The sequence below is a fragment of the Prionailurus viverrinus genome, chromosome E2, assembly GCF_022837055.1.
Source record: "Prionailurus viverrinus isolate Anna chromosome E2, UM_Priviv_1.0, whole genome shotgun sequence".
NCBI lineage: Eukaryota > Metazoa > Chordata > Mammalia > Carnivora > Felidae > Prionailurus > Prionailurus viverrinus.
Genome location: NC_062575.1, coordinates 5,428,151 through 5,703,866, shown reverse-complemented (window position 1 = coordinate 5,703,866; position 275,716 = coordinate 5,428,151). Strand labels below are relative to the sequence as shown.

Here is a 275,716-nt window from a genome sequence, read left to right as displayed (position 1 = left end):
ATTATTACTAAGACCGCTTAATCCTGGTTGGAAGTGAGTTTGACTGTAACTTGGGTCTTGGTGAGAACACCGAGTTATCAAGAGGAGATTGAATTATATTTCAGACAGTTGTTAAGGCAGCAAAGCGGAGACTTTGTTAAACACTAGAAGTGGTGGCCCGGACTCTCGGAACTCTCTAGAAGTAGAAGCTTCTGCAACCTTGTCCCACCCGGGCCGAGAGCTGGCGCACAGGAGACGCTCTGCACACGTTCACGGCCTCAAATCGCATCTAATGAAGGACGAAACATAGCTTTCTCAAAGAGGCCCAAAATTTTGAGCCAGATGAATCTAGGTTTTCTTTGCCATCCAAAATGGAAATGGGGGAAAGATGGCTTTTTCTTGTTATTAAAAGTCCTGCATGCTCGTTGTGATTTTTTTTTTTTATTTCAGGCAAAAAAAAAAAAAAAAAAAAAATTCAGGCAACTCAAAAATATATTTAAAAGATCGTTTAAAAAAAAGTCATCTCCCAGAAATAACGGCTATCAACATTTTGATGAACTTTTTTTCAAGTGCTTTTTAACAAATAAAAATAGAAGCATGGTATAAGAGTGCTAATACCCCAGTCAGCATCCACTGGTGCTCTCTGAAGGGTACTGTCACCACCACACCCATTTTACAGATGAGCAAGTTGAGGCGAAAGAGGGGAAGTACCTTGCCTGTGGCTGCCGTCGGCAAGTGACGGCTCAGGATTTGAACACGGGGAGTAAGACTTCGTGTCCTCTGTCTTCACCGCCTAACCTCTCTCCTGCCTTCCGAACCAGGTAGGGGGAAGAAGTGGAAAAACGTTAACTGACTGCTTTTTCGTACTTTTTTCACACTCTTCCTCACGGCGCTGAAATGTCAACCCTTTAGTTAAGGTAGAGACGTGTCGTCTTGGGTTCCAGCGAGGAAATCAAGCTCAGGGAAGTTAAATAAGTCTCCTGGAGCCTCGCGGCTCATAAGACAACCATCACTGCAGCCCTCACCTGCCTCACGCGGAAGCTTGTTCGCGCTGCGGTAACACAGGCTTGTTCCTGTCCACGCCGGGGTCCTGTGGGGAGGTCCCACCACGTGTCCGAGAGGCTGCAGTCTTACCAGCAAGAGACTGACCTTCAGAGTCAGCAGTCACAAGCACGGCCGTGTGTCACATGGACGCTGGAGCCAGACTTCCAGGGCAACCTCGGGCAAGTGATTTAACCTCTCTGTGCCTCAGTTTACCTTATCAGTAAAAACGCAGATAAAAACGGAACTTACCTCTCAGCGCTGTTGTGAGAGCAAAGCGAACAGGTTCATGGGAAGTGTGTGGGACACCGTGTCCGGCACCTAATAAGTTCGATACCAAGCATTACCTATTCTTAACCACTTTTTGAAGTTTATTTATTTATTTTGAGAGAGTGGGCAAGGGACAGAGAGAGAGGGGAAGAGAGAGCATCCCAAGCCGACTCCGCACTGTCAGCAAGGAACGGGACGGGTGGTGTGGCCCGAAGCCACGAACCCTGAGACCATGACCTGACCCGAAACCAAGAGTCGGACACTTCACCAACAGAGCCACCCAGGCCCCCTGCCTATCCTTGTATTAACAGACACCAGAGTCTGATACAAAACGTATTTTCCCATTGCATTTCCTCTTGGACCAAGCAAAGGAAACCTTGGAAGGTATGTGAGTTTCCTACGGCTGCTCTAACGAATGACCACGAAGTCCCTGGCTTATAGCAACACAGATTCATTCTCTGACAGTTCAGGAGGTCTGAAGCCCAACCCTGGTCTCACTGGGCTGAAATGGGGAATCTGTTCCCCTGCCCGTCCCAGCTTCTGGAGGTGCCCGCTTCTTCCTTAGGCTGTGGCCCCTGCACAGCACCTTCCTTCACATCACCTTCCATCTTCCTGCACAGCACCTTCAAATCTCTCTCCAGCTCTGATGTTCCAGCCTCCCTCTTCCACCAAGATGACTTAGGACAACCTCCCTGTCTCAAGGTTTGCTCATCAGCAACCTTCATTCCACCTGCAGCCTTACTTCCCCTTTGCCGTGTGACCTAACATAACCACAGGCTCCGGGGATTCGGATTTGGGCATATTTGGGGGCACATCACTCTGCGCACCTCGGAACAGTAGCGGGGTCCCTTCCCTCCTGTCTCCATTCACTTCTCCTTGCTCAGGCCTCCCCAGCAAAGCTCCGACCCCTCTCCACCAGCGCCCTGAGCCCCTCGTTCCTGACACCTCTTAAGACAGCAAAGAGGTCTCAGTCTAAACTGTCTCCAGTTCCCCTGTTGTCGGAATGTAGCATCTACAAGTAATCGAAGGGCTGATACTGACCACCTTTCTTAGCTTGACTCCCAGGAGTGTGTTCCGGGCTTTGTGGGGGTGCCGACCCCCCACGCCCAGTCACTGTAATTCTGTTTCTTCGCCCAGTGGCTCCAACAGCAAGGTGTTTGTTAATTGCGACCAAATTAGAACCCGCTTCCAGTCATTCAACAACAGATACACCTAATAGCGTTAAGCGGCTACTGTGTGCCAGGCGACAGAAATAGAGAAATGAGACACAGATCCTGCCGCCCCGGAGCTCAGTGTTGGAGTAATAGATCGGGGAGGAAGGCAGACGTGTATAAAAACCTGATGGCTGTTACTTAGTACCGTGGGCCCCCGCAGCCCAACAGTTTCGCCCACAGGCATTGGCCCCCGTGGTTTCCAGTGTGGCTGTACTTCAGATTCACCTAAGACTTTGCTATTTAGAATCCCAATGCCCGGGCCTCGCTCTAGGATGTACGGCCTGGGCATCAGTATTAAAGCCCCCCGGGTGACTCCAGGCAGTATGAGAACCAGTGCTAACACTATGCCCCCAGGTTCTAATTTAATTGGACCTGATGGAGTCTGGGCATGGGCTATGCTTAAAACTCCCCTATGTGATTCTAAAGTATAGCAAAGCTTGAGGAACACAAGTCTAGAGCAATGATTCTCTACAGCGGAGGGCCGTTTTGTCCTCCGAGGGACATCTGGCCATGTCTGGAAACATATTTGGTTGTTGCAATGGGGTGTGCTACTGGCATCTAGTGGGTAGAGGCCAGGGATGTTGCTAAATATCCTACAATCCCCACCCCCACCCCCCGCCCATGCATGGTCCATCCCCAAGTGTGTAATCGTGTCAAGACTATGAGATGTCTAGAGAGACCCTTGCACCTGTGCCCCAGGACTAAGACACATGTCTAAAGATGTTCATAGGACAGGCGAAAACAGATCAACCTGGATACAACCCAAATGCAGAGGTGAATCTGCATTAGCATATTCATAGCACGCACAACTTCAGGAAACCAATTCGCGATACATCAGGGGTGAGAGAACAGAGGCTTCCCTGGGGGGAGACGGGGGGGGGGTCCCCAGAACTGAGGCTGCCTTTCCAGCTAGCACCAGTGAGTTGATGAGTCTCTTTCTTTCTAGGATTTTTGGTGAGTTTGCCATTTCCTGGGGAAATGTATCCTATTTGGTCTCTTTCGGTAATTTGGGCAACTCCAGTAAAGAAAAAAAAAAATCAGCATTCATGGAAGTATTTCCTGCGGTATAATTGATATATACATAATAGAAAAAAAATTAGAAACCATGTAAATATCCAGAAATGGCAAAGTGATTAAGACATTATGGTACATCAACTCAATTGAATGTTATGAAGCCATTAAAAAGGATAATTAGGAAGGTGATTTAGAAACGTAGGAAATTTTTGTGATATGATGGGAAGTGAAAAAAAACAGGAAGTTAAACAGCACAAACACAGTGATTACAACTCAGAAAAATATGTTGGCCTGTGGACAAATACTGGAAGGATTTGCAGAAATAAAGACTGTCGTAATTAGGATGCTAGAATTATGGGTGGTTTTTTTTCCCTAAAACTTTCTTTAACGCTATTTTTTTATACTCAAAATCTTTTGGGACCACTGCCCAGCCCATATCCTTGTCTGCTGACACTGAACCCTGCTCAGGCCTGTTTGGTCCCTGAGACCCTGTATCCCACCCTGGGCACCTGTTCCTAGTTGGACGAATCACATTCTCTCTACTGATTGGCTAGAGAGGACTCAAGATGCTAATCCCTCTGGGATAGTCTTTCTTTCTTTCTTTCTTTCTTTCTTTCTTTCTTTCTTTCTTTCTTTCTTTTTTTTGAGATAAAATTCACATAATATAAAACTTACCATTTTAAAGTGCGCAATTCAGTAGAGTTTAGTACATTTACAATGTTATGCAATCATGGCCACTATCTGATTAAAGAACATTTTCATCCCCCAAGAAGGAAACTCCATACCCATTGGCAGTCACTCCCAATTCTCCCCTCCCCCAGCCCTAGGCAACCATTAAATTCACTTTCTGACTCTGTTGATTTGCCTGTTCTGGATATTCCATATACATGGGACCGTACAGTATGTAGTTTTTATATCTGGCTCCTTTCACTTGGCATAATGTTTTCAAGGTTCATCCATGTTGTAACATGTATCAGTGTTTTGTTTTTTTATGGCTGGATAGTATTCCATTCATCCACTCATGGACATTTAGGTTGTTTCTTTTGGGGGCTGTTATGAATAATGCTGCTACGAACATTCATGTACGAGTGTTTGCGCGAACAAATGTTTATATTCTCTCGAGTACCTAGGAATAGAAGTGCTGGGCTTATAGGGTAACTCTTTGTTGAACTATTTGAGGTACTCCCAAAATGATTTCTAGAATAGCTCTATCATTTTTACATTCCCACCAACAGTGTATGAGAGTGCCAACTTCTCGACATCCCCACTATTTCTTTTATTATTATTATTATTATTATTATTATTATTATCATCTTAGTGGCTTTAACGTGATATTTCATTGTGGTTTTGATTTGCATTTCCCTAATGATGTTGACCATATTTACATGTGCTTATTGGTTATTTGTATATCTTCTTTAGAGAAATGTTTCTTCAAATCCTTTGCCCATTTTTTTGAATGTTTATTTATTTTTGAGACAGAGATAGAGCATGAACAGGGGAGGGGCAGAGAGAGAGAGGGAGACACAGAATCTGAGGCAGGCTCCAGGCTCTGAGCTGTCAGCACAGAGCCTGACACGGGGCTCGAACTCATGGACCATGAGATCATGACCTGAACACAAGTCGGATGCTCAACCTACTGAGCACCCCCGGGCACCCCTTCACGTGAATTTTAGATTCAGCTCTTCCATTTCTGCAAATTGGAGCTTTGAAAGGAGTTGCAGAGAATCTGTAGATGAATTTGGCCAAATATTGCCACCTTAACAATATTAAAGCTTCTTTCTAATCCATTAACAAGGGACGTCATTCCGTTTTTGGAGGTATTTCCACAATGCTCTGCAGTCTTCAGTGTGCAGACCTTAAGCTTCCTTGGTTACATTTATTCCCCCCCCCCCCCTTTTTCTTTCTTTTCTTTTTTTTTTTTTTTTTGATACTCCAGTAAAGTGAACTGTTTCCTTAATTTCATGTTTGGCTTAGGGAAGTCTTTTGAACCAAGAGCATGAGCAGGGAGGAGGCGCCTAGATGGCTCAGTCGGTTAAGCGTCCAACTCTTGATTTCAGCTCAGGTCATAGTTTCACGACTTATGAGATCAAGCTCCTCACTGGGCTCTGTGCTGACAGCACGGAGCCTGTGTGGGCTTTTCTCCCTCCCTCTCTCTCTGACCCTCTCCCCTGATCTCTCTCTCTCTCTCTCTCTCAAAATAAATAAACATTAAAAAAAAAAAAAAAACCTGGATGGTAACACCTAGAGAAAAACGAGTCTGAACACAGATAAAGGCAGAAAGCAGAAATGATGTAAAAAGGAAGGCGGTTCCGAGAGAGAGATTGAGAACTGTCCTTAGAGCAAATGATGTGGACACCAGGCTCCTGCATAAGTAGGAGGAGTATCCCAGGCTGGAGGAGATGTGGCCAACGTGGCCAAACACCAAAGAAGCCCATCTAAGCCAGAGCTGGTCCTTAGCAGCTGGTGACAAGTTTTCTCCACTTCCTTGGTAAAGAGGAACTGGGGTGTGCTCCCAAGGCCAGGTCTTCAGGGTGCTTTGTGTGTCTGTGTTTTTCCAGAATGAGCCAAATGTAATTTCCACGTGCCCTGTGAGATCAGGCATGCGCAACAAAGGCTGGTCTCATAAAGAACTACCTCCCAGGGGGGCGCCTGGGTGGCTCAGTCAGTTGAGCGTCTGACTGCGGCTCAGGTCGTGATCTTTCAGTTTGTGAGTTCGAGCCCCCCATCGGGCTTGCAGCTCTCAGCGCAGAGCCCATTTCAGCTCTTCTGTTCCCCCACCTCTGTCCCTCCCCTGTTCATGCCCTGTCTCTCTTAAAAATAAATCAAAGCATTAAAAATTAAAAAATATATATATATCTATATATATAGATATATATATAGATATATAGATATAGATATAGATATAGATATATAGATAGATATAGATAGATAGATATAGATATATATATAGAACTACCTCCCAGGATTTTTATATCAAAATACTTGCACTGGAGGGTTCCACCTATGAAATTCTGGCACTTACAGATAGTCACCTGGGGGCTCCACTCCTCTCTCCCTTGAACAACAGATACTGTGTTTTCATTGAAGTGAAATAAAGTCACATCCTAGTGATAATGCCTTCAGCCTTTGGGGGTGGGGGGCGCGGCTTGGTGTGTTATATTCCTTCCATAAAGGTAGTGGGTTAGGGAAACGGAGAAGGAAGAAGTGAAGGGAGTTCAGAGCCTGACTTCCTAGAGGACAAAACAAATCTCTCGGAATAACTGTGGCTATTGGGGCACCCGGGTGGCTCAGCCGGTTAAGCCTCCGACTTCGGCTCGGGTCATGATCTCACAGTTCGTGGGTTCGAGCCCCGCATCGGCCTCTGTGCTGACAGTGTGGAGCCTGGTTGGGATGCTCTCTGTCTCTCTCTGTCTCTCTCTCTCTGCCCTCCCCCTCCCTCAAAATACATAAATAAATAAGAATAACTGTGACTATTGGAAAATCATTTCAAAAGAAAATGTCTTTTTATCATCCTGGCATTTGCTCAAGGATGTGGCTTTGGGTCAGCCAGCCCCCCAGCCCTGCCCGCGCCCCGCCCCCTCCCCCCCCCCCCCCCGCTGCGTCTCCCCACACCTATTTCAGGATCCCAGGAAGAAGCTGCACAGGAATCACAGGGTCTCAGAGTCATGGGGAGATAATCCTGCCCCTAGGGTCAGGGGGGCAACACACTGCTTCCTTTTGGAGCGGTGCAAATAGACAGCCACCCCAGAGCATTTCAGTCTCAGTTACTAACACTTCACTTCATTCCTTTACTTACAACAACGTAGCTAAAATGTTACGGTCTTTACTGCCTGCTCTATGCTTGAAGGGAATTGTTTCAGTTAACCCCCACAAGGCTGTGAGATAGGTATTGCTGTCATCTACATCTCTCAGGTGTGGAAACAGCCTTTAAAAAGTGGCGAAACCTACTACCGGTGAGGAAACTGATCAGGCCCAGGACACATGCTCACAGCCTCCTGCTGACTTCAGAGCCGGTGATGCTCTCCCGCCTGCCTTGCTTGCCTCTGCAAATGTGGCTGCTCCAACAGTCCCCGTCACAATCCCCCAGTTTCTTACTGGCCAAAAGACTCTAGAGCAGGATTTTTGAAGCTGAGTCCCAGCCACCGTCAGAGATGATTCTCTGCGTCTCCTCACCTGCGTCTCCTTCGTGGGGCCCGATATCGTCCTGGAGCCTGCGCCTATCTCCTGGTCCGGCTGATTGAGTGTCGGAAGTCTGATCCCATGTGTCATCAACCCATTCAGCAGATCAGGTATTCATCAGTAAAAATTGCTGGGCCAACTTGCAACGTGGACGGATATTGCAAAGGCACCCTCCACACGGCTGGCACCAGGATATGCTCCCAAACAGCACCGGAGGGTGCTTGTTTCCACACAGCCTGGGAGCATGGGGGTTTATCAACTTTCTGATCGTTCCAACCCGAAAAATGAAAACTGGTAGCTCAGTGGAGTTTTAACTGGCCTTTTTAAAATTATGAACGTAGTTGAGCACTTGTCATGTTTTTAAGAGCTGTTTCAATTTCCTCTCATATTCCTGGTCATAGCCTCTCTCCACTTTTCTGCTGGGTTGATGATCTTCCCCACATTGCCTTCTAGTTTTTTATGTATTAGGGAAATTAGCCGTTTGTAGGCAATATACCTTGCAAATATTTTTCCAAGGTAGTGTTTGTCTTTTGATCTTGTTTCTAAGCATAAGGAATTTTTATTTTATTTTAACATTTATTCATTTTTGAGAGAGACAGAGCATGAGCAGGGGAGGGGCAGAGAGAGAGGGAGACACAGAATCCGAAGCAGGCTCCAGGCTTTGAGCTGTCAGCACAGAGCAGGCTCAAACACACAAACCGCAAGATCATGACCTGAGCCAAATTCAGATGCTCAACCGACTGAGCCACCCAGGCGCCCCGAACTTTAAAAAAAAAATTTTTTTTAATGTTTGTTTATTTTTGAGAGAGAGAGAGAGAGAACACAAGCGGGGAGGGGCAGAGAGAGGTGGACAGAGGATCCAAAGCAGGCTCTTTGCTGATAGCAGCAAGCCTGATATGGGGCCCGAACTCATGAACCACGAGATCATGATCTGAGCCAAAGTGGGACACTCAACCAACTGAGCCACCCAGATGCCCCCAGTATAAAGAACTTTTTTTTTTAATTTTATGTACTTAACTTTACCAATCTCTCTTTTATGGTCTCTGCCATGTCTCGAAGGACCTTTCTCTCTCTGACGTTACTTTACTTTTATTCCATTTTGTAAAAGTCTAAATCCTTAGGCCATCTAGAATTTATTTAATACAGTCTGAAGTTAGGCAGGGTTCTTGTGAGGATTGAGATCATGTGTTTACGTGCCAGAAGGGCAGAGGACATATAGTACGTGCTCAGTAAAGTGCTGTTATTAGCATGCAGAGGAGGGTAAAGGGCATAGCCAGTGCCTGCACACGTCTCTCTCCTCAAAGACATATCGGGGACATCCGAGGGGCTTTAATGGGACATCAGTTACCACTGTGTGACTAAGAAAGAAAGGGGTCCTCTCTCTGGTACCCACAGATCACAAGGTGCCCTGTATATCCCCAAACAAGAAAGCCCCTTCCCCAAAGCCCACTATCCACCCTCTGATCTCAGCAGGCTCTTTGATGCTGTCCTTCATACTTTGTACCTAGAGGAGGCTTCTCTTTTAAAAAATTTTTTTTAACATTTATTCATTTTTGAGACAGAGACAGAGCATGAGTGGGGGAAGGTCAGAGAGAGAGGGAGACACAGAATCCGAAACAGGCTCCAGGCTCTGAGCTGTCAGCACAGAGCCCGACGCGGGGCTCGAACTCACAGACCGCGAGATCATGACCTGAGCCGAAGTTGGATGTCCAACCGACTGAGCCACCCAGGCGCCCCAAGGCTTCTCTTTTTAAAGAGCCCAGTGAGCTCTTGGCTGGATTTTCTTTTGGACTATGCTCTACTTGGCATCAGGCCCTGCAAACTCCCGCCAAACACTCACTAACCGTGGTGGAAGTCTCTCTCGTGTAAGGAGAGACTGAAATAGATGTGTGTTTGGAGGCTTACAAACTGAGTGCGATTCCACCACCGCGGACACCAACAAGGCCACCGACAACTGCATTTCCTGCCCTGTCTTGTGTTTTAAGAATGGGTTCCAAAATCTACAAGTCTGGGAGCCACCAGGCCACAGAGACATAGAAATGAGGTGGGAAGAACAACAGATGTGGCTAGAAGGGAGAGCAGGGGCTGTTGGTGAGGGCTCTGCCTGTTACGCTAAAGCATTTGGTTTTTGAACAAGTGAATGGCACGCCTAAGTGGATAATCTAGAAAGTTCACTCAGCAGCTGATGCAAAGAATGGATTGGAGGACTGAGCTTGGAAGCAAAGAGGTTACTGCAGTGGCCCCGGTGAGAAGTGACATGGGCTGTAGGCGCGGGGGGCCAGACAGAAGGAATGAATTCATGAGTCCAATCTGTCGTTATGTTCTCCTGTCCGTTAGACTGTAAACTCCGTGAGGCACCATCGGGTCTGTCTGGCTCATTCTGTTAGCCCCGTGCCTAGGACAGGACCTGGCACATACCAGGTAGTTCATAAACACCCTGTTGAATAGATGAGTGATCAAGGACTTAGGAAGGAGGGACAGGTTGGGGACTAAGACGGTTAGGAAAGCCCCGTTTGGCGCATCCATGTAAAGCTCTGCAGAGGCAGCTGTAAAACTAGGTCCCGAGCTCCGGACAGAGGAGGGCTGCGGCGGCGGGGGGAGTCACCTGTATAATCAGACCCTGGCAAAGAACTGAGCGCGCCTAGGCAGGAGGTTAACACCGAGGCTACCCTGCCAGTGAATTACCACGCAGGTTCCGTGGCCTCTCCCCAGACGTGATGGACCAGGAATCCGCAAGTGTAGCGCCTGCGCGTAGCAGAGCAGGTGGTGCAAGAGGACAGCGGCAGGGGAGGTGACTTTGGGTGGCGAAGGGACCAGCCACGCCCGCGTCTCCGCCCCGCCGGGACCTTTGGTTACACTTGGCTCCGCGCCGCCACGCCTCCCGCCCTCCCATTGGCCACCGTCCCGCCCGCGCCCCCAGCCTCGGCCAATGGGGACGGCGCGCGCCGGAAGCCGGAAGCCCCGCGGCGCCGGCGTCCCTCAAGTAGCTGCCGCACGGCGCCATGAGAGGCTTCGGGACCGCGCTGACGGCGCGGCGTCTCTTCCCCCTGCGGCTTCCTCCGCGGCCGCCCGGACCCCGGCTGTCGAGCGGGCCGGCGGCGGCGGAGGCGGGCGCCCTGGAGCGGGCCATGGACGAGCTGCTGCGCCGCGCAGTGCCCGCCACGCCGGCCTACGAGCTGCGCGAGAAGACGCCGGCGCCGGCCGAGGGCCAGTGCGCGGACTTCGTGAGCTTCTACGGCGGCCTGGCCGAGGCGGCCGAGCGCGCCGAGCTGCTGAGCCGCCTGGCGCGGGGCTTCGGCGTGGACCACGGCCAGGTGGCCGAGCAGAGCGCCGGCGTGCTCCAGCTGCGCCAGCAGCCGCGGGAGGCGGCCGTGCTGCTGCAGGCCGAGGACCGGCTGCGCTACGCGCTGGTGCCGCGCTACCGCGGCCTCTTCCACCACATCAGCAAGCTGGACGGCGGCGTGCGCTTCCTGGTGCGGCTGCGGGCCGACCTGCTCGAGGCGCAGGCGCTCAAGCTGGTGGAGGGGCCGCACGTCCGGGTAAGGCCTGGCCCCGGGCCGCCCCCCCGCCTTGCACCAGGTCCTCGATCTTGATGGCCCTCCCCGGAGAGTCCTCACCTGCCCCTGCAGCCCCAGACACTCCACCTTCCCCAGCCCGAAGCCGCGCACACTTTGCCCCGAGTTACAGCCCCCTGAACCCCTGCCCCGTCCCCTTCCTTCCCAGGCTTTCTGAATCCCTGCCTGGTTCCACTGTTGACCCTTACTAGAAACTCAGCACCGCCTGCCTTTAACGTGACTGTCACTCCTCCTTCCTGGTTAGCGTGCTCCACGAAGTCTCTTTTTTACCGTTTTAGCTGGGAGTTTCCTGTATGCGGTATACTTGAACCAGTACCAAACCGAGCACCACGTAGCCTCCAAAAACCCAGGTGGTGTCAGCACACGTTAGCTGCACACTCATTCTGTGTGTAAGCCTCGTTGTCTGAGAAACCCTTTGGAACGCACAAAGATGATGTCTCTGGGCTCTGCCGCCTGGCTGGGCAGGACATCTCACTTTCCTGAGTTCAGCCCTGAAATGTGATGATTCCAAGTTGAGTACTTGAGTGATCAGGTGCGTAGCACGGTGGGCTCATGTTGGATGCAAGTAAATACGGTAGGATTTAAAAAACGACACAAAAGATCCCGATAGGCGAATATAGTGCTCTTATGCTATTGGTATTAAATACGAAAGGACCACTAACCTGCCCTTTGAGTGAACAACGACCAAAAAATGATGTAAGTGTTTCAAGAAGCGTCTGTTGTTCAGAACTTTTTAAGGTGCAGTTGGCTTTAAAAAAATTGAGCAGTTGATCGGTTATGTCCTAATTCACTTAGAACTCTAACACTGGCACAGTAATTTTCATGTTCATTGCCTCATTCTTACGTGGGTTAAGGAGACAGACACTGAGGGGGGGAAACTTGACCAAGAACTTAGAGCAAATAGATATGTCTCCGATCACCTACGCACATCTTAAGTCTGGGGTTCTTCGTGGTACGCTTTATAACCACGTCCTGCTGCGGGAGTTACGGTGTTCACGAAAGACTTTATCTGTGTGCCTAGAGATCGTGTATCGTTAAGGATGGGGTTCGTTTCAGTGGTAATAGTGCTGTGAATCGATTACTCATGATGGCTGCTTAACTTATAACGCCGAGATCTGAATTGATCATGATTCTGGCTCAAGCCCGGTCTGAATGGCCGAGACTGTGTTCGACACACCGTGTGCATTCCCATCTGCTTGGGTCTAGTCTTCCATCCAAGCATACTTTATTTTTTTCTTGAAGCAGGGACCAGCGCTCCATGCTGGTTTTTCTGAATCTTGATTCTTACTGCCTGGGAGACTGAAGAGTTGGGCAGAATGTCGCCTGTCCCAGAATGAAATCGTTTACCTGTCTGTCCATCCATCTGTGTGACTTGCGACCACTGGACATGGTCTTGGCACTAAGGTCACTCGGTCCAGAAGCTTCCACTCTAGTACGGGAAGAGTTAGCAGCAGGCACGGTGATGGTAGGTGCTTCTCATGCACTTGCTCGTTTGCCAGCAAGCCATAGGGACGTGTTGTACAGAGGAAATGATTAAAGCTTGTCAAAGTCAAGTGCAGTGCCCAGGGTGCAGAGCAGGAACTCGAGCCCCGTCCTCATGACTCCCGAATTGTGTACTTTGTCGCCACACGTTGATTCTCAGAGTTGACGACTGGACTAGATCTGAAAGGGATTTGTTTTCTTAGAATCTGCCTTTTTCCACAAAATCAAGGGCAAGATGAGACAACCCGGTTAGTTAATGGGTTTGTTTTATTTTGTTTTACCAAATCAGTTTAGTATTCTCTGGTTGTGACTGCATTTGCTCTTTCCAAGAGTAAACGTACAAACTTCCGTCTCATCACTAACCTCAGTGCTCATCTTTCTCTGACACCACAAGTCGGTCTTTACTCCCTTGAAGGCCTGAAGGACCAACATTTAATGTCTTTCTTTTGGCATTTTTGGCTTACGCCGAACCACCCTGGACATTGTCAGCCGTACCATCCATTTCTTGCCCCTCTCCACAGAACCTCTCTGCGGCCACGCCGGCTCTTTGACGGAAAGTTCCTGAACACACATTCCTGCGCCATTCTTGCCTGGGAAGCCCGTTAGAGTAGGAGCTGCTCATCACTGAGCCTTTCCAACACTCCAGTGCAAGGTGGCCTTACCTGGTCTGACGGTTCACGGGCTACGATGCATGAGACGAGACTCCCAGGTCCCCCGCCACAAGAGCAGGTCGGCACATACTGCTCCCAACTGTCTTGACATCAGACCATTCCACGCAGAGCCTTGAGCCTGGAGGGAAGCCCAGAGGGCTTGGAAGGTTTCTGCACAGCCAACGGAGGCGTTGTGTCAGACACTTGGACTGCCGATTTCAGGCTGTTGGCCCCAGTGATTTCTGAGGTCCCATCCAGTTCTCAGTCCTCCGATCAGTCCTCCGATCTCAGTGAGATGTTACTGAATGTGTCCATGCCTTTGCTCTTCCCCACACGAGAAAAGGTGGCTGTCGTGCAGGCTGGAAGGTGGCAGCTGGAAGCCGTGACGTTGAGACTTGTTTGGGGGAGAGGGACGTGCTCCAGGGAGATCCCAAGCTGCCAGCGACACCAGGCCCTCCGGGGTTCAGGCTTCCTTTGATTTTTCAACCAAGGCTGTGCACACACAGAGGAAACATCGCATACCCACAGGCAGAAAGTCATGTGGAGTAAAGATCTTTCTTGAACAAGGATGACGACTGTAGCCTGACCTTTGCGTCCGTGTGTGGTCTGGACACACTGGGTGCAAGACGCCTCTTCCAGGTGCTGAGTCACCCCTCTTGGCTTTCTCTGCCTGAAAATTCGGGCCTTGTGTCTAGTGCATGTAACCGTTAGTGCTGCAGCCATGGATTTCCTTCTCCCGTGTCCCACGTAGTCACGTAACAGTTTTCTCAACCCCTGTCACTTAAGTCGTTCAGAGAGTCATCTTTTCTGTCCCTGGAAAATGTCACTGGGATCCGGCCTCGTACTCTGTCGCCAGAATCACTTAGTGTGTGTGCCGCGCTTTGACTCTGTTTCTTCTCCCGCATTCTGGGTTTTGCATCCAAGCTGATGAGGCGACGCAGCTGGAACTTTCTGCGTTTAGGAACACACTGTCGGAAAGTACTGCAAGCTTGGCACGCGAAGCTTTAAGGCAGGAGTCTCGGGCGCCAGGGGCCTGGGGTGCCCCGTGATGCTGGGGGGAGCAGGGAGCTTTGCTCCGCCAGCGCCTCGGATCTCGGCACCCTTCACCGTGGGCACACAGCACCTCACCACAGCTGTGCTGCTCCCCGGCACCTGCTGACTTCCGGACACGCTAGAGGAAGTCACGTGAACACGCTCCAGTTGCCGTGCGGGCTGCTACGGACTCAGCCCCGAGCATTTACCCCGGGATGTGTGTCTGCCACATGCTCTTGGGTGCCGAGTCCTGTAGGACGCCGTGGCATTTTCAGGAGAGCCAGCTAGCGTGAGGCCCACAGCCATGCTGATGGGGCGTCTCTGGCGGGACAGCGGAAGACGCGCCGTGTGGAGATGGAACGGGCCGGTTCCTGGTGCCCTCTTTGCCATCCACTGGGTACAGTCATGGTTTCTGGTGGTTTTAGCCCATTGGCCGTGCGCCGACCTGAGAGGTTGCACCGGTGGCTGCTACGCTCAAGGTCAGCCTGCTTCTCTTCCGGGAAATGCTGTGAGGGTTGTTCAGCTTTGCTAAAAATAAGGTTTACAGACGAGGGCATGTTTTGTCCGGCTCTTGGTCTCTGCCCCGGGGGGGTTGTGATTACTGGACGTCGGACTGTGAGGATCAGTGCACGCTTGCTGTGTGTGGTCTAGACGCTTTTTGATTTTCTCCGGAGGCGTCTCCGAAGGCCTCTTGGGGTTGAAGAGTGCAGTTTCTCAGGGAGAAAGTCCCCCGTGAGGCTGAGTTGAGTCCATATTCTAGAAGGTCTGAGCACTGTCCAGCAGTTTGGGGACACCGGAGGGAAGTTGGCATTTAGAAAACCGAAGGGTTTCCTGATGGCAGTTTGAGCGGAGAAATTCCAGTGGGGTGAAAGGTGTGCAGGCCTTGACAGTGGGGAGGGGGCTAAACTCGTGCCAGACGGGCCGGCGTCCCCACCGCTGCGATGTCAGGCCGCACCCGACACCTTGTCGTCCGGCCTCTTTTAGTGACATGTCCTGCTTTTCAGTGAACACAGAGGTCCTTGTTGGCTCTCCTAAATTCTGTGCTTAGCTAAACGAAAAAGGACCTTATTTGTAGTTCATCAAGGCTGGCCCAGTCGTCTGGGGTGGTGTTGGGGGGGGGGGCGGGGGCCTCTATCAGTTGGAATCAGACCTAAAATGTCTTCGCTGTGGCCCTGTGACCCTGTCCTGTGCTTCGGGCCCACTTGCCCAGCTCAGGGCTTCCAAGCAGTGAAAACTAGCTTTTCTCCACATTCCAGACATCGGGAGATCTTGATAGCCAAAAACTCCAGAAGAGAGAGTGGGGGACCGCTTTTTATCTGCCAGAAGGGGAGGCTGGCTGGCCTTCTGCTCAGTGTCCTCCAAGATAACAGGCGTTGGCGGGTCCGGAAGACTGAGCCCACACTGACTGGCATCCCCGGCAGTTGTGAGTGGGAGTCTTGGATCGAACACCTGACAACTGATGGCTGAATTGATGAGCGAGAAGCCTAGGCAGTTTCTCTCCCTCCTGCTGTCGGTGATCCCGCAGCCTTCGGGCCGCTGGTGCCTTCCAGCAGGGACGGCTGCGGCCGGTGGGCGCTGAGCCTGGGGACGTGTGCCCTTTCACCTAGATACCCAGCTCTCATGTAGCAGTGTCACATTTCATAGCCGTCAGTAGCCCGAAATAGAACGAAGAGGCCTTGGAGGGCGAGCTCTCATCAGCCAAGCCATTTCTTTCGTAATTAATCCCGAATCGATACCGAAGCCAGGCATGTCCCGCACTCTCCTGTTAGGGATGCGCTGGAGATGCCCGCACACCCTCCATGGAGTTCGGCCGATCCAGTCCCAACCGTCCAGTGTGGAGGTTCCCAGTCCGGCGTCTGTGAACCTCTGGGGATGATCCATAGATGAGTTTCACAGGCCATCCACGATTCCCGGGAAACTGGGTGCAAAAATTGAGAAATGTGTGTGCATTTTTCTGGGGAGCAGGTCCGTGGTTTTTAGCAAGCACTCGAGCGCGTGAAGACCCCGGGAAGTTCAAGAACCGCTGTGATCCGGTGTAGTGAACATAGTTGTATGAGCAGCCGTCTGTATGCCTGGCACTTGGCCTCTCTTGGCCTCCCTTCCTGCCCCTTCATCCTCTCCACTCTCTAGTCCGTCTCCCCGTTTTCGTTTGGCATCAGGCTGTTAACCGTCCTCCACATGGGAGAGCCCGCTGAGTGCCTCTGGATCCAGAGGTGTGAAGCCAAAGCCACGTCTGCCCTCACCGAGCGTGGAGCTGAGGGAGGGAGACCGGGTTATGGAGTTCGGAGTTAAAGAGAATCGCAAAGGGCATCTGGTCCAACCATTAAATCCTTAAAACGCCTCCACCAAATCCTTGTAAACCCTGCCCTTGGTCCCCGCTCGTGGTGATGTTCACTCTCCCCGGATAGCATCTGTGGTCAACCCTGGCTATTCCAGGCTTCTCCTTTACGTTAAATTCGGTCCAAGTCTATCTGTCCGTGACTCCCCCTTGTTGGTCCTAAGTTTACCTCCCTCTTCGCCCCCATGGGGTCCCACAGAACAAATCGGTGGCTGGTTCTGTGCCCCAGGCCTTAAATATTTAAAGAGGGATCTTACTTCATTCTGAAAGCTTTTCAGAGCCACCAGCCCTTTATTTAACTAACTTCAAGCTTATCCTCCAGTGACACAGTTGTGAGTCCTTTCGTTTACCAGGGAATAAAATGTGGACATTTTTACAGCTTTTGCGGTGGTAGCTCTCTGTCAATTCTGTACTGGATATACTGAGATGTGTGTTATTCTTCAGTAACATTCAGCGTATCTGTTAGTATGTAGTTCATCTGTGAATAACAGAGACCCGAAATAATGGTGGTTTGAATAAGACAGAAGTCTGTCTCTCATGTAAAAGTCTGGAGGTAGACACCCCAGGGCTGATTCTGTTCTGTGATGCCCTCAGTTGACCCTGACTTCCGTCTGTTGTTCTCCCCGAAAAACCTTCCTCTCCAAAGTTACCTCATGGCCCAGGATGGCTGCTCCAGCTCTAGCCATCACATCACCTTCCAGGCTGCAGTGAGAGGGACAGAGAAGAGATGAGCAAAGGGCATGCTCCTGCCATGTTTACTTCTGCTTACATCTGTTTGGCCAGGACTCGCTCTTTTGACTGCCCCTGGCTGCAGTGTGATCTTGAACCTGGACAGCCATGTGCCTGCGTAAAGCATAAGACTTTTGTTGATTTGGAAGAAAAGGAAACAGTTGTTGAGGAACAACCAGCCGCGTCTGGTGCCCCGGCATCCTCTCGCTCGAGCCGTCAGGAAGCCTATTGCGGTTCCACGTTCAGTGCGGTCACAGTGGGCTACACCGAGCTGGGTCTGCCCCTGCGCCCTCGCCTTGCCCTGGGTGCCTCCGGTTCCATTCTTGCTTGAAAGGTTTTTGGGCGCACGTGTCTTGGATGGTAAAGTCGGCTCCTCACTTCCGGAAGTAGATTAGATGTGATCAGTGAAGTGAACTTAGAACAATGTCATCAAATCTAAGGTCACCGATTGCCGGACACACTCTATTCTATGTCCCACTAAGGTAGAAAAAAATGCTACGAGTGAAGCGGTGACCCCGCCATCGTTTGCAAGATGAATCCCGACTTCAGAGATGTTACAATATGAAAACGCGCACCTTTGAGTTGGCGGATATGGTGCCTGGACCCCCGTACTTGCCCCTTTCAGGAAACAAGAGACGTTTGGGCACGTCCCAGAATGTTCCCGAGAGGGGGATGTCCTGATCCCCACGCCCCCCGTGTTACCGTTCCCTTCGTGGCGCACCAGCCGTGGCTCTGTCGACTTCACAAGTTCCAGTCGCGTTCACTGTGGCGCGTGAGCTGGAACACGCCGTCCGATCGGGCAGCTTCGCTCAGATCGAAAGCTCCCGCTGAGGTCTTACTGACGGGGGTGGCCGGGCGGGGCAAAAGAGCCGGGTGCCGGCCACCTGGGTGGGGTGAGTCCCGCGGAGCTGTCACCGAGGAAGCCGTTGGGAGAAGCACCCCGCGGTCTGCTTTCGCGTCCCTCTTGCCTGCTTGATCCCCCCGTGTCGGCTGGTGGTGGCACAGAGGCGGGCTGGCCGGCCTGTCCCCAGAAGCCAGCACTCTGTGTTCTCCCTTTCAGGAGATGAACGGAGTGCTGAAGGGCATGCTCTCAGAGTGGTTCTCTTCGGGCTTCCTGAGCCTGGAACGGGTCACCTGGCACTCGCCGTGTGAGGTCCTGCAGAAAATCAGCGAGTAAGTATTCAAGTTGTCACTTTTCCTGAACGGGAGCTGAAAGCCGGCCTCTGTCCGCGTGCGTTGTGGCCCAAGCACAACGTGTGTGGCCCGTGGTCAAGTGCACAGCCCGCCTCTCCCCACACCCCATTCTCAGAGACACAGGGTCCCACTGGGCCGACTCCTGGCGTTAGTGACCCCAACGGCATCTGGCTCCCGTAGTTGTGACAGCACCTCCCTGGCGTAAGTCTCTGGATGGGCTGTGTGGGGCATGGTCCCTGCGTGCGCAGGACACGGCGAAGCCCGGGCGGTCCCCACGGACAGGAGCCGCTCTTCCCTCGCGGGTCTTGGTGCCCATGCCGTCTTATAGACACTGAGGCTCGCGAAAGGCTGCGCTTTGAAGCGTGACAAACCCGAGGGGCTCCCATTTGACACGTTGCAAACAACACGTGGCTGACGAGGCTGCTGGACAACCCGGGCTGTGTGTTTGCAGCACGGACTTCACGCCGCAGACTCGGAGGAGAGAGCGGCCGGGAGGTGCAAGCATCCTCAGGTCACCCGTGTCAGGATCTGCTTCCGGGGGCCTGCAAGCTAGCCTTGAGACCAGGTGTTAAGAAGCAGGGGACAGTTTGTGGGTCCGAGGGTCATTAGCTGCTGTTCCTGTCAGCCAGCGCTGTTTCACATTAAAACGGTTTTCTTTGAATTTTCCTGGCAGGTCTGTGGAGGCTGCATGCAAAGGACGGATGGACTGTAGTGAGGACTGGGCCTCACTGAGCGAGCCACCAAGGCTCCCTTGGCAGTGTGCACAGGAATCGGCAGTGGTTACGTACCTTGCGAGCTGTCCCCCTGGCTTACTTCTTTCTGACTTTCCCCCAGGTCTGAGGCCGTGCATCCTGTAAAAAACTGGATGGATATGAAACGACGCGTCGGGCCTTACAGGAGGTGCTATTTCTTTTCTCACTGTGCAAGCCCCGAGGAGCCCTTGGTCGTGCTGCACGTGGCGCTGACCAGCGAGATCTCCAGCAACATCCAGGTACCCGCGGACGGCCGGCTCAGGGCCGCGTCGCAGAGTCCCTGACGCTGTTTTAAACGTGGTTGTGTCCCCCCCACCCCCGGGAAGTAGATTGCCCCAGGCATCTGTGGAGTTTTGAATCGGCTAGAGAAAATCTCCTGGTCTGTGGCTACAGAGTGTAGACGCGTCGTGTATAGACAGTTCCAGAACAAGGATGGCACTCCTCTGGGGACATCGACCTGCCGCTGAGACGTGGCTAAGGAAGGAAGGGTGCACCCTTCAACACTTTAGTGGTCGTTAAGGGGCCCCGGGGCCCCACGGGTTTCAAGACCCGTGGTTAAAACACTGAAAATCAGACCGTGCGGCGTGCCTGAGGTGGGCCCAGAGCTCGGCCCGGGGAGCCGAGGAGCCGGGACCCTGTTTGGCAGGCGCTGCCTGCTCTGGGGTGGACGGGAAGGAGCAGATCCCTCCTGCCGGGGCTGGAGAAGAACCAGTGCGGGGGCTGGGAGCAGGGGCCTGACCACGGGGAGGGTGAAGCAGTCGAGGGAGCGGAGACCCCGGGGCACTTGGGGCTTGTCAGAGCGCGGGGCCCGGTGGGCTGCGGCTCTGGGTCCGGGATGGCTGGTCCGGAAGCTGGAAAGATGATACCAGATCCCAGGATGGGCATCCAGGCAGCCTTTCATGGTATCAGAAGGTGGAGAGACCAAGCAGGGCAATCGGGCGGGTGTTCTTGACCTCCACGGAGAAAGTCCCTCGTGAGTGTTGCGTTTGCGGGACCCGCACGCGCTGGAAGCTGCCACAGCCGCTCTGAGGGCAGTTTGGCGACGTCTGTGAACACAGAAGACGTGCGTTCTGTGCGACCTACAATGTCCACTCTGGGGAGTTCTCCCTTCGTGTTGCTCAGACCTGGGAGCGTGGACGGTTGCTCACTGTCCGGGTCTTGAACGGCCGGAAATTCAGGCTCCAGACCGGCATGATCAGTGTGCGCTTAAACATATAGGGATCGAGCGTTTGCTGGGTGCCCGTCAGCTCACGAGCCATGTCCCCGCGTCCCTGCTCGTGCCACCCTGGGCATTCAGCGTTTCTCCTGTTATTCTTGTCCTCGTGGACGCGAGGAGACTGAGGCTTAGGGTAATTTGGGAGACCTGCCCACGATCCCAGTACCAGTAAGGGTGAGACCGGGGTTCCACCCCAGCGCTCAGGGCGTGGGAGAATGGAGCGCGTGGGCGCGGGGAGACAGCGTGTGCGCAGGGTGTGCGTGTGTGCGTGTGTGTGTGTGTGTGTGTGTTGAAGTGTGCACGCACCTATGCCATTGGGACAGACTGGAAGGTGTTCACCGGAAGGTTAACAGCAGGACTTGGTTTGGGAATAACTTGTGCTTTCTTCCTCACGCGTACACGTTTTGCCTCGTTGACATCATGCAGTCTCTTGTGTAACCAAAGAAAGATTCGTTTGTGTTTTGAAAACTTAAAAAAAAAAGGCTTGCTGGAACATTTTGAGCAAGGAACACAAGGTAACCTGCAGCATTCCAGAAAGACAGCGGAGGCGACCTCACATGGTGAAGAGTGGGCATCCTGACCCAGGTGGCACCGAGCTGTCAGAGCGCGGCCCCGGGGGGTGTCCCTGGCCCTTTGTCCCCATCCACCCCGCCTTCCTACAGGAGCGGCGTTCTTAGCTCTTCAGAAGCCACAGGAAAGACCCTTTGAGCATCTCCAGAGGGTGAAAGCTCGAGGATGTCGTCCCCCGGGGACACGCGCAGACCCGCACATTCCACACACAATTTCACAAAGCTCGTGGACTCCCAGACCTCGTGGAGGGAACACCCCCGCTGCCAGAATCGGGTGTCGCTGATGGAAGTTAGCAGCTTAAATGCGTTCTGGGAAGCAAGCTGGTGCACCTGCCTCGAAGCAAACTGGAGGTCCCCGCCTGCCGTTCCGCTGTTGTCCAGTGACCTTCAGAGTGCTGAGGTTCAGAAAACCACACCCAGAACTCAGAGCTAATAAAATCAGCCTGGGCTAAGGGACTTCCCAGTAGGAGTCTTTCTGCATTACTTCGTGTGCGTGTCTGTGCAGATGTGTGTTTTCCCCAAGGAAAAACAAGGACGTAGCACAAAATCAAAAGGGTACAGAAAGGTGAACTTGCTGAGAGAAAGACTTTATGGGATTGCGTGTGGCCTGTTGGGAAATCTGAAAGCCCAGAGTTCAGAGACAAGGAGCGAGAATGACTGCAGGGTAGAGCGGTCAGGCCCACGCAGGGCAGCCACGGAGAGGGAGGCGCTGGCCTACCAGCCGGGTCGGCGGGTTACGTCTGGTGCTGGCAGGGAGGAGATGCATCCATCTCTGACCACACAGAGGCCCGGAAAAGGCAAAGGGAACACGCATTGCTTGTTGAGAAGTTCGCTGCGATAGAAACAGTGCAGGGGGAGCAGACAACCCAGGGAGGCCGTGCGTTGCCGCCTCCGGAGAGGTCTCAAACCGGAACAGGCCTTGGGTCTCGAGAGCCGAGGCCCCGAACAGGGCCGAGGTCTCCGGGCTCCCATCCTCACTGGCTTCTCCCGGCCCCGAGAGATAGGGCAGGCGTGGGAAGCGGGGGGCCCAAGCCCACCATGACCACCGTGGTGTTTTCCAGGCCATAGTGAAGGAGTGTCCCCCGTCGGAGACGGAGGAGGGGAGCCAGATCTCTGCGGCCATCTTCTACTCCATCAGCCTGACGCAGCCCGGACTGCAGGGGGTAGAGCTGGGCACCTTCCTCGTCAAGCGAGTGCTCAAGGAGCTGCAGGTGGGAACGGTGCGGGGGCAGGGGGTGTCAGCCCCTGGGGACGGGGGACCGGAGGGGATCTAGAGGGAGGTAGGAGAGGTGGAAAGGGCCAGATGGCCCTTGGCACGCTCTAGGCTCCCCGAGAACACTCAGGACGGAGGCAGTGCCGAGGTTAGACCCGGCAGCTTGCGGGCAGATAGGCTGGCTTTTTTTTTTTTTTTTTTTTTTTTTTTGTAATAACTTCTGTCCGTTACCCTGGGAAAAGCCCCTTGCCACCCTACAGCAGAAACGCTCAGGTTCTGTCTGGGTCTAGCTTTTTGAAACTCTCTCCTAAGGGGCTTGAGTGAGCCGCAATGGGCAGAATCTAATTAAAGGTAAAATAATTAGGTTGCTAATAATTGGCTCTGGGAGTGGTATTCTCCTATTTGCGTGGTTTCAGCAGTGTCGCTGCAGCAGAAACCCTTCCGTGGAGAATGACGGAGTGGAATTAAAACGTCAGCGTGCTTTGCATTAAATTCATAATCAACCTTAAATCTGAGAACTCAGGGTTCAGCAGGCAATCAGCGTCATTAGAATCACTCTCTGTCACTTCTTCCCTGGAGGCGATAAGGAGCCACATCTAATTAATTTAAGTTTTTTCTTTCCTTCTTTGCTGAGGTGTTGATGAATGGGGTGGGGGGCGGGGGCGTATCGGTGAGAAAGGCGGAGTCGGAGGTTCACCCGCAGAGTCGATTTCTGAATCGGTCAGATTTGGCCCCTCAGCCCAGTAGCCATCCTGCTGGCTGGTCACAGCACCCCGCCGTGAGCCAGAGAGTCACCAGAGAGAATCCCAAAAAGCCGTGTCACTCTTCTGCACGAGAGTGTTCATCGCGGTTTATAAAGGCAGACCCTCGAGAGGAACACGGTTAGGAGAACCCTGGTACAGTCTTATCTTTTACTCTGTTAAGTTATGTGTCTGGATTCTGAATGAAAAGGAGAAAATTGTCACAACGTAAGTTCAGAAAGCAGGGATAGAAGTTAAATGCCTCGCCCGCGTAAAAACCAGAGAAAGACGGAGTTACACTTTATCAACCCTGGAGACTAAGTTATCTCAAGTTGTGGACGATGGTAGTTTTGGGTTTTTTTTTTTCCTTCCATCATACATTAAAAAAATTCACCTGTAGTGACCATAAATTACATTTTTAATCAGAAAATGCTGCGTTTAAAAAAAAAAAAAAAACTTGTCCTTGAGATGTCGCTGTAATTTGAACATGAACCGTCCTGTCTGCTATGGAGAAACCCCCGGTGCCTCCCTGCCTTCTGGCCCACAGTCCACACCCACTGTGGGCTAGCTCTACAAGCGATGATTTGTTCAGTACACGGTCACCAGGTAAAATGGCAGGCCGAGCCGTGTGGCCACAGAGCAGTCCCCGGGAGGGGCACGGCAGACCAGACGCTCCGGAGATGTGGTCACAGGACTGCGTGCCCCACTTAGCAGCAGCCCCTGCTCATGTCGGGCCGGGCCCCTGACTGGCCATTCTGACAGGTGGCGTGGGCAGGGCAGCCGTCGTAGAGGCTCGCCTTGGGGACTCAGGGTATCTCTAGGGCCTGGCATGTGTCAGGTTCTTCATAAATGCCCCTCGAAAGGAGAAAATGCACCCCAGAGGGCACGTGGTAAACCGCAGAGCGACATGCAGCGCTTAATGGTGCGCGAATGACACGTGGAGAGGCGTTTCCGTCTCGGTGACATGCCTGCTGAGTTACGTGTGTGTGTGTTCTCTCCACCTTCCCTTCCCCACCCACCGTGCCCTACAGAGAGAGTTTCCTCATCTCGGGACGTTCTCAAGTCTGTCTCCTATCCCCGGCTTCACCAAGTGGCTTCTGGGGCTCCTGAACTCACAAGCAAAGGAACACGGGAGGAGTGAACTGCTCACAGATTCCGAATGTAAAGAGATCTCGGAGATCCTAGGCGGTCCCGTTAACGAGACCCTCAAGGTCTCGCTCAGCAGCAGCGAGTGGGTGAAGTCTGAGAAGCTGGTCAGGGTGCTGCAGGCCCCCTTGATGAGGCTCTGCGCCTGGTACCTGTACGGAGAGAAGCACCGGGGCTACGCCCTGAACCCCGTGGCAAACTTCCACCTGCAGAACGGGGCGGTGCTGTGGCGCCTCAACTGGCTGGCCGACACGAGCCTCAAGGGCGTCACCGGCTCCTGCGGCCTGATGGTCAACTACCGCTACTACCCGGAGGAGACGGCCGCCAACAGCACCAGCTACCTCTGCGCCAAGAACATCAAGGCTTCCGAGCAGGTGCTCAGCCTCGTGGCCCAGTTTCACAAGAACAGCAAACTTTAAACCTGCCCTCAAGCAATGTCTCTGACTCAGAAAAGGATCATTGTCTGGATGGGTCGGGGGGGGGGGGGGGGGGGGGGTTGGGGTGGCGGATTATGGATCAAAAGAGCCTTTTTTAGTAAAGCAGAGTTGAAGTGCGCGCTCCTGCCCAGAGCAGGGCCGCACCGGAAGGCTGCGTCCTAACTCCCATCGCGAGAGAGCGAAGGCGTGGTGCCTGGCACGCGATGGGGGCTCCGGTGGACGCGGGGTGGGTGGGTGTGCTCTCCCCGGAAGAGCGGCCTGGCCCGCCGCCAGAGGGGGTGCGGTGGCACCTCCATCTTTAGAAAGGTCTAGAATCTCTGCTGGCTGTCATCCCGCGGTGGACCGGGCAGCCTCGCGAGGACCCCGGCAGGTGGCCCGGGTGAGAGTAGCTTTTCCCTCGAGCTTAGAACGTAATTCAGCCGTGGTTGTCTTAGCCGATTCTCCCCACTCGCCGCACAGGGATAGCGGGCTGTGCTCCATTTCGCTTAGATTTGGGAGATGCTGAATGTATGAAAATGTTCGTGACTGCACACCGTTTGCCAAAATCGCCGAGCACGCAAGGTGTGGTTGCCTGGGGCTTAAACCGGATCAGAGACGAAGATTGCGGTGCTGCAGGCTTCCAGTGATCCTCGTAGTACAGAACGGTTTTGTTCTGCGAAGCATTAAATAGGTGGTTATTTAGGACGGTGTGTGTGGTCACCTCCGAGAGCCGAGACCCCACGGGCTGGGCGTGTGCGGGTGTCCCGTGAAGGAGAGCGTGAGGAGAGAGAGGCAGGGAGGGGCGGGGTGTCCGTGTGTGCGTGTCCTCGCTCCTGCAGACGGGTCCCCCAGCCTTCCGTGCCCTTCATCTTCCAGACCCGACCCCCGGCCCTTGTGCGTCACCTCCCACGTGGGGCTGCTGGCTGATCATGAGCGGCGTGACGGTGGTCGCCACTAGAAATTTCTCTCTCTCTGGATCCCGGGGGCAGCATTCCGGTGCTGCTCCGCTTGGCCCCCAGCTAATCTAGTGCTTGAGCTCTGGAGCCCCACCAGGCCCGGGGTCCTCGCCCTCAAGGGGCTCGGGGAGAGTTCTTCCAGAGCTGCCTGCCTGAGACCCCAACCCCGCACCCCCGCATTTCTCACCTTCTCGCATTATTTAGCCTCCTCTTGCGCAACTTTTCAAACCAAATACACAGAAGCGGACAGGATAGCCTAATGAGCCCACGTGCCTGTCACCCGGCTCCTGCCACACCCAGTGGTGGTTTTTTCTTGTCAAGCCTCTTGTCATGACTCCTCTCCGGCGCTTCGTCAGATGGGCCGGCTGGCCGGCCGGGCGGATGTGGGTGGTGCAGTGCTCTGAGTGTTGTACCCCCCCAGATTCCTATCTCGAACCCTCCCCGCCAAAGGTGACGGTGTTAGGAGGTGGGGATCAGTGCCTTCCCAGGAAGCCCCACGGAGCCCCCGGCCCCTTCTACCATGTGAGGCCAGAAGACGGCCCTCCCGCAGCCGTGCCAGCACCCTGACCTTGGATCTCCAGCCTCCACTCGGTCGGTGATATTTTGTCACAGCAGCCCAGACGGCCTGCGATGGATGGACGCGGGTGGGTGGGTGTCCTGTCTCTGGGTGTCAGTCTAAGTCACCGAAGGGAGGGAGCCGGGCCGCCTCGTGGTGCCGCGCTGGGCCGACGCTCACCTCACACCTTGTGTGCTACCGTCTGTTCAACCCCACGGCCCCCAGGAGGGCAGAGGCGGCTCAAACGGCACGGCTCACCGCTCCCTGTGGGGGACGACCAGACCGCCCAGGTGTACGTATGTCATCCTTTGCAAAATAGCCCCGCAGCGGTGGGTTCAGAGGGCTGCAGCAGGTCACTGGATCCCCGCGTCGTGAATTTACGTCCCGCTGGTCACCGCCCACCGCCCAGGTGACGTCGGTACACGGGGGACACGGTAGCCGCGGGTGTAGGTGCTGTCTCCCGGACCTGGGCTCCAGCGCGCTTGCTCTCAGGGAACCCTGGACAACCCCTCGGACCACAGTGTCTTCCCCTGCAAAGTGCCCACAGAGGGGACAGACTCACAGCAGGTGCTCAGTACGTGACTGTCCTTGGGTTCCATAGCGCGCCAGGTTCAGGCCTGAAGCTGTGCTCCGCGCCCCCCAACCATAGAGCCTGCTCTCCCTCCGTGTCCCCCACCTTCCCCTTCAGACCCCATCTGAGGAGAGGCTCTGCTCCCCTCCCCCGAACCGCTGGTCGGAGCCCCGATACCTTCGTCTCGCTGCTTGGGGGTCTGTGCTTCAGACACCCCCACCCCCCCTGCTCCCTCCCCCAGTCTCTCTCCACAGGGGTTTGCCACAGGCTCAGTCCTCAGGTCTGCTAGAGATAGGGTTAATTCTGATTCGGGGATGCTGACGGTCTTGGGACCGACCCGCTCACACTTGCTCGTGGCCCCATCCTGTTCTGAAAGGCAGTGCACGGCCTCACGGCTGGAGCCGCCTGGCCTCACTTTCCTCGGTCTCCCCATCTGTACACAGGGGAGCCACAGCACACGGGTACGTCAGGGCTGCTGAGAAGCCCGGAGGAGGGGACCAGCATCATGCTCACCTGGGTATAGGTTCCGGATCCTGTCATCCCCTTATCTGGAAATTAGAATGACGGTTTTCTGGCTTCTGTTGACAATTTCTAGAGGTGACCAAGTGGCGTGATTTGTTCCCCGGGTTAGAAGAGGCGGGAACTTCCAAGGCCAGGGAGTCACTGATGCCTGCTTGCTCTTTCTTCCCCTCTCCACCACCCCTCCCTCTCCCCTCTCCCCTTCCTCCTGCCCTCCCTCCCTCTGTCCTCTCTCAGGGCCGGACCTCCACTGCCCTCCGGATCAAGAGCCACTAAGGGCTAGCACAGCTCTGCCCTCCCTCGGGCATCCGGGGGCATTACACCCCAGCAAGGGGGAGTGCTTTCTCCTTACTCTGTATGTGGCTCCAAAGGGGGGGGAGGAATCTCCTAACGTTTTTGCAAGGATCAGCTCATTCTGGGCTTTGAAATGAAGCGTTAGTCATATTTGAGATTTAAATGGAGGGAATGTCTCTCAGATTTTTAATTGGATTCTAAAGCCCTCATTGGAATATGAAGTCCATTTTGATCTGTTAGAACGGACAGCTGCCCCATGGCTTCCATTCACCACAGACAGTTTCCGCATTATTTGCAATTAGCAAAATTGATGGAGGGGATCCCAGGTCTCCTTCCTGCCTTTGTTTTTTGTTTCCAAATGCATTCGCGTGTCTCATGTCGTTAATTTCTCAGCATCCAGGAAAGGAGCAAGAAACAGCATCTATCTCCGCTCCGGGCCCCATGTTCTCCTAACCTCCCAACCGTGAAGCCTGAGGGAGTGTCTCTCATTTACAGACAAGGAAACTGAGGCTCCGGGAGGGCCGAGCAGCTGGTGAGGGAGGAGCGGGGAGGCCCAGGGCCTGGCCAGGGCCCGAGTCTGCCTCCCCACCGCACTGACCCACCTCCGGGGAACAGCTACAAAGAGGAGACACCCAGCCACCTGGCAGGAGTGACAGGGGACAAAGTCGGAAAGGCAGCCGGGCCGGCAAGCTGACGAGGACAAGGAATGTCAGGACCCTGAGGTTCTGGCAAAGAGGGATGGGTCCCGGGCAGGACTCTCCCAAAGCGTAAATCATTTACATGATTTACATTGTTCGGTTTTGTGACCTATCTATCCCAGCTGCAAACCAGCGGGTAAGGCGGGTGCTGCCGTGGGCCGGCCGCCCATCCCGGGGGACCCCAAGGGGGCTGGACAAACCCGAAGCAGAGCTCCGGGCTGGGTTCCACCAACACAGTTGCTGAGCAAGAGAAGCCAGTCACTCAGGAGATGAGGGATGCGTTTCGGGTGCCAGCAGTGTGGGGTGGGGAGGTGGGAGGCTCAAGCCTCAACCACCCAGCTCTCCCCCCCGCGAGATGGACACATAGAGTTTTACGGGAAGAGGTGTGGGGATGGGTACGTGCGAAACAGGCAGGGAGCGTGACATGGGCGGGGCGGTGTCTGCTCAGCGCTCCAAAGGGGGCGTGTGGCGTGGGATCGTCCAGGCATTCTGCCTCTGTCAGGGCTTGTCGGGCCTGGTGATTGGAATGTTCCAGCCGTTGCACAACACTGTCAGTGCCCCCAAGAAAGCGTGATAGGAAATGGCGGTGGGTTCAGAGGTCTTGTCTCTTTCTGGTTTTGGCTGTTGGCGTCTCCAGTGGAACTAGAGGGCTCGCCGATGTTTGCCTGCACCGCAGGGACGGACGCCCAGCGCCAGCTAGTTCTGGGCGGAAGGAACAGGGGCTCAGGAGCCGCAAGCAGAGGTAGGGCCGCCCGCACACAGCGGGGTATGTGGACCAGCCAACCCCGGGAGAGGCCTGCCTCCCACCCGGGGCCCCGCCTCCCCTCCTCCTCCGGCTCTGGCCGGGCCCGCTGGGCCTCTGCCGCAGACACCGCGTCCCTGGGTCACTCTGGTCACCCCGACTCCACCCTGGCCAGGGCAGGACGGTGGTGGCCCTGCTTGGAGACAGGAAACAGGTCCTTTGGGACGTCCGGCCGGAGGCTGGCCCTCTGTGTGGTGCCCTCCGGCCACTGCCCTTACTAGCAGTGAGCCGCCAGAAGGCCAGAGGAGTTCCTAGCAGGACGAAGGAGGGGCGAGCCTAGCCCGAGGCTGGGACAGAGGCCGAAAGCCCCAGGTCTTCCTGTGGTGCCTGGCGCGTGGAAGGGCCCAGTACGTACTCCCCATCCACTGGAGAAGCGCACTTCTCACTGCGGCTTGCCGGACGGCACATCCCGCCTGCGTGGTTCAGCCCTGCCTGGTAACCGGCAGGGGTGGAGGGCGACCCGGGAGCCGCCTTAAGAGGGGTCAGACTGCCCCGAGGGGGAACTGGCCACGCCCTCCAGGGGGCCAAGTCCAGCAGGTGCCCTGTGGGCAGCAGTCCCGACTGCGGGGTTCCCCAGACACTGTCCGGGCCCTGAAGGACACGTGCTCTCCTGGCCGGCCTGCTGCCTCCCCAGCCCTACAGATCACTCAAGGCCTGGTCCCAGGAGCCCCTTCCTTCCCCTGGAGGGTCTCCTCTCCACCCACGTCTTCATGAGGACAGCACGAACCCTCGTCCCCCTGGCCTGGAGCAGTCTCTGAGGCGCTGTGGTCCTGGAACAGCTGCCAAGACGGCGTCCCCTCCCCTCCCTCTCAGAAGTGGCCCAGTTTGGACAGTCACCTCTGTGGCCGCCCACCGACGACGTGTGTGTGTGTGTGTGTGTGTGTGTGTGTGTGTGTCCTCCCCTAGATAGAGGCTCCCTGAGGGCCGGGGTCCTGCTTGGTTCTTCCACCAGCACGGGCTGGGCTGCAGGTCACACAGGGGTCCCAGGGCCACCTCCCATCCAGACACCGAGAGAGGGACGCCTGGCCTTGACCGCACTAGTCGCCTTGCTGTGCTCCTGGGCCGAATCCTCTCATCCCCATAGAGGCAGGGTCTTTCTGGCCTGGCTTCGCCCTCGGCCCTGGCCCTCACAGTGTCCTGAGCATGTGTCCTGCCCTGGGGCACAGTGGGGGACCAGGGCACAGCTCTCCTTCCCCCTGGAGCCCACGGGAGCCTTCCTCCAAATTCAGTTCCTGCCCAGGAACCATGACCCCGGCTGCCCTGGGGGAGTGCGCTTCCCTGCAGGCGTAATCAGGGCCGTGGCTTGCAAGTTGTGGAGACCTCTGTCCCCGTTTCACAGTACAAGACACTGAGGCCAGAGGGCTGAGGGGCCTGCTCGTCCAGCGACCCTGCCACCTCTCTTCAAACACAGGGAAATTCAAAAGACAGCTCTTTCGTAGTCCCACCGCCCCCAAGCCGGACCATGTTCCCGGATCCCGTCACTTGACTGTGAAGGCAGGGTTGCACCTGCGCGCTGATGTCACAGCGGCCCCTCCTGGGGTTGCGTGGGAGGCTGGACCAGAGAAGGGGGTCGGAGCCCAGCCCAGTGCCTGCCGCACAGCAGGCTCTTGAGATGTGGTGGCTCCTTGGGTGGTGACAGGCCATGGCTGGAGAGGCAAGGAGTGGTGAGTCCCAGTTCTGCCTTGGGCCGCTGTCCCTCGGGGTCAGAGACCGTCCAGTGCTAAAAATACGGCGCCTGGAACCACTGGGTCTGAATCAGCCAATCAAGGGCGCCGCCCGCCCTGCTCGCCACTAGGTGGCGGTGTTGCCCCTTCCTTTCCGGGGCTTCGGCGCTGGATCTCCCTTCTCCCGTGGTAACCACCTGCCCGGGTGTTACACCCGCACCCCAGAGCTCTCACCGGGCCTGCGGGGCCTGCGTAACAGCACTCAGGGCCCCTGCGTGATCCGGCGCTTCCCAAGCCTGCTGCTCCCGGCTTCCCCAAGGCACCCCCACCGCGAGCTCTCTGGGCCCCGAGGCGGAACCAGAGGTCATTTACAGGGGAGGAGGAATGGGGCCATTTGTCCCAGAGGACCTCCTCTCCAGTCCTTCAGGACCGAGGACACAACTTCTTGGTTCAGGCATGGAGCCCAGATCACAAATCCTGCTAAGTTTAGGAGCCGTGGCCCCAAACTGCAGTCATTTGGTGGCCATCGTGACTTTTTATACCCTTGCCATGAGTAAAAAGTCAGTGTTTCCTGTCACCAAGTAGGAGTTGAGAGCCCAAATAATGGTAAAAACCAAACAGTGTTCTTAAGTTCTGGTCAGATATGGCTGCCTTCCCTCTCCCTCTCCCCTCTCAAGGAAGAGACGAGTAAGCGTCAGGAAGGATTACGGGGAGACTAGGCACCGAGCAGACTTACAGGTGTTCCCCCCGAGGACTCACGAAATCCCCAAAAGACTTTTGAAAGAGCAAGGATCGGGAAAGGCCTCCATTGAGATCACTGCTCTGTCCTCAAGAGCCCGCAGAATGGTGCCCGTCTCACACTTCGGGAAACGTTTCCGGAGATTGTGTCTCCAGACACACAAAGTGAACTTTCCCTTCGGGCTCATCGAAGGCAGGTTCTCCAGGCCTGTGAAATACAGGGACCAGAGGGACAGCCACAGGCAGGGAGAACTCAGAACCAGGTGTCCTGGCCTGGGGACCCGCCCTCCGTGGCCAGGAAGTGGGCAGTTCCCCCGTGTGACCCGGCGGCCATTGGCGCAGTGACGTCGGGAGACGGTCCAGGCTCTCTGCGCCTTCCGGAGCACCACAGCTGCTTGATTAAACGTTTCCTTAAAAACCAAACGTCTAGCTTCTTGACTGCCGCAAAACCAGCCTATTCAGCGATGTGACGTATCCGATCTTGGCACATTGGAGCCACCAACCTGTCCGCTTGTGGTACACGGTGCTTCGGGCTTTGCTAAGCCCTCTGTACCCGCGCTTTCCCCAAATCCTCTGAGTCGAAGCGCACCCTGATGAAAGGCCTGAAACCAGTCATTTGCAGCCTCTTATCTGCGTGGCTCAGCTCTCTCTTGGTCGCAGCCACAGCAACAGGCCGGCTTGTGGAAGCAGGCACCGGCCACGCCAAGCCCCTCGTTCCCAATTTTTGTGATTCTCAAATCAGCCTTGGCTAAAAATGAAGACTTTAACCCAAGACCTCGGGATCACGAAGCCAGCGCCCTCCAGTGGAGCAGCCGGTGGCCAAACTCCTGAAAAGGAGCGAGACGTACTGCAAACAGGAGTAGCCGTCGGCCCCAGCCCGGGGTGCCCGTGCGGCCCACGCTTTGGAGGGCCTCCCGTCTCGCAAACACACGTGAGAGAGCCGTCAGCCACCACGTGGCGCCCCTGTCGCTCCAAACTGAGCCCCACCCCTGCACTCACACCAGCCGAGACTAGACAAACGGTCCACGTCTCTTGCTTTGTGTCCTTGAATCAAAAAGGCACGGGGCCCCCAGCCCGTGAGGGCTGGTCGGCTGTGTCACCCCATCCGACACAGGCACTGCTGGACGGGAGAGGGAAGCTTGGGTATCTGCCGGGATCGGGTGAGCGGGAGACACATCCTGGCCGTCGTCAAGCTTTTACTTCCCGCTGGTGGGAGCCCGGGAGGTCCTTGGGGGGCCGAGTGTAGCTTCCCGTGGTGCTGGTCTGTTTATGAGCCACATGCCACACCCCCCATCTGGACATGGTGCACGGGACCCCCCCAGACGTGACTGTGTCCAGGCATCGTTGTTACATCCGTGACCTCCACACACACGCAAACCATGCTTTCCACAGGTGCCTTCTTCCGTTTTGTCACTGCCACAGGCCACTCGTGACCACAGAGCCCGGGTCATACTTTGTCTGAACCCAGGTTTGGGTGCCAGTCCTGGCGTCATCCTTTCTGAGCTGTGCGGCCGTTCCTGAATTTACACTAAGTGCATGCATCCGTTGTAATTTCTAAAACAGGCCGCCTGGCTGGCTCTGTCGGTTAAGCGTGCGGCTTTGGCTCAGGTCGTGATCTTGAGGTCTGTGAGTTCAAGCCCCGCGTCGGGCTCTGTGCTGACAGCTCAGAGCCTGGAGCCTGCTTCGGTTTCTGTATCTCCCTCTCTCTCTCTCTCTGCCTCTCCCCCACTCATGCGCGCTCTCTCTCTCTCTCTCAAAAATCAATAAACTTTAAAAATTTTTAGTTTCTAAAACAGATGTAAAGGAGTAAAATCTTTTCTTTGGGAATTTTTCTTACTGGCGTTCCAAATGAGAATTTTTGCGTGTATTAAAAGCCTCTGTGACTGCAGGGGGAAAACGTTTGGAAACGTTGGACGAGACGATTCACGGGCTCTCTCGAGTGGCAGTGACAAGCCCAGACTCTGGGCGGCCTCCTCCGTCTGCCCTGTCCACCCTCTCTGCTGCCCGTGGGCTGGCTCCTTCTGGATCCTGCTGGCCCCAATGCCTCCTTTTCACACGAGCTGTGATCTTGCTTCTCTGTTTGCAGCTCCTTCCAGAAAGCTCCAGAAAACAGAACACCTGCTCCATCCGGGGCCCAGAGGGCGACCCGTTAGAGATACCCAGGATGCCCGCACGGGCTGGTGTCCTGGGTCTGCTCCCACACTGCACATGGGGAGGCCGAGTCTTCCAGAGGTTCAGACCTTGGCTCCAGGCCACGCGGAGCAGGTGCACAGGTCATGATGCTGGGCTGACCACGGCGGTGCCTGCCCCCCCCCCGCCCGGACCCGGGCTCTGAAGCCTGCAGCTGCCGGGCCTCTCGCCTGGGGCTTACCTTGGCAAGACGTGCCCATTCTCATGGTGCCCCCACAGAGGCTGCGGACACTCTGGTGGAGTTGCTACAGAGAGGGGAGCTGGGCCGGGCCAGGTCCCTGGGAGAGCGCCCCTCTGAGGCTTCCCCCGACTCACCCCCCGGGACCAGCCCAGAGCAGGACTTTGTGATGCAACAAACAGGCCAGCCTGGCCTCTTGTCCCTCACTCTCCTGTGGCTCCATCCAAGCCAGGGTTGGGGCGGGGGGAGCCCAGAGGAAAACCATCTCCCCTGTACCCGCTCCTCCCCGACAGCACTGGTCACCTCTCACCCTGCAGCACCCAGCCTGTTTGCCACCAAGTAAGGAGGGGGCCAGCGGCGGGGACGGGCAGGGACTTCTCCAGGGCTGCCGTGGGGTCTGGGGTGGAGCCTGGCCCGGCCAGAGAGGAGGAGCGGGCTCCGGACAGGGGGTAGCTAGGCCCCCTTGCCCTCCAGTCCTGGAGAAAGTATGTGGGCTGTAGGGTCAGCCTGGGCGAGCCCCAGCACCTGCTTTCGTGTGGTCTTGGGAAAGTGCTGTGACCCCCGCGCCTCGGTTTCCCTGGCAGTAAAATGGGCTCACTCGGCTCCGTCCCACACGGAGCCGCCGCGGGGGGGGGGGGGGGGGGTGTTGAGCTCCTCCGTGGGAGGCCCCGGCACATCCCTGCGCGTCCGTGCACAAGACGCTCGAAACGGGGCATTGACCTCTGCGGTCCGGCCCCATCACGGCTGGGCACCGGGGCTCTCCTCGGGGCGCCGACCCCTCCTGGCTCCCGGTACCACGCCCTCAACGAGAGGCCCTCAGCAGCCCCCCTCCACCTGCCATGCCGGGGTCAGGGAGAGAAGGCCACGGGGGTAGGTCACCCCTTGCCGCCCATGAGCATCAGCTTTGAAAACGCGGAGCCCCAGCTCCCCTCGCCGGGACCCAGACTAGAGTCCCACGCTGGGCTGTGCGGCATCCAGGCTTCAGTTAGCACTCGTCTGTGCTGGTCGCTCCAGCCCTGCTCTACCCCGGCTCTTGGCCTCCGCTCCCCTGAGCCCCGGGCCCCCAGCCGCTGCTCCCCCGTCTGTAAAATCCTGATTGCGACTCCCCGGTGAGGAAGCCGGGGAACCTTGTGATGTGATACAGGTGAAGTGCGGAGTGGGGTGAGTGGTCTATACGCGGTGCCCCCCTTCCCATCCCAGGCCTTGGGTGTTCTCCCACCCACCCTTCTGGGGAGCAGCGTGCCTCCGTGTTCACGCACGCTGGGGTCCCTTGCCCGTGGCTGGGAGAATGTGGCTCCTATGAGATCTGTGTTCCCATTTTAGACGGCCTCCAAGGCTGACGGCAGAGTTCTGGGGGCTTCGAGGCTGCGGCCGTGGGCCATACCAGACGTGCTCCCTTGGTCCCTGGCCTCTGGCAACTCCATCTGGGGTGGACGGGAAGCTGAGCATGTGCTCCCAGAGGGCCCAGGCGCTGACTGCCACCACCCCCAGAGCCACTTTCCCTGCCCGCCCCCCACCCCGCGCCCTGGACTGGGAGGTGTGTAGCCGGCGGGGAACCTGCGGTTGGGAGGAGAAAGGTGGTCCTGGACCCAATCGTCTTTCGGTCTGACGTTAATGCTCCCGTGGTCCCTGCTGTGCGACGTCCACGGCCGTGGTGGCACAGAACCACAAGCAGGGGGCTTATAGCGACAAACCTGTCCTCTCCCTGTTCCGGAGGTGTGAGCAGGACCAAGCTCTCCAGAGGGTCTGGGGGAGGATCCTCCTGCCGGTCCCAGCCTTGGGGGCTGCAGGCTTCCCCGTATCTGTCAAATCCACTTGTCTCTCATAGGGACACTTGGCGTTGGGTTTAGGGCCCGTGCTAAATCGGTCGTGATCTAAACCCAGGATCCTTAATTGGTTATATCTGCAGAGATCCTTTTCCCAAATACGGTCACACGCCCAGGTTCCTGGGGTTAGGACGTGAGTGTATCTTTTGGGGAGCCACCCTTCAGCCCCCTGCTCCCGTCTCCGTCTGAACACCACCTCAGAGAAGCTGTGGGGCCTTGTATTGTCACTGCTCACGTGGATAAGCTTGCCCTCTCGACCTCAGGCCGGGTGCTCCCCGAGCACTTGCCAGTAGATGGGGGAGGAAGGATGGCACAGAGACACCCAGGCATCTGCCGCAGAAAGTCCAGTCCCGTGGAGCGCACCCAGGCCGACCCCTCGGTCACAGCTGAGAAACCCCAGGCCCGGGCTTTGCTTTCACGATGCCCTGCTCTCGGACATCGCCCTTCCTGCCGACACTACCAAGGACGTGCTCTGACGTCACAGCAGCCTCTAGTCTGGCCCCTTTGAGCCTCCTCCGTCCCGAAATCCCCACAGGGGCCCGTCCCTGCCCTGCGAGCCCCCTGCCTCCCCCCTCCCCCCGCCCCCAGACTCCCCTATCTGCTCAGTGCGACCTGAGCCCCTCCGGGTTCTGCCTGCACGGCCCGCCCCTGCAGGCAGTCTCCCTCTCGCCCAGCTTCCTCTGGCTGATGCCTTCGGCCTCGCCTTCTACGCTGCCGAAAGACCCTGCCCGCTCAGGATTCGAGGTCCCTGTGCCCACCCCCCTCCCGCGTCCTCTGCTTTAGTTTGCCTTTTGCTGGCTCACCGTCCCCTCTGATCTCCGAGCCTGGCTGGGAACCGGCAGCATGATCACGTTGCCCGTGCTCTTGGCCCTGGCCCACACACAGCACCAGCCTCACACTGGCTGAATGAATGGAATGTGCCCTACCCCAGCTCTGTGACCAGAAAGCAGCCAGCTCCAGCCTCCTGGCTCCAATGCTAATGTCCTCCTTGGCCCCCACCAGGAAGGGGCGGTCGGGGGGAGCTCTCCGGGAGCCAGGGGCTTGAAAGTGCCTGGTAGGACCTGACCCCTCTGATGCCGTGTGTCCAGGGACAGAAAGGTCAGCCCCGGAGGAAGGAGCCCAGGGGAGTGCCGTCCTGGTGGTCTCTTCCTTAAGGAGCGCCCAGGGGCCCAGTTTATGTCACGATGCTTACTGAGCCCCTGCTGTGTGCCAGGCCCTGGACTAGGCTCGAGATCCGCCAGGAACGGGACAAAACACCCGCCCTCTGGGAGCTTGCATCCCGGGGTGGGGATCCAGACAAACAAACGAACAAGTAGGTCAGCGTGTGGGACATATAGTGGCAGGGCGTGTGGGGAGGGCCAGGTGGAACCAGCTGGATAAGGAGGGTGGGAGTTTCTCTCTCACACAGGCCATTCTGGTCTCACTGAGAAGACACTTGAGCAGAGACCTGAATGAACTGAGGGAGCGAGTCACATGGACGTCTGAGGGAAGGGCATCCTAGGCCCAGGGAATAGCAAATGCGGAGACCCTGCGGAGGGAGTGTGCCAGAGGCAGCAAGGAGCCCGGAAGGGCAGAGAGGTGGGCGGGCGGGTCAGACAGGCCTGGTGCGGAGCCCTGGTGGGAGGAAGTCACCCGAGGCTAGGGACAGCGTCTGGCTGTGTGCGGAGCGGTTATCACGGCAGCTGTGTGGACGATGGGCCGTGGTCAGAGCAGGAACTGTGTAAGGTGCCCTGTTCAGCGGGCAGGCTGTGCGGCAGCCCAGGGCGGAGACGTGGTGGCCACGGGGGAGCCGCGAGGCGGCCACGCTCCAGATGTGTCTGCAGGGAGCGTTGATGGGGTTTGCCGATAGCTTGGGTGTGAACGAAAGAGGAGTCCGGGTTGACTCGGTGCAGCCAGAGGGGAGGGAGGGCGATTCCGGGGAGAGGTCCGGCCTCGGAGCCTCCCTGCCCCACCGGGCTGCACCCTCCCTCCGCCAGTCGCCGCCTGCCCCTCGCGGTCCCGGCCAGAGCCCGAGGACCACGCAGGGGGACGCTCCAGCTCCTTCCCACTGAGGCAGGAGGCGGGAGGCCTGCCGGGGCGCGCACAGCCTGCCACGGTGGGCAGGCCCACCAGATCCTCTTTCCAGGGATGCGGTCACAGCGGTAGAGACACAGAAGCTCCCAATTAGGGGCCTGGACAGGATCCAGAAGCCCTGGGCCTCTGCCAGGGGCAGACTCTTCCAGATCGGGGTGTGTGTGCAGGGAGAGGTGGGAGGAAGCAGTCGGAATGGGGAAGACGCAGAACCCCGAGCCGGTTGACCTGGTTTCTGGGCCCGGCTCTGTCTCCTGGGCTCCTCCATTAAGGAGGAGGAGGAGGAGGAGGGGGAGTGGGGCGGCGAGGATTTCTGCAGAGCTTACCACAAGCCAGGCTCCCTTCTCCGTACTTGGTGCCGTTCCGGGTCCTGTGCGGTCGTCGCTATTGTTAAACCCACTTTGCCCGTGAGGAAACTGAGGCCCAGAGCCCTTAAGCCACTCGCCCCAGGTCATGCCGTTGGGAGGCAGCCCCTGAGGCGCGTTCCTCACCACACTGGCCCGTGTGGCCAGCCTCTGCCCACCTGTCCAACATCCCCCGGGCCCCGCCCCCAGGGTCCAGTACCCCCGGTCCAGGGGCTGGCCTCACACACACACCAAACCGGCCAGCCCCAGGGCCTTTGCCCATGCTGTTCTCTACCTACGGCGCTTTCCTCGTGGCTGGCTCTCTGCCCTTCTGGTCTCAGGGGAAGTGTCACTTCTTCAGACACATTTCCTAACCACTCACCTCCCCCCGCCAAACCCAGATCTCTTCTTGCTCCTGATACCCCATCTGTTCAGCCAAGCCGTCCCGGGCAGGGAATACAACAGCGAGCACAGAGAGCAAGGCCGTCCATGTGCCCTCACCCGGGGGACAGAGCCCCGCCACCAGCCTCCGCCCGCAGGGTCGTCCTGACCCCTCACCTCTCTCCCACCTCTCAAGTACGCATGAACTCCTTGAGCTGTGCCTCAGGTTAGCCAGTCCCCCCACATGACCCTGGGGACTCACTGGTCAGGTTGAGAGAATCGGCCCCTGCCGCCCTCTCAGCCCCTCCCCCCGCAACATCTGCACCCGTCTCGGGGATCTCTCCTGGAGCAGGTGCCTCGCGGGGCGGCAGAGACCAGAGTGGCTTCGAGGACAAGCCCTAACTCGAAAGAGCTAAGGGCAGATGTGGGGCCCTGCGCCTGTGTCCACGGCCCCGTGGAGCACCTGTCACCTCTGTGTCTGTGACAGGAACTCTCCAGAAAGAGCAGGACTAGGGTGAGCCCCTTAAGACCCAATCTTGAACCTTACAGGAATCGCCATACGGATTCCTCTCTTCCGGACATTTTCCCGTTGTCAGCTGCTTCTGGTAAGATGTGGGGCTCAGAACCAAATACCGTTGATCGCGGCCCAATCAGGCAGGACCGTCCCCCTCCCCAGTTTCTATGGACGATGCCTCTGTTGATGTGACCCCAGATCGCAGCACAGAAGGACCGTCCTCTTGCTCCTGCCACCGACCCCAGCTCTGGAACACTTGTTTTCTCAACTCCGGCTGCACATGGGGAGCACCGGGGCCAGTTTTTAAGCTCCCAGTGCCCGGGCCACACCCCCTTATCAATCAACTCAGTCGGCATCTCTGGAGACGGCCTCGGTGATTGCAGTGGGTGACCAGGCTGGGGGATGGAGGTGCTGGTGCCCCGGGCAGTGTACTTGACTCACTGAATCCCCGGTGTCCAGGCCTTTAGGTAGTTACTCGGGCAGCCGTCTAACCCGTGGTTCCCGAAGAGCGCTCCAGGGAACACCAGTTGTGCAAAATGGTCCACCAAGAAAGGGTGTGTGGTCAGTGAGCGTGAGAAATGCTGCTGCTCTAAAGCCACCCCTTACGTAGGTCATCGGATGAGTCACAGGGGAAGGCAAACCCCACCCTGAAATCAGGCTTCCTGTAGACGGGGCGTACAAGCCCTCGGTGTGGCTGGGCACGCGCCCCCACACCCCCAGTTCCCTGCGCTCTCTTTCTCAGGTGGGCACTGAGCTGAGCAGAGTGGGGATGAGGGGGGTGGGCACAAAAGCCTGGGACCAGGGAGAAGTCCCCACCGCAGGGTCCTTCCTGGGGCCACGGGTTCACTGCCCCCACAGAGTCACGCAGAGGTCCTGGAGGGGAGCCTCCGCCCTGGCCAGCTTGAGTTTTGGGGTCCCAGGCGGTGAGGGGGTGTCCGTGAAACTCCGCAAGCATTTCTTTGCTTCTGTTCAAGTTGGGTCTGTGTATTGACCAGGCATAGTGCGTGGGAACAGTACGATTCTCAGAAAGTGCAAACGGGCTTGGAGGGAACAGTCAGTCCACAGGTCCCCACCTGGGGGAGAGCCACTGCGTGGGCCTCCTGCGTCCTTCCCCTGCCCCCACTCTTCTCCCTCCCGCCTCCGCTCTGCCACCTCCTGAGGGCACCTTTCATGTCGTTCCATAAAGAGCGGCTGCAAAATACTCCATTAGAAGAATGTGCCAGAACCTATTTAACGAGTCTCTTAATGATCGGCACTTGGGCTGCATCCCGTTTTCAGCCCTTCTCAACAAAGCTGTAATGAATGACTTCGGACACACATCATTTCGGATGGGTACAAGTCTGCCCCTAAGACAAATACCTCACAAGGGATCGGCGGGTCCACGGCCATGTGCATGGTTGTCGTGACAGACGTGGCCACATTGCCTCCCAAGGGGGCGTTCCAGCTGCTACACCCACCCGCGGTGCCTGGGGGATACGGCCACTTTTATAGAGTGCCCTTCTGTCTGAGGAGAGCCTGCCGTGCACCCGAGGGTTTCTGGTTTCTGGGCTCGGGATCGTTTCTTCCAGTGACCTTTTATGCAGAAGGTTGATAAGTAAAAGAGAGGGAGGTAGGCTGGGATTCGAGCAGGGGTGGGCACCTGCTCTGTTGTCTCCCACCCCCAGGACGCACTTTAGGGGAGGCAGGAAGGGAGTAAGAGGCATCAGGGCGCCGTGGGGATATGGCAAAGCAGGAAGCCAGTTCTGTCCCCGGGGGTGAAGGGTCAGGGGAAAGAGTGTCCCTGGACCTGAATGAGGCCGGACCGGGGAGGGGCATGAGAGGGCTGAAGCGGGGCCGCAGAGGCTTCTCCAGACTGTCACCCGGCCAGTGGTGCCCAGACCGGCTCATAGCCACTTGCAAGAGCTGATTGGTCGATTGTTCAATTTCCCGGGAATTTCGTGAGCCAGTTGGTAAACACACCCATTGTTAAAAAGTAAATTCTATAAACTTACAATTAATGAATCTTCTTCAAAACTAAGAAAACCCATCCTCAGAACTCCTCGCTTCTTGATGACTTGGCTGTAGTTTGCTGCCAGCTGTGGCCGCGAGGTCGTCTACGCACGCGGATCTGTGCGGTCACACGCTCCCTCGGGCCTCTTCCCGACTCCGTGCGCAGGTGCAGGGTGGGCACGTCGCTAGCTTGAAATTGACTCCGATGGGAGCATTTACACCATGGAAAGTGGCCAACACTGCAGATTAGGGCTCCCCACAGTGCCCCCCGTCCCCAGGCTGGCGGCTGAGCCCCCCCCCTCCCCTGCCCCCAGACTGGTGGCTGAGCCCATGCCAAGCACTTCACCGTGCCGGCTACTCTGCCCTCTGCCCTCCTGCCCCTGACTTCCGCTGATGGAACCCAGCCGGGAGCCAGCTGGTCAGGGCACCAGGCTCCCGGGGCTCAGACTGAGACGGAGCAGGTAGGGAACAGGTGCGGGAGAAACCGATGGACCACAGTTGGCGTGCCAGGCCTCTGCTGTCAGGGTGACAGAAGACACTTAGTGACCCCCGTCCCCTTCCGTGTGGGGTGGACATCTGTGCGTGGTCTCAAGCCTCCTCAGCGCTGACCCGGGCAGCCAGCTGGGAACTGGCCCTTCCATTGGGCAGGCTCCGGCCAGTGCTCAGATTACATACCAGAGGACGTCAGACCCGAGTAGCAAAACCCTTTCATATTCCTTAGGATAACGATAGCATCTTCTTACGCTAAGAAAGTGATGTTCCTATTCTGCCTGATGCGTCGCCACGGTCCCTGGAGGGCTTGCGGGAACACAGACTGCCCGGCCCCCCGCCCGATGTTCTGATCCACCGGAGGTGGCGTTGCGATATCATAAGAAATACGTAATTTGGTCTTTACCCCAGGCTCCTGGCCAGAGCGCCTCAAACCTTTGTGGTTTTCTGACTGATAAACGTGCTCGGAGCATCCTTGATTCTAATAGTCGATCTTTAACCCCAGTTCCGACGCAGACGCTCTGGTGAGATCTTTCCTGGGTGATGGGGACGTCCTTTGTTCCAATGAAGTGACCCTGGGTGGCTCCAGGACAGCTTCAGGATGGGGCTGGTTGCCAAAAAGACCACGATTCGGCCCCACCCCTCATCCTCCTGGTAAGGGAGAGGGGCTGGAGGCTGGGTTCTTGGTCCATCCTGCCTGTGTGACCAAGCGTCCATAAAAGCCCTTCTCGTGTGCGTTGTGAACACGTCCTTGTGCCAGGAAGGCCACACCCAGCTCCACAGGGACAGAAGCTCCTGTGCTCGGGACCCTCCCAGACGTCACCCTGTGCATCTCTCAACCTGGCCGTTCACCGCCTTTGTAATAAATCAGTGATCGTAAGGAAACGGTCTTCCTGGGTTCTGTGAGCCGCTCTAGCAATTAGTGAACCTGGGGAGGGAGTCGTGGGAACCTCCGATCGGAGCCAAGTCAGACAGAGTGTGGGGGACCGGGGACCCACCCCTCGCGATTGGTGTGTGCCCTCAGGGCATCTGTGGGACTGAGCCTGTAACCTGTGGGGTCTGTGCGGGCTCCAGCTAGCACCGGAACGAATTGAACTGTGGGACACCCGTCTGGCGTGTGAGAACCGATCGGTGTGGGAAACACCCACACGACTGATGTCAGAAGTACCGGGGGGTTGAAAGTAAAGGAAAGAAAACAGTTATTCTGGGGGTGCTGGGGGGGCTCAGTCGGTTGAGTGTCTGTCTGGCTCTTGATTTCAGCTCAGGTCATGAGCTCACAGTTTGTGGGATCGAGCTCCACGTCCGGCTCTGTGCTGACAGCCAGGAGCCTGCTTAGGATTCTTTCTCTCCCTCTCTCTCTCTCTCTCTGTCTCTGTCTCTCTCTCTGTCCCTCCCCTGCCAGGATAAATAAACAAACATTTAGGAAAAACAAAAGAACACAGTTTTCCTAGACAGTGAGTCTGGTGCGGGGCCTGAGAGCATCCTGAGCTCCTGGGCACTGATCCTGAGAACGCACTGACCGGGGTGGGCTGATCCATAAGGCTGCTCCCCCACAAATAAAAGGATCTCGCTGTTTTATCACACCAAGCCAGGCGTGTGGCCTGGTGGACCAAGGAGACGCCCCTGGGTCAGGGTTTACATTGTCTGCAGAGAGGGGAGGCCCCCCCACCGAGGCCCAGGAAACCGGAAGGTCGGCACAGAGTGCTCAGGACCCCCTCCGGGGGTGAGGCCAGGGCATTGCCCTGGAGGAAGAAGCCTTGCTGACAAAGTCCACCCGGGCTGAGGACAGAAGCGACAAGTGGAAAGACAGATGTCGGCGGAGCGAGGAAAACAATGACACGGGGACAAAGACGCTGGCCTTTGAGGCCAAGGGATTCAGGCTCCTGGGATCTGCCTCTCCGAGGCGGCGTCTGGAACAAGCAAAGGAAGGCAGAGACGAGAGAAAACATTCTGTGTGATACCTTTTAGAGCAAGTTCAAGGACAGGCAGCGCTAATCTTTGGGGACAGAACTCAGACGGAGAGCGGGGCATGTTCCCCGTCTTGACCTGGACGGCGGTCACACGGGCATACACGTGTGCAAACATTCATCGAGGTGCACACTTAAGCCGTGTGTGCTTTGCCCAAAGGGGGTTACACCTGGGTGTGTCCACCCAGACTCGGCCTCACCGACTCATCTGTTGCACGGTTCCCGAGGCCTCCTGTGTGTGAGCTCGGAGAAAAAGTCACCGTCCGTGGCCCGGCCACACGGCATCCCCACCCCACGGCAAGGTCCTCAGGAGAGCCTGAGCACAAGTGGCCTCCGGGAACCAGGGGAATGTGGGCCAAAGACGCTGGTCAGGGCCTGGGGGACGTCAGTGGATCGCCAAGATGCTCCAGTGAGATGTGACAGCACCGGGAGGCTGTCCCCAGGAGGGCACTGGAGGGACGTGTGCTCCGGGCAGAAAGGACAGTTCGTCCAGGGGGACAGAAGTGACGTGTGTTCAGGGAACCGTGAGCCTTCGGTCTGGCAGCAACGTGAGGATCAAGGTGGGAGAAGGCCAGAATCTCGGCTGGGAAGATGGGAGGGCCCCCGCGGTGCCAGGCTTTTCCCCTAAGGGCAGAGGCTGGTCTCCAAGGGGTGTTGGGGCCGGTGGGGGCCAGCCGGGGCGCAGCTGCAGAGAGAAAGCCGTGTGCACACTCGCCCTCCCTGTGACCCAGTGGTTCCGCTTTGCTCCAGATAAACGAAAGCAGATGTCCGCACAAAGGCTCGCGTGGGAACGGTCACAGCAAAAAGCTGGAAATAGCCAAATGCCCAGGAAATGGATAAACCAGCTGTGGTGTATGCACACAGTGGAACTCTGCCCGGCAATAAAAAAGCGGGAGCCACTGACCCACACATCCATGCGAGTGAATCCCAGGGCCACGAAGTTGAGCGAAAGATCCAGACACGAGAGACAACATTCCGTGAGATTCCATTGGTGTCCAGATCCAGAGTAGGCAACACAAATGCATGGGGACAAAAGTCAGGAAAGGGGTTGATGGAGAGGACCACACCCACATGCCCTGTGACCTTTCTCCCCATGGCAAGCCCCACCCACCGACACTTTGACCTTTCTTATCTGCCCCTCACACCCCACAACACACGCACACACACACAGCATCCTGGAATCCGGCTGGTCCCAGATGGAGCTTCTTCCTGGGAACAGGAAGTGGCCAAAGCCTTGATTCTTTCCTGGGACGGCTGCCACAGCACCTGACCCATGCTTGCCCTCATCACCACCTTTTCACACTGCAGGCCTGATCCCGTCACCCTCCTCCGGGGTCTCCCCTTTGCTCTTGGGGAAAAGACCAAAATCCCTCCATGGCCACCAAGCCTGCACGATCCGACTCCTGTGAGCCTCCCCCACCCCACGCCCCACCCCCGCACTCAGACACACCACCCTTTCAGTTTCTTAAAACTCTCCTTCCAACCTCAGGGCCTTTGCACCTGCTCTTGGCCTCACCTGCAAGACTTTTGTCCCTAGTCAGTTCTTATACCCCCGCCCGCTTCCCAGCCCAGTTGTCTGTCTTGGGCAACTTTTCCTCACGCTGCCCAACAGGTCAGTCTGTGAGAGCACACCTATGGACTTAACCTCCCCACCGGGTCATCATCTCCTTGAGGGAAGGTCTGTGTCTTTCTCCCCCATCATATGCCTGCTTCTCAGCACAGCGCCCTGCAAGAAATTCCTGCTGAGTCCCTGAAGGGCAGGGGGGCTCTGAGCTCCCTCCCTAGAGGTCACAGACCTTTTCAGGGGTCTTGGCTGAATTCCAAGGCACGTTCCTGCTGTGTGACCCCGGAGAAACCGCTTCCCCTCACTGACCCAAGCTGCTCCACCTGGGAGATGGGGTGCCGGGCTCCTGGGACAGCTGCCTCTGAGCACAGACATCCTCGTGCCCGGGACTCTGTCCCGGAGCACTCGGGCGAAGGAAACGTCTAGGCCCTCGGTGAGCCACAGAGGTCTCAGAGCCAGGAGGCCACAGGAGCAGAGGAAAGTCTAGACTCGGGAGTGCAGTCCTTGACTGCCAGAGAGAGGTGCACAAGCCCATCCTTGCATGGACTCGTGAGGGGAGTCAAGCCAGGCCCAGCCTGATGACATTTAGTCTCCATGCCGTGGATTCCACCGTTGAGGCCAGCATCGCCTCGAGTGCAGGAACTGTCCCAAGGTGAGGCCGGGGCGGGGGGGGGGGGGGGGGGTGGTGGGTGGGGAGGAGTGGCGGGTCTCTGCTCGTGTCAGCAGATCTCTTCAAGCCCAGACAGCCGGGCTGCGTCTCCATGGCACCAAACATGCAGGGCCTCCAGTGCCCCGCCCAGACCCGACTGCACCCACCGCCGGCACCGCCCCTGTGCAGCAGAGGGCAGGCAGCAGAGGGGGTCGGGTGGTAGACTGCCCGGCGCGCTGGGGAGAAGTCGGTGCAAGGGGCCTGGGGCCTGTCAGGTCCTGCCGGATGCGGCCCCGTGAGCAAGGCGGGGCCCCTGTCTAGTCAGAGAGGCACCTCTGTCCCGGCCGCTCGTCCCGGGGCCCGCGTGCCGCAGGTGTGCAGGCAAGGGACCATCCTGCTGTCCTCCTGCTGCTGGAGACGGTGGCAGTGATCGCGACCAGCAGCCAGGAGCCAGCCAGGGTTCCGTTTGGTTCCAGCTCAGGGTGGTATCGAAGGAGACTAAGTAGGTCTCCTTTCCTCCAAATGGAAACTGCTCGCGCAGGCCCTATGGAAGGAGCTGGGCCACCGGGAAGGGAGGCCGCCGCGAGGGGGCCGCCCCTCCCCGTCCCATCCCTCGGTTTGAATGTGGCCGCCGAGAGCTCCTGCCTCGGAGGGTGGCGGGAAATGCCGAGCACCTGCCTGGCGTCCGGTTGGGAGGGGCGACGTCCTAGCTTTCATCCCGTTTGGCCCCACCTTCGGCCCTCCCCCCGGGGCGCCACTCCTGCTCCGGGCCCCCCAGCCCCGGCCCTGGGCCCCACGCCAAGAGGGCTCTTCAGCTGCTTTGCAAGATCTTCACGGGGTCTGCCCGAGGCCCCGGGGGCTCCAGAGTCGCAGCCAGAGGGGGGCAGTCCCCAGCCCCATGAAGATGCGTCCTCTAAGCACTGCTGGGCTCCGCCGCAGAGAGGGCGCCACCCTCACGGGGTCGTGGGGGCGCAAGCACCCGAGCAGGCTGTGCTAAGGGGACGGCGACGGCTCTGTCCTGGCCTCCGCCCTCCCTCCGTGACCTCCCCCGATCCCCAGACTTCTGACGTCGTCTCTTTGCCAGCAGCGGCCGTGCTTCACACCCAAGCCGAGACCCCTCGGGCCCCGCGCCTCGGCCTTCTGTGCCCAGCTGGAGAGCTCCACAGGCACCTCAGGCCGCAAGACCGTACGTGGCCACCCCCACCCCCGTCTCTCCCCTTCTTCGGCTTCTCTCCGAAGCGAATGCCCCGCCTGCCACCCTCCCACACGTGGCCCCCATCAGGAAAACGTCCTTGACGCCTCCCTGTCCCTGCTCACCCCCGGGGAGTCGGGGCGGGGGGACCAGGTAGCCTGAGTCCGCCTTGGTGGGAATATCTACACCACAGGGACCGGCAGGTGCACACACCAGGGCCCTGCTCTCGGAGGGGTGAGTGGTTCACGCTGAGCCAGGCAAGAGGCTCACCTCCAGTGTCGGTCTGTCACTAAGTCCCGCTGACGCTGGCTCCAAAATGGGTGGAGATCCCATCCGTTCTGCACCCACACGGCCGGTACCTTGGTCCAAGGCAGCTTCGGCTCTCACTGGACAGCCCCCACTCTGCCCAGGACCTCCGGGGGCTCCCCGCTGCAGCCGAGCTTGTCTCCCAGCCCCTCAGGGCCCCCCTCACCCTCCCGTCCTCAAACAAGGCAACCACCTCCCACCCTGGGGCCTCTCCTGGGAGCACATGTGTCCTGCGCCCCCAGACCGCCCCACCCCGGTTCTCTGAGTGGCCAAGCACGCCTCAGCTGACACGCGATCTCTCCAGAGCGGCTGCAGTGACACCCATCGCCCCCACCCTCGAGTGCCCTCCAAAGCCCCTTCTCGTTTCTCCCCTCCGACCCTGGGCCCTTGGGCACGGAAGCGTTTGTCACAAACGCACTGGAAGGGGAGGTGGTGGACCACCTCCAGGGGCTCCCACTGCCCTCAGGCCTCAGATGCAGGCAGGACACCAGTGCTGTTCTGCCGAGAAACGTGCAAAATGCTCTTGGAGCTGTTCTCCTGTCCTGTCCTGTCGCTGGGAAAGGTCCGATCACATGACACTAAGTTAAATCCCGGAGGCCCTGACCCCACCTGCCCGAGAAGGCAAGGCCCCATAAAACCTGATAACGGTGGCAAACAAGGCTTTTTTTAGTAGCACGTGGGCCAAATGAAACAAAGCCAGTGATGCCCACCCCCAGCCCCCGCTCCCCGGGGCCAAGGGGCAAAAGCCACAGACACCAGAGACAAAACAGCTCAGGAGCGCCAGCTCCGCTTCTGGCCTCTGGGTCCAGGACAATAAACCTGGGCCGCTCGGGAAGGGCCCGGAAGCCTGTTGGAAGGGCTGGTCAGACAGTCCTGGCAGCCCGGAGTCTGGGGGGCTTCCTTCTGCTGCAAGCCTACCTCTCAGCATGCCAAGGGGCCTGGGACTTGCAGGTCGATGGCAGGACCCTCAAGGGCAGGGACCAGGAGGTGGGGCCCCAGTTTTCCGACAGACGAGGCGCCAGCTAAACCTCCAGCCCTAGACTGCAGGTTACTTACGATTTACGAGCCTGTAGGGAGAGAGGCACTGCACCCCCAAGGGCCTAGCGTGGGCTCATCCAGAGCAGTCAAGGGCTCATCCAGAGCAGTCAAGTCAAAGGACTGTGCAGGCGTAGGCGGAGCCTTTGATGGAATTTCTCGTCCTCTCCTTCAGCAGTGGATCAAAACCTGGAGGGAATCACCCAGAAGCCTCGTGAAAGTGCAGGTTGTGGGGCCAGGGCGGGGGCCTGAGCCTCTATGTTTCTAATAAGTTCCCAGGTGCTGCTGCTGCTGCTGCTGCTGGTCCGGGGACCACATTTCCAGAACCTCAAGGACATTTGGGGGGAGTGGGGCTCTGGGCTGGGTGGCTGGAAAACGAGCAGGTCCATGTAAATGACCGCCCAGAATGAGAATGTCCGCATGGTGATACACAGAGGGGAGGGGTGTCCGCCTCTTCCTGAGGACCCACAGCCTCCCTGAGGACCCATGAGCTACCTGGGGGACAGGTATTATCACCTCTGTACTACAGATGAGGAAACTGAGGCTCGGAGAAGTGAAGTAACGAACCCAAAGACACATCGGAGCTGATGCACAAGGCTCTGGGCTGACGGCTCAGAGCCTGGAGCCTGTTTCCGATTCTGTGTCTCCCTCTCTCTCTGCCCCTCCCCCGTTCATGCTCTGTCTCTCTCTGTCCCAAAAATAAATAAACGTTGAAAAAACAAATTAAAAAAAAAAAAAAAAAGACACATCGGAGCTGATGCACAACCCATGGTCTCTGACTCCACAGACACTGTGTGCTCCCCTCTGCCGATGGGGGAACCGTGTCTCCTGGAGGAAGGAAGGACCTCTACTGGTGTGCCACAGGGCTCTGTCTTCAACCTCGGCCAATTCCCAGTGGTCACCTAAGACTGAAATATACGTCAGGCACACCCGTCCATGCGCCTATGACATAAAGAGGGCTTTATTCACGTTCGGCAGTGTTTCCAGAGGCTATCTGGAAAGTCTGGAAGCAACGAGACTCATTAATTCATTCAGTCACTGTTTACTGAGCTAGCACTGTGTCCCAGGCCCCGTGCTGGACACCTGCAATTCATCTGTGAACAAAACACAGAAGGCCCTCGGCTCAAAAATTGTCTCCACTTAGGATGACTATTGTTGTCTGTTACGCAAAGGTAATGGGAATTCGAATTCAAAAATCCAGCTGAGACTCCTTGGCCTCCCCCAGCTTCCTCTTTTCTCCCCAACGTGTTCCGGTTCCTGCCCCCAGGCCCCCCCGTGTCTTTGGCTCCCGACCTGCGCTTTTCAAAGGCTGGGCCTTCGCCACCACGCGCAGACCCACGGTCAGCAGCGGGCGCAGGAGTCGCTCACGGCCTTTGCTGTTAATATCGGCGCCTTTGCGGGGGGACGTGGGGGGAGGGGGTCTCCTGGCTTATCGTAGCTGTTTCCCGCAGGGGGGGTCCCCGGAATTCCGGGCTCACGGTGTGGCGGTGCAGATGTCTGGGCGGTGGCCTAGAACCGAGTCGGGGAACGTGAGTCGCGTGCGGTAAATGAGTAAGGGGACATAGCGGTGCGTCCAGTGGTGGAGTCGGTGGTTCTTTGGGACTCCGGCAAGACCCCCACCGGGGTCACCAGCAGTCCTGGTGGTCGGGCTCCTCTGAAGCCGATTCCTCTTTTAGGCCTCATGAGTCTCCCCGCAGCTGCGTGCGGAATGTGGTTGACAAAGGACCGGCCGCCAAGCTGGGAGGGGCTCCTCCCCCAGGGCCAGGGGCTTTCTGCTCATCCCCTGCAGCTGCCAAGGCAGAGGCTCCCGGCCCCGCTGCACACGGGGACTCCCCGGAGCCAGCTGCACCCCAGCCCAGCGAGGTCAGAATCTCTGGGACCGAGGCCTGGGCGTTAGTATAGCTTTAGGTTCTCGCCGGGCGAGTCCCATGCGCAGCGGGGCTCTACAGTTCTGCTCTGCCATCGGCCTCTCACGTGCAAGACGTGGAAGCTCAGAGGGGTTAAGTCACCTGCCCAAAGTCACCCAGCTGAAAGTGATGGGGTCAGAGTCCCCATTTGTCTCACTCCTGGGCAGAACCCCCTGTCCACCCTGACTGTAGGGCAGGTACATTCACTCTCCTGCCATAACTTTCCCCCTGGCTTTTCAGGAGGAGGGGGAATCGGGAGGCAGAGAGTGTGGCCACAGGCTGGGGCTGAGCCCCCCCATCAGACTCTCCTCTGGGGGCCAGCCCCACACTCCGCCTGTGGTTCCTGACCCCCCCCACCAGCTCTCTCCGTGGGTGGGAAGAGGGCCCAGCCCCCCCTCCCCCCCCCCCCCACCGCAGCTTTGACCTCATCTCCCCAGGCATCTGTGGTGATTCCCTGGGTCGTGAACCCCCGCGGGCAGCTCCCACCGCTGTCCTGGGGCAGCCTGCGTGGCCCTGCCACCAGACAGCCAGATTTCATTCCGGGTCCCCTCTGCCACCCCGTTGGAAACAGTGGCCTTGGGCAAGTCCCCCTGGGTTTCTTCATCTGCAAACTAAACTTGTTGTTGAAAATATTTGCCCACCCCCTGGTTGTGGGGAGTCAGTGAGATAAGGTGGTGGCAAAGCTCTGTGAGTGGGGAAGGCAAATATTAGCTCTACTGTTATGTGCCGGAAGAGCCTGGTCCCGTTGTGCCAGGGCAGCTGGAAGAACCCGGTCGCAGTCCCACTCTAACCGCGCGCCGTGACTTGGGGTCGCATCTTAACGTTCCCTGGGCCTCAGCTTCCTCACCTGTAGCATGGAAAATAAGAGCCCCGTGCAGACTTTTCTCACTGGACTCGTGTACTGATTACATGCATCCGTCCCCGAAACGCCTTACAGTGTGGGCACCTCAGAAAGAGGGTGACTGTGGTGGTAGGTAGGCCCTTCGGGAGAGCTCCCGGGCCATGCCTCTGTGCTCCAGGCAGGAAGGAGACTTTGTCCCTTCCTTAGTTCATGGTCTTCCTTTTCCCCGGAAGGGTCCAGACGCTGCAGTCCCAGCCCCTGGCTCAAGCCCCAGTTCTGTCGCTCATGCTGTGTGCCCTCAGGCTCAAGACTGGCCTCTCTGAGCCTCAGCTGCATGTAAAGCACTTTCTGTCCACGCCTGGAGGTGCCTGGCCCGTGGCAGTGCTCTGGGAGCCGCCACAGGGAAAAGGGAGGCGGAAGGGCCAGAAGCAGCCCCTGGGAATAGTCCTAGGACTTTGTGGGGAGAGAGAAATCGCGGTTTTGACAGGGGATCCTTCCAATGTCAGGACCCCCAGGGGAGCGCCCCGAAGCTAGCCTGTCCTCACTTCCACTGGTTCCCCAGCACCCAAGCACCTGCAGGGAGCTTGGGGGAGGCCCGGGGGCGGGGGGCTGCTGTGTCTGAGCTCCTTCCTACTGCTGGGCCCCTCCCTCTGCTGTCACCACCTTGCAAGGCCAGTGCCCAGATGGGAGAACTGAGGCTCAGAAGAGAAACGCCTCTCCCAAGTCACCCTGTCCGGCTGCCCTGCGGACACCCGATGGGTGTGATTTCTCAAGGACTGAGAGTGTTCCTGGAACACGGTGGGACTTTTCGCTGCTAAATCCAGGAATGTCCCGGTTTGCATGACCAGCCAGCAGCAGGTGCCAATGTCCAGTAAAAGCCTAAAAAGGGCCACAGGCATGCATTTTCCAGATGCCACACTAATCACGTAAAAAGAAACAGGTGAACACTATTTTAATGCTTTGTCTTATTTAACCCAAGATGTCTAAAATATTCTCATTCTACCATGGAATCCATATAAAAATGATTGAGACATTTTCCCTTCCTTTTTTTTTTTTTATTGTACTATTCAAAACCTAGTGTACTTTATGCTTACGGCTAGATTTGCCAAATAAAATAGAGGCTGAAATTAACTGAATTTCGGATAGACAATGAAAAAAAAAATTGTTTCGTCTAAGTGCATCCTAAATACTGCATGGAATGTATTTACACTAAAAGCCTGTATCTTATCTGCAGTCCGGTTGCCTGAGGGCCTGTATTTGTCCAGGCGCTCATATTCCAGATGCTGAAGGGGACGGGGCAGGTGTGGAGGGGTCGGGGCACCCAGTGGAGTCCCAAGAGAGCCAGTCACCCAAAGTGAACCTCCACAGACCTGCCTTCCCTCTCCATGGTCCCCAACCACCGTCCCTTTGTCGCCCGTGACATTTATCTGTCTATGTCTTGGCCAAGCTTTTTGGAAGCAAGTCAACACATTCTATTTCCCACAATCTCCTGGCAGATAAACAGGCGACGGGGAAGAAAGTCCACATCTCGCCCACAATTCTCTGTATCAGCAGATTTTCAAAATCCGGAAAAGGGATCAGGGCTATCGGGGGCCACGAGGCAGGTCAGGAGGAAGGACAGGCCAGACCCAGAGATGGGGGACCCGGGCACCCACCTCCTTCCCGGGCTTTCCTTTTTGGACCCCGAAACTCATCCTCACCCCACGTGGGCTGAGACGCTCCAAGTGGGAACCTCTGACCCGGGGTGTCTCTCTCTGCCTCAGTTTACACATCCAAACACACTGGAAGTTCCAGACCAGAGCCCTGGGATGGGGAGGTGGAGACGACGAGGCGGCCGGGCAAAGATACAGCTTGCAGCAGAGGTATGTCTGTGGAAGCCGCACTCCCCAGGCTGTCCCTGGGCTCCTGGTGCGTGGACGGTGCCCGTTCAGAGTGTCGGGGAGCGTTGGAAACAAGGCCACGGCTGGAACGGCCACAGATGTTGGAAACAGCCACGGCCCAGAGAGGGAGGCCACAGCCAAGGTCACACAGCACACCTACAAGGGGCTAGAAGCCACCCAGGGAGCCGCAGCCCAGAGCAATGGGTTTCCCGCTGACCCCCCCCCCCACCTGCTATGTACCCTGTCATATAGGACCCCGCGGAGCACTGCTGCTCAGGGGCCCGGGACTGTGGGTGCCATTTTCCCGTGGGCAAAGCGAGGCTCCAGGGGGGCAGTGCCTTAGCAGAAATCACCCAGCCCGGGGGGCTGCGCCCAAGCCCAGCACCCAGCAGGCCATACTCGGTGCAGCCCAGTCTGGCCCATCATGTGATCTGTGGGGCCCGGTGCAAATTGGGAGAATGAGGGACCCCTCATTCAAAAATTCACAAGGACTTTATTTTTTATGATTACTTTTTCATGTTTTATTTATTTTTGAGAGAGAGAGAGAGACCGAGTACGAGCCAGGGAGGGGCAGAGAGAGAGGGAGACAGAATCCGTGAAGCAGGCTCCAGGCTCTGAGCAGTCAGTGGGGCTCAAACCCGTGAACCACGAGATCATCACCCGAGCTGAAGTCGGATGCTCAACCGACTGAGCCACCCAGGCGCCCCTAATAAGGATTTTAAAGTGGTGACAGAGGAGCTTTAAAGCAAGCCCAGGGCCCTTCTGAGAGTGGGGTCCCGGGCACAGGGCACATACCCAGGAGCCCCCAAGGAGGAGAGCGCAGGCCGGAGGCAGGGGCTCCCCTCAGGCGTAGCCTTGTGGGGCCACCTTCCCAGCTCATGACCCCTAATCTCCTCCCTGAGCCCAGGGTCTCCCTTCTCAGCCTGCCCTTCGCGCTGCCCCCCAAACCCTCCACCCACCCCCAGCCTCCAGCCCTCCCTGTGCCAGCTTGCCTCTCTCCCTCTCCCCCATCCTCTCCTCCCCCCACTCCGTGGCTTCTGTCGTTCCATCTGTCCCTGCCGGTCTCAGCGGGACTCTGTATCCTCAGAGGTTATCTTTCATTGGTGGGATACCACACTCTGTCCCCAGTAGAGCCTCACAATCTGACCTGGTCCCCTTCCTCCTCGTCCCCCCACCTCACCTCCCTGTGCATACCCTGTGCTGTGCGAACCCCAGCCCCAGCCCCTGTGGCCACCAGGACCAGGAGAGAGACATCACCTGGGGCACAAACTATAAGGGGCACCAACGCATTCCATGATCAAGACCCACGGGTCTTGTGTTCCTGCAGTATTTTTAAAAATCAAGAGTAACGCCAAAAATCCAAGATGAAGAAACATAGCAAGGTTTTAAATGAAGACAGCATCAGTATTCTGATTTTTCTTTTTGCTCAGGCTCCAATATGGCTCGGCACGGTTACAGATCCTGTTTGGTTTTGAAATTGTAATCTTTTGTGTATCCTTCACTTTGGGCATTGTTTTTTGATTTTTTAGGTTTATTTATTTTTTTAAAGTAACCTTCACACACAATGTGGGTCTCGAACTCACGACCCCAAGATCAAGAGTTGCACGCTCCTCCGACTGGACCAGCCAGGCGCCCCTAGGTTTGATTTTCCAAAAAACCTTGCACTAAAATACTATTTTCTTCATCACTGGGTGTTCTCAGTGCACCCTTAAATTTTGCACGCAAGGCAAGTTCCCCCTTGCTTGCCACAGCCCCCCCCCCCCGGCCAGGAAAGGATGAGGGGGCGGCATTCACGTCAATAATGAAAATCACAGCTAATGTGCACTGAGGTCTGTGGGCCAAATACTGTCCCAACCCTCCCTCCCTCCCTCCTTCCTTCTTGAGCGCCTACTGTGTGCAGAGCAGCATTCTAGATTCGGGATAAAGCAGACACGGAAACACTCCCCTGCCCACGCAGGACCCACCTCCTGGTCTGGGGAGACAGACAATGAAATAATAGTAAGGGTCAGCAAAACATGAGGCGTGCGGAGAAAGAATAAGGAAGAAAGGGGGACTTGAACTAGGGAGCCAAGGGTGGCATCGCTTACATACCACGCCCAGCCCAGGGGGGAAAGCCTGTTAGCCAGCCCCGTTTCTGGGATGAGGAAGCTGAGGCAGCTCGCCCAGGAAGTGGCAGAGCCCGGGGTCTCACCCTGGGCAGGCTGATGTCAGGAGGTTGGTCACTGAGTCGGGTGAGGCTGAGGCGGAGTGGAGAACAGCCGGGGCGGGGGGAGGGGGGGCCACCAAGTGCAAGCAGGGTGTGTGGCTTTCTCCACTCCCAACACAAGGGCCACCTCCAATTTTGGGAAGGCTGTCTTCCCTCCCTAAGAGAAAAGGCCAGGCTGGCTCGGTTGGGGGTCCCTTGGGGCCTCCGTTTACTGACTGAGCCCCAGGGGTGGGGGCCAGCCTGGCCACCCCCACCCCCACCCCCACCCCGGCCGGTGGGGGCCCTTTAAGGCTGGTCCTGGGTCTAGTGCAAGTTCATTCATCCAGGGGCCCCTGCTGACTCACGCTTATGAAAGTGATTTTCCTGGCCCCGCCCCGCCCGCCTGCCTCCTCCCAGCCGGTGAAATACCCTCGCCTCCCTGACTCGAACAGCCTGCTCGGTCCGGTCCCCACGGGGCAAAGGCAGCCCGTTCCCCGGTGGCTCTGTGGCCCCAGCCTTCCAGGCGCCCGCCAGGTCAGGCTCCCCGGGTTCCCTGCAACGCCTGCGGGTCAGGTGAGTGGCCTGGGGGCGGGAGAGAGGGGCGCGGCTGGGCAGGGGGGCCGGCAGGCCCCACTAAGAAGCTCTTCGGGCCGCCGCCGGGTTCCTCCTCCGCCCCTGCGGGCCATGACCATCTCCAGGTGCCTGGCACCCTCCGTCCCTGCCGCCCGCTGTCGCCGGTCCACGTGATGCTGCTCTTGGCAGGAAAGAGGCGTGGTCAGCCCGGCGCGCTGCCCAGCGAGGCCCCTGGGTCCTGCAGCCAGGCTGCTGGGCTGGGTGCTTCTCCCGGCCTTCCGGGCCGCCCCGGGGGGTCCCCAGCACTTGGCGTCTGACAGAGGTTGGGGTGCTGAGAACCAGGGGTCTGGGGAGCCTCTGAACTCTTGGGGCTCAGGAGGGGGAGGCTCCAAAGGGAGGGGGTGCAGGGGGGTGTGCCCAGGCTGCCGGCAGGTGGCCCTTGTGTGTCCAGGGACCCCCCTCACCTTCACCCTGCCCCACGGCCTCGTGTCACTTCCTTGGTGGCAACTGTCATCGTGCAGTCTTCGCACTCGTCTCGGACATCTCCCCAGGCAAGACGGCGCCTCTGTGCCCCGGGGTGGGGGCTGTCATCAAAGTCAAATGAGCAAAGGGCCGCCGGAGGTGCCCAATAAGTGTAGCCGAACTGGTGCCTCAGTGTCTCCGAACAGTTTTAAGCCTTCCTCCCCCAGAAAGTGCCTGTGCTACAAACTTCAAAGAAACATCATTTACAGATGCCATTATTTCCATTCCTCTGATGCCGATTTGCTTCTGGGAGTTAGAGTCAGTCTTTCATGGGAGCTTTTTTGCTGTCCAGGCAGCGCGGGCCGGAGGGGGGGGGGGGCACGCAAAGAACAAGTTAACATTAAAAAGGTGGCCGTGCCAACGCCACAGCACTAAAAAGCGTAACTGGGATGGGTGTGGTTTCAGGTCGCCTGCTGTCAGTAGGCAGTGTGTGCCTTCTTCCAAGGTCATGAGAGCTTTTGGCTGCTCAGGACCTTGGGACGCTGCACAGGAGTGTCCCCTGGGTCGTGACCTCACATGGGTGGCATCCAGAGGCTGCTGGGAGCCCTGGACTCGGATCCCAAGAGCCCTGGTGGTAACTGGGCCCCTCCGCCTTCCGGGAAGCACAAGAAGAGGGCAAATGAGGGCTGGGGGAGTGCCCCTCTTCACTGGGGGTGGGGACGCTCAAGGGGCAAGAAAGGGGACGGGCATGCCCAGGGCGGGCTCAGGTCCCTGGGAGCAGGTTGCGTGCTCGTTTCGGGGGGCTGTGGAGAGTCTAGGTGAACCCAAACCACGGGTGCCAAACCCTCGTTCCATCACCCACTGGCTCTGCGACCTCGGGGGCATGGCCTCACCTCCCTGAGCCTCAGTTTTCACATCAGTGAAGTGGGTTTGCATGAGAATGAAAGTTGCTAAGGCACAGCTTTCAGCAAGGACATCACCTGGGTCCCTGTTGTTCCTGGGGACAGTCATGAGGAGGGGTGGGGCCCTGGGGCTGTTTGGCGGTTCCGGGAGAAAGCGTTCTGGGAACTATAATCCTGTTCTCCAGGACCACCAGGCTCACCCAGTGCCCAGCGGTTAGTGAGAAACTGCTCCCTGCCAGCTGGGAACGTGGACCCGTGGCCTCCCTCCCCACCAGCAGAGGGGACAGGGCAGAAGGATGAGCCCGGCTGGGAATGGCCCCCATCACACTCCACTCTGGAGAAGGGCTTGCTGGCCTCAGCTTGCCTATCTGTAATATGGGAGCGAGCCTAAGAGTACGTATGACAGTGCATGCTGCTAATTAAATAAGAATCAAATTAATGTGGATAAAGTGTTTAGAACATGCTTGGTACCTAGCCAGCTCCATAGAAGTCCAGAAGTGTTAGCCTTTTGTGTCGTTCTTGTTAGTGGTGGGGGGGCCACCCCCAAGTCCTCTCCCCTGGGCCCACCAGCGGCATGGAAGGCTGTTTTCAGGGGGCCCGAGAGCACCGAGGAGGGAGTCCCTGACGTGCCCCCTGACGTGCCCCTTCCCGCCGTGTGACTCCGGAGACATCCTTTAACCTCGAGCCTCCCTTTTCCTGCCAGGTGGAGGTGACACGGCTCACCTCTCAGGGCCTGCCTGGGGGTGGGGGCTGCTGTTTCTGTCACTGTGCACGCATCAGACGTCGTATCCTGGCTCCGTCACATTTCGTCGGCTATTCACGGTTTTTCGGACGAGTGGGAATTAGTCACCCACTTTTCCAAATCAGAGAATGCACGTAGAAATCCAGATTTCCACCTTCTCCGGGAGAATTCTGATGGCGGTGACCCTGGGCCCCCCCTCCCTGGGGCCATATGACCACCCACTCACTTTGTACGTGTATGTGTGACCCTGTGACAAGCCCGGGTCTCCCTGGGGCTGGCCGGGGTCACACATGGTGCACCCGGGCAAAGCCTGGCACCAGTTAGCCCTGGGCTTAAGAGGCAGCTTTGTGGCACTGAGCGACCTGTGCGTCCCCTCTGGGCTCCAGTTTACGCATCTGTGAAACGGGATCATAACTGACAGAGCTTTCTGCGTGGGGCCGTATGAGCAGAACACGGGAAGGAGCTAGGTCGGTGCTAACGGCCACCCATTCCTGACGCACTCGTGTGGGTGCTGCCTTGGGGCCCTCAGGACGGCAGGGGGTGGACAGTGGGCGAGCCCGGGGGCCCCCGTTAGCTGGGTTTGGGGGACGTGGAGGGAGAAGGTGAGTCTGGAGCCTCTTCTGCACCTGCAGCCTCAAGAACGGGGTCTGCGTCGCTGTGAGTGATGCAGGCCCGCGGCCAGCAGGGGGCGCTGGTGCTCCAGAGACCAGCCAGCTTGGAAGACTTTTCTCCAAACCTAGTTCCCCGGGGAGGGGGGGGGGGGGGGGGGGGGCAATTCTCCACAAGCCCACCTGTTCCAACCGAGCCCCCTGGAGCAGGCAGTGAGCCCTGGTCCTTTCCCAGCAGCACATTTTGCTCCAGCCGGTGCTTCACGGCCGTCACCTCACTATGTCCCCCAACAACCCTACCGGGTGGAGACTGCTACTCCCACTTTATAGATGAGGAGCCTGACCCAGAGAGGTCCGGGAATGAGCCCCTGGTCACCAGCTAGGAAGCGCCGTGCTAGGGCCGGGTGATGGCTCCAAAGTCCACTGGCTGCTCAGAGATCTGAGGGCTGGACCGGGGTGGGGGCGGTGGCTGTCACCACGTTGTCGGCCAGGGCTTGCCCCTGGGTTGAGAAGAAGGAGCCTTACAGAAGGTGGACGGGAAGCTTTGGGCGTTGTCACTGCCCGCCGATGAGATGGGGCGAGTGGGGTGCAGCTCAGACGTGGAAGTGGCCGGGTCGGGAGAGGGGACTGTTTGGAACGGAGCAGGTGCGAGGAGGTGAGAAGGAGCAGGGGAGCAGCATCTTGACTGGCCTCAGGGAGGATCTTGGACTTGACCCTGAGGGCCAAAGGACAATACCCCGTAGCTGGGAAGTGCCTACATGAACCACCCAAGGCTCACCGAGTGGCCCTTCCTCTCCCCCAGATCAGCTGCCGGCTCCCAGCCCCCAACCAGCCCCAGCCATGAACATCCACAGGAGGGACCACCTTGGCACCGACCGTTCGGAGCCCCTCCCAGTCGTCATCATCGGTGAGTGCTGCCCCGGGGCAGGGGGAGGGGACACGCTGAGCCCCGAGAGTGGAAGGTCAGGAGCCAGGCAAGCCCAGGCCTGGCCTTTCTTTACCACCGTTGCCTTTAAAATCGGCCACTGAGTTGACAATAAATTTCATATTTAAAAAAAATAAAAGTTAAATGGAAAAAAAAAAATTGGCCACTGAGCATTCGCGGTGCGCCTGATGAGGTGCCCAGCAGCTTATAAAATGTCGTTCCCGTTCCCTGTAATCCCTCCAGGAACCCAGGGGGCCAGAGCAGACCCATCACTGAGGTTGCCTGGCGAGAGCGGAGGAGGGGGGTGCAGGGGGGAGGCCTGGTCCTAAGCCCACGACAGTCCCTGCGCCTGGCCCTGTGCTAGGTGCCCGCCCGCATGAGGGGTTACGGCTAAAGCATGTGGTTCCTGCCTCAGGGCTGCCCAGTGGGAGACAGGCGGCCCCTCCCCCGTGCGAGCCGAGATCCGAAATGGCCATTTCTGTAAATCAAAAAGAGGTGAACGTCAGCGATTTCGTACGGTTTGTCCTCATTCCACACACGAGTAATCTTCTCAGCAGCACAAGATAAGGAGGAGGGGAAAGACCAATAAGAAACGATGTCATGAGGTTAAATGCCCAAGAAGTGCCATGCACAGGTGGTGTGAATCATTCAGGCCCGGGGAGCAGAGACCCCCACCGGTGGCTCCGCACCCCTCCTCCGCACCCCTGCTCTCACCCCTGCAGAGCACGGAACAATCTGTGCTCTAATATTTCACTCATCTATGTGACATCCCAGACGGTCAGCTCTGGGCTAACGGGACTAGTTCTTAGCGGTCTTAGAATCTCCGTCACGTTGCTGTGTGACCACAAGCGAGTTACTCAACCTCTCTGAGCTCCCGCTCCCTCCCGGGTTGAAAAGGGGGAAAGGGTAGCGTGCACCCACGAATGTTTTCGGGAGAGAATGGGGGCCAGGGCACGCACGACAGGGCCTCGTGCGGGGCCCGGTCCGGCGGGGGGGATCGGTCAGTTTCTTATTATTTGGTTGTTAAAATCCCCTTGACACATCGCAAGTGCTCGACAAATGTCAGCGATTGTCATGAGAGTAGAACAAGAGTACAGCGCCCGGCGCGTAGTAGGCTCTCGACGACCGTTCAGTGCTCCAGTCACTGGCCATTGTTACGCACAGTGGCCGGCGCGGCTAACGGCGGAATAGATGTTCTGTCTTTACGAAGGAAAAGCAATAGACGTTCTGTTTTTACGAACGAAAAGCCAATCGATTGAGCAAGTCAGCTCAAGACCAAAGCCCTCGGTACCTCTGACCCCACCCTGTCTCCTCAGGCAACGGCCCCTCAGGCATTTGCCTGTCCTACCTGCTGTCCGGCTACACCCCCTACGTGAGGCCAGATGCCGTCCACCCGCACCCGCTGCTGCAGAGGAAGCTCGCCGAGGCGCCGGGGGTCTCCCTCCTGGACCAGGTGGGCCAGAGCTCTGGGGATGGGGCAGGAGACACGCACACCCTGGGGAGGCAGGGCAAGAATAAAAATACGCGGTGGTTAGACCACAAGACCACGTGAGGAAGGCGAGCGGCCACAGGGGCCGGCCCGGAAATCGTGCCAGGAACCAGGGCCGTCTTTCGCGATCGGCAGCTGCGACACCAGCTTCCCTTACGTCCCCTAGACCAGCGGGTGTAACCCGGGGGACGTTCCTGCTCTCCACGGCCCCCTCGGCCATCCCCGGGGACAACGTCAGTTGTCACAACTGAGGTTACCCTCCACGCTCCCGCCACAGAGCGCGGTTGAGAAATTCCGCCCTGGGTAGTTCATTTCACTAGCCCCTGCCCCAGGGAGCTCACCAATCTTCCATCCACGCCCCTGGCCTTCCAGAAGGCCACTGGCTGTCCACCTCCTCCTCCCAGCATTTTCCCCTCCTCCTAGCCCCTCCCACCCTCAAGCTGGTGGATGAGGAAGCAAGCTGGCATTTGGTCTAGATCGGCGTCTTTCAAAATGCCTTCTACAGGACACCGGTTCCTCAGAGAAGACGTTCCTACTCCAGGAAGGCTGAGGGATGCTCGGGTTTGGCAAAACTACAGGGAAATTCGGCTGCAGGACTTGTCAGAGCCTTTAACATGCTGCCGTGCCTTATCTCTTAGTGAGAGGCAGCACTTTCCGGGTTTGTCTGGCCACCCTGATACTAGGGTGGGAATGCAAAACCGGGCAGCCTTGGTCCAGTGGCCCCTCTGACCCGTGCACCCCCTCCAGGACCTGGATTACCTGTCTGAAGGCCTCGAAGGCCGGTGCCAAAGCCCCGTGGCCCTGCTCTTTGACGCCCTCCTGCGCCCAGACACAGACTTCGGGGGAAACATGGAGTCCGTTCTTACCTGGAAGCACCAGAAGGAGCGAGCCATCCCCCACATGGTCCTAGGCCGGAACCTGCCTGGGGGGGCCTGGCATGTGAGTGGGGTCCGGGAGAGGCGGGCGGGGGGGATCTGGGCTCAGTCTACCCGGAGTGTCGGAGAGATTTCCTCCCAAAGATTAGGACTCTTCCGTTTCCTGCCTTTTCCCTATTCCCTCCCCCTCCTGCTCTGCCCACCGCCCCTCTGCCTCCCTCCCCACCTGCCCTTTCTGCCCCCTCCCCAGCTGAGGCCTCCCACCCCCTGCCGACCTGCTGGGCTAGGGGCTAGGAGAGGCCTGGACCAAAGGACTCCTTTTGCCCACAGTCCATTGAAGGCTCCATGGTGACCCTTAGCCAAGGCCAGTGGATGGGTCTCCCAGACCTGCAGGTCACGGAGTGGATAGGCAGGAAGCGGAGGTGAGGCAGTTCTGGAAAGCCCCGGAGGGTGAGGAGGGCGGGGTGGCCCGGGCCTGCCCCCACGCGGAGCCCAGGAGCCAGAGGGAAAGGCGCTCAGGGCCACCAACGCGGCCCTTCCTCCTGCCCGGGGCAGGACACTGAGGCCCCGGTGGGGAGAGGGCCGCCTGGGGCTGGGCTCACCCCGGGACTCCCCCCAGTGCTCCTGCCTGGCCCACAAGCCTCTGACGGGGGGCCTGGGCAGCATCCCAGCCCCTGTGGGAGGGGGACAGCTGGCCCTGCCCTGGGGCTCCGACCAGGCTCCCCCCACCCCCACGCCCCTGCCTGTCGCTAGCCCATGATGGGGGGGGGGGGGGAATAGTTCTCTCCATCTTGTTTCCTGCTCCGTCGTGACCTCCCTGCACGCTTCTGACCATCCTGGGGGAACAGCTCATTCCCTGAACAAACGAGTCCCAGCCCCTGCCCTGCCTGGGGAGCGAGGCAGAAAGTTGCCCGGGGCCTCGGGGTCGGAGGGGGTCGCCGCGCGGGTGGTGACGCCCTGTCCCCTCCGCCCCTCACAGGCCTCTCGTCTCCCACCCAGCCACCCCGTTTCACAAAGCCTTTGTGTCCCTGCAGATTTGGTCGGAAGACACCCAGGCTAGAGTCGTGACGTGTTAACAGACAGATGGGAACTTAGGTTGTAATTGTAGGCGTGCCCTTTTATAGCCTACTTTTTTTTTTTTTAATGTTTTCTTATTTATTTTGAGAGAGAGTGAGAGAACGAGTGGCAGAAGGGAAGAGAGAGAGAGACTCCCAAGCAGGAACTGCACGGTCAGCACAGAGCCTGGCTCGAGGCTCGCGCTCACAAACCGTGAGATCGTGACCTGAGCTGGGATCGAGAGTCGGACGCTTAACCAGCTGAGCCTCCCAGGAACCCCTCCTTTTATATTCTACTTTTAAATTTAACACTCCGGCCTCAGGATTTCACCCCATGAGGACAGTGTTCGTAACCAGCCTTTTACATGGCCGCGTAATATTCCCGATTCAGCACTTCTCCGCCTACTCCTGTGACTATTCCTACTCACGGGGGGGGGGGGGGCCCTGAGCTGAGGGGGGGAGGGGGGGAGGCCCACACCCACAGCAGGTGCCCTCCCTCCCCCTGGGCTGCTGCCGCCACGGTTCCTAAGCCCTGCCCGGTCCCGGGGCTCTCCTTCTGTCCCACATGCCCTTCTTAGAAGGAACCCTGGAGGTAACACCTTAGGCCCATTCCTTGAAACCATTTTGACTCCGAGAAGGGCAAGCGACAAGTTCACAGAAACAGACCCCAGGGCTCCGGTTTCAGAAGCAGGCTAGCGAGCTGGGCCGCGCGGCACAGCCTCGGGGGACACAGTGTGAGCTCGCGCCACACTCGGTCCCGTTGGGGGAGTCACAGAGGATTCTCCTGAAGTGAGCTCCTCCTTAACGACACGCCCACACTCGGGGAAGCTGACTCCCCTGAGGTCGCACGGGTCGCTGGAGAGAGGAGCTGAGATCAGGGCAAGCCTGTACCCCAGCCACCCTCGGTCCCGGCCCTGCGGTCATTGGCCTGGGAGGGGCGGTGATAACAGCGGCCCGACAAGAGTAACAATGCTGCAATAAAACAGTCTCTCCTGTGGCTGCGTGTGCCCCCGAAGGCCTCCTCATCCTGGTCCCCGGTATGGTGACAGTCCCCATCACAGACCCCTTCCTCCTACCCGGGGGGGACCTCTCCTTCCCCTCCCACCCCGTGGATCAGTTTTCCCTGTTTATGAACTTTATAGATATGGAATCCTCCCGTTATTTTTTTTTAAACATTTTAAATCTTTATTTATTTTTGAGAGAGAGAGAGAGAGAGAGAGAGAGAGGCAGAGCGTGAGTGGGGGAGGGGCAGAGAGACACCGAGACCCAGACTCCAAAGCAGGCTCCAGGCTCTGAGCTGTCAGCACCGAGCCCGACGCGGGGCTCGAACCCACAAACCGCGAGATCGTGACCCCATCTGAAGTCGGATGCTCAACCGACTGAGCCCCCCCAGGCACTCCGGAATCCCACCATATTTACGTGGGTCGTTATTTAGTCCTTGGGAGTAATAACAGTGGCTGAGGCTTAACCTGTCACTTACTACCTGTCAGGTTGTTTCCTAAAGCTTCTGGTCACATGACCCTCTAACCCTCTCTGCAACCACATGAAATAGAACCATCACCACCGTCCTCCCCGCTGTGTAGATGAGGCACGGAGGGCTTCAGGCACAGAGCTCACCGGCAGCAGAGCTGGGATTTGAACCCAGGCCACCTGACTCTGGTGGCCACACTCCCACCCTGGCCCTCACCAAGGCCCACCGCCGGCCTGGTCACCCCCCGATGGCCCCTTTGTGGCCCCCACACCCCAGTCTGCCCTCTGACACCCCCGCTTCCCCAATCCTTCCCTTCAGAGGCCTTCGCAACAGCCGTGCCACGGCTGGGGACATCGCTCACTACTACAGGGACTATGTGACCAAGAAGGACCTGGGTCGCAACTTTGTGTCCGGCGCCGTGGTCACGGCCGTGGAGTGGGGGACGCCTGAGTCCGGCGGCTCCGGGGGCCGGGAGCCCAGCCCCCTCTTCCAGGTGAGCGGCTTCGTGACCACCGAGGACCAGAGCCGACGGCCCTTCTCCCTGTGCGCCCGCAACGTGGTCCTGGCCACGGGCACGTCGGACAGCCCGGCACGGCTGGGCATCCCCGGGGAGGCCCTGCCCTTCGTCCACTATGAGCTGGCGGCCCTGGAGGCGGCCGTGAGGGCGGGCGCGGTAACCCCAGCCTCCGACCCCGTCCTCATCGTGGGCGCGGGGCTGTCGGCGGCCGACGCGGTCCTCTACGCGCGTCACTGCAACATCCCCGTGATCCACACCTTCCGCCGGCCCGTGGACGACCCCGGCCTGGTCTTCAACCAGCTGCCCAAGATGCTGTACCCCGAGTACCACAAGGTGCACCAGATGATGCGGGAGCAGTCCATCCTGTCGCCCAGCCCCTACGAGGGCTACCTCAGCCTCCCCGAACACTGGCTGCTGCTCTTTAAGGCCGACCGCCAGGCCGTGTTCCGGGACCGCGACGGCCTCCAGAAAGTCTTTGGGGTCGCCCTGGTGCTGGTCCTCATCGGCTCCCACCCCGACCTCTCATTCCTCCCCGGGGCGGGCGCTGACTTGGCCATGGACCCCGACCAGCCGCTGAGCGCCAAGAGGAACCCCATCGACGTGGACCCCTTCACCTACCAGAGCACCCGCCAGGAGGGCCTGTACGCCGTGGGGCCGCTGGCTGGGGACAATTTCGTGCGGTTCGTGCAGGGCGGGGCCCTGGCAGTGGCCAGCTCCCTGCTGAGGAAGGAGGCCAGGAAGCCACCCTAACACCCGGCCTGGCATCCTCGTCCCCAGGCCCTAAAGAGGAAGGGAGATTACACAGCCCAGCTAGACGCCCCAGTGAGCGGAGGGGGCCTCCCCTGGCGGGAGAAAGAGGGGCCGCGAGCCCATGCGGCAGGCCTCCCCGATGAAGATGAGTCTGCGCAGTCTGCGCGCAGACCAGTGCCCAGGCCGGGAACAGAAGCCGCGGGCCGGCGTAGGCTGTGATCTGGGGTGAAAGCCGCTGGTACGAGCTGGGGTCACCAGGGCCGGCTGAGCACAGAGCCAAGAGGACTGCAGGCCTTGCTCCTTCCAGAATCAGGTCCCAATTAAACCCAGTGCCTGCCTCCACCCGTGTGTCTGAGGATTCTGTTGCGTGGGGAGGGGGCTGGGTGTCTGGGGGGGGGGCACAGGGCCATGTGGGAGATCCTCGGGCGGGGGAGTTGTGTGACAAGGGATGGTCCCGCACATGGGGGTACCGCTGTGGGCGGGAAGCGGGGGAAGGCGGTGTGCAGGGAAATGGTATGCCGAGGAGGCCCCTGCCCACCCCTCCAGTCTAGTCCCGGCCCTTCTCCCACGCTCCCTCCCGGCCACACGCTTTTCAGTCCCTCATGCTCCCATGCTTGCACCTGCCACAGGGCCTTTGCAAGGGCCGGTCTCTCGCCCAGGACACTTTCCCTCCTCTCTGACTCCTCTTCCTTCCACTCTCTCAGCCTAAGCACATCACTTCCTCCAGGAAGCCTCCACTGCCACGAGCCCCTCCGTAGCCACCAGGACAGTCCCCCGTTCACGGCCCAAGGTTCTACCTCTTCATGGTAGTTCAGCTTTTGGGGTTGGTTTATCTGTGGAATCGCTCCGTATCTGACTCTGCCCACCAGGGTGTAGGTTGCAGGAGGCCAAGGACACCACTCACCGCCCCCCCCCCCCCCAGCCCTGTCTGTTCTGCTCACTAGTGGAACCCAGTGCCTCCAACGGGCCTAGCACCTAGTGGATGCTCCTTAACTCATCCTTCGGGCCGGTTGAGGATGAAGGGATGGCTGGATAGATGGATGGCTGGATGGATGGATGGATGGATAGGGGTGTGTGAGGAAGAGAGTGTTCTGGTGCAAAGACTGGTCTGGGCGCTGTGTGACGAGGTGGGGGACGGTTGAGGAGGCACGCAGGCCCTCGCGGGAGTGCTGGGGGAGGCCCAGCGCCTAGGCGCTGATCTCGGGAGCTTCAGCCAGCAGAGGGCGCTCCGGACTCGCCGGACACCCGCGCTTCGGCCCTTGCGGAGGCGCCGCGGGTGGGGTGGGGGGAACCCGCGGGAGGGGGGCAGCGGGAGACTTTCGGGGGACAGCCCCCAGGGACGCCCCCTGCCGCGCAGCCAGACGCCCCCCCCCCCCCCCAACCCGGCGCCGACCGGGCGGCCCCTTCCGTGGCCGGGGCTGGGGTCCGGCGCCCAGCACCGCGCCCCCGCGGGTAGCCCTCTGCCGCCGCGCCCGGCTCCCGGGGTGGGGGTGGGGGGGCAGAGGGGGTGGGGCGGTGGACACGAGGCACGTGGCTCGGGGTCCGGGCGGAGCGCCCCCCCACCCCCCCCCCGCCCAGTCCCCCGGTGTCGGCCCGTCCCCGCGGTGGCCGCGGCCGCGGGGCCGCGGGAGGGAGGGCGGGGCGGCGCGGGCGGCGCGGGCGGCGGCGGCGGGGAGGGGTCGCGCGGGGGCGGGCCGCGGGCCGGGCGGGGGTCGGCGGGCTTCCGGGCGGCGGCGGCGGGCGCGGCGCGATGTGCGAGCGGGCGGCGCGCCTGTGCAGGGCCGGCGCGCACAGGCTGCTCCGGGAGCCGCCGCCGCAGGGCCGGGCGCTGGGCGGGCTGCTGCGCTGGGTGGGCGCCAGGATGGGCGAGCCCCGGGCGCCGCTGGCCCCCGACGCCCCCGACGCCCCCGCCGCGGACCCCGGCCCCGGCCCGGGGCCCGGCTCGCCGCGCGGGGGCACCGCCGTCATCCTGGACGTGAGTACGCGCCGGCCGGGACCCCGAGCCCCCTCCTCCCACCAGGGGCGCTCCCGACGCCGCCTTCCTCCGTCCCCGCCGGGACCCGCGAGGCCCCCTCTTCCCACGGCGGGGGACCCCCCCTCCCCGGGGCGCTTTCCCCTCGGCGGCCGGGAGCAGGACCCGCCCCCGGCCCCTCTGCGTCCCAGAGCGCGACCCCAGCCCCTGCAAGTCCCGGCGGGTCTCCATCCCGGTCTAGTCTTGTCGCTGGACCAGGACGATCCCCTTCCACCCGCTCCCTCCCTCCTCTTCTGGGGATCCCCACCTTCTCCGAGCCCTGGAGCCCTTTGCCGGCCACCGCCCCCCTGCTTTTACGCTGGCCGAGCCCTTACCCTTTCCCCAGCCCTGCACCTCCGCCTTTACCCCCATCCGCTGTCGGATGCCAGCACCTGCCGCCTCCGGGCCCCCTCCTCCTTTCCATCCTGGATCATCGCCTGAATCGCTACTTTTCTGAGACCACCCCCACCCCCCCCCCACTCTTCCAACCCCTAACTCTGGTTTCCCTTTTCTCGTTCTGGCGGTAGACCCTGAGACCTTGTGTTCTCATCCCCAAAGCCCCTTTCCACCCCAGCCACCACCTCTTTGAAAGTGAAGCCCCCTCCCCACCCCTGTCTTCCCCTCTCCTTCCATTACAGCTAGGACTACCCCCATCTGCTCTGAGCCTGGACACCTCTGGGATCCCGGCCCCGACGACCCCCGCCTCCACTCGGAGCCCCCTCCATCCTCCATACCCTCTACTCAAGCCCCCCTTCCCCCTGGGACCCAAGCCACCCACCTCTGGGAAGCCCACATCCTCCTGCCACCCACTCCCGAGGAGTGGGAGGGAGATTTCACTGCTGGTGGGGGGAGGCTCCCCGGGGGAGGCGGAGGGGGGCTCTGTCCTGGGCACCACCCCCACCCGGTAACAGCGGAGCCTAGGATGTGCATGTCCCGAGGAGGGTCCTGTGCGGGCTGGGTTTCTGGGAGAGTTGTGTCTGTGTGTTTGATGGTTGGCTGGGAGCGTAGATTTCCTCTCCCCTCCCGAACCTCCTGTCTCCTGGAACCCACGGTTGGCTCCAGGCAGAGAGGGCTGGGCGGGGAAGGGCGAGCTGTGCCGTGGGTGCTTGTGGCTGCCTCGCCCCCAGACACACACACACACACACACACACACACACACACAGACTCACGCACGCACGCACAGATGGATCCTCTCCCTCAGGACCCCCAGCCTAGCTCTCAGGGCGAAAGCTCTGGGCCTGCCCTTGTAGGGAACCCCTGTCCACACCCCTCCTGCTTCTAACAGTACGGCTTAGTGAGCTCCGGTGCCCTCTTCAAGCTGGCGTGTGCGGGTCCCCGAGACCCCATTTCTTCATCTAGGAAATGGGGTGATGAGCGGACTCCCAGAACCACATCACGTGGTCTGCACCATTCACTTGCCTGAGGCATGGGGAGGGGTGCACCTGAGGGTGGGACCCTGGCCTCGGGGAACTTTGCAGTCAGGGGCACGGGTGTGGAGTGCCCACGATGGGGCTTTGGGGGAGGGCCCCGGTGCTCTGATAATTGTCCCCCTTCTGCCCCAGCCACATTTGCTCCTGCTCAGTACCCCAGACTAGGGTTTCAGCTGAGGGAAGGGGGTGATGTTTGAGAAGCCCTTCCTGAACTGCTGCCTCAGTCTGTCACCATGTGTGGTGCTAGGATGGATGGGGGGGGGGGGGGACATCTGTCCTTGGCCTGAGGGCTTGGGCCCAAGGTAGCATGGCCAGAGGGGGTGGGGCCTCCCCCTCCCCCTTCTTATCAGTGTGGCTCATCCGCTCCCAAAAATACCACAGGGTGGGGGGGGGGGTTATGGGGTCTCGGCTCATGTTTGGGGGGCGGGGGTTGGGCTGTCCCCCCGCCACCCCCTCCCACGGCAGCCAGAGACTTGCACCTGCAGTGCACCTGGTTTTCTGAGCTCTTGGTGGCCTGCTTCCGCCCACTCCCCCCCACCCCGAGAAATAATCCAGTCCTGCCCCTGGGGGTCCAGTCGCCAGGCCCCCCTCCAGGTCCCCTTAGCAGACGCCTCTGTTCAGACTTAAGCCACCCCGCTGGAGGAAACCGGGGCTCCCCGAGGGGTGCAATGGTGCGAGGCGTGTGGCCGCGTCCACGGGACACGGCTTCTGAGCGTGTGACCGAGCGTGGCACGGTGGGAAAGCCGCGTGGACCAGTGGCTCCGGAGGCACACCCGTGAGCCCGCGGCTGGGTGTGAGCGTGCGTGTGTCCACGTGTGCGTGCGCGTGTCTGTCAGTGCGGTCGTGGGTGGGCTGGCGGCACAGAAGGCGAGTGGGCGCTGCTTCCTCCCCGGTGGCAGTGAGGACTCCGCCTGAAACATCCCTCCCGCCCTGGATCCCAGCCGGGGTCTCCTCCCGGGAGGAGGGGGATCTCGAGATGAGTCAGAGGCCGCTGGAGGGCGCCCGCCCCTCTGGGCCCCTCACTGACGCCACCTCTCTTCCCTGCAGATTTTCCGACGTGCGGACAAAAACGGTGAGTTCCCCTCCCGGGCTGTCCCCTGAAGGAGGCCCCGGCTCTTCCTGTCCAGGCGCCTCAGTGGGAGGGCCGAGGGGTGGGGGCGTAGACGGCCTTGAACCTGCCGGTGACAAGTACAGGCCTTGGAGGTCAGAACACCACAGGCCGGTGCTGCCTTGTGCCTCAGTTTCCCTATCTGCGTCTGGGGGGGCATTCCCGTAGTTCCCGCGCGGTAGGGATGCCGCGGGGGTTCGGCGTGTGGCCGTCTCGGATGCTAAGATGTCTGTCGTGCGGGACATGCTGGTGAACCATCATCGCGCTCACGCAGCTGGGCTGGGCCAGAGCGGCCCGGGGTGGGGGGTGCCCAGGGACCACCCTTCACGGAAGCCCCCAGCCTCACTCTCGGGCCTGGTGCCTCTTTCCTCACCACGACCTCACACACTCACGGCTGCCGCTCCTGTCCTGACGATCCCGGAGTGGCCCAGAGAGGTTAAGTGACTTGCCCAGGGCCGCCCAGCTGCACGAAGGCAGTCAAGGTTGTGCTGCAGACCCCCGAACTTTTCCCCACGCCACGCCCCCTCCCCAGCCACGTGAGTGGCCCGTCGTGGCCAGCAGAGAGAAGTCAGACTTCTCCTGACTTCTCGGAGAGGCTCCCGCCTCCCAACCTCGCAAGGGCCGTCTGAGCCTCACAGCTGCAGCACAAGTCAGTACCACTTCCTGTAAATACCGCTGTCCTCATCGCTGGGCCCCGAGCGACTCTCCCCGGACTGTCACCAAGGCACGGTGTCTCCACAGGCCTCGGTCTTGCCCATCTCTAAAGTGGGGTGAGAACGCTTAACTCGCCTACTGCCTTGGCTGTGGAGCGAGGAGATGTGGCGACAGAGTCCACGAGAGAATCAAGCAGGGCTCACTCACGGTTTGTTTTGTTCGCTGGGAAAATTGATCAAGTGTCAGGGCCCCTGCCGGGGGGCAGGGTGGGGGACAGGGGCCCCGGTGCCTGTCCCCAGGGCCCTCAGGCCCCAGCGCCTCCTGCATGGGCTGGAGTTGAAGGCGGCAGCTCTCACCCGGGTCCCCCGAACCCCTCCCTCCCTGGCCCCGGCGGTTACTGCTGACCCGCCCCCCCCATGGTGTTGGAGGTGTGACGTGAGGCCTCGGGGGCTGGGGTGCACAGCCAGGGGTCTCCATCCCTTGTCCCCCTCCTCGGGCATGACAGCGGCGCCTCCCAGGCCGCCTGGGACACAGGACTCTCCACAGCAGCTCCACGTGGAGCAGGGCGGAGGGAGGGGGCTGTGGGGGGGCTTCAGTGACCCGAGAAGGGGTCGTGGCAGCTCTTTTCAAGCAGCCTCAGAGGCTACAGAGCAGGTCAAGGGGCTTGATCCCTGACACGGGCGTCTCTCTGGCAACCTCAGAGTGCAGTGGCCTGGGCCACGTGGCCATTGTCATGTGCTGGCCAGGACCCCGTGGCACGTCGTGAGCCCTTGACAGGCAGGACTCGGGGCTTGTCCCTGGCGTGGGCCCGATGCTCACATGCAGTAGGTCCCCAGCAGACGTTTGCGGGCTTACGGGTAACGGGTCTGCCGGCGCAGGGGGCGCGGGTGCACGACCCTGGGGCACAGCGCTGTGGGTCTGGCTGTGCGTCTCCCGGCAGGTGTCCGTGGGTCCGGACGGCCGTGTCTCCGTAACTGCCGCTCGACACACTGAGTGCGCGTGGCCCTGTGTGTGTGGGTGTATGTGTGTGGCACACGTGGGCGGGTGGCTCACCGGCCGCCCTCAGACACAGGTGGGTTTTCCTCCTCGTCACTTGTTGCCTTGTCAGAGGCCGAGTTTCCACCCCAGGGACTGCTCTGGGGTCCCCTGACTTCGCTCCATGGGCCCCAGAGGGGCCGAGCCCATTCTCCTCCAGGGGCTTCGGGTCTTCCTGGCCACCACCGAGTGGCCCTGGGGGGATTGTCCCCAGGGTTAATGCGGGAGTGTGATGTCGGTTCCAGGGACGCTTCTGGGGAAGAGTCCCTTCTGTGTCACAGGGACTCCTGGGTTCGAGTCCCGGCTCGGCCACTTGGCAGCTCTGTGAGCTCAGGCCAGTCAGCTGGGGCCTCGGTTTCCCCATCTGTAAGTGGGCGTGATGACACCAGTCCCCTCTCAGAGGGCCTTGGTGGAGCCCGCACGGGACCCGGGGACACCTGCCGTGGGAGACCCTGAGCCCAGCACCGCCCGTGGCCGCGGACGCCGTGGTTTGCCCACAGGTGTGGGGTTCCCACCTGTGCCTTCCATCCGGGGAGCTGCCAGGGGCCATGGGGCTCCCATTAGGCACCTCACTGGGGCCTCACTGTGCTCCTGCTGGGGTAAGAAGCACCCGCCCCCACTTTACAGACGGCAAAAGCGAGGCCCAGACCGAGCAGGGGCGGGACCGTAGACCCCTGGCTGGGGAGCAGCCTGGGCAGTTCTGACCCCATCCAGCCTGGCTCGAGGACACGTCTGGCCGGGAGTGAGTGCGGCTAGAACCACACACGCAGCGGCTTCACGCAGTCCCTGCCCCGGGCGTCCGCTGCAGAAGATGCCGGGGGGGGGGGGGGGGGGGGGGGCAGGCAGGGGGGGGCAGGCGGGGTATGGTCCCCTCCCCTAAGTCCCTGGGGTCCCAGGGCCGAGCGCTCTGGGCCGGCCCGTGCTGACGGCTCCCGGGACGGAGGCTTCTGCGCTGAGATAGAGACCCGTCGAGGCTCCCGAGGGGAGGCCGAGGGTCAGGGGCCTGGGGCCTTGGAAGGGCGGCGCGGGGCGTCCAGCAGACGGCTGGGCGCCAGGGTGCGTCTGTCCCCAGGGACATGGCCGCTAGCAGCCTGCGGCCGTTCGAAAGGTCCCCGTGACAGAGGCTGAGCTCGTGCTCATTAGCCAAGACGCCCGCACACGGCCGCCCGCTCGGGGGTCCTTGCTGAGAGTGGGGGGGCCGGGGCTGTGCCTCTGATCGCACAGAAGCCCGGGCAGCTGTTTCTCCCCTCATTAGCCGCTCTGGGTTCATCCGGGCTGTGGCAGGACATTGAAGGAAAATGTCAGCCAGGAAGGCCGTGCTCGGGAGGCCCGGTGGGCGTCTCTTGCCTGCCCTCCACAGGGCACCCCGGAAGCGGGTGCCCGGGCAGGACAGGCAGGAGGAGACGGGGGCAGGGAGATCCCCCCCCCACACCCCCACCCCGACTCTGTGCCCCTGGCCACCACGACCGGTCAGTCAGCACGCGTCCGCAGGGTGCAGACTCGCCCTCGGCTCCCCGTGATCCTGTGGTTCGTGAGTTCAAGCCCCAGGTCAGACTGCGCTCATAGCTGGGAGCCTGGAGCCTGCTTCGGATTCCGTCTCCCTGGCTCTCTGCCCCTCCCCCACTCACACTCTGCGTGTCTCTCTCTCTCTCTCTCTCAAACTTGTTTTTTTTAAAGGTAAAATCTTTAAAAAGGGGCACCTGGGTGGCTCTGTCGGTTAAGCGTCTCTTGATTTCGGCTCAAGTCATGGTTTCTCAGTCATGAGGTCAAGCCCCGTGTCGGGCTCAGTGTGCAACGCGGACCCTGGGTGGGCTTCTCTGTCTCCCTTTCTCCCTGCCCTTCCCCTGCTCAGCACCCCCCCCGCCCCGCCCCTCAAATAGATAACTTAAAAAAAAAAAACAACTCTTAAAAAATACGATACAAGAGAATCCTTCTGCTCTGGGCCCAGCTGGGCCTGCCGCGTATGGTCGGGCCCCTTCCGGATGGAAGGGAGGACCTCAGATCCAGCCTGCCTTCCGCGCCCGGCCCAGTCCTGATACGGGGCCACACCTGCCTCTCCCTCCCATCCAAGGAGGGCCATCCCTTTCTAACCCACGCAGACGTACCCTCGAGGGCTTCCAGGGGCTTTGATTGCAGCCTGGCTGGAAGTAATGGAAGGCGGTCTGCGTGGAGGGGCTGGGGGCTGCCCTCTCCCTCACTTCCAACTGCCCGCCGCAGACGCGGCTCCTTTAAGGAGCGTGAGCTCCCTGAGGAAGGGGTCGTGGCTGCAGGGGGCAGAGGTCAGCTCGCAGCAGGTGTGCCCAAGTGCAAGTTGCTGAGGGTGGGAGCTCAGTCCGCCTCTCCCAGAGTCGCTGGCTGCTTGGAGCCCCTCAGTGACCCGTGGGGCCCCTCCCATCTCAGGACCACAGAGGCTGGCCTCCCGCCAGGCCCACCCCCTCCTTGCCTTGCGGTTTGGTGTCTTCGTGGTGGCAGGGTGGCAAGTCCCTCCCTGCTGGCAGCTGTGAAGGTGTGGGCCCGGGGTCTGCCCTGCGGACGGGGCAGAGAGGAAAGAGGGTGTCCCCTCCCCTGAGCCAGGACCTGGGTGCTGGGGCTGGAGATGATGCAGATATGGGGGGGGGGGTCGTCTGGGCATTTGGGAGCAAGAGAGAAGGGTCCTCAGACGGCCCGGCTTTGCTGTGGTGCTGCCTTCAACGGTACCCACCGCAGGTGCTCGGGCGAATCAGGGGAGAGATGAGCCGGCAGGGAGCAGGGGCTGTGTGTGTGTGTTGACCGTGGCCGTCGTGAGCCTGAGCCAACTGGCTACTGCTTGTAGTCGCTGTGGGTTCGGGGATTAGCTGCAAGAGGGTGTTGATGTGTCGGCTTGGGAATTGGCTGGAGAAGGCGGGGATTTTCTGTGCGCTGGAGGGTGCTGGTCACTTCGGGCAGTCCCAGGGCAGGCACAGAGGATCTGGCTGGGGTGCGGTGGCCGGGGGACTGTCGGGACCTGGGATGTCTTATCTCTTAGACACCGGCTGCCCTCTCTCCTCCTTCCCTCCCTCGCAGACGATGGGAAGCTGTCCCTGGAGGAGTTCCAGCTTTTCTTCGCAGATGGCGTCCTCGATGACAAGGATCTGGAGGCTCTCTTCCACACCATCGACTCTGACAACACTAAGTGAGCGAGGTCCCGCTTGTCGGGGCAGGGGCGTCCGGCGGGTGTGGGGCGGGGGGGGGGGGGAGCTTCTTCCTCGGCAGCTAGTGAGCGGTCTCCGTTTCCCACCCCCCTGGAGGAGCAGGACCCCTGAAACACCCCCACGCTGGCTGATCCAAACCTCGGATCTGTCTGGCCACCACCACCCTCCCCCACCGCCAGCTGGGGTGACCTGGGGGCGTGGGCAGGACGCTGTTGTGCCGGCAAAGTTGTCTTCTGAGCACACGTGGCTACGGAAGAAGAGACCCTACGTCTTGTAGCACGGACGCGGGGTAACGAAAAGGGAAGGGTGGCAGTGACGTCACCCTTCTGCGAACTCAAGCCCTGGTGTGACCCCGGCGCCAGGGTCAACTCTATCACCTTGGTCCTCACCGGTCCTGTCTTCCACCGGACCGACCAGATACGCATCCTGGCTCTCCCTTCTACCCGGCTTCTAGCTCGGTGTCCGAGGCAACCCGTCATAACCCCCCGAGCTTGCGTCTCAGAACTAACCGGAAACTCTGGCCTCACCCACCCCGAAGTCAAGTGCCAAGCGTATGCTCCACTCACGCTTGCCCGACCTGGCAGCCTCCCTCGTTGCCTGGGATTCCCCAGGCAGGATGAGCCCCGGCCCCCTTCTCCCCCCACTACCCGGTCACCTTCCTCGGGCCCCGCTCAGGCGATGGGGACCCGAGTTCCGGGGGCGGGGGGTGCTGCGTGAAGCAGATTTGATGAGTTGGGGTCCCCTGAGACAGACGGGTCTAGTGTGGACAAGGAGCTGCTACCGAGCCTGTTTGCAAGGGACCCAGCACAGTAGCCACCTGGACCGGAGGCCGGGGCTGAGTGTCCTGGGAGGCACAGGCTGGGGACCAGGTGGCCAGGAGTCCTTGTCCAAGGAAGGCAGCGTCAAAGAAACAGCTTTCTGCTGTAGACCCAGTGAAGGGCTTTGTTTCTGGAGACAGATGGAGGCCTCTGTGATCCCCAGGGAGCTTTGAAAGGGCCAGGGCGAGTGGAGGCATCGGTCAGAGAGTTTAGCCATGACCTTCTAGAAGGTCAGAACTCTAAAGACTTCTAGGATGAGGCTCTCCAGCATTCCCTGGGGTGTGACCTATAAACATTTGCTCCTTAGGATGCTAAGTAGGCTTTCTGCCCAAAACAGTTCACGTGGATCAGAAAGAGTGGTAAGATCCTAGTTTAAGCCCAACCGAAACAGGCTTCCTCTCTGCGGGACTCATCAGAACATTTAAGGTGTGGTGGGAATTCAAGGAGCTTCCCAAGACAGGGCTGGCAAAGCCTCTGAACCCAGGTTTATGGGGCCCCAGGAGCCTTCTCCCAGAAAGCATCTTGGGCACCTGGGGTTCCCCGAGCTCTCTACCCCAGGGAGCCCCTCCTCTCTCAGTGAGGGAGCTGGCACCCAGACAGGGCAAGGCTCCCAGAACTGCACAGACGCTCGGGTCCCTTGGCATCCGCCCCCCCGCACACCCTGCCGTCACGTCTCTGCTCTGAGGCTGCTATGTGCACCTTCACCAGCCTGGGTGGCGTTTCGGTGCTTAGCGGCCTCCGAGGAGGGGCCCAGTCCTCTCCACGCCTTAGGAATGGGGCTGCGGGACCCCAGGGCTGGGGTGGCCACGAGGACGGCTGTCCCAGGACCCAGCAGGCAGGGGTGCCGGGGGGGCGGCGTGTCACACGAGTTTTGGTGACAGCCTGTCAGAGTCCTGGGCCCTCCACCTTCTGTCCCTTCCCCTCCCTTTGCCCAGCCCCTGACTTAGCCCCATTCTTGGTCCTATGCGCTCGGGACACGGTCGGGACGGGTCGGTCGGCGCAGCAGGGGAGAGGAAATGAGTGGTAGTGGGGTCAGAGGTCACGCAGAGGTGGATCCCCGCTCTGTCCTTCCGGGTGGGGGGCAGGGCATCCTTTACCTGCTGCGCCTCACCTGTGAACTTGGCTCAGGTGCCGGCACGTAGGATGGTCCAGAGAGGAGGCACGGCAGGTGTTTGACGAGCTCCGGGCCCTGCGTGCTGGGGGGGGGCGGGGAGGGCGGCTGGGACGGGACAGGCCTGACCTGAGTCTCCCTCGTTCTCTCTGCAGCCACGTGGACACCAAGGAGCTGTGCGGTAGGTGCCCGATCTGCAGGGACCAGGACTGGGGTCGGGGGACGGACCCGGGAGTCCCGGGGGCGCAGGTGGGATGCACGGGAAGGCCCGAGGGCTGGGGTAGACTCCTCCTCCTGTGACCTCTGACCTTTGCTTTCCCCTCCCTCAGATTACTTTGTGGACCACATGGGGGATTATGAGGACGTCCTGGCCTCCTTGGAGACCTTGAATCACTCTGTTCTGAAGGCCATGGGCTACACCAAGAAGGTGGGTAGGCGTGGGCGGCCCTGGGGCTCCAAGGTCTGAGTGCTGGTTAGGGTTCTTACGGGGCGTCCTCACCCCAGGGTGCCTGGATTTGTGGCGACAGGGGTTGGGTCCGGGGTGGGCTTTCCTTGGGGCTCCCGCAGGGAGCCGGGTTCAACTGTGAAGTGAACGCACTGGGTCGGTGAACGGCCCTGGCCAGCGGCAGGTTGGCGCGTGAGGCCCTGTCCCGGAATTGGGCACGGCCCGGGCCTGCCGTCGCGGAGAGGGAGCGACAGCCGCCCCGAGCCCGCCAGGGTCCTCGGACAGGTGTGGACCCTAACGATCTCACCCTCTTCCCGGGTTACGAGGCAGGAAGGGGAGCGAAAGGGGCGCGTTCGTGCGTCTGCACCCGATCGAGGTTTCAGGCCGTGTCCGGTGTGCGAACCCTGTCCGGGCAGCAGGACCGTGAGGAGCGGCGGGAGCAGGCCGGGTGCGGGGACCCCTGCGTGGCCTGGGGAGAGGTCTCCCGTGTGGCTCCAGCGGCTCAGCCCCCAGTCCTGTCACCCCCTTGTTAGCATGTGCCCTAGAGGACAGAAGGCAGGGAGCCGGGGTGGGGGCCGGATGTCGCGCCTTCTCTGTTGAAGCGCACGTGGGCGGAAGCAGCCGGTCCCCCAGCCTCCGAGTCCACACCCCACTGGGCTGGTGGCTGCTGGAGGGGCAGGGGGGCCGTGTCCCTTCGCTGCGTCCGGGAAGAGGCGCTAAGTTGGCTGAGGACCCGCGATGGCCGGGATTCAATGCTCAGGTTAATCCTCGCTGCTGCCCTGTGCGTGGCCACTGTCACCCTGTCGCCGCCCCCATTTCAGAGCTCTGGAAACAGGCTCGGAAGGGTGATCCCTGCAGGGTCCATAGCTAGATGGCCACAGCTGCTGGCCGGAAGGAGAAGGGAGTGGAGTCAGGGACCCGGCAGGAAGTGCGGACTCCAGGCCAGGCCGGGGGTGACTGGAGGCTCGGTCAGCCAGGAGGGGAGCCTCGCACGCTGAGCAAGGCACGTGGGGAGGCGGGGGCTGGGGGGTGGGGGAGGGAGCAAGACACACACGCAGGGACACGTAGACCTGGCTGAAGGACCACACGCCAGTCGCTGCCCCCCGGCGGGCCTCAGTTTCTCCAGCATTCACCTTAGAGTCCTTTACGGGGATCGAATGAAATAAGGTCTCTCAGGTGCTTAGCTCGGGGCCTGGCACAGAGCAGAGGTGACTGTTTTCTCATTAGGCTCCTGCTGTATGCCCGGGCGGACGTAAGACCGATTCCGTGTGTGTGTTTCAGACGGTACTCGGTGCGTCAGATGTATTAGCATCTTCGGATTTTTCAGGGGGTACCCTGCCGTGTGTTAGGGCGTCCCTGTCTTCCTGCAGGTCTCAGAACTGCTGGGCCTGATCGTGTGCCTCCACTCAACCCACGTTTCCATTCCTGTGGTCGTGTCCTGCCGTCCCGGACTGTGGTTGGACGCTCTGAATGTGTCAGGTGGGCGGTGGGTGGCCAGGGAGCGTGGAAGGGACCCCAGGCTCTGGAATCCCTGCGCGGACAAGGGTGTCGGCCGGACGGGCTGCGGGACCCTCACCGCCCGGCCCCACGGGGCGCCCGGAGATGGAGCCCCTTCCCAGCAGTGCCGTCTCGCGACGACACGAACGCGCGTGGTTACTTCCTGCTCTTTGGCCGTGAACTGTTCAGAGGGGACACCGAACGCCCCACCCAGGAGAGGATTTTCCTATCTCCCCGTTCACCTCGGACCGGTTTCGGACCCCCTGCGCTCGGAAAGCCCGCGCACGTGATGGTGTGTTTTTAGCGGCCGAGTTGATGGTTTTGGCAGCCGGGATGGGCAGTTCTTTCGCTCGCGTTTTTTTCCGAACTGCTTTCCGGCGGTAGAAACGCAGCTCAGCTCCTCGGTTACTTCAAACGCTTCGTCACCGACCTGGCTTGGCCCGTTTGCTTTTGTTGCTGCGCAGTCCTGGCGTGAGCTGCAAACCAGTGCGCTGACTCATTTCTGCTGTGCGGCCCCCCGACCTCTCTGTGTCCCCCCCGACGCCGTTCTGAAGTCCTGTTCCCGGTGCTACATCAGCTATCTTTGTTTTGCCCCTGATTTTCGAGCGCGTGTCTCCAGTATTTCTCCCCTAATTACAATATTAATACCAGTTCTTTTTTTAGAATCCTTCTCAGCCTGTTTGGAAAAAAGCAAAAAATTATCTCTGCCTTCCCTTCGTTAAATCTTGTCTTAGGAGGTGGTAGTGAAGTTTTTAAATTGCCTTTGTGATTACGTGATTTTTCTGAAGCGATTGATGGGGCGGATTCTATTTTTAGAGTCTTTTCTGTGGAACAATCCTTCACTTCCTGTGATCAACCTGTGATAGAACTGGAGTGTCGCCGTGTTCGTCCACACCGCTCTGCAGCCCTCCCGCTAGCCAAGCGATTTCTCTCTCTCTCTCTCTCTCTCTCTCTCAGAAATTGAGGCCTTTTGAATATTTGCTGGGTGTCAATCCACTTCTCTATCGCAGAGTCATTTTTCCGTTCAGAGACCGAAAGAATTTATCCACGAGGCTGGGGTCGAGGTATAAACGGGGGGAGAAGAGTCTCTTAGTAGTTTTTTCCAAGGTCAACCCTAGCTTCAGTGAAATGTCACTTTCTGTGCCCGTGTTAGCTAGTTTTCCCGAAACCTATCACGGCCGTGTTCGGTTTTGTGATCAGTTATGCGTCGTATGTTGTCGATGATTTTTTTCAAAAATCTCAAACCTTATTTGACACAGAACGGGCACTGCATGTTCAATAAAGTTCATTTACTTTGAGGGAGAGGGACAGAGTGCAAGCAGGGGAGGGGCAGAGAGAGAGGGAGACACAGCATCCGAAGCAGGATCCAGGCTCCAAGCAAGCGTTCAGCACAGAGCCCGACGTGGGGCTCGAACTCATGAACCGTGAGATCATGACCTGAGCCGAAATCCAGAGTTGGACACTCAACCAGCTGAGCCACCCAGGTGCCCCAAGTTGTTTTTTTAATGATCTCTTGGACGCTTGAGAAAATGACCTGGATCTTTTCAGGGCATGAAATGGGAAAATAACTTGGCTTTTCTTTGTTATGACGTATACGCTCCTAAAAGATACACTATAAAAAGGTGAAATGCTGTCTCTCGTACAAGTAGAGATATTTCATTTTTTCAGCACCAACATTTTAATTTGTATTACGGATGTTAATGACAACACCAGCCACTGTAAATTTTTGTTTCAAAATTGAGAAAAGTCAGTTGAGACTTTTTTTTTCTCTGCAGGTGGGAATTTTCTTCAATAATTTTTTAATCCCAGAAATAGAGTTCATATCACTTACTTATATCTGTTTGGATTGGGGGTACGATTTTCACACAAAATCCTTATATCATTTTCCATATTGCCACTATTTATTTAAAAAGCTATTCACGATGGGGGCGCCTGAGTGGCTCAGTCAGTTAAGGGTCGGAGTTTGGCTCAGGTCATGATCTCGCGTTTTGTGAGTGTGAACCCCGCATCAGGGTCTGTGCTGATGGCTCAGAACCTGGAGCCTGCTTCAGGTTCTGTCTCTCCCCCTTTCTCTCTGCCCTTCCCCTGTTCACAATCTCTCTCTCAAAAACAAACGTTAAAAAAAAATTTTTTTAAGGTACTCATGATCTAATTTATGATCTTATTATGACTGAATAACGAAAGTAAAGAATTACGTTGTCTTAGTTTTCTATTCTCAATATACAGAACTTGAATATTCTAATTTTTTAAGTTTTAATTTTTTTAATTTAAAAAAATTGTTTAATATTTCATTTTGAGAGAGAGCAAGCACACAAGGAGTGGGGAAGGGGCAGCGCAAGAGAGGGAGACAGAGGATCCAAAGCAGGCTCCATGCTGTCAGCACAGAGTCCCCCACGGGGCTCAAACCCACAGGCCATGACATCATGACCTGAGCCGAACTCCAGCGCTTAACCGACTGAGCCACCTGGGTGCCCCAGTTTTTTTTTAGCTTTAAGTAGACTCCACGCCCAGTGTGGGACTTGAACTCATGACCCTGAGATCATGAGTCACATGCTTTACCAGTTGAGCCAGCCACGAGCTCCACCCCCCCGGTTTTTTTTTTTTTAAGGCAACATGAATATTTTTAAAAACTCCTTAATTAATGTGAGAACCAGGAGGATGTTACAGCTAGCTCAAAGGAAAATTCCAAGGCCACGCACCATGGATAGAGGCAACTAGGAGCTCTGAGCGAATCTGTGAATCGGTGCAGAACCGGGCACTGTCCACAGTGACGGCGACAGTCAGTTGCATTCCGCCAGACAAAATTCCTGTGCGTCGCTGTGGATGAGAGTTATTTTTCAGCATCGTCTCTCTTGTACATTCTGCGGAGTTTTAAAAGGAGCCCTCAAACAAGGGAAGATTTAGTTAGCCCACAGGGCCTATTGATAGGAAACCCAGTAATCTTTCTTGTCCGTTTTAAAGACTTTCACACTAGGGCGGCTGGATGGCTCAGTCAGGTGAGCCTCCAACTTCAGCTCAGATCTCGATCTTATGGTTTGTGGGTTCGAGCCCCGCGTCGGCCTCTGAGCTGTCAGTGTAGAGCCTGAGCCTGCTTGGGATTCTTGCCCTCTCCGCTCTGTCCCTTCCCCACTCGTGCTCGCTCTCTCTCTCTCTCTCTCTCTCTCTCTCTCTCTCTAGTAATTAAACTTATGGGGCACCTGGGTGGTTCAGCGGCTAAGCATCCAAATTCGCCTGGGTCATTATCTTGCCATTCCCGAGTTCAAGCCCCGCATAGGGCTCTGTGCTGACCCCTCGGAGCCTGGAGCCTGTTTCAGATTCTGTGTCTTCCTCTCTTTCTCTCTGCCCCTCCCCTGCTCACGCCCTGTCTCTCTCAAAAATAAACATTAAAAAATAAAATTTTTTTAAATAAACTTAAAAATAAAGACTTTCATATTTGCCTTGGGTCTCTCTCCCTCTCTCTCTCTCTGCCCCTCCCCTGTTCACTCTCTCTCTCTCAAAAATAAACATGAAAAAATTTGTTTAAATTAAAAGAAAAAAAGACTTTACGTTTACCTAGCAATGCTCTTTTTTTTTAATGTTTTATTTATTTTTGAGAGAGAGCATGTGAGCAGGGGAGGGGCAGAGAGAGAGAGAGAATCCCAAGCAGGCTCCGCACTCCAGAGAGCCTTATGTGGGGCTCAAATTCACAGACTAAGAGATCATGACCTGAGTTAAAGTCGGATGCTCAAACAACTGAGCCACCCAGGCGCCCCTAACAATGGTGTTTGCATCCTTATTTATCGTCCAATTTATCTCCCCTATGGGACAATGATGAGCTAATTTGTCACACCAAATTATTTACTCTCTGTATTTTTAATGGTTTTCCTTACTAGATTTTTAGCCATGTTGTTTGATGCATATAGACCTTTATTTTTTTTATCATATAAATGGTACATAGTCAACTTGTAAAATTTAGAAAATAAAGAAGAGTATAAGGAAAAAGTTCCAACCATTTGTAACTCCCACCGTTCCTTACCACTGTTAGTTAACATGTTATTACCTCGGAACCTTTTTTCCCATGTGTATTTCTTTAACATATTTGTGTGTACAAAACTTATTTTTTGTACTTTTTTCACCTAATATCTTAGCATTTTTCCTATGTGATTAAAACTGTCCAGAAGCATCTTTTTTTTTTAAATATTCTTACTTAAATTTACTTTTCCTCTGTTTTGGGGCATATTAGATGATTACCAGGTTCTTGCTAATATGAATATATACTGTAACCTCGGGACATGAGTCTTTGTGCTCATTTTGTATGATTTCTTAGGGATGGATTATCGTAAATGGAATGACTGAGTCAAAGAATAGGAGCCGTGCAATGTGGGGAAATAGGTTCTATTTACATAAATGGTTGGGAAACAAACTTAGAGCAGAAAGCTGCCACCACTGGGCGAAAGCACCGGCGGTTAGCTAGCGCGATATTGTGCCGGGATCATGAGTAACTTGTTCCATCACCTTCAGGAAATTACTTTCCATCTGATGCCAATGTACCTTGATCACAAACACCGCTTGTCTCCCCCCCCCCCCCAAGACCCTTTGCTTCTTAATCACACAAGTTAATGATTACTGTCCGATTGTTTTCTCCATGGTCACCACGTGGGTAAGATCTTGAGCACTCAAATACGGAGACGAAATTCCGGTTCGGGGCTCTTGTCTCCTCCCAGACTTTAGCCTCTCTCGTATTCATTTCTGCATCCGCTCTCTTGCTGGACAAGAAAGAACTCCAGACCCCTCGTCTGCGACAGTGCAAGGCTCTGGAGAGAAAGCACAATTGCTTTATAAAGTGGCTGTGTCCGGGGCACCTGGGTGGCTCAGTTGGTTAAGCGTCCGACTTCGGCTCAGGTTGTGATTTCACGGCTCGTGGGTTCGAGCCCCTCGTCGGGCTCTGTGCTGACGGCTCGGAGCCTGGAGCCTGCTTCGGATTCTGTGTCTCCCTCTCTCTCTGCCCCTTCCCCCACTCATGCTCGCTCTCTCTCTCTCTCTCTCTCTCTCTCTCTCAAATAAACATTGAAAAAAAATTTTTTTAAAGTGGCTGTGTCCATGTGAATCCCCATTGCCATGTTTATAGCAGTATCCTCTCCGATCGCATGATGGTGCGGTGACATCCTGCCCTTGCTGTGCAGAATGCCTCTTGCCGTTGTTTCGTGACCCTTCTCACCTTGTGCAATACCGTGTTCTCTAAATCCTATCTTCTTGTGCAACTTCTTCATTTGACCAAATCTGGTGACAGGATTTTTGCCCAGACTTTTCTTTGGAAATCTCTCAGTGCTGTTTTGGTTTTGAGGGGCCTCCGTTTGGGTCTCATTTCATCAAATCTGGGACTGTATCTTTACGTGAGGGAATTTAGGCCGCGTTTCTTTATTGTTGTAATCGGTCTGTTCCAACTGCTATCGTAATCTCCCACGATTCCCGTTTTGTGTGCTTCCCTTGTCCGTTTGATCTGTGACCTTTCGATGGTCCGCTTTGTTTAGAGCACCGATTGTGGTCTCAGGGGTAGACGCTGTAGTTTTCATTTCGTGGACAACCTCTAAAACAGGCGCTGTGAATTTTTTGCTAGAGAGAGCGCAAGCAGGGGAGGGGCGGAGAGAGAGGGACAGAGGATCCAAAGCAGGCTCTGCTCTGACAGCACAGAGCCTGACGTGGGGCTTGAACTCACAAACTGCGAAATCGTGACCTGAGCCAAAGTCGGACACTTAACTGACTGAGGCACCCAGGCACCCCTTTTCTTTCTTCAGTGTTTATTTTTGCGCACGCGCGCGAGAGAGTGAGCGAGCACGCACAAGCCGGGGAGGGACAAAGAAAGGGGGACAGAGGATCCGAAGCAGGCTCCACGCTGACTGCAGAGAGCCTGACGCGGGGCTCGAACTCATGAATTGTGAGATCACGACCTGAGCCAAAGCCCGATGACCCTCAGCCAACTGAGCCACCCAGGCACCCCTGGCACCGTGCACATTCCTCATTGTGTTTTTATCCCTAGCTAATCGGAAACATCGACTCCCTTTTGAGGAGTTCAAGGCGTTTTTGAGATTTTCAGATATTTTTTTTCCATACTTCTCCCGTCTTTATTGACATAACCCAGTGTGACTGCAATTAAACTATCGCCGATGAACGTTTTCATCTCCTGACCCTGCAACCTTACATTTAACCGGCTCTATCACTGACCCTTCCTTCCATGACTTCCCTATTCAAGACTGTTTTCTTTGACTCAGCCCTAGATATGTGTGTGTTTGTGGGGGGGAGACTCCTAGGCAGTTTTTTGCCAGAAAGGTGCTCATGTGGTAACACGTCAGAAATTGGCAGATTTCCGAATATCACCCTATACCCCGAAGATGAGTCGTGTGTCTACACGACACGCGATTCCCCGTTCTGATCCTTTCCTTCTGGAATCGGTGGAGTTGCTCTGTTGGCTGAGGGAGGAATTTAAACATTTCTTTTTTTATTTGGAGAGAGTGTGTGTGCGCACGCGTGTGTATGCATGCACATGAATGGGGGAGGGGCAGAGAGACGGTGGGGGCGGGTGGAGAGAGAAGCCCAAGCAGGTTCTATCTACACTCAGTGCGGAGCCCCACACGGGGCCTGATCTCACGACCCCGAGATCGTGACCTGAGCCGAAATCAAGAGTCGGATGCTCAACCAACCGAGCCAGCCAGGCGCCCTTGCATTTTTATTCCTTTGAAAGTCACGTGTCTTTTTGGAATTCAGCTAACGGGTTACGCTCACGGATCACTAGCTGCACTCTCAGTCACTTGATCCGAGTGCTTTTAACACACTTAACTTCAGCTCATTTTTCTGCTTGATGGCTTCTAGCAGGCTTTCTCTTTGAGTTTCAGTTTCTTACCACATTGCATCTTCTCGTTCGTTTTGGCCATTCATTTGTCCAGGGCCCGTTGATCACCGGATTGAGTGTGGTTTCAACTATTTGCTAGGGAGGATAATCAATAATCAAAACGCATTAGGCGAGCAGAACCTTACGTACTCTCTGGCACCGTTGCGTGGTCGGGACCCGTCTCCGGTGTTGGCGCAGGATGGCCACCTCCACGCCTCCCCCGTGTGTGCCTCTCCTCCCCGTGCTCCCCTCCCCTGCCTCTGTTTCCCTCTCTGTCTCCAGCCGTGTTTCCCTTGTGCCCTCGTTGCTAATTAATTCCCAGTCAGAGTGATGGATGGTTTAATTTGCTTTCCTTGAGAGCCCTGTTTTTCCTTGCCTTGCCGGGGACCGGGCGGAATTCCAAAGCGCCGGGCAGTTGGCTCGGGAGGGTGGGGTCTCGGCCGAGGAGGCGGGAGAGTCGCACAGGGTTTCAGGGACCAGCGTCCCCAACACAGTGCTATTTTGATCCTTACCATCCTTGAGTGACCTGGCTCAGCCAGAACCTCAGTTGTGCCGTAAAGGCTTCTCAGCCGGATCCGGAAGCCTTGGGGAAGGTCTTTGCCGCAGACTCTTGACAAAAGGGGAGAGCCGCACCACCGCGAAGTCTGTGGAGACCCTCTTCCTTCTTTTTCCCTCGAGTTGAGTTCTTCTCCTCGTGGCCTCCGAATCTTCGTCTCTGGGTGCCCCCCAGGCTCCCTCCTGACCCGAGGGGAGGGGAGGACCCGGGAGGAGGCTTCTGAGACTGAGTCTCGGGCTTTTTCTTGGGAGGAGCCAGTTAGACCTCTCCAGCTGGTCGCTTTTGAGTCTTCCTTCATTTCTCTGCGTAGCATCCTGCAGGCCCACGAGGCCAAGGAAGCCTCCCGGGAGGAAGGGGGGGGGGGTAGGGTCCCTTACTCTTCTCCCCACATACTTCACCCCTGTCAACAAGAACACCACCACCAACGACCACCCTTAGCACGACCTCCCCCTCCCCATCATCGTCTTCCCCATCTCTCCCAGTATCAGCATCGCTGCCGTCACCTTCCTCCTCCCCCTCCTCCCCCTCCTCCCCCTCCTCCCCCTCCTCCCCCTCCTCCCCTCCACGATCGTCGGTATTAACATCATCTTTATCCCAGCAGCTGCCGCTCGCTGAGTATTTGCTATGTTACAGGGCCTGTGCCGGGCGTTTTATACGCATTCTGTCATCCAGTCCTCCATGGGACCTTGTAGGATAGGTACTAAAGGGACTCCAACCGTGGTCGTAGAGGGCAGGAACAAGTACACGGGGAAGCCAGGGCTCGAACCTCCATCTCTGAATCCATTGTCCCTTCCCCGATGCTCCAGGTTGGAGGCGCTGGGGTCCCCGTTTCCTCCTGCGAGACAGAGACACCAGCCCCAGGTGCCCCCCGCGCTGTCCCGCTCTGTGCCGGACCCCACACCCAAGTTCCCTCCCTGACCCCTTTGCCACGTGTGCCCCTTTCTTTCCCTCCACAGGTGTACGAGGGCGGGAGCAACGTGGACCAGTTTGTGACCCGCTTTCTCCTGAAGGAGACGGCCAATCAGGTCCAGTCGCTGCTGAGCTCCGTGGAGAGTGCGGTGGAGGCCATTGAAGAACAGACCAGCCAGATCCGGTGCGTCACTGGGACCTCGCAGGGTCACGTGGGCATGTGTCTCACACGCACACGCGGCCACCTGCTGCTTGGTCGTGCGCCTGGGGACTGAGTGACCTTGGGCCGGGCGCCGCGCTTGTCTGTCAAGTGGGGACGATCCCGTGCCTGTGTCTTCAGTGCCCGTGAGGACTGAACGAGACCGCGTGCGCATAGAAGAATGCCAGGTGTGCGTGGGGTGCGTGCGTCCGGAGTGCCGGGGAGAAGGCCCCGAGGTCCCAACTCAGGCAGAGCGCCGTGTCGGGGAGGGAAAGCCTGGTGTCCAGAGAGGAGGAGTCCTTCCTGCCAGCCGGCAGTGCCAGGCCCTGGGCTCACCAGCCCTCACATTTGCCGTCCCAAGTTCAGACCAAGTCTCCTTCGCCCTTTCTTTCCAGAGCAGCCGATGCGTCTGGTGCAGAGGGGCCGTAAAGAAATCCGGGTAGACAAGGAAAACAGCCAGATGTCTACACTGCTGGGCCTCGGATGGCTGTGCCCGGCCGTGCATTCACAGCCAGAGGCTCGGCCCGGCCAGGATATGGGTTGCTGTCCAGTGCGGGGGTGGGGGGTTGAGCATGTGAATGTTGGCCGGCGGGGGCTGGTCCCAACCGGATATGGTCGCGAAGGCTGCTCGGTGACACTGTTCCCAAAAGTTGTTTATTCTGAGCCCCTGTGGGCAGATCACCTGGGAAAGGTAAAATGCAGATCCCGGGCCCCGGGCCGCGCCTGCCGGATTGGAATTCCTGGGCGCTGAGCCCGGAACTCTGCGTCCGCGATTCTGAGCGTCCCCGGTGGTGACGGCCACAGCTCTGGAAGCTGACACTTCGCTTTCCTTCATTTTGGGGGTCACTCTCTCGGTGAAAAACGTGGTGTTTTCTCCTGCTGTAGATTAGGCTGCCGCCCAATGGTAGCTGATTTCCTGCCCAGCGCCAGCTCCGTGGCGCGTTGGCGGTTACACCTGCCCGCCCCTGTGCTGGGACCTTCCTGTGGGACTTTGGTGGGGGGAGGGGTCAGTTCACAAAGGGGAGACACCTCCCGACACACGCTCCGACCTCAAACTGCCCCAAATCTCAGCTCTTTAGGCTCCGGGCTGCAAAGTCCCCTTAGGCCACCCTGTCCAGGCGCCAGCCACTGGTTCAAAGCCCCGCTGCCCCTGGGGGACTCCCGCCGCAGTTTGCCGCTGGTTTGTGGAGCCTCAAAGACTCCGTGGCCTCCCCCGTCCCCCAGAAGTCTGGGGTGGCCCCCCCGGCCAGGGGAGAGGCAGGCACCAAGGTGCCGAAGGGGGGCTGGGCACAGGGCGCGTTTGCTGTGTGTGTCTGGGTGTATCTGGATGTCTGCGGTGAGTTTTCCAGCATCTCTGGGCACGCGGGTGTCCGGGAATTCACTGAGCGTCGATTGAGCCCCTACTGTCGTGCCAGGCACGTGCTGGGTGAGCCGCGTGTGCCTGGCAGGGCGTGCCAGGGCCGTGCACCTGTGTGCACCCCGGTGTGCCTGGGGGCAGCGGACAGGGGACGGGGGACGGGGCCTGGCCCCTCTCTCTAGGGCCCAGCTGAGGTCAGGATCATGGATGTTTCTGTCCTGTTCCACGGTCTCTCTGGACCGTGTCTCAGGGCTCCCTTTTGCAGAGAGGTGGGCTGTTTTGCGGGCACAGACCCGGGCTCCCCACCGCACAGGGAGGGGGAGGGGGTGCTGCGAGTTAGGCAGTGGGGTGGGGGCCTGGCTCAAATTCACCCCGGCCCCGGAACTGACGCTCCCGGGGACGGGGCTGGGCCGTGTGGTCCTAGAATGCGGTGAAGTTCGATCCTGACTGCCCTGCCAGCTGCTGGGTGGTCTTGGTGAAGTCACCTGCCTTCGGGCTTCAACGACTCAGCCGCGACACAGAGGCCATTACGCCTGCCTGGCAGGAATAGGGCCAGACCGGGTCAAGTGCACTGTGTTTGGGCTCACGGCCGCTGCCTCACATTTGCCAAAGCTGCTGAGAGCGGACGGGGCCCTGCGGCCTCCCTCACAGCGTGTGTTTCCTCTGCTCACACTGCAGACAGAACCACAGCAAACCCAGCCACGGCGCAGCGGAGACCTGGTGTGCTGGCCCCCCTCCCCCCCAGGCCCCCAACCACAAGCTGGGGGCCATGGAACAAGGGAAGAGTCTTCCGCCTGGTGAGAGAGTGTGGCGGCCTGGGGTGGGGAGCACGGGGTGGGTGGGTGGGAATTCTGATAGTGGCCCGGATGCAGCCTGGGCCTCCAAGCGGGACTGGGACAGCATGGGGGAGGGGGCTGCCCTCCCCTCCCCCCATGAGCATCTCTGATCTTTTCTCCTAGTCACCTCGGACCCCAAGGAGGAGGGGCTCGAAGCCCAGATCAGCCGCTTGGCAGAGCTGATAGGGCGGCTGGAGAACAAGGTAAGCCTGCGGAGCCACGTCCCCCTCCGCTGCCCCCAGCAGGTGCAGGGTCGCCCGGAGTCCGGGCAGGAGCCTGGGAGCCTGGCCACCAGGACTAGGGGGAAGATGTCCCTCGTACCTGTCCAGGAGAGGTGCCCCGGGCAAGGGGCAGCCAGGAGGGGCGTCTCAAGGAACACAGAGTCAGCAGGGGCGTGTGCGGGGAGGGGACAGGGTTCCCTGCGCCTCTGCTCTCAGGCCGGCCTGGGGATGCCAGGAGGCAGCAGGGTGGTGGGTGAGGGCCGGGGCGTCCCGGCGGCGTCCCAGGAGAGCTTAGAGTCCTCTGGAATGAGGAGGCTCTCATAGATCTCTCAAACACGAGTCCTGTCTTCAGAGGGTGTTTCACGACTCGGCAGGTCCCTGCGGGATGACCGCATTTGTCTCCCGGGGCCGCTGTGCCCACGTAGCACAGGCGGGGCTCAAACCGGGGCCGTTTCTTCCGTCACGTTAGAGCCCAGAAGTCCGAGCTCAGGCTGGGGGTAGGGCTGCCTTCTCCTGGGCATGAGGACAGACTTCCTCCCTGTGTCCTCACGCATCCTCCCTCAGTGCGCAGCTCTGTCCTCAACTCCAAGGACACCGTCAAGGTCACGTTGGATTAGGGCCCACCCATGTGGCCTCATCTTAATTAGCTCTTCAAAGGCCTTATTTCCAGGCAGAGTCATATTCCTAGGTGCTGGGGGGGAGGGGGGGAGATGAGCCTGGAATTTAGGATTTGGAAGAGGATACAGTTCAGCCCAAACAATGATCATGTGTGGGAAGAAAGAGAACAGGTTGCCTTAAGGTTTACCAAAGGGCTCAGGTATCAGATTGCGCATACTTAAATCCTGGTTATAGCACTTAGCAGCTTTGTGACCTTGGGCCAGTGACTTGCCCTCTCTGAGCCTCAGATTCCTGCTCTAACCGCAGAGAAAATGTTCAGACTAGAGCTCGTCATGGGGTGGTTGTAAGGATTAAAGAAAATGTCTTTTTTTTTTTTTAATATTTTATTTTTGAGAGAGAGAGAGAGAGTGGGGGAGGGGCAGAGAGGGAGACATAGCGCCTGAAGCAGCCTCCAGCCTCTGCACTGTCAGCACCGAGCGCAACCTGGGGCTCGAACCCCTGAACCGGGGGATCACGACCTGACCCGAAGTCGGACGTTTAACCGACTGAGCCACCCAGGCGTCCCAAGAAAATGAAGCCTTAATGGCTTAGCCCGGAGCCTGCTCCGTCGTGAGCATTACAATGTTAGCAGTTGTTAGGCGTTGTCACCCATATTCTGACGCCAAACCTGTGCACACGCACGGGACCAGCACCCCTACATCAACCAAGACGGCGGGCATCTCCGAACCGTACGGTTGAGCGAGTTTACATTTCTCCCGCTTTTCTGATTTTTTTTTGACATCTTTTGCGCAAGGGCAAAAAAGCAGTTTGATGGGCTTGGGGTTTCTCAGGGCTTCATGGGGGCGGGGTGGGGGGCTCCCCCCACGCAGAGGGGGGCTGAGGCCAGACTTGGAGACGGGGGGGTGGGGGGGGTAGGTGGGCTGAGGCCGAGGTGGGATCCCCCCTCCCGTGAAGCCAGCAGCTGAGTGGGAGCGGTGGGAAAGGCTCCGTGGGACCCCGAGGCCGGGTTGTCATAACAACTCCCAGCGCCTCCAGAGGGAGGTTCTTTGAAGCTTATTTTTAGCCTCCGGTCGTCTTAACAACCAGCTGGCTGGAGACCGAGGAGCACCTGGGTGTCCTGGAGACGGGGCGGGGCCCCGCTTGCTGGCCTCTGATTGGTCCGGGCCGCCCGCGGGGGCCAATCCGGGGCCGGCAGGGGGCTCCGCCCTCTTCGTGCCAACCTGGGCCTGGCGCTGCCTGGGTGGGGCTGATGTGATGGGGTGCCGGGCGCTCGCCCGAGTTACAGAAGAATCACGGTTTTGTGGGTCGGGGGGAGAAAGCCGTGGCTTCAAACCCCGGCAACAGAGCTTTGGAGCCCGGGGCCGTGCGCTGCGAAACTGCCGAGGACCCATCGGGTGCTGTGTTCTGGACTCCGGCGCGTGTCGGTGACAGCGCGCCCGGGGTTCCTGCTTTCCTGGAGCTGACGGTGGGGCCGCGCCCACCTCCGGGAGTCGGGAAAGTTAGACAAGATGTATTCGTGAAGCATGTAGCTCGAGGCCTGCCGGAGGCCAGTGTTAGCACAACCACCCCATTCAGACCATTATCAGGTTCACGAGGCACCGGGGGTCTTGACGTGGGGTGATTGGCCAGCCCACGGGGGATCTCAGGGCTGCTGGCAGCGGCATCCTGGGTTCAGAACTGTCCTGTCCCAAGACTATCCCGCCTCTGGCCGAATGCCCTCTGCCTAGGTCTGGTTGGCTTCTGCGCTTCTCAGATGCCAAGGCCCGAAGGGATCTGTGCCACTTCCTCTGGTCCGTCTCCCAGCCGGGCCTCCCAGCCTCCTTCAGAGCCAGCCCTGTGTCTGGAGGGTAGGTGGCCCAGCAAGGCCTGGCCCCGGGGACTCCAGAGCCCCTGGAACCTTGGGGTAGAGAGGCTGGAGCTCTCTGCTGGCTCTGGACTCTCCGGTTTCATTGTGGTAGTGCTGGAGGCCTCCCTGGGGGAGGGGGCCTCGGTCTCCGACACGTCTTTGTGCTTTGTTGTTTCAGACCCTTTGGTTTGACCTTCAGCAGCGCCTCTCAGATGAAGAAGGCACCAACATGGTGAGGCCCGCTCCCTTCCTGCCCCTCTCCTGTGGCCCCATCCCTGCCGGAGCCAGGACTGAGTTCCAGGTCCTTGATACCCCCTGGTGTCACCCCCTGGGACCACCACGAGGGGAGATGCGGCCCTAGGCCCTGGCCGCCTCTCCAGCCAGGGGTGTTCTCTGATCAACAACAGTTTGGCCCCGGGGCGAAGTGATCAGGACAGTGACCCCACACAGACCCGACCAGAAGCGAATCTTGCTGGGCCCTGATTTTGTGGTGTCTCAGACCAGAGTGCCGTGCGGGCAGCTCCCGGCGGCCGCAGAGCCCCTCTGTGCACACCCTCGTGTGGTGTCCTGCTTGGGCATGGCTGTCTGCTTTTAGCCATTCGGTCCTGGTTCTTTTTCGCCACTTTTGGCGTAAGAATGAGCCCTCGCGTGAGTGAGGAGGGGTTTTGGGTTCTGTTTTGGCCGAACTGCCCTGTCTTCTCCGAAGGAAGGTCTGGGGAGGCCGGGTCTCGGGCAGGGAGAGCGGGGGTGGCCGGGCGCTCACTCCCCTGTGTCCCCATAGCACCTGCAGCTGGTCCGGCAGGAGATGGCCGTGTGCCCTGAGCAGCTGAGTGAGTTCGTGGACTCCCTGCGCCAGTACCTGCGGGGGACCGCGGGGTCCGGGACCTGCTTCCAGTGAGTGACCTGCTTGATCCAGGTGGGGGGCCGTACGTGCATGAGGCCGGGCGAGGAGCGACTGCAGAACTGGGGGGAGGGTGGTCTGCCGGGGGCATCGGCTGGAGCCGAGACCTGGGGACATAGCAAGCGCCTCGAGCAGCCCGGTTGTGATGATAGGAAAGGACTGGGGGCTGGTAGGGACCGTGTCGGAGATGCTCGAGCCGAAGGCAGAGCCGGTCAGGTCTCCTTTGTGTGAAGGAGGGGAGAGTGGGGACGGGTGTGGCCAGGAGAGGCCCCGCGGTCCGGGCGGGTCTTTGAGTGACCTGGGCTCTGGAGCTGGGCTGACGGGACCAGCTAGTGGCTGGGATGGGGGACGGGTGGGGAGAGGCCGTAAGGCCGAACCGACAGGATTGTGCTGAGGGCTAAGCGGGAAGGTCAGGAGGCGGCCAGCAGGGTTGGTGGGGGCGTCGTACAGGTCCTTCCGGGCCCCGCTAGGACGGCAGGCGAGGTGCGGTCGTGCAGGTGGGCGATCGCGAGCTCATGGTGGGGGGAGAACGTGGGAGGAGGGGGGAGCAGGACGCCGAGGGGCTTCTCGCCTGTGGGATGACTGTCGTCCCTGCCTGCCCACGGGTGCACCCCAACGCATGCCGTGTGCTGTCGGCCAGGCAAATGCGGTCCCCGGGGTCGCTTTCATCCCCCAGTGACCAAATGCAGATAGTCCCCATTGCCCCCGTGACCTTTGTTCTGACTGGCAGGTGACGTGCAGCTGGTGGGGGGGGAGGGGGCGCCCCGGCTCCAGGTGTGGTCGGAGGCTGGAGCTAGTGAACTAATGATGCCATTAGCAGTCCTGCTTCCCGGCTCCTGTCTGGTGAAACATGGAATTACCTAGAATTACACGGCGATCGGCACCCGCGAGAGAGAGCTCTCCTCCTGGAGGCTCAGGCTGTGTTCTGAGTGGGGGGGCAGGTCAGGCCAGGGTTAGAGAGGAAGGAACCCAACCCCCCAGGCCAGCCGCCTTCTCACTGGGGGAGTCCCTTCCCTCCTGGACCACTGGGCCAGGGCCTGGCCTTCCCCGCCCCGTTGCTGGGTCAATTTCAAGTCACAGGAGAGTTTTAAGGATTAAAGGAAACAATTACAGAGAAGGCAGGAGGAGGAAGATGTTTTTATTTTGAAAGGTGGGGTTTTTAAGTGGCAGTAAGGCCTTTTCAAGTGTTCCGTTGCGATTCGTTCAGTGAGTATTTCTTGGCCACCTTCCGGGACCGGGCCTGGCAGCAGGTGGCGGGGATCCTCACTGAACACACCGGAGGGCCAGTGCTGGGGGCCCCTCCCACCTCTGCCAGGCTCTTGGGGGGCAGCCCTCCAGCTGGAGCCTCTCTCCCCCCAGCATCGCGGCAGTGAGGCTGGCCGATGGCCTCACCTTCGTGGTCTATGAGTTCTGGGAGACGGAGGAAGAGTGGAGGAGGTGAGTGGTCTACCCCCAGCCTCCTTGGGGCGGGGGGGGGGGGGGGGGGGGGGAGGGCGGGCAGGGCACCAAGGGTCCCTGGCTCCTCGGGCCTCTAGCTGCAGAGTGCTGGCCTCACCGGGCCCACAGGGGCCCTGAACGCCTCTCTCTCCAGCTGGAGGGACCCCCTTTCCCCCAGCTGGGCTCTGAACCCGGGTTCCTGGCCCACCCTGGTGGCCGAGGCTGCTCGCGTTTGCTACCTGCTGCCCCCGTGGCTAAAATTCCAGAAAGGACCTGGCTGTTCTCCCCACCAACCAACCACTGGCTGTTCCGAGGCCAGAGCCGTCAGCCTCCCCTCCCCCCAGGGCTGAAAGCGCCGAGCCAGGCTGCCTGGGCAGGGGAAGCCCCCCGTCTCTGGCAGGGCCCCCTCGCGAGCTGCCGGGCTGGAGGCTCAACCCTCCATCCCCCGACTCACAGGCACCTGCAGAGCCCCGTGTGCAAGGCCTTCCGGCACGTCAAGGTGGACACGCTGAGTCAGCCTGAGGCCTTCTCCCGGATCTTGGTGCCAGGTACAGGGAAGCTGGGTGTGCAGGGGGTCCTAGAGAGGAGGGAGGCCCAGGGCCGGAGTGTTAGGCCAGCCCTTGAACACGAAGGGCAGGGCTACGATCTCCATGAGTGGGAGAGTCGGCTGCAGGGAGAGGGCAGAGTGTCAGGGTGGCTCTAGGTGCCCCCCCCCCGTACCCCTACTCCCTCCCCCCAGACATTACTTCCCCCCCTTGGAATTGGCTCCTAGGGCCCCCAGTGTGCACCTCCCCACAAGCTGGACATGTGCTTCCCACCCTGGCCGTGGTCCCCTTGGGGAAGGAGGCCACCTGCTCTGCCTCACGTGTCTTCCCCCCGCCCTTCCCAGCTGCCTGGTGCACCTTGGGCCGTGACTGACCACCTCCCGGAGGCCTTCGGATGAACCTGCCCCCCGTTTTCTAGAAACGTTGGTACACATACCGTCTTTTCACTGTGCTTCCAGACAAGAATGTAGTTCCCTGCTGTGTGAAGTGAAGGAGAACCCCCTGCCGTCCCCCCAGATCCCCCCCCCACTCCCCCACCCCCATCGGCAGAGCAGCCGCAGAGCTGCCGGACCCCTGCTGGAGCCAGAGGGCAGCAGAGAGAGGGAGGCCTCCTGGAACCCCCACCCCAGTGGCCACGCATGACCCTCCCTTCCGCTGGCCACTGCCTTAGCGTCCTGGTAGGAGCCGAGACCTTGTAGTGCCCAACCTAGGCCTGTGCCCGGGCCGCACAGGACAGTAGAGCCCACGTAGCCCGTGCCGTGCTCGGCCGTCAGGCCCAATAAACTCTGGTCGGGAACGGCCGCGTGCTGTGTTTTCCTTCGGCAGCTAGAGGAGTGAAGCTGTCACGGGGTCTGGGGCCCCGTTTTAGCCGTGAAATCTTGACCACATCACACCCTGTCTCCTTATCCGTAAGACGGTACGCGTTTTGACAAGTCGGTGCCTGTTACAAAGTTCCCAGAGGCCCCAAGGATCACCCTCTGGCTCGGTAATGCATGAGGACTCCCAGAACCCAGCAACAAAAGGGTACAGACTAAAATCAGCCAAGGAAACACGTGCCGGGGTCCACGAGGGGCCAGGCACAGAGCTTACAGCTGTCCCCTCCTGTCCCAGCACCGACGTGCGACGACGTGCATAGAGTATTACCAGGCAAGGAGCCGACCCGAACCTCAGGGATCAGTTTCCACTGGAGGCCAGTCCTCCGGCCCCTCCGGAGGTCAAGCCGATACCTCTGGGCTGAGGCCCCCGCTCAACAAAGACGTTTGGGGTCGGGACATTCCAAGGTCCTAGAGGTCACGTCCCAGGAGCCAAGGGCAAAGGCCAGAGGGCTCCGGGCACAGTCTTGGCACACCCATCAACGAGCTATTCAACCACACAGGAGACCGAGACCCTAGACTTACCCCTCATGTCAAGTCCTGTTCTATCTCTAACTTCCCCTCTTCTGTCCCCTGTCTTGGTTAGCAGCAAAGGTGTCCTACACAAAAGGCACAAAGGACGAGGAAAGCGAGAACCACGGATCCCCCTCCCAAGGCAGGAGGGAGGGCAGAGACAGAGGGAGGACGGAAACCAGGGCAGGTGGGAACCCCGGGGCCAAGGACGTGCCTGGAACAGGCAGCCTGTGACAGGGGGAGGGATCGAAGCGGTCACTGCTGGGAAGGTCCTCTGCCCAGGCCAGCCCGCCGGCTCGGGCTCCCGCCTGCCGCCTCCCGGCCGGGCTCGACGCCGGCCCTTTGTACAGAACCAACACGGCACGGGCTCGTAGGAAGCAGAAGCAGCAGACTTGAGTCCTAGCAGCGCAGGTCCGAGCTGCAGGTGCTCGCAGCCAGCCTCTCAGAGCCCCTTGTTTCTCATCTGGAAAGTGGGTGGGGGAAGACCCTTCTTTGAAGACTGCCCGGCCCCCAAGAATGGTGCGTGACTGGGTCCCGCCGGCAGCTTCGGGAAGCGCCCCCAAAGCGGGGGCTGCTCTGAGGAGCTCACCTGTTTTAAAAATATTCTCAGAGGGGCGCCTGGGGGGGCTCAGGCTGTTAAGCGTCCGACTTCGGCTCAGGTCATGATCTCACAGTTTCGGGGATCGAGCCCCACATCGGACTCTGTGCCGTCCGCTCGGAGCCTGCTTCCGATTCTGTGGCTCCCTCTCTCTGCCCCTCCCCGACTCGTGCTCACCCTGTTGAAAACATTTAAAAAAATATTCTCAGAGGGCTGAGGCTCTCTGGGGTGCAGCCGAGGATCCCCGGGAGCTGGGCGGGTTACACTGTGCTACCCACGATGCCCGCTGGCCCTAGCTCTTGGCTCATCTCTGCTGACGGCAGCCCACGAGCTCTCGGAGCCTCCCTGGATGCTGAGGGGGTGGGAGCAGGCTCTGAGGAGAACAGATTTCCACCCTAAAAGGCATCAGAGCTCCCACAACTTACACGTCACCTCCAGGCACGCAGGCTGCCTGTGTCACCCTGGGAGCCGCAGGTTCCCGGGGGGGGGACACAGAGAGGCCAAGTAACTCACCAGAGGTCACACAGCAAGCAAATGCCGCCACCTGGATCCAGACCCAGCGCTGCCGGCCCCCATCCCGTGCCCGAACTCCGGTGCCACACGGCCCAGACAGCTGGGGACGAACGGCTCCGGGTCGGCACCGGAAGACCTCAGGCAGGTTCCTCGCGTAACAACCGTGACCGTAGGGCCCGGCCGTTCCGTTCCCAGGCACACGCTGTGCCCCAAAACACAGCAGAGATGCACTTAAGCAAATACTTGTGCCCGAATGTTCACAGCGGCTTATTCACAGCGGCCCAGAAGGCGGAAACGACACCCTTTGATAACGGATCAAACAAAACAAGGTCCGGCCGCACAACGGAGTATTATCCAGGCACAAAAAAAGACAGAAACACCGACCCGTGCCAAACACGACTGGCCCTTGCAAACGGGACGCCGCGTGAAGGAAGCGAGTCACAAAGTGACACAGCGCGTGATCCCACTCACATGACAAGATGCCTGCGACGGTTAAGTCAATAGGGATGGAAAGCAGACGAGCGGCTCTCAGGGGCTGGGGGAGAGGGAGGAGGGAGCGACTGCTGAGGGGGGTGGGCTTTCGTTTTGGGGAGACGAGGGTCATTTGGAACGAATGGTGGTTACACAACACCGATCGACCCTGAATCGCACCCGTGAAGATGGTTAATTCTGTGTTATCTAAATTTCACCTCAATTAACCGCCCCCCCAAAAAAACCCCCAATCAACTCACCTGCCCAAATGGAGACCTTCACCACCTGCGTTCGATGGCCGACGACATTCTTGCTGTGCCCAGTTCAAATCCCGAACCTCCCACCGGAGGCGTGCGGGGTCAGTCCTGTGGGGAAGGGGGGCAGATCCTCAGGGGACCGGCAGCACCCGGGGCTGGTGTCCCTGCCCGACTGCCTGGGGGCACCTGACCCAGCGGCAAGGTGCTCCCCCCGCGCCCCTCAGGGCAGAGAGCCAATCACTGTACCCCCGAAACAGCACTCGGGTCTCGGCCGCAGCTAGTTTTGGACAAGAGGGTCTCCACGCTCACGCGTAGGTGTCACCGTGGCCCGGGACCGGTGACAGGCCAGGCTCGGTGCCACCAGCTCTTCAAGTCCATTGCCACTCACCCTCACGGCCATCCCGGGGCGGGGGGGTGGGGGGGGGCTGTCCTTGGCTTTGTTTTGGAGGAGAGCCAGAGGATGGAAACTGAGGCCCAGGAGGCGGAAGGAAGGAGTGGGTGCTGACCCACTGGAGGGAGGACGCCGAGGCTGAACAAGGCAGCAAGGCGGTTTTCCTGGGTTAGCAACCTGAGCACAAGGGCCGGCCAAGGTCGCACAGCTGGTAGGTGGCAGGCTGCAGACCCGGAGCGCATGCCCAAAGCCCTCCGTGACACCACGGTCCCCTGGGTCCGGGACACCCCTTCAGCCCTTCCTCCCCGCTGCGGTCAGAAACCTGAGGGAGTCCCTTAGTGTCAGAGGACAGCCTCAGGTCAGCTCGTACCTCCATCGGGGGGGACATCAGAGGGTGACGGCCCAGCCGGCATTTCTCTGACCGCGTCGTGTCCTTGCATGATGATGGTTGAGGTGACAGTCCTATGAGGATCACATCTGTACCAGACACAGGTTGAGATGAAAATTATCGTCCCCAGTGGTGGTTTGCATCACCCCTTGAAGAGCCCCAGTCTCTTCTCTCTCGGCACTGTCAGTCCACTTCCTCCCTGTTACCCTTTCCTGCTTTTGGATGAGCCCGAGGATCCTATTTCCCTTTTCCCTTGGCTGCTAGGAAGCTCACTATTCGCCTAGTCCCAACCTAGGTTTTCTGGAAATAAAACCACCGTTGCTCAGGTCTCCCCACATGGCTGCCGTAGATACATTATCGCCTTCTCTTTTCACAGAGAGCCCACTTGGCATCATGCCAGATGCCCACATGAGGTTCATAAACTCCCCAATTTTGACATCGCAAATGGCAGAGCCAGCACTCAAAGCCAGTAGTCTGAGTCCAAAGCCAGTTCACGCGATGCCCCCCTTTTATGGTCCTACCCTCACCCGACCACACTTCGTTCTTCTCAAAGACTCCGTGAATGGCCCCGCCACGGCCCCAGCCTTCCCGGCCACCGCCGCAGCACTTTGGGAAAGCATCTAGGGGACCACTGATCGATGACTCCATTCTCACCGCTGGCTGTGGGGCGCTTCTGCCGCAGCACCTTGTCCTGGTTCCGTGGCCACCTGACCCACGGTGTGTGGCAGGGTGTGTAGCTGGTAAGAAGGCCCGTGTAGGAGACGCTGGTGCCCCAATTACTGGGTCAGAGTCTACACATGCAACCAGGGCAGAGGAGGCAGCAGGTGCATCCTCGTCCTGGGGCTGGGTGGATGGGGTCACACCCCCCTTGGCCACTCGCGGGTGTGCACTAGAAAGAAAGTGGACGGTGGAACGTGACCCCCCCCCCCCCCCAGTTGGTCCCGACCCCAGCTCTGTAGCTCACAGGACAAGCAGCCTGGACTTTTCCAAGTCTCAGCTGCCTCCCCCTGTAAAATGGATGAATTTGAAAACATTACGCGACCTCAAAGGAGCTAGACACAGAGGCCGCGTATCGAACGAGTCCATTCGTACAGAACGTCCAGAAGGAACAGATCTGCAGAGACAGCAGATTCGCGGTTCCCGGGGCTGGGGAGTGACTGCTAATGAGTGTGGGTTTCCCTGGGGTGACAAAAACGTCCAGCTGGTGACGGCTGGACAACGTTGTGCCTCGGCTAACACCCACTGAATCGTACACTTTGCAAGGGTGAACTTGACGGCAGGTGAGTTAGAGCTGAAAGCAAATCATGCAGGTGGACAGGCTGGAAAAAAAAACACAAAAAGGGTCCTGGCACCACTGGCCAGGGACACGTCACACGACACAGCAGAGCCCGGCCCACTGCCTACCCTGAGGGAGAGGTCCTCAAACGTCGGCCCCTCCTGGATCTGGCCACAGCCAACCGCCGGCTTCCGGGAGACGTCCCAAGGCAGAGGGAGAGCGGCCCGAATGCAGCGACCTCCAGGACACCCCAGGCCCCGTAGAGGGTCAGTGCTGGCAAGCACAGAGACCCAGGAGCAGCTGGGCTGCAAGCTGCCTCTCCCCCCACCCCCGTTCCCCCGACCCTGACCCTGGGGCAGGCCTCTGGGCCCCTGGCCCTCAGCCGCAGGCGTGACACCTGGAATTGGTGGGGGGGAGGAGGGAACCGCACACAGCTCACTGGGTTTCCAGGCTCTTCGGGTCCAGCCAGAGGGAAAGGGACAATCCCTGGGACCCTCCCATCAGAATGCGGGCCAAAGCAGGGCTCCCTGGGCCTCAGCCCCTACTTCTGTTATGAACTATGCCCCTTAGAAATATTAGGTTGAAGTCCCCACTCTTAGAACCTGTGACTGTGACCTTGTTTGGAAACAGGATCTTTGCAGACCCTAAGGAAGTAAATTCAGATGAGGTCATCCTGGACGAAGGTGGCTCTAATCCAATGACTGGGGTCTCATACGAGGAGGGAAATTTCGGGGCTCCTGGGTGGCTCTGTCGGTTAAGCGTCCGACTTCGGCTCAGGTCATGATCTCGCGGTTCGCGAGTTTGAGCCCCGCATCCAGCTCTCCCCTGTTAGCGCAGGGATCCTCTAGCCGCCTCCCCTCTGCCCCTCCCCCACTGGATCTCACGGTCTCTAACTTTAAAAACAAGAGACTTGGAAGGACACACAGGGCAGATGACCACACGGAAAGGGAAGGCCAAGAACCGCCACAGATGGCCAGCCACACCGCAGGCTGGAAGGGGCAGGGGGATCCTCCCCGATAGGCAGCGTGGCCCTGCCCACACCTGCATCTCGGGCTCCCGCCCCCAGACGGTGAGGGGACCCTTCTGCCTTTCGAAGCCCCCAGGCTGTGGTCTTTGTCAGGGCGGCCCGAGGACCCGAATCCGCCCTCCTCGGCACTGCGCCCGAAACCCTCTGAACCAGCAGAAGCCCAAATGAGCAGCCTCAGGAGGCAGAAGGTATCCATTTCTCCAGCATCTTTATGAGGCAAGGACACGGGTCGCACAGCTGGACGCAGGCAGCTGCACCAGGGCAGCCATGGGGCCGGGCCGACCCCCTCCCGCTCAGAGGAGTTCCAAGGCGGCTGCCACCGTGCTCTGCCCGAAGATGAAGGTGCCCACGAGCACAGAGACCACTCCCCACGCCTCCAAACAGCACCTGCGAGGCCAAGAAATACACATCAAGCACGCTCTCCTCCAGAGCTCTGCACAGACAAGCCAAGTGCACGCCGAAGGCTGATCACACGAAGCCAGGAGAGCCACCAAGTTGGAAGAAAAACCCATAGTATTCCCCCCCACCTGTCGGGATGGGTTTCCAAGACAAGGGGAGAGAAGGGCCCCCTGCGATTAAAATCACTCACTGCCTCTGTTAATCCCGTTCCTCCCCTGGGGGAGGGAGACACCTTCCCAGTCCCTTCCCTTTGGGGGCAACGGGAGGAGGGCATGGAGCCCCCCTGAAAACGATGAAAGAGCGGAAAGCCCGAGGTCACCCACGATGGGGACAGCGGCTGGCCACGGGGGCAGAGGCGGTCGCCCTGACAGCCACTGAGGCCACATCTGCGAGCTTCCCGACACACCAACAGAGACCGTGCAGACAAGGAAATGAAATTCCTACAGACGGCAGGGTGGCCGGACACATTTCTGGCCCCATTAACAAAGGCCACAGGACCCGATGTTACGGAAAGATGGTCTCCAGTGAGACAGAATCGTGAATGCCCCCAATACGGAGGTGGGGAGAACGTGGGGAATGTTCTCGGGCCTGCAGGCTCCTAGAGCAGTTCTGAGGGATCAGAGGCCCTATGGCAGCTCTAGAGTTAAAAATACCTTCAAAGCCCACCAGCAAAAACTGTTGTGAGCTTGGATCAAGGCACAAAACAGAAGCAGCAGGGCCTTCAAAGACCACTGCCGGGAAACAGCCGCATGTAGGAGGCCCCAGACCATCGCGGCCGCCCCAAGCCCGAGTCAGGTTCAGAGACATCCAGAAAAGCTCTTCCCCCAGAAGGGAAGGAAGCCTTGCCCACGGCTGTGGGAAAACCAGTCCGGGGCTCGATGAGGCGGGAGGGAAGGAGAGAGACACTGGCCTCTGGGGGGGGACCCAAGCCCCCAGCTGCTGGAACACAGGGGCATCTGTCCTGGGCTGAATGGCAGTCCCCAGGATTCGTGTCCACCCCAAACCCGTGAACGTGACCTTATTTAGGAACAGGGTCTTTGCAGACGTAACGAAGTTAAAAATCCGGAGAGGAGATCATGCTGCGTTTGGGGTGGGCCCTCAGGGCAGTGACAGCTGTCCTTATAGAAAGGAGGCACATGGGGACTTGAGGCAGAGATCCCCAGAGGGGCAGAGATGGGGGTGAGGCAGCCACCAGCCAGGGACACCTGGAGCCACCAGAAGCAGGAAATGGCAAGAACAGAAGCGGCTCTCAGAGGCTTCAAAGGGAGCCTGGCCCTGCCGACACCTTGACTGTGGACGTGCGGCCTCGGCTGGGAGAAAACGCGCTTCTGCTGTGCTAAACGCCCAGGACAAATGTAGGACGGTGTCCCTTTACCTGCCTCGGCCTCAGTTCTCACATCTGTGGAAGGGAAGGAAGAGCCACACAGGCCCCTGCTGAGGTGTGGCAAACCCGTGCGTGCACTCTTTCTCGGGGGGTCAGCTGGGCCCCTCGAGGGCAAAGGACAGGGCCCCGGTCATAGCCGAGGCCTCCCTGGAGATGAGGGCCCTCTTCTGGGAAAGAGGGGGAGCCCCAAAGCCTATGTCTAACCCACATCGTGGAGCAGGGAGGAGGCAGGCGGGAGGCCCGGACCCAGTCAGCCCGGGTTGAGTCCCAGCGCCGCCCTGACTTGTCACGTGCCCGTGGACAAGCGTCTGCCCCGTTGTCTGTAGGATGGGTATCCTGGTATCGTAAGGAGAGGACTGAGGGCCGGGCACTGAGCAAGGGTCCAGCCAAGACCCGCTACCTTGCAGACACAACGTGTTACCCTTCCGGCCACACGGCCTCCGCAACGCAGGGTTCCGCACAACAGGACCCGCCTGTGCCGCAGCTCGCGGCAGAGACGATCACCCTCTCTGAGGGCAAGGGAGGGCTGAGCACCGGTAGCGTGTGGGCGGGCCCCAGTGTGGCTGGCAGGGGTTCGATTCCTGGCTCGGACACCGTGTCACCGTGGACAAGCCAAGCCCCGTGGCCTGTCGTTCGTCTCACCGGCAGGACGTGACCTCCGTGGGCCCTGCCACGTTCCCATTCTGCTCCCTCTGAGCCCCTCAAGCGCCCACGCCGCCACCCTGGTCTGGGGACACTTACCTGACGCGTGCAGCTACAGGCTGGACGTTAACGGCACAGATGAGGCACAGACCTGCAAAGGACACACGGGGCCACTCCAGCTCTCCACTGTTGAACCCAGAGCGGCCCGGAGCTCGAGAGCCCGTCCCCACGGACCCAGCTCACCATCCCCCTAACACCTCGGCCCTCCTGAGCCTCTCCGACGACAAGCCCTGAGCACCGCCTCCTCTGGGAGGCCCCCCAGGCTCCCCAGGCTGCAAAAAGCCTCAGGCCCCCTTGACTGGAGCTCCAGCCACCCACACGGGGAAGGTTTTGTACGAAACCATCCGTCTCAGAGACCGTGTTTGCCTCCCAGGGGACCAAGACCAAAAGACGACATTCACAGGGCACCTTTGAACCGTGTAAATTTCACGTGACCAGAAAAGGTTAAAAAAAAAAAAAAAAAAGAAAGAAAAAAAAAAAAAAGAAATCCCACAGTGCACGGCGGCACCGGAGACTGGACAAGGTCAAGGCTGACCTGGCACTCCCTGCGCCCCGCCCCGGGAGGCCGCTGGGCCTCTGACCACCTGCAGGACGGGGTGACGACAGCACTCCCAGCGGGTACGACCATCGAGGGTCACGGAGACGTTTAACTCAAGGCACAGAGAGTCCACAGCCCGTGTCCGGTCAGTAAAGCCTCTGCGGGGCTCCCACCCTCCAGACCCTCGAGTCCCCCACGGGGAGACCGGGCAGGGCCGAGCCGAGCCGAGCAAGGGCCTCACCCGGGAAAATGAAGATAAAGAAGGAACTGATCCCGCCGATGATGCTGACGATCTCACTGAGGTCGGGCAGGAGCAGGGCCATGGCCAGCGTCACGGCAACCCACAGGACGGTCAGTGGCACCCGGACCCACGGCCCCGAGGGCTCCGCCAGGGCCCCGGGCCCACACGCCAGGCACCAGCTCCTCCTCCAGAAATCCTGCATCACCGACCTGAAGGCCACACACCACGGGCGGCTCCAGCCCCGCGCCGGCCCCCACCGGGCACCGTGCACACCCAGCGGGGCTCCGGCCCGTCACCGGGCGCCGCTCCCCAAGGACTGCGCCGACCCTCCCGCGGCTCAGTCTGGAGCAGGCACCGACATACAAGGGCCCCGCGGGCCGGACCTCACCTCCCCAGGAAGAGCACAATGGGGTAGACGGTCACGATGGACACTCCGAAGAGGGCCCGGGCCACGATGATGACCACGTCGTTCCCCGGGTAAGACATCAAGATGTCCGCAGAAACTTCGGCCCCGAAGGTCAGGAAGCCGTAAACCCCTGGGAGACCGAGAAGGCGGAAGGCCGGGGGAGGGGGGCGGATTAGAAGGGCGCCGTGCCGGCGGGAGACGTGGACGGAGGGCACGGCACGGGGAACGCCGCGGACAGCGGGCACTGCGTAACACGGCAGCCGCATCCCCGTGCTGTCCTCCCGAAACTAACGGCATCGTGGGTCAGCAAGCTTCCTGGGTTACCACGGTGGGCCCCAGTGGCTGGCACACTGCAGCGGCCCAAGGGCTCCCCGGGTCAGGGGCTCCAAAGCCCCGGGCGGGAGGAAAGAAGTCGGCCTGGGCCTGAGACCTGGGCTGTGCCACGGGCACGCTGTGTGACCCCTGAGCAGATCCCAGCCGTCTCTGAGCCCCACTTCCACGCCCCTCGGAGACTCTTCTGCCTGGAACCCAGGTCTGTGGGCACCCACGTCCGTCAAAGCCACAAGGGCGTTTTGTAAATCGCTACCCAGAGATCATGCCATGCGCCGGTCACTACCGTCCCATCGGACATCTGTGTGGCAGGGGGTGTAGCGTAGAGCAGGGCCTCAGCTCTGCACGTCTAGCCGGGGGGCCCTGCCGGACAAGCCACGGAAGCCGTCTGAGCCTCAGCTACTCCTTCCGTGAAATGGGGACTTCCCAGGGGGGTCAGGAGTAAACGGGCGAGGGCTGTGACACCCCCCCGGACCCGGCCTGGCGCGGCCCGGCATGCGGTGAGCACTCCTCGGGCACACGTGATTCGGGGTCTCCCGCACCCCCTGCCCAGCTCCGCGGTGTGCTGGTGCTGCCTTACCTGTCAGCGAGTAGATGAGGCAGCAGGCCAGCAGGGACAGCACAGAGACCAGAGCCCAATGGGCGAGGCTCCGATGGGTCATACTGCAGTAAATGGACACCCCGGCTTCGTGACACTGCGAGGCAGGGGCGGGGCTCAGGGGGCGCCCGAGGCACCGGGAGCCACCTCGAACGTCTCAGGGCCCCAAAGCACAGGAAGCCACCCACAGGTCTGCCGACAGTAGGAAGTCTAGCAGGGAAATCGACAGACGGTCACCCTGGAAATATGACACAGCCCTGAAGGACGAACACAACCTCGCACAGGACGGCCTCGCGGCCGGAACGCTGAGCAAGACGAGAAAACGTGTTTCCGGGGACGTGAAGTTCCGGTTACAAGTTAACCACCCTGGGGCAAGGGTTCTGGACTGCAGCGCCCTTGACATCTGGGGGGGGGGGGGGGGGCTGTCCTGTGCGCTGCAGGATGCTGGGCAGAATCCCTGGTGGGGACCCACTGGACGCCAGGAACACCTCCGCCCTCATTGTGACAACCAAAAACGTCTCTGGACGTTGCCCAATGGCCCCCTAGAACTGCTCCTAGTCGAGAACCACCGCTTCCAGTGACAGAAGGGGGCTGCTGTGGAGCAGGACAGGTCACAAGGGAGCTCGCGGGGGTACCAGGAACATTCTAGATCCTGACTGGGCTGAGAGTTCCACGGGAATAGACACAGCTATGATTTATGTGTTTCACGTATACTTAATAATGTCATGAGGAGTTTGAAATATAAAACACCTACGGCCAACGTCAAGGACTTTATTTACTTGGGGCAGGACCTGGGCAGTGGCATTTCACCAGCAGCCCAGGAGACCCTGACTGCCACACAGCCGGAGTTGAGAGGCAAGACTTTATCTTGATGCCCCCTATGGCTTCCAGACTGTTCTATGGTTCCTTCCACACATCAGCCTCTTTACTCCCTTCCGATCAAAACCAAACATGCGGATCACCTCCTCCTGCCCACTCTCCAGGCTGCTAGCCACGCCTTCCTCACCCACTGAGCTCAGTTCACCTCTGTTCCTCCTTGCTGCCTCAGGACATTTGCTTGTGCTGGGCCCTCGACCTGGGATTCTCTCTTGGTACGGCCAGCACCTACCCTTACTTTCAGAAAGCTCTCCCCAGCAGGACTGAGCTCTTCCCTGTGTCCCTCCCCTCCCAAGCACTTCTGGGTTTGCTTGTTCAGGACCTGTTAGCTACATGAGGGCGAGGACCACATTGGCTTCACTTATGCCTCTGAGCTCAGGCCACACACAGAGCCCGGCCCACAGCTAAAAAACGTTCCAGGGAGACTCAATTACACACCCATTAACCCACCCAGCAAGCAGGAAGCCTCCCCCACCCCCCGCTCCCCAGCACTCAAATGCTTAATAGTCCCACTCGGTGCCAGGGTGAGATGCCAGGTAGTCAAGCAAACATAGCTCCCCCCCCTCGTGGAGCATGATGGGGAGGGGCACGCCCTCCCCAACTCCCCTGCAGGGGCCGCGTCTGGGGGAGACTGAGCGCACACACCCTTCCCCCCGACAGTCCTGCCCCAGGCTGCCTTGACCTTGCAGGAGCCTGCTGGCTGCAGGCTGGCTCAGCCAGGCCCTGGGGGCTTTATCCTCAAGGGGAGCCTCAACCAGGGGAAGCCAGGGGAAGCCAGGGGAAGCCAGGGGACCCAGGTTCCCGCCTCCTGTACCTACCCCTATGGCATTTCTCAGGTACATCCGCATGGCTCCCAGAACGGCCCAGACCCCATGACAGGGGGTCTCCCTGTCTCCCCATGCCCGCTCCCGAGTACACACCAACCCCCAAGGCCCACAGACTCTGTGGGGTCGCCCAGGACGCCACGCGGTGGGGGTCTCCAGGGCACGGCGAAGCGCAGGGGTGGGGACAAGACGCTCGGCTGTGGCAGGATATCGTCCAGCCCTCCCCCCAGGTTGTCCCAAGACCCCGGGGCCGTTTCTCCTGCTTTTACACCAGCTTTTACATGGCTCCCAAGGACAGGGCTGCCCGGATGGGACAGGGGACGGGACCGGGGCGGGGATGGCACCGGCTCTCTGCTCCCAGGGCAGGAGAAACGGCAGGTGGAGGAGCACACTGGCCGGGGAGAGCAAACAGGCCACACGTCGACCGGCTGAGGAGCGGTCTGCAGGCTGCACTCGATGCGGCCGACGACCACCCCGCAGCCACGGGAAGCGGGGCAGCGAGCGGCACAGGGCACGGCAGGGGCGAACGTGGAGAGCAGCACGCTGGGGGACAGAAGCCGGGACCAAGGGACCCCCTTAGAATGAAACGCCCGAAGCAGATCCGCAGAGAGACACGTGGGTGCCAGGGCGTGGGGGCCGGCCGGCCGCAGGTACAGGGCTCCTTTCGGGGCGTCGCCAGCGTTCTGAGTCGCCTGCGGCCAACGAGGGAACCGTTTGCCACGGGACTTAGACCTCAACACGGCTGTTTAAAAACAGCAGCCGCGGAGAAGTCCCGGGGTGGCGAGCTGGCTGGGAGCTGAGCCCGCACCCCACGTCTGCCCCTCCTCGGCCCTCGCGCTGCGCTGCAGGCTGGACGGGGCGCCCCGCTGCTCGCTCGGGGGGGGGGGGGGGGCGATCTGGCCAGGTCAGCGAGACTTGCCCTTCCCGCGCCACCCCTCCAGCAGGCTGCCCCTCCTCCTCCTCTCTCCCTCTTCACCCTCAACTGCCCTCCGCCCCCACCCCCCCACCCCCAGATCCTGGTCTCCTCTGGCCTGAGCCCCACCCCCACCCTGCGATTCGCGTCTGTCTTCTCCCAGCTCTTCATCGCTGCCTCCCGTGTCCCTGGAAACCGCAGCCCAGGCCCCGGTTGCTAGGAGAACCGGCTGACGGAGCCGGGGCAAAGGTGAGGGGGGCAGCCCTCGGAAGCATCTGGAAAGCGGCCCCCGCGGCGCAAGCCTGCCGCACCATATGGTGCCCGGGCGCGGGAGAGAGGGATGAAGGCCGCGTCCAAACCGCTGACAACAAAATCGTCGCTTTAGCTCTTTGAAAATACGGGGCGTGCGAGAAGAAATGGGAGACGTTCCTGCGAGCGGCTTGCTGAGCCCCAGAAGCGATATTTCAACTGATTTATAAAGAGGATAAATGGAAACGTTCCAGGGTTGTTTTTTTTTTTTTTTTTAAACGATCCTCAAAGAAAACGCAAGATGGAAAAAGCACAAACAGGAGCTGGAGGACAGAGAAGGGGAGGAACAAGTCAGGCGAGAAGGCACGGCTGTCGGGCCGAACACCACTTGCCCCTGCGAACTCGGTTTTACTTTGGGACCCGTCTGGGGGTGTCTGGGGGTGTCTGGGGGTGTCTGGGGGTGGCGGGGGCGGCTGTTCTGCCTCCACTGCACCCTTCTAACACCATGGGGGGCACCTACCTCACCCCTGCAGCTCTCCCGCCGCCTCACCCCTGCCTGCGGCCCCCTCCCTTCCCAGGCTCACTAGCTGAACCCGCTCCCTTCACCCGTCGCCTCCCACAGTTCGGCCCGCCCTCACTCTGTGCCTCTCCGTCACAAGCTCCCCTTTTCTGCCCGGTACGCCTCCCGGCCCCCGAATGCCTCCCGAGTCAGGATCTTTCCTCCCCCAGGCACCAGGGACAGCAGCCACCTGCATAAAGGCGTTCTGTCTAAGCGGGTGGCACCAGGTCCCCAGTCAGGGAGATGGCCCCGGGAAAATTTCGCAGAGGAGGGAACAAGCTCCGGAGCCCCACACGCTGCCCCGGACCCAACAGATGTGCTGCTGGTGTCGGCAGAGGCCGGGTGCCCAGGTTCAACAGCAGTTCACCCCTCACCGAGCCCAGATGCCAACCGACACGCACAGCCTCCAGGAGACCACCCACCTCGCCCCATAGCGAGTCTTCCACCTTCTTTCCTGACACAGGGCCACCCTCTCCCGAGGGAGCAGAGTCACCACAGCCCCCCAAGCCACGCACCTCCACCCGCACGTTGCCATTACCTGGAACCCGAAGCAGATCGTAGGGAAGACGCTGAACACGGAGGTCCAGGAGGAGGGGCTGCAAACGGACAAGAACAGGGGTTTGTCACAAAAAGTTCGACTCACAACAACCGCCACTTGAGGAGGGGTTTTAAACAATACCAGGAAAACGTAGCTGAGCCAGGCTGTGACACAGGCTTGTTAATTACCAGGAAAACGATGCATGTGGCACACTGCATCTTCTAAAGACACCTGTGCTCACATTTGCTAAGCTGACCTTCTCCATGGAGGACAGGGCTAGAAGGAATTCCCAACTTTCCGTTCCCATGGAGGGCGGGGGCGGGGGCGGGGGCACTGGCAGCATCCATCAAATCCAATGGGGCAAGGATGGCTTGACCGCCACCCAAACTGCCTGAGAGGATGGAGCCATACATAGGGCAGAGCCTTGAGGTCCGGCCCCCCTCAGGGGCCCCCAGATGAGGACCCCCAGCTCCCTTTGACAAGCTCTGGGTACCAGCCTCTGGCACCTGGGGGGACATAGTGGAGTGAGAGATAAGCAGCACCTACTGGTGTTGGTTCCCCCAGCAGCTCCTGCCCACTCCTCTCTTCCCCTTCTCAGAACTCTCTTCCCTGGGCCTAATCCACTGGGACCCTCAGCCCCTTCTCCCGCCCTCATGAAGCTCTCGTCCCATCACCAGCAGCCTCCGTGGCTAAATTCAAAGCTGGGACTCAGTCCTGCGTGACCCAGCAACAGCCTTTTGGCGGCCGTCACCCCAACCTTCTTGAAATTTTGCTGACTGCTGAGGCCCACTTTCTATCCTCCTCTACGCTGGGTTGACTAACATCCCCCCAGGTTTATATCCATTGGGAACCTCAGAACAAAGCCTTGTTTGGACACAAGTTCTTGGTAGAGGTCATGAGGGAAAACGAGCTGAGGTCACACCCGAGTGGGGTGGTGTTGTTACCAGAAGAACAGACAGACACAGACAAGGGAAGGTCCTATATGATGGAAACAGAGACAGAGGGATATAACCATGTGCCAAGGGACGCCAAAGATCGCTGGGGCCACCAGAAGCTGGAAGGGGCAGGAAGGATTCTTCCCTCGAGGTGCTAGTGAGGGCTCCCCCCCGCCCCACCGGAAGCTAACCCATTCTGCACCTTCTCCTTCCTTCTCTTCTCCCGACACCCCCTCCTCCCGTCCCTGACCTCCTGGTGCCGGACTAAGCACCACTGGCTCAGCGTACCATTCTCACCCGGGCTGGTGGCCTCAAATGCCCCCTCGGGGCCGACACCCACCACCTTTCTCCCTCCAGTCCGGACCCCTCTCTGACCTCCAGACACGCAGGTCTGACTGGCCACCGGACGTCTTCATCGGAGGTCTCAGAACCGCCTCCAACGTAACATGTCCCCACGTGACTTCCTCCCCCTGCCCCTGCTCCCGTCTCATCCACCCCAGGAAACAGCACTGCCACCTTTTCCAGCGCTCAAGGCCAAAGCTCAGAGTCGCCCCAGCCTCTTCTCTGCGGTCCTGCTTCCAATCCGTTGGCCAGAAGAGGCCATGAAATTTGTAGAGCCTGGCGCAAAATGAACACGCTGGCACCTTGTTCAGGGAAGAATTTCAGGATGGCGGGGTGCCCGGCGGGGCTCAGTCGGTTAAGCACCCGACTTCGGCTCAAGTCACGATCCCACGGTTCACGGGTTCGAGACCCGCAGCGGGCTCTGGGCTGACGGCTCGGAGCCTGGAGCCTGCTTCGGATGCTGTGTCTCCCTCTCTCTCTCTCTCTGCCCCTTCCCTGCTTGAGCTGTGTGTGTGTGTGTGTGTGTGTGTGTGTGTGTGTGTGTGTCTCTCTTGAAGATAAACGTAAAAAAAAAAAATTCAGGATTGCAACAGCAGGCCATTCAGCCACGTGCAGGGCCCTTCTGGGTGACTGCTGGTCACGTGCCCGTGGGGATGGCCCTGCCACGAGCAGATCTGATTTCAGCCCGCAGTGGCTTCCCAGCAAACCCCAAGCCCTCAGCACCACGCAGCATCTCTGCAGGACAGCCCCTCCCCACCCCCACTCTTGGCCTCACACAGGAAGCCATGAACGGCCGCCCCCTCACACTCACCTCTGTGCGGGGCGGGGCTCACGAGCAAGGCCTTGGGGCCCGGTATAGTACTGCACCATGATGACCAGGGCCAGGTAGCAGGCGGCCAGGGTGCCTAGGATGCTAACGTACACGGAACACGGCGTTAGGGGCCTCCACGGTACAGCCACCCCATCACGGCAACACCGGCCCCGCCACACACAGCCCGGGGTGACACAGAGCACCATCTGAGGGCCAGGGTGGCCCATGCCGGCTAGGTGTCGGGCAAGGTCCCCACTGCTCCGAGCCTCAATTTCCGTGTCTGTGCCGTGGAGACAGCGGGAAGCCTGTCTGAGGCCCAGGGGTCAGAGGCGTCGAGCTCCCGACCAGGCCGACACCCGTCAGGTCCGAGAGCTTCGGGAGCCCCCATCTCTCCAACAAGACAGCATTCTGATGTGGCACCCACACCGGGACGCCCTCGGCTCGGCCACACCAAAGCGGGGTGCGCCCCTGACCTTGCTGACACGACAGGAGAGCCAGGCAAGGGCTGGAGCCCAGAGGGGACCTGGGTCCCCCGCGTGCTCTCTCTCCCTTCTAGTTCTAAGGTGAAAAGTCTGTTGGCGTTCACGATGCAACAGGGGAAGGCAGGTTGCAAACTCAGGTGAGTCCTTTCGCCAGGTTTTTTTTTTTGTTTTTTTTTTTTCCCCCGAAAGTATATATAAAGGGGCAGTTTTTAAGTCGGCTAAGCTTCTGACTCCAGCTCAGGTCACGATCTCGTGCAGTTCGTGAGTTCGAGCCCCGCGTCCGGCTCTGTGCCGACAGCTCGGAGCCCAGAGCCTGCTTCGGATTCTGTGTTTCCCTCTCTCTCTCTGCCCCTCCCCCTGCTTGTGCTCTCTCTCAAAAAACAAATAAACGGTAAAAAAAAATAAACCCAAAACACCTCAGACCGCAAGGTGGAACCCAAGTGTATATCTGGGGTCTCCCCGTGCCTGTGCGCATAAACCGTCTGTAATAATGAAATCACAGAATAGCAGGCCCGTCAACACGCGTTCTTGTTTAGCTCTGTTTTCTATCCTGCGTACGTGTTACTTGGGTAACTTTCCCTCTTTTTCTCTTCTCCAAAAGGGGAGGACCAGAGCTGGCCGCCCCCCTAATCCCTGGCAGAATGAACCCCCCGCCCCCACCCCCCACCTGCAGATGCCGGCACAGGTGGGGACCCTGGCAGGGAAGCGTCCGCAGCCCCCCACCCCCGCCCCGTACCTGGTGTACTTCTGGAACCCGATCTCGCGCGGGACGGACAGGGGCAGGATGACCAGCGCTGAGAGCAGGGGCAGGGTGAGGCGCTGGTCCACGCACCACGGCTGCGGGGCCGGGGGGGCGCTGGGCAGCAGGAAGCCACACACTGAGGGCAGGGAGGGCAAGAGGGCGGGGACCGCTCAGAGCTGCGGCCCCAGCACCCCCCAGGCTCAGAGCCCCAGCCACAGGGGTCCCTGCTCCCGGGCGGGCCGGGGTCGGCCGGGGCAAGGAGCCCCACCTGTCACGTGCCACCACGGGGGCAGCAACCTTGCCGCAGATTCATTCAACAGCCATTCGGTGACCTTCTGCTAGAGGGGCCGCCACAAGGAAGAGGCCAAGTGGCCCGCCCTTGAGGCACCTGGGCCCTAATCCGCTCAAAAAAGATGCTTTTCTGTTTGCTCACGAGCCTGGGGGGGGGGGGGGGAGCTGATACTGAGAGCCGGTAAACGTCCTCCCCCCCATAAACTCCCCCCCCCCCCCCAACAGTGGCCCAGAGCGACGGCTTTGTCACACTCCAGGGACTGGAGGAGAACTAGGGCAGGGCTAAGCCGGCCAGTTCTGCTCTGCGTGGATGGCCCACGGGTAGGCTGGTCTGGAGGGTCCATGATGGCTCGACACTAGGTGTCTGGTGGGGACGCCTGAGCCCTCCCTGCAGTCCTGGGGTCTCTCCCACAAGGACCCTCCAGGAGGCTAGGCCGGGGCAACTGGGGGCTCCCTAAGATCCCGGGGAAACTGCCTGTCCGCTTAAAGGCTGGGCCTGGAACGGGCACCATGTCACATCTGTCATAGTCTGCTGGGCCAACATGTCTCAGAGCCCATGCTGATGGGGCAAGGGACACACACTCCTCCCAGCCTCCCACCAACCTCTCAGTAGGGGGAACGGGAGAACCCAGACCGGTGTCCCCCTCCTCCCCACCACAATGAAATGGAGAATTTGAAGGTGACAGAAGAGGCAAGGCCCGTGGGGGAGGGGAGAGCATTGGGGGAGGAGCAAGATGGCCTGGGGCTCGAAAGGGGGGAAGGATGGGGGGGTGTCCCTCCTCCCAGGTCCCCACAGCCCTGCTGCAGAGGGCTGGGAGCTGAGAGATGCTTCCCGGCCCACTTGGGGGCACTTGCTGGGCTGGACTGTGACCCTTCTTTGTTCACCAAATGCAAGCCAGCCATGCACAGAAGCCAAGACCTTACCCGAGTAGCTTGTTTCTACCGAACCTCTGCAAGGCTGGGGGGGGGGGGGGGGGGGAGGGGGGATCCCAGGGTCCCACCCCGAGGTCACTCTACACAGGCACCAGGCACGAGACCAAAACAGGCATTCCGGGCCACAAACGCCAGGGGAATGCACGCACCCAGAGGTGCACAGAGACCTCGGGGAGTGCCAGACCCACATGGCCTCTGGGAAGGGACACAAGCCCCGCTTTTGCATCTAAATCTCCTCAGCCAGGATCCCAGCTCGGACATCTGGGCTCCAGCAGTCCCTCCCGAGCCCTCAACTTTCTAGAACATTCCTTGATGTCTTTCAGCACCTGTCACTTCTGTCATCGGTACCCACTGCACACAAGGACACCAAGCACCCCAACTGCCACAGGCACCCCCAGTCTTTATTTGGCCCCCCTGCCAAGAAGCCTGCAGAGACAACACATCCCCAACCCTCTAACCACTAATACACAAGCACACCCCAGGCCATCTGCCTAGAGCCCGTGGAGGAGGTCTGCGTCCTCAAGGTTGCTCGGATCACTCCAGCTGCCCTCTGGTGCAACCACCTCTGCCCAGAGGTGGAACCGGACATGACCTCCACTTCACACCGAAAGGCAGGGCGCTTCTGTGCCCCTTTTATCCACCGGGAGGTTCAGATTCGCCAACCTCCATGCTTTTCGGGATACAAGCACCCCCCCAAGACACGGGCACCTGGAACCTCGGGACCCCCAGCACTGGCGGCCTTTGGTTCAAGTGACAGAACAAATAGCAAAACAGACGACCAAAATCCAAGCGTATCGCTAACCATTTTCCAATTTAAAATTGCAACACTTAAACACGGAGACTGTCGAGACGATTAAAAAAAAAAAAAGAAAGAAAAAAGCGAGACCCAACTACATGAGGTCCGCAGGAAACATACCTGAAACTCCCAAGTTACCTTTAGGTTCACAACGACCTGGGGCTGGGGGGGGGGTGGGGGTGGGAGGAGGGGGAGAAGCCAGGCAAACACTCAAGGAAGCTGGAGGGACTAGACGCGTGGCAGAGAGGTTGGACTTGAAGGCAAAGTATTACCAGAGACGGGAGGCGACCTTTCACGATCCTCACGGGACAATTCACGGGTGGGAGCCTGCCAACAGAGCTTCGAGCACCAGAAGGCCAAAATGGACAGAATTCAAGGGTCAAACACACCAACCTGCAAACACAGCTGATTTGCACGGTCGCCTTTCACCACCTGAGGGAGTAACTCCATTTGGAAAAACAATCAGGGAGGCTCGGGAGGATCTCAACCAAGCCGTGGAGCACCTAGAGATGATGCAGTGTTCGAGAACACTCCACCCAACTGCACCAGGCACGTCCCTGAAGGGCCCCCGGAGCGCCCACCACGACTGATCCCATGGGGGCCCAGAGCAAGTCTCCGAGGCCAAAGACTGAAACCACACGGAGCATGTTCTCCGACCGTGGCACAACTAAGGCAGAAACCAGAAAGCGATCTAGGAAACTCCGCAAGTAAGTGGAAACTGAACCACACAAGCGTCAACACCCGTGAGTCGAGGAAGAAATCCCAGCAAGAATTCGCAAATACGCTGAACCGAACAAAAAGGAAACCTAACAAAGCAGGCACGATGCAGCTAGCAGTGTTTGCAGGGAAACGGTCCACGGGGTACGAGAAGCCAAGGGGGCCTGGGCTCAGGCCTGGACGTCCATCCCCAGATTCAAGGTGTTACTGGCTCGCTCTCCAAAGGGACTTCTCTGCAGTTGGCTTGGCTTCCCCATCCGTAAACTGGATTGTCCCCACTAGACATCCAGCACAGCCCCTCCCCCTCCATGACTCCCAGGGTGCTCATTACCACTCCTTCTGCCACGATGTAAGGAGCTCAGGGGTGGCCTTGGCCTCTGCTGTCCCCCCAAGGCCCCCCCCCAGTACCCACATCCCGCTCATCAACCAGAAGCCTCCTGGGGGCGCCCCCCACTCCTGTGCCAGTACTTACGCTTCTCCAGCTGGTCCCCAATCACCCTGAAGAAGGCCACGGAGATCATGAGCAGGTTGACGATGAAGCAGGCCTCACACAGCTTCCCCAGGGCCGGGCCACACAGCCCTCCAACCACACCCTGGTAGGTCGTCTGGCCGCTGACAGAGGCAGCATAGCCCAGGATGACCAGCCCGCTGATGAGGAAGACCAAGGAGACCTGCGGAGCAGGACCGTGGGGCCAGGGTGACCCCCAGCCCACCACCTGAGCCAGCTACCCCGCAGGCTTTTTTTTTTTTTTTTTAATTAAGTAGGCTCGGGGCCCAACATGGGGCTTGAACTCAGAACCCTGAGATCAAGAGTCGCACATGCTTTACCCACCGACCCTGCCAGGTGCCCCAGACCCTTGGGACTTTGATATCACTCTCCACCAGGCCTGTCACCCACACAGGCCACCTGGAGACCAGGGACCTCTACCCAATGTGCTACCAGGCCTGCCCCTGCCCGGAGATCAGAGCCACAGGGCAAGCGATTGTCGAGGCCTCTCGGGCTGTATGTCTCTGCACCTGGGATTCCTACTATCCTGCCCCAGTTGGATAAATGAGATCTCAGAAACCCAGAGAGTCTCAATTACTCTCCTAAAATCCCGTGGGTTGTGGGTTAAAAGAACACACGTATCGTTGGAAGAGATCCGACCGATCCACCCGTACAACCCTAACCCGTCAGGACTGAGAACCCACCACCGTGCCCCGGAGCTCGCTCGTGTCCTGTCCCCCAAAGAAACCCCTGCCCTATTGTCCCACGGTTACCTATTTTCATAGGCCGGACACTACACAAGCTAGGACTGGGCAGTTTCCCGAAGGACAGAAAAGGCCCCGTGGCCACGATCAGCTGGCCGCCATAAAAAGACATTTAAAATCACGTCTGTGGACCAGCTCCCCACACAACTCAGCTGTTGCTATCAGCTGCGGAAATAGAATCTTCGCAAATAAAATGAAGCTGTGCTAATTAGCGGCCCTTCTCCGCTGGGGCTGTCCAGCCCTGGCCTTTCTAGAAGGGAGTTCAGGCTCCACATGCAGCTGGCCGGACTGGCTAAATGGCTGTGACGGGTCGGCAGGCCGGGCCGGGTGTGGGGTGGGGGTCACAGCATCTTACACCCGATCCGACCACACGCAGGGCTCAACTTTCAGCATCGAGCTGTAACCAGCCGGTGAGAGGAGCCAACTGGCCAGGTGACCGCCTGCAGATGATCACTTGAGGCAGGCGCCTCCCCACCCCCCACCCTCAACAGCCTAGGGGTGCTCGCCACTCGGGGCTGCGGTGGGAGGACCCCGTCCCGCGGCAGCTGAGCAGAGAGCGAACGCAAACGGGAGTCTCCAAAGGGGTCGTTTCTACAACAGGCAGCTCCCCAGGAGGGATGCTGAGGATTCCCATCTGGATCCCACCCCAGGAGACCCGCCCCCCGCCCCAAAAAATGCTCTACAGGTGCTTACCAGCTCCACCAGGAAGGCGGGGGTCACCCCACCCGCCTTGTGGAAGGCCCAGGGGAAGTTGAGCAGGCCGGCCCCCAGCGCGGATTTCAGGAGGATGAAGACAGCGCCCAGCGAGGACAGAGAGGGGCTGGCGGCTGCGGGGACCGGCTTCTCTGCGAGGCCTGGGCTGCCGGCCATCGGTCCCTCCATGGCTAGAAGCAGCAGGGAGGCGGTGGGGGGGGGGGGGGGGCGCGGTGAAGAGGCGCAGTCCTCACACTGCCTTCCTGGCTGTGACTGGTCTCGCTCCCCAAATCAGAGTCACTCACCCATCTGTCCCAACGGCCCCACGCCACGGGCTGCCTCGTGCTGCCCTTTTAAGTGACCCGCTCCCAGGCCCCGGTGTATCCTCACTGGGGGACCTCCTACCCTCCTCTCCCGAGCCTCCACCCCAGCCCCTCACCCTTACCCCCAAATCCAGACTTCAAGATCAGATAGTTGTCAGCCATCAGGGACAGGGCTCAGGCTCACTCCAGCTGGTTCAGCGGCATTTCTTGGGCCCCACTGGTGGAAGAAGGAAGGTTCTAGCTGTGCCCGAGGTGGGGAGATGATTCGGGAATTAAGGGAGCTCTAGAGAGCACGTGTTGGGGTCATGTCTCAACACCAAGGGGAACAAGGACAAGAGGTCAGAGCCATCGGTCCCAAGAGCTTGCAGCGTCTGTGACTGCCAGCCTGAGGAGGGGGTCTTAAGACGCCCTCCCCTCCCCCACCCGGGTGAAGGCCCCTCCCAGGAGGCGGGGCTTTCCTGGCTGCTGAGGGTCTGATGGAGGGCAGCTGGGAGAGCAGGAGGGGCAGGCCTGCACCTGATCTCAGTCAATGACCTGGGCCCAGGATCCCTCTCTGAGGCCCCCCAGTCTGAGGAAGGGGGGCTTGGTTAAGAGCTCAGAGCTCAGCTAGACCATGTGATCTCTCCAAGCCTAGTTTCCATCCACAAAGGGGTCCGCGTGCCCACCTTGCAGCTCGCCGTGGGCTGTGGGGCCCGCTGTGGACTCAAGTGCGTGCAAAGGCCCAGGCAGTCAGCAGGTGCTTGGCCCCTGAAACGAATGTGCTCGTGAATCGCCTGGGGTCTTGGCAGAAGGCAGATTCGAATTCACTGTCCCCTCGGTGGAGCCCAGACTCCACATCACTCCCGAGGTCCGGGGAGGCGGGCGTGGCTGGTCTGGGACCTGACGTTGAGTAGACACCGCTTCTCCGACCTGCTGTGCTGTCCGCTGAGATGGCAGAATACAGGAAATTGTCCCCTTCGGGAAAACACAGGTCCACGAAGGTCACATCCGGAATTCTAACGTGAACCTGCTTTACTCCTGGCACCCGGGCTCGAGTCCCCTTGGGGGCGTGTGACAACCCAGATTGAGGGCTGTGTGACAGACAACCCAGCGGTTTCTGACCCCGTGGGTCTGAGAATCCGCATTCCTACCCGGCTCCCCGGTGACGCGGATACAGCGGGTGCAGGGACCCCCTCTTAAGGACTGCGGCTTTCAGTTAACCATCTCCGGAGCCAGAGACTCACCCGATCAGTCCTTATCTGGCGGACACCAGATCAGCGCCCAGGGCTTTTTCTCCATGTGGTTTCCAACGGTCTCCAGCCCCTGACCGTGTCACCAGCAGACTGTTGGTCTTTGCAGGCTCCGCGTAGAGGCGTTGAGTGACCGTTTGACCTGCTGAGTGGCAGGCGTGGATGCGAAAAGGGAGCCGGGATTGTGGCCCAGGAGCGCACAGCTGGACCGGCGCTCACCGAGTGAGCGATGCTGGGAACCGGGCCCTGTAGCCGGCGCTGGGCGTCTCACTGGGTCCCCCACAGCGAATCCCGAGGGGGTGACACCATAGTGCTCGACGCAGAGCGGGCAGTGAGCTCAGGCAGGTGGAGCAGGGGGCTCAGAACGGGCCCGCTGGCAAGTGCCCGGGGTTCAACCCTGGCTGCGTCATCCCAAAACCTGCTTCACCCCGCACCCTGCCTGGCTGCCAGCGCCCAGGACGGGAGGCACTGAGCCAGAGAGCGAGAGTAGGATTCCGGAAGAGAGAAAAAGGCGTGACTTCCCCCACGCAAGGAGCCTCCTGAAGCTGCCATAACAAACTCACCAGCTGGGGGGTCTCAAAACAATGGGAATTTATTCTCTCCCAGCAGGGCCGCCCTCCCTCCAAAGGCTCCAGGGCGTGATCCCTCCGGCCTCATCCAGCTCCTAAGGGCTCCAGGCGGTGCTGGGCTGGTGGCCACGTCCCTCCGGGTGCCATCTTCCCACACCCGCCCCGTGTCTGGGTCCTCTCCTATTCGTGGGAGGACACCTGTCCTGGGATTTGAGCCCACTCACACATTCCAGAAGGATCTCATCTCGAGATCCTTTCCTCACTGCACCTGCAAAGCAGAAGACCCACTTTCCAGATAAGGTCACATCCTCAGGCTCTAGGGCACACTACTCAGCACGACAGGGGCCACCCTTCGGCACACTGCGCCCCATGGGGCTGGGGCCTGAGGGCGTTCTCATTCGACGCACGCAGACTGACAGCGAGTCAGAGGCGAAAGACAAGGGCTCCGTTCTGGAGGAAAGGCCGACGTATGAAGAGACCAGGACTAGACAAATAGGGTCCAAAGAGTAGGAGAGGTGACCACGAGGGGCGCCTGGGTGGCTCAGTCGGTTGAGCGTCCGACTTCAGCTCAGGTCACGATCTCGCGGTCCGTGAGCTCGAGCCCCGCGTCGGGATCTGGGCTGATGGCTCAGAGCCTGGAGCCTGCTTCCGGTTCTGTGTCTCCCTCTCTCTCTGCCCCTCCCCCGTTCATGCTCTGTCTCTCTCTGTCCCAAAAATAAATAAACGTTAAAAAAAAAAGGGGGGGTGACCACGAGACCCCAGCTGCAGGAGGGTTCCCTGGAGGAAGGTGAAGGGCAGGGGAAGGGAGGCATCGGAGGAGCAGGGAGTCCCTGTGTGAAGGCTCAGCCAGGGGCCCTGGGAAGGCCTCTGGGTTCTGGGGTCCCCCAGGGACCTGGGAGAGGCCATTCTTGCTGGACCAGGCGTTTCAGCCCCACCTCTTCCCTGTGGAGGTTTTCCAGGAGTGCAGGGAGGTCATCGGCCCAACCCGATGGGGAGGATGCCGGGCACGGGGTGGGGGTGGGGGGGCGCGGCAGGTGGGGGGCGCAGACCAAGCCCAAGCCGGGTTGGGCCTCAAAATCCGCATAGCTCGCACCCTCCGCCCACATCCACCCCGAGGCGCAGGGAGAGATGATTTAGCTTCCTCCCTCACCAGCGGCTGGCTTTGTACTTTTGTACTCCCTAATCTGGGCTCTGCGAGCCTGGGGCACCTCCAGGTCCCTGCCTGGATACCTCATTAGCTGCCCATTAACGTGCATGACTTAGAAATTGGCCACCGGGCTGTGAAATTCCACTCGAGGACGAAAACCTCTTAGTTCTGAGGCGCTTTGATACTCGCTCTCTGCCGGCCTCCCAGGGCTGCCGTGACCTTTCTGGGCTGTGGAGAGGCGCCCTGGGGGCCCCATCTGTGTGGGCGGGCGGCTCTGGAGCACAAGGGAGCCAGTGAGGTGGCAAGCTGGCGCCTCCGTGGGCCAGGCAGGTGGCGGCTCGGCCCGGCGCCCACGCACGGGAGCGCCTGTCATCAAGGGTTGGTCTCCAGGGTCCAGCTCCTACTTTTCTCCACAGAGTACGGGCCACATGACAGGTTCAGAACTTCAGGGAGAGAGTGACCTCGCTCGTTTCCCCAGACCCGTTAGAATGTTCTGGAAGACAGATGAGGGCAGGTCCCAGGAGCCAGAGTCCCTGGCTCCCTTTGTGCACTGGTTCTGTGGTCTGGGCCTCGCTGGGACCACTGGTGACATGGGATCACAGCAGATCGCACCCTACGGGGCTGTTCCGGGGATTCCTGAGAATTCTCTGTGCTCTCGGCACAGGAGTGAGAGATGTGTGTCGAACGGGGCGTGTCAAACTCCACCATCGGTACCGATGTGTCTTTACCTCGGCCTGATTCTGGGCTTCTGGAACAGCGTTCTGAACCCCGGCTACGCGAGAATACTGGAGGAACTCTTCACATGGCTCAGGGCTTCGGATGACATTGGTCTGGGCTGTGGCGGGCATCCGGGCTTCCAGAAAGCTCCCCAAGAGCTGCTGAGGCGCGTGGAGGAGCTCGGCTCTGGGCAGGCAGGGTCCCTGTGTCACCTGCGCTCCTGAGCCCGCGGCCCCTCCTTTCCCCCAGCGTCTGTGTGTCTGTCCCTGGCCGAGGGCAGCACCCTGGGCGGGGTGAACCCGCTACTGGAAAAGGCCAGGAAACGGACTCTCCCCGGGAGCCCCCGGAGCGAATCAGCGCTGCCCACGCCTGACTTTAGCCCGTGAGACTGATTCTGGCTTTCCCGCCTTCAGAACCACAGAAGAAAATGCTTTGTTTTCAGCCCCAACTTTGCGGAAACTTGTTACCGCGGCAGCAGGAAATGGGTACACCCAGCACCCCGGGTCCTGATGGCGGCGCCCCTCAGGCTGGAGGTCCGTGGACCCCCGCCCCACGCTCTTCCGCAGAGTGGAGGCTGGGCCTCCAGGTGACACAGGGCCCAGGGCACGGCCCTGGCAAGTCCTGCTGTCCTGTCCCCTTCCTCTAATGAGGGGCCGGTCCCAGAATCTGGCTCTGGGGGAAGGGAGGGAACGGCACCCTGCCTCTCAGCCAGAGGAGGAAGCGCCCGGGGCAGGGGGGGGGGGGGGGTCAGCAGCCAGACAGCAGGCCGATGGCAAGGGCAAGGGGGTGAGGAGGGTGCCCAGCCCCTGCAGGGGCTCTGTCATCGGGTTCTGACCCCTGGGCCCGTGCTGACGCTGGGGTCTGGACGGCCGGACGGCCTCTCCCAGCCTCAGGGGCTCCCACCTCGCCTGGTACCAGAACCCCTTGGGGAGACGTGGGGGTTTTGGTAGCTTTGTCACACACACACAAGCCACCACCTTAACACCCTCAAGCGTGCGGCCAGGTGGCACTCCGTATACTCACGATGTTGTGCAACCGTCACCACCACCCCATTCTAGGACTTTTGTCCCCCAAAAGAAACCCCTTTACCCGTCTGCGGTCCCTGCCCCCGCCCCGCCCGCTTTCTGTCCCTGCGTTTGCCTGCTCTGGAATCACACAATTTGTGGCCTTTGGTGTCAGGCTTCTCCTGCTCAGCAGGGCGGTCTCGAGGCTTGCGATCAGTACGCTTCATTCCTTGGCGTCCGGACGGGTCACCTTCTGCTCCTCGGCAAATCTGCGGATGCACCTCTGGCTCATCTGCGGCTCTTGGCTGTTGGGAGTCGTGTGGCCGTGTGCTGCCACGTACACACTTGGCTCAAACACCTGCTTGCGATTCGGTTGGGTCTACGCCCAGCCGCGGGAGAGCCGGGTCGTATGCCAGCGGTTCACCTTGGGGAGCTTTTAAAATTGATTGCTGAGCTCTTCCCACGCAGCCTATGGTTTAGTAGGTCTGGGGGGAGGCCCAGGAATCTGTATTTCTAAGATACGCACCCGCACTGCCCTCAGGCCGCCAACAGATGAAACCAACATCCTGTGTGTTAATATCCGCTTATGTGGGTAGTACCAACCGTTAAGAAAAAAAGCGAGAATTTTGCTATTTCTCTGGATGCTTCTATTTAATCTATTTATGAGACTCCCGGACTCCATTTTGTGTCCAGCAGATCTAAATCTAAGTAGCACCCCCATCGTTACCAGGAAGTGGGCATCTTTCCCGCCATAGGGAAAGGGGAAGGAGCCCTGTGTTGAGGGGCCTCAGGCCCAGGTCAGAGCTGGGCTTCGAATGCTGGTCTCACCGCGGTTTCCTCATCTGAGAAATGGCAGTGACAGCATCACACGGTGCTGGGACCCCCAGGTGGCACAAGGCACATGAGACACGGGCCGGTGTGGCGTGCCTGGTGGCTCAGTCGGTTGAGCGTCCGACTTCCGCTCAGGTCATGATCTCACGGTTTGTGAGTTCGAGCCCCGCGTCGGGCTCTCTGCTGTCAGCTCAGAGCCTACAGCCTGCTTTGGGTTGTGTCTCCTCTCTCTCTGCCTTTCTTCCACTAGTGCGCGCTTTCTCGACAATAAATAAACTTAAAAAAAAAAAAAGACACAGGCCGATGCCAGGCGGGCGGTGAGCACCCAGCAGACGCAGGGAGTGCACACGTGGCCGGGGCAGGTGCCCTTGGGGCCATCGTGCACGGAGCCTCCTCCTGGGGGAGCACTGGATGGTTACAGGCAGGTGCAAGAACTCAGACCCTCGTGTCCCTCACAAAGGTGGGGCTGAGGGTGGCGCGGGGGCACCCAGCTGTCCCCATTTCCACTCCTGTCACACGACACCTTCAGGGTTCCTGCAGACAGGGCACCTGCCTGGCTCCCGAGAGCTCGCACGGTTAGGGATGAACTTGCCTCTCAGGGCCCCCAGGGCCCCCTGGAATCCCAGGTGTATCTGTGGTCGTGGTGAGCTGACTGCTCGGTTTTGTTGTTTTAAAGGTGTAGGTGTTCTCTGGGACAAGGAGAGCTCACGCTAGGGCAGCGAAGGGTCCCCTACAAGCAGGGAGGCGGCCCAGCCCGGGCCCACAGCCATCACGCACGTCTGTCACCACGGGATGGTCTGTCGCCGACCACGCCTGACGCGCCTGAGTGTCACTCAGTGAGGAGAGGGCCCACAGCGGGGAGTGGCCAGGCCGAGCTGGACTCCGCGCGGCCTGGGGCTACGGCCAGGGCTGCAGCTCAACACCTGCACCAGGTGGGGACATCCTCTCCAGGACGTGTCTCCGGGTGGACCCGGCCATCCCCAGGGCAAGCGCCTGATGAGGCCCCTTCTAGGGGAGGGCGTGTTTTCCGGGCCCCCGTCAACTGGTTTTCTCCAGAGGTTCAGTCCCTTTCTGGATAAGCGCTCCCCCATGAAGAACTCTCTCTCAGCTCAGCACCCCCTCTGCTTCGTCCCCTGCCGTCCACACCCCACCCCCCCACCGCCCCCGGTTCCATCCAATGCCTCTGCATCTGGTCATCCTCCCCGTGTGTCGCTGTCCCTGACGGGAGGCGCTCAGGCTTAGTTCTGATCCTGATGCATCAATGGGGTGCTTCCGGGCAAGGCACGGATCCCCTCTCCGGCTGCCACTGCCTCTGTGAGGTGGGACCCGCGCCACCGAGCCCCCAGCTGTGCCTGGAGAGGAAAAATGAATGCGCAGCGAGCCCGGCACACGGCTCCCGACGCCACCCCTCTGGCTAGCAGACCGGCAAGGACCCACCTTCCTTCCTTCTCCGTTACACCTCTATGGCAGCACTTTGGGCAGGCAGATCACAGAACAGCGGCCAGTTCCTGGGCACCCCCATCCGCGCCCAGAACTTCAGGATGCTACGAAGCCACCCTGTATCTGAAGACCCGCCACGGTCTTCACGTGGTCACTACTGAACTTCACTTTGCCACGTCAGACCCCAGGCGGGTTCCCTGCGTGGAGCTGGTCCCTGAGAAGCCTGGTGTGCTAACGACTCTTCTGTTTGTGACTTGGTCTCAGTGTGCGGTCTGTGTTCACGTCTGTCCGATCTCTGTCCTCCTCCTGTCCTGTCCCACCTACACGACCCCGCGCCCAAACCTAAACTGCACACGTGTGTGCCCTGAGACGGCTGTGAGAGCGCTCGATGCTGGGCTGGCAAGGTCCACCCCGTCTAAACGGGAGAGCCGGCCCCGAAGGCCAGGGACACGTGCGAATGCCGACCTCGAAGGCCAGGTGAGGGATCCTGGCGCGAACAGGAGATGCTGCCAGATCCAAGTTCCATCTTTCAGGATGAGACCTCCAAGTCGCCAGAGACAGGTGCACCCAAGGCCTTCAGCCAGCGTGGAGATTAACTGTCCCAGCTCACCGCTCTGGGGTCTAGAACTTCATTCCACAACCACACTGCCATTGCTGTTAGGAGAACTTTGCAACAGAGATGGAGGGACAGCCTAAGTCACAAAAAATTTCTCTAATCCAATCATTTGCCAACATACTCCAGATTTCAGGCTTCCCTGGAAAAATCTGAAGATGCGCTGTCCCTGAGACAAGGCCTGGGTGCCCCAGCCAGTCCCAGCTCCCGCAGCCTGCTGTCTCACGCCGAGGCCACGTCCTCATTCGGAGGACCTGTTGTCGCAGAGGCCTGCGCATGAAGATGGGCCACGGGCCAGCCCTCACGGTGCGAAGGAGAAGGCGGGGAGCCGCCCTGCCTGTGGAGGACAGGTGGGGGACCAGAGGCCCCATGACAGACCGTGCACAAGCCCCTTGTTCTGATGGGCCGATGCTACCCTCCGGTCACTGCTCACCTGAGGACACAGGCTGCCCTGTGCAAAATGCTCCCGCCCTGGGGGCTGCTTGGGGCAGAGAGAGCTTGGTGGGGCCCTAAGCAACGCCTCCAGTCTTGAGGCAATAGCCACAGAGTGCAGTTAAGAACTGCAAGGTCACAATGTGACCTCCAAGGATGGCCCGTCACAGGGAGCACTGGGCCTTAGTGACTCCTCCCTCAGCCCTCGGCCTGGGCCTTATTCTTCCCAGGACCTCCTCGGCACCCTGATGCCACACGGCCTCTACCCCTCAGGTCAGCGCATCCTCACCTGTGACGTGAAGGCCGAGATCAGCCGGCTGGCACCCAGAAAACAGACCGGACAGGCAAGGGTTAAAACCAGCAGGCCCCCTTGGATTAGGCTCTGGGTTCCTACAAACGGCACCTGGCAGGTAAAACGGCCTCCATCACAATTAGAAACTTCCATGCTTCAAGAAGGAGCCAACCAGGCAAGTGGAAAGACAAGCAACAGAATGACAGATGTGCCAGCCACACACCGAGGAGGACCCGGACCCAGAACCCACGAGGCGCTCCTACGGGTCTGTGATAAAGAAAACCCAGCTGAAACTGGCTTTAGAGAACAGACACTTCTCTAGAGACGTGCAGACGCCCGTAAGCACACGCAAAGACGTTCGACGTCGTTCAGCTTCAGGAAAACGCAAGTCCAAACCCCAGCACAGACACCACCCGACACGGAAGCTGGCTGCGCTCAGATGGCCGAGGGAGGGCGAGGACGCGGGGAACCCGAGCCTCGTGCCCAGCTGCTGGGGATATCAAATGGTGTGCTCGCTTCGGACCAGAAAGTCTGACGGCTCCCCCGAAAGCGACACAGGGCGCGGCGAGCCCCTCGCCCCCGGGGACCACACCCGGCAGAGCTGAAAACTGGCGTCCACACAGAAGCCCGTACCCGAGTACCCTTAGCACCGGGACTCCTAAGAGCCACACAGCGGGGCAGCTCCAGCGTCCACCCCCCGAGGCGCACACACGACAGGGGTCCGTCTGCACAGCGGGCTGGTGCACGGGCCCAGAAACGCCACCACACCCTGGACATGTTCTCACACGGGCGTGTCTTGAAAATACGCTAAGGGGAAGCACAAGGCCTCGTATCGCGCGATCCCACGTGTGGGAAATGTTCAGGACAGGCAGCACGTGAGGGGCTGCCACGGGCCAGGAGGGAAGGAAAAGAGGCTGATTTGCTAATGACAACAGTTTCCTTTGGGGGTGATGAAAATGTTCTGGAATCCCAGGGCTGACGGTTACACAGCCTTGCGAATACACTGAAAGCCACCGAATCGGACGCTTTGGAGGATGGTGTCGCACGTGAGTCATACCTTAAAATGAACGTGGACGACAAAAACCCCAGCCCCTGCAGGGTGACCCGGACACGTCCCAGGTTGTCCGCAGAGAAACGGGGTGGGCGGAAAAAGAGCCTTCTACACCCTTTTACTTAGCTTCATATAGGTAATGCGTATTTATTGAAAATTTTCTTCACCGATAATGGTGAAATCGAGACCCCAACTTACAAAACAGGATGGCAATTGATACTTATAAAAATAAAGCCAAGGTCTGTGTTTCACAGATTTGTGCGAGTTTCCTTCCAATCTCAGTCTGTCCTTTCATCGAAAAGGAGATCACGGAATCTGTGTTATTCCTCGTGATGCGACAGTAAAAAAAACCGCATTCCACGGACAAAAAAAATAGCTTTGTTTCCAAACAGCGCGAGCCTTTAAAGTGACTTTTCCCAACAATAAATATAGAAAACGGCCTTGGACGAACACAGTTCCGCTTGGCTGCAGCCTTCACCTGTGTAAACGTGGCCTCCCTCTCGGTGCACGGCGACCGCGTGAGGCCTCCCCGGAGGCGGGGCCGCAAGCCCCTCGTGCAGGGCCCCGGCCACCGCGACACGCACCTGCACGCGGCACGCGGGTGGCCCGAGGACAGACCCACGGACGCCGCAGCTGGACACAGGATCAGCCCCTGGGGACAGCGAGCCCGCCCGCCCGTCGCGGCCGTCCTCGAAGGCGCTCTTTGGCTGTCACGGTCGGCGGGTGTGACGTCACACCGAAGGGGTCTTTGGCGGGTGCGCCTGCTGCATGAGCTGGGGGCGCTTCACCCGGGGCTTCCTGCGCTTCGGCCTGCTCTTGGCTTTGTTGATTTGTACCACAAAGAAGGCCAGGACCACCATGGCTCCCAGGAAGGCGAAGACGGGAATGGTCTGGCCCACCTCCTGGTTGTAGCGGCCGGGCATGATCCCTGCAAGAGCACAGGGTGAGTGTCAGCAGCGCCCGAGCCGCACGGCCACGGCCACGGCCACGGGCTCGGTCTCAGGCAGACGCGTCAGAAACAAAACGCTGACTGCGCTAACCGGGCCCGTGGGGCAAACGTCATTTTCGAACCTCAGGAGAAGTGACCTCAGGTTCCCAGATGAGCAGCTTTGGGGGCCGAGGTCTTTGCTCCTTCCCCTCCCCACGCCCACCGTGACTGGCCTTCCTCCCACCACACACGACCCACGGTGAGGGTGCGCGGAGCTGCTCTGGTCCCCTAGGCGCGCCGGCAGACGGACAAGTGTGGGCGCCGGGGAGGAGAGGAGGTGCGGGTGCCAGAGCAGCTGAGAGGGAGGGCGAGCGGGGAGGCCAGGCAGGGAGCAGGACGGCTGGCCGAGCCCCCGACCCCGGGGAAAAATTGCCACACGTGGGACACACGGTTAGAAAACAAGAGCGGCCACTGGAGGATCCCTGGTTTGTCAGTAGGACTCTGTACCCGGGCGATGCAGGGGTTCCAGAACGGACCATCATCGGTGCACCCCTTGACCCCAGGCAAGGCCCTCAGGAGCTCGGCGTCACCACACAAAGTTCCCAGGGTTGGAGCACAGGGGCTATGGTGCCAATTCCCAGAAGCGGTAGGCCCTGGGAAGCTGTGACCTCTGGGGAGAGCACAGGGATCCCCAGAGAGAAACTGCCCACGCCATGCTGGAAGGACCAGGTAAGGGAAAACCGGTCCCTAAGCCATTGCCTGTAGGGGACGTTCCATGTCATGTGGAACGAGGGGACCACGTCAGAGCAACTGAGGGACACAAAGCTACTTTTAATGGAGGATCCCAGCCTAGTAAAGCCCCATCCCAGGTGGGCCAGACCAGACAATCTGTGGAGACCTCTGCGCTAAGGGTTTAGGAACCAGGGTGGGTCAGCCACTGGCTGGGACCAAGACCAGCAGATGGCAGGCGTTCCCTGGGACACACAATACACCCTTGTTTGCAAAACTTTAACGAGAGTATACAAATTACCCTACTGCAAAAAGTTTAAGCATAGCACGTGGCTATCGTGAAAGAAATTCATATTGAAAATGCAGGCAGAAAGTTCTGAAGGGATCACGGCGTGTTAGTTCATCTTTCAGGCTTGCTTCTGGCCCACCTGGCGGGGGATGGGGGGGTACTGGAACAAACCAGAACAGGCTCTAGCACAAGGAAGCCCCGAAGAACTGACCTCCAGGAATGTCCCAGGCACTGCTCTCTCCGGGGGACAAGGGTCTCACTTGAGGGCGGTTCGATCGAAAGTTGGGTAATACCACTTTGTCCAGGTCGATGGAGAGCAGCTTCTGATGTTTCCAAAGATTACTTCAGGAAAATGGATTAAAACAAGATAAAAATAAGTGGTTGCACTAACCTACGAAGCTCAGTCAATGCCTGAGAAATAACAACTGCTTTAAAGAGAAAAGCGAAGCGTCGTCCCATCGACACCCAAGTCCAGCTGCGTGCGCACCAGGGACGGTTTCCAGGTCCCAAGACAGAAATGTCAGAACCAACTCCGTGTACACGAGCTGTTGGCACTCAGAGCAGGACTCAGTCCTACTGGGTTCCTAACGGGCCCCCAAGAGCCTGTTTCTGCTTAGCGGCCACGTCCCCGAGCGGCGGGAGAGGAAAGCGCGCACTGGCCTCTGGAAGGAGCCTGAGGACGGGAGCCGGAGCCGGGGCTCGGGGACCCGGGCGGCCGAAGGAGCGTGCAGGTCTCTGCGGGGGAGCCTGCCCTCTGAGGGACACCGGGAGCCAGACCCCGCCTCTGCCCTCACCTCGCGGCCACCACGACAGTAACACCACCCGGCAGCGAGCAGCCGGGAGAGGCGGGCCGCCGGGCCGGGCGTGAAGGAAGGAAACACGCGTGCTCTGTCCCCATGCGGGGCTCGCAGTGGCGGCAGCGCTGCTACTCCCGCTCCTGACCCTGAGGCGGGCCGAGCTGGCGGGACCACACCCGGAGAAGAGAGGGGCCGGCGCCGGGGGCGGACGACGGCGCCAACAGGCCGTCCGAAGGCCGCTCTGGCCAGCTCAGGGAAAGGAATAAAGGGTGTCTGCAGACCACGAACTCCCCGTTCTTCTGCTTCTGCCTCTCCTGGAAAAGGCCGGTCTCTCACTTCGGCCAAGTGGAAGCAAAGACACCCGGCTCTCTGGGCACCGGGGGGGGGCGGGGGGGTGAAGGGGCACGGGGCGACGCAGGTCTGGGCAGGGGCTTCCTGGGCACCACCTACTGGCGGGATGCCAGAGAGCACAACGGTCTGTTCCGGCTCCCAGGATCTGACCGTATGTTCCAGGTCTCATGAGTCCAAACATGAAACTCACAAGGCTGTTATGGGATCGGTGCCACGGAAGCTTTGCGACCTGCAGCTGGACGTGTGCGGGGCTGTGTGCTCCTCGTGACAGTGAGATCCAGCTCCGGAACTTAATCATCTGGTGACGGCACTGCCTCGTTCAACAAGCGTGCAGACGGCGGGCTGTGCCGCACCGTCGCCTGAGCAGTTGGTGACGCTCTGAAGGAAGGAGGGGGGGCACCTTGCCCACGGCTCCTCTCGGGTGCGGCCACTCTAAGGACGGACACCGGACGTCCAGCAAAGACACCGAGAGATGGGTCTTCGCGTCAGAGACGGACGGAAACGTGCACTCGGCACGGGGCTGACGGACACCAGGCCTCTCAGGGGCTGTCTGGAGCCGTCCGACACGGTCTCACGTCTCTTAGCTTCACAATCGAGACCCAGAGTTAGGTCTCTGGGGACCGAGAATAATTTTCAACGGGACGCGAAGTGTGAGACAAGGCTGCGCCGAGCGGGCGTGTTAAGAACCATCCCGGCGGGGCTGGCAACGCCCAGGCGCCGCACGCCTCCCGACAGCCGGCTGGCGTCTCACAGATTACGGACGTGGACGCACATACAGACCAAGCGAGGCCTTATCTGCTTCTGCGTCCCCAACAGCAGCATGGGGAAAAAAAACGGGCTGTGGGAACTTGGGCCAACACTGTCCCCAGTGGGAACTGCTGACCGCAGCTGGAACTGAAGTCTGGTCTGGACGCTAGGATCGTGGGAGGTTATGAATAAGCGGGATGTAAAAATGGAATCTTATCAGAAACGATTAAATGATGGGATGATAACTGGAATGGAAAAATACTCCATCATCAGTTCCGGGAAGGAGCAGCTGACGAAGACAGGAGGAGTCTCTGACCCCGCACTCTTCTGCCGAGCATGTTCTAGCGGAGCAGTGCACCTCGTGCTCTGCGAGGACGTGCGGACAGCCTCCTCTTGGTGGCTCACAGCAGACGGTGGCCCTCCGTCCCCGGCCACCCCAGTGCCCGTGCCCGCCGAGATCCAAGCTCGGCGGACAGCCCGGCGAGGGTGCCTGAGCGGCCGGGCGCGTGAGGCGTGCTGCCTGCGGGGTTGGGGGCGGGGTGATTTCCCACAGCACCACTCGAAGGAGACTCGTAGGAGGTCTGCCCCCCAAGCTGTCCCGGGACACGGGCCCCTGCTTCACTGCGCCACGACGCCACGTCAGCACAAGCCCGCATCCTCCCTGCCGGAAACAGGGAGAGGAGTCGGAGAGAAAACACGGGAACCGGCGCGCTGAGCTGGCTGTCGTGCCCGGAGAGGAACGGCAGGGGTAACTCCAGCTGCGGCTTCGGAAAGGAAAGGAGGCGGACGAAGAGGCGGACAGAGCTACTGTCATGAAGCACCGGGCAGGTTCGCCAAGTCTGGACACCGCGTCCACAGGTGCGGCGAGGACCCTGTCGTGGCGGGAGTCGTTCCCTCGGGGACCACACCGGGCGCCGGGGTGAGGGCACAGACACGCCGCGGGCCAGGCTGCACCCCTACCCTGAGCAGCCTCGGCCCCTCGGGCCGACAGAAGGACCTGTCGGCGCTCCAGAACCCGCATCACAAAGAGGGAGCGCTCGACTCTTGAACCCTGAGCCGGAGGAGCCAGAGCTTCCGTTCAAGGGACAGCACTGTCAGACCTCAGCTTTTTAAGCAGGAATCAACCAAATCTAACAAAATGCTCATTACCCAAAGCGCTTCTTTAGGCAGGACGCCACCAGAGAGCACAGTTGTAAAGGTCGACACGGGGGCTCGCCAACTTAAATATCATCACAAGATGACAAGCTGGAAGATCTGATTACTTGATAACGATGTCAGTAAAATTCCATTCTCCCTCGTAAAAAAAAAAAAAAGTCATGAATCATAAACCCCGAGGAAGGAGCGGAAAAGCACAGCAAGGCACTCACCTGGGAGCGGTCTCGTTCAAAGGCTGTGGCTTGGCCCATGACAGGTGTGGACAGGCCGGTAGGGCCCGAGGCTCCGGGCCTCCCAGACGGGCCTCGAGGACCTTGGAGTACCGGTGCAGGTGGTTCCCTGCGGCAGAGTCAACACAACAGAAAACCACGTCGTCAGGAGGACACGAAGGGGAAGACCCCCCTGCCGACGGGCCTGCTACGCGCCCGTGAACCTGTCTGCCAGGCTGGGGGAGCAAGCGCTGAGCGGTGCCCCGGGGACGGGTGATCACCGAGAGTGAGCGAGCAGGCCGGCCCCTCCCTTTATGGTGGCCACAGTACACGGGGCAGGGGCCTGGCGACCTTTACTGACCACAGACACAGGCACGAGGCTGTACCTGAGGAATCTAACCTGTACAGAGACTTCTCGAAGACCGTCTCCCTCTTTTGGAGTATTTAACTCTCAGGCAAAAGCAAAAACTGCATTTCCAAATTTCCCATTTTCTAGATCTGCACCGTTCAGTGCTGCAGCCACACGCGGCTACTGAGCAAGCGACACGGGTCGAACGTCACACGTTTAAGCAGTAACACTCGGGTGAACCGGGCCAACGTATTTCACTGAAATGAATTTCACCTGCTTCTTTTTCCTTTTCCAACGTGGCCACTAGAAGGCGCAGAACCGGATCCCTGGCTCACGCTACCCGCTTTGCGGTCCTGGCGGGGAGGACCTGAGCGCCCTTGGGCCAGCCCTGCCCTACGCAGAGTGGGCGAGGCCGCAGGTCGCCACGGCTCACCCCCTCCTTCCCGACCCGTGACTTCTGCGTTTCCAGGTCAGGAATGGAAAGAATGGGCTCTGTTTTCACGGGTTCTGAGAGGCCTGGTGAGGACATCTGCGTGACGACCGCCCAGCCCAGTGCCCGGCACCCGTGAGCACCCAGAACGCGGGCCCTTCTTCCCAGAGACCCCCGGGAGCCAGGGCTCTGTGAGGGGGAATGAGGACTGTGGGGCTGGGCAGCGTGAGGGCCTCGGGGTGAGCGTGTGCTCTGCTCCCGGGGGAACGGCGGAGAGGAGCTGTGGCACCGCTACCGGGCCCCATTCCCAGTGCCCATGGGCTCACTCACCTTCCATCCTCTCTGGGGTGACCGAGCCGGCTCCGCTGGGAGGCCGCTGCCGGTTCCCGGAATGGCTGAGGCTGGGAGGGGTCACCCCGTACGACGTGTACTGGAGGAGCGCATCCAGGAGCCAGAAGCAGTCTGTGGGTGCAACGGGCGTGCTGTTTAGGGATCAGAGTTTTCTAAGGAAGTCCTACAGGAAAATAAAAGCCCCCCCCCCCCGCCCCCCCCCCAAGTGAGGGGAGACGGGGAATCGCCTATTCTTGAGAAGCGCACAATCTCCCCGGTCACACGGTCACAGCACAACAGACAGGACCCGACTGGGGGCTTCACTCCCGGCCCAGGGCTCAGGTGGGTCACTGCCACCGGGCTCGGGGCTGGACAGGCGGCCCAAGCGCCACCTGGCTTTGGGTGATGAGGACAGAACGGAGCCCACTCGGGGACGGCCAGACCCTGTGACAGAACGGCTCAGACGACAGGAGTCCAAGCGAGAAAAGAAATGGGGCACCAGAGCTCCTGCCAATCCCAGTGGCTGTCCTGTCTGCACTGTGAGGGCTCAGCAGAGACCAGAGCGTGCACTCCACTGGGAGGTGGGTTCGAGGTCACCGCAGGTGACAGGTCAGGTACAGAGTCTAGTAATCTGGGTCGGTGGGCCCCACGCACGACACACGCCAACGGGACAGTCAGCCACTCTGTGGGACGTTCAGGGAGTCTCGGCGCCGGCCGCCACCCACACAGAGGGTCGTCTCATCGGGAGATGGGGGTGCCGCCGTGTCTTCACACCCGGCCGCTGCCGCCACACGGGTCCGGACGGGCCCCCGCCACATGACACCAGCAGGCACTTCGCTCACTCAAGGGCGCTCTGGCCACGTGCTCAGAGCACTGCCACCGTGAGTATTAGAACCACAACAGCCCTCTCCAGCACTTAAAATTTTAATAAAGACTCTTACCAGGAGATCTCCGGTCTTAAAAGAAAACCTCTATGGAAATAAAACATCAATCTCCTTTCAGCTGTGACTTTAACCTTTTTAAAAAGACCAGCCACGTTCTAAGGATTTACACAAAACGCTAGGAATTTATTCAACCTCAAGTTCACCCAGAGAGAGGAGCACACGGCTCCCAGCTCACGTTCCAGGCCTTCATTCTCTGCTCTGCTCGGGCCGTCCCCTACCTGCCCTATCCGCAAACGTGAGGTGCCCACCCCCTCCCCAGCCCCGTTCTCCAGGACCTGGTTTTGTTGTCACCTCGCCAGGCCAAAGACGCCCCACTTTTTACGTCCCATTTCCTCCTTTACAAAATGAGACATAAACTGCGTTCAGACTCAAACCCCCAAATTCGGAGGCGGCACAGAGAGACGCTGACAAAGAACAGCAGTGCTAAGAACCAGTCCCCCTGGGCGAGCCCCCCACCCCCGACGGGGGTACCAAACACCCCCACTGATGAAGGCTCGCGACAGCCAAATCCCCAAGTCTGGGAGGGGAGCCAGGCGCCGGCCCTCCAGGAAGAGCGGATCCGGCCCGGAAAGGGCCCCCCGTGTGGCACTGCCTGTGACGTGCAGACGCCAGAGGGGGACGCTGGGGCGGGTCAGGCAGAGAGCCACTCCACTGAATGCGACGGCCCTGGCCCCCGCCCGCCTGGTGACGACAGCACGAGGGGAAGGCGGCGCATGCGGTCTGTTGGGGCTTCCTCAGGGAGGGGTACCCAACCACAGCTCCACACAACCCAAGCAGCTGGGACCTGCCCACCTGGCTCTCACGGGCAGGTCTCTATTCTCCAGCACCTTACCGGTGCCTCTTCAGGGACAAGGGGGGTATGTCATGGTCACGACTCCCAGTCTGCTTCTCGGCCACACATCAGTCCTCACCCTTCTGTCGGTGACTGTCATCCAAGCAGTTGGAGTCTCCGTACAGCACAATCCGGCCTCCACCCTCCGCTGGAATCTGATAAAGTCCCAAAATGGGGACGTTTTCGACCACGGCCGTTTCCTGCTTTAAAACCTCCAATCCTGAAATAACAGCACCACAAAAAAACGTTGAGGAACGATTTTCCAGTTGCCACTTGACATTTAGCCCGTGCAGCACCGACAATCACAGCAAACTCCACCATCCAATCACGACGGTGCAAGCTTTTACAAAGGACAACGTCCTAAGCGCCACGAATTTGGGTTTTAGCAAAACTCACCTCCACACGGTCCTCTGACGTGTTCCCTGGAAACGGCAATACAGGGTACCTACAATCCTAAGAGCGGCTTTCTGTCCCTTCCGACCATGCTTCAGGCCTGTCCTGGGACTACACTCACAGGGGAGGCCAGCCACTCAACAGACACACCTTTGAGGATTTGGTGACGTGTCCCCGGCTTTGTGTTTCACTACTCAAAGTCAGGACAAACGTCACTACGTTTTAGATCCTCCGCCCGTTTTAGATCCTCCGCCCGTATGCTTTAAATGCAGATTTACGACAACCGTCATATCTGTGTCACAATTACAAATGTTCCAACAGCAGAGCTCTCTGACCTCTGCCCAATCCGATGACACAGGTTACGGCGTCTTAACGAATCAAGAAGTCACGGGCGCATAAGTGCCGCGGACGGCAGATGCCGGTGACCCACGTGATCTGAGAGTCTAGCCCTGCAGCAAACGCCTTCCTCTGCACTGGAGACGACGCACATCTTCATCTCGCCACTTGCCGTGTGGGTGACGTCTGAAATGTCTGCGGCTATAAAGACACGGCATTTCCTGCTCTCTGTGGATAATCCCAGCAGGAACAGAGCGGAAGAGAAAACCAGATTCTCTTTGTTGGAGGGAAAGACAGAGCGGGAAAACCGACGAAACAGGCCGCGTGGTCCCAGGTTTGTTTCTGACAAGGGTCCCTTTCGACCCGGCATAACCCAGATTGTCAAATTCCTATTTTGTACCCAAAGGATGATTCAACTAAAAGGTCATCTGGATATAAAAAGCCCCTCAGAAAAGACTTCAAGGTAATTCGTTTTTCTTTTCACTAACAGAACACAATAAAGTAGGCACCCTCACATCCACTGTGATTCCTCTCCCCTCAAAACCAGGCAGCAACAGGCTGATGACGAGGCCGCTGCTGACACCCGCACCAGAAACACCACCAGCGGGCAGAGACAGACTTCAGAAGGAGCCACTAACCCATGGTAAACCCGGCCAGTGACGGGGAAGACAGAATCATTTGTGTACCTGCAGTTAAAATGCAACCTTTTAAACACAGATCTGCTCACAGACTGACCTCGCCTCGATGAAAAGGAAAAAATTCCCTCCAGGCAAAAAAAAAGTAGATTCTATCTTGGAAATGCAGATAGATAAGCAGGAAATTCTGCTTTGTCATTTTCAACGAATGCAACTCCCTAACTTCTAATTACAGCAAACATTAAACTTCATTAGAACCAGAACTGCGAGGGAAGATCTTGCTTTCCTTCAAATTCTTTGGGTTTTTTTTTTAAGATTTTATTTTGAAGTAACCTCTACACCCAAGGAGGAGCTTAAACTCACAATCCTGAGAGATCAAGAGTCCCACTCTCTACTGACCGAGCCTGCCATGCGCCCCTATTTTCTTCCAATTCTTAGGGGAATTTTAAGAGATGACTGTGTAATTAATATTCTGTACACAGTTAAGAGCTTTAAAATTCAGTCGACGTTTTTCTAGAATTCTAGCCATCTTGGCAGTCACAGAAGAATAATTCACAAACAGTAACGAAAATTTCAAGCAACTCTGAAGGTAGTTTAAATACAAAAGAAAATCTGCAAATATTCAACACCTGCCCTCCTGCGGGAAATCCCATTTAGTCTGCAGTGATCAGTATCCACATAGATTCAAACTTATCTATCTCTGCAGCCCCCAGAGCCACCACCCAGAAGTCTTGCCTAAAGTAGGTACCATGCAAATTATATCACAATGAGTTATTTTTTTAAACTTTTTTTAATGTTTACTTATTATTGAGAGACAAAGCAAGACAGAGCCTGAGCACAGGAGGGGCAGACAGAAGAGGAGACACAGAATTTGAAGCAGGCTCCAGGCTCTGAGCTGTCAGCACAGAGCCCAACGCAGGGCTCGAACCCAGCAACTGCGAGATCATGACCTGAGCCGAAGTCGGACGCCCAACCGACTGAGCCACCCAGGCGCCCCAACACAGTAAGTTTTTTTAAAAAACAAAACTGCTAATAGATACAGGGTGATAAAAATGTTCTGGAAACAAACAACGGTGATGGCTGCACAACTCTGTGAATACACCGATGATCACAAAATCGTACACCTTAGAAGAGTGATGTGAAAAAAATTTTTAAAAATTAAAAAAGCAAATGTGAATTATAGGCAATAAAACCGTTACTTAAAAAAAAAAAGGAAAGCAACCAAAGCAGCATTCCTTACCTTGGTCTTTAAAAGTCTGTGTTATCACTATGCCATCTTCTGGAAACTTAGCGATGCTGCATCCTGACGCGTAATACACTAGAAAGTTCAGAGTTACAGTGACACAGAGATGCTTAACACTTTATCAAGAGCTACTCACTGACCTAAGATGCACTCTTCAGATATGATAATGTTCAGATATGATAATCTTTCTAACGTTATTTTTACTTTTAAGACAAAGGCTGCTGACACCTGGTTACGCTTAAGTAACAAGTAATTACGTCAGAATTCAAGTTACAAAATGCTATTAACGTACGGTTTCTGAACAGACTTGAGAAGTCTGAGCTTTCAGTCAGGACGAGCACAGCCAGTAACAATCATGCTCACGATGTTGTTCTAGAAGCCAGTTACCAAAAGCTCATCTGTGGGGAAACGTAAGTGGGACGTGCAAAGTGATGTCATAAATGGGATTTGATTCGCCGGGGGCCCAGGAGGTACTTCCTCTGGGAACACACAGCACGTAAAGCAGCAGACAGGTGGCGCTACGGTTGCGAATGCTGCAGAAAATATTCTTTTTAAGAGTCTGGATGAAACCACAGCGGTGTTCCCGCCCAGCTTTACTACAGAACACAGAAGTCGCTCCTAGAGACAGCGGCTCTCCCCACGGCCCTACTTCTTTAGTCGTCATACCCTTCCCTCCCTCTGAAACCCTGACGTCAAAGACACACAGCCTCCACTCGGGCACCTCAAGAGAGAATGCGCCCCTATTAAAAAACAAACGCAAAACCTTACTGTCATGGTTTGCTAAGGTAAAATCCCCTTCATACAGGCCATCGCTGAACCCCATGTTCCAGACAGACAGAAGTTCGTTCAGAGCAGGGACATTAGCCCCTCCGGTGTCCGGCATCCACCACTGCCTGCGGAAGAAACGAGGGTGCGGGTCATGAGGGGTTAAAACACCCCCAGACGCTCCGTGTTCTCAGGACGAAGCGAATCCCCCTGCAGAGTCCTGCCTGTGCACACTAAGGTTTCAGCTCTAAGCTCCTGTCTGCTCTGAGTGGCAACACGGCGTACGTGCTCCGGCCAGCGTGCAGAATAAACCCCAGATGAATCTACTACACGCGATGCGCGGCAGGTCCATACGCACACAGCCATAGGGCCTGGAGCCTGAGAGAGTCCGCCAAAGCAAAGAGAGGAGGAAGGAGCCTTTGAAGTGCGAGGAAGTCGCAGGCTCTGAGGAAGAAAATTCGAGGTGTGATGGAGACACATGCATAAAACACTGGGAATCCTTGACCAAGAATTAATCTACTGGAAGGTTCCTTGAAATAACGGTTCCTTCGACCCATTTACACGTGTATAGATTCCACAGCAGAGACGGGAGCATGAAAAAGAGCAAGCAGAAAAGCCAAAGTCACGCATCGAAGGTCAACAAGGGAAGGCAAGGAACCTTTCGCTCCGTCCCCGGCATCAAGGAGCGGCGGACCTACTCCGCCAGCGACTCTCTGGGGAACGTCTCACTGAGGGAGGGGAGCCCGCGCCGCCCGAGCGTCTGAGCCTGCATCCGACGGCCGGGAGGACCGCCAGCGGGCCAGTCGTCTGCTGTACCGGCCGCAAACAATTTCACTCCCGAAAAGCCCGATACCAACTGCTCTCAGTACCTTGTGTTTTCATCGTAAAACTTGACTTTTCTCATGACGGACGTGTTGTACCAATCGCTGAAGACGATGAGAGAAAGGCCGTTGTCCACGTCCCTCCTCAGTTTGGCCACCTCCTCGGGGAAGTACTCCTCTTCGCTGTCCACCATGAGCAAGGTTCCTGAGGGACAAGGTGCCGGTGGTGAGTCACGCCTCGGAACCGCGGGCGTCACTGCTTCAGAAACACAGCATTTCGGTGGCGCCCACGTGTCAAGCTGTCAGGTTCTAATATTCGGTCTGTGGCCCCGCGGGCTCTCTAGAAGGGGGTGGGGTGAGCAAGAAGGGACCGGGGTCCAAAGGCACAGACACCCACGAACTACCCTGGCCTCCGTGTCACGTGTGACCCCTGACGTAGCCACGTTTCACCCACTCGAGAAGCAAAACGCGGCGCCAGTTTAATGAAAGTAAACAGATAAACAAAAGACGAGCAAACGTCCTCGTCCCCAGTTTGGCAGGTCCCGTTTTACCTGAAGGTCACCACCACTGCCACCAGACGGGAACAGGGCCACTCTGCCCCAGAGCCCCGCTGCAGCCCCCCGAGGACCAGGAGGCCCCGCGCCCGCTCCCTCGCCGCCTCTTCTACCCCGCGGTTCGTCTCGCCGACCTCCCCACGCGCGGCCGGCACCTCGCGGTCACTCACCGTACTGACTGGCGTCGAAGCACGTGAAGGGGGAGCCGAGGACTTCGACGAAGTAGCCCATGCTCCTCAGGTGCTGGTACATGTCCCTGAAGTTGGTGTGGATGTGGTCACCGTTCCTGAAAAACAGGAAGTCGCGCGCGAGGGTGACCCCTCTCCCCTCGCGGCCGCTTCGGAAACCCGGGCGCCTCTGAAGGAGCCCGGCTCACGGCCGGCAGAGGCCTGGGGGGCTCCGGCCCCCGCACAGAAGTCGGCCTCTCCAGACCAGCGTCCTCTGGGCTCGCACGGAAGACGGCAGATAACAGGAAGTCGTGCGTGTGGCACACGCTCGAGGGAGACGCCACGAGGAGGAGGAACGGCCCAAGAGCTGGTGCGTAAAGCACGCCGAAGCGTCACGTTGGCGGCGGCATCCGTGGCCAGAGCCGCCGCCCAGAGGCAGCACAGGAACGCAGAGGCTCCGGACAAGCCGCCCCGGCCGGGGAGTACGCGAACCGTGCCTCGCAGACGCGGTCGCCTCCCCGTCCCTTCGCCCCGAACCCGCTCACTTTCCCACCGTGCCCTCTACCTAAGCCGCTACCCGCCCGCCCCACGGAGGCGCCAGGGGCCCAGGGCTCGTTCTCTCTGCCTGGCCCCCGGCCCCTGAGAGCCAGCTCCTGCGCAGGGCTGAGCCCGTGTGCCTCCCCAGGACGCCTTCCCTCGACCTACGGACTTCTCACCACTTCTGTCCCCCTGCCTCTAGTAAGAAACGTCTTCACAGAGGGCACACCGCACCTGTAAGCGGCCGGCTCCAAGCTTTCGGGGCTCCTTCCTCCCACCACAGACCCCGGTACTCACACGAGGGCCGCAGTGAGCCTGGCGTACAGGCCCGGCGGCAGCCAAGCCAGATGCCCCGGGGGGCAGGCCAGGGGGGGCAGGCCAGGAGGGCAGGCCGAGGGGCTGCACGGGGCAGGGTCTGGAGGGCGGAGGACAGACCAGGGGGTCTGGCACGTGAGGAAGTCTGGATAGGCAGCCACGCAGAGTTTTAGGCCGACTCTGCCCCAATTTCTGCCTGTCGGGATTACCAGGGCTGCTGCGTGGAGAATGGACTCGGGGCACAGTGAGACTGGCCAGGAGGCTGGGACGCCGTGCGGGCAATGACGGCGGCCTGCACGGGGGTGACAGGTGGGGAGCAGGGTGGGTGGCAGCGGCCCCTAGGGCAGGACCCGGGAGGCACTGCGGAGGCAGGGCTGACAGGATCTGCTGACGGATCCAGCAGAAGTAGGGGAAGACGGCAATGGAGGGCGAGCTCGGGGTTCCAGTGCCCAGGACAGAGGTCCGGAAGGAGGAGCACGGAGCGCCCTGAGCGCGTCTGGGGGGCGCGGAGGTCGGGCCCCCTGAGGGGGCGGCGACCCTCGGTCCTGCCGTGGCGGCCGCTTACCAGTCCAGAGGGTCATTCTTCATCCGAAGGTTGTCCCTGGGGAAATAGCCGGGCGGGTAGCGGAGGTTGTGGTACTGGTCCCAGAGAACCCTCTTGCTCCGGGCGGGAGCAGGAATGATCTTCACCTTAATCGGGAGCTTCACGGTTGACGTCTGCTCTGCACCACTTTTTGACTGAACGAAATTTACAAAAATCTGAATGGCCCCTTGGGCTCAGAAGAAACCTTCGGGCTCTGGGGCTTAAAAAAAATCACTGTCTACCAATTTCACGCAAATACCTCAAACACGAGAATTCCTACTGACGAAGGTAGAAAGAACCGTAAAACTCGTCCCGTTAAAATTCTTCGTCTAAGAGTTTATGACGTAAAATTTAAGCACCCTGTTCCTAAAAACTCCTAGACTACACGGCCCCTCCTGGAGAAGGCACATTTCTGCAACCACTGTGGACCCAAAACGTGGCCCAGAATGGTGGAATCTCCCGTCGCCCGGCAACAGAACGGGAGGCAGCATCGCCCGCTGCCGAGTAGGTTTTATCGGCCGCTCTACAGGCCCGGGGAGCACGGGTCATGGCCTGGGAGCCCAACACGTCCTCCAACCGGGCTTCCCCACCCCGAGACCCCGGCAGGAGACGGCGCAGGGGTCGGGAGAACGGGCCCCTCCCTGGCCCACACTTACTTCCACCTCCGCCGGGGAAGCGACGGTGACCATGACGTGCCCCTGCGCGATGCCTTCCCACGAGGCCGCTTTCTTGGTGACAGAGATGGAAACGGCCAGGTAGCCTGACCAAGGCCACAACACCGAGGAGTAAGAGAAAGCCACTTCGATGTTGTCCCCGTTCTGTGGTAAGTAGGGCTGCCAGTCAGGCTGGAGGACAAAGGCAAAGGCTGACGTGAAACGCTCACCTGAGTTACCTGCGTTAATATTTCATTACGTAGTGCAAAGTCGAGTTTATCCTCAGACCCTAGGCAAGCTATAACCAAAGCAGACTACAGGACGTCTGGCACGTCACCCACTAGAAAAGTCTGCTGTCCCAAAAAAAAAATAAATAAACGCTGAAAAAAAAAATAAAAGAAAAAAAAAAAGGGGCGCCTGGGTGGCGCAGTCGGTTAAGCGTCCGACTTCAGCCAGGTCACGATCTCGCGGTCCGTGGATTCGTGCCCCGCCTCGGGCTCTGAGCTGATGGCTCGGAGCCTGGAGCCTGTTTCCGATTCTGTGTCTCCCTCTCTCTCTGCCCCTCCCCTGTTCATGCTCTGTCTCTCTCTGTCCCAAAAAAAAACAAATAAACGTTGAAAAAAAAAAAAGAAAAGAAAAAAGAAAAGTCTAGAAACCACTATCTGGGGCAGCCTCCCATTTTATTTTTTGTACTTTTGTATTCTTTAAAACGTTTATTTATTTTGAGAGAGAGAGCAGCCTCCAGTTTTAAAGAGAATTCTTTCCCCAACCTTAAAAACGGAGGACACACGCTTTGGCAAAGAACTTCCATCTGATAAAGAACGTCAATAAATGAAATCCGTCCAATTTGAGAACAGACTCCGATTCGGTATATGCTTCAAGAATCACATTAAACGTTAACTTAAAGGAATAAAATAATGCAACGGCACAGACTAACTGTCCAGACTCAGAATGCAAAGCTACTGGCTGGGCAGGGAGAGGTCTCTGCGGGACGCCCAGAGGAAGAGGGGGCTCGGCCCCTTCAGTCCCCCCCAACCTTGAGGAAGGAGGCACGAGAGGAGACGTCTGGAAGAAACACAGATTTCCTCTTAGGAAATGAACCCGTATTTCAAATCAACCTAAATTACTCATTTCCCTCGCAAGGCGGAGAGCAATATTGTCCCCAAGTGAGTCAGCATATTTACAACAAACAAACAAACAAATCTGAAAAAGAGAAATATTTGCAGGATACAGCATCACAAACAAGGAAGAAAGAAAGGGATCTGTGATAAACACTCTTGGAACCACTGGCGACCAACAGAAAAGTTAATTTTTAGCCATCTCTTAGGCCATATATCAAATTAACTCAACGGTGAAGAGAGGACTAAGTATTTTACAAGCATAAAAGGAACGTTAGAAGATAAAATCGAGATTTTATCGGATCTCTGGAAAATCAAGTGTCTAATTTTTGAAACAATAAAAATCACAAAAAACGAAAACTCAACCATATCAAAGTGTGGAACTTGTACAAAACCAAAAATAAGTAAGTAAATAATACTACAACTTGTACTAAAAAAAAGACGGGGGGGAGGGGGGGGCGCCTGGGTGGCTCAGTCGGTTAAGCGTCCAACTCCAGCTCAGGTCATGATCTCACGGTCCGTGAGTTCGAGCCCTGCGTTGGGCTCTGTGCGGTCACTTCGGAGGCTGGAGCCTGTTTCGGATTCTGTGTCTCCCTCTCTCTCTGCCCCTCCCCCCCACGCTCTGTCTCTATCAAAAAATGAATAAACGTTAAAAAAAAACTTTAAGAAATTTAAGAAAAAAAGAAAAAGACAGTAATCTGGGAGAAACTGTTGCATAAAACACATCCATGGCTAATTTCTCTAGGACAGAAAGACATTGTTCACACTGCCTGAGAAAACCTAAATTCCAGCAGAAAAAACCGGCCGCAGGAATGAAGAGTCAACTCACACAAGAGGTGATACAGGCAGCGGGCAAACCTGGAGACAGTGAACTCCCAGGTAACTGAAATGCACGTTCGGCAAGATACCCATTTGATCCTCTCCAGTTGTTTTTTTTTAATGTTTTTTATTATATTTACTTTTTAGACAGTGCGAGCGAGAGAGCAGGGGAGGAGCAGAGAAAGAGGGAGACAGAATCCGAAGCAGGCTCCAAGCGCAGAGCCCGACACGGGGCTCGAACCCACGAACAGTGAGATCTGAGGTGACCTGAGCTGAAGTCGGACACTTAATCGACTGAGCCACCCAGGCGCCCCCTCATCCTTAGTTTTTAAGTTAAAAAAATGAACGATCTAGAAACAAACCAAAAACGTCCAATGGATGACTAAGCAAACGTGGTCCATCCACGCGGGGGAGCATCATCCAGCTTTACAAAGGACGGAAGCACTGCTATGCGCTACCAGGGGACAAACCGTAAAGACCCCACAGGCTGCGTGAAAGGCCAGACGCCCGGGCCCCCGTGTATGTGGACTGTCCTCCACCGCTAAATGCGGAAAGACAGGAAGCGTGTTGGGAGGTGCCTGGGGCTGGGAGGAGGGAGAGTGGGGAATGACTGCTAACAAGGGTTTCCTTTTGGGATGATGAGAATGTTCTGGAATTATAGAACAGCGATGGCTGTAATTACTACTTGCAAATATACTGGAAACTAACTGAATCACTGGATTTAAAAGAGTGCATCTTGTAGTATGTGAATTCTATCTCGATTTTTAAAAACCTCATGGAATTAAAAAGAAAAAAAGGGCTGCACCACCCCGTGCGGGCAGTGGAGCCGGCGCCCTCTGGAGGCCGCTGGCAGCACTGCCCGCAGCAGTCTTAGCAGATGTAACTCTGGAAAGAATTCGCAGCATGTACCAACCGAGGGCTACGATAACATCCAAACCCTCTGACTCGAATTCCAATCCAGGTAGTTTACGTTAAGAAAACAATTCAGAAGAAAAGGAAACCATAGAAGCAGAGATATTCGGTGGAATGTTTATAGCTGGAACCCCCTAACTGTCTGAGCAGGGGGAACCCGTAAGCAAATTACGGACGGATACAGGCCACTTACAGCACAGCCATGGGGCTAACGCGACGCTAACCAGCCACAGTTGCTGCCTCCGCGCTTGCAGACAAATTTAACATCAAGAACTCATACTGTGGGGGTGCTTGGGGGTTCAGTCAGTTAAGCGTCGACTTTTGATTTCAGCTCAAGTCAGGATCTCACAGTTTGAGGGTTCGAGCCCCATGTTTGGCTCTGTGCTGACAGTGCAGAGCCTGCTTGGGATTCTCTCTCTGCCCTCCCCCCCCCCCCCCCTTGCTGGCACTCTCTTTCTCTCTCAAAATAAATAAACAAACAAACAAGAATTCATATTGAGTGGGGCACTTCAGTGGCTCGGTCAGTTGAGTGTCTAACTCTTGGTTTCGGCTCTGATCATGACCTGAGGTTCCTCCGGTCACGGGATCGAGCCCCACATCAGGCTTTGCGCTAAGTGTGGGGTCTGCTTGGGATTCTCTCTCCCTCTGCCGCTCTCCCCAACTCACTCTCTCTCTAACAAATAAATAAAAAAAAATTCATACTGTGAAGAAGGATGATAAGGAAATGGTTGGTAGATTTCTGAGATTTGACGACTTGGTTTCTTAAGTTTTTTTAAGTTTATTTGTTCATTTTGAGAGAAACAGAGAGTGAGCAGGGGAAGGGCAGAGAGAGAAAGACAGAGACAGAGAGAGAGAGAGAGAGACAGAGAGAGAGAGAGAGAGACAGAGAATCCTAAGCAGGCTCTGCACTGTCAGCATGTAACCCCATGTGGGGCTTGAACTCCTGAGTCCATGAGATCATGACCAGAGCCGAAATCAAGAGTCAGGGGCTTTACCGACTAAGCCACCCAGGCACCCCTCATAATTTTTTTTTTAATGTTTATTTTTGAGAAAGAGAGAGAGAGAGACAGAGCATGAGCGGGGCAGGGAGAGAGAGAGAGGAAGACAGAGAATCTGAAGCAGGCTCCAGGCTCCGAGCTGTCAGCACAGAGCCTGATGTGGGGCTCGAACTCACAAACAGCGAGATCCTGACCCGAGCCTGGGCCAGACGCTTAACCAAATGAGCCACCCAGGTACTCCTGGCAACTCTGTACCAAATCACATGGGAAGAAAGGCTTACTAAATTAGATCAGAGTTTGCTCAATGGAAATACTGGAACAATGCTGACGACAAGGACCCGAGTATGAATGGATTTCCCTGACTTGTGCTAGACTGTTTTGTCTTGTAACGACAACTAAACCAATTTCGTTCAACCTTTAACGTTCAGATTATATAAAGCTGCATTGTAAATGCCCATTTTTGTAGCTAATCATGATTATCTTGAAAAAGAAGAACAGATTGCTCCCTGAAGGCTAAAATAAAAGTGTTTTCGGTTAAAAAGGTAGTAAGTAAATTATGACTGAATAATTCTATGTAATACTACACAGCTGTTAGCCAGGTACCTTGGGGCTGTGCGTAAGTTACATTTAACAACGTTTACAATATAATGAGAGCTGAAAAAAAGGGGGGGGGGCTTAAGTTCTATCTGCTGCACAGAGAACAAAAACACGTCCTTCAGGTAAGGGCTGGAAAAGAATGTTTCACAAACAGTGGCTATGCTCGTGTGCTGGGGCTGGGAGTGATTTTTGTGTTCTCTTTTCCCGTCCTTTACTGTTATGATAATGTTTATGCAACAAGTATGACGCATTACAGGGACAAAATTCAAGAAAGGAACACACCTTTTCAACTCAGGGGCCCACTCACGCTCACTCAAGAATACGGTAATTACGGGGGGCCGCTAATTACGGGTGAGAAATTATAATGAAGAATCAAGTGCAGTTAGTCTATTCAGGAGCCAAATTCAAGAGACCAAAGTCACAAAGTAGCAGACTGCTTCCATTACCTTATCCCGAGCTTATCTGTAAAGGACTCAGGAGAAAACAAACCACTGCGCCCAACACCCTGGCAGCCTGGATGGGCGCAGAGAACCTGTCCTCTAACGTCAGGAGAAAGGGACAAGGCACAAAGGCTGGGCCATATCAAAGTTCACCACAAGCGAGAGAGCAGCGTCACCTTGTCTACAATTCTTCCCGTGACGCCCATGCCGTTGAGGATGGTGACGTTGACGATGGTCGGCATCCCTCCATAGTAGATGGGCTGGGAGCAGTACGGCCACATGTAAGGACACTCAGTCAGATCTATGTAGCTGGGGCTCAGACTGAAACAAAGAACACAGCGTCAGAGCAGGGCGCGTCACCAAAGGGCCGAGGAAGCACTACAGCCGCGGGGGCGTGTCGGCACAGGCACCTGAGGGCTGCGTGCAGCAGGGCCGGGCTGGCACCAGGGAACCGGCTTTGCAACGCTCCCTGGGCCAAGAGGCCACCAGGCTGGGCTGCCCACACTGCTCGTGCGCAGCCGGATGAGCGGGGAACACCTCTTTCCTTCCACCCTTCTAGAACTCTAGAGGCCGTGGCCGGCCAGACAATGAGTACGTGACCACCCGGTGAACACCTTGGACCCGGAGTCTCAAGTGACGGCCTCGCAAATCACTGGGGCAAAGACGGACTTTTTAACAAACAGAGCTCACAAAGGGGTGGCCACGTGGCAAAAGATAAAGTTAGATCCGTATTTCACACCACGCACAAGAATAAACGGCACACGCACCCGAGAGTCTCCAGCACACAAAGGAAAGCAAACACACAGGAGGAGAAGGCGCGGGTGGCATCCTCGTACGTTAGTGCGGAGAGCAGCTTTCTGTGGCTCCAATAACAAGAGCCTGACCGACGTGGCGACTGGAAAAGCACACTGAACGGCAACAAACAGTGCACACAAGTAGAAAGGCAACGACACACGGAGAAAGACCGCAGTCCAGCACTGACAGAGTCGGTAACTCCAGTTGTAAGAACTCTTAGAAACGGAGGGAAAAACCCGCAGGGAAAAACGGGAAAAAGAGATGAACGGACAACTGACAAGAAAGGTGTGAATGTGGCCCCTCACCGTGAACGCAGCGTCCCCCTCACTCAGAATGGGAGGTACACACGTGAAAGCGGCCGTGAGCCCCTGTGCGCCCCCCAAATGGCCGGAAGGAGAGCGCGACAGGACATCCCGTGGCTGGGCTCTGGGTCACGTATGTGCGCTCCCGTGGGGCTGGGGCACAACCCTCCTACGGGGAGCAGGACAGGACCTCACAAAGCCACCCACGCTTTCTACTGGGACCCAGCGATCCCACCTCCAGGAACTTTCCTGAAGACACACCTCCAACGAAACTAATCACACCGGCACAATAACATCCATCACAAACAGCTTATGATTACAAAATAGCCGAAGTAATGTAAATACCCACATAAGCACACGTACCGTCTGTGCTCCGCAGCCGTAAAAAGAAGAAAGATGGACTGACACGGACTGATTTCCAAGTACTGTGAAGTGAAAACAGCAAAGTGCAAAAAAAAAAAAAAACACCCCAAAAAAAAGCACTTGCAGTGATGCTCTTATTAATGTAAGAAAAGGGATGTAGGAACATAAATGTGTATCTGCTCGTTTGTGCAAAACGAAATACAAGAGGGACAAACCCCACGCTAACGAGACTGTCACCCACAGTCAGGGTGGAGAGACTGGGGGGTGGGAGCAGGGACAGAAGGGGTGGGCGGGGCCCTTCGTGCACACCTCTGCCGGCAGAGCCAGGGTGAGGTCTCGCGTCCTGACACACAACTCGCTGAAATCAACCACGAGGGGCGGGGGGGGGGGGGGGGTTCCTACAAAGAAACACAAACTAACGAACTCAACTGTATTAAAACTGAACAGCAAAGCGCCACTGACGGGCGAAAGGAAGGATCCCAAGGAACCCTGGGGCACAGCAGGACCATAAGCTGGGAAGCCACAGGTGAGGACTAGACACAAGTCCTGCACTCGAGTCAGGACATCTGTCTTTCACACAGGGAGGGGGCAGCAATTCTCAAACTACCCGGGATGGATTCCGAGGACTGGGCAAATAGGTAAACTTTCTGTGGGTGACGTGGCGGAAAAAGCCATTCCACGCAGGGGGAGGGAAGCCTGGGACGAGAACCGTGGACAGACGCAGACGGCGTGCGGACGGCCGTGCGCTGAAAGGGCCTAGGAGCCACCACGGCCACAGGGGCCGGGAACGCACCGCTGCCGGGCCCTGCTCCCGAGCGCGCCCTCCCATCGAAGGGTCAGGGCCGCGTGGAGCGAGAACGAACACCAAGCCTTGGGGCCGGAAGCGTGTGACCATCCCGTGCTGCCAAAAAGTGACACAAAGCGCTCAAACGAGGGAGACACGCTGCAGAGGCACAGCAGCCAGCTACAAGGGGCCTCCGGGAGCCAAATCCGGGACATCTGAGCAGCAAGATCAACAATGACTAACACACCATAATCCAGAGAGTAAACTAAACATCCAAGGGCCCACACGGATATAAATAACTGAGTAAGTGAGTAAAGGAGAGAAAAGGGACAGCTTTTCTTCAGAGGAGAATTCCGACGGACAAACGTGGAAGGAATGAGAAAAACAGAAAATCACCACGAGGCGGTCTCTACAGCAAGACCGCTACAGGCGAGAACCAGCCACGGATGCGAGAACGCGCGAGCCGAAGGACGTTAGGAACGAGATCATCTCAAAGCGCGTCCGCACGAGACACTCAGCAGTCACAGAGGCACAGGCGGTGACCCAGCAGAGAAGCCTGGCAGGGGTCACCAACGGGGCCACCGGCCCTCGCTGCTCACGTGCCACAGGAGCACGGCTGACGGACCCTCGGCCGCTCCCCGCCAGGGCTGAACACAGGGGCACCGGAGCGGGCGCATCCCGTGGGGCACAGGCTCCTCCACCGGGCCGCTCTGCTTTAAGAGCTCCCCGCCGGCAGACGCACGCTCACACCTGTGCTGCGCAGTGCTCGGACTCCTCCTGTCCCCTCCCCGCAGCCGATCTCCTGGACATCACCCCCCGCCCCCACCCTGGCGACCGCCTCCATCCCATGATGCCAACGGACACCACCGGCGATGACAGGAACGGGAACCGAGGAAGCATCCCCACGGGAGACCGGGGAGACGGGCCCGCCAGACGCACCGCGGGACAGTGGCCGATCCTGCACCCGGAACAGGACCGCGGTGCACAGTGGGGGAAACCTGAGCACGGTCTGGAGATCAGTGCATGGTCTCAGGGCAACATTCATCTCCAGGCTTTGAGGCCTGCACCACGTCACGTCAGATGCAGTCCTCGCGCACTATTTGTGAAACTGTGTTGTGCATCTAACAGCTTCAAAAGAAGATTTCAAAATTAAAAGCAAAAAACAACTCTGACCAAAAACACGTAACCTCAAACTAATCGTGAGAAAGCATCAGACAAACTTCCATCGAGAGGCAGGCTGCCTACAAAGGAGTAACCAGCGCTCCCCAAGGCGTCAGAGTCACGAGTGACAGCAAAGGACAGAGAGCCAAGGCTGGAGGAGGCCGGGCAGGCCGGGCAACGAGCACAGGCCTGGACGCTGGCCGAACGGACATGGAGCACCGGGGCCCGGTCGCCTGGGGGCCAAGTCCGTGGGTCCCTCGCAGCACAGGGCTCTTCGCTGGCTTTAACGGGCAAAGTGCCGTCAGCGAAGGTGCTGGCGTCCGGGGGAGGGCCAGGTAAAGGGTACGTGGCAGACGCTTTACCAGTTTCACAAATTTCTGCAAAGCTAAGATCATTTCAAAAGAACGCTTTAGAAGTAAAAAGAAGAGGGGCGCCTGGGTGGCTCAGTCGGTTAAGCATCTGACTTCGGCTCAGGTCATGATCTCGCGGTTTGTGGGTTCGAGCCCCGAGCTGGGCTCCACGCTGACAGCTCGGAGCCTGGAGCCTGCTTCACATTCCGTCTCCCTCTCTCTCTCTGCCCTTCCCCCACTCGTGCTCTCTCTTAAAAATAAAATAAACATTAAAAAATATAAAAAAATAAAACAAAAAGAAGTTGGCAAATCAGTACTTTAAACCATCTGCGTTATCAGTAACAGAACGTGAGGACGTGGAAGGCGGTCCAAGCGCGGCCGGGCAGCCCCCTTGCGGAAGCAGCAGCGTGAAGCCCCCCCGCCACCCGAGGGTCCCACGTCATGTGACCAGCGATCGGTTCCCGGTCTGAGGCTGATACCCTGTGCGGAGGGAGAAGCACCCGCAGAGCCCAGGGAAGAGGAAAGGCCTAACTAAAGGAGACACACCGACCTTGCCTGCGGTTTGTAGCTGTTGAGAATCTGATAGGCTCTGAGCAGATCCAGCTTGCCATGGCCTTGCTCGAACATATTGACACCTGGAAGCCTCCGGGCGGACGCGATGAGGGCCTGCTTCATGCTGGCCGGGTTCACGAGCTCTCGCTTCTGGACTGTGCTGGAGGGAAGATCACGCGTTTGCTCACGCTCGCCCAGGAGGAGGAGGGACATGGGACTCCCCCTAATGTGTGTTCATGCAAACACGTGGCCTCGGACCTTGTGCGGCCTACAATGGAGCTTCTGTGGTAGAGCTCGGGCAGGATGAGACGGAGAACATGTGCCCGTTTCTGCACCTGTCTCAGGACCGACTACTTCTTAGCCTCCCACACGGCTTTATCCTAAGTTTATCAGGGACACGTCTGTTCCCCATGACTCACTGAACAGACCTCAGAGGGTGTCGTTACAGGAGGCAAGAACAGGTAAGAGTTACCGGCTCCCCCGGGGAAGGGAGGCCTGCTGGTAAAAGGAAGGAGACAAGCTGGGGCATCCCCTGCTGGCAGAAGGAAAGGAAAACGGACGGGTCCCCGAGAGCAGTCTGCAGCACGCGGCCGGGGTCCGGCACCTGAGGAGGCCAACGGCCTCGGCCCACCTTTGTGGTTCTGGAGGCCTGCGTGCGAGACACCACAGGTGGGCGAGGCCCGACAAACCCAGCCACACCTGAGGCCGGCCTGAGCCCTGCGTCCTCAGAACGCACCTGGACAAAAGAACGCACGGCTCGACCTGGCCAGGAACTGAGTAACACACGGGCATCAACGATCAGGACATGAACACGCTCATTTTTGTATGTCTGTGTGTCATACGTACAAGTCAATTTTAACTCCCAAGTACAAAGGAATACAGACTCTCCTCAGTTTGTGAATATCTTTCTACGATGGTGGCCGGTCTTGGAAGTGTGGGAGGAATTTGACAGCCCTGGATGGAAAACGTGAGGTGAGCAGAGAAAGAGGAGGTGAGATGGGATGGACTCTTTTTCTTTTTCAGGTTTATTTATTTTTGAGACAGAGCGCAAGCAGGAGAGGGGCAGAGAGAGGGAGACACAGAGTCTGAAGCAGGCTCCGGGCCCTGAGCCGTCAGCCCAGAGCCTGACGCAGGGCTGGAACCCATGAACCATGAGATCGTGACCTGAGCCGAAGTCGGACGCTTAACCGACCGAGCCCCCCAGGTGCCCAGGGTGGACCCTCAATGAGAGGACAAAGGGCCGCTAGAAGTTCAGGAGCCGTCACAAGCCCCCACCCCAGCGTGAACAGGCCAGACCAACAGCCAGGTCCTGCTTCCTCAGGAGCGCTGCGCGGCTGGAGGCGAGCTGACGTGCCCCAGGCACGTTTCTGAGCTCCCACAAGTGGCACTTTTATGTGCCGCAGGGGCAGAGGGAAAGCAAAAGGCGTCCCTGATGCTGGAAGCAGCTGTCTTTAGAGAAGCTGCTAGAAACAGAAGCCTCGTCCCCCACCTCCCCGCCTGCCTCACGGGGAGGGGTGTGCCAGGGTCAGCAGTGCGGCCGAGACCTCAGCCCCGGCCGCAGTCACAGCTGGCGGGGACGGAGCCAGGGTCTCTGTTCCCATAAGCACCAGGGTGGCCAGGAGGAGCCCTAGACACACGCTCCCCTCCGCTGAGCGTGCTAGCCCGAGCACACCTGGTACCCACAGTCCACCTGCCTTCCCCTCCTCCTTTCTGCATGCGAGGGTGAAGGAAACAGCTGGGAAAAAAAGAGGGTTTCTGGCACGCGTATGGTTATTCCCCAGAGACCACTCTGGCCAGGGTCAGCGTTTTCAGGAATCTGGCCCTGACCCCTAAGGAGAGGATGGGGAAAGGAGAACGGAGTTGGAAATCTACCTTTATCAAAGATGACTAATTAAAACGCAAAAAAATCCCAGGCATTAGAAGCTAAACTCAACAGTAACTTTTTAAAGAGGATTTTAAACATAAAAGCGTTTACTACCATTTCCTTGTTTTACTTTAATTTTAAACACAGAATATAGTAACTTTCAAATACACAGTTTCCCATTACCACAATACAATAGCTCAGCTAAAGCCTCATCTAAGTAGAGAGTGATCTGAGGGGAAAATACAAAATATATTCTAGCTCCAAAGACATCTCTTTGTAGCTTTGAGAACAAGGAACACAGCCCACCTAAGTCAAAGCACGTGCGTGTCAATTCTGGTCAACGGTCTTTAAGAGAGTCTTCCAATTTCAATATGTGCAAAATCAAGGAACAAACACTAAGCTCTAATCCAGCGATGAGGGACTCAATGAGACAGGGAATAAATAAATTACATAAACTGTCAGTCCCACCGCCTGATGAGCCAGCTCCTTAGCTAACAGAGGACGTTAAGAAGTGATCCTCAAGGAAATGAGGAATATGGCAGGAAAGTATCTGTTTGTTCCCTGCCTGATATACACTCGTTCTGATATAACAACTACAACTGTGGCACAAATTCAGTCCGTTACAAACAAAAGGAAGCCCAGGGTACGTGGGGAATCCCAGATCTTCCTCCATAGTGCTGTGAACCTAAAACCACTCTTAAAACACAAGTCTTTAACAAAACGAACCAGAACAGGGGCGCCTGGGTAGCTTAGTCGGTTAAGCATCCAGCTCTTGATTTCAGCTCAGGTCACGATCTCAAGTCTTCACGGGTTTGAGCCCCGCATCAGGCTCTGCGCACTGACTGCGTGGAGCCCGCGTGGATTCTCCCTCCCTCCCTCCCTTTCTCTGCCCCTCCCCTGCTTGCGCTCTCAAAAATAATAAACAGAAACGAGCCAGAACAAAAACAGACACAAACGCGGTAGCGGACACTGTGCCCTCACACACTGCCTCACGACCACACTTCACACGCCTGTCACCTCTGCCACGAGTCCCCTACGCGGAACAGGGTGGACATGGGGACAGAGAGGCGCAGCAAGGTTCGCGGGGTGCTCCCGACCCTCAAACCCAAGCTGGTGACGAGCGTGACTCCGCTCGTGGTCTGCCAGTATCACCTTCTCTCCGCTGGGTGCCACTCACCTCACCAATAAGGTGACCGCCCCGGCCACCACCGGAGAGGCCACGCTGGTCCCCGACAGGGCTCGGCAGCCCCCCTTCACACCGGATCCCCTCACTCCGGCACCGTAGGTGACAATATCGGGCTTCACACGGCCGTAGCCTCCTGGGAGTTCCTACAAACGAAAGCAGTTGGTCTCTACCACTGGCACGCGGCTGCACGCGGTTCCGAGGGGACAGAACCAGACCAGAGACAAGACTGATTCCCAGGCAGCGCGACCTTACTAGCACGCTGGCTCTGGTCCAGAATTCACCGCGATAGAAAAAAATCAGCCAAAAGGACAACATAGAAAATAATTTTTGGCACGTTTTATAGTAACCGGTACAAAAGGGTCAGGTCATAAAACAATTAAAAGCGACTATTTCAAATTCTGCAAGGCCAGAAACTGGAAATTGCTCTATCTCTAAACTAAAAATTAGAGACACGTTAAAAAGATCAGGAAATTAAAATCAAAAATTAAAAAAGGAAACTGTTTCTTTACAGGGAATAATACTGAAGACTTCAGTTGGGATTTCAGAGGGGAAATCCACATGTAACTGCAGGAGTAACTCAAGGTTTTAACTGAGTACTTTTGGGGCGCCCGGGAGCTCAGTGGGTTAAGCGTCCGACTCTTGATTTCGGCTCAGGTCACGATCTTGCGGTTCGTGAGTTCGAGCCCCGTATTGGGCTCTGCGCTGACAGTGCAGAGCCTGCTTGGGATTCTCTCTCTCTCCCATCTCTCTCTGTCCCTACGCCACTTGCTCTCTCTCTCAAAATAGACTTAAAAAGTGTTTAAAAAAAAAAAGATTTTAACGGAATACTCTCTTGAATTTCCTGGAAATGGAGGCAAAACGTGAATTACAACAGGATCTTACATTGTGTAAGAAAGAAATACAGCAAGTTGAAGTGAAAAATCTTTCCTGGCACTCCAACACAAATCGACACTGGACCCGTATCCATGTGGGGCACTGAGCAAAGGTGCCTTCAAGGGCAGCTCTGCAGACCCGTCAGGAACAACACTCACAACGCCACTACAAAACAAGGCCTGGGGAAAGGCCAAAGACGTGGCCCATGATTCACAGCCCCGGGAGAGGCTGGGAGGAGGACCCAAGTGCTGCAGCTAACTTCACATCCAACCCTGTTCCGGGGGGCTGTGTTGGGGGGGGGGGTAAAGCAGGACGATTCAGAGGCACAGTTAAACCCCAAGTAGCTGAAGTAATGAACTTTCTGGAGTTACTTCAATTTTTCCAGCTAAATATAATGATTTCCAAGGCAGCAGAGCTGATAAGCTGCTCTCACTGGCTTCTCCTGCTTCCTGACACCAGAAAAACCTCCGGCACGGAGGACTGCTCACCTTTCCCCCAGGTAGGACAGGGGGGTTGGGGGGTGGGGGTGGGGGGGTGAATCCGACCAACCTAAAAGTGAGTTACTCAGAGGTCAGTTACAAAGAAGCGGCCGCAGAAGCACCACTTGGAACCAGCCCCTGCCTAGCATGTCACCACGCAGCGGCAGACGATAGAGGGGCCAGACCTCTTGTGGGCAGGCACCCACACCTCGGCCTCCTCCCCAGCGGCTTTCTGTGCGCGCACCTACGCACACACCCACGCACACACCCAGGGCTCGAACACAGACGGTTCTGTGTGCCACATCCCACTGATGAAGACAAGCCTACCCAGGTCGTCATTCCCCTTGAAGAGAAGCGGGCGATGTTATCCTCAAAGTCAATGCCGCCCACTCCAATCACGTCCATTTGGTCAGCAGGGTTATTCAGAGTGCTACGAGGCACAAAAACACAAGGGAAGAGAGGTAATTTAAAAAATGTTTTTCTTAAGTTTATTTATTTTTGACAGAGACAGAGCACGAGCATGAGCAGGGCGAGGGGCAGAGAGAGAGGGAGACACAGAATCCGAAGCAGGCTCCAGGCTCCGAGCTGTCAGCACAGAGCCCGACGCAGGGCTCAAACTCATGAACTGTGAGATCTTGACCTGGGCCAAAGTCGGACACTTAAACGACTGAGCCCCCCAGGTGCCCCGAGAGGTAATTTCAAATGAGTCATTCAGGTAAGGACCAATACTCCCAGAAATACCCGAGATGGCGTTAGGTTCTCCTGAGGCTCCTCATGGCTGTCCAAAGGCCACGCTCTCTGCCACCTGTGTGCTGGGCCGAGGCCATCATCTCGTACACGGAGCACCTTCTCTCTCTTTCCCTCCGTCTCAACCTATCAATCACCCTGCGGCCCAAGACGCACTTGGCCCTCATGCTTCTGCAATCTGAGGAACCCTTCCTCTGACCAGCACGAGACTTCACGCGATCACGACCAGCACCCACTCACACGTTCTCATTTCACTTTCAAACTTTCCCAGGGTGTGCGTCCTGTCCCCACCAGATCCCACACTTCTCTGCCACCTTCAGGAAGTCACGGTTCTCAACTGATCACCTGCACGGTGCTTCCCTTCCTCCCAGGGAACCCGGGAACAACCCCCTAGGCCCTCGTCCTGAGCCCCTCACATGCCAGACAAGGTGCAGAAGAAAACCACCTAGTTCTCCTTAATACCTCAAGTGCACAGATCTGCAAAGAAATCAGAGTGAAACAAATCACAGCAACACAACGTAAGTCAAGATGAGGCCGAAGTGCTTGAAAACCACAAAGAAAAGCATGGACATGATTAGGCAACGACAACCCCCTGCGGGTTCCTGAATAAGAAGACTGCTAGAATCCATCTGATGAGCAGGAACCGACACCGAGAAAGAAGAAGGAAGGTACCGCTCCCGGGGGCTCCAGGTTCACAGTGCCCTCCGTTGGAGGCCGTCCTCCCGAGCACGGTGGCCTCGGACCTCCGTGACGGGCAGCGAGGCTGAGGCCCAGGGACGGGAGGGCCCCACGGCCTGTGCTGTCCCACAGCATGACCCCACATCGCCCCGGTGGGACACAGGCTGGATTCTGGGGGGGTGGGGGGCAGAAATGGGAAAGGCGGCCAAAGGGAAACACATGAAACGGGGAAACGAGAAAACCGGAGGCGATGACCCGGTACCGGACGCTCCTCGTGGTGGAGCCGCAGCTCGGGGATGCTGACGCCCGTCACCCTGCGGGTCACACACGGCACAGACGCCCGGCAGCACAGCCGCTCCAGAACCCTGGGCCCCCGCACAAGAAGATGGCATCACTAACAACTACCGGGCCGGGACCCTGCCACCCACAGGCAGTTTCTGACCTGGACAGACGTCAACCTCATACGGTGCGGCCTGACCCTGCGCCCGGACCCTCTGTGTAAGTCCGTCAACCCTCACGGCCTGGCACGCGCGCTCAGGGATGTCGCCGCACGACGCGGCGAGTGACACGGGGCCGCCGCGCGCACATCCTCCCCCCCTACTGGGACTGCGGAGGGGGGGAGGCGGCCTCTGCCTTTCCTCCTCCTCCTCAGTGGTTACCTCACGCCCTCCGCACGGCACCGAACCGAGCACATCCCAGGAACCCGACCAGGAGGAAGACACGCGTCCCGCTGCAGAAGCGTGTCGGCGCCAGAGACGACTCACGCACATCACGCGGAATACAAACCGGAGCCGCGGGGGAGAGCCAACAGCGGTCCCTGAGCAGACACGGGCGTACTGCCTACGACCCCCCGGCCGACGTCTCGCCTCCCACGCCGCTTCAGCTCACCGTGACGACCCGGCACAAGTGGTCCCCTCTGCTCCCCTCCGACCGGCCCCGTGTGTCAACCCTCAGAGGCCATCGGGTGTGTCACGCCACCCGCACTTTCATCTCCGTCCGCCCTGCTGCGTCTGAACCCCGTCTTTCCTAAGAAGGCACCCGTCCCGTTTACCGCCTCACCCCCGGGCCTCGCACAGAGCGGGCCTCGCTAAAAACTGCAGAATGCACTCCTTTCTAGAAGCTTTACTTTTCTGGGTGTTTTGGTTTGGTTTTTTTAAGTAGAACAGAAACTGCAGGCCTCCAAACTGATCACGGCAAAATAAGAAAATAAACAGACAAACAAACAGAAACAAGACGGGCCTGAGCGGACCAGTGGGGCAGTGGGTGGTGGGCACCTGGTTCGTCGCACGGTCTAGCTGGTTGTGAGCGGAACGTTCCCACGATACAGAGCTTCAGACAGACAGACACAGAGTCAGACCACAGATCTACAGTTATTTGAGGGGGAAAGGCACCTCCAACTCATCCCTGCGGGGAATACTTACCCGTATAGAGGCCCATCGTTGCCAATAGCAGAAACCATGATTACGTTGTTAGCCGTTAATTCCCACACCTACGGGACGAGCAAACATTTAATTATGAAAACATACCGCTCTCAAACAATCAACACAGAACTATCCAAAAATACCTACGACTCCTAAAAATAATCCTCGAAAAAGAAGGGTGCCCTCGAACACGTAACGCTAGACCCTCGCGGGCATGGATGTTTGCCAACCGGCGTTTTCGCGGTGCTGAGAAAACGGGCCTCATCACGGGCCTGAGAAAACGTGTCCATCGCGGGCCTCACGATGGACACGGAGGAGCCCGCTCTCCGCGCAGGTGCAGAAAGGCGCTGTTCGGAGCAGAAACCAACACGGCACAACGTGCGGCCTCCAACACGAGTCCCCGAAGCTCGCGCCACCGCCCATCGTCCTCACTAGGCAAGTGCCTCGCGGGTGAGGGGCCACCAGCACAGCAGGGACGAAGCGCTCAGAGCAGAAGCCATCATCAGGAGCACGGTCCTTTGCGCGGGGACACGACCCACCTTGTCGACGAAGGGATGGTCCATGAAGTCGGGGCCGCCGATGCTGAGGTTCAGCACATCCACCTTCTTCAGGATGGCGTAGTTGAAGGCGTCCAGGAACCAGGAGGTGTAGGATACCTAGTTCAATGGCCAAAAACGACTTTAGGGGCCTCAGGGAGCCTCCGGGTGCCACAAGAGGGTTTTGTTGCTAAGGGCAGAGTACAGCCTCTGAAGCAGCGTGACGCGTTAACTTCGATTTCAGAAATAAAAACCAAGAACAAACAGTGCTCCGAAATATAAACTCTGGCACCTGGAAATTCTTAGTCCCTGCAGCTGGACTCGAGGGAGAGCCGCGTCCTGAGGGTGGCTTGTCTCTCCGGGTTGAACGTCCAGCTCCTCAGCTTAACGTACACCTGCCGGGGTGAACCCCCAAGCCTGTAACTGCCCCTCCTTCAGAGGATTTATCCTAAGACACTTCCCTTTGAGAGTTTCTACGTAGGTTAACGTATTTGTCTAGGTTCTTGATTCCTCAACAGACTGAAGGGCAAACCTCATAAAAAAGTTATTTCATAAAATTATTTCTCTGATATTCCATTTCCTGGCAGAGTCAAATGGCTTTCTGTATCACCGTTCAGATGTTTTTATAAAATACTAAATTAAACTTCTAGTACAAAAGGGATTTAAGTATTTGTTTAAGAATTTAAAATTTCTGTTTCTTAAAGGCTTTTAAAAACAAAACGTGTTTACGTTTGCTTGTACAGGCAAAAAAAAATTCCAGGAAGAGGCGATACGTGAAACGGAGAAACTGTCACGGGGGAGACGTGAGGTGTAAGGGAAACCCCCTGCGGGCCGGGAAAAGGCTGGGGGGATTTTCCCCGTGTTGCCTTCAGATATTTTTGAGCTATTTACCATGTACGCAAAAATAAAATCTGAGGGGCGCCTGGGTGGCGCAGTCGGTTAAGCGTCCGACTTCAGCCAGGTCACGATCTCGCGGTCCGGGAGTTCGAGCCCCGCGTCAGGCTCTGGGCTGACGGCTCAGAGCCTGGAGCCTGTTTCCGATTCTGTGTCTCCCTCTCTCTCTGCCCCTCCCCCGTTCATGCTCTGTCTCTCTCTGTCCCAAAAATAAATAAACGTTGAAAAAAAAAAAATTTAAAAAAAATAAATAAATAAAATAAAATCTGAAAAGTAAGTAAACACGAAGACCCTCCCCCGTTCTATAAATATTTAGGAGGCGAGGAAGCGGGGTCGGGAAGCACACCGTCCAGCATGACACCGGGGGCCGTGGTACGGAGCCGGCCCTCGAGCCCGTCACCACACAGTAGGGGTGGCGAACACCAACGTGCCCTTCTTCTCTCGTCTAGGAAGCACAACGTGCCCACGGACGTCGGGGCCCAGGGGCCCAGGAAGGAGCGAGACGGGGAGGAACCACCACGGCCCTCGGAGTGGGGTCTTCAGGGTTCGCGGGAGGCCGACGGAGGCGTGGTGGCAGAAGGGCGAAGCCACACGGAAGGGGCAGTGGCGGGATGGCAGGGCCCGTGGGAGACACGGGAAGGGGCTCGGCATCGAGGCGGCTGCTGCTTCTAAATCAGCGTGTGTCCTCCCATGTTTTACTTTCTACGTTTCGGTATCAGCTCCTCAAGTTTTGGGAGTCCTCGGAAACACCTACCTGGTTATTGGTAAAGACCCTGAAAATATGAAGTTCTGCATCCGGAGCAAAGCCTTGGCATTCCCGCATGCTGGCTATCACACCTGCCACAAACGTGCCGTGGCCCAGCCCTGGAGACCAAGAGGAGAACAGTCGTAAAACACAGCTGATCGCATGCGCTGAGATACAACATATGGAGCCGCCAATTCAAACGGGCTCTCTTGCCCCGAGCCCCGGACCGACCGAGCCACGCCACAGCCGCCTCGATTCTGGGCACCCCGCCCCCTCCCAGACGGGCGGGAAGTGCTCCTCCGCCAGACAGCCCCCGCTGCTCACACTCTACCCCCCCGACAGCCCGGGATGGTGAGACGTTTCTGCCCAAAGGCACACGAGCTTGGGTTTGTCTCAGTGACCGCTGCACCGGCTGTGGGATCAGCACACGGAAAACCGTACTCTTAACCCATAAAACCGGGGGCAGGAGCGAGGGACAAAGACCGGGTCACGCCACGGCATCGCCACCCACCGTCGTCCAGTGTTCGCTCGTTGGTCCAGTTGGTTCTCTCCTTCACGTTTTTGAAGTGGGGGTGCTTCTCGCTCAGCCCAGTGTCAAAAACAGCAACCCTCACGTTAGCGCCTGATTCCAAAACACAAGCAAGCGTGATCGTGTTTGGACAAATCATCTTTTTGGATTTTGTCCATAAAATCTACTCCTCCTGGGGACTCCGAGAGAACGACCTGTCACAGAGGCCCAGAGCCCGCCCTGCGCGAGTCAGGTCAGGCGCTCCAGGGAAACCGGTTGAGCCAAGACGAGGAAAAGGGGATGCTGGGGGCAGGGGGGAGGGGGGATACCATTCACCTGCAGCTAACAAGACTTGAGGTTCTCGGGGCGTGTCTGGGGACACCCCTCAACTGTCTCCAGGGCTCCGTCCTCCACAAAGGAGTGGTTTCCCCCAGGTCTCCATGCCCTCATCTCCTCAGAGAGGCCACGGAGAGCGAAGGCCACCAACAGGGAACACACGCTCAGGAGAGGGGACACTACTCCCAGGCCTTCACGGACGCTGCTCGCTAATGACTTCTGACACGGGGGCTGCCGGAGGCAAGCGGGGACGATCACATTTTAAGGAAAAGCACTATACTGTGCACTTGGCTATACTTCGGACACGGGCCAAAAGCTGTGGGCACGGATGTTGAGACGGACACTGCCAGATCAAGAAATTCTAGAGACTAAGTAAAAAATATAGGACCTTCGTGGTATTTAACAGCTAAGAGACGTCAGGAAGGTGGGGTCTTTCCAGTGTGAGAGCTGCGTTTACGTATGGGCGTTACATGGAGCAATCGATCACACGGGAGATAACCGACACCTACTGCTTATGTCTGAATGATGCACACGTTATCTCGAAAACCACTTGGCTTGGGGGAAAGAAAATGCTCTTCTGATTAGAGAGAATCTGTTCTGTGAAGAATTCTCATCCTAAAAGGAGAAAACCACGAGGTGACGCTCACTTAATAAAAGGTCAGTCCACCAGGCGTGAGCGTCTAAGTGTCTAGAATATTCTGCAGGGTGGGAGCTGAGGAAATCAAGGGAGACATAAGGGTCTCCAAGGCTGGGGGACACGGGGAAGGACCGCGAGACCGGCATGACAGATGGGGGCTGGAGAAACTTCTGTCTGGGTCAGGGTACGAGCCCCACAGTAGTTAGGAGAGGAGTTTTCTGCCGTGATCCATCAGTGAGGAAAAGCCGCACTGATTGGGAGTTTTCGTTCCCAGGAGGTGGTCCCCAGTGCCATACGCAGCCTGTACCCCGTGGAGCAGACGGTACAGAAACGATACAGGAAAGACGGACAGAGCGACCAGAGAGACAGACGCCCGCGTGGCAGAGGGCAGAGGGGGCAGCGGCGGGGGGCAGGCGCGGGGATGGAGGCACCCACCTGTGTAGCCCATCTGCCACAGCACGTCCGCCTGCAGGGTCTGGGCCACCTGGCGCGGGATGGCCCTCAGCAGCCGCCGGCTCGAATGCCTTCCCGTGGCGTGCCAGAACCCGGAGCCCAGGGACAGGCTGGCTCTGCGCAGGGGCCGGGACGACTGCCACTTGCGGCTCCACCGGGTCTCGTTACAGGGCGCTGCGGGGTCGGCGAGAGCCAAGGGGACAGGGGTCAGAAAAGGAGCCGCTTGGCAGCGACCCGGCAGCCAGGAGGGAAAGAGGACGACCGCCCCTGGACGGCCCGGGTGGCGCAGGGGCGGTCTCTCCTTGCGGCTGCACCGACGGGACGTCGGTCCGTGATCCTTATTCTCCCCCAACAGTCCTCTGCCCGAGATTTTCTAACTGACGGAAGGCACAGTGGGGCCGATAAAATAACGTTTAAAGAAATAAAAGTCCCTCGCGACTAAAACTGGAAAAATAAGATTTGCCTGATTTTTCCTCAGCAACTGGTTCTCATTGAACCAGAAGGTTTAAAAAAAAAAAAAAAAAAAAAACAAGAAAATGGCCACTGACCACTGGTGATGGGTCCCAGCACTGGGCTTCTGGGACAACAAAAGACACGTGAGCCCATCAGGCCAGTCTCTGGTCAAACATCAGTAGGACCTTTTCCCAAGTGTATACTGCTCCCGACCCTCAACGTGCCGACCAGAGTGTCCCCAGTGTCCCCTTTCAAACAGCAAAACCAGAAAGGAGTCGGGGGGTTTCTGAGGACGATGAGCTGCGTCGTATCTGGATTTTGCCGGTGGACAGCCGGCTGCACACTTACCAACGCCTGCCAACCTGTGCGCTGAAAACCACGAATTTCACTATCTGTAAATACCTTACTTTGTTGAAGATGGAAGAAAAAAGCAAAAGAAACACCACGAAAGCCATCCTTACCTTTCAGGACCCCGGTACCATGAAGAAAAATCGCATCTCGAATCAGTTTTCAGAAGAGCACATCCACACTACCACTGAAGTTTTTGTGTTTTTTTTTAACGTTTATTTAAGAGAGAGAGAACGTGGGGGGGGGGGGGGGGAGGGAGGGCGGGGGGGAGGAGCAGAGAGAAAGGGAGAGAGAGAATCCCAAGCAGGCTCTGCGCTGTCAGCACAGAGCCCAACGTGGGACACGAGCCCACGAACTGTGAGATGATGACCTGGACTGGAATCGAGTTGGGACGCTTAACCGACAGAGCCACCCAGGCGTCCCTCAAGTTCTGTCTCTATAGCAAACGACTCCTTCTTATTCCTGTCTCATCAGGCTCCCCCATGAAAGTGCAGGGAGCCAGAAAAACATATAATCCTGTCAATCCCCTTAAGTAATTCTTTGCACAGAGCAACGGAAATTCTTCCACACTCGACGCGCCACGGTGACTCTGCTCTCGGAGCCCACAGCATGGGGCCACACCGGGGGTGCCGACGGCAGAGCGGTGCCGTCTACCCGACGCAGACCAGACCCCACCTTGGCAATGAGCTCGGCTCTGGGCTTCCCTGTGGAAGAGCAATTTATTAGGAGAACCGGACAGTACTGGAAGGAAAGCAGTTAAAAGGGTGAGTGCACTTGAACCCGCATCACTGCAGGGACCGCTGACGAATCTGGGGAGGAGAATCTGCCAAGAGCAGCCCCGTGGACTCTTCGCAGTATAACCACTGCCATGTGGGAAACAGGATAGCTCTGTCTTACAGCCAGGGACAGAGCCAGGGATGGGATCCAGGGTGGGACACGTTCCAGCCAAAATAAAGCGGAGCGCCTGAACAACAGAGCCAGAGAAATACGCAGCATTTCATGTCTATTTACATCCTGCCCATGCTGCTAAGCTCTCACACGTGCACGATTTTCCTTCATTTCCGTGAGAACCCTAGGAGACAGGGAGCCTTTCTTCCGTCTGCTGGACGAGAAGACTGGAAGCTGAAAGGAAAGGTGCCTCCCACACAAGGCAGCAGATGACGACAGGACCGGCCCGTGAGGCGCGCGGTTCCCGCTCGCGCTGGCAAGTGCCACACCTGACGACCAGGGCGGAGGGCGCACGGAAGGGAACCCGACTCTGAGATTCTATGACTGCTATGCTTAAATTAGAAATTTCCACGTTTCTTGAAACGTTCTGGAGCTGTCTACGCTAAAAAGGTACAATGCACGTATCTGGCTAACTGTACGAGGTTTGTTTTGTTTTTATCTTCCTGAATTGTTTTGAGGTTTTAAAGAGAAAAGGCATTACAAAACATCTGGACCGGTACAAAGAGCTCGAGGAAGCGAGACCCCCGAACTCTGCAGGCGCCCCGGGAGCCGGCTTGTCCCGCTACGTGCACAGGAGCTTGGCTCCCCCAACGCCTGGTGCTGTTTCTAAACCTCAGCGGCTCTCGGGCCTAGCACCTGACGGACAAAGGGAGAAAAGCAAAATTTTATTTCCTTCCTTCCCATGAAAGAAATGACAGTAAATGATAACGGAACTCACGATTTGTTACCCTAGTTTATGACAAATGGAAAAAAAACCTTTTCTTTGGTAATAAGCAAGCTTTGGAAAACACTATGTAATAAATAAGCAATTCAGTATTGAAGAACAAACTCTATCCTGACAAGCCCAAGTTACCGACAAAGGGGAAGGAGTAAGCCCTCGAGCTGAAAGGACAATCATCAAACTGCTGCCGTCCTCACACCCGCAGAGCTGAGGGCTCAAAGGAGGGCCAGCTAACCTGGGCAAGGTCAGGAGGTGCTCAGAAAAACAAAATGAAACCCAGAGAAAGGATGTTTTACAAGATTCCTTAAAAACAAACACACAAGGGTGCCTGGGTGGCTCAGCTGGTTAAGCATCTGACTCTTGATTTCGGCTCAGGTCACAGTCTTGCGGTTTGTGAGTTCAAGCTCCGTATCAGGCTCTGCGCTAACGGTGCGAATCCTGCGTGGGATTCTCTCTCCCTCTCTCTATGCCCATCCCTGCCTCTCAAACAAACCAACCAAAAAAAAACCCAACTTAAAAAAACCCCACACCGACAGAAGCACACGACAACCCAAGAGGAGAGTCAAAGACACCGTCTCCCACTTCAGGACGGAGGGACGCAGGGCCTCTGGCCTGCAGGCGCCGAGGGGCGCCGGGTGAAAACCCCTTCCAGCAGCAGCAAGGACCACTATCGTCCTCCGCTGAAAACTGGCAGATTTCTTCCCACCAGAACAGCAGGAAGCCTGTTTTTCGTTTTTTAAATTCCTGGCAAGAAGACATTCACAACTGACAAAACTAGATGAAGGGATTCGGGTATCGAACCATTTCTCCGCTATTCTGCCAGTGGGGAACGGTGCACGGGAAGGTCAGGGGCAGGGTGGTGGGGCGCCATCACCTGTGAAAATGCACATTCTCTCTCTGAACCCACGTGAGGCAGAAACCGACAGAGACGAGGTCGTAATACTCACACTCCGCGTACTTGAGCGAACGAAAGACTTTCCGCTGGGGTGTCACCCGTTTGATGTTGGGATGATCTTCAAGGGTTAGCAGCCCCGCTTTCTGTTTTTCTTTTATCTGAATCACCTCAAAATCACTAGGGTAGTCACTGGAGGGGTTGTTTCGAGGAATGATTCTCCAGTTGTCTATTTCACTGCTCTTCAGGGCGCTTGAAATAAAAGAATTTCTAGCTTTGGCTGTGAAGTATCCATTGAAAGCCACAATATATTCTGAAATCAAGGACCACAAATAAAAATGAGAATTTACGGCCACGTATTACAATGGAAGATCGTAGCTAGGCTACCATTTCTCGGGTAAAAGAAAACTTTCCAGATCCCAAAACCTACGGTAGGAGCAAGACTGAAAGCCTGGTTTAAATGCCCTGGATGGCAGCTTCCGGAGCCCTGAGTTAAAACGATCTGTACAAATCCCCTGACATCACACAAAACTGGATACCTGTGCTATTTTTCAAAAAGCGAGTATTAACCCAAGTTCAAACATGTGGCAGAGAGATGCGTGTAAGTTTTTGGAATACAAAAAAGGGATTCAGGGATAAAGGTTCAGTTTTATTTTACTGAAACAGTAACAAAATTTCAAGTGGATTCTAGCAGACTACTGGTTTGTTCACATCTGGCCTCCCCACACAAGCAGTCAGCACCTCCCCACTCCCCACCCTCAGCAGCTACAACGGCATCTGTTCCCAAGAATCAGGTTTTAGGGAACTAACTCCGAACGCCAATCTCCTTGCGTCGCAGAAACTACCTATATTGGGAAAGCAAATTTCAGTAGCGCGAACATCCAAGCGCTGTGAGCTCACCTCATTTAAAATTACTGAGGAAAAAAGGGAAAGGTCTTTTTTGACAAAAGCCAGTGTTTGAAATTAAGTTTAAAAAAAACGGGGGGGCGGGAGGGCTAAGATTTCAAACCTCATTACCATATTCCACGACCGTTGAGGAGAATTCCACCTTCAAAGTCAGGTGGGAACAGCCAGGGCACGGGGCCTTTTCAGAAGCCTTCTTCTCCAGTCTGTCACCCAGATGTCTCTTCCCACAGAGCAAAACCACTAGCAGAAGCAGCCAGATGTTGACAAGCTTCATGGTCATAAGTGAATATGGTCATAAAACCTCATATATTCAAATCGCACTTTTTTCTTCCCGGATTATTAGTCAATTTTTGTCTCGGCGAAGAGCCGAAACATCATCGATCGGCCGTTTTACAGTCTTGTCCGACGTAAATAAAAGTTAAATTTCATGGCCTTTTGTGGTTTGGCCTGAAAAGAGGCTTTCATTTCTTTCTTCGTTTCTTCTCCATCTTGGGCCTCAGGCGCCTCTCACTGCGGCCCAGACAACTGAGTCCTACACGCCATCTGCAGCACAGAACCCCAGGCGAGCGGGCGGCGGTCACTCGGGGCGCCCTGGCGGCCTGCAAAACACAGCGAGCCGGGCGGGGGCCAGGGCCCAAAGATGCCCAGTGAGGACGCGAGACAGACCTGCACGGGCGCGCGACACCTTACCGTTTCTTTCTTTAGTTACTGCTCACTTCTTCCCGGGGGGAAAAGGAGATTGAAGACGGCGTCAAAGATAAGAAAGGACACGGAGAAGAAGGGTCATGGCGGGCAAGGCCAGGAACACTGCCCACCCTGGCGGCCAGATGGGAGGAGGGACCCCGCTCCTGCCGCAGACCATCCTCCTCACTCGCGGCCCGTCCTCCCCAGGCTCCTCCCCAAGCCCCTACATTTCTCCAACTCTTCAGGCAGGAGCGCGGTATACAGCCTAACCTTCTACTGTAAAATAACACCTAAGAACAAAATACGAGTCAAACACTTGCCACTGTCTTTCAAAAAACTATGCTGCAAAGTTACTTAAATGACACCTTTCTTCTGCCAAGTCTATGAAGAGAACACAGAAGAGTTTCCACAGCCACTGAATTTATTTTACATGAAGCCTCACCTTGAAGAAATCTAAGCTACTGAATCGGTTATAAAACCAGATCACCTCTTTACTGAGAAGTGATACGGGAGGACAGCTTGTGAGAGAAAGTGCTGCCAGAGAAAAGTGTCATCGGAGTGTTAAATTTCACGCAGGCACAGATCCCTTCGCAATACCTGAATGGCAGGAGAAATGATCATTCTTCACAACGAAATATGGAGCAGCAGTAAAACATACACACACACACACACACACACACACACACACACAGCGATAGCATGCCCAGAAAAATCCCACTGAGTTTTCACTGATCCCACCAGAAACATAAATAATCCAGCAAGGGGAACACAAATCAATGAAATAAGACAGGCCTCACACTGCTACCTGTTTCTAAACACACACACACACACACACACACACACACACACACACACACACACACACACTTAGGACCAGGAGTCAGCCCCCTTTAAAGAGAGGTACCCAATTATTAAAACCCATTCCTCAGGCAGAAATCTGGTGTTTTAAAGCAACAAGGACTTTGTGGTTTCTGGAACTATTTGTATGTGCATCTATACACAGGAAAATACTCATAAAGCTAGAGTATCTAAACAAGTTTGGAAAGTTTAATATTTAGGATTTCACTGCTGTCACAACACACGATCCTGAAAAGCAGGCCTTCTCTGGCCCTGGAGACTATGGCTGGTTGAACAGAGCTCGTCAGATGGAAATGAAATTTTAGAAGTTATTTCCATATCAACACGAAGAACAACAATGTGAATGCCAACCACAAGAACAAAGAAATTAAAACCAAAGATCAGAACGGAAAGACCAAAGGAAAGCAACAGGGGACACCAAATAAGCCACAATCCACTTGGGAGTGAGCCCCAATTTCTATTTACACTTGACACTTGCAGTGATGAGATATCACAGAATACAATTACATGAAGCATATACCTCACTTTATTACAGTATTACTGGTCAAAGAAGACAGAGCTCATCACTGGTACTAAGAGTTCTCATGTTATGTTAAATGAACTTATAGTTGAAAAGATTTAAATAGGTCTCTCATTCAATTAAGGCAAGTTTTTAAAAAAAAACAAAAGAAATCCCTTCACGTCTCCTGCCTCGAGCCAAACCATCTAAGACGTATGTGGACTACACATTACAAATATTAGCAAGCGATACTAGTGAGCAAACCTTAGACCTAACTGTGCCAGAGCCACTTTAATTAAACCTGATCCAAAATAATTCGACCACAGGTACAGACAGCGACCTCATACCATCTAGCCCACATCGAAGAGATGGCTGATGTTCTTGTACAAGTGAGGCAGGCGACTGACTTTAAAAGACAGAGAAATGGGAAGAAAAGGTTAAAGGGGTTTTAAACTTTAAAAACGCCTAAGGTAATAGGCTCTCTCCCAAACAGAAAAATTAAACTTTTTAGGTTCTGGAAAATGGGACACCGCAGTATCCCTAAGCTGTTCTGTCTACGTTTGCCCAGGACACCATACAATTTCGTATCGTGCTCTCCAAGTGTCCGGTGTGGCCCCACAGGGAGGCCAGAGACGAACGCCAAGGGCTAAGCAAAGAGCGGGCCGCCACCGCAGGAGCATGCACGCACGGGGCCACGACACCGCACCGAGAGTCATTCTGGGTCCGACGGGAGGCCTCTGCTGATGAGGTGGAGGGCAGCGGGCTCTGGCAGAGCCGGGGCTGGTAGGGCTGGAAGTCATGGAAACGGGAGGGGAGCGGGGCAGCCGGAACAAGCTACTACGTCACAGACCGGGAGCACACGGGGCGTGCCGAGCACCCGCAAGTTCCCTGCACGGGAGGGAGGCTCTGCGACACCAAGCTGGAGACGCAAGGCCGGCGGGGAGCAGGCCCCGCCAGCAGGCGCGGGCCCGGAGCAGACCGTGCAGCAGGCACCGGGAGGAAGGCGTGCGGAGGGAGAAAGGAGCCCCGCGGGGCTGCCGGGCAGCTCGGCTCAGCGGTCCGACTCCCACACCGCACACGGCCGGGCTCTGAGCAGGTGGCAGGACCAGGGCAGCAAACAAAACCCAACGGACCCCGACCTCAGGGCACTGACCCAGCACGCGTGTGCGTGTGTGTGTGTGTGTGTGTGTGTGTGTGTGTGTAAGTGTGGGGGGGGGAGGATACACAAGTAACACATGTGGTATCTAGCCAGTGACATCTACCTCTATTGTGAGAAGAGGAGAAAAGGGTGAAGGGGAACAGGACGGTGGGGATGGGAGCGCCGCGCCAGTCTCGCCAGTCTCGCCAGTCTGGGAAGGGGGCTCTGAGGAAGCTGGGGGCCAGGGGGGCGGAGCCCTGCAGGCAGTGGGGAAGCCAAGTGCAGTGAGGAAAGCCCAGAGGCCAGAGGGGCGGGGGGCGGGGGGGGGGAGGGGGGAAGGGTCAGAAGAGGGGCCGGGACAGGTGACCGAAGGGGAGGCAGACAGGGAGGGCCTCGTGGCCGTGGCCGTGGCCGTGGCCGAAGGGAGGGAAGGCAGGATGTGACCAGAGGCTCCGGGCAGGGCAGGAGAGGTGAGGACGTGGAGCAGGTTACAGACGTGGAGGTGGTGAGGCGGTCTGCTGACAACCAGATGTGGGGGGAGCGCACGAAAGGAGCCAAGGACAAACGGAGACCTTTCGGCCAAACACAGACGGCATCTGCCCCTGACAGATGCCCCTGACCGAGACGGAGGACGCGCAGGAAAAGCTGGCGGGGGCACGAGCGGGGGCGGAGCTCTGAACTTGCGAAAATTAGGGTGAGCACTAGCAGTGGGGAAGCATGGCTCAGGGCAGAAAGGAAGAGGGAGGTCGAACACCTAGGGGCGCCTGGTGGGGGTGGGGGTGGGCGGCAGGTTAAACGTCCGCCTCCTGATTTCAGCTCAGGTCATGAATTTGCGTTCATGGGTTCGAGCTCCGGACTAAGCTCTGTGCTGACAGCACTAAGTCTGCTTGAGGTTCTCTCTACCCCCTCTCTTTGCCCCTAACCCGTTCGCTCTCTCTCAAATAAACAAACATTTAAAAATAAATAAAAACAAAAATCCCCCAAAATCTGTGAAAAAGAATTTCCATGATGAAGGATAGTCAAATGAGAAGAGACTGCTAGTTTAACAATTTAAAGGTCACTGATTCCTTCCACAAAAGGGCCACACTAGTGAACAGCAGACTGCTCCAGCCTCCAAACCCACCGGTGGCTGGAAGGAAGACACCCTCAAGTAGAAAAATCCCATGGAGATAATGGTAGGGTTGGAAATGAAGGCAGGAGACCCCTCCCAGTTTTGTTTGGATATGGCTGACTTGCTTCTATTCTTTGAAGGTTGTTTGTTTGTTTATTTTGAGAGAGGTCAAGAGAGTGAGTAGGGGAGGGAAGAGAGAATCCCAAGCAGGCTCCACACTGACAGCGCTGGGCCCAAGGTAGGGCTTGAACGCACCAACCATTGAGATGATGACCTGAGCCGAAACCAAGAGTCGGACACTGAACTGACTGAGCCACCCAGGCACCTCTAATGGCTAGGTGCTAAGAAAACACTCCTTTCAAAGACTGATGGCCCATAAAAATTATGACACTGACACTGAAGTTTATGGTTTCCCAACCCTAGAATAAGAAGGCTTCAAAATATAAGTTTCCTTGGAGGAAAACAAAAATGCCACTGGGGGTACAGAGGCTGGTGAACAATGGCATGGGGCATTGGGCCCTTGCCTGTTCGTGTTAAAGATACCGGTCCCCAATGACTGCTCCACTAGGCCTTCGAAGGCACAGACTGCACCTTCCTCGTCTAAAACATCTACTCACCTGCGTCTACAATGGATCCCCCCACCTCCACCCCCCGCCTCTCACTACAGAGCGCAAACCTGGTGAGCATTTCCCCCAAGACAGGCTCACCATCTAGCGGCAAGCAGGTAAGTAGCAGTAAGCACAGAGCATGTAAATACAGACACAGACCATCCACACACGAAAAGCAACCTGTGTTTTTAAGTTTACGAGTGTGCAGGAGAAGGGCAGAGCGGGAGAGAGAGAATCCCAAAGCAGGGCTCAAACCCACGAACCGTGAGATCAGGACCTGAGCCAAAAGCAACAGACACTTTACTGACTGAGCCACCCAGGTGCTCAAGAAGAAACTAACAAGAGTTCTGTCTTTGCTTTTCTCCTTCCCCTTTTGCATAACTGAGTTGAGGGCAAGAAGGTAGGTGCTGGTGGGAGAGCCATGGTGGCCTGGTGTGGGCTGAAGGAGTCTTGAGAGGGCGAGAAAGGCATGTGGCAGACAGGCAGCTGGGGAGGAGAGTAGGAGCCTGAGAAAATTGATTAGTTCAAATAAATACTTACAGATAACGGGAAGGAAGCAGCTTTCTTACTGCAGAGAAGGAAGTCACAGGTAGGAAAAAAGAAAACCTGCAAGATCCACGCAGGACCAGAATGAAGTAGGGAAGTACTGGGGTGAACTCAAGGTTCTCGATATACAGATAGATGTGGAAACAAATACGTACGTGTGTGTACATATATACACACGAACGTGCGCATGTACATTTCCTAGCTCCGCCTACTGCAAGGACACGGAAGCAGTGATACCCCAACAAGAGGAGCCCATCTAGTGCCCAGAACTGGTTTTCTAAAGGCCATTCTGTGCTACAAGAGACCAGGCTCCTTGGAGACAAGCTAGTTCCAGACTGGCCAGGTGAGTCCAGACCATCTCGTGCCAGAAAGTGAGAAAGCACTCAAAGAATAATGGGAGTGTGAGGAACACAGAGGCCGGCATGGGACAATCTGCACGTCAAAATAAATAATGAAAATAACAGATCCTAACTCACTGAATAAAACACAAAAGTCCATGATGACATTTATAAATAAATTGAAAGTTGGAGGAACGAGGCATTTACATAGTCCCAGAACGCCTGCCGACAAAAATCCTCATTTCCAAAGGGAAAAGGGGTAACTCTACAGAAGACCAGCTTCACCAAGTGAACCAGCGGTGGGACAAATGGAACCACATCCACACACTGCAAGAGGCTGGCATCACTTGTGGGGTTCCGGCCAAAGATGCACACCCCGAATCAGTTCAGGAGGAAACATCAAAATCCAAATCAAGGGACACTCTTCAAAATGTACTGGCCTGGAATTTTCAAAACTACCAAGGAGATGAAAGCCAAGGAATGGCGGAGACGCGGCTGCGGATGGAAGGGGACTCGAGAGACATGAGCGGTAAGTGAACTCGAGGTTCTCCACTGGGTCCCTCTGCTGTGAAGACATTACTGAACAACTGGCAAACCCGAACGGGCCCGCCTGAAAGCAGATAGCAGGAGTGTAGCAAGACTAATTTCCTGATTTTGAAGGCTGTGCTCTGATTATGTAAGAAGGACTTTGCTTGCAGGAAATGCCCCATGAAGTATCAAAGGATAATGGGTATCAGGTCTGCAACTCACTTTCAAATAGTTCACAGACCAAAAAAAAAAAAAAAAAAAAAAAAAAGAAAAGTTTTGTGCTGTTGTTGGAACCTTTCTAGTAGGTTGAAACTGTTTCCAAAGTATGCAAAAAGAAGAAAAAAAAGTTTCATATTTAGCCTCAGCTTCTAGGAATGAATAAGATGGACAGGAGTATTAACTTTTTAAAAGGGGGAAGGAATTTTAGTCTCTTTTATTACAGTCTGCTGCCCACCGTGTGCATAATCAGACTATATACCACGTCAAACACACTCACATGCATCAACTGCTATACAGAATGACGTTCTCGCATCCCAACAGATGTGACTGAGCTAATCAAAGTGAAATTCAAACTATTTCTCATTCTAATGAATTGACAGAGCCCCTGAAAAGATTCAGGGTAAATTTGTTAAAACTGACACCAGTGTTTACGTAATTTACATTATAACCACCAAGTAACTTTTTGAAAACCAAAGCACAATTGAGGGGGAATATCCTGTTAGTTTCAGGTGTCCATCACAGCGGACTTGATATTTTTCCACATCGGAAATGATCCCCATAAGCCTACCTACCACCCATCACCATATGAAGTGATTCCCAGCCAGGCTGCACCTTTTGCATCCCCTGACGAGTTATAAGTTAGTCCCCTTTCCCTATTTCATCTGCCCCCTCCAACCCTTTCCCACTATGGTAACCAACACAGAGAGAGACAAACATAGTATGTCTCTATGTGTCTTGCCTGTCTGTAAAAATCAAGTAACATTTTGAGGAAATAAATTGAGACACGCAGTATAAAACAGATCATGTTTAAGAATTCAACCCAATAAAATGAGGACTCTCATGTGTCGCTGGTGAATGTAAAAAAAACTCTTGTTAACCTCTTAGAACTGTAATTTACCAACATGTATTAAAAGTCTTAAAAATGGAAGCAAAAACCTTCTCTAACAAACCCAGGGACACAACAAACACTACCACATAACAAGCACTCATCAGGAGGCAGGTGCTACTCTACCCAATCTGCAGGTATTTACTCATTTCATCTTAACAACCTGTTACTGACCACCCACACCCCCACCCCCGGCTCATCACCCCCCCCCCCACCCCCCCACCGCCACACAGCTGTGACTGGGAAAGCTGGGCTGGGAACTTGTGTGTTGGGCATGGAGGCCACATCTGTAAGTGGTAGGTTACCCAGCTTTTCTAAAATCTCCCCTAGAAATTCATTCCATAGAAGTGTGAATCTGAAAGCATACAATGATTTATACCCAAAGATTATAACCGGGAAAAATTAAAGACCATCTAAAGGTGTAACAGACTAGCTAATTAATTAACTAACCAATACTATGGAATGCTGTGTAGCAATTTCAGATTATGTTCCTCTGGAAGGCTGGATAATGGTTCCCCAAAGATACCTACATCCTCCTCCCCAGAGCCTGTACATGTTACTTTATACGGCCACAGGGATCTTGCAGGTGTGATTAAACTAAGGCTCTCGAGATGGGGGGAGTACCCTGGATTATCCAGGCGGGACAATGTAATTGCAAGAGGGAGGCAGGCCCACAGGGCTACTCCTCCACCAAGTAGCAGATGAGTAGGAAGCTGAGGCTGACGTAATCAGGGAACGGGGGCCAGGAGCCAAGGAACGCAGGTGCCCCTGGAAACCCAAAAGGGAAGCAAACAATCTTGCCCAGAGCCTCCAGAAGGAACGAAGCCCCGGTGACGCCCTGATGTCAGCCCAGGGAGACTAGACTGATTTTGGACTGCTGACCTCCAGAACCGTGAAAGAAGAAATATGTGTGGTTTTAAACCACTAAGTTTGTAGAAATTTGTTAGAGCAGCCATAGGTCTTGGAAAGATTTCTCAAAGAATATGGGGAAACGTTCGTGCAAATATTAAGTGAAACAGTTCACGGACAGGGTGATCCAAATCTTGATTTTTAAATAATGTATGTATATGCATAGGAAAAAAAGAGTATGAAAAGGTGTCTACCCAGTCGGTTAACAGTGGTTCATTCTACCCTTCAACGGTATCGTTACAGGGAGCTATTTTCTCAATTCTATTTGTTTACATTTTTACAAAGAGTATGTGTTACGCTTTCGTTATTAAACTATCAATTGAAATACTTCAATAAACCGTCTAAAGTCAGTTTTATGGAGAAACAAATTTTCTGGCAAGACCGTGGCCGAAAGATTCAAAATAAATTAAAGACTGTGGTTTTCTTTAATAAATTGAAACATTTTACTTATTTTTAAGGACATAATCTCTATGCCCAACCCATGACCCTGAGATCAAGTCACACGCTCCAGCAAGTGAGCCAGCCAGGAACCCCAAAGATTTAGTTGTATTTATACAGACAGCAGAGCTTAAAAGGGACAGATTTCCTAGAAACCGTGTTAAAAAAATCCGTCTGTGTCTACCTCCCAGCTTCAGGCCAAGCTTTTCACTCATTCATTCTGAACAGGCTTATCATGGGCGGTATCACCTGCTCACTGGGCCTAGTTAGGGCTGTTACTGGACCCATGGCCTCCTGGATTTGCTTTCTACGAATACTTCCCCTACAAAGCTACGGCCTAAAAGATGGAATCTGCACAGTGATGGATTTTCCAGAATTGTATGCCTCTAACACAAGCGTAATCAAAACACATCTGACATCAAATACCAAGTGGAAAATTAACAGTTCAAATAACGTATGCCAGGAACAACATTTAAGGAGATTTGCGTGAAGAACGAGTCAAAATAGACGAAATGTATTACCCAGGCAAACAACTGGTCTGACCAGCTCTGAGGTTCTTCTACTTTGCATTAGAAAAGAATGTCACCAAGATTACAACCGTGGTTATAAGCTAGAGCATATCTGAAATCATTTCTTTGCAAGTAAGAACGCAATTCGGGAGGGAGGAAAACTACCTACTTGTATCACCCGATGGTCCTCTGATTATGCAGACACACCAGCTTTTTAATGAGCCTTTACTGAAATAGCTCCAGAGAAAACTGAACTGTGTTTAGGCCACGAAAGGGTAGCATTCAGTTCAATTAAACCCTGGCTATAAAAGTACCACTTCCGTAACTAATTGCGTACTTGGCCGTGCTGCCATTGTTTAATAGGCTAACATTTAAGCAATGCCAAACCACACTATCTTGAAAGAAAGGTGTATTCTTCAGCCTGACTGAACCATTCCTTCTGGCACATTCTGTCCATTAGCACGCTTTGTTAAGGGGAGAAAACAAATAATTGAGCCCGAAGAGTCAACAGCACCAGAGTGAAGAGGCCCAGGTCTACACTGCCCTTCACTGCCTATTCCTTCACAGGTGCCGTGCCCGTCTCCTCTCTTTCCCCTTCGGCCACTCACTATTGGCTAGCTGCATGAGGCACCTCTGAACTTAGTACTCTCACGTTACTTGAAGCTCATTTCCTTAAGCAAAGACCTCCTCAAGATAGTTAACAGATCTCCGCAGCACGTCATTAGGTCACGGGGAAGGGAAACTTGACCTGTCTCCTTTTACCACCTCCTGGCCTGTCTTAGGCAAGATGCTGAAAGAGACCAAAGTCCCCGGCACCCTCCCAAATACCAAATGCAAAGTCTAGCCTCCCATCTTGTTTTTTTTGTTTTTTTTTAATGTTTATTTATTTTTGAAGGAAAGAGAGACAGAGCATGAGCCAGTAAGGGGCAGGGAGAGAGGGAGACACAGAATCCAAAGCAGGCTCCAGGCTCCCAGCTGTCAGCACAGAGCCCAACGCGGGGCCTCAACTCATGAACCGTGAGATCGTGACCTAAGCCAAAGTCGGATGCTTCACCGACTGAGCCACCCAGGTGCCCCTAGCCTCCCATCCCTAATATTTCAAGTCACCAAGGATTGGAGTTGTCAAATTTTCCCAATAAAATATCAAGTAATATCTCCACTCTCTCCTAGTGCAAAGAGGCAGTCGTGAACCTCCCGCTAAAATCCCCGCTTAGGACGCTAATGGAAACCAGGTGCAGTATACCCAAACTTTCACCCTTCCTAGCTTTCACTACTCTATTTGTGACACTGGCTGCCGCACAGAAGAGGCAGTGGGCAGGGCACAGCGATTGCCATCTACCAGTAGAATGACAGAAGATGGAATCACACAACATGTGAATTTGAAGGGAAGGTTAAAAACTTCTTAGAAGAGCTTCAGCTTGATCCCATGGGGCCCCGGGTGCTTCAAAGGCTCTGCAAGCACCAAATTAGAGTTTCTCGTTTTTCACAGACACAACCAACTCTTGATTATGAGACGCGTGGGGAGGGCAGTGGAGAGACCTCATGGGCAGGAGTCCTAGCAAGGCCACTCCCGGACACAAAAGCCACATATAATCCCACATCGATGTAGGAAATACTCAGGAGACGAGACTAGAGAGACAGAGAGCAGGCTGGAGTCAGAAATGGGTAGTGGCTGCAAATGGGCACCCGCGATCTTTCTGGGGTGATAGAAATGTTCTAAAAGTGGGCTGTGAGGGTACCCGGGTGGCTCAGTCGGTTAAGCATGTGACTTCGGCTCAGGTCATGATATGGTGCTTCGTGGGTTCACGTGGGGCTCTGTGCTGACAACTCAGACAGAGCTTGGAACCTGCTTTGGATTCTGCGCCTCCCTCTCTCTCTGCCCCCCCCCCCACTGTGTGTGTGTGTGTGTGTGTGTGTGTGTGCGTGTGTGTCTGTGTGTGTGTGTGTGTGTGTGTGTCGAAAATAAATAAACGTTAAAAAAAAGTTTTTTTTAACGTTTATTTATTTTCGAGAGAGACACAGAGCACGAGCCGGGGGAGGAGCAGAGAGAGAGAGAGACACAGAATCCGAAGCAGGCTCCAGGCTCTGAGCTGTCAGCGCAGAGCCCGACGCGGGGCTCGAACCCACAAACCGTGGGATCATGACCTGAGCCAAAGCCGGACTCGCAACCGACTGGGCCACCCAAGCACCCCATACACTAAAAAAACATTTTTTAAGTGGGCTGTGGTAATGACTGCACAACTCTGTTTACTGGGGAAAACACTGAATAAGTACCCTTAAAATAGATAAATTCTATGGTATGTAAATTTTGCCTCTAAAAAACCCTGACATAAAGGCGTTTATATAAAATGTGTGCTGCTCATAAAAAAAGGTGGGAAGAATCCGCTCCTTGTTTTTATACAAATGCGAACTGAGAGCCCGCCGTTGGGAGCGGTGCTTACTAGCAAAGCTAAGTTAGACCAGAGGGCCACAGGAAAATAAATCCTAAGGAGTTCAGCGCTGTGATCTCATGCCACGCTACCTCCCTCCGAAGTGTCGTCCAGAACCTAAAGTAAACGTAAATATTTAACCTAATTTGCACAGGCACAACGGGCCGAGATTCCCAGAGGCTCTCACCAAAACAAAGGTAAACGTCTTACGAAAAACGGTATTGATCACCTAGAACAGTCTCAGGTAGCACCGACAGGACAGGGCAAGGCAAGACTGTAAGATCCCGCAGGTCTGGGAGGCAGGCCGGTCCTGAGAGTAGAACCCAAGAGTCACTCGGGCCCCCCTTGCCCACGAGCTTCCTACAGTCCTGAAAATCGGGGTGTTCGGAGAGGTGTTCAGACTGGGACAGTGCAAAGAAGGGAGGTCGTCGAAAATGGGACAGCGGCTCCCCCTGCGCGAGCCGACCCACGACCGTGGGTGCGCTGGGAGGCCGAGGGAGGCCGGGCACACGGTTTCAGGCCGTCGAAGTTTGTTTCACAGAAAGAAAACTGGGGGGAGGGGGGGTGGCGAGCAAGCCAGCACCGCGCTTGAGCCCGCAGAGGGGACCGAGCAGGGCCACCAGCCGCAGCCCGCCGAGCACGCACGCGCTGTCCCGGGTGCGGGAAAACGCCCGCGCCCCTCGTCGCCCCGTCCGTCCGCCCGCGCCCCCCGCCCCGCGCCCCTCCCGGCGGGTCCAGGCGCGCAGCGAGGCCCCGGCCCCGGCCGCCGCCGGCGCAGACCCCCGCCCTCGAGGCCTCGGGCGCGCGGGAGGCCGCGCAAGTCGGGGAGGGGGCGTCGCTCCGGGCAGCTGGCCGCCTCCTGACCTACCTCCGACCGCCTCAAGCTCGGGTCCCGCGGGTCCGGGATAACGGCGCCTCCGCAGCGAACACGCCTCGCGTCTCCATTCGGTGCTGTTTACTCCCAACTCTCGCGAGACGGCGCGACCGGGGCGGGGAGAGCGACGCCTGGGAGCGCCAGCCCCACCGGCTGTGCGTCCCCTGCGTGCCCCGCGCGGGCCTGCGTGCGCGCTCTGGAAGCCGGGGGCCGCCGGAGACCGCCGGGCCCGGGTCGGGAGGACGGACGCAGGTCTCGCGACACTTGCGGTCCGGGACGGGGCGGAAGGTGGGGGGCGTGGCCAGACTGCGAGGACCCTGCCGTGGCCGGGGGAGCGGACTCTCGGGGTGGCTGCTTGTGAGCCGTTGGGCTTTGGGGCCCGAAAGCGGCACCGCGGAGCCGGGGATCAGGGAGGATGACCCTGGCGGAACGGCTGGCACTTGACGCAAACGCCTGCGAGCTCCTACCCCTTCACCCTCCTCGCGGGGACTGACGGGGGCCGGAGCCGGAGCCAGGCTCGGGCGCCACCCCCAGGCACGCGCTCTGCAAGCCTCTGTCGGTTTGCCCGACGCAACGGGCCGGGCCCGGGGAGGCGGCCCGCTGGTGGCTCGGGGATCAACCCCCTGACGTGCGAAATCCCTGCCCCAACCCCGCCTGCCCGCTCCGGACTCCGCTCCTCGCCCCACTTCGCGGGGACCACTTGACGCCCAGTGGTTTTCCTTGTTGGAAGAAACAGGATCAGTGCGCTAAACTCGGAAACGTTGGCCTCCCCAGAGATGCCCGCGTGGTTTAGATACTAAGATCACGAGCTGTCTTAGGCCTGCATGTTGGCTCTGGGTACAAGTGGGGGACCAAAAGCACGTTTTAGGTAACGCTTCTGTAAAAAATGATGTGCTATAATCAGATAAACCGTTTATATCTTAGAACTTCCCAGAGCACCATGATGATGCTGAATGGCACCAACGTGACAAGAAAGCACAGCACTTCATAGTCCCTTTATCATTATTTAACCAAGCTGATTTAAACACTAGATTAATACACCATCACCAACTAGCCTTGGGATCTTGGGCAAGTTGTACCTCAGCCCTTTGTACCCCACCTTCCTTACCCCAGAGAGGTATTTACACCTACCTCCCAGGATGAAGGTTAAAGGAAACACACAGGGCTGGACACACCCATGTTCAATAAACAATGATGACTGTCGCTAGACCCGCCCACACCTGATGAAGTTCTTCTCCCCATTCTGAGATTGCATCAATGTTAGGAACTTACAGAAAATTCTTGACTCTTGCATTGATAAATCCTCAAAGTGAAGCCCTCCCATGCTGCCACCATGTAATGGTGGCACTTGATCTTAAACTTAAATGTGGGTGTGCCTGGTTCTTGATTTTGGATCAGGTCATGACCTCATGACCAGGAGATCCAGCTCCGCATCAGGCTCCGCACCAAGTGTGGGGCCTGCTTGGGATTCTCTCTCCCTCTCTGCCCCTCCCCCCACCCATGCATTTGCACCCTCTCGAATTAAATAAACTTGAAACAAAGAACTTCATTGTTCTACCGTGGGGTGAATTTGTCTCAGCCAAGGTTCTTTTTTAACAGGCCTCTAAGTCACTGTGCCACAGAACACACGCCCCAACTAGGAGTAGGCTAGTGAACTGAAAACATCCTTGTCATGTGATGGTCAAGCCCCAAAGCAGGCAAGAGGACAATGCTGCCCGCTTCGAGAACCCTACAAACTGAAGGGGGCCGGGGCACAAGACAGGTGTTTTAGAAATCTACTAAGAAAGGATGAGAGCCCTAGGCTCCTCGTCTAGCCATTTCCCACCACTCCAGGTTCTAAAATAACTTCATGTTTTACGTATATGATAACGAATTTGCAAATTCCATGGGAAGGTAAATCTTTATTCAGACTAAATGCTATTTTAAAGAGTAACAGCCAAGCCAGTCCTGAGACAGAGACACAGACAGACTGGAATTGGTTTAGGAGGGCCCACGATATCAAGATTGAGGATACCACCTAACCCTCTGGTTCCCAAATGTGACAAGATTTTAAGTAACTGAGATTAAAACAGAACCAGACTCCTCAAAAGAACTGTCTCTCCTGGGGCGCCTGGGTGGCTCAGTTGGTTGGGTGTCCAACTTTGGCTCAGGTCATGATCTCACGGTTCATGAATTCGAAATCCCCCCCCCCCCCCGCCCCATCCAGCTCTGTGCTGACAGCTCAGAGCCTGGAGCCCACTTCGGATTCTGTGTCTCCCTCTCTCTCTGTTCCTCCCCCGCTTGCACTCTCTCTCTCTCAAAAATAAATAAAGATTAAAAACATTCAAAAAAACAAAACAGAACTGTCTCTCCTTGCTGTCTCCCTTTTTCTTTCCGCTCCTTCTTGAACCCACTACAATCTATCTTTCATCCAGACAAAATGGCTCGGGGCAAAACCAGTAGTGATCTCCATGTCGCCAAAGTCAATGATCAAAACCTAGCTCCATCTACTCAACCTATCAGGAGAATGAGAGCAAAACATCAACTTACTCGTTTTGAAAGACTTAACAGACACGTGGTTATGGACCGTTTTTTTGCTGAATTAGCAGCTTTTAATGAATTACTACCACAGGTGTTCACAGACTCCATTATTTTTCGGTAATTTTAAGGGAATTGTTCCTATGGGGGAAAAATCTTTCATTCCAAATACAATTACTGAGAGCAAAACCTCTTCCAATGGAAGGAGAAGCAACAGTTTTTATTGTTAAATTTTCAGTTCACAGATTATTTCAAAGGTTCTTAAGTTCCCACATTCTTCCTAAGAAATCCCATCCACAGTGGGCCCAATTCTGATTCTCAAACGAGCTCTGGGAAAACGTATTTTATCAAAGAAGAAACCTAAGGAACATTCTTCATTCTGATCTTTCACAAGCTTTGCAGCAGCTTTCTTACAAACGTCCTGCCAAGTAGAGAATTTTACAACATCACGGACATGATTTACTTGTTCTCATCACATAACGGCGACTCAATACCTCACCACATAACAGCTTAGATATAAACGGGGTGTTTTTACATCAAGCTGCTGCTTCTTACTACATGTCAATGAAAACTTCAGGTCAATGTGGCATGAAAGCAAACTCTGTTCTAGTCTTAATGACCGTATGTTAACTGCTGGGTAGGGAAAATGCCAACTGTGACGAAGGCATCCACGCTAACTCCCTCAACGTGCTCAGTGCCGCGTGATCCCGCTACTAAGTTTTCACGCGTGAAGGTCTTCCTTTTGTGTAACGAAGGCCTGGTCTGTCAGTGGAAGAGCTTCTGAACTCCATCACTGATCTTCTGAGTCCGTGTCAGATCTGGAAATACTGAGGCAACAGCACTGGCGAAATCGTGGGTAAGACACCGAAGCGTGCTCTGGCCTGACTCATGATGGAGTACCATCTCAGGCGAAAACAATTCCGTAGAAGTCCTGATTTCAACCCACTTACTAGTTTCTGCATCAGCGTCACAATCACAGACCCCCAATTCTTAACTGGCACGTACCGTCACGTCCACATGGCGATCTACGGTTGCCAAAGCACTAGACAGCGGTCCTCAGAAACGTCTGGCTTTGTAAGATCCGAGCCAAAAACATTTATTTCACGGTAGGTTTCAGCGCCAACTCCTATCGTGGGGGGTTGTGCCTAACGATCTTCACATCAGTGAGAGCGTTCACTATAACGTGTAAACTCATTACACGAACCAAGAACAAGCTTCTAATACATACATCTTTATCACACACATAATTTGTCCATGTTTTAACGACAATGCCACAAGTACTTGACGTTTACTCCAATGATGCCACTATAAGAGAATATTACATGGAAAAGGATATGAAAACCAGATATAAGCTCTAAAGGGCGAAACTTCAGTTATAAAATGGGGCAGAGGCTGAGAAATCACTACTTATCCACAGCAATTATAAATCAAGAGATGACGGAGGGTCAACCGTTATAGGTCCAAATCTAGTAATGAATTCATTTCACAGATTAAAAAAAAAAAAAAAGCAACAACAGAATGTATGATATTATACACGGCAAACCTATAGCACAAAATTGGGTGGGCTTATTTAGTATGAAGAGGAGTAATCTAGAATTATAATACCCCATAAGGTTCCACGTTAGGCCAGCTTAACAAGACGTATTTTCCAAAGTAACTTAACCATAAATAAAGTTGTCTGGATGTACACGACACACATACGCACATGGCCTCTAGTGAAATGCCGCCTGAAGTGTAGCATTTTCACACACGAACAGAGCTATACAATATGATACAGGGTTCTACTGCTAATTACACCAGCAATCTTACAAAATCACACCTTTCAAGAGTCTTTCCTGATGAACATTTGAAAATCAATACTATAATTCATCTACTGAAATAATTTCCCTTAAAAAAAAAAAAAACATTCGAAACGACAAGAGCTGACAAGTCGTATTATATTTCACTATCGAGATTGCTGCAGCTCATAGAACAACGTAAATCGCATGGCTTTTGGACAGCTTAGAGGGAAAAAAAAAAGCATCAAAATTTAGGTGCCCCCGAGTTCTCGTGCCTCAGTCATTGTTTACTTCCGTGCCATCCGTGTGATGTGGCCCTTGAGGTTTCTCCACAGCATTCTCTGAAAGTATTACGACGCTTTGCAGACGATGAGTCAACAGTATGCTAAATACTCAGTAATAAAAGAAAACACAGAAGGTAAATGTGTTCTTCCAAACGTCAGAATACTGCAGGCTCCCGCGAGCTGGCAAAAGTTCCCAACCTTCACGCGGCTTCACGCTTTGCAGGATAAGGCCTCCTTACGCAAAGAGCGATTGAGAACATTTGCTCCCCACACCCAGAGCCATTCAGGCATATACTGTGCAAAAAGGAACTAAAAATAAAAGAGAAAAAGGTTAGAAGGTTAGAATGCAAAGCACAGACACTTCGATGTCAGTATATGACTTAATGCAACAAATACCACCAATCAAATTAAATACGAAAAAAAGAAAAAGCCCTTAGGTGCTCTCGTACCAAACGCCTAGCTTTGTACACGAACCTGTGCTAGACTCCGTGGGAATGCAAGTACACTCACCACCCGCCACCCCCCCCGACCCCCGCCAATGAGGCTGGACAGACGTACATGCAGGAAGGAGTACGAGCCCATCTTTACTTAACACGAGATGAATAGGGTGGTCATTTGGTTGAGAAGGACACGACCACTACAGGAACGAAAGGCAGTTGAAACGGATAAATGCATCGGTGACTAGTACTGTGTGGGAAAAGGTTTGAGGGGCAGGATGGGGCGAAATGCAACAGGAGAACTGAGTCAAAAACACCGGGACCGTGGGACAGACCTGAGCTGTGAGGGCGACGGCCTGGGCACCCCGGGGGAGAATCCTACCGATGCCGCTCTGTCCCGGGGACTCCCACCCCCGCCATTTTGCCACCCAAGGGGATATAACGCGATGTCCAGAAACGTTCCTGGTTGTCACAACTGGGGTGCCAGTGCTACTGGCATCCAGTGGGTAGAGGCCAGGGATGCCCAGGACAGCCCCACAACAAGGGATTACCCAACGCCGAATGCCACCCGTGCCAAGGTGGACAAAAACCCCGCGCTACGCCGACAAGTTCGTCCAGGACTGCGCTGAGCGGAAGTTCTACTAGTACGGTAGGGAAGGAGATGAATGGGAGGCCTGGCTGGCTCGGCTGGTAGAGCACAGGACACTTGGCCCCTGAAGAAGGGAAAAGAAAAGGAAAAGGAAGACAGAGAGAGGAGCAGACGGCTGGCAAGTGCTAAAATTCTAGCCTTGAACAGAACTAAAATAACAGAGGTCACCCCAGACCCGGGGTACCTGTACAACTGTGGGGAGGCCACAATGAACAGGAGGGGGGCCCAGTATCATGACCTGTGGGACGACAGTCGTGGAGCCACGGATGTCCACTGCAGGTTCCAGAGAAGCACCAGCCCCCCGCCTCACAGACAGGAGCCCAGCATCCGGCCAGGAGCCACGGGAAACTTTCTGGGGACGCAACTAAGGTCTCTCTGGACCTCTTTGCAAAGCAGGATTTTGGGGGGGAAATACCTGGATCCTCCTCCCAGGAGCTGCTGCTCTAAAGCAAAAGGTTCTAAATCCAAGGAGATCCAGGAAGTCAGCTCCAGGAAGTCCAAGAGGACGCCGGGAGTAGGGACGCACTCAGACACACAGGAGCCTGGGGCAGACTCCAGAAGTGGAGCCCCTCTTCCAAGTACAGCAGTGCCCCTGCCGTCCCGGGTCTGCTTTCCATGGTTTCAGTTATCCACGGTCAAGGTCAATGTCAAGTGTGGTCCAGAAGCAGACGATCTCCTGACTTTTCACCCTGTTAACAGCAGCCTAATGCTACGTCACTCACCTCACTCCCTCTCATCACAGAGGCACACAACAACAACAAGAAGGCTGCGAACCGAACAGCAAGGTATTTTCGGAGAGACCGCATTCGTACGTCATCACGAGAAGGGCGAGTGCAGGACAATAAGGTATTTTGAGAGACAGAGAGAGACACCAGGGTCACGTGACTTTTATTACAGTGTTGTTATAACTGTTCTATTTCATCACTATTGTTGTGAATCTCTTACTGTGCCTAATTTATCAATTAAATTTTATCGTAAGTACGGACATACAGGAAAAGACATCGTCTCTACAGGGCTCGGCACCATCTCTGGCTTCAGGCCCCCTCTGGTAAGGGTGGACTACGATGCGTTTTTGCAGTATGTATCCAGTGAAGGAGGGATGAATACCTAAGAATCTTCGTTTTTTGTTTTTTTTTTTTTTCAACGTTTTTTATTTATTTTTGGGACAGAGAGAGACAGAGCATGAATGGGGGAGGGGCAGAGAGAGAGGGAGACACAGAATCGGAAACAGTCTCCAGGCTCCGAGCCGTCAGCCCAGAGCCCGACGTGGGGCCCGAACTCACGGACCGGGAGATCGTGACCTGGCTGAAGTCGGATGCTTAACCGACTGCGCCACCCAGGCGCCCCAAGAATCTTCGTTTTTAATTTCCACCCCTGACCACTGTCTACCGCAAGGGGACCAGCATCGGGGTGCACTGTGCCACCGTCCTGACGTGCTGCATGTGGAGACGTCACGGGCCCACCATCTCCAACTTATCCGAGCGGGGTCCTAGCACCCTGGGAAGCAGCGTGGAAAGACCTTGGTGGAAAGAGCTACGGGAAGAGGAAAGAACTTCATCCCCTGTGCCCCTGTGTACTGACAGATTAGAAACTAAAGGGGCAACCCATCTACTTGTTTACAAGGGGAGTGAGTGTGAGTGTGTCTGGGGGGGCGGGGAAGGAGGGAAGGGAGGGTTGGGTCTCGGGCTCTGGAAGGCTCTGTGCATGTTCAGACCCTGACCCACTGTCTAGGTCAAGGAAAGGAGCTGCTTTTCTCCTGGGACAAAAGCCAACAGTAACCGATCCGGACGCAGTGTAGTCCCCGCAGGGACTGCTGTTCAGTAAGACGTGGGGACCCGGAGCCGGAGGAGAAACTCAATAGCAAATGGGCGTGTTCGGCTGGTTGCAAATCTGCATCAGCAATGAAAACGCCGATGCCGTGTTCCTCAGAGACCGGCGCGGGTGGGGCCTGGGTAAGAACTGGGAAGAGCCAAGGTGGAAAAGAGCCCAAAGAACCTGGGCTGGATCCTCGCGCCAGAGTTATTCCAAAGGAAGAAACACAGCAGCACCGAGGCCGTGCGGTGCGCAGTCCCCTTCCCGGCCGGCAACCGGCACAGGAACTTGGGCTGGGCAAGGGGGGCCGCGACCTCTGACACGGCTGCCGGCCTGCCTCCCCTGGCCCCTCACCACATCTCGAGATGCAATTCCAGGGACTCCTCACCGCCCCCCAGCTCCCCTCTCCTCTAAACGCCACGTCTTCTTTTTCCAATAGCCAGGCACGCGTGAACAAATACACCCACCGTGGAGAGAAATTCCGAGCAGAGAGAGCCCAGATGCCCCACCCCGCCTGCCGGTCCCCGTGGCTCGGTCAGCGGACCACCAGGAGCACAGCCCCCGGGCTCCTAAGCAAGACCCTTTCTGGTCAACTTGTCGAGTTAATGGCTTTTCCAGCCTAACACATACCAGAGTGTCTCTGGCCTTCACGTCAAGACCCACAGACAGAAAGCTATCAGCTTTTCCGTCGGCCTCGCTCTGTGGTCCGAAGCGGACAATACCGCCTGGTGCCGCTTCTGCGAATGAGAAGTGCTCCCGAATCAACGCTGAACGCTAGTTAGCAATTAAAGGAAAGGCACCGGACTCCTTTCTAGCTGTTTTAAGTCCAAATCGTTTTTTTTCTATTTTTTTGCTCGCAAATCATTAAGACAACCAGTGTAACGCAGGGAAGAGGCAATCGTTCAACTCCATGGACGGCAAGAACGCAGAAAAGGTGCGGCCGCGAGCGAACGCGGCTTCTGTGTCGGACGGTGTTCTGCGGACACCCGCGAGGGCTGGGGCCCAGGGAAGGAGTGAGGATACTCCCCCCACCGCTCCCGACCTCTGTGCAAGCGCATCAGAAAGAGCCTTTTTTATACACTTAGCAGCCATCGCTGAATACACTGCATTCTCAGTAAAGGGTGGTGACATGACTCCAGAGGCTGTCCCGGGAGCGGGTCCCACAAGCGTCACTCACCCGCACGCAGCACCCCCCCACCCCCCCCACCCCATACCTCCTCACTCTCCGAGTCCCTCACAGGAGCCACCAGACAGCAGCCCCTCCTCGCCTCCAAGGCCTCCTCGCCTTCCTCACTGTCCCCAGTCCCACGTCACCTCTCCTCCACCGCGCTCTCGGTCCTGCCCTCGCTTCCGGCACCACGCCTTCTCTCCCATCTGTAGGCCACTCTTCTCCACACAGCCCTTCCCCCCAGCACTCACGAACAGCCACATCTCTGCTGCCATAAACGGACTGACAAATACACCCCCCTCCTCGGGCCCAATCCACCTGCCGCCGCATCTGTGGCGCGTGCGTTTTCCGTGTCCCTCCCCGCCGCTCACGGCAACCCACGGCTCTCAGAAAGATCCCGAAACTGCCTTCCCTCGACGTCATCAAGGATTTCCAAGATTCTAAACCCAACACGGTGTATCTACTCTTGCTCCATTCGAAATGTGGAAAACTAACCGAGACAAACAGCACAGGTAACGTTTCATACGGTTGGTACGTGGGGCACATCCAACTTCACCCAGTCAATTCCTCAAGCACTAAAAATTGACAGAGGAAGGAAATCTTAACAAAATTTGATCTTTGCGGCCCGAGAAAACCGTATTCGGAAGAGATGATGATTAGAAAGAAAAATCACAGCGTCTAAAGCTATCCGAGAATCCGACTATGGACAAAACGGTGATTAACGATCAAATCTTTGTTGTAAAATTGAAAACAAAAAAAGTGGGGCACCTGGGTGGCTTAGCTGGATAAGTGTCCGACTCCTGATTTTGGCTCAGGTCATGATCTCTCTGTCATGAGACTGAGCCCGACGTCAGGCTTTGCACTGAGCACGGAGTCTGCTTAAGATTCCCTCTACCCCTGCCCCTCCCTGCTCACGTTTGCAGGCTCACTCGTGCTCTCCCTTTCTCTCAAAAAAAAAATAAAAGAATTTTAAAAAGAAGAAAAAAGTGATAATGCTGAGAATAATTTGAGTAAAATAGAAACGAAAACAGACAAACATGTAAAGTTTTAACAGCTGTGTACAAAAAGCTACTCTAGGAATTAACAGATTTTCTGGGCAGAAAAATATACATTCTCAAGAAGAGTTCATCAACGTGAACTAATTATCATGAAAATGTGGGTGCTTTATAAATGCAGCCAAAACATCTGCCACGGCTAAGCCCCATCCCGTCCTTGATAGGTCTTCATTTTTCACATAACTTCAACGTTCGCTGGCCTCGAAAACTACTGTTTTGCCTTTCTCTGCTTTTCTCCAGGAATGAAGGGCCTGGAAACAACCACGTAAGTAAAACTCCTTTTTATTCAAGAAAATTTTCGCCGAATCTTTTGATAAAGGTAAAAATTGTTGATTTACTTACCTAAGAATTTGGTGATGACAAATTCAACGATCTTTACGCACAGTCTCAAAAATATCTGCTTGGCAACCAAGAAACTACGTATCAAAGAGCAACCATTCTAAACTAGGGCGCGCCTACCAATTCCGCCACAATCTGCTCTAACAAATCACGAGCTCTCTGCCGAATACTTGGAACCCAATTTTCAAATATCCAAGTTACTCCTTCAACTACCAAAGACCCACACCTCTGTCACGCCTGAACAGGAAACTCAACGGTAGAGTCTGTGCTTCTCGAACAAATGAGTTCCAGAATACGCCGGGGCATTAGCTGGCTCGATGGTTCTGTGAGATACAGACCGACCTTGGTTTCGCGTTCGTGGGCTACACTGCCGATTTAGAGGCACCCTCTCAATCATTACTAGAATCTGTTTGACTTTGAAATCCCCACGTAAATACTTAGTATTGTTACACTGCTACCATCTCCCTATACGAAAGCAGCGTTATCTCATCTCTTAGGGATCACACAGATGAAACTATTCGATGTTCTTGATAAAATAGTAACTTCACAAAAGGGAATTTAGTGACTTAACCAGAACCACTAAGAGTGTCAGGTTTAAGAATCAGAATTTGCAATTCTCACGTTTCCGCGGTAGGCCTCAATCAGATTGCCAGGTATCATCTAGAAAGGTTCAGGATGCGTTAACCTAATTACAAGAGCCGAGCGCATACTGTTACCTGGATAGAATGGGACCAGTAGCCTGTGGTCCTTTTCGAAATGCCAAGGGTAGAAACAGCATGGTGTGCGTATACTTTGGGCGAAGGCACCAACCACGGGCACTTGTGCAGAAAGCTGCCGGGTGCGGTCGTGTTGGTAGCCACGTAGAACGGGATTAGACTCTGAACGAAGATTCCTTTAGAAGCATACTCGTACTGCAGGGCTCTGCTGAAGTGGTCTAAATAAGCCTGTTAAAACGGAGCAGGGGTCAAGACTTCATTCGGGGGGAAGGTGGAAGAAAATTCAGGAGAGAAAAAAGGCTTCTCATTACCATTTCAGGAAAAAAATACAGTCAACGCGAGCTGCCGACAAAGAGCTCAGCAAAGCGGACCAAACCACGTAATAAAGGTCCTACTGCCTTCCGATGCCATTTTCCAATCGGGAAGACATTACCTTAGAAGCAGAAAACGCAGCCAGCTGGGGTGTAGGCTTGCAGCAGGAGCCAGAAGAGATGGTGACAACAGCGCCCTTCTTTCTCTCCACCATTCCCGGTAACACTATGTGGACCATCAAACTGGCCGCGGCAATGTTTACGTTTATGATATCCCAGAGTTTGTCCTCGGAGACCTGAGTAAAATACTGGGGGTAGGGATAAAACACGCCCACGTTATTCACCAAGATGCCGATGTCTCTGTCTTTCAAGGCTTCTCGAATCGGGTCGTAGATCTCCCGGCCGCTGCTGAAGTCCGCCACTATGATATCGGTCTCCACATTGTAGGTGTCAGCGATGTCCTTAGCCAGCATCTGCAACTTGTCTTGGTTGCGACTAATCAGGATGATGTTGAGACCACGGCTCGCTAGCTCTTCTGCATAGGCTCTCCCGATCCCGTCCGTGGCACCTGCAACCCAAGTCACAGCACGTGAGCACGATCGTCTCGGGTGCAACCTTCACAGGGAACCTTAAATACCCCATTTCCGGGGTTAGGCAGAGAAGGGTTCACACTGGAAATAAACCCCAGAAGGGCGATTTCACGTCCGCCAAGCTGACTGTGAAACACGGCAGAGAATGGTTTTCAAGCTTATATCTGGCTTGAACGAGTGCTGGGAGGTACTTTCCTGGGAAACTGATAAATGAAAACGAAATTTAACTTAAGGGAAGCATTTCTGAAAGTGGTGACAGTTTCTAAGGACAATTTCAGAACAGGGCCAAAGGAAAAGCAAGAGGTAGGAAGGTGGGCTGGGGCAGGCCCGGGCACAGGAGAGCAGAAGGAGAGGCAGACGTCACAGGACAATCCTTCCGCGAGGAGGGCAGTAAGAAAATGTGAACGTGATCACAACGGAACTACGTTCCCGTGAAAACTTCCCACAGAATTCAGTAACTCCTCGAGCAAGGCATCCGCCTTAAAACACAAACAGAAAAGCTTATACTGTTACCATTAGAACGTTTCTTACCACTCACGACTGCCCATCTTCCGTACTGCTTGATCAGATCTGCTCTGCTCACCAGGCGTGGGATGAAATGCAGTCTGATCAGGCTGTAAAAGTCACAGACGACGGTGATGCTTTTTCGGGCTGTATACCAGGCTCCAACCAAGGCCAGAGCTTCCATGTAGCAATTGCAGGACCTGGCGATCTCCCGATACAAGAGGTAGAAGCTGTCTACGGCAGCCATGGCAGCCTGCGGGGGAGGGGGGGGGAAGGGGGGAGGGGAGGGAGAGAGGCGTGCTTTGCTTAGTTAAGTTAAAGGAACACACAGAGTCTGAATGAAGACAGACATCTAAGGACACGAGAGCTTGACAATTATGCATTCAACTAACAGTAATGTCTCAAACGCATGTAACCCATGGATCCAATCCATTTATAATCTCATTAACATCTGCAGCTCATAAAGTCCTTTTCTTCTAAAGAGATTAGTCAACATAACTACCAAGAGCTATCAAATTCCTACAAAAATTCAGGCACTGTGCTACATGTTGTGGATACAGAGATAAACACAATATGCTCTGCGCCCTAAAAAAGCTCCTCGCCCAGCACAGTGACAGACAGACTTTTAATTCATGTAACAGCTGAGAGGTGTGTTTACTTCCCTGCTTTCTTCAAATCGAGCCAGTGCAGAGGCCCACCACCCACGCCGAGACAGAGTAGAAGAAACAGAGGCAGTATTAAGACACTGCCTTGGCCAAAAAGAGCTTACAATCCATTTGAGACAAAACTGAGCTGTAATACACGTTCACATAAATGATATCGTGAATAAGTAATATACAAAACATATATTTTTATCAAACAGGTGCTCCCCACACCCGAGGAACTGGTTTTCTTTTTTGTTTTTTAGATTTCTTTTTTAACATTTATTTTTGAGAGAGGAACAGAGCACGAGTGGGAGAGGGGCAGAGAAAGGGAAACACAGAATCCAAAGCACAGCTGTCAGCACAGAACCCGACGTGGGGCTTGAGGTCACGACGTGAGCCGAAGCCAGACGCTTAACCAACTGAGCCACCAGGCGCCCCAGAACTGGCTTTCTTAAGTGACAACAGAGCAGGACGCCTCTGTCTTACTGAGGTCACCGGGGCACCAATACCTTTGCCCTGCTCCCTACGGCCGAACAAGAGTCCAACACAACTCACTCTTGTAAGTACCCACGCAGCAAGCATTTACAAAGCCCTTACTATGTTCCAGGTACCATGACACACGCTACGGATTCACAGAGGAGTTCATTAATTGTACCCAAGAAAAGAGAAGGCCATTTAACAAAACAATTCTTTCGTTCTTTCTTTCTTTAATTTTTTTAATGTTTCCTTTTGAGAGAGAGAGAGACAGAGCATGAGTGAGGAAGGGGCGGAGAGAGAGGAAGACACAGAATCCGAAGCAGGCTCCAGGCTCCGAGCTGTCAGCACAGAGCCAGACGTGGGGCTCAAACTCACGAACCGTGAGATCGTGGCCTGAGCTGAAGTCAGAGCTCTGAGCTCTGTCAGGGCGACAGTGCTACCCAGGCGCCCCTAAAGAACAATTCTAAATGCCATACGAACTGGTCTGTGTGTGCCCGTGATGAGAAATGACCCTGCCAAGACAGACAAAAGTCAGGCACTACCAAGGCTGATGAACTTGGTCCCAGACCAGGCTTGGGGACCGCTGACGCCAGATCCAACCGTGTGCTGTCTGCAACGGACAAGATATCAAAGAGATCACAAGAGACTGCAACTAAATTAACAGGAACTCATACGCACAAACACAAGGACACAGCATTTATTACATAAAAGACAAATGACTTTAATCCAAAATATACTGAACATTTCTGGGAATGGGCCCTCTTTAGAAGGCCCATTAAAATAGGAAAAAAAAAAAAAAAAAAAGATTCCTGAAACTAAGAAAATCCCCCCAAAAAAGCATCAAAAATAGGCATAAGCTTAAGGAGGAACGAGCGAATTCCCTCCCACTCCACTGCAATGTAATTTGAGCTCAATCAAGTTCTGCAGAGTGAAAACGAGCTACGCAGGAGAAAACCAATTAGCCACGGCAACAGCACACATTATAGGAGTGACAGCATACTGTGATAAAAGGCACACAGAATAACACAAAGCCTGCTGAATACAGATAGGTACGTGTTGAATACATATAAACTGATACAGATGTGAATGTGTAATCAGAACTACAAACCAACAAAGTCACAAAGAAATAGGAGAGAAAACTGAGGAGACGATTGGGCAGTGGGGTTCCCAAAGGCCCCACCACACGGATGGTCTCTCAAGCAGCGAGCCATGCACAGCCACCAGATCACTAATGAAGCTGCTCTGGCCTTAAAGGAATGTTTTCCCCAAATAACACAGAAAATGCTGAAGTTGGCCCATCTCATCTCCTACTGGTAAAGCCATATACCGGAGTTCTGTTCACAGAAACGTACCTCCTTCGACAAGAATGCCAAAATCGACCGTGAAGAGGAAACACTGTAAGTTTCATTAACTACACAAACCAAATACTTCATAACGTGAGAACAACTAAACGCTCCTTTGGGGTAGTTTTTCTTCATGAACTACCCGGGCCGAGATTTCCTAAAATAGGAAGTATCGAGAGCAACAAAGTTTGGCCGCAAGAGGTCCTTCCTGTCCCGATCAATCTGCCACACAGAAGGCCACAAGCCTCTGGAGTGACTTCCAAATCCTCCGAAATGCATTCAGCGTCGGGACCGTCGGTCCCAAGTGTGTCCACTCTTCCCCCGCTGCCCACGAATGCCCCTCTGAGGTTCCAGACGCTAGAGCCGAGGCAGTGTCGTGTCACTCTCTCCCAGGGTCCCTGCTCAGCATCTCACTACACAGCCCAGTCCCGGCTGAGGCAGGTGGCTGACGGGACACGCCCCTGACCTGATGTGCTACCAAGGTGCCCACGATGGCCGCGACCGCTCAAGAGTGCACGATTCTAACCAAGCGACCCAACCAGTCATTTCTTCCAAGAACGTAAAGACGAGATACCACGTTCCACCGTCATCTGTGGAAGTTCCTGGCATGATTTTTCAACAGTGTACAAGTGCCTTCTTTCCTAAGTAACCAAATGCTAACCCACGAGGAAAACAAACGCAAAAAATAAGACTTGTATATACTGCTACTTTTCCATCAAAACGCAATAAAATTAGGAATAACAAAACTACACCAAAAAAATCCAGATTCTTGGAATACTACATCTCTCCTCCCAATATAGGTGGGTGTACGTGTAAGATACTAAAACAACGTGAAAATTTAAATCTTACGGTTCAAGATCCAGGGGGTTATCAGCAAAGCAAGAGTTGGGCGGAACTAACTGCACGGAGGGCACGTAGGAGGTTCCAGCTAGAGAGGAGAAGGGCAAGTGTGACTCCTCGAACGGCCTCGTACCAATGGGAAACCGTGTAAGGGGACGTCCTCCTGCCTCAAACTCAGACACAATGTCTCCCAAGAATTTGAACATTTGTAAAGAAAAGCTCTAGCTACAGGTGTCTGACCACAAAGGAGACTCACAACTTTCTGCCGAGGCCATTACCTACCTTGGTGTCCTCTCACCTCCCAGCTGCCAGCTCTGGCTCTTCAGGAATATTCCGCTCTGCCCCCTTAAGGCCGACCTGTGAACAAAAACCAACGTGAAATAAAGTGCTTCCTTGTGCCCTCACAGCTCAGCTGGGAAAACCTTATATAAACCTAAGATCAAGGTGTTTAAAAAGTAAGAAAAGACGTGAATTCCTCGGCCATGAGTCCCAGTGCAGGCAGCAAAGCACTCCCTCACCCCGGAGGACGGCAGACACCCACCTGTCCGCGGAGACGCCCTGCTGGGACGTCCCCGCCTCCCCCGGACCTTGTGTCCTAAGGAACATTTTGCAAAGCGGACATAAACCAGCTCTGCGAGCCGGGACACACGGCACTCTGCAGACACGCCGGGAGCTCAGCACACAGCCCGGGAGCAGGCGGGTCCGGGAGGGTGAGGGGACTGGCCATCCTGTCTCCGTGGTGTCCGCCTGGCCTTCCTGGGGCCCCCAACTGTCCCCTCCCCACAATCCACCTTCCTCCACGCCACCTGTGCGGGCCCGGCCCCTCTAGTCCACGTTCCTGGAGACTCAGGCTGCCCACCTGCGCCCAGGCACGCGGCACCCGTGTGGCCGTGGCGGAGGTGGCGGGAGGAAGTGGCCTGAGGCATGTGGAGCTGCCCCTTCTGGCCTGGGAGCGGGGCAGGTGCTTCAAGAACAAGCAGAGCAAAGCCACCTCTGCGACACCTTTCCCCTCCTTGCGCCCTGGACATGGTCCCAAACCATTTTGTTTTTGAAGACCCCCTTGCAGGCTGAATTCCTCCAGAGCTGAGAGCAAACCTTATTCCTCTCTGTTCTTCCAGCACCTTCCACAGCCGTGGCCCACAGCAGGAGCTCAGCAGCCGGCTGCTACATTAAGCCGCACTACCCGGTCTCCAGCTCACCTCTCAGCCTCCACGCTTTCTTGTGCCCCCGCGTGGGAGGGGACCACCACGCAAACTTCCCCGACCCCCTGCAGAGACACTCCGTGTGCAAAACCCACCAAGGACCTCCTGCTCAGGGGCAGCAGAAAGACGCAGCAACTCCAGAGGCGAAGTGGCAGCACCAGCTTCCAGGGCCTCGGACCCGGCACGGTCTGGCTTCCCGGCTCTACCATCAGACTCCCCTCCGCCGTCCTATCACGCGGCTACCGTGACGGAATTTCACATCACAGTTCCACCACAGGCAAAGACCTTAAACGTGCGCTGTCTTTGCTACATTTTTTTTTTTAATCACAGAGAATCAGAGGGCTGACACGTTCTAGGCCTGGTCTACAGCCTTGAGGGACAGAAGTGCAATGTCATCGTTCTCCAGATACAGCTCAACATGGAGAGAGCTAACTCACACCCACCAAACTCACAGAAGACCGACAAATTCAAATACCAATTTCTTTGTGAATAATAAACAATACCTCCCAAAAGTCTAAACACGCATAGTCACTGGTCTGTAGGCAAGTCTACCAGAAAACCCAACTACTCAAACAGCAATGATCACCTAAGTGTCAAACACTGACGACCCTTCACAGTTAAGCCCCTGCCGCCCCTGCGTACAAGGGATTCACCGAAAGATAAAACAGAGCGATCCGGTGCCATGTGGCGAGGGCCCTGTCGAAGAGGGTAGAAGGCCCTCCTGGGCGGAGGGGAGGAGGCAAGGGCACGGCACTGCAAGAGGTCCAGCCTGCCAGGAAATGGTGACAAGTTCTCCAGGCCTACGTCACAGGATGTCCACCAAGGGGTGGAAAGGGGGCTGGGGAGGGAAGGCTGGATTGTGAAAGGCCCTCGTGCCAAACAGAAGCGTGTGGACTTACTAAGCTCCTTATGGCAAAGTGGGGGACTGATGGGGTTTGTTGTGAAAGGCGGTTGGCAGCAGAGGGAGGCGGCTGTGGTGATGCAGGCAGGAGGTGTGGGGCCCTGAGCCCTGGTCCTTCCAGATGGGGACAGGCAAGGCTGAATTGAGAGCTCACGGCTTTATGACCGACTCCCGCTGCTTCTCAGACACATCACATGTCTCTACACATTCGCTCACACCCGGATGGACAATAAATGGAAAATAACAGGAGATCAGACGTTCCTGACACCCTCTTCTCAACCTCCTCCCCCACCCTTCAGTAAGTAGTACATGAGGGAAGATAATGTCTTTCTAATGAAGGAAGAAATTAAGACTTCCCCCAAAGCCATTAGCTTCCAGGAAACCTCATGGAAACCCAGGTTTAAAGGAGCTTATTACACATTTAAGTCTAGAAGCCTACCAAGATATGCATGATATTGAGCTGCATTTAACTTGCTTTGAGGGTGTGACTAGTTAATTTTCCCGCAGGTAGGTATCAGCCTGAAACTTGGAAAAACCCATTTGGAAAGCAACACTATAACGGTCAAATGATCAGCTTTACACAGTCTGCTTGTAAAAAATGTTACGAAGCTTTGTTTTCTGGCCTCTACAGAAAACTAAATCATCAGTGAACAAAATGGGAGAAAAACAGGTGAGGAAAAGTCGGAACTGTCCCCCAAACAGGAAGGCATTTTCTACTTCTTCAAGGCAACGGTTCCAGGACTAATTCATCAAACACATAAAAAGTCTCTTAGGTAATCTATGAACTTTGGGCGATTATGATGTTCAGTGTAGGTTCAGCCTTGATTTAAGAAAAAAAAAAGGGTGCTGGCACCTGGGAGGCTCAGTCAGTTAAGCATCCAAGTCTCAATTTCAGCTCGGCACATGATCTCACGATTCATGAGTTCCAGCCCCGCATCAGGCTCTGCGCTGACAGGGCGGTTCCTGCTTGGGATTCTCTCTCCCTCTCTCTCCGCCCTTCTCCTGTTTGTGCTCTGTCTCTCTCAAAAATGAATAAATAAACATTAAAAAAAAAAAGGTACCATTCTGGTGAGTGATGTTAACAATGGGGCAGTCTCAAGGGGAACCTGGGGGGCTCAGTCGGTTAAGCATCTGACTTTGGCTCAGGTCATGATCTTGTGGTTCATGAGTTCGAGCCCCCACATCGGGCTCTGTGCTGACAGCTCAGAGCCTGGAGCCTGCTTCGGATCCTGTGTCTCCGTCCCTCCCCTCTCTGCCCCTCATGCCCTGTCTCTCTCTCTCTCTCTCTCTCTCTCTCAATAGTGAATACACACACACACACACACCAAAAAACAACGGGGCAGTCTCTGTGTGGGTGGGAGCAGGGAGTATATGGCAATAACTGTACCTTTCTCTCACATTTACTCTAAACCTAAAACTGCTCCCCAAAAAAGTCCTAAAACAAACCTTGTTAAAAAAAAACACCTCTAAAGGGAATATTGCAAACATAAAAGTATCATGGGAAAATTATGGTCAAAATTGCAAAGAGTAGGGTGGCTGGGTGGTTCACTCGGTGAAGCATCTAACTCTTGATCTCAGCTCAGGTTTCGAATTTAGGGTTGTGAGTTTAAGCCCCACATTGGGCTCCACTCTGGGCATGGAGCCTGCTTCAAAAAGAAAAAAAACCTGCACGGAGCAAAGTCACCTCTGCAAAGCACTGCTGTGGCCAGTAACATCCTCCTGACCCAGAGTTAAGCTGCTGTGACTTAGCAGCGAAGAGGACAGGCAAACCTCCCACAAAAACCTCCGGGAAGGAAGAGCTCGGAGAGAGAAGTCTTGGCTGCAACACCGCCACCACCACGTCACCTAAACGAACGAGGCCCGGGGGAACATCAGGCGGGCTGGCCACGTTTCCCCGGACAATGAAGCAAGCATGACGGGGAAAGACGGCTAACTCGCCACCAAACAAAGGCAGCGTGGCGGGCTGAATAACGACCCTCGGAGATGTCCACATCCTGATCCTCAAGCCTCATGAATACATCACCTTACGTGGCAAAGAGGACTTGGAGGATGGAATGAAGTTAAGGACCTCGAGGCGAGATGATCCCGGATGATCCGGGCGGGCCCACTGTGCTCACGCGTGTCCTTACAGGAGGGAGGCAGGAGGTGAGAGTCGGAGCAGACGCGATCAAGAAGCGGAGGTCAAGGAGACAGCGAGCGGGATTTAAAGACACTAGGCCGCTGGCTTTGACGACGGGGAGAGGGGTTACCTCGAGAAGGCAGCACCTCAAGCACCTGCCAAAGGCAGGAAACAGATTCTCCCCAGAGCCTCCAGGAGTGACAGAGCCCTGCTGACACCCTCACGTCAGCCCAGTGAGACGGACTTCAGACCTCTGACCTCAGAAGCATGAATGAATCTGCACTGTTTTAAACCACTATGTTTGCGGTAATCTGTTACAGCAGCAATGGGAAATTAAGATGGATGGATAGATGGAAGGAAGGATAGATAGACCATCAAGTCTAGTTTCGAGGACAGTAAAGAGACAAGTTGCAAATCCTGCACGTCCCTTAAAGCACAACCTTCTAGTGTACGCAGGATCAGGAAAAGAGCCTCCGAGATTCCTACGATCTTCCCCTGAGAGGGGTAGACGCGAGGCCGTGTCCCCCCCCCCCCCCCCCCCCCGTCCTCGTCCACAGCCGGCACTGCCCAGCTTTTCTGTAAAGCTCCAGGGCTGTGGACTTTATTTTCATTAACCGCGTTTCATAGGAATGTTACTTCTCTCACAGAGTCTGTATCTGTCTTGCTCTCTGCACTCAAATCCGGTCCGTCCTCCCAAGACCAGCTCAAGTCCCCGGTTCAATGCCAGCACTCACGGACAACACCGAGGACACACCAGGCCTGGGATGAAGGGGAGCCCCGTGCCACTTCCTTCCCCTTCCCAGGCCACTGTACCAAGCCATCCCCCACCCCCCGCCCCGGCCCCGAGTTCCTGTCTTGCCCACATAGCCCTTACCACACCACCCTGCATTAACCGTTTCCTTCATCCCTTGGTTCCCCAACTAGAGCACAGACCTCCGGAGGGCAGATGGGTCTAAAAAACTAATCTTTCTATAGCTTGAAAAACTGAAAAATACACACATTTCAAAACCCATTATGCATAGTTCAGAGAATAACAAGACAGCCACGCGGTCACCGTCCTTCACAAGTAAAACCAGTCTTAGAAGCCCCCCACTTCTTCCCTGATCATATCCCCTTCCGCCACCCTGGGGGAAACCACTCTCCTGAATTCTGACATCACCATTCCCTTGCCCTTTAAAAAAAAAATAAAATAAAATAGTTGTACTTTTACCCCAGCAGGGATTCTGAAAGAGAGCGTTCAGTTTTGTCTGGTTTTGAACTTTATATGAAGGAATCACAGCGTGTGTATTCTTTGGTGACTTTCTGCTTTCACTCAACGTTGTTCTCGAGACTCACACGTACCCCGGGAGCTGGAGGTCAGACTTTTCACTGCTGCACCCTACACACAAACACACAGCACAGACACGCCACGGCCCGTACACCCATTCTACCGCTGATGTGCATTTGGGTTGGGCTTTCGGCTTGACAATTACGAAGAGAGCTGCCAGGAGCATTCTCGTGCGCATCCCCCGAGCACGCGCCCAAGAGTCCCTCGAAGGGGTGTGCCCGAGTCAGGCTGCTGGGGCCACAGGGCACCCGCGCACACGTTCAACCAGGCACTGCCCAAGCGGCTTGGTCTATCTGGCCAATCCCCACGCCCATCAGGGAGCGCCCCTCCCCAATGGTTGGCACCGTAGGCTCCCGCCCACAGGGTGGCTGTGAAACGGGAGCTATGGTTTTAATTTACGTTTCCTGATTACTAATAAGCTTGACTGCATCCTTTGATGCTTCTGTGCTGTTTGGGGCTCTTCATCTGTGAAGCGCCTGTTCCTGGCTTTTGCCCTTACTTCTACCGTGCTGTCTTCCTTTTCACTCTATATTCTAGACACCGCTTCTCGGGATGTTTTGTCTCTTTACGGTGCTTTTGACGAACTGAATGTCTTGATTTCAATGTAGTCAAATTTATCAATCTGCCTCCTGTATGGTTTGTGCTGTGTTATCCTCCAGTTCAGAAACCCCTCTCGGCCCCGAGACATAAACAAATTTCCCCGTACTATTTTCACAAACGTTCCATGCCACTTTGCTTTTCAGATTTACGTCTTTAATTCTCCTGCAGCTCGGTGATGGTGTGAGGCTGGGATCACACCCATCTTTAAAATTCCTCCTCAGCACCTAGCATGATGCTGCATATACAATATCTCTGTAACAAATAGATCAAATACTGCTTTGTGTTCACAGCTCGGATTTCACTCTTGAGGAGAAAAAAAAAAAAAAAACGTAAGAAGCTTCTCAACCTCTGGGTCAGCACTTTGACCAAGTTATTATTGGCGTAGCATGACTTTTTGGAATTTCCTTATTCCCTTTGCCAATTCGGAGGCTACGGCTAACCTGAATTCACGGGAAGCTCAGTGGAAAGAGCAGAACATGGGAGTCCTCGTCCAAGATCCAACAGTCCTGGGTTTTGGGTCTCCATTTGTGCAACAGGAATTAAAACAACAGTGGCACCCACTCCTAGGCATACACCCCAGACAACTTACACTCACACAGAAGCTTGTACAGCATATTCCCAGCAGCGCTATTCACAATAGCTACAACGTGGAAACAACCATCAACAGATGAACGGATCAACAAAACGTGGCCAATCCACATGGTGGGGTATTCGCAATAAAAAGAACGAAGTACGATGCACCCTGCTACTCAAACCCTGAAAACACTCTGCTCGGTACAAGAAGCCAGACACAAAAGGCTACAAATCATACGAATCAATCCACAGGAACTGTCCAGATAAGGCAAATCAGAGACAGAAAGTAGATGGTCAGGGCTGCCAGGGCACAGGGGCAGTGGGAATGGGAAGTGACTGCTAACGGGGTAGGATTTTTTTTTTTTTTCTGGGATGATGGGAATGTTCTGGAATTAAAAAGTGGTGATGGCTGGAGAGAGTGAATATGCCGCTACGAAGAACATTTTGAAATGGCTAAAACCTTAAATGGTGAATTTTCTGTAATATGAATTTTATGTCAATTTTTAACATGCACTAAAAAAATGCCGATTTGTTGAACACCACGCTACTGGAATATTCCTGTAGTGACTAAAACCACAGACGCTGAAAATAGACTTCCTGGAGTCGGATCCTAAGAGCTGTGTCTTGGGTGAAGGTGAAATTATTTCACCTCTGGGCTTTCCTTACATCACCTGTAAACACCGACATAATAGTTCCTGCCTGAGATCACAAGAATTAAAGGACCTCATACTTACAAAGCACTTAGAACAGTGCCTGAACTTAAGTGCTCACTAAATGTTAGCTATTAGCAGCTATAACTCGATGTGCAACGTTAGCTACGGGCTATCTGTAGTGGCCGGGGAATTAGAACCAAGAGCTGGCTCAAAGCAGAAGTGTCCCCTAAGGACTTTAGCCCTGACACCTCACTGTTTTCTCACCAACGTTAGGAGGAAGAGTTATCATCACCCCCCCCCCCCAGTTTACAGATGGGGAAACTGAGGCTGAGAGAGGTTAAAGTGACATACCCAGGACCTCACGGGAATTCGAATCAAGGTCTAACAAAATCCAGAGCCCTGGCTGGCCGCCCCACTGGGAGACACCCCCCCCCCCCGGCGGGAATCTGGCTGGCATCACCGCGGGGGCTGCAGGTCTTGGGGTGGCTGGGCTGCACGCTCCTCTGAACCAGGGACCAGGACCCTTCCGCTCCGGCACCTGGCGGCGCCCAGCACACCCGAGCAAACCACCGCGCTTGGGGAAGCGGCGGTGGCCTTTCTTCAGGCGCTCCCTTAATCTCAATTACTCCTAATTCAGAACAAAGAGGACAACAAATCCCACTCCAAGTCCTTCAGACATGAGAATAAAGGAGCGCGCACAAAGGGGTGACTCTCGGAGCCTCGCGGGGAGCCCCGGGCTAGGGTCTGGGGCCAGAGGGGCCGAGCTGGGATGGGTGGGGCGCGAGACCTTCGGGGTCCCTGGGGAGGGGGCGGGCCCAGAACGGGGGTCCCCCGGGGTGCAACGCCGGGATGGGAGTTGGGAAGGGGCGCCGCGGGGCTGAAGGAATGAGTCTGGAAGGAAGGGTGCCGAGGCGGGGGTCGTAGGGAACGAAGAGACGAAGGGGTCCGAGGGTCCGGGATGCCGACGGCGCCGAGGGGCACCGGTCCCGGGGGGCGTGGCGGGGCTCACAGGGAGGGACAGGCCGAGGGGGACGAAGCGGGCTCGGGGCCCGGGGCCGGGCGCGGGGGGCGGAGCGGGGGGAGGGGACGCGGTACCTGCAGAGGCGGCGCAGTCTCCGAGTCGGTCCCGCCAGAGCCGCGAGGCCGCCGCCCCCGTCACCACCGCCACCGCCGCCGCCGCCCCGCTCAACGCCGCCGCAGCTGCCGCGGGCCGCGCCCCACGTGACACGCGCCCGCGCCGGGGGCGGAGCCGTTGCGGGGCCCGCCCCCGGCGTCCCTACGTGCCGGCCCACCTTACTGCGCGTGCGCGGCGGTTGCCGTGGAAACCAGGCAAGCGTCGGGCCGCCAACGATTCGGGCGCGAGCGGTCGGCTGAGGAGGAAAGCGGGGCCTCCCTGTTGGGGCCGGGCGCAGTAGCGACCCCACGGAACGGGGCTTTCGGGGCTTCCGGAATAAGCATGCACCCCGAGACCTCGGAGCCCGTGGTGGACGGGCCGGCGGAGCAGGGCTGCGCGCAGGAGCCGGGCGTGGAGGAGTCGGCGGGCGACCACGGGGACGCAGACCTGGGGGGCCGCAAGGAAGGTGCCGACTGCCGCCCCAGGGAGCCGAGGGGGGGGCGAGGGGCTGCCCCCAGCACCACACCTGACCTTCCCAGGCAGCGGGAACAACAGTAATAATAACAGGAGCGGCACACGCTTTTTAAAGGATGCGTGCCCAGCGTTCACCTCGTTTGAGCCTTACACCCCGCCCTCTGCGGTAGGCGCTCCTCCCCCAGTTCATAGAGATGAGGAAACGGACTTAAAGAGGTTTTGAAACTGGCTCCAAATGGATCACCCTCATTCGGTCAATGACAGAACAGACTGATGCTGCATAGTCCGACTCCGGAGCGCTAGCCCTTGCCCAACACCCCCTTCCCCCATCGCCCACCTGTTCCATGTTTTCAACGTATCTCTTTGTTGCTACCACCGTGTAAGACCGAAGGCTCTCCCCTTCTAGACCGCAGGCTGTGTTGGGGCAGGATTTCCTGATCGAATTCAATGTCCAGCCCAGTGCCTGGTCCGTGGTAGAGAGTGAGCGAGGAGCTGGTGATGCTGGGGTCAGTGGGTGACTGCCTCCACAGAGTTTCCCAGAATGGGTTTAGAAGACAGCCTTCACCCTCTGCTCCCATTTCGCCGCTCCATTTCCTAAGGGAAACCTTTTAACGACGAGACAAACTACTTGATTTGTATTTCATTTTTTGGACGCAGTCAACAAACGTGTCTTGAGCACTGACCTGTCCAGGCAAGCCCTGTAGGAAAGAGCTGTAGGGAAGCCTTGTAGCCGTCTGGAAAGAGATAGGCTTTGGAGCTGCTCACGCTGGGTATGGGTTGCGGCTCTGCAACTAACTAGCTTTATGGCTGCCAGCCCAGGGTTTAAACCTCTCTTTGGGGGCAGTCTCCTCATCTTTAAGCAGGGATAATCATAATTAGGTTGCTGGGTTACTGTGGGCCATTAATCAACGCTAGCTCTTGTCATTCATGCAACCAATCAATCATTACGTATATGGAGCACCTCCTCTTTATTCCACAAGCACTTATCTGGTGCCTCTCTTGGCTGGGCATTGTGTGCAGTGGGAAATAGAAGAGTCTAAGACACAGCCGTTTAGTGTGGTTCGAGAGACCACAGGAACACAGAGTGCAGTCGCCAGTGGCTCTTAAAGGTTAAGTGCATTTGAACTGGCCAATTTTGATTGACCGCTAAAAAAAAAAAATTAAGTGCCTTTAAATGTGCTCATTCTCTTCTTACCAACGATATTTTCACCGTTTTTGTTTCTTTTCCTGTGGTTTTTCTTTCGAGAACTTTTACAAAAGAAGAGAGAACATCGTAACAAGTGCCCAGGCACCGTCACTAAGAATTGAAAACGATCAATACTTTATCATTTCTGCTTGAAGTCTTTTTTCAACTTAAGAAATAAGGCATGTCAGATAAAGTTGACGTTCCTTTTGGCCTCCTGCCCTCAGTTCATTCTCTGCTCCCCTTCTGCAGAATTTTGTATGAATTCAATCACCTCTGTCTCTGTAATATATCCTTAAACAGTGCAGAGCATTGGTTTGTATGTTTTAAACTTGTATGAATGTTATCCGGGGCTTATTACTAAACTTGCTTTTTCATTTCATACACGTTTCTGAGAATTATCCGTATTTTTTTAAATTTTTTTTCAATGTTTTTTATTTATTTTTGGGACAGAGAGAGACAGTGCATGAACGGGGGAGGGGCAGAGAGAGAGGGAGACACAGAATCGGAAGCAGGCTCCAGGCTCTGAGCCATCAGCCCAGAGCCCGATGCGGGGCTCGAACTCACGGACCGCGAGATCGTGACCTGGCTGAAGTCGGACGCTTAACCGACTGCGCCACCCAGGCGCCCCATCCGTATTTTTTTTAATGTGTGTCTATTTTTGAGAGAGAGAGAGAGAGAGGGAGACACAGAATCCGAAGCAGGCTCCAGGTTCCGAGCTGTCAGCACAGACCCCCACCCAGGGCTAGAACCCACAAACCGCAAGATCATGACCTGAGCCGAAGTCGGATGCGTAACCGACTGAGTCACCCAGGCGCCCCAAGAATTGTCCATATTGACTGATGTAGCTCCAGTGGCTTCTTTTTCAAGGCAGACTAGTGATCCATTGTTTTATATAACCAGTCGCTATGGATGGATGTTTGCACTGTTGACACTCTTTGTCTGTGAAAAGTAACGCAGAAATGAATATCTTTGCACACGTGTCCTTGCACACCTGTACAAGAGCTTTCATAGAGGACGTGCCCGGAGGCAAACTTCCCGCGGTCCTTATCGATGCTTTACAAACTGTCACCCACGTTCCATACTAAACACAGATACTAATCAAGCTGAAATTGGGCAAATTTTTTTTCTACCCTCCTTGACCTCTATGGACCCAGTCTCTCTCTTTTTTTTTTATAGCAATTGATGATCCTAAGGAAACACGTGTGGGTCCTTCTGACCTACGCTACCCAAGCGAGCAGAAACAGAGTGGCAATAGCGGGGCAGACGGTCACTTAGGACACCAGACAGATGACAAGGGAGACCACGGTCCCAGGTATGTGGGCATGCTGCTGCCAGTGCCAGTGCACATTTACTGAGGAAGGAAGATCGTGTGACCGCCCCTTTGTATCCATAGGGAAACTGAGGCTCGGGGAGGTTAAAGAGCTGGCCCCGGTGTCTGAGAATTGGTAGGGGAGTCAGGACGGCGCTGCCTCTGTGGCACAACTAACCACAATGTATTATTAAACTTTAATGCCAGACCTGGAGAGAGAAATACTGGCCGTTCTTGATGACGCCGTCGAAAGTATTTTTATTAGAACCTACACGGCAATTTTCAAGATTGCTGAAAGTGATGATACGGGACGAGGCCCGGAAAAAGGCGTACTGACAAAGAACTTAAAAGAGTTACCAGGCCAAAAAAAAAAAAAAAATTAGTTATCAGGCATGTAGGATATTTTGGAATTTGGGGAAGAAGTTCTGGACTGTATTGCAAGTTGAAATTTCAAATTGCTGACAAATTGCAACGAATTTCCTTTTCATGTTCTCATGCAACAGAATGACTAAACGTTTTATACAGAAACTCTGCAAGCAACACCAACTTTACATTACCCCAGCATTGAACGACACGCTGTATTTACACTTTAAAGGTAAGGACCTGGGGGCACCTGGGGGGCTCCGTCGGTTAAGTGCCTGACTTGGGCTCAGGTCATGATCTCACGGTTCATGGTTTTGAGCCCCTCACCGGGCTCTGGGCTCACAGCTCAGGGTCTGGAACCTGCTTTGAATTGTATGTCTCCCTCTCTCTCTGCCCCTCCCCTGCTTGCTCTCTGTCTCTCTCTCAAAAATAAACAAACATTAAAAAAAAAGTTTTAAGGTAAGGACCTGGCCCAGAAGTGTTGCATCAGGCCGAAGTTATCAAAAGTGTCTTGCTGGGATCCTCTGGAGTTCTCAAAGTATATCAAGGTAGAAATTTCAGAGTTGAGTGGAGATTTACAGAAAAGCAGTATTTCTCCGAAAAGTCTTCCCTGACTGGAGTTTATAAAGGGGGCCACTGCCTGTACCGATACCAGGGAAGCGTGTTGCAACCTTTGATTTATATTTTCTAAAGGACTTTACGTTTTTCAGACCAGCAGTCTGGTGGTGAACACTGGGCTTGGGCGGGATATGTGTTGAAAGATGAGGGTTCTTGGCGGCCCCAGGCCCGAGCAGTAGGAACAGGGTGTCCCGGAGGGCTCAGGTTGGGTGTGCCGAATCACACATAAACCTCAGCTGGGGTCCGTGGACAGGGCGATTCCCAGCGGTGATGACGAGGAGGGACATCTTCCACTTCCTCTGAACTCAGGGTGGCCAACCTGCTTCATCGGTCCTCCGTGTGTTCCTTATTCAAGTCAGTAAACCTGGACTTAGAGTCTCTGTGCTCAGTGCTGGAGACACAGAGACACATATGGCCGAGGTGCCTTTGGTGTCCTGCGGGACTGGGTGGCCCCCGGGAGGTGCGCTGTGCCAGGAAGGCTCCCAAGGGCTCTTAAAGAAACGCAGGGGCTCCTAGCTGGTCTCCTCACCTCCACGTTGCCCCCTCCAAAATTCTGCACCCAACATAGGAATCGCAGGGAATGGGATGATGTCGCAGGGCAGATCCCGAGGGGACCGATCTTTAAGAGATTGGAAGAAGAGGACCCAACAGGTTGGACTTAGTGGAGAGAGTCAGAAGGTACAAGAGCTAGGAGGGAGGAGTCCCTGGATTCTCTGCTGCTGCCATGGACCAAATTGTCCCCAAACCTAGCGATGAAAACAAATTCAATGTCTGGTACCGTTTCTGAGGACCGGGAATCTAGGAACAGCTTTGCTGGGTCGTTCCGGCTAATCAGCGATACTGCAATTTTTTAATCAAAACTTCTCCAGGGGGGCGCCTGGGTGGCTCAGCCGGTTGAGCATCCGACTTCGGCTCAGGTCACGATCTTAACGGTTCGTGAGTTCAAGCCCCGCGTCGGGCTCTGTGCTGACAGCTCGGAGCCTGGAGGCTGCTTCGGATTCTGTGTCTCCCCCTCTCTCTGCCCCTCCCTCGCTTGCACTCAGTCTCTCTCTATCTCTCTTAAAATAAGTAAACATTAAAAAAATTTTTTTTTAACTTTTTTGGGCAAAAAAATAACCTTTCAAAGGCTTTGCGTAAGAGCAGAGGAACGATGAACTACAAATTGATAATGAGTTACTAAAGTAAAGAAAATGTTTTCTAACCTTAAATTTGGCTCATAAAACTGAGACATGGAACAAAACCCACAGTTAGCACTCACTTTCAGGCTTAGCTGGGTCCCCACGCTCATGGTACGGCTTCCCTTGGCTGTCTTCCCCTGCTTGGCCCTGCTTCTGGCTCATTTCGGGAAGACCCCCCATCACCTCCACTCACTCCCGGCCATGAAGGGAAGGTGGTTGCTACAGGGCTTGGCCCCACCTTACCCGGACTGGCCGTCCCAGCGAAAAGACCACCTCTCTCCAGTGGAGCCAGCAAAACCTCCCAGCTATCAAAGTTGGCCTCGCTTGGCTAAGTGTGACTGGCCCCCAGTGAACTGCTAAGACTCTGGCCCCCCAGGAAGCCATGGGGCAGCCCCAGGAGAGGAATACCCCTCAAGGAAGGTGGCCGTGGTGTTCCCAGCGGAAGGAGGTGTGGATGCTTGGCAGGGAGGCATACACAAGTGTGACCCCGAGCTCCTCTGACGCCCCCTTCCTTCTCACCAGGTTTCGATCGCATCGAGAACCTGGAAGAGTACACGGGGCTGCGTTGCCTCTGGCTGGAGTGCAACGGGATACAGAGAATCGAGAATCTGGAGGCCCAAACCGAATTGCGATGTCTCTTCCTGCAAGTGAACTTGCTTCATAAAATCGAGAACTTAGAGCCTCTGCAGAAGCTGGATGCCCTCAACCTGAGCAACAATTTCATCAAGACCATTGAAAACCTCTGTAAGATGCCCCCACGCCCGCCCCCAGGGGCCTTTCTCTGTGCCACTGCGCCCACCCCTTTCCCCTGGGGGAGGTTCTGAAGGATTTGCATACCTCCGTTGCTTACTTCTGCCCGCCTCACCTTCCAGCCTGCCTGCCGGTCCTGAACACGCTCCAGATGGCCCACAATCACTTAGAGACCGTGGAAGACATTCAGCATCTAAAGGAGTGTTTGAAACTTTGCGTCCTCGACCTTTCCCACAATAAGCTGAGTGATCCCGAAATCCTGAGCGTCCTGGAGAGCATGCCTGACTTGGTAAAACGTGCACACGCTCAAAACTTGCGTTCTGTAGATACCGAATCTCTCTTCCCTCCTTTCCTCCGGGCTCTTCCTTCTCCCAAGTCTGTCCTCTTGGTGTTTGGAGCTGGTGTAGCTTGAATGCCCAGCCTCCGGGCCATTTCACGCGCAAACGTTTCAGCGTGGGCCGCTGGCAGATGAGGACTTCCTTTCTTGACTGCTCACAGTTACCCCCCACTGGCCCCCCTCACTCCTCCGCCAGAGAAGCCGGCCCCCCCTTTCAGGACTTTGCCACATTCCGGATTTGGTTGATTGCACCCCCGTGGTGTCGTTTAGCATGTTCTGCTGGACCCGTGTTTCTTGTGAAATGCTGATGGGGCCAGAGGCGCGGTCCAGTGCAGCTCCAGGCTGCGGCACGTCGCGGGGCCTGTCATGTCTGGTTGTCTCTCTTGCGTGGAACTTGAAGACAGCCTGGTGCCCCCCCCCCTCCGTGTCGTCAGCCTGCTGCAGCCAGTGGAGGCCCCCCACCCCCACCCCCCGGCTGCGTAGCAGCCACTGGCGAACGCGGACACCGCCTCGATGAGCCATTCCTTCAGGAGCCATGCGGTGGCCATCGTCCAGACCCCATGTGCCTGCCACATTAGCTGGCGTACTTCTGCAACCGGGAACCCCCTCATGTCGTGGCTCCCCCATGCGTAGTTCGCACAGAAAAGGCCGGGATGAAGGTCTGGTTCGTTCTTTTTATTCATCGATTTTTGGTAGAGGGGGTCAAGAACCCAGCGACCACTAATGGTGACAATGAGCGGCTTTTCTTTCCTGGTGTCATCATAAACTCGGGTTTATGTCTACAGTGTCTGATACGATTTAACCCTTGCTGTCACGTGTACCGAGGAAAGGAAAGTATGACAAGGAAATTTACAAGGAGAGCATTACAAGGGGCACCCAAAACCCCTGAGTTCACTGTTCACCGCTTAGGGCGTGGCTGTGTAAAGGCAAACCTGGGTCGCTTTAAAGAATGGTAAGCAAATCACAGTTCAGGAACAATCTGAGCAGCTGGTCAAGAAGGGCTGGTTTAGAACTGCCGGCACACGGCGATAATATGAAGCTGTCATATAATACTTGTTTTTTCTCGTTGCTTAACTGCCGTAACAAAGTACCACAGACTGGGCGGCTTAAGTGACAGAAATGCATTTTCTCATGATTCTGGGGGGTAGAAGGTCCAGGATCAAGGTGTCGTTGGGGCTGGTTTCTCCTGAGGCCTCTCTCCGTGGCCTGTAGACAGACGGCTCACTGCGTCGTCACAAGGCCCTTCCCTCCGTGTGTGTCCGAATCCCCTGTTATCCCCGAATCCCCGACACCTGTCAGACGGGACAAGGGCCCACCCCGATGACCTCATGTAATCTGAATCGCCTCTTTAAAGGCCCTATCTCCAAATTCGGCCACATTCTGAGGATGCTGGGGTTAGAAATTGAACGCGTGAATTTGGGGGGAGGGGGGACACAGCTCAGTCCGTGACAAAAGCAGTCTGCTTTACGTGACGTTGTGATCGCTTTCAAATCCTCCGCACGCAATGCAGCCCCTTAGTGCCTGCCCCGGGGTGGATTGCCCCCCCCCCCCCCAGCCCTGCAGCGCTGGCCCCTGAAGGCACCATGAGAATGGAGAAGGCGGTATGAGAATGATGTTTGGGGGATGCTACGTTAACTAGCGTATGGTGAATTTATTTGCACCAATAACACAAACCACTTTAGATCAGAAAACTCACGCCTTCAGGCAAACTAGTCTTAAATGGCGCTCCCGGGGGCGCCTGGGTGGCTCAGTCGGTTGAGCGTCCGACTTCAGCTCAGGTCACGATCTCGCGGTCCGTGAGTTCGAGCCCCGCGTCGGGCTCTGAACTGATGGCTCAGAGCCTGGAACCTGCTTTGGGTTCTGTGTCTCCCTCGCTCTCTGCCCCTCCCCCGTTCATGCTCTGTCTCTCTCTGTCTCAAAAATAAATAAACGTTAAAAAAAAAAATTTTTTAATGGCGCTCCCGGATACCACCTTGGCCGCTCACTTCTCTGAGTTTCGCAGGCCGGGAAGGAGGAGACGGTGTGTAAAGACGGGGGGAGGCCACGCTGCTCCAACGACATCCAGCACTTTCCATCCTTTCCCTAAGTCAGTGCTTCCTGTCCGCCTGGCTGCGGTGTATATGCTTTCTTAAAATGGGTGCTGGCTGGGGAAGAGGGAAAACGATCAATTAGACCGAGGTTAATGTCAGCAAAAGGGCGTGGCTGAGCAAAACGAGGCCCTCGCTGACGCGGAGAGGCCCCCGGATGTGCTTTCCGAGGCTGTTCTGGCAGGACGGTGAGATTCCAGATCTGGAGTTCAAGCGCAAGAAAGCGCTGCTCTATAATCATCAGCTCTGGGGACAGAAAAGTGAGGAGAGCCCCTCCGGCTTCCCTGATAAAGTCGTGAGGAGATGGCGTGGGCACACGCGTTGTGTTTTGTTCTCTCAGAGCACCGCACGCGTGAAATATTTCAGTCACACCCCTGTTTTTGTAACTGCTTTGGTTCATGCTTACAGCGTGTACTGAATTTGATGGGAAACCCCGTTATCAAGCACATCGCTAACTATCGAAGGACGGTCACCGTACGACTAAAACATCTAACCTATCTGGATGACAGACCAGTTTTCCCAAAGGACAGGTAAGGAGGGGGGGAGCCTTTGGCTCACATTTTAATACAAAACTGTTGTGCACGCTTAACAGTAAACTCGTACAAATTTCTGACTTGGGAGCATTTCCGCACATCGTTACACATTCTTAGGAAACAAGTTTGATGGCTGCGTAACTGTTTATAATAAGCAATTCCCTGTTTTCGAGCACTTATTCATAGATTGGCTTTTTCGTAGTCCCCTGATGAGTATCCTTGCATGTAAGTCTCTGACCTCGCTCCTGCTGACTTCCATAAGGTGGAATTCTGGGAGTGGTGTTATTGGATTAAGGACTGTGGTTTGAGCCTTTTCAAAGGCGCTTGTGAGTATTTTCTAATTGTTTTTTAGCGAGTGTGTAAAGTTCATAACTTCAGCAGACATAGCCGCGTGAAAGAAATCTTTGCCGGGTTAACCGGAGAGCGAAGACTGTATCTCATTTTATTTGGGGGTAACTGATGGGGTCGGGCGTCAGGCAGGGGCATCGTCTCCGCCCATCGCTTTCTCCCGCGCTCCTTTTGGAGGCCCTTTCCTTCCTGGTTGCTAAGAGCTCTTCCTTATATTAAGAATATTGAACCCAGGACTCCCGTATGTGTTGTCACTACCTTCATCTGTGTTTTTAATTTAAGTCCCTTTTGATTCTCAGAGTAAGCCCCCAGTAGTACAGGCTGCCGATAATATGTTCTTGAACTCGCAAACTTAAATCCAACCAACAAATATTTCCAATAGAAGTGAGAGCCTCCTCTCCAACCAGGCGAGAAAACAAAACCGCCTGCTTCTGGGCAGTCTGAGTTCTGTCCACTCGGAGGGGCTCGCTAACGTCCCCGGCCTCACATTCCTCACCTGGAAGGTGGGGACAATGTGACCGCAGCATCCTTGTTCCACGTGGGGTTTGAGCAGAGCTGGGCTCAGAGGAGAGAGCGGGAGCCCCACCCGGGGCGGGGCTGACCCCGCAGGGAAGGGTGAACAGGGGTGGGAGCCGGACCCCTGGCGGTGAGACCCCACGCTCTGGCTCAGGGCCCCAAGTCCCCTGGGTCTTAGTTCTAACCGCGCCCACCCCTGGCTGATGGAGCGAGCCGCCGGCTGTTCTCTGTGCCCCGGAAGCATTTCACTGGTGTTGCAGGTGTCTACTCACGCGTCACCTCGTTAAGCCCTCCTGACCCCACCCCTCATCTCGAAAGCACCTTTTCCACCTGGGGTCTCTTTAACCGGATTTCTTTTCTGTGGACACATCAGCCTCTGGCATACTTGTTTCCTTCTTTAGGGTCTGTCTTTCCCCATAAAAGGGCAGTTCTAACAGAGCGAGTATCGTCACCTCTTGGGCCACCTGCTGCCGTATCCCCAGCCCCTAGAACAATTCACCCATTCAAGGTGTACAAGTCAGTGCTTTCTAGTGTATTCAGGGTTGTGCGCCCACCCCCACCCCCATTCCAGAATATTTTTGTCGCCCCAGGAAAGTAACCCTTACTCATTAGCTGATATCCCTCATTCTCTATCTCTGTGGGTTCTTTCTTTTCTGGATGTTTCATATAAATGGCATCACACCACGTGTGGTCTTTCGTGATCGGCTGAGCAAAATCGTTTCAAGGCTCGTCCACACAGCAGTATGTATCAGTAATCCGTTCCAAAACAACGTCACAAAATAATATTCCATTTGGAAATGCCCCATTGTATTTATCCATCCATCGATGGACTTTTGGGTTGTTTCCACTTTGGGGCTATCGTGAAGGGTGCTGCTACCAATGTTCGTGTGTGGGTGTTTTTGTGGATGTCTCTTTTTATCTCAGTTGAGGGGATACTTAGGAGCATCACCCTGGCTTGTACGGGAAGAGTATGTTTATTTTTTTTTTAATTTTTTTTAACATTTATTCGTTTTTGAGAGACAGAGACAGAGCGCAAGCAGGGGAGGGGCAGACAGAGAGAGAGAGAGAGAGAGAGAGAGAGAGAGGGAGACACAGAATCCGAAGCAGGCTCCAGGCTCCGAGCCGTCAGCACAGAGCCCGACGTGGGGCTCAAACCCACGAACTGTGAGATCATGACCTGAGCTGAAGTCAGATGCTTAACGGACTGAGCCCCCCCCAGGCATCCCTGGGAAGATTACGTTTAGCCTTGAGGTTGCCTGGCTCCCTTCCAGAGCAGCAGCACCGCAATGAGCGACTCCCTGCTTGGTGTCCTCGCCAGCATCTGGTGTCAGTGTTTGGGAGTTTCAGTCCTTCCAGTCGGTGAGATGTGGAATCTCATCGATGTAATTTGCAATTCCCTAATGTCATAGGATGTTGAGCTTTTTTGCCATCTGCCTATCTTCTTCGGTGACGTGTCTAGGTCATTTGCCTGTTTTATTTTTGTGTGTGTGTTTTTTTTATTTTTTTTTAATGTTTTTATTTATTTTTGAGACAGAGACAGAGCATGAGCAGGGGAGGGGAAGACAGAGAGGGAGACACAGAATCCGAAGCAGGCTCCAGGCTCTGAGCTGTTAGCACAGAGCCCGACGCGGGGCTCGAACTCACAGACCGTGAGATCATGACCTGAGCCGAAGTCGGATGCTCAACCGACTGAGCCACCCAGGCGCCCCGTGTGGTTTTATTTTTTGAGTTGTCATAGTTGTTTGTTCGAGACAGAAGCCACCTCCCAGTTATCTTTCTTTTAAATATTTTCTCCCCATCTGTGGCTTCTGATTTCATTAACAAAACACCTTTTTCTATTTTTAAATTATGTTGTCTTTGTGTCGAGTTGTAGAAGTTCTTTATGTATTCTATTTACACATCCTTCAGCAGGCCTATGATTTGCAAATGCTTTCCCACATTCTGTGGGTTGTCTTTTTACTTCGTTTATGGTATTCTTTGTGTTACAAACATTTCTAATATTGACGGAGTCCGAGTTCTCTGTTTTTCTTTTGTTGCTGCTGCTTTTGGCATCACATCGGGAGGGTTTTGCAAACCATCAAAGGCATAGGTGTGCACGTGTTATCTGGAATCCTTGTGGCCACATGTCCCATGTGCCTTCAGTTTGATTTGAGGGAAATGAGCAAGTTTGGTCGGACAGTGTATGTTTTGAATTGACTTTTAACCTGCGAAAATTCAAACCTTCCCAGTTTCTGGTGTTTTTGTTTGTCCTCATCGACAGAGCTTGTGCCGAGGCCTGGGCCAGGGGCGGGCTCGCAGCTGAGAAAGAAGAGAGAGAGCAGTGGGAGAGCAGAGAGCGGAAGAAGATCACGGACAGCATCGAAGCCCTAGCGATGATTAAGCGGCGGGCAGAGGAGAGAAAACTTCAGAAAGCCAGCCAGGAGGAAGGTACACTCAGGGCTCTGTTTAGACTAGAAATCTGGGCTGGCAAACTTGGTCTTTCAACTCTGGGATTTTTTTTTAATGTTTATTTATTAAGAGAGAGAGAGAGATCTGGGCTGGCAAACCTGGTCTTTTAACTCTGGGTTTTTTTTTTTTTTATGTTTATTTATTGAGAGAGGGAGAGAGAGAGATCTGGGCTGGTGAACTTGGTCTTTCAACTCTGGGTTTTTTTTTTTTAATGTTTATTTATTGAGAGAGAGAGAGATCTGGGCTGGCGAACTTGGTCTTTCAACTCTGGGATTTTTTTATGTTTATTTATTGAGAAAGAGAGAGAGAGAGAGAGAGAGAGAGAGAGAGAGATCTGGGCTGGCAAACTTGGTCTTTTAACTCTGGGGGTTTTTTTAATGTTTTTTTTTTTTCTTTTTTTTTCAACGTTTATTTATTTTGGGGACAGAGAGAGACAGAGCATGAATGGGGGAGGGGCAGAGAGAGGGAGACACAGAATCGGAAACAGGCTCCAGGCTCTGAGCCATCAGCCCAGAGCCCGACGCGGGGCTCGAACTCACAGACCGCGAGATCGTGACCTGGCTGAAGTCGGACGCTTAACCGACTGCGCCACCCAGGCGCCCCTAATGTTTATTTATTGACAGAGGGAGAGAGAGAGATCTGGGCTGGCGAACTTGGTCTTTCAACTCTGGGTTGTTTTTTTTTTTTTAATGTTTATTGAGAGAGAGAGAGATCTGGGCTGGTGAACTTGGTCTTTCAAGTCTGTGATTTTTTTTTAATGTTTATTTATTGAGAGAGAGAGTGTGTGTGAGAAGGGTGAGGGGCAGAGAGAGGGAGAGAGAGAATCCCAAGCAGGCTCCATGCTGTCAGTGCAGAGCCCATTGTAGGGCTTGAACTCATCAACTGTGAGATGGTGACGTGAGCCGAAATCAAGAGCCAAATGCTTAATCGACTGAGCCCCCCAGGCGCCCCCGGGATTGATTTATTTTTGACCATTCATTCACACCTCTCTGGTCCATGTGCATGTGGCCTCACCCACCTGCCCCCAGGTCTTCCCGGCGGTGAAAGCACAGTTGTGTTAAAATAGCCTAGTTTTCCAAAATAAATGATGCATTGGTTTTCTATGACTGCCATAACAAATAACCATAAATGTAGGGGCTTAAAACCACACCCTTATGATCACAGTTTTGTACGTCAGAAGTCTGACACGGTCTCATGGGACTAAAATCAAGATGTGGGTGGGGCTGCGCACTTTCTGGAGGCTCCCAGGGAGAATCAGTTCTTCCGTCTTTTCCGGCTTCTAGAGGTGCCCACGTCCCTTGGCCTGTGGCCCCTCCTCCATCTTCCTCTGCGAGACCTTCAACTCTCTCTCCAGCTCTGACTCCCCTGGCCCCCCTCTCTTAGGGATCCATGTGGTGATATCGAGCCCACCTGGATCATCTAGGATCATCGCCCCATTATCCTTGATCTCCTCGGCAGAGTCCCTTTTACCACACGAGGTTACATGCTCACACGTTCTAGGATTAGGATGTGGACACCTTTGTGGGGCCATTACTCCGTCTACCACAAATGAACACCGAATTCATATCAAAGCAACATGGAGTTGTATGGATTTCACGCACCCCACGTGTAGGGCCGCTGACAGCAGTAACATCAGCCAGCATCTGTACGCCGGGCTTAGTCAGTGCCTTTATCCCGTACCTCAGTCAGACAGATACTAAGGTTGTCTATTACTACTCTGTTGCCCCTTGAAATCCACCATTTCACTGCACACAGATCGTCCTCTGCCCATCTGTGGGGAGGGGGCGTCAATAGGTGTCTGCACACCAACGCCAGGCACGGGCACGCGTGCTTACACGGTGCGCACGCGGACATGGTCACAGATCCCAGCAGGGACAGAGCGCGGTCCCGCCCCTCCGCGCAGCCTGCAGCGGCCCTGGCGAGGTGAAGAGGGGTGCCGGGCACCTCTGTTTAGACTTAAGTTGTAAATTAGGAAACCCTACAAGGTTAGCTAGGTTGGGTGACATCCTGGCAAAAGGGCCTTGAAGACCAGCCTGGACGTGGCAGGGGACAGAAGGTGGTGGGCTAGGCAGCAGACAGCTGTCATGGAAGCGATGCTAGGGTCATGAGCTTGGTGGCTCCGGGGGGGAGGGGGCATGGCAAAAGGTCCAGGCAGGGAGGTGCAGCCCTGGGCGGGAGAGAGGCCTTCTGTGCAAATCACCATGGAAAAACATGGAGGCCCTTGACCGTTTTTGTTTTTGTTTTTAATGGAGATGAAATTCACATAACGGTTTAAAATGAATCATTTTGAGGTGGAATTTAGCACAATCACAGCGTTGTGCAACCCACATCTGCGTCTAGTTTCAAAACATCGTCGGGGCGCCTGGGTGGCGCAGTCGGTTAAGTGTCCGACTTCAGCCAGGTCACGATCTCGCGGTCTGTGAGTTCGAGCCCCGCATCAGGGCTGATGGCTCAGAGCCTGGAGCCTGTTTCCGATTCTGTGTCTCCCTCTCTCTCTGCCCCTCCCCCGTTCATGCTCTGTCTCTCTCTGTCCCAAAAAATATAAATAAACGTTGAAAAAAAAAAAAAAAAAAACATCGTCATCACTCCGGAATCAAAGCCCGTACCCGTGAGCCGGGACTCCCCTCTCCGTCCTCCCCCAGCCCCCGACAACCGCCCATGTTTCTGGATGCTTCATATATGTGGAACTCTCTGCAAGATGCGACCTTTTGCCTCTGGCTTCTGTCACCGGGCATGATGTTTTCGCGGTTCCTCCCGGTGGGAGGGAGCGCAATCCGTACCGTATTCCTTTTCATGTCCCACCTTGACAACACAGTTCTGGGAGCCGGGAATGAAGCACGTTTTCTCTGTGGCACAGATCGTGTTCCCTCTGGTTCGCTCGGACCAGAGCTGACAGTCTGGGTGCCTGTATGAAACTTGTTCAGCCCTCGAAAGCTACTCGAAAGCTACTACTCCTGGCCTGTCAGGACCAGAGCAGGCCTGGGAAAGGTTCTTGGCCCCAAAGACCCTGTGGCCTATTCTAGGATCTCAGAATCTGTCTCCTCGCCTTGACCTCTCTCACCCGATTTTGAGACTCCCCGGTTGGGTGTAAATGACCCCCTTGCTGCCTCCCTAACGTACTGGCCCGAATACGGGACTCAGAGTCGCCTGCCCACACCTGATGCCCCCGCCAGGATTTGGTCCTGGGTCTGTGCTGGCCCAAGCCCGACACTAGCCTGCAGGATCCTAGGGACGGTCATCAAGGCACCTTAATAAATAAAAACCCCCTTCCTCATCCTGTACCCAGCAGAGGGGCTGGAGTCCCCACGGGGGGTTTTAAATGACATTTGCTGTGTTTCACCCAGTTACAACCACACGTGGAAAACAGAAGAGGGGGCCCGTGGGTGGCTCGGTCGGTTGAGCATCTGCCTCTTGGTCTCGGCCCAGGTCACGATCTCACAGTTGGTGGGATGGAAGCCCGGGTCAAGCTCTGTCTGGCAGCGCGGAGCCTGCTTGGGATGCTCTCTCCCTCTCTGCCCCTCCCCAACTTGCATACATACTCTCTCTCTCTCTCTCAAAATAAATAAGCTTGAAAAAAAAGAAAACAGAAAAGCAGCGCTAATAACAAGTGAGGGAAGAACCACCCAGTATTTCATAGAAGGACCTCGTGGCTCTTCCCCATGCATGGAACCCGTATGTGCTCCTATAGAACAACGGCACGATTCTATTGCTTTCTGCCTCTTGTGGGAAATTAGCATAATATATGTTCCACGAGGTAGGCATCCTCCTATGGTATTTTGTCCTTTTCCAAGCTTTTTATTTGGGTAGTTCTCAAATTTTCAGGAAAGCTTACAGAATAGGGAAACAAACAGCTGTGTCCGTTTAGACTGGATGGTGTTCGACGTTCACACACGCACACGCACACGCACACGCAGAGAGAGTCCTGTTGTGCTGAGCCATCTGGACGTAGAGCACCCCACAGTCCGGAAAGCCAAACGCTCCCGCGCGCATCTCCTCGGAGCCTCCTGAGCTGTTTTCTTCAAGGCCGTGTGCCGTTCCACTAGACGGTGCGCCGAGTGGCACCATTGCCGTGTCCCCGACAGTCCCCTGAGCTCACGCCCCGTTCACAGTTCGCTCCGTGTCCCCGAGAGACGTCTAGACCATCTCGTCCCCCCAGGAGGACTCCTGTTCACCCGCGGACTTCTCTTGCTCAGGGAAGGAGCCGGTGCCAGACGAGAAGGACAACGTGGATGCCACCGAGGAAGGGAAGGAAGAGCCTGGTGAGGAGGGAGGGCGGCGGCAGAAAATGGAGCTGTTTGTCAGGGAAAGCTTCAAGGCCAAGGATGAGCTATTCCCGGAAAAGTCGGGTCTCGTGGGGGAGCTGCCCGTGGACGTCACCGGAGCCACTGAAGGCCAGGGGCCAGGGGGGGCACCCCTGGAGGAGACCCTGAAGCCGGCCACCCCCGGAGCTGCCTGCGGAGGTAAGGAGCGGAGAGCCACACGCGTGAGCCCTCGGGGACTCATGCGTTCCTGGGGACCATGGCCTCTGAGCCACGCGCCTGTGGGGCCCGGGCTACTTTACTTTCCACCTCCTCCGATTCTGTGTCTCTAGGATGAAGTATACGTGTCTCATTTTCTAGAGCAGTGCTGCCCATGGGAACATAATGGGGCCATAACTGCATTTTCTGGTAAACAAGGTCAAAAGACATGGGGAAAACACGAAAGGTGTATTTTACTGAATCTGTTATATCTTTTTTTTTTTAATTTTTTTTTTAACGTTTATTTATTTTTGCGACAGAGAGAGACAGAGCATGAACGGGGAAGGGTCAGAGAGAGAGGGAGACACAGAATCTGAAGCAGGCTCCAGGCTCTGAGCAGTCAGCACAGAGCCCGACGCGGGGCTCGAACTCACATACCGCGAGATCGTGACCTGAGCCGAAGTCGGACGCTTAACCGACTGAGCCACCCAGGCGCCCCTGAGTCTGTTATATCTAAAAGATAATCATTTGGGGCACCTGGGTGGCTCAGTCGGTTAGGCGTCCAATGTCGACTCGTCATGATCGCACTGTTCACGAGTTCGAGCCCTGCGTCCAGCTCTGTGCTGACAGCTCAGAGCCTGGAGCCTGGTTCGGATTCTGTGTCTCCCTCTCTCTCTGCCCCTACCCTGCTTTGTGCATGCTCTCTCTCCCTCTTAAATTTTTAAATTTGAAATTCTTAGATTTCCCTCTCTTAAAATTTTTTTTAAAAATTTAAAAATTAAAAAAAATAATCACGCAGATCTGGGCACAGCAGGCCGCCTGGCAGGTTCCGGCCGCGTTCCTTGGGTCCTGCTTAACTAGCAGATAAACCCGGGACTCACCCGTGACGCTGCCTATGGCTGTGGCATTGGTGAAGGGAGCCAGACCTGGAAAATGCCCCGTCTATAGGGCCTTGAGAGACGGGAACATTTTGTTCCCCTGAGCAGCCTTGGGGGTCTGGTCGGGGAGTTGAACTGGTCTGACCAGAACACAGGGATCCCAGAAGGAAGGTCCCCAGGGTCTGGGAGAGACCGAGGAGTAACCCTGTCCCCAGACCATCGAGGATACAGCCAGAGGGGCAGGGCCACACCCCCGAGTGCCAGGCAGGGGTGAATCCTTTTCCGGCTAAAGGATTTGAACAGAGCAGACCAGCCTCGACGACTCACCCAGCTGAGGCCCACCCTGCTCCCCGCCCCCCGATACCGCCCCACCATCCACGGGGATTTAGAGCCACGTCCTCGTCTTCGGTAACGTCGGAAAAACCCGTCTCGCAGCCTCGCCTTTGACACGCCGTTCCTGCTGCGCCTGAGACCCAAGAATTTCCCAGGGATGAGTTACATCTGAAGGGCCTCGGTCAGGGAAAGAAAACGTTCTCTGGTGCTCAGCTCGCCCCTCTTCAGACGCCGGTCACCACTCTTCAGACTTTGCCACGAGGCTGGAATGCTTCTCCAAGAAGCAGGACTTGTTCCAAATAACTTCTTCCTTGGGAAACACCCGGGCTGCTTTGTATGCCCACGACCTGGCTTTGCCGGACAGCGGCTGTCAACCCCAGGGCCTGGTCATCTTTGTTCCCTCGAAGAGAAGGTCTACCAGAAGGGTTTTTCCCCAGGATTCCCACAGGTGGACATATGACAGGGCTTGTTATTTAAAAGGCACAACACAGGCGTGACCACACGGGGAAGCTGGCCCTCCGGGCCGCTGAGGGCCACGGCCTTTGCTTCCTGTGCCCCCTGTGCATCCTGAGAGGGGAGCTGGGCTGGCAGAGCGCGGAGATCCTCCTCCCACTTTGAGTCAAACGACTCCGCCCCGGGAAAGGCAAATCTAAACAGAAAAACCTTATGCTTAGAAAACTGCTTTTCCGTTCACCTTTCCTACGTTAGACAGTCTTGCCTCATAACTGAAGGACGGAGGGAACCAAGAGACAACCACGTGGCCAGCCCTGCTGAATTTCCCGTGCAGATTCTGAGGTCCGGGCATGGTCGCCTGAGTCACTGCCCCAGCCCCACCGGAAGTCTGCATCTCGGGGCAGAGGGAGCCGCTAGGAGAGCGGAGGGCACAGCACCCACCGTCACCGCCACCGTGGAAATGCGGCACCTTCCGCCTCGAATTACACTCTCCCTGGAGGAGTCCGCTGCGTCCCGGCGGTCACGAAAACGGTCTGAGAATGACCCGTGTTTCCCTGAGACACACCGCGTGCAGGCAAAGCGGTGCTGTTTCTGCAGACACCCTGCGATCAAAGCCACGTCCGACCCTTCCGTCAGCAAACCCCAAAACCTCTCTGAGCCTGTCTCAGCCGCTGTGAAATGAAAACGGTCTGTCTGCCACGGTGCGGAAGCGATGCGCCCAATAATTGTTCGTCTCTTCCCGGCCCCGCCTTTTCCCGGAACAATGCCCAAGCAGATCGTTCCTTAGGAAACAAAAGGACCCTGGCCCTGCCTTGACTACGAGCTTCTGGTGGCTGGGAAGCTGGAGACCACAGTGCCATGAACAGGACAAGGGGTGTGGGAGGAAGGGCCGGCCGGGTGGGGAGGCAGACCATGGCAGTAATTACAAGTACGGAGGAGCTTGCGGCTCTCCTCCGAGGAGCCACAGGGATGGCCACAGGGAGACCGTGACTGCCGGGCCTAGTGAGTGAAGGCCCAGAGGGCCAGCCCGGTGCCATCCACAGAGGCCGCCACAGAAACCCTCTGCCCGCCTCCTCGTCTCATGCTAAATTGGTGTCCAATGTGGCTCTGAGCCAAACTGGACCTAAGTGTGACAAGAAAAGCTGAGCTGCTGATGTCTACTTCCTGCAGCCATGAGACTCAAGAGCAAGCAGGGGACGGGACCACGGATCGGGCCTGGGAGCCACAGATCGGGCCTGGGGGCCACGGATAGGGCCTGGGGGCCACGGATAGGGCCTGGAGGCCACGGATAGGGCCTGGGGGCCACGGATAGGGCCTGGGGGACCACGGATAGGGCCTGGAGGCCACAGATAGGGCCTGGAGGACCACAGATAGGGCCTGGGGAACATGGATAGGGTTTAGGGGACCACAGATAGGGCCTGGGGGACCTGGGAGAGTATGAACCTCGAGGAGGAAGAGGAACCCATCCCCACTCCACGGTCCCCGGCAACCCCACGTTATTAGCGGGCACCCCTGACACTCGTGCCCTGACCGGGGACAGGCGGTCCCAGTGGGTGGTGGGCTCAGCCCCTCCTGGGCAGGGCCGGGACCCTGGACTCTCGAGCTTGCCTCCCCGCGTCTCCCCAGTCGGCCTTTATCTCCTTGATAAATCTCTGGCCCCAAAAGGGCCTCCTCCCAGGCGCCTGAGTATTCCGCGCCGCTCACCGGCTGGTACGGTTATCTTGCCGGAGTCGCTGCCGAGTTCCAGCAAGAGGGCGGCTTTTTCCTCTCCCCTCTGCTTTAGACAGAGCCCTGTCCTCATCTGGGGGTTCTCGCGGCTTCCATCCCAGGGGCTGGCCTCCCCCTCTTCTTGGGCTTGTCAGTCCGACCACCACGTGTGCAACTAGCCCCAAGGTTACTAACTCTGTGCTTGTTCTTAGACGCGCCCCCCCAGACTGCGGCCACCGAGGGTGCGTTAGGCACGGGACTTGATGGAGAGGAAGACTTGGGAACCACCAAATCGGAGGCAAAGGAGAAGCTCTTCATCGATGTACGTAAAGAGCTGCATCTGGAGAGAAGTGTCCTCTTGACCGTTGCTATTAGATCACATCCAAACCTTCAAAACCCTCACGCCCCAAAGCGCGCTCTGCGGCCAACAGGCCTGACATTCCCAAGCTGGCTAGGATTCACTCCGGACCTCGTGACCAGACCCGCCTTCTAACACGACCTCCCCGGGGTTTCGCACACGGGCACGGTCGAGATTGAGCCGGGCTGGCCCAGAGGTTTCCCCGGGAGGTACACTGCAAAGCAATCCCGTCCCGCTAGCCTCATGCAGAATTGTGGAGAACGTGACATTTATCACGGGAGCCTCTACTCCTCCGAGGACGGCTGTCCAGCCAGCGGCGAATGCCATCGTCCTGGCCCGTGGCCGCTCCGGCTTCCTGACCGAGGGCCCGTCTGGCCTTGGGAACACCCCTTCTCCCAGACGTTCCGTTTGGGGACCGGTCGTAAATGCTCTGGCCCGCAGGAACGGGAAGCGTGGGATTTCACACATTTTGTCACAATCCCTAGGAAGTGTGTTTGGGGGTGGGGGGGGGCAAGGGGTGGGGAGGCATCTCTCACCCCTTTATTTCCATGCCCACCAGACAGCCTCTCTGGGCACGAGTGGGCCCCTTTAGCTTAAACCCATGCGCACAGCTACGCCTGCCCCTGCCTCCTTCCTGGCAAACCTCACAACTGCACACGACTCAGTAAGAGTTAAACGGCGCGGTCAACGTCCAGAGCGGGTCTCTAGTTTTCTGAGCCTATTGATGCTGAGGAACGAAACAGGATTAATTGGAGAACCAGCTGTATACGGGAAGATGGCTAATACTTCTGGTTCTTACTCTGCCTGGCACTGGTCTCAAAGGCGTGTGTATTGACCGGTTGAACCTTCCAAAACTCTGCGAGGTGGTCGGTGCCATTATCATCCCCACCGTACAGAGGAAGGGAGTGAGAAACCGGTACACTCGTGGTGCACTGGGTTCGGGCCCCGTCACTTTCCCCAGACGAAGGGGCCGCGTCTCTAAAGCCACAGAGAAGCGGGGCAAGAGGTAGCCATTCCCGCAGACCTCGGTCACTGTCATTGCTGCGGTCTGGGTTCCCGACGCGTGTGTGAGAGCGTGCACGGTGGCCCGTCGGGTCCTTCCTCATTTCTCCCGCGCACGGTGCTGACGCACGACCTGGGCCCACGGGCCATGCGCACGCCCCTGCCGTGCCTGCGTGCGCATCGCCTGGTGACGGGGACTCTCTGCTCTTCTAGGACCTGCCCGACTTGGAGGACGAGGACACCGGCGAGCCTCTGGACGGCCAGGACGAGGTCATCACCCCCGCCTTCCCGCACGGACCTCGTGTCACGTCACCCCAGTCTTGTCACTTAGGGGGCACGGCCCCTTGGCACGAGTCAGGCGCTCCTGTGCCACGGCACCGCGCCCTCGGCCGTCCCTCACCAAAGGAAGGGCGGCTGCCACCGTCGCCCGCTTCTGTGAGGTCCTCCCGAGGGGACGTTGTGTCACGACGTCCAGTACCTGCTTCTCGTACATAATTACCTGACCACACATCTCTGTCCTTCTCGGGTACCGTATGCTCGCTTTCGGGACGTCCGTCCTATAGTGACACTCTGACGGGGAAGGCGAGCGTCCAGGGCAGGATGGGTTCCCCCAGGTGGACCGGAGCCTCCTCCCTCCGGCATCACCGGGGCCCGAGAGAGAGGAAAGCGTGAGACACCGTCTCCGTCCAGGAGCTCATCACGGAGGAAGGAAACACACACGAGACCACAGTCCCCGTGGGGGCCTCGTCCCCAGGGGGCCGCATCGGGTGGAGCGTATGGCAGCCCGAGGCCGAGGCTCAGAGCGGAGCCCACCTGGAGCCCCGGGAGGGCTGGCGTGGCAGGCACAGGGCGGGCGAGGCGAGCGTGGCCGCACAGCGACAGAAGGTGCAGAGGACCGCGGCCCTGCCGGGGAGCTCGGCTCCGCCCCGGGGGCTCCGGACGGCTGGCCGAGGGCATCCGTCCTGACGCCCGACTGCCCGAGGGCACGGTGCTGGGCTCCCGCACGCCTTTCTTGTGCGTGACGACAGTATTTTATGACCAGTGAGAGGGCAGAATCAGCGCCAGGCATTTGACCGTGACCATCGTGAAAGCAGAAACGTTCACGCGCCTTTTCTCTCTCAACAGGTGTGCGCTCCAAAGGTTACAGCCATCTCGAGCTCGAGTGACGACAGTGACCCTGAGCTGGACTACTCCTCACTCCCAGAGCTGGAAAACATCCCAGATACCCTTTCAAACATATTCGCAATCCCCAAGGACACCTCGAGGAAGGCTGAGACGCCCTTTACAGGCATACTGAAAGCGGCAACAGCAAAGAGGGTCTTGGAAACCCCAAGTCTCAGGGACACTAAGTCCCCACGCCCACTGATTCAAGAGCTCCACGACGAGGGACCTTCAGGCCAACCACCGACGCCCCCAACCTGCGGAAGGGACACCGCACCGCCCCCTTCCAGTGAGGACGGGGACAGCGGCCTACTCTCAGCCTCTCCCCCAGGTAACGCCACCCTACGAGGCTCGGATGGTGGGGACACGACCCGCTTACCCCAGACCCAGGGAGGGCGGCCGGCAGGCTGGAGAGGGCCGATCACAACAGACCACGGAGACCACTGTAGATCGTGTCCGAGTGTGGCTCTGACGTTGCTACTCGCTGGCCTGGGCGGACGGCCGCAGAGCCGACACGCTCCTGGGCGGGCAAGCGGGCGCCTCCGGGGCTGCTTAAGGCCACACAGGTCTCCGGGGGCCTGGGGAGCCTGTGTCATTCCCCACCCCCCACCCGATCCTCGGCCTCTCCAGACCCAGGCTTCCGAGGGAGGGCGGGATCTGGGGACACGAGAGCTGGGAGCTTGGGACAAAATGAGGGTGACCCCTGGCCGGAGAGTGGCGTCCTCTGCGTGGACGAGTGGCGTAGTGCCGGCAGGGAAGGGAGGTTCGGCAGGCAGGGGGCGGCCGGCTGGGCGGGGCACGTGAAGTCACAGACCAACACATCAGCCTGGCCTGGCGCCGGGGGCCCACACACGTGGCCAGGGAAACGCACGTTTGGGGAAGCGGGTAACAGGCAAACGGGGTGGGTGTAAGTAGTTCAGGAACTGTCACCGGGTCTCTGTCGAGCCCAGACGATTCCTGCTCTCACCCAACACTAGCTGGTAGTGTTCCTTTTTTCCTTAAGTTCATTCATTTATTTCGAGACAAAAAGAGAGACAGAGAGAGCACGCGCGCACACACGCACAAGAGCAGGGGAGGGGCAGAGAGAGGGAGAGAGAACCCCAAGCAGGCTCCACACTGTCAGTGCAGAGCCTGGTTTGGGACCTGAACTCACAAAACATGAGATCACGACCTAAGCCAAAACCAGGAGCCGGTTGCTTAACCGACTGAGGGCTCCAGGCGCCCCTGCCAGGCTCCCTTCCCGACACGAGCTCACGTGGTTGCCTCAAGGCCCACGCGCAGGAAGACGTGGGGGTTGACCACGTCTCCAGAGAACACAGTTACCCTCTCTCCCGACTAGGAAACACCGCCGAGAAGAACGGGCCACGGTTGGAGACGGAGCTCGCAGAGCCCGAGGCGGGAGGCCGCGAGGACACTGAATTTGGCTCGGACTGAACCCCAAGGTGACCCTTGACTGACGCCCCTAGACTGACGGGGACAGTGAACCCGTGACCAGGGCCCCCCGTGGGCGCAGCCCCCCTCGGCCGGGCTCCCCTTGCTTCCAAAGAGCTGCCCGCCCTTGCTGAGGGCGCCGGGTGCCCGGCTCCCCCCATGCTGGCACCCCCCCCCCAAGTGTGGACGGCGCTGCAGTCCCACTCAAAAGCACAACGTGTCGCCCCCCTCCACCCCCCCATCCTCCACGGTGTGAACTCTGTAACCACGCACGTCTCCCACGAGCATTACAGACACGCCAGGACCCACCGAGTCAGGGTGTTATTTAATCTGCGCGAGTCGTGTGCGCCTTTCCCTCAGGTGCCCCGAGAAAAGGACCAGTCTTCTCCTCACGTGTGATAAGAAATCTGGGTGAAGTCCTGGTGTCCTGTGATGTTCTGGGGGCCCCTTTTCCCCCCAGGACAGCAGGATTTTTCACTGAGCCACATGCCTCGGAGGACGTCAATTCACGCATTACATGTCAAAAGCCACGCAAAGGGACGCTGCCGGGCTCGGGCTCAGCGGCCGAGTTTATTCAATCCCTCAACGCGGGACCGAGTGTCTCCCCCTAGAGAACATTAGATCCTGGTCGAAACTGCTCAACAAACACCAACTAACCAGCATCAGCAGCCTCCCTGAGCAGGGCGAGGCACCCGCACCGTGACCCCAAAGTCGACGGGGCCCCTGCTTTTAAGCACAACACTGCCCCCTACAGGGAACGAATCCCAACAACACGGACCTTCAGGCCTTTGCACGGGTCCACGGGACCACCGGGGCCTTTGCAACGTGAGGTCAGGAAGGATCTGCGAGCAAAAGCATAAACAGGGAGAAACGACTATTTTGCTGTCCCCGTGGCTCTGACTTGGCTCCCGATCATTTCTGGGGTATTTCCTGCAGTCCCGTGACCTCCAGGAAGCAGAAAGGTCTGCCCCCTGGAGACTGTTCTCTCCACTTCCTGGGCTCCAGCCTGGAAGGGGCAGCTGTCGGAGAATAAGGGCTCTCGGGGTGGGGGAGCAGCTTCCCGGGGCCTCAGAAGCCCATGCGGGGCTTCCTCCTCCTCGGCTGAGAGCCCGAGGGGACAGGCGCCTGCTGCCTGGAGGGGGTGGCCCGGACGCCGGAGGTCTGGGAAGAGGGCACGGCGGCACCTCCCAGCATGTGCCTTCGGAGCGGCCGCTCCGCTGAGCCATCCTGGAGGGGCTGCTGCCCGGAGGGGGTGGCCCGGACACCAGAGGCCTGGGACAGGGGTGAGGGGACGCCTCCTGGGGGGTCCCCGCGGAGCGGTAGCTTGGCCATGTAGTCCCGGAGCGTCTGCTGCCTCTCCGAGGGGACACCCCGAGCCCACGGCTCCTGGGTCAGCTCCTGGGAGGGCGGGGTCACCGGTGGTTGAGGCCTGGCCTCAGGGGACGTCCGGTCTGGGCTGCGGGGGGGGCTGGTGGCGTCCGAGAGGTCCAGGCGGCCGCTGAGCGAGGAGAAAGTGCTGGACAGCTGAGTCCGGCGCTTGTGCCGCTGGGGCCGTTTCCCGGGCCCCGAGCTCCCGCCCTGCTGGCTCTCCCACCAGGCGGCCGCCCGGCCTTCCCAGGCTGCCTCCAAACGCGCACTGAGCTCGTCCTCGGGGCCTGGCTCGGGGGCAGGGGGTGGCTCCGCAGAGGGCGCGGAGCCCAGGTCCCTCCGCAGCAGGAGTCGCCCTTCGGCCATGGCTGCACGGAGACCCTCCGGCACCTTCTGTTCCATCCGCCGCGGTTCCACGCAGCCTAGCACACGGCGGTGGGAGAAGTTGGGTGCTGCCCACACGGGGGGAGGCAGGGGTACCTCCAGCAGGGCCTTCAGCCACCGGCCGCAGCGGGCGGTGGCCTGGGGAGTCCAGGAAGCCACAGGGGCACCGGAGGCGAGCCCGGGGTCCGCCTGGAGGCGGAGGCTCTGGTGGAAGACATCCCCAGCCGCGGAAAGCTGGAAGAGGAACAGGACCGGCGCGGAGGCAGAGGGCATGAGCACGGCAGCCAGACCTGGAGATGGGAGTGATGGTGATGCCAGGGCTGGGGGGGGGGGGGGGGGGGGGCGGGTACAGTCCCCCCACCCCACTCGCTCCCCTGCCCCAGCGCACCTATGGTTGGCGCTTTCAGACGCTCCTGCAGCCGCCACTGACTCTTGGGCTCCAGCAGGGGGAACGCGGAGAGGGAGTCGCTGCTGGAGGGGAGAGACTGGGGGGGGCCCGCCAGCCGGGGCGCGGAGGCCCCCGTTCCTGGAGGAAGGACGGGGAGCTGAGGGGCCGCCCATCATCCTGCGCCCCTGCCCCCGGCCCCGCCCGGCCCCTCACCTGCGAGCTGCAGCAGCCGCAGGTGCCCGCCCTGGCCCCCCAGCAGCAGCGGCTGTGCGTGCCCGGGCTGGGGCGGGGGCAGCAGCTGGGCAAACAGGGGGGCGGAGGGGAGGTCGTGATTCCACTTCAGCAGGGGCACCAAGGGGAGGCGCTCATCCACCAGGTAGAGCGAGAACTGGGGACGACAAGAAACAGCGAGACCCAGGGCTGTGACTGAGTATGTGATCAGGGGCGGGGGGGAGACACGACCAAGGGTACGTGACCAGACTGCAGGGGCATCCGATGGGGGTGAATGTGGGGGAGGCTGCGACCAAGGGGCACTGCGACCGAGGGGATGCGACCAGACCCAGGGGGCCACGGGTGACTGCCCATGACCGAAGGCATGAGACTGAGGCGCGAGAGAAGTGTTTGATGAGACGGGTAGCTCTGTGTCCCCCATGTATCCCGGCTCTCAAGATGAGCCGAGGCCCCAGAGGTGAGCCAGCGCTGTGGTTGCCCTGCCCGCCTCCCCCCCCCACCCCTGGCTAGTGTCATATGGGAGGCATTTCCCGCGTGCGTCAGTCACCCCGAGCGCCACACAGGGACAGGTTCTCAGGAGAGGCGCAGAGGAGTCTTGTCACATAGGAACCCACTGGGCCTTCCCCGAGCCCGCCCGAGCCTGGAACCTACGCTCGACACACACCTACTAACACCCCAAGAATCCTGGGGGGTGTGGGGGGCGGGCCCTCGGGGGAATCTCAGATGCCCTGTGACACCCCACACCTTTCTTCCCTCACCTGGGCCATCCCTGGGGCTGCCTTAAAGCTCTGCTCAGATGTGTCCTCCCCGCGGGGAGGTCCCACCCACCGGTCAGCACATTTCAGGGGCTCATTGACTCATCGGGAGAGTCTCCGGGGTGTCGTCTCTGTGATTCCTGTTTTGACCATCGTCTCTGGGACGGCGTAAGGGGAAGGAGGAAAGGGACCGCTCACCTGGGTCAGGATGAGATGGAACGTGGGGCACAGGGGCTCGGGGCCACACCCCCCCAGGTACCGGGTCAGCAGGACGCGCTCCCCTTTCTGGCACGCTGCTTCTGCCCCCCCACGAAAGAGCAGCAGACCACACCCGGGTGGGCCCTGGGGGAAGAACCCAGGTCAGCACCCCCGCGCAGCGGGGGGGGGCCGCGGCAAGACCCCTGACAGTCCCCCCACCAGTGGCCCTCTGGGGAAGCCCCCTCCCCGGCCCTGCCCTCCCCCGTGTATCCGCTCTGTCCCCCTGCTGTGCCGGTGCCGGTCCCCTCCCCTCACCTGAGTGTCGATAATCTTCACTCCAGTGCGGTCACCCACGGTCAGCACCCGGGGATGGGCCGTGAAGTCTGCCCAGCGCCAGGGAGAGGGGTCCCGGAACACAAGGGTCTCGGGGTCCTTGTAGATTTGCTGCAGCCTTGGGGAGACGGGCCAGCCGTGGGCGGGGAGACGGGCTGATGGGGGGGTGGGTACCGGGGTGACACGGCCCGGGGTCCAGGACGCGCCAGGGTAAGGGAGTGCCACAGGAAGGGGGCATACCCATCCTGGGGGGTCCACAGACAGACGGCTCCCGAACGGCTGCAGACAGCCAGCTCCCCAGGCAGGTGAGGGCTGCGGGGCACAACTGGGGTCAGCTGACCTCCCCTTTCCCACGCCCACCCCCTCGCAGACCAGCCCGTCTGAGCCCCTCACCTGAGGCTGATCCCTGTGGCCCCCTTCCCGATCTGCAGCACCTGGAGGGGGGCGGGGCGCCCCTGCTTACTGACCTTCCACAGGGCACAGTGGTAGTCAGACCGGACAGCCAGCAGGGCTGAGGGGTGGAGAGGGTCAGGGTCAGGGTCAGGCAGCAGGCCGGTCAGTGAGGGGGAAAGGACGGAGGAAGGGGGTGTCCCAGGGACTCACCTTCCCCTTGCACGGTGTGGGTCACCACCTGCCGGACAGGCCCTCGGAGCTGGATGTGGCCAGGGTCGCCGAGGGCCTGGGGGTCACCACCTGGGGCCACGCTGACCTCTTGGAAATCTGGGCCTCTCGCTAAGGACAAGTGTGTGAGCTCTGGTCACCGCGAGCCCCCGACATCCTGCCCTGAGACCACGCCGGGGCATCTCTCGCCCCACGGGGAGCCGCCTCCACGCCCTCTGGCCCGGCGGGAAAGGATACGCAGCTTGTCCAGGGCGCCTCCCGCAGGGTAGACCAACTGTCCCACCCGGGGCGTCCTTCCGGGCACCCAGGCCAACGCGCCCCCGGTAAACGCGTCGTCCAGGAGGAGCCGCTCCCACCGCGTGGCCAGCTCCTCATGCAGCAGCTCTCCCAGCAGGCCGGCCACGGACGTGCCCAGGACGGGGCCCCCGAGGATGGAGAACCGGCGCTGTCGGAAGCTGAGGGAAGCCCAGGGACACCTGGGGGCAAAAGAACGGCAGGAGGGTGAGGCTGAGGCAGTGGCAGTGACAGAGAGGAAGACTAGGTTCCATCCCAAGGGAGGCCAGGCCAGTAGGTGCGGTTTCCACCGACCTAGAATCTCTTCCTTTGGGAAACGACCCTATTCCCGCCCCCCCCCCCCCGCCCCGCCCCGCACGCTGCAAGGGTGGTCACATGTCACCTCTGGCTACAGTGATTAGCTCATAGAGAAGCAAGACCCACAGACTAGGCCAACCACCCCCTTCCCAGAACTTCTGCCGGTGCCCCAGGAAAGACACCGGGTTTCTTCCTCGAAATCAAAAGCTCTCTCACTGCCACTTAGAAACAGTTCGTCTAGGATAAGCCAAGCAAAGCCAAGCGGATGAGAAGAAAACGAGACAGAGCCTTATTAACGTTACTTGAGCACCCAGATGCAGCCATGCCTGCAGTCCGTGAACCGAATTCTCTCTTCCACTTCCAGTTGCAACTGTGTGCGCGCTATGGCTCATGACTGCACGGGGCAGGGGAAATGACCGTGACAGAGACCTACGTCCGTGCCCTGGCTCCTTCCGCCCCCCGCCAGCTAGGCCTACTGAGCCCGGCCTTTCTCACTAGCCACTTGCCCCCAGGGCTGGTGTCCACCGAGGTCCTGGAGCAGACTCTTCACACTGACCACTGTCTTCTTCTTAGAATGGCTCTGTGTGGAAAGGCCTTGTCAAGCTCGCACAGCCGACGTTACCCCAAGAAGCGGGGAAGCCTCTCTCCTGGTGGGACCGGGGTCACTCACCCGTGCTCCCTCTAGTTTGAAATTCTCCAGCATCAGCTTCCCCAGGGGCGCAAAGGCTATGTCCCCGTGGTCCCACAGGAAGCGGCTGAGCTGCAGGAGAGGAGGCCAGGTCACTAAGCACAGCCCCGGCCACACGGCACTGGCCACCGTGCGCCTACCCACCTGTTCCGTCACATCCAGCACGGCCCGGGGCTTTCTTCGGAACGGGATACCTCCCCGGAAAAGCAGGTCCCGGGCGGTCACCCCAGGGTCCCAGGGATCTGAGGGAACAGTGAGGCTGGGGAAGGGGTTCGTCTCGGGAACCAGAAAGGGCCCAGAAGTGGGGCCAGGCGTCCCAGATGACCGGAGGGAAGGCCTTTGGGTGGGGGGGTGGGGGGCAGAAGTGACATGGGAGGGAGCCCCAAGGACCAAGATCCTTACCGGGACCAGGAGGCAGCAAGGGAAGGGGCCCGGGGGTCTCCGGCTCCCAGAGCGGGGCTGCGGCCGTGCACGACACCCCATTCTGAGGAAACACAAGCCCGACAACAACACGGTGAGCACGGTCCCAGGCGCTGGCATGTGTCACTTATTAACTCACTGGTACAACGGTCCCCGTCGCTTTACTGGTGAAGAAATGGAGACACAGGGAGCCTGGCCCCAGGACGCAGCTAGCCAAGAAAAAGGCCAGGAGCCTGGGGCCAATCTGCGCTCCTGACCCACAGCCGCGCTGGCTCCAAAGAAGGAGCTCCGTGCCACTACCGGAGACCCGAGTGCCGCCTGACTCTCGCTTCTGCTCGGGACACCACGCGGTTACTTACTTGGGGAGCCCACAGGCCCGCCCGCCTGGCATAACCCTTAGGCAGCCTGTCTCCGAGTGGGAGCCAGATGGCTTGGGCTTCCAGGCAAAGAGCCTTGTCCTTCCTGTCCCAGAGGCCTCTCCTTCCCTCCCGCCTCATCCCTTCCCACGCACCCCTGCCCCGCCCCCCTTCATCCCCACTGTGCTGGTTCAGAGCCCTTATCACACTCGGTAATGATTTTATCCTTTCCCCACTGGTCTGTTCTCACTCAGCCGAACCCTTAGTCCCAGAGGCAGGGGGTGTATGTGACTTACTCACGCTGGATTCTCACGGCCTAAAAAGGTACCCGGCGCCCTGGAGGGGCTCATCAGTGAGCATCTGCCGGGCAAATGTGGGAAAAACTGAGCGGGGGGGGGGGGGGGGACGAGCAAGGTGACAGCTCCTGCTCAGGAAACCCTCTGGGGAGAGTAGGGCGTCCTCTATAACCCCAAGGCGAGGTTCTGCGTGGCAGATTTGTGTCTTGGCAGATGTGCACTAATGCAAAGCCACCCTGCATCCTGACGGTGGGTGTGAGTGCTGGAAAAGGAGGGGGGCAGTGGAGGGGCTGCTGCCGGGGCTCTCCCCGCCATCCTCACCTGGGAGTTCTGGGCCAGGGGCTCAGGCAGGGTGAGCGCGTCTCTCCAGCTACACATGAAAGACAGGTCAGGGGTGTTACTCACACCAAGGGGGCCGGTCCTAAACAACGTGGGTGGGAGCGAGCCGGGGAAGTCCATCCTGGAAAACAAGAACCACGCGTCGAGAGCTTTCTCAGAGACTTGAATCTGACAGCGCGCTGCAGGGTTCCCAGGAGAGTAAAGAGTCCCCCGAAAGGACCGTTACTTTATTTCAGGAGGTGGATAATGGAGAAAAATCAACATGTAGCCTCCCGCCAGATGTTAGTAAGGGCTATATTACAACCAACCAACCAACCAACCAACCAACCATGAGGGAGGTGATGGCAGCCCGAGAAAGCCTCACTCAGAAGGTGGCATTTGCCACAGCCTGAACATGAGGAGGAACAGAACCACACAGACAATTGGGATGAGGGCTCCTGGCCGAATGAACAACATGTGCAAAAAGTCCTGGGGCAGGAAAGTGTGAGAAACAACTAGGGAGGCCACAGAATAAACGAGGAGCACGGGAGGGGAAGAAGTCAGACAGGTGGCCAGGGGTCAGCTTGTACCATAGCTGTCACGTGTTACAACCACACATTTGCAGGCTACACACCCTACATCCCAAGACCAAGTCAAGTTCACCCAAAGCCAAGGAGTCTTCTTCATCTGTCTTCCCACTGTCAGATACAGTACCTTGCAGAAAATGCAGCTGTGTGTTGATTAATAATAAATTTATGTCTTGGGACGCCTGGGTGGCTCAGTCAGTTGGGCGTCCGACTGCGGATCAGGTCATGATCTCGTGGTTAGCGAGCTTGAGCCCCGCATCGGGGTTGGTGCTGACAGCTCGGAGCCTGGAGCCTGCTTCGGATTCTGTGCCTCCCTCTCTCTCTGCCCCTTCCCCGCTAGCACTCCTCTGTCTCTCAAAAATGAATAATGATAAAAAAAATTAAATAATTAAATAATAAACGTCAAAAGAATAAAAGTTATAAAAAAACAGATTTACGGGGGCACCTGGGTGGCGCAGTCGGTTAAGCGTCCGACTTCAGCCAGGTCACGGTCTCGCGGTCCGGGAGTTCGAGCCCCGCATCGGGCTCTGGGCTGATGGCTCGGAGCCTGGAGCCTGTTTCCGATTCTGTGTCTCCCTCTCTCTCTGCCCCTCCCCCGTTCATGCTCTGTCTCTCTCTGTCCCAAAAATAAATAAACGTCGAAAAAAAATTAAAAAAAAAACAAAACAAAAAACAGATTTACGTCAAAGGGCTGTGCCAGATACAAACTGTCCCTTGGAACTGCCACTGCGTTTTACGGGTTTATTCTGTAATCCCCCTACACCCCCGCATCTCATGCAAAACACCCGTCACGCAGAAGCGCCGATAAACGCTTCTCGGATGAACGAATATGTGTTTCTCATGGCACATCAGCCTCACTCTAGGTAGTCTTGCCAGACTGTGAGCTCTCCCAGGGAGGGTTCCCGGGGCTGGCTGCTGCCGTCCTCCTCTTTCCCACAACAGAACAGGTGAGGGCAGTGGCGGGAATCAAAGAAGGGCTCAGTGAACCCTTGTGCAAAACACTGGCTTCCCCGGGACCTTCTGTCCGGAAGGCAGTTAGGGAGTACCCATGCCTCCCGGAGGGGGCTGCATCCCTGATAAACCAGCGCGGGCACGTCTCCAAACACATCTCCAGCTCACGTCTAGCTCATCTCTTGTGCCTGGGCTCCAAGCACACTGACCTCCTTAGGGATTTCTTCGCCGTACTGCCTTTCACCGCACACCCATCTCTCCGCTGAGAATCAACATCAGCATCCTTCCCACCCACCTACAAAATCCTGGGCAGGTTCTCCACCCCCCACACCCTGCACTTTCTCCAGAGCACGCACTGCGATGTATGATTAGATATTTACAGATGAAGCTATTTGATTCAAAACTGCTCCAACAGCCCCCATGGGGAAGGGACTTCACTTCTTCCCAGTGCCTCGGTATACGCTCCACAGTAGCGATTCGCGCACATAAGTTGAAAGAACAAATCCAGAAATGAACGACGAGAAAGGATCCAAACAGCCTCAAACAAACCCAGGCAGGCAGAGGGCGCTGGTGGAGCCCACGAGCCCGGAAAAGCCCCCTGGACGAGGCAGCCTCATTTCCCGCCCTCACCTCCGACCGGCAGAGGCCCCGCGGGAACCGCTGTGTGCCGGATGGCTGCTCCCACGCGTTGCATTTGTGGGATCCTCACCGCACCCCGAGGCAGGAGCTGACAGCCCCCTGTGCGGCGGCTGGGGAACTCGTCCCCAAAGCCACACGGCGTGGAGCCCGCGGACTGGCGCACAGACCAAGCCGGAGCTCCGCTCGCAGCCGGAGACTCCCCTCGCCCCGCCGTGCGGGCGGCGCGCGCACTTACGTGGCCCGGGCTCCGCTGTGCTCGTCGGCGACCTGGAGCTCCGCGGGGCACCTGCCTAACCCGCGCGCCACGAGGGAGCCCGCAAACTACCCCCCGACTCCAGCGCCCGAGATGGAACGGCACCACCACGGGTATTAACGGTCTTCCGGGCCGGGACGGAAGTGCTCCCTCGAAGACAGGAAGTCCCGCCTCCAAGCCTGGCTTGCGCGGCCGCCGCGGAGCGCCACCTCCCGGGTGGAGGGAGAATGGTCATGGAGGCGGCACCTTGGACACTAGAAGTATATACCGTCCCCTCGGGTCCGTGTAATGAAGGCCAGTTTGATGCGGATTCGAATCCCATCTCTGCAGGCTTGCTGTTCAGTATTAAATTAATTCATTCAACAAACACTTCCTGAGTACGGAGCACTTACTATGAACTAAGCGCTGTATCAGTGAGTAGAAATCCAAAGAATTGTCCTCACATCTGATGTATAAAGCAGGCTTTATAACCAGGGATACAGGTACCCCTAGAGTGCATGAAACTCTCCCAGTGGTCAAGCAAATATAGCTCTAAGCATTGCTTCTCAAGTTCTAGCTTCCATGGCATCATTTGACCGGCGGCGTGTAAAACAGTTACTGGGTGGGGTGGAACCCGATCATTTGCATTGCTAAATTCCCAGTGGATGCTGATTGCACTTGTGTGTGTGTGTGGGGGGGGGGGGGTCACACTTTAAGAGCTACCATGCAATCATAAATCTTACCATTATCTTAACCCAATAGCTCTCAAGCTTGAGCGTGCAACAGAATCCCCTGGAGGGCTTATCAAACCAGTTTGTTGGGCCCCACTCCCAGAGTTTCTGGTTCAGTAGGTCTGGGATGTGATTCGAGAACTTGCATTTCTAATGAATTCCCAGGTGATGCTGATCCAGGCACCACACTTGGAGAACCATTATTTTTATTTTTTTAAATGTTTATTTTGAGAGAGAGGGACAGAGTACAAGCAGGGGAAGGGCAGAGAGGGAGGGAGAGAGAGAATCCCAAGCAGGATCCACACGCAGTGTGGAACCCGACATGGGCTCTATCCCACGACCCTGGGATCATGACCTGAGTTGAAATCAAGATTCAAATGCTTAACCGACTGAGCCACCCAGGATCCCTGAGAACGATTTTTTTTTAATTTTTTTTAATGTTTATTTTATTATTTTTGAGACAGAGACAGAGCATGAACGGGGGAGGGGCAGAGAGAGAGGGAGACACAGAATCGGAAGCAGGCTCCAGGCTCTGAGCCATCAGCCCAGAGCCCGACGCGGGGCTGGAACTCACGGACCGCGAGATCGTGACCTGAGCCGAAGTCGGCCGCTTAACCGACTGAGCCACCCAGGCGCCCCGAGAACGATTATTTTTAAAAGATCAGTTTCTAAGTCTTAAGTGTCTGATTTCAGTCTAAGTGTCTTGAGAACTTTTTCTCCAGTGCGCGTGAATCTTTCCTGCCGGTCTTCCCAGGTCAAACGTCCCTGGATCCACCAACTGTTCCTTCTTTGCCCCAGCATCCACGCTCCCTGGTTAGCACCGTCAGACCCAAAGGTGGCAATCCATAGCAGCAGCAGCAACGGCGACAGATCTTCCGGACTGTGAACCGAGGGGTCACATTTTCCTGTTCGCTGGCTCCCGTAAGACTCAGTTAAATCTGTGGCCCCTTAAAATAATTGCGTACTGCATCATAGACCGTGTGTAAATTGTCCTCATCCCTAACTTCATCTTGTTTTTGCTAGTTTTCCTTCATCCCTAGTCCCTTATCTACTGTCCCGTGGTAGTTTTACAAGCCAACTTAAAACCCCTTCGAAAAAAAAAAAAAGCCGGGGGTGCCAAATGGTTAATTGTGGCTAGAGGCTTGGGGAAGGCCTCCAGTGAAGTTTTCCAAATCAGATCCGTCAGATGCTGGGCAGCTGCTCGGATTGATAACACTTAAGGACTCCCCCCACCCCCACCCCACTCAAGCTTATTGGTTGGGGGCGGTCTGGTGTGATGAGTGTAGTTGGGGGCATCTTGGGGCGGGAGCAAGGGTGAGGCTTTGGATGCGCATCCCCGGGCCCCTTCCCTGGTCTTCACTTCCAGGACCACTCGGGGTTGGGAGAACACGTAACGGGAACCTCGCCCTCCTTCCTCCCCTCCCCACTCCTTGCTTGAAGTCCCCCCCGCCCAGGAAGGGGGATATTAGCGAGATCGCTCAACCGGGGCCCCGCATCCTGGCCGTTGAGATCCAGGAGGCTGGCCTTCCAATTGGCTGGGCAGGCTGTCCGACGTAGCCCTGCAGGCTCTCATTGGCCAGCAGCGAGGTGGGGGGCGGGGCTTGCCAGGCAAAGTCCGCCGAGCCCCGTGCTCCTCACGTGAAGCCGCGCCAACGCGCGTAAAAGGGCGCAGTCAGAGCGAGAGTGGGTCAGCCTTCCTCTCGGGTCCCCGCGTTCAGCCATGGCTTCAACAGCCAGCGCCGCCCCAGGCACGGATGACGGCGGCCGCAGGAAGCCTCGCCTGGCGGCGTCGTTGCAAATCAACCCCAGGCCCAGCCCCTGGCAGCCCTCAGCCAGCCTGGGCCAAGACCCCTGGGAGCCCGCGGTCGCCCCCAGTGCGGAGAACGCTGACGACAGGGACGGGCAGCCCCAGGCCTCGGCAGCACTGGACGGTGGGCCCAGGGCGGGGACCGGAGTCAGGGAGCTGGGGGCAGCCCGGGCACGGGAAGACTTGGGGGCACGGATGGGGAGGTCCCCCAGGGTCTCTGTCCTGCCCGCAGGGCCCGCCGGGGACCTCCCGAGGCCGGCCCGACAGCTGGGCCTGCAGCTCAAGGACCCGCCGCCGGGCCAGGCCGTGGCCTTGCTCACGCAGTACGCAGCCAGTCTGGGCGTCTCCCTGGTCTTCCGAGAGGACCAGACGGCAGGTGAGGCCCCGAGGCCCCCGATCGCAGCGCTCCCTGGGTGGAGGAGGGACCGTGAGCTGGGGCCTGAGCCTGGAGCCCGCCTGCTGGAGACCTGCTGTGAGCCCCCCCAGACATCCAACTGGCGAGGTCTCAGCAAGTCGCCCTCTGAAAGTTCCGACAGGTTAAGGGATTTGGCCCAAGCCACCCAGCCTTTCTGCACTGTTTTTTTCTGAGGGCCAATTGCATGCAATTACAGTTGCCATGCCGACATTGTAGCTCCCAGAGTGACTTCTCAAGCCCAGTGTGATCATGGCAGCCCTGGATGGAGCTGTACTGGTTACCCTGTCCTTTCCTCTTCCTCAGTGTATCCCACCCCGCCCCCACCTCCGACACAGACACACAGAGCAGGACCCCGGGTCCCCAAACCAGGTTCCCTTATGCCAGAGCATTCCCAGTTTCTAAGGAGATGGTAAGAGAGTTATCTGTCCAGCTGTTGGGAGCGTTTGTACAACTGCCGAAGAGAACCCCAAGTGAATAGCCCGAAACGTACCGTATTAAAAACGTACTTGGGGCTTCTTTTCATCATGGGTGGTAAGGCAGCAGGCGTGGAAATGACTGTCAAAGAGGAAGAAGTTCAGATCCGTAGGAAAAGGAGACAGACCTCGCCACATAGGGCCACAGGGGACAGGACCAGAACTGGTTGGGAGGCAGGAGGGGGGGAGAGAAAAACGCAGGGCCTTTGTTGGGGTTTTCTTGGGAAGGAATGCTTGAGGCAGGGTAGGTACGCTGGGTAAGCCTACGATTGTGCAAAGCAAGGCACTGAGTAAGTTTGGGGCTTATGAGGGGATCCCTACTTGCCCAGTACCTGTCCGTGGGGTGATCTAGGGTTGGTGGCCGGGGTATGAGCTCTGGATTGGTTGGTTTCTGTGTCAGAGGTGCGTTTGCAGGGAAGTGGTTTGTCCTCTCTAGGAGTTAGCCAGTCCTAGGAGAGGCGGTCTCCAGGATCAAAGCCCCAAATTCAGAAGCATCGAGAATGCAGAAAATGAGAAGACGGGTTCAGCACAGACGATCATAGCTCACCTTCTTGGGTCCTGGGCCATGAGCCAGGCCCCTGTTGGAAGGGCTTCGGCCACATGAACTCATTGAGTGTTCATGACTCTTCCTTAAGAGGGGCATGGTATTGTCCCCATGTTACAGACGGGAAGACTGAGGCCAGAGAGGCTGTAGCCGATTTGCACTGTGTGAACCACTGGGTTATATCGCCTCTCCCTTCTGCTTAGGATACCCCTGCCCCTTGTTTATGTGGGTGGGCGCTGTTTTTAGTTCCTAGTTTTTATTTGGTAACATTGTAAGGAATAGTAAGGACGAGCTCCTGGAAGCTCTTCACCGAGATTCAGTTAGCCTTTTCACCTCTGTCTTGTGGATGTCTCTCTCTCCCCCTCTTAATGTATATATAAATACATTATTTTTTTTTTCTGACCAAAGTTAGTTTACCCCTTGAATGCCCAAGTGTATTTCCTGAGAACAAGGACATTATTTTACATAACGACGGTGAGTGATCAAATTCGGGAACGACAACACTGATGTAATGCTGTAACCTAACAACCACTTACACCCGCGTTTTGCCGGTTGTCCCGGTAATAACCACTTTCCCACTCGGCGTGACCTGTCATGTAGCTGCCGCGTCTCTTCAGTCTCCTTTTATGTGAAACCACTCCCCGGCCCGTCTTCGTCTCCAGGAAAATTGATGTTTTTGGAGACTAAAGGCTGGTGGTTTCGTGGAAAGTCCTACCATTTGGGTTTATGTGTCTCCCCGGGACCGGGTTCAGGTTATGATTGCGGGCACTAGAGCACGGGGTAACCTCGTCCTTGGCTGCACTTGCCACAGGGAGGCCTGTGCTCTGTCCCACCACGGGCACTGTCAGCTGGGGGGGGGGGGGGAGGCCTGAGTGCAGGCGGGGTTGGGGGGGGGAGGTCCGCCAGGTGTCTTCACTTGCCCCATTGTGGTCGATCCGGCCCCAGGAGCTTCTCCGATGCCGTTGCTCCTCCTGCACCCGCTAGGGGGCATTCCGGATGTCCTCCGACAGGGAGTGAATCTCTGCGCTAAGGCTCCCGCAACACGAGCCCAGACCTCGGCTAGTCGCAGGCAGCCCGGTACTTGGAAACGGATTCCTCTCTTAAAAGAAGGAAGACGTTTTAGCCAAGAAGGAGAAAGCGTGCTGCCGACCGAGGAGCAGAATCAGCGAGCAAATAAAACCGTTTGATGCCGTGCGTGAACGCGGGGGCTTTGAACACAGGCCCTTGGCCACGGTCCCCAGAACGAAATCAGTTCCTCGTGCAGGACTGCCGTGGATCCACACTGCACGGTTGGAGTGCATTCAAACGTGTTGTATTTTGTGGTAGTTTTTTTAATATTGTTACTCATTTTTCACGTGTCATTATGTCGTTTGTAGTGAATGCCCCCCTCTTTTGTTTCTCGTGGTTTTCTTTTGTGGCAAAATTGCCCGACGGCCAATAGGTGGCAGTGAGGGTAGGGGTGGGGTGAGGAGGAAGCGGCTGTGGCTCAGGTGGGCCCACTGGGGGATGGACCGTGGGCTCACAGCTTCACCCCCCTCCCTCCTTCCTCAGACCCCTGCCTCCCGTTCTCCGTGTGCGCAGAGGTGGATGGCCTGCTCTGCCCCTCAGTCAAGGCCAGCAGCAAGCCGGAGGCCAGACAGCAGGCGGCGCTCTCCGCCCTCCGCTACATCCGGAGTCAGCTGGGGAGCCCAGGTGAGGGGGGCCGGTGACCCCAGTGGGGGCGTGTGCACAGTTGGGGTGTCGCAGAGACCATCTGGGCATCAGGACCTGGCCTGTGGGGAGCCGGGGAGCGGGATGTGAGCTGACCCCTGCTCTAATTCCTTTGAAGCCTGCCCCCCGCTGGGGGTGCAGGGCCGGCCGGCCAGCCAGGGGCAGCCCAGGAATTTGGGGTTTCTGGAAGATGATCCGATCACACTCCCACCGATGGAACTTCTTGGCTTCCAGAAGGACAAAAAACCGGAGGGCAGGCGCTGGTACCCATGGCAACCTGCCCCCTTGTCTCTCTTCCAGAGTCCCCAGAGACCCCCAGCAGGCTTCCCCTCGATCCTCTGAGCGTAGGTAGGTGGGCCCCCATTGACCCGGCCCCCGTGGTGAGGAGAGGGGCACAGCCTGCGGGGCCCCCACCTCCCCCCTCCCCCCTCCCCCCTTCCCCCCACATGCAGAGAACTTCCTGACCCACGAGCAGCGCTGCGCGGCCATAGTCAGCGCCGGCTTTGACCGTCTGGTGGACAAGACCTCCCCATACTGGGCCTGTAAGGGCACTGTGGCTGCGGTCATCCTGGAGAGAGGTAGGGCTTGCCCCGCCCTGCAGCCTGCAGCCCCCACCCCCCTCCTGGGCCCCCTGCCTTGGCTGGCACGTCTCCGCCCCCTCGCCTTACAGAGGTCCCCGGCGCCAGGGGCCACGCCAAGGAGGTCTACCAGCTGGTGGCGCTGGGTACAGGCAGCAGCAGCTGTGCCCGCCGGCTGCAGTTCTCGGGCCGGCAGCTCCACGACGGCCACGGGCTGGTGGTGGCCCGCCGGGCCCTGCGCAGGTGAGGGGCGGGCAGGGCAGGCCCTGGGGGGCAGCCCCGGGGCAGGACGCGGGGCCCCACGGCCCCAGCTGCTTCGCCACCTGCCTCTCCCAGGTTCTTGTTCCGGCAGCTCCTGTTGGCGACACAGGGTGGCCCGAAGGGCAAGGAACGGTCGGTACTGGCCCCCCAGCCTGGGCCCGGGCCCCCCTTTGCCCTCAAGCCCCGGATCTTCCTGCACCTGTACATCAGCAACACCCCCAAGGGAGCTGCTCATGACATCTAGTATGTGGGGGGTCCGGGGTGGGGGGTCCCTCGGTTTGCCTGCATCGGGGAGGGCAGGATGGGGGGGCTAGGAGGACAGCCCTGACTCTCACGTCCGGTGCCTGCGCTCCCCCTGCCCCCCCTGCCCCCCTGCAGCCTCCCACCATCCGCTGAGGGCAGCCTCCTGCACAGCCCGTCCTCCCGCATGCAGGCCCACATCTGCGGGGAGCTGAGGCCCGTGTGCTACATAGCGCCCGCCCTGCGCAACACCCACGTGGGCTGCCTCTCCACCAGCGACAAGCTGGCACGCTGGGTCGTGCTAGGGCTGGGGGGCGCCCTGCTCGCCCACTTCCTGCCTCCCCTCTATGCCACCAGCCTTGTCCTGGGTGAGGCCCCTGGTGGGGGAGGGGGCGGGGGGTGGGGAGCTGTGGCGAGGGTGGAAGGTGGGCTCTGGGTGGGGTGTGTGACTCAGACCTCGTTCCGTGCCTCTGTCCCCACAGCCGACCCCTGCCACGACCCCACAACTCTGAGCAGGGCCATCCACACCCGGCCCAACCTAGACGGGGTCTTGGGGCCCTATGCCCGTACCACGCTGCACCTGTTTGCAGGGCCCCCTGTGGCCCCCTCGGATCCTACCTCCAGTGCCTGCCATGGCCTGAGCCTCAACTGGAGCCTGGGGGACACCGACGTTGAGGTTGTGGATGTGGCCACCGGGCGTGTAAAGGCCGAGTAAGAAAGGCCGATGGGCGGGCTGGTGGTGAGGGGTCCCTGTCTCCCTGCCCACGGGGAGGGAGAGTACATCTGGTCCCCAGCTTGGTTCCAGTCCTAGCTCTGGGACTGTGGCCGGTGCTTCCATTACCCACCCTGTGACACCCGCGAGCCCAAGATCACCAGGGCGAGAAAGGAGGTGGCAGGAGAGGCGTGGCGCGGGCCTGATAGTCTTTCTGCCATGGGGGATTTTCACACCTCCTCTCTCCAACTCCAGGGCCTCCCTCGGGCCTCCCTCCCGCCTCTGCAAGGCAGCCTTCCTCCGGGCCTTCCGCCAGGCTGCCAGAGCTCTCGGGAAGTCCTGCCTCCTGGCCTTGAAGACCTACGAGGCAGCCAAGGTCAGCGCCTTGCCACCCTTGTAGCCCCTCGGTCCCGCACCCCCAGCAGGCACGCGCCCCCCCCACTCTCCTGTCCTGTCCTAGGCTGGACCCTACCAGGACGCTCGCAGGCAGCTGTCTCTCCTCCTGGACCAGCAGGGCCTGGGGGCTTGGCCCCCAAAACCACTCGTGGACAAATTCAGAGACTGAAACCGACCTGCTGAAGCGGACGAGGTCCCCGAGCCAAGCTGGACCCTGCTGTCTCTGGGGAAGGGTGGGGGGGTGCATGGGGTGCTGGGGGGGATGCATGGGAAAGTTGGGGTTACAGGGAGGGGCCTACAGGGTGGAGGGTGGGGGGTGGGGACTATGGCACACCGGGACTTAAATAAAAGTGTAGTTTCTGGGGGATTCTAGCTGTTGCTGGGTTTTTTTGGGGAGGAGGGGGTCACCTGCAGCCCTCTTGCTTCCAGATGCATGAGTGGGGCGGGGCCGCCTAGCAAGCAGAGAGGGCTTCCAAGGAGTTGGACAACATGGAAAGTTGTTCTACAAGGAGGGGGAGAGCAAGAATGTTATTAGCAAAAAAAAAAAAAACAAACAAAAGATTATCCCAGGCATGGAACTTTCTAGGGGCAGAAGCAAAGTGTCTTATCATGCGGATTACCTCCTCTTCCTTTGGGGGGTAGAGAGGACCCAGGTGGCCGACTCAGTGGCTCTGGTTGAAAACTTCCTGACTGACCAGTTAAGGCTACCTTTCTGGGGAGGGTGAAACTGCAGTGAGATTATGAATTAAACCCCAAACCCCAAACCCCAAACCCCGGTGTGCGAACTCAGGCTAAGCGACTCCACATTGGGCCTGTGGTTTTTGTAAACACAGAGTCACTTTATTGTGGCGCCAGCCGTGGCTCAGTCCTGCCTGCCAGCTCCAGGGGAGGCCGGGACCGGGCACCCTAAATCCCATGACTGGGGTCCTTCTAAGAAGAGACACAGACACACAGAGGGAGGAGGCCGTGTGGACACGGACCCAGAGACGGCAGCACTGGGAACACAAGCCGAGGAACGCCGAGGATGGCCAGCCACTACCAGAACCTGGAGGGAGGCGCGGGCTGGTTTTGTCCCCAGAGTTTCCAGAAGGAACCAGCCCTGCCGGCATCTTGACCTCAGGCTTGCGGCCTCCAGAGCCGGGTGGGAATAACTGTCTGTTTTAAGGCAGGTGGCGTGGGGTACCTGTTACGGCAGCCCTGGGGAGCGGACGGAGGGGGTCGTGCAGAGCGGGGCCTCGGTCCTTCGGTGCCGCCCCAGCTGTTCCGCCTGGGTGGACGGAGGGAATGCCTGGGCCTGCGGGCCTAGCAGGGCCTGGTGGGCGTTTTTCCTCGCTTTCCCTCCAGGGGGCTGTAGGGAGCCCACGGAGGGGGGGCTCTCAGGTGCTCTGAGGGCCTGGGGTGGGGGGGGGAAGACCAACCTCGCTGCACCTGCACGTGTCTGGACACCTGGGCGCCTGCCAGCCTGGACAGTGTCCACGGAACAGGTGCACGGGCCACTGGGACGTCTGGAGACCTGGGGCCAGGGATGGCTGAAATCATGCCCGCCCCCCCTCCTTCCCCGGCCCCACACACCCTGCGGCCCGAGGCTCCCTGCACCCACAGCCCTTTTAAGGCTCAGGACCACAGACTGCTCCCCCGGGTGGGCCTTGGAAAGCTGGGTCAACGGGGCCAGGCCAGTGCTGATGCTGAAATCCTGGCATGGTGTCCCCTCCCTCCGGACCACCCCTCTGCCCCTGGGTGTGTGTGGCCTCTGCCAGCCACTTAACCTCAGCGTACTTGGGTCACCGCATCTAGACAAGTAATCAGGAGGGCTGCCTGGTGGTGGTCTCGAGGTGGGAGGTGCAGTTGAAAGAAAGTGGTCCTGCTGGTGTGATTGCAGAACACCCAGGAAGCTGCTGGGGGGAGGGGGAGGGGAGGAGAGGAGCAGGGAGGGAAGGGAAGGGGAGGAGGAAAGGAGGGAAAGGGAGGGGTGAGGAAGGGAGGGGAGGGGAGGGGGAGGGGACTTTCGGGAGGGGGAAGGTGGGGAGGGGCTGCCTTGGCCCCTGGTGCTCAGGAATGCGCTTGTGCCCAGGGAAGTTTGAAGCAGGGGGGCGGCCCCAAAGCCAGGTAAGCTCCGGTTATCTTATTTGCCCGAGGAAACTGCTGGGTAATTTACCCGTTAGTCATTATTTCTCTAAAAGAAACTTCTCGGGGGCGACTCTGAAATAATGATTTCTCTTGGTTACTGTTTTCCGGGAAGAGAGGATTTTTAAAACACCCAAGCCTATTAATTAGCCTGTTTATTGCACGTTGTTGTCCCCAGGAGATAATTTACATTGATTTACTTTTTGTACCCCGGGGGTGCCTACAGTAGCCACCCCACGCTGCAGTGTCAGGCAAGAGGCTTTTGATTTCCATCCATCACATAATCACTGGGTAAACAAGTTATTCAAAGTGACATTAACTCTGTTGTGTTCTGCTAAGTAAGGAATATTTGTTCCCGCGTGGCATAAATCTGCCTGTCCGAGCCCTTCCTCCCAAGACCGTCTTCATTTCGCACAGTGAGGACGATGACGAAGGCTGCTTTCGAAATGGAGAGTCTGTTAATGTCTTCTTGGCCTGATCCCCTGGGGGTGAAGTTTTGCCCCCGTATTTAAATCGCGAGGTGATGTCATCTAGCTGGGCGCGACTCAAAGCCCCCCCCCAATGTGACTCAGCCACAGATGCCATAGTCTGCGGGGATCTCGGTGGTTGAACTGGGAAGGTAGCAGAGTGGTGTGCCTGGCTCTCGGCTGCTGTCAGGCCTGTCTGCTCCCAGCTCCCGGAGGTGGCCCCCTGTTTGTTTCTCCCGGTGTCCCCGGGCAGGGGTCTCCCACATAGAAGATGCCTGATAAACCAGCATTGAATGGAAATGAATGAATTACAGGATGTCCTCTTTACAGGGGTTGGTTCCAGAGAGAGAATAGAAACCTCGTGCTCGAATATGATGTCAGACGAGATTCTGAAATTTTCCATTTTATTGTGGCCCGGGTCACGATCTCACAGTTGGTGAGTTTGAGCCTCGCTGACGGCACAGAGCCTGCTTGGAATTCTGTCTCCCTCTCTCTCTCTGCACCTCCCCCGTTTGCTCTATCTCTACCAAAATAAATAAACTTAAAAAAAAATGGGCAATCACAGAGGCTGATGGCTCTGAGATGTATGTACGGGACTGAACAAGTGTCTTGGGGCCATTAGGAAAGGAAAACATTTCATTGCCTAGAGTTGGTGCTGGTCGAGAAGACAACGCGTGTGGATGTTGGTCCCGGCCAACGTGACTGGGGACAGAGGCTCCTTACCCTTGCCAGAGCCAGCGGCCAGGGTTTGGTGTGGACCTCTGACCTGAGGACGCCTTTACAAGCTGCTACAGGAAACGGGATGCAGGGTGGACCAAACGCTGTGACATACAACCCCGCAATTTCCGTGGCTTACTCGGGAGAAACTCTTCTCCCGCTGGTGGAATTGACGCAGGGGATTAGATGGCCATCTTGGGGCCACACCACTTAGGGCAGGGCCAGCAAACTTTCCATAAAGACCCAAAAAGTAAATATTTCCACTTGTGGGCCTACGGCCTCTATTGCAACGACTTGACTCTGTGGTGATAGCCCCCAACGCACTCTAGGCAATGAAAGGGCCGTGTGTTTCAATAAAACTTTATTTACAAAAACAAGAGAGGCAGATGTAGTTTACTGACGCCTGGCTTAGGGCCTGGAGTATTCCTCTGAATCTGCAGGGCTCATGGGGTGAGGGCAGGAGGGAAAGCATAGAGGACCGTGTAGCCCCGTGCCACAATGGCAAGCCTGTGGCAGCCTCTGCCTCCGGCCCCACCAGGAAGGGAAAAGGACAGCCTCGAGGTGGTAGGTAACACAGGGACAGGCCCTGGAACCGGCAAAGCTGAGTGTCAATGTCAACTCTGCCCTCACCCTCTGTGGGACCATTCCGTGTCTCAATGTTCTCATTTGTTAGAGGTCGCTTCGTGGACGAAATCAGGTGCATGAAGTCTTGGCCGGGGGCCTCGCACAGGGGAGACTCTCAGAGACCGGGGGCTTTTTGACAGATACTTAACACCCTTGGGGCACCTGGCTGGCTCAGTCGGAGGACCATGCAACTCTTGATCTTGGAGTCGTGAGTTCAAGCCCCACGTTGGGCGCAGAGATTACAAAATAAATAAACTTTGAAACCCACCAACGAGCTGAGCTGGTGAGTGTGTGAGACCCAGAGCAGAACCAAGGGCCAGGACGTCCCTCTGGACCAGGAAGCCTGCTTCTTTCAAAGACCAAATATCCTCGCTGTGGAATACTGTCTTTCAGGGAGGATTAGATCTTAGCACCATCTCTGTAGTGAGAGAAAGCCCATTGGGAATATACATATATATTACAGGGGCTTCTGGAAGGCAGTAGGAAGTAGAGATTAAGAGCAGAGAGTCTTGGGGCGCCTGGGTGGCTCAGTCAGTTGGGAGTCGACTTCGTGAGTTCGAGTCCCGCGTCGGGCTCTGTGCTGATGGCTTGGAGCTTGGAGCCTGTTTTGGATTCTGTGTCTCCCTCTCTCTGACCCTCCCCCGTTCATGCTCTGTCTTTGTCTCAAAAAAATAAACGTTAAAAAAAAAAAAAAAAGCATAGAGTCTGGAGCCAGCCAGACTGGGTTCAAATCCGGAATCCATCACTGTTGGCCAGGTGACTCGGGCTATTCACCCACCTTCCCTGAGCCTCAGTTGCTTTGTCTGTAAAGTGGGGATAATCATACCTTCCTCAGAGGGTGCCATGAGAACCCAGGGATGTGTGTGAAGTGATGGGGCAGAAGGTGGGGGCAGCCGGCACCCTATAGACGCTGTGATTGTCCCAAATGATGTGGTCCCTGCCCAGCACCTCCTTCTCTTTTGGAACGGTGCCCCAATTTTCCTCCAGGAAGACTCACCCTCCCCATTCTCAGCCATGTGGTTTGGGTGGGATTGATTGAGCCTATCTTCGGCTCCAGGGCGAGCCCCAACTCAAGTAAACCCATCAGTGTAGCCACAGAAATTGTTTCAGGGCTGTGGCAGTAAACCACTCAGCCAGTAGGACTCAATGAAAACACATGCTTGGGATTCTGGGGGAACAAAAGGTTTCTGCCTTCCATGGGCTTGACGGAACGAGGGCTGTGGGGCTTGGAGCTTGGGCAGCCATCTTGTAGCCATGAGGGGAGCCTGGGGGTGAAGCTGACACACCGAGGGAGGCAGAGGGAAGATGCAGAGAATCTGAGCTTGTTTGATATTGATGACATTGGCCAAACACCTAGAACAAGCCCTACCTGACTCCATCTGGATTTTCAGTTATAAGAGCCAGTCTGTCTCCTTTTGTCTGTTTGCCTGCTTATTTAATGAAGTCTGAATAGGGTTTCCCGTGTTTGGAAACGAAACATCCCTAACTGGTATTTCTGGGTCTGTCCTAGAAACTGTTTAAGCTGTACCTGTTGGGACACCGGAATAGGCATCCGGATGACAGGAACTTTACTTTCATACAATAAACCTTTGGCGTTTTCCTGGGTACACCGTCTCCCAGACAACTGGAGTGCGGACGGGCTTGAACTCTAGCAGCCCGTGGGGCTGATCCCACACCCTGGGTGTACTGCCTTCCCTTCCCTGACTCGCTTCTCTCTCTCCAGCCAGTATTTACCAGGGTCCTGGATAAATCACCTGCATGTATGTCCTTGACTCAGGGTTTGCTTCTGGGGGAACCCAAAGACCTGGGAGAACCGAGTGAGACCTCCTCAGAAGCCTATCCACGTTGGGCCCCAGCATGTCCCCATGTCACTGGTGTCCTCAAACTGTGCTCTTCCTTCCTAGGACTTACCACGAGCTATGCTGGTCTGGTCCAGTTCATTTCCTTCTGGAATTATCTGCGGTCTGACTTCCTGCGTCCCGGCTTCCTCTCTACTCAGGACCACACCAGCACCTGCCGGGCTAACCACCGCGTCTGCCGGGCTAGAACAACACCCGGCACATCGCAGACACTTAAGCAATACTGCCCGGAAACCAACTATTGTCCCTCCCAATCGGTCTTGGCTGTGGCCCAGGGGTGGATGACCCCTGACCCCTACCACCCCTCACCCAGCGGCCCCGTGACCAGACCTGCCCCAATACAGCAGAGAAGCCACAACATCACTTTTTAATATCGTTTAATGTTTCTCTTGGAGTTGCGGGGGGGGGGGGGGGGACCCCTGAAGCTTGGGACTGCTGAGCTCCCCAGGGGATCTTATTTTAAGCTTGTCATTGGCCAAGTACAGTGGAAGCCTTTGGAACAGCAAGATTGGCTAATTGTAGCTTGGGGCGTCCAAATTCGTTCCGTTCCCTGCCGCCCTTGGTTTTGTCCCCGAGAGCAAAGGTGACTTATCAAAGTCTCGCCACATTTTTCACGCGTTGTTTGGTGCAGGCCACCGCCAAGGCAGAGCTGGGCTGAGTGCAGTCTCAGGCGGGGCCCCTCGGATGACCAGGGAGCCACAGGGCTCTGGGGGACAGCCCTTTGTTTCTTTTTGGGCTGACATCACGTTCCTGGAGGGGCCCCTTGGTTAGAGGTCAAATGCCGGGTCGGGCAGGTGCTGGCCGAGGGTCGTGAGGCACAGAGCTGAGGTCATCCCAGCTCTTTCAGCTCAGGTTGTGTGAATTGCCACATTACATCCCCTTCCCGAGGCTTCTCGTCCACACGCATAAAACGGGCAGGTTCTGAGAATCCGTGCGGCACGCTGCTCCCAGCTGGCAGGGACGGGGAAGGAGGGAAGGGACCAGAGGCGAAGAGAAAAGTCCAGCTCCAAGCCTCAGGGACTAGTTCATCTGCAGGGGGGACACACTGTCCTCGCACAGGTGGCCCAGGGTGGCCTGTGCAGGCCTGGCCTTCTGGCATGTTCTATCTGGCCTGCATGATCAGGGTTCCTTTTGGTTTCCTCTGAATGTCTTTGGGCCCAGCCAGTGCTCCCGGGCTCTCCTTCCCTCTCTCCCTCTCCACTCGCATGCCAGCATCTCGCAGTCTGTGAGTTCGAGCCCCGCATCAGGCTCTGTACTGACAGCTCAGAGCCCGGAGCTGCTTCAGATTCTCTGTCTCCTCTCTCTGCCCCTCCCCCGCTCGCACCTGTCTCTGTCTCTCAAAAGTAAATAAACGTTAAACAAAAAAAAGTTTTTTAAAAAGGGAGGGCTACATTCATCCAAAATTTTGGTGTCAGAAATCCCACAGAAGGCTGTGGAAACAGTCCAGATTATGGGAGGCTAAAGAGATAGGCCGCATAAACGCCTCATCCAGCCGATGCCGGACCCATCCTGGTCAGGGGAGAAGCTATAAAGGATATTATTAGGTCAACTGACAAAATTGGAACAGACAGTAGATTAGATTAAACCATTGCATTGAAGGTAAACGTGCTCATGTTGATAACCGTACTGTGGTTTTGTAAAAAAAAATATTCTTACTCTTAGAACAGCTATCGCCCCCTTCTCCCGCAAAGTATTCCGGGTCTCCCTGGCTCTCCAGCTTAAAACGAAGGCAGTGGTTTACCTTAGAGCTCCCTCTCCTATTTTCGGGGGGGGGGAATCATGGATTCCTTTGAGAACCCGAAGAAATCACGGACACTTGGCATTGTGAAATGCACATACATACACACGCTTTGTTGGTTGTCTCCTCCAGAGACTCCCAGTCCCCTCTTGGACGGATGGCTTCCCGACAGGCTTTCCAGGGACTATATTCTAAAGTTCTAGAAGCAAAGGGCCATGCTGTAGCCAACTTACTGTCAAATGGTCCAGAAAAACCTACTATTTGTATATAATAAAAAAATTCCAAATAATAAAGCAAAATGGTACCATGTGTTAAAAAAAAAAAAAAAGGTGTTCAGGGATCGGAGGTACACACTTCCTGGTCTTGCAACTTCTTTGTGTTTGATGTTTCCCAAATAAAATGTGAAAAAAATCAGTTGCCTGGTGACTAGTAATTATACAGTAAGTGATGCTCAGTACTCCCGGTGAGAGGCTTGGAGCCGGTAGGTACAGCCCAGAGCCAGGCAGGAGGGGGAGCGGGGTGGAGAGGAGGAGCCCAGGGGGCTGGGTAGGAACCGGGAGGGCAGCTGGACATCTCAGCGGATTTCGATTCAAACTTGAACTACTTGATTGTTGCTAAGGGAGCAGCTCTGCGGATAGTCAGGGCCCAGGGCTGGCGTTTCTTGTTTTCTCTCTCTTCTGGTCTCCAACCTGCCCCTCTGTGGCACACATTGTTGCAATGAACTCGGCTTCCCAGAATCCCACACTGTCCAAGCGGGGAGGGACTTTAATCGCCGTCTGGTCCCACCTCTCCCCGGCATCAGTGAGAAAAGGAAGGCCCGGTGAAATCAGCTGCCTGTCCACTGTGATAGGACAAAGGAAGGGTGACAGCTGGTGCCCGACATACCCCCAAGACCACCTTGCTTACTCTGCTCAGGGTAGCGGGGCAAAGTTACATCCTTGCCACACGCTTAACCTTGAACGTTTTCTGGGAGGGCTTGGGCACTGTTTCAGAAAAGCCTAAGAACTGAAGCTTGATACACTAGAGAGAGTGTCCCGCTGGGACTCAGGGGGGGCAGATCTAAGGAAGTAAACTGGCTGTGTGGCCTTGGGCAGGTGGCTTTCCCTCTCTGAGCCTTGGTCTCTCCATCTTAAAATACGAGAGTTGATTTACTTAACGACTTCATATCCTTTCACAGGGAGGCATGGATTCCTTTGAAGAGCTGATAGAATTGTTGGGCCCTTTTGCAAAGCCGTGCACTTGGAGATGCGCTTTCCGCGTGGGCCAACTGCTCGGGATTCATGGCTCTGGCCCCCCGGCACGCCCTGCCCGTATCTGGAGCCGCTGGGTCCTACATCTGCTTCCTCCCTGGGACGCAAAGGGCCTGTGAGTTCATGAACGAATGGATAAATAGACAAAACACACTTACATATAAGCTGAGGAACGTACACTTTGGCAGCTAGGGCCCGGTCGGGGGAGGCGGCAAGGGGCAGATCGGAAGGGTGCCCTCACTTCCGCACCGGAGCTATACCGCCCCCCGTGGTGGCCCAGCTGAGGGTGGGAAGGGGCGGCTTCTGCCGTGCTGGGGGATCCAGCAGCAGGAACGGTTCTCTCAAGGGGCGATGCAGGTCCTGCAAGAGTGAGCCTCTGTCAAGGCCAAGAACCGGACACCTGGAGAACGTCCCAGCCAGAGCGCAACTGGCCCAGGGGGGTTAACGCAGAGGCCGCTCGCTTCTGCCTTCTTGGCTGAGGGCTTCCAGAGTTGGGGGGGGGGGGCGGGGAGGCAGCGGCATTGGGAAAATGGAACATACTGGGGCGAAAGGGGACGTACTGAGCCCTGCGGGAGCCCACGATAGGATGCGCCCTGGTGGGGGGATCTGATCAGAAGGGTTCGCAGTGACCGGACCCTCCGGTCCCTGGTGATAGGGAGGCCCCTGCAAAGCGGGTCTTAGGGGAGGAACGGAGTCCTGCAGGCTCGGTTCTGTGGGCATCTGGAACGCAGCCTGGGGCGTGGAGCACTACAGGGAAGGAAGGAGACTGGGGGAAGACTGACTGACCTAACAAAGAGCGGATGTGCTCGGCGAGGGGCGGGGAGAGAGGAGAAAGCAAGGAGCGTCCATAAGGTCGGCTGGAGTCGCGGTGGCCAGAGGGGTCCCGAGTCACGACAGGCCAAGCCCGGTGGCCTTGCGCCCCTCCCAGCTGTGGGAGCGCTCCTGGCGCCCTAGAAACGTCCCACCAGATGGTCTCCACCGTGGTGATCTCTAGCCCGGTCAGCGGAGGGCGATGGGTCGCGGGGCCGCCCTTTCCCTGGAGGGCCTGGAGTTACAGGTATTTAGCGGGCGAGGCGGGGCCCTCCGGGCCCAGGTCGTCGACGTCACTCAGAAGTTCGCGCTCGCTGGCCGTGGCGGCGTTTTGCAGGCGGCGGATGCGCGCCTGGACCTCCTCCTGCTCCCTCTTGAGCTCCAGGTAGGAGTGCGAGAAAGTGTGGAAGATGGACGTGGCGGGGAAGGCCATGATGAGGATCCCGCTCAGGATGCTGCTCAGAGCCACCATCTGACCCGGCACGCTGCGCGGGACCATGTCCCCGTAGCCCACGGTCGTCATGGAGATGATGGCCCACCAGTAGGAGGCGGGGATGCTGGTGAACTCCAGCACCCTCCCGGACTCGTTCTCCGCCACGTAGACCAGGGGGGAGAAGAGCGTGACGGCCACGCAGAGGAAGAGGAGGAGGAGGCCGAACTCGCGGGTGCAGCGGCGCACGGTGAGGCCCAGCGTCTGCAGCCCCAGCGAGTGGCGCGCCAGGCGCATCACGTACAGGATGCGCAGCGCCCGCAGCACGCGGAGCGCCAACCCCACCTTCTCCAGGTACGAGCCCCCGCCGGGCCAGCTGCCGTCCTCCTGGGGCTCGCCGGACACGGCCAGCGACACGTAGTACGGGGAGACGGCCAGGATGTCGAGGATGTTCAGGGGCCCTTGGAAGAACTGGCACTTGTCCCGGGCCTGGACGAACCGCAGGCAGAACTCCAGGGAAAACCAGGCCACGCACACGGTCTCCACGACGAAAATGTAGTAGCATTTCTGAGAACACTCACCCTGGGGAGGCGACAGAACGCTGCATGAGGGGTGGGTGGCAGCACTGGGGCGGGGGGGGGGGGGGACGGGGAGGTGGAAACCATCCTGGGTCGCTAGACGAACGCTGTCTTCTCACCCCTCTCTCTCTTTGCCGGAGGAATCAACACCTATTTGCCCAGAGCCGTTCTTGCTTGGGGCCTCTTTGTGACAGCGGCCAACCTTCACCTTCACTGACAGAAGCCCCTGTTGTGTACCGTGCCCCACCCTAGTTCTGTCACGTGGGCCACACGGTGATGCCGTGAGCGGGCAGCGCGACCTCATTTTGTGCCCAGGACGTGGTTCCGAGCAGCGAAATGACTTGCTCGAGCTCACAAGCGGAGAGGAGAAGCGCTCCCAGCCGTAGACGCTGTTCGGCGACTGCCCCGCCTGTCACCCCTCATTCGCTCATCCAACAAAAATGCATGGAGGTCTCCCCCCTGTGCCGGGCTCCTAGGCTCTGTGGGTGACGTGATCGAGAAGCAGATGTCGCTGCTGGGAGCTCAGAGGCTGGCGGGGCAGAGAGGGCTCCCGGGTCCCCCGTACAGCCCTCTGATGCGTGACTGCAACTATTCACGCAGGGTCTGTCTCCCTCGGGAGGTTCCGGCTTGAGGGGGGGGGGGGGGCTGTCGCATGGTTCGTGCTCCCCACCTCTGGCTCCTGACAGAAAGTTCCACGAGCCCCTGTGCTACTCAAAGTATGGTCCTTGAACCAAAAGCATCAGCCTCCCCGGAGAGCTGGGAAGAAACCCAGAATCTCCGGCCCCACCCCATCCCTCAAGGAACCGGACTTTACACCTCAACAAGACTTGCAAGTCTCACCTGGTGGCTTGGAAAATCCTGATGTCTGGGCCAGGACCCCAGAAATTCTTTTTTTCTAATTTTTAAAAAATGTTTCTTCATTTTTGAGAGAGAGAGAGACAGAGAGCACAAGCTGGGGAGGGGCAGAGAGAGAGGGAGACACAGAATCCGAAGCAGGCTCCAGGCTCCGAGCCGTCAGCCCAGAGCCCGACGCGGGGCTCGAACCCACGGACCGCGAGATCGTGACCTGAGCCAAAGTCACTCAGCCGACTGAGCCGCCCAGGCGCTGCTAGAAATTCGAATTTAGTTGATCTAGGTTTGAGCCTGAGCAGAACTTTCCAGAAGTCCCATGGATGATTCTAATGAAGAGCCAGAGTTGAGAACCCGACTTCATGTATTCATACACACACACACACACACACACACACACACACACACATCGCAATGATGGATGAAGGAACGAATGAGTGACCACAGCCAGTTGCGTGAGTGAAAAGCATGATGTTGACAACTGTAGTTTTCTTTGGATTAAAAAGCTCTCAAGTGGAAAAAGAAATTATTTCTAGGGCCTGGGCCCCCAGGAATACTGAATGGAAATGAAATGCTTTTTATGTCTGGCCGCTAGAGGAAGAGAAACGGGTGATCTGGCCCCATCTCAACTTGCCCGTCCGGGCCCGGGCAGCTTTCTCCCTGGACCTCTGTCCCGTCTACCGAAGGGGTGGAGGCGGGAGGCGGGGAGGGGGCTGCTGAGGGCACGGAGTCCAGAGCGTCTGTGGCTCCACTTCGGCTGCGAACCCGTTGTCCCCCCTGCACCACCTGGGGTTTGCTTCACAATCCTGGGAGTGCTCACGACTTTTGGACCCTGACTCCCCAGGAGCTGCAGACTCGCTGTGTGACCCTGCAGCGGTCACTGCCCCTCTCTGTGCTTGAGTTTTCAAGAAGGAGCTCGGAACAGCAGCCGTATTTTCCAAGCCGATTCGGCACACCCTGCATGGGAATCCCTCCAGAGGGCTTGTCGCAAATGCAGATTCTTGGGCTCTGGTCACAAAATCAAGCCCTGGGGTGCGGCCCAGGAATCTGCACCTTGGCAAGCCCTCCAGGGGACCCAGGGGCACCTGGAAGTGTTTCAGACTCTGGGCCGGATTGTCTCCACGAGGCTGCTTTTGTCGCTGACCTTTTGGGCGTTTTCCCCTTGGCGCAGGGACTTCTGGTAGCCTGGGAATGACCCTTCCAGACCGGGGACCCAACAGCTCAAGAAAGTGACTCCGGAGAGGTGGAGAAGCCTCTGTGGGCCCTCCCTCCGCCTCCGTGCTGGCGTTTGGCTATTCAAGGCACGCACCCCCCACCTCCCTGCGGCCACCTCCCTGCACTGCAGCAAGCTGTACTCAACTCTGCCTTGCACGGCTGCTCTGCCCAAACCCTCCCCACACTGGGCCTCCAAGAAATGCCCCCCTCGCGGCGGGGATTTATGGGGCCTGAGCTGAGCAAGTAATTCCCAGGCCAGCCACGTTCGGAGAAAAATAGGAAGGAAATGAAAAAGTTACCTCTTCTCTCTCTAGGAGGAAGCTTCTGGTTGTATTTTGCAGGTAGGGTGAACAACGAATCCTGGTTTGCCCAGAACTTTGCGGATTTGAGCACAGAAAGTCCCAGGTCACCGGACCCCCCCCCCCCCGCCCCCCGCTGAGTCCCGCGCAAACCAGGACGGCTGGTCACCCTCCTGGAGGGCCTCGTCTCTCGCTTTGGTTCCTCCACGCGGTGAAGAGGGTGAATCAGGCCTAATGGAGACCAGAGGGTGAGCCAGGCCACGCCGTGGGCGTTCACGCTCAGGATGTGGGGCCACGAGAGCCTGACGCAGAAGAACACGCCCTCAGCATTTCCGTCTATGTGACACTGGAGGTGGTGGACAGAATCTCCGAAAGAGCGGCCACCTCTGGGTGGGGTGGGGACCGGCTGTGGAGGGACACGGGACAGCTCCCTGGGAGATGGGCGCTGTGCTCGGGGAAGCGGGGTGTGGGTCACACGGGTAGGCATTAGTCGTTCCTTGCACAGCCAAGGCCCGTGCGTCTCAGTGTATGTCCATTGGGCCTATAAGACTGCAAAGTAAAACCAAAACGAACACCAGCGAAAATCAGCGATCGGGGTGGGCAGGGAGGGGAGAGAGAAGCCTGATTCATCCGTGGAAACTGAGTCATGGGTCCGTGGGGGCTCAGCCTTACTCCACTTGCTTTGTGAACGCCTGGCATTTTCCACCGCGAAAAGGCGAAGAACAGATCAGGGTCAGACATCAAAACCACAGTCGGATGGCAGTCCACACTCCGTGGGGAGGCGAGGGTTATAAAGACAGGACAGAGCAAGGGCTGCTGAGGCTGTGAAGATGTCACAGGCTCTAGCGTTCCGGCGCAGCTGCCTGGAAAACGGGGGGGTGGTCCCTCCAAAATGAAACACACGTTTGCTATCCGAGCTGCAATCCTGCTCGTGGGCAGACATCAGAAGGCACCGGAATATACCCAGCAGGCAAGCACCGGAAAATAACTGCGTTATTCTGTAGCCCAGAGTGGAAACAGCATAAATGCCCGTCGGCTGACGGACGGATCCACAAAACGTGCTCTCTCCATACGACGGACTATCACTCAGCCCCGAAAAGGAACGAAGTGCTGACAGCCTGGGTGAACCTTCACGGCCTCACGCGCCGTGAGAGAGGCCGCACCCAAAAGGCCAGATGCCGCAGGGCTCCATTTCTGTGAAACGTCCAGAGAAGCCAAACGCAGGGAGACAGAAGGACATTCGTGGTCGCCAGGGGCTGGGAGGGCGGGGGAGACTTGGGGAGCCTCCGGAAGCAGGGACGGGGTTTCTTTGCGGGAGGATCCACATGCTCTGGGACAGTGACCGTTGCACACAGCCACTGATGGGTGCACTTTAAAAGGGTGCATCTTGGGATGTGGACTATAATGGCTTCATAAAAAAGGAGGCAGGACCCGAACAGCTCCAGGCTCGAGCTGGAGCTGGTCGGGTCCTCTGGGCGAGCCACTGAGGGGTCCCACAACTTTGCCGCAAACCCTCTCCCCAAGCTTGGGAGCGGGGCTTCTGTAAAGGGCTCTGGGGTCAGAGGATGGCCAGGGCCTCCCGAGGGCAAGGCCCCTGTCCCTGGGGGCCCATAAAGACAGGCTGCCCCGCAGATGCTGCAGGTGCAGGGACGGCCAGTTCCAGAAATTCCATCCAGGAGGGACCTGGGGCCCCGGGCTTGACCTTGGAGCTTTCCTCACACCCCGGGGCCTCAGAAATATGGCCCGAATTGGCCACCTCCTGCCTCCTGGTAGCTCGGTGCTGGCCCGCATCCACACAGCAGCTCGGGCCTTCTCCCTTCTGCCTGTGAATTCCTCCACTTGTGCCCTGGCCTTGGCCTTGGGTCCAGGGCTGTTTCCTCACCCTGCTGACTCATTCTTCTTCCCGGCCTCTGCGCTTCCCCTGGGAGCCAGTTCGGTCTCTGCCCTCTCTCCCCTCCGTGATGCCCCTTCCTGACCCTCTCTCTCCTCCCCCATCCCAGCTGCCTTGCTCCCCAGCCCTGGGACACAGGGGCTCCGGAAGCGGGGGCCAGGGGGGCAGATGGGGGCCAGGGGCATGGAGACAGGCGAGCATGACGAAACGGGAAGAATCAGCTGCAATGAGTCAGGAAAAGTGGGTCCTGCCCCGGAAACAGGGAATACTTCTTGCTGGCCCGGCTACAGGGAGAGGAGGCTGGGCGGGGAGGGGAATGAACCCCAAACCCAAGAAGCTAGGGGAAGAACTCCCTGGGGCAACCACCGAATGTCACCGAACACAGAGCAGCTGCTGAGAGCGAGGCGCCGTTTACGGAGCAGAGGCAGGATTCAAGAGAGGGGCAGGGGACGACTGGCCGCTGCGGCGTGGGTTCCACAGACCCGTGGGGAGGCTGGAGGGGTGTGTCAGCAAATGGTGGAGGAGACCGCGGACTATTACTGGGCCACGAGAAGCATGAGACAGCGACACAAGCTGCTGCGCGGACGGACCCTGAGAACACCACGCGGAGTGACGGGCCGGTCACAAAAGGCCACATGTGCGTGACTCCACGTGCACTGAAATGTGTGGAGAGGGGGGAGTCCGTGGAGGCGGAAAGCCGGAGGGGTGGTGGCTGGGGGGGGGGGCGGGCTGGGGACGGGGGAGGGCTGGGGAGGGAGCAGTGGAAAAGTGCTGGAACTTGGTAGACCCGGGGACCACACCAGACCGTAAACGTACCAAGAAGGTAAATTTGCGTTCCTGCCTCCAGCACCTAGAAGAACGCAGCGTGTGGGCCCTGGGTAGCTTGTCGAAGGAATGGAAGGTCGGATGCTGGGATCTCCTGTCAAGTGTCTGCCACCGAGAGCTGATCAGACCAACACTCACTAAGCGCTTCTCAGGCACCAGCACCATTCCCCCTGCTTTAGGGACTCGGCTCAGCCCTTCTTGTCTACCCTGCCTCCCCCCCCACCTCCCACCCCCGCTTCCGTTTTAATTTGCGACCTCCAGTGCAGACCCCTCTCCCCAACTGCCAAGTTGACTCTAAGAGATTTTGCTGGAAGAAGGTAGAAGATAAAGCAAAAGGAAAGCTGCCCCCCCCCCCCCCCGCCCGCCTCCCAGCACTGCACAGAGCCTGATGGAGGAGGTCTGTGGGTCCCAGTCCTGGCACTCCTATCCACTCATGTGGTGTCAACTCATCTGAGCAGATGTTGTCCCCCAGGACAGCATGGCCCCCAGAAGCAGCTGGCCAGCTAACCATCCCCGAGGGTAAATACAAAATACCCAGGCAGTGGTGAAAAGAACATTATCTCCTTATGTAAATATAAGGACACGGCCTCAAAAAAACAAAGACAGCCTCCCCAGCCTCCCCGAGCTCCAAATTACTATCTTAACAGAGAAACAGGGGTGCCTGGGTGGCTCAGTCAGTTAAGCCTCTGACTTCAGCTCAGGTCACAATATCGTGGCTTGCGAGTTTGAGCCCCGCGTTGGGCTCTGTGCTGACAGCTCGGAACCTGGAGCCTGCTTCCGATTCTGTCTCCCTCTCTCTCTCAAAAATAAACAAACATTTAAAAAAATAAAAGAAACAAAAAACCACCCTTTTTTTGAGGGCAGCAAGCCCTCTTGCCCCAAGAGCAGAACCAGCAGCCTGGCTCCTGAGCCCAGATGGGCGGTGGGAGGGGGCTGCTGGTCCTGCGGGCCTCCCAGCGACCTCTGATTTGATCTCCTGAGTCCCCAACCAATCAAGCCTGGGTTCACACCCGGGGTAATTTTCACAGCGTTAGGCTTTGAAAAGACTTCGTCCCTCTGCGGGGGTCTAAATCCTGGCTTCCGGGAAATCCCTGAGGAACAAGTTTATGGAAATCTAGGGGTCCTTTCTCAGCAGCTGGGATCAAGAGTACCCTTCTGAGGACGGGGGACAGAGGCCACTTTTTTTGTCCTAATTTTGTACTGCAGTGTCTACGTGTAAATATTTCTGTGAACAAGCAGGCTCTAAAATCACACCATTTGGTGCTAACAAATAAAACAATGTCTCTATTTGGAGCTATAGTCCTCCTCCCCCCACCCCTACCCCACCCCCTGGAGTGGGGGGGGAGAAAAAAGCTATTTGAAAGTCAAAACGTTTTGGTTGGTTTGCTTCAGGACAAAACATTTATCGGTTGCACAAGATACATGTTATTCAGCAAATATTTGAGAGCCTACTCTGTGTGAGGCAGGGGCTGGTTCTCCATCTAAGTCCTTTCTTTCTGGAAAGTTCTCTGATCTTACCAGATTGCCCTGGGCTATATCTTTAAGAGAAGTTTTGTACACGGACCACGGTTGTGGATACACAGGGTACATTATCTTATACGCGTGTTCTATTTATCAGTTGCCTGTATCTACCATAATGCAAGTTCCATAACTAGGGTAATGGGGAGCCATGGAGGAATGTAAGAGCAGAACAGGAACAACATTTTAAATTAGGAACAATCCAGTTCTCAGTTTGAAGCTCTCTAGTAAACTTTCCAACAAAATATCGAATTCGTATCTCATTTCTCAGACTACCTGGCCCCTGGCAAGGAAGGAGGGGGTCAGAGTCACTTAGAAGTTTACTCAGCTCGGAGTTCCCCATCCAGTGAGGCTGAGTGGGAGGCTCAGGGGCCAAGTAACAAGCAGGAAAACTAAGGGTCTTTGCTCTGTAACTCCAAGAAAGCTAAACGCCCCGTGCCTCACTTTCGCCACCTGAATGTGGAGCCGGGATGCCCCCAAGGACACTGGTTCCAGAAGGCAGGGATTTTTGGCCGGGGACAGCTCGTGGCACAGAGTAGCTGCTCAGTAAACACATGACACGTGCACGGAGCGCGTGAACCCTCACAACGACGCGGCTCGCTTTACGGAGGGGGAAACTGAGGTTCAGAGAGGGGAACCAATTTGCCCGCGGTCACAGAGCAGGGAGAGGCAAGCTGGGCCCACCCGGCCCACAAGAAGCCCAGGGGTGGCTTTGTCAACAGAGGCCACCAAGAGGCAGAGCCACCTCATGACTTTTGCTGGCCTTAGGCTCTTCATGCGCCTTTTCCTCCAAAACAAAGCAAAACCAAAAACATCCCCAAACGTTCCCAACGGCATTGATCTAACCAGGCACACAGCCCCCCCCCCCCCCCCCGCCCCCCGCCTCTGGACAATAATCTCTTTCTCTGCTGTTTTAAAAGATACGGAGCCCGGTCCACGGGTCCTAAGCCTCTCGGGCCTGGAGCCTGGGGGGCCGGGGGCGGGGAGCACTCACCTTGTCCTCCTCGGCCCTCACGTCGGGCATGGTGCTGACGCACAGGCTGACCGCCGTGGTGGCCACGAAGAGGATGGACAGACAGGCGAAGACCTTGCCGGGGAGCCCCGAGCGCGGGTTTTCCACCGTCTCCCGCAGCCAGTTCATGAAGACCCCCCAGCGCGACGGGTCCCCGGGGGGGCGCCGCGCCTCGCGCCGCAGGTGCAGCGCCTCCTGCTGGCGGAGCTCGCGCAGCTGCTCCAGCTTCCGGAGCAGCTCCAGGAGGCAGCACGGCCGCAGGTGGGCCTCCTCGATCCCCCAGTAGGCCAGCTCCTCCCGGAAGGACAGCACGCACGTCTCCCGCAGCAGGGCCAGCCTGCCGGCCGCCAGGAAGCTCACGATCATGCCGAAAGCGCTGGGGCTGCGGTCGAAGAAGAACTCCCGGGTGGCTTCGTCGTAGTCGTCGCAGAGCTGCGCGATCTCCTCGTGGCTCCGGCAGAACTTGAGTTTGCTCAGGCGGCTCAGCGGAAACTCGTCCAGCGTGCTCCAGGGGAGCACGTACCGCCGGCCCCCGACGTTGACCAGGATCTCCTTCTCCAGGTCCGCCGCGGGGGAGGCGTCCAGCGCGCCCACCTTGCGGGCCCTGCGGTAGTAAAGCCCCTTAAGGGAGCGCGGCTGCATGGAGCTGGGCAGCGGCTGGCCCAGGGGGCTGCAGGAGCCCCGGTGGCGGTGTCCAGGAGGCAGGCCCCTGGCCCTGAACGGCATGGACATTGCTGGAGACGTCCTGCACCGGGTGGGGGGGGGGGGGGAAGGGGGAAGGTAAGACAAGAGGGAGAAATCAACCTTAGGGCGGGGTCCTCGACCGCCCGGATGCAGCTTCACCACTGCATCTGCATGGTTCATTTTTCAAATCCTCCAACAGAGACTTACTGAGCAGCTACTCTGTGCCTGGGACCCATCAGTAACCCAAGGAGATGATGACATCCCTTCCCACGTCAGAGCTGTGCCCCTTCCAGGCTCTGTGGTCTTGGGCACGTGGCTTCACCTCTCCCATCTCACTCCACCCATGCCAGGCACAAGACTTGTACCAATCTTAGGAGGTACAGCTGGTAAAATAGAGCTTAAGGTGTAAGGGTGTCTCAAGTTCACTGCCAGGTTCTGGTCCCTTACGGACTGCCACAGCAGGTGGACTGCTCAGCCTCTCTGAGCCCTTTGCTTCGTCTGGACAGCTGGGGTAGTTTGAGTACCCCCACCTCACTGGGCACGGGGAGGGTTCCGTGCAGTGATGTCCAGGAAGTGTTTATTCAGAACGCTTCTAGGCGCTTCTGAGGTGCCAGGCACCAATCGACACGCTTCCTCTATAGTAACGCATCTCAACAATTCCACAAGGTAAACAATTCCCCATTTTACAGATGAGCAAACGGAGGCCCAGAAAGGTTCAGTAACACAGAATGTGACTGTGCTTAAGCCCAGCGTCTGACTCTCAGGAGCCGTGCCGCAATGGCCTCGTTTGCCTCTTCCTTTGCAGGACTTTTGCCATCAACGACAGCCCCCCTCCGTGTTCCCCGGGGTGCTTGCCTCGCCCACCCTTGCTGTGTGACCTTGAGCCACCCTTGCTGTGTGACCTTGAGCCATTACTCCCCCTCTCTGTTCTCTGCGAAGTGAAGGGACGTCTAATGCACGCTCCATCTCAGACCTATTCGAGGCGCTTGGCTTAGAATGAGGGCTTGAGATGTAACCCGTGCATTTAAAAAACCATCTCTGCCACCTCTCCCGGCCTCAGCGCCCTGCCACCGTTCCCCACGCTCGCGCTTCTAGCCAGAGCTGTTTCCAGAGCTTCTACAACCTTACATTCCAAAACGCACTCCAATCAAGACAAAAACTCGGTGGCTGAATGGAAACAAAAGTTGCTCTCAATTTCAGCGCCAGCTGGATTCGGGCAGGCAGCGAAGAGTTGAATCACAGCCTGTGCGTTTCACACTTGCTCACCACCCAGCGTTCTGTTACTCTGTATGCATTACTTCCTTTACGGCTTATGGCCAGAGGAAGGCGAGCAGCCTGCAGAGAGAACTATTTTGAAATCCGGGGAGTCCTTCCCAAGTGCTCTCCGTTTCCCCGTGCAAAACCCCAGACCCAGAGAGCCGAAGTGACTCATCCAAGGTCACAGAGCGAATCCAAGTCCAACCCAGGACTCTTGTCTCCCAGCCTGGGGGGGGGAGGGGGGCTCTTTCTAGACAACCCCCTCCCCCGCCCCCCAAAAAATCCTGCCCTGTCTGCATTCACTGCACAAACCCAACTTTGCAATCCACTCCCCCACCCCCCCACCCCCCACCCCAGCCGGCACACACAGCTCTGTCCAGGGCAGGGAAAGGTATTCATTCAAAACAGCAGCGCTTTGGCCCAGGATGTCACACGTCCTGCAAGCCACCCCCCCCCACCCCTGCAGCAAACACTAACTTCTTCCCCCGAAGTTGAACTCACCTTCCTGTCTCTGGGAGCCCTTTTCCCGCTCTCTCTCTACCTGGCAAGGGGAGCCCGTGTCCCGATGGCCAGGGAAGAGCCAGGTTTGTGGTGGAGATGAAGCAGAAGAAAAGAAAAATCCCACACACGGCAGTCTCTGGCAGAGTTAGTTTCCAACCTCTCTTCCCTTGCCTCCTCCCGGAAGCGGAGGGACATTCATTCTGCACCTCTCTCTCCCGCAGCTGCAGAACGGCCCTGGGGCAGTGGGCTGGGGCTTCTAGAAGGACCCAGAAGCCCCTTCCCCGGTGAGAGGTGAGAGTCCCAGGGGCTCGTGCTGGGAGTCAGCCAGCTGTCCTGCTTCAACGGCGGGCTCTGCACTCGGAGCCCCACGGGGACAGCCAGTGTGGTCCTGCAAGAGACGCGGGGGCGGGGGGGGGGGGGGACGGGAATGGCTTAGAAATAATCTCTCCATCACCAGGCTGCCGGAAGACACAGCAGCAACCACGGCTCTGCCAACTGCCTGGGAGGCGAGGAGAGCTGTCCTGCCCTCCCCTCCCAGGAGGGACAGAACCCGAAAGGAGCAGAGGGCAACTTGGGGCCGGGACATCTGCAGCTACCTGCCCCGCAGCCTGGAGGCTCCTGGGGGTGGGGGTGGGGGCGCCGATGAGGGGGTGGCGCGCAGGTAAAGGCTGCAGGAGGAACCTACTGGTAAATCACGGGTCCGGGGACAGGTGGGGGCAGAGAAGCCCAGCGTCTGAGCGCCGGGTGGAAGCTGGCTGCGTGCTGGGCTAATGTGGAGTCACACGCACCTGGGTCCCCAGCTCCCATGTGGATGGCTGGCTGGCCTCGGGCAGGGGACTCAGCCCCTCCGAACCTCGCGGTCCTTGTTTGTAAGATGTATGGGGGTGTGGGGGTTCAGAGAGGTCACACCCTACAGCAGAGGCTCCCAGTGCGGTTTGGCTCCCCGGGGGGGTAAAGAGGAAGTGGAACAAGGGCCAGGCCAGGCGTCCTAGCCTCGGCTCTGCGCTCCCTCGCTGTGCGTCCTCGGTCGGTCTCTTCACCTCTCTGGGCCTCCGTGTTCTCCCTGGTCAGATGAGGGCAGTCAAAGCAGTGAGGGCTCGGACTGCCCAGCCGTCTTCTCCTGTAGGTGCTCAGTGTCCCCTGGCTCTTCTTAATTTTCTTAAGAGGTTCTCAGCCCCAGGCTCTTGGCTTCCAAAGGGGAGTGACTCTCAGTTCCGTTTTGCAGACAAGGCCCGGAGGTCCGGGCAAGAGGTTTGCTCAAGGTCACCTTGCTGGTTGGAATCTGCACGTGGCAGAGACTTTGAGGTCTGATCAAGGGTTCTGGAGGGGGGAGGGTCTGAGCGCGGGCCTTTCATGGCTGCCCGGTGGGGGGTGGCAGCAGCCACTGGCCTCAGCGTGCTCTCCCTGGCCTTGGCCATGGGGGTAAGTCCCGGCAGGAGCAGAGGAGCCCGAGGGACAGAGGTGGTCTAGGGTCGTGGCTTTTAGATCGCACTGTGTGAAACCCAAGCATTCTGTAGACGCGATCACGGGGCCTGGAACGAGGGTGACAAAGGGTAGGACGCAGGTATGGGACTCCCTGCCTCAATGTGACAGCTCCACTGTCAGTATGTAAGTGGGACTCCCAACACGCCAGGGCCCCAGGGGCCCATCTTCACACTCAGCCCACTGGAGGAGACCCCAGGGCCCCTGTTAGGGATGGGCATGCTCTCCCCTCTCCCCCTGACTCCCCAGTTCTCAGACCCCAGGGCCGCCCCAACACCTCTCATAAACCAGACCCCAAACAGATCTTTCCAGCTCGTGCTGGTTTTCCCCCCTTCTCTCTCTGTCTCCCCACGTCCCCTGACTCTATTATTGATCTCACCCTACCCTTCGGCCACTTGCCCCCCCCCCCCAGCTTCCTCCACCCGCCTCTGGTCCCCCTTTGTGTCCGGAGTGCTGGGTTCAAATCAAGGATTTAACGCTTCCCTGCTGGGTGACCTTGAGCGAGTTTCTTAACCTCTCTGCGCTCGCTTCGGTTCCCTCACCTGTGAAATGAAAATGATAATGCCTCCCTATGGCTTGGTTGTGAGCCCTGCACGAGTGAGTTCTCACTGATCAGGCGCTTACAAGAGTCCCTGGCATGAAGGAAGTCCGTTCAAGTGCTTGCCGTGATTACAAGTATTATCTCAACAACTTCTGTCCAACTCACACGGGGAGATTTTTGTTTGAGGCCAAGAGTTTCGATAAAGTTTTAACTGCCGTTGGAAAGGAGTTTTAAAGGAAAAGCAGAAAGGGAACGATCTAGTCCGAGGCCCTGGTAAGTCGTAGAGGGGGCGAGGGGAGGACTGTCTGAGCTCTCGCGGGCCCGTCAGTGGCAGAGCCGGGCTCACTTGGGACTCACACTCCAGTGCTCTTCCCATAGCCCCAGTGTGTTCGTTCTGTCAGCACTGCTACTCTGCCCAGGCTAGAGGACTTTGACTTTAGCCTGGTGCCCAGGCCCACCAGCCCCTGCCTCAGGGCATTTGCACGCGGCTCGGTAAAGTTCCAGTCACCTTTTAACTTAACGCCACTGCCTTCCTGCCCCTCTGTTCCTCTCCGTTGTGTCCACTCAACCCCTGCTAACCAGGGAAGGTAGCCTGGCCCCAGCCTCTCCAGCATCCTGCAGGTCTCGGATGCAGGACCGCCTATGGTAGCCTGTCCTCTCTCGTCTGAAGGACCGTGGCCTGCCGGGCATAAGCGATGGGCCGCCGTGACCATGGATGAGTGAGTCCCCCCAGGGCCTCTGTAACCAAACAGACAAGCACCGTGGCCGAAAACAACACAAACGTATTATGTTGCGGTCCTGGAGGCTGGGAGTCCAAAACGGGTCTTAAGGGGGACTAAAAACAACGTGCCGTCAGGCCCGCTTTCCTGCTGGGGGTGATCGGGGAGAAGATTTAAAAAAATTTCTCTTAAGTTAAATTAACAGGCATCCTGCTACCAGGGGGGAGGAGAAGCCAGCCTGGAAGAGATCATATATCAGACCCGGCGACGAGGTGTTACGGGCGTGAATAAGGCAGTGGCTGCGGGGCCGGTGGAGTAGCCGGAATGGACAGGAGGACCCATATGGAAGGTGCTGGGCGAACAGCAGCTGGGGGACCCTGTTTCAGCCGCAGCCACACCCCACCAGGGAGATCTGGTTAGCAGCCAAGGCCATGGAGCCCGCTGGAGTGACCTGATCACCATCTCTGGGCCACTGGGGCCATTCAGCATGACCTCATCGGGGAAACCGAGGCAGCTCCGGATTTCGATCATGGACTCTCATTCATACGAGCACGTGCAGATCTTTGGCGGCCAAGATCTGCCAAAGGCAAGGTGGCTCCGGGAGCAGGTGGATGTCACAAGGGAGGCTGGCTGGGCGCTGTGGGCGGGGCCACCCTCCCCCCCCCCCCCCGCCCAACTCACAAAGGTGAAACGTAGGTCCAGCGTTGAGTATCTTTACATTTTTGAAAGAAGAGCCGCCACCCTGACTTTTGTGCTAAATCCCTCAAATTCTAAATGTTGCCAACTAACTCAGAAACGTATGAAGCACCACGGAGCAAAGCCCGTGCCTGTCTGATGACCCAGCAATTCCAATCGTAGGGATACCCCGAGGACAGCATAAATGCTCGCTCACCGAAGGGCACGGCGGGTGGGAAGGCTGGTCACAGCGCTGTTTCAGCGGGCCCGGGATCCATGAGAGAGCACAGCGCGTGTTCACACAAGAGAATACCAGACCGCAACGGGAACGCACACACAGGACCATTGGCAGCCACTCGAAGAACCTCGGTCGTTATGTGGAGTGAAGGCCACAGAAACAGCCGACACAGCATGGCTCCATCGGTAGAAAATTTAAAACCAGGGAGGGCCTGGGCAGCTCCGCGGGTGGGGACTCTTGATTTCAGCTCAGGTCATGATCTCACGGTTTCGTGAGTCCGAGCCCCGCATCGGGCTCTATGCTGACGGCTTGGAGCCTGGAGCCCGCTTCAGATTCTGTGTCTCCCTCTGTCTCTCTGCCCCTCCCCCACTCGGACCCTGTCTCTCTCTCTCTCTCTCTCTCTCTCTCTCAAAAATAAATAAACGTGTTTTTTTTTAACGTTTATTTTTATTTTTGAGACAGAGAGAGACAGAGCATGAACAGGAGAGGGGCAGAGAGAGAGGGAGACACAGAATCTGAAACAGGCTCCAGGCTCCGAGCCGTCAGCCCAGAGCCCGACGCGGGGCTCGAACTCACGGACCATGAGATCATGACCTGAGCCCAAGTCGGATGCTTAACCGACCGAGCCCCCCAGGCACCCCAATAAACGTTTTTTAAACATAAAAAAAAGTAAATAAAAATGGGCAGAACTAATCAAAGCCAGCACAATTACCTCTGGGGGCGTGTAGTGGGTCCCGAGGGCTGGTCATGTCGCTCAATCTGTGTCTCTTGGCGGGGGGGGGGGGGGGGGGGGGGACACTGATTCCACATTGTGTCGAATCTGTGCAAGAGACGTGTGTGTTGTGTTCAGATTGAAAAAGCTGTTTCGAGCAACCACCACCAAAGGCCCCAGGAAGACATGCGGAGGGGCTGGATTCCGGCCCCGGTGCCCTGTTACAAGCTGGTTGTCACCGGGAACAGCTTTGAAGGGGCTCCAGCCCCGGAACCTCTGTTTTTGGTCAGTCACCTCTAAAGCCTGCAGTTACGCCCAGTTCTGTGCCTTTACCTGGACGATCCTGCCCTCCCTCCCTCCCTCCTGGAATCCTAGGGTCCTGAGGGTCCGGAAAAGTCAGCGGTGAAGGTCTGCCCTACCGCCTTCCACCTCCCTCTGCCCTTTCCGGTGCACAGAAGTTGTGGACTGTCACCACAAAGGGACATACACACCAGGCAGCTGAGCTCTCCCAGCTGAGTCCTTTCTGTTGGAGGGACGGGTGCCTCCCTGGAGACGGAACGTTATTATATTCTGATTGCAGGATTACAGAGCGGAACGCGTGCCGGGGTCTCAGCCCCCCACCCCCGCCAAGGGGCCTGTACCTTTCGGCTAGGACATTTTTCAAACAAATGGAAAAATTGCAAGCCTCGGCTCATAATTACTAGCATTTTGTCATGAATATATTTGAATATATATATATATATATACACTTCATATATGAATGTAGTTTTTTCCAAAGCATTTCAAAATAAACTAGACACCATGACATTTCCTCCTGAATTCTTCAGCATGGACATCCAGAAACACAAGGATAATTTTCTGTGTAATCACAAAACCATTATCACACCAAATGTGATTAAAAATAAAGAACGATTCCCTACTATCTCTTGATTCCCCATTCATCTGATACCCACGTCTCCGGAATGCCTTTTTATAGTATTGTAGCTCTCCAAAGACCCAGATCCAATGAAGGGTCACATATGACATTTGCCAATTGCGTTCCGTTACTTTTTTTTTATAAAGATTAAAAAAATTTTTTTTCTGACGTTTATTCATTTTTTTTTTGAGAGACAGAACAGAGCGTGAGCAGGGGAGGGGCAGAGAGAGAGGGAGGTGGAATCCGAAGCAGGCTCCAGGCTCTGAGCTGTCAGCACAGAGCCTGATGCGGGGCTTGAACTCACTGACCGCGAGATCATGACCCGAGCCGAGGTGGGCGTTCAACCGACCGAGCCACCCGGGAGCCCCGTGTTCCGTTACTTTTTAATCTCCAACAGTCCTCTGTCCCCACCCAGAACTTCCTCCCCCACCTCCCACCCCTACCCCCATGACACAGGCTTTGGAAAGAGATCAGATCAGGTTGTCTGGTGTGTTGACTATTCCTCCTTCCAGATTGATCCCCTTGTTCCCAAGTGGACCCCTCTCCCCTCTATTTCTGGAAATTGGGTCTAACGCATTGATCACACTCAGGTTACACATAGTTTTGGTAAGAACGCTTCATCGGGGGGCTCACTGGGAGCTCCTTACGCTTGGCTGTCCTCCCTGGCTGATGCCAGGACATATGGCCGGGTTAAGGTGGTCACCGCAGACATGTCTGTCACAAGGGAACACTTTCCTTCTGTGATTAGCAGGTGCTCTGGGGTGATGGTTGGACCTAAGCACGTTCCTGTTTGAAGAAATTAAGGAACCTGCCCTCAGCTTCCAGGTCTTTCTGCTACAAACTTCTCGGCCAGACCTCACTGTCCTTTCTCATCCCACTGAGACTAGCTTTCCAGGGCTGTGTCCCTGCCTCTGGAGCTCAGAGGCTGGGGCAGGAAGGGGTGCAAGGCTGAAGAAGAAACGCGAGATGAGCCCGGGTGAAAGTGAAGCTGCCACAAGTAACCTTCAAGTTGCTACGATCCTGAACTCGGAGCCTGGAGCCTGCTTCGGATTCTCTGTCTCCCTCTCTCTCTCTCAGAAATAAATACACATTTTAAAAAAAAGAACTCAGGAAGAATATGCTCATATGCGGTGGGAGGGGGGAGGGGGCCCTGGGTGGCTCAGTCGGTTAAGCGTCCAACTCTTGGTTTTCGCTCAGGTCATGATCTCGCAGCCTGACGGTGCGGAGCCTGCTTGGGTGGGGGGTGGGGTGCAGGGCGCAAAGGAGCAGGAGGACAGTGACCCCAAGATTTCCTGTCTGCGTGGTGCAGCAGAAGGGGAGGCAGGAATGGGAATGGGAAGCAGTGGAGGAGGGGGAGGAGGGGTCGGGGGCAAAGGGGAGGTCAGCCTTGAACGTGCTGCGTTGGGTGCACCCCGCTGCAGATGTTTGGGGGTTTGAGTCCAGAGCCCAGAGAAGAGCTGGGGCTGGAAGGATACATGGGAAGGGTCCTCAGCACCCCTCCCGGGAGGGGGAATCACCCTCTTCAGGGATTCTGAAAAGCCGCCTGGCTGAGGGGTCGTGGCACCTCGTCAGGTCATGAATCACTTTCTGTAAGGGGTGAAAAGGGTCTCAGAGGGTCCCCTCCTCCGCAACCCCCTCCTTCCATCCCCCCCCCCAGCCCAGGAAACATCAGTGCTTGCACAGCCTGTGGGCTGATGGCCCCCCTGGACACATGGCCACAAGGCCTCAAAGGAAAAGGATGCGGCTCCCGGTACGTTCGGGGTAAGTGGGTCAAGTGCGGTTCCCCCAGGCACCTGCTCAGCCCCATGAACAAGTGCCAAATGCGTCCTCTAGACCAAGGCTGGCTGGCTGGCTGGATCAGCCTGCCCTTCCCCCGCCCCCAACCTTCTTGCTTCCTGGATGCCCCCCCTGGGACGGGCCCTTCTCTGCTCTCCGTCACTGGAGGGGGACAGAAGTCAGCCCGTGGCCGGGAGGACTTGCCTTTGGCGGCCTCATCTCCCGTGACCTCCAGCCTCTTAAACGCACCCTCACCGCACATCCAAACGCTTTGCTTTGCAAAGACGTGGGAACGTATTTATTCTTGTGCTTTCGAAATCGTTGGCTGCAAGGAGCTCACTTAATTTACGGTGGGCACGGCTCCTCCCGGGCGCGCTCTGTAACCTGCTCCAGATAGGCATACAGTGACATAGCGTTTTTAAGTGCAGTGAAATGTTTTGGCCGTGAAATTGGCCAACGAACAAATGGATACGTTAACCATATTAATAGCAGTTGTGGGTTTTTTTTTTTTCCTCATAATTTGGATGCTTTGTTTCCAGAATCATCCACCTTTATCGGGTCTCTGAGAAGAAGCGTGAGGGTCCTGGGGTCCTGGGGGGCTAGAGGGGCCTAATTGCAGGAAGGGGAGGCGGGTGGGGGGGTTGGGGGCCCTGGGGAGCCGGGAGGGATGGAGAGCACGTCTCTGGGCGAGGGGGCAGAGACACCTGTCAGGGGCAGGATGTTCGGGGGAAGGTGCCAAGGTCCAGGTCCATCTGGCAGGTGGACAAGGTGGGGAGGGCTCTGCTGCCGGGATCCTCAGTGGGAAGGTGAGGAAGACCTTGGAACTAAGGCGAATGGATGCCCATGTGTCCTTTCAACGTCCCACTAGCCTGGATAGCAGGCCGGCCGGAAGTTACTTACACTTCATTCTCTATGGAATAGTGCCTTTGTTCGACTCCTTTCACGATTCGTCAGGGCCTGATTCTCAAGGGAACGTGGTCATTTGCAAACGTGTATCTGGTACAGGTGACCGTGACTTCCACCTGTTAGCAAAGAAAGCCAGGTGTTGTGGTTCGGCCGCCCTGCGGGACGCTCGCCACTTCTGGGTCTTTCTCAGCCTCTTCTCCCACATTCCTGGGTGCCTAGAAGCATGAGGGCCTCCGGTGCCTCTCGGACCCGCTCTCCCCCTGCACCGGCGCCCTCACGGATGAGTACAGTAGGCTTCCGACACCTGTTCATTTTATGATGGTAGGAGAGACATTTTTTAACGGAAGAAGACGGAGGCGCTAGGTGGTTATCTCTGAACAGAAGCCTTAGGCATGAATTCTATTTTGTTGTTGCATACGTGATTTTTTTCTTTTCTATTCAAAGTTCAACGACCGTGTGGGGATTCAGTCTGCCGGCTCTGGAGTCAGGGCGCTTGGGTTCGAGGATCAGCTCTTTCCAGTCCTAACTCTGTAACCGTGGGAGAGTTACTTCGACTCTCTGAAACTCAGTTTCCTCATCTGTGAAATGGGGTTAATAATAGGCCAGCGGCACCTACCTCAAAGTGAGGATTATCGTAAGGAAGACACAAGACAAGGCAGGCAGGGCACTTAGCATTGTGTCCAGCTTAAAGGGAGCAGCCAAGGTTACGGATTATTCCCGGTGGTATTATATACAATAATAACTTTTTAAAGAGACAGCTGATGGGGCGCCTGGGTGGCCCCATCGGTTGAGCGTCCGACTTCTGCTCAGGTCGTGATCTCACGGCTCGTGAGTTCGAGCCCCGCGTCAGGCTCTGTGCTGACAGCTCAGAGCCCGGAGCCTGCTTCGGATTCTGTGTCTCCCTCTCTCTCTGCCCCCAACCCATTTGCATTCTGTCTCCGTCTCTCTCACAAATAAATAAACATTAAAAAAAAATAAAGAGATAGCTGATCAAAGGTTGTACAATTGGATGAAAAAATAAAAGCAAACAAACCTTAGAATTACACAGAACCCTTTAAAAGTAAAAAGAAGATACAGGCTTAATTGTTTCTTTTTTTTTTTTTTTCAGGCTTAATTGTTTCCAACGTCCTGACAACAGCATTTTGTGTACGCGTCTGTGTGTTTTGTCGGGTGCCTAAACCCCATTTTATCGCTGGAAAAATCTTATAATAATATGCTTTCACATCTTTTTAAGGACTGTTCGCTTCAGACATTCTGCTTTCACGAAGATTTCAAAAAATCTAGGGCAGTGATTTTCCTTAGAAGGGAGGGAGAAGGTCACCAGGAAAGCTGTCCTAGGATCCTCAATAGGCTGGAGTACTCAATCCGTCAAGATCGAGAAGCTAAAAGCAATATAGTAATTGACCTGATTTTTTTTAAAAAAAGCGCAAAAGCTTTGTTCTCTGCTGGAACACAGAAACATTTGTTACCCTAAAAGGACACGTTTCGGTGACTTGCCTTGCTGTCAGCAGAAATTTTGGCTTTTGCGTTCAACAACACCCTTCATGGCTAAGTAAACAGGAGGGACGGAAAGACGGCCAGTCGTTTATTTAGAGCAAGTCTGGACAGGCAGAGAGTGGCACAGAGGTAGGGCGATGGTTCCCTCACCCAGCAAGACAGAAGACGGAGACCCTGGCCACAAGGTGCGGGTCTGAGACATGGACGTAAACCCAGCAATATTGCGGAGGGCAGTTATGCCCCCGGCACGGGCTGGCATGGAATGGGCATACGGTGGGTGCTAGATGGATGGGTCAGCAGAGGAAACGAATGGAGTGGGGGAAGGTTCTTGACCTCCATCTCCGAGGGACTATGCTTAGAAGCCAGGACCAGAGTGCTCAGGAGAGGACACGTTCTGCTCATTTTCCTGCATTCCACGTAGGGCTTGCCCGGCTCATGATCAGGACACTTATGAATGGCCCGTCACTGGAGCGATGGTGGGGGCGTCACAGGAAACGAGATTTATTTTCTTCCGAGTAATTTCCC

At 56.7% G+C, this 275,716-nt stretch overlaps 10 protein-coding genes and 1 long non-coding RNA gene across 27 annotated transcripts; 6 read left to right on the top strand and 5 right to left on the bottom strand.

Moving 5' to 3' along the window:
• The first annotated feature begins 10,685 nt into the window (after positions 1–10,685).
• MLYCD (malonyl-CoA decarboxylase) lies at positions 10,686–24,822 on the top strand. Its single transcript, XM_047835468.1, has 5 exons — positions 10,686–11,236; positions 18,564–18,676; positions 19,532–19,688; positions 22,296–22,445; positions 24,219–24,822. Exons 1-5 carry the CDS (start codon positions 10,700–10,702, stop codon positions 24,750–24,752), a joined length of 1,491 nt encoding a protein of 496 aa, XP_047691424.1. The 5' UTR covers positions 10,686–10,699; the 3' UTR covers positions 24,753–24,822.
• OSGIN1 (oxidative stress induced growth inhibitor 1) lies at positions 19,574–65,757 on the top strand. Of its 4 annotated transcripts, XM_047835472.1 has the most exons (7): positions 34,121–34,254; positions 52,753–52,851; positions 59,144–59,248; positions 60,583–60,719; positions 61,503–61,694; positions 61,961–62,052; positions 64,475–65,757. In XM_047835472.1, exons 3-7 carry the CDS (start codon positions 59,182–59,184, stop codon positions 65,421–65,423), a joined length of 1,437 nt encoding a protein of 478 aa, XP_047691428.1. In that variant the 5' UTR covers positions 34,121–34,254; positions 52,753–52,851; positions 59,144–59,181; the 3' UTR covers positions 65,424–65,757. The 4 variants fall into 4 exon arrangements, with proteins under 4 accessions (XP_047691429.1, XP_047691428.1, XP_047691427.1 ...); XM_047835473.1 differs by lacking the exons at positions 34,121–34,254; positions 52,753–52,851 and adding an exon at positions 19,574–19,688; XM_047835471.1 differs by lacking the exon at positions 52,753–52,851 and having other exon boundaries at positions 34,181–34,254.
• Positions 65,758–67,173: 1,416 nt separating this feature from the next.
• On the top strand, positions 67,174–95,688 carry NECAB2 (N-terminal EF-hand calcium binding protein 2). The gene is made up of 13 exons (XM_047837105.1): positions 67,174–67,398; positions 69,912–69,936; positions 74,704–74,812; positions 76,916–76,941; positions 77,090–77,187; positions 87,080–87,216; positions 89,267–89,385; positions 89,548–89,627; positions 92,288–92,341; positions 92,891–93,003; positions 94,370–94,447; positions 94,904–94,995; positions 95,337–95,688. The coding sequence occupies exons 1-13, from the start codon at positions 67,174–67,176 to the stop codon at positions 95,363–95,365; spliced, it is 1,185 nt and encodes a 394-aa protein (XP_047693061.1). The 3' UTR covers positions 95,366–95,688.
• Positions 94,133–120,592, bottom strand: SLC38A8 (solute carrier family 38 member 8). 6 transcript variants are annotated; one of them, XM_047837100.1, is made up of 20 exons: positions 119,395–120,592; positions 118,837–119,125; positions 118,294–118,388; positions 117,849–118,039; positions 116,377–116,575; positions 113,162–113,303; positions 111,944–112,045; positions 109,856–109,913; positions 105,879–105,993; positions 104,951–105,098; positions 104,563–104,771; positions 103,823–103,874; positions 100,400–101,685; positions 100,249–100,314; positions 99,650–99,884; positions 98,978–99,084; positions 98,220–98,324; positions 96,390–98,023; positions 94,902–95,024; positions 94,133–94,420 (listed from the first exon to the last, which is right to left on the bottom strand). In XM_047837100.1, exons 3-13 carry the CDS (start codon positions 118,331–118,333, stop codon positions 101,592–101,594), a joined length of 1,350 nt encoding a protein of 449 aa, XP_047693056.1. In that variant the 5' UTR covers positions 118,334–118,388; positions 118,837–119,125; positions 119,395–120,592; the 3' UTR covers positions 94,133–94,420; positions 94,902–95,024; positions 96,390–98,023; positions 98,220–98,324; positions 98,978–99,084; positions 99,650–99,884; positions 100,249–100,314; positions 100,400–101,591. The 6 variants fall into 6 exon arrangements, with proteins under 6 accessions (XP_047693056.1, XP_047693057.1, XP_047693059.1 ...); XM_047837101.1 differs by having other exon boundaries at positions 118,837–119,095; XM_047837103.1 differs by having other exon boundaries at positions 118,837–118,918.
• A 7,026-nt stretch (positions 120,593–127,618) lies between these two features.
• Positions 127,619–180,127, bottom strand: MBTPS1 (membrane bound transcription factor peptidase, site 1). Of its 3 annotated transcripts, XM_047837098.1 has the most exons (23): positions 179,973–180,127; positions 167,516–168,003; positions 166,554–166,811; positions 163,119–163,310; positions 161,714–161,824; positions 161,212–161,321; positions 159,567–159,683; positions 159,028–159,095; positions 156,509–156,611; positions 154,821–154,972; positions 151,778–151,939; positions 147,649–147,793; positions 142,592–142,780; positions 141,918–142,090; positions 140,504–140,619; positions 139,828–139,984; positions 138,962–139,086; positions 138,191–138,268; positions 135,666–135,806; positions 133,811–133,942; positions 132,705–132,831; positions 129,654–129,784; positions 127,619–128,424 (listed from the first exon to the last, which is right to left on the bottom strand). In XM_047837098.1, the coding sequence occupies exons 2-23, from the start codon at positions 167,682–167,684 to the stop codon at positions 128,228–128,230; spliced, it is 3,153 nt and encodes a 1,050-aa protein (XP_047693054.1). In that variant the 5' UTR covers positions 167,685–168,003; positions 179,973–180,127; the 3' UTR covers positions 127,619–128,227. The 3 variants fall into 3 exon arrangements, 1 of the variants encoding a protein (XP_047693054.1); XR_007147536.1 differs by lacking the exons at positions 127,619–128,424; positions 129,654–129,784; positions 132,705–132,831 and having other exon boundaries at positions 133,813–133,942; positions 135,547–135,806; XR_007147535.1 differs by lacking the exons at positions 127,619–128,424; positions 129,654–129,784; positions 132,705–132,831; positions 133,811–133,942; positions 135,666–135,806 and having other exon boundaries at positions 138,486–139,086.
• Positions 180,128–182,688: 2,561 nt separating this feature from the next.
• HSDL1 (hydroxysteroid dehydrogenase like 1) lies at positions 182,689–204,049 on the bottom strand. Its single transcript, XM_047837106.1, has 6 exons — positions 203,913–204,049; positions 195,725–195,799; positions 192,166–192,391; positions 191,167–191,612; positions 190,734–190,961; positions 182,689–184,866 (listed from the first exon to the last, which is right to left on the bottom strand). Exons 3-6 carry the CDS (start codon positions 192,383–192,385, stop codon positions 184,768–184,770), a joined length of 993 nt encoding a protein of 330 aa, XP_047693062.1. The 5' UTR covers positions 192,386–192,391; positions 195,725–195,799; positions 203,913–204,049; the 3' UTR covers positions 182,689–184,767.
• A 93-nt stretch (positions 204,050–204,142) lies between these two features.
• On the top strand, positions 204,143–228,162 carry DNAAF1 (dynein axonemal assembly factor 1). Of its 3 annotated transcripts, none has more exons than XM_047835695.1 (12): positions 204,143–204,397; positions 206,768–206,903; positions 207,404–207,495; positions 209,582–209,803; positions 209,932–210,098; positions 212,642–212,763; positions 215,891–216,057; positions 220,272–220,337; positions 224,119–224,228; positions 225,480–225,536; positions 226,392–226,758; positions 227,767–228,162. In XM_047835695.1, exons 1-12 carry the CDS (start codon positions 204,274–204,276, stop codon positions 227,859–227,861), a joined length of 1,725 nt encoding a protein of 574 aa, XP_047691651.1. In that variant the 5' UTR covers positions 204,143–204,273; the 3' UTR covers positions 227,862–228,162. The 3 variants fall into 3 exon arrangements, with proteins under 3 accessions (XP_047691651.1, XP_047691650.1, XP_047691652.1); XM_047835694.1 differs by having other exon boundaries at positions 220,272–220,538; XM_047835696.1 differs by lacking the exon at positions 220,272–220,337.
• Positions 228,163–228,404: 242 nt separating this feature from the next.
• TAF1C (TATA-box binding protein associated factor, RNA polymerase I subunit C) lies at positions 228,405–237,357 on the bottom strand. 3 transcript variants are annotated; one of them, XM_047835692.1, is made up of 15 exons: positions 237,218–237,357; positions 234,809–234,947; positions 233,818–233,899; positions 233,560–233,657; positions 233,398–233,487; positions 233,234–233,307; positions 232,374–232,612; positions 232,119–232,235; positions 231,909–232,026; positions 231,756–231,827; positions 231,498–231,633; positions 231,183–231,326; positions 230,212–230,386; positions 229,999–230,136; positions 228,405–229,900 (listed from the first exon to the last, which is right to left on the bottom strand). In XM_047835692.1, the coding sequence occupies exons 2-15, from the start codon at positions 234,944–234,946 to the stop codon at positions 228,927–228,929; spliced, it is 2,595 nt and encodes an 864-aa protein (XP_047691648.1). In that variant the 5' UTR covers position 234,947; positions 237,218–237,357; the 3' UTR covers positions 228,405–228,926. The 3 variants fall into 3 exon arrangements, with proteins under 3 accessions (XP_047691648.1, XP_047691649.1, XP_047691647.1); XM_047835693.1 differs by lacking the exon at positions 237,218–237,357 and adding an exon at positions 236,974–237,109 and having other exon boundaries at positions 233,560–233,674; XM_047835691.1 differs by having other exon boundaries at positions 233,398–233,657.
• Positions 237,358–239,598: 2,241 nt separating this feature from the next.
• ADAD2 (adenosine deaminase domain containing 2) lies at positions 239,599–245,307 on the top strand. 3 transcript variants are annotated; one of them, XM_047835699.1, is made up of 11 exons: positions 239,599–239,876; positions 239,985–240,128; positions 242,736–242,876; positions 243,195–243,242; positions 243,347–243,472; positions 243,565–243,715; positions 243,809–243,976; positions 244,112–244,341; positions 244,456–244,684; positions 244,941–245,061; positions 245,146–245,307. In XM_047835699.1, exons 1-11 carry the CDS (start codon positions 239,666–239,668, stop codon positions 245,248–245,250), a joined length of 1,674 nt encoding a protein of 557 aa, XP_047691655.1. In that variant the 5' UTR covers positions 239,599–239,665; the 3' UTR covers positions 245,251–245,307. The 3 variants fall into 3 exon arrangements, with proteins under 3 accessions (XP_047691655.1, XP_047691656.1, XP_047691654.1); XM_047835700.1 differs by lacking the exon at positions 239,985–240,128; XM_047835698.1 differs by having other exon boundaries at positions 239,599–240,128.
• Positions 245,308–247,115: 1,808 nt separating this feature from the next.
• On the top strand, positions 247,116–252,907 carry LOC125153729 (uncharacterized). The gene is made up of 3 exons (XR_007147549.1): positions 247,116–247,187; positions 248,003–248,108; positions 250,918–252,907. It is a non-coding gene; the product is annotated as an uncharacterized LOC125153729 (long non-coding RNA).
• A 554-nt stretch (positions 252,908–253,461) lies between these two features.
• Positions 253,462–266,046, bottom strand: KCNG4 (potassium voltage-gated channel modifier subfamily G member 4). The gene is made up of 3 exons (XM_047837203.1): positions 265,730–266,046; positions 263,270–264,032; positions 253,462–255,682 (listed from the first exon to the last, which is right to left on the bottom strand). Exons 2-3 carry the CDS (start codon positions 264,017–264,019, stop codon positions 254,912–254,914), a joined length of 1,521 nt encoding a protein of 506 aa, XP_047693159.1. The 5' UTR covers positions 264,020–264,032; positions 265,730–266,046; the 3' UTR covers positions 253,462–254,911.
• Between the last annotated feature and the right edge of the window lie 9,670 nt (positions 266,047–275,716).

Excerpts from the sequence above, each read along its gene's own strand:
- MBTPS1 (XM_047837098.1), bottom strand. The coding sequence starts at position 167,684 with ATGACCATGAAGCTTGTCAACATCTGGCTGCTTCTGCTAGTGGTTTTG. Across the intron at positions 140,620-141,917 it reads AAGAATGACCCTCTGGACTG|GAACGGTGACCACATCCACA; the intron begins GTAAGCGGCCGC and ends CCTGTTTTTCAG. Across the intron at positions 133,943-135,665 it reads TGACAGTCACCGACAGAAGG|ACTGCTTCTGGCTCCTGGAT; the intron begins GTGAGGACTGAT and ends TTGCACCCACAG.
- NECAB2 (XM_047837105.1), top strand. The coding sequence starts at position 67,174 with ATGTGCGAGCGGGCGGCGCGCCTGTGCAGGGCCGGCGCGCACAGGCTG. Across the intron at positions 89,386-89,547 it reads AGGGAAGAGTCTTCCGCCTG|TCACCTCGGACCCCAAGGAG; the intron begins GTGAGAGAGTGT and ends CTTTTCTCCTAG. Across the intron at positions 92,342-92,890 it reads ATGAAGAAGGCACCAACATG|CACCTGCAGCTGGTCCGGCA; the intron begins GTGAGGCCCGCT and ends GTGTCCCCATAG.
- DNAAF1 (XM_047835694.1), top strand. The coding sequence starts at position 204,274 with ATGCACCCCGAGACCTCGGAGCCCGTGGTGGACGGGCCGGCGGAGCAG. Across the intron at positions 224,229-225,479 it reads AGGAGAAGCTCTTCATCGAT|GACCTGCCCGACTTGGAGGA; the intron begins GTACGTAAAGAG and ends CTGCTCTTCTAG. Across the intron at positions 225,537-226,391 it reads CTCTGGACGGCCAGGACGAG|GTGTGCGCTCCAAAGGTTAC; the intron begins GTCATCACCCCC and ends CTCTCTCAACAG.
- KCNG4 (XM_047837203.1), bottom strand. The coding sequence starts at position 264,019 with ATGTCCATGCCGTTCAGGGCCAGGGGCCTGCCTCCTGGACACCGCCAC. Across the intron at positions 255,683-263,269 it reads TGAGGGCCGAGGAGGACAAG|GGTGAGTGTTCTCAGAAATG; the intron begins GTGAGTGCTCCC and ends TCGCCTCCCCAG.
- OSGIN1 (XM_047835473.1), top strand. The coding sequence starts at position 59,182 with ATGAACATCCACAGGAGGGACCACCTTGGCACCGACCGTTCGGAGCCC. Across the intron at positions 60,720-61,502 it reads GGGTCTCCCTCCTGGACCAG|GACCTGGATTACCTGTCTGA; the intron begins GTGGGCCAGAGC and ends CACCCCCTCCAG. Across the intron at positions 62,053-64,474 it reads TGGATAGGCAGGAAGCGGAG|AGGCCTTCGCAACAGCCGTG; the intron begins GTGAGGCAGTTC and ends CCTTCCCTTCAG.
- TAF1C (XM_047835691.1), bottom strand. The coding sequence starts at position 234,946 with ATGGACTTCCCCGGCTCGCTCCCACCCACGTTGTTTAGGACCGGCCCC. Across the intron at positions 233,308-233,397 it reads TCAAACTAGAGGGAGCACGG|AGCCATTCTAAGAAGAAGAC; the intron begins GTGAGTGACCCC and ends CTTTCCACACAG. Across the intron at positions 231,828-231,908 it reads GCCACAGGGATCAGCCTCAG|CCCTCACCTGCCTGGGGAGC; the intron begins GTGAGGGGCTCA and ends TGTGCCCCGCAG.
- MLYCD (XM_047835468.1), top strand. The coding sequence starts at position 10,700 with ATGAGAGGCTTCGGGACCGCGCTGACGGCGCGGCGTCTCTTCCCCCTG. Across the intron at positions 18,677-19,531 it reads GTCCTGCAGAAAATCAGCGA|GTCTGAGGCCGTGCATCCTG; the intron begins GTAAGTATTCAA and ends ACTTTCCCCCAG. Across the intron at positions 19,689-22,295 it reads AGATCTCCAGCAACATCCAG|GCCATAGTGAAGGAGTGTCC; the intron begins GTACCCGCGGAC and ends GGTGTTTTCCAG.
- ADAD2 (XM_047835698.1), top strand. The coding sequence starts at position 239,666 with ATGGCTTCAACAGCCAGCGCCGCCCCAGGCACGGATGACGGCGGCCGC. Across the intron at positions 243,243-243,346 it reads CCTCGATCCTCTGAGCGTAG|AGAACTTCCTGACCCACGAG; the intron begins GTAGGTGGGCCC and ends CCCCACATGCAG. Across the intron at positions 245,062-245,145 it reads AGACCTACGAGGCAGCCAAG|GCTGGACCCTACCAGGACGC; the intron begins GTCAGCGCCTTG and ends GTCCTGTCCTAG.
- HSDL1 (XM_047837106.1), bottom strand. The coding sequence starts at position 192,385 with ATGGCTGCCGTAGACAGCTTCTACCTCTTGTATCGGGAGATCGCCAGG. Across the intron at positions 191,613-192,165 it reads AAGATGGGCAGTCGTGAGTG|GTGCCACGGACGGGATCGGG; the intron begins GTAAGAAACGTT and ends CTTGGGTTGCAG. Across the intron at positions 184,867-190,733 it reads ACTGGTCCCATTCTATCCAG|TTCCTTTTTGCACAGTATAT; the intron begins GTAACAGTATGC and ends TTTTATTTTTAG.
- SLC38A8 (XM_047837100.1), bottom strand. The coding sequence starts at position 118,333 with ATGGCTGACAACTATCTGATCTTGAAGTCTGGATTTGGGG. Across the intron at positions 113,304-116,376 it reads TGGGGACCAGCTGGAGAAGC|TGTGTGGCTTCCTGCTGCCC; the intron begins GTAAGTACTGGC and ends CCCTGCCCTCAG. Across the intron at positions 109,914-111,943 it reads GAGCCCCGCCCCGCACAGAG|CCCCTCCTCCTGGACCTCCG; the intron begins GTGAGTGTGAGG and ends GTCCGTTTGCAG.